Consider the following 239,634-nt stretch of genomic DNA (forward strand, 5'->3'; position numbering starts at 1 on the left):
TTACTGAAAGATAATGAATTACATGTCAACATTTTCTAAACGAGGTTTTGTCTGGAAAGGAGATGTTCATTCATGTTTTTGTTATTGCATGATACAGTCAGTGACTGCTCTGATATTTCAGTTGAATATGATCTCAGTCCCATCTTCATAATAGCATAATTAAAAACTTCAGATTACAGGTACCTACCAACTCGTAACCTTCCTTTAACTGTACCAATAATGACTTTTCCTTCAGCCATACACCCATGGCCGTTCATTGCCTTTGAACAGCTGTGAAGCCAACCTGCCCTCATCAGATAAGACGGAGCTCTCAACTTTCATCAGCTGGAGCACAGTCATTCACAGCACCATAAAGGCGTGTACAGCATTATATCAGTCATTCACAGAAGCCACGCCAAATTAAGGCAGCACCAGTAAAGAACCCAGCTTTCAATATCCTTAAAATGTCTCGTCATTCCTCTCAGGCCTCAGGCACAGAAATGACATAGGGTATTCTAATAGGCCTTTTACACACAGTACCTGTACATACATGTTCATTTGTCTGTCCAAGTCAGGTCTCACGTGTTTGAGCTAAAGTCCAAGTAAAGCCTGAAATGGTTGAAATGATCCTTCTGTAGTTTGGTTGTGTATGTGTTCCTATGCATTTTTACACAGTTTTAATTCTACACTACTAATATTGTACAATCACCAAATGCCAACAACAGTAGATGTACAATAAGGCAAAATAAAATTCAATCACAAATAAAGCATGAAAGCTGAAAAAAGGTCAGTACAGGACAGTATCACAGGGAGAATAAGTTCTAACTTACTTACTGTACCAGCGTTCTCACCTTTTCCACATTCCACTACTTTACCTGAGTTAATCTCACACCTGTTTGTTGCTCTCAGCTGTGTTTGACACATAAATACACAAAAACACACATTATCCTCTCTAGCTCAGATGCTCTCACATTCACTAAAACAGTCTAGGATGTCAATTGCGACAAACTAACTCTTCAAATGTACTGTTAGAAATTAAGTCTAAAAAGCCCAAAATAACTTCGGTGCAACTCAAGTCTAAGTCACAAACTCAAGTCTCTATTTCAAATGGTCATGTCCTTGGGTATTAGGGTCTGGATGATGAAGTACATGTGTATGTCAGCAGAAAAAACAATCAAAGAATGTGGTGGTTTATAAGGTGTAGCTGCTCAACTGGACTTACTAGTCTACCAGAGAGAGGTGGTACCTAGTTTCCTCACCTTCAGGTCTTGTGGGAAGATTGTATTGATGTATTGAAGGCCAAGCTAAAGCAAGTGAATAGCACCCTGACACAACCTGTGTCCAGGTGGTAGAGGGACAGGAGAAGCAAATAATGCAGCCTCAGCAGAGTGGTTAGCACCGTTTGCTGCTGCAGCTTGCTGCACCAGACGAGCCTGGTTGCTGTTTTCCCTTATGGCGAGCTATCATTCTCAGCTGAATCCATGTCGCTGGATACACAGAGAGCTCCCTCTAACATCAAAGCCTTTTCTCACCAAATATATTTGCACTATTCCCTGTCCCCACAGCCCCCATGTCCCTGGTTTCTAGTAATTCCCCATGAGGTTTGGCACCTCTCTCAGAGGTTTAGCTGGTTGTTCTGGCTCACTAATAATTAGATTCTGTTATGGTTTCACAATTGGGTGAAAAAGCCATATTGCGATTATTGTAGACAATATTATAATTTGCGTTATTATTAACAACGAATCATGAACTTGCTTGGTTATCGAAGAAAATATAAAAATACACAAATGTTTATTTCTCAACTCAAACATAAAAACAAACCAGCATAAAAACCTGCATTTAATCTGATGCCATAACAACAATAAGCATAGATCTTGAAACTAAAGTTAAATCTAATTTGGCAGCACCACACCTCAGAAAGCCACGTGACCACTACTCTCTAGCAAAATGTTATCTTCACACATGTACAGATTTATAAAAATTAATCCAGAGGCTTATGTGCTCATTTAATTGCACATTGTGATTGTGATTAGATTCATCACAAGCAGTAGTTTGTTGTGCTTTAGCTTAGGTGCCCAGCTTTGGTTGTGCTTGGAAACATCATCTTGCCGGAAAGAACTGTAATAACCAAACTCAAGTCTACGCAGCGGGGGCATCACATTTTTCTCCAAAATGGCCTGCTATTTCAAAAAGTCATATGTTCAAGTTTACCAGTTCCTGCAGCAGAAAAACGCCCCCACAACATGAAGACACACCTCTGTGCCAGACTGTTGCTGTTGCTTTAACACCTGTGTAGGTGGGATTTATATCTGCATCACAGAAGAAAGCAAATATAGTATCATTATAGATTTCTTAAAAGCTTTACTGTGTGCTTAGTATGGTATTATGAGAAAAAAAAGTATATTACATTTACTTTAATTTTTATTGTCAATTTGATAATGTCATTCAACACATTCTGGTGTAATGTATGAGAAATGAGAAATCATCATGTTATTACTCACTGACTTCACATATTAACAATATAAATGCAAAAGCTGTGGAAACTATTACTACAAACTACAATAAATTTTACTTAAAGCTCCATAAGACATGAATTCAATATCAGACCATCAGGTCAAACTCACTGTTTAATCAAGCACACATCCTTGGGCCTTGCACGCAGCACAACACTTTCATTATTCAGTTAAATCTGACAGAAGAAGTCATCTGCTGATTTGAATCAAGACAATAGTTCTGTGCCATTTTGCTGTTTATTGTCTCAGAAGAAAAAAACTTGTCTAAATACCAAGCAACACACAATCATTTTGATGTGGCATTCCACTGAAAATAAAATGTGACTGTTCCTAATGATTCAATAAATGATCAGCTGTAAAGCCAGCGTGTGATGACTCATTTAAACGGCCATAGAGACATTATTGCAATTAGTTTGCAGCTGATGTCTTCATTGTCAACTCAGGGTTTATTAAACACCTTTGTTACTGGGCTGCAACTGGCAATCAGTGGTTGTAGCTGAATAACCTGCTTTCTCCCATCCATGGAAACATTAGGAGGTTCCATTTGCATATAAGAGGCGTAATTAATTCATAACCTCTCAGCTGATCCCACAAATGAGGAAGCAGAGGGAGGGGCTGAGAAGAGTTAACGCGATGAGAGAGACGAAGGAGTGAATTTTCAAAGGGCGGGGAGATAAAGCACTGCAGCAAAAGATGTGTGTTTGACAGAAGACCAATCTACCAACAGACTGCACACAGGAACAGAGTGAGTGGGGAGTAAAAGCTACTATATTTAGATGGAGAGAATGGCTTTCAATGGATTTGCAAGCATGGGGGTTTATAAACCACTGCCAATATTCACAAAGTGCCAGCCACCACTCGAACTGTGAAATATTATCACAAGGGAATGGGGATGGGGGGAGACAAAAAGTCATATGAGCCACAGATAAAAGATTAAAAGAGGGAGCCATCAGAAGTCCGGCCTGCTGCGCTGAATCAATAAATCTCGGAGGATTAGCAGAGGCAGAACTGGCAGGTATCTAGAAAAAAAGCCAAGTGATTTGAAAATGGCTCATGACACACAGTTTAGTATTGTCTCATTCCTTCTGGATGCTGCACTCTCAGTTGTCACAGCTGCTCGTGACAACAGATTATGAAGAGGATGTGCGGACGACGGCGGCGACGCAGGCAAATACGACTGGCGTGACCTCTGCCGCTTGCTGTAAGATTGCCTTGCAAAAGTGTCACGTTTGCAAAGGATGGACAAGGTGCGAGGCTCAGGGAACCATTCATTAGAAAGTGATGCGCATTCATGCTCCTGCGCCTACATTTTGTGTTTTGTGACTCGGGCCCTCGCGTCGCATCCGGGGTGTGAGCAGGTGGCGTACGATGTCAACGTGAAATGAACAATCAAAAAGAGATCAGAGCGGGTGATGTTCCTCTGTCTGGCCCGTTTTCTCTCTGAATGTCAGCCTGGTAATTCCTATGCATATATCACGCGATCCAAGCTGTGTACGTGTCCATCATTGGTGAGGGACCCTTTTTTTTTGTGATACATCATCTGTGGCAGACAGAGGCCAGCTTTTGTTAGCATCTGAAAGTGGGAGATGAAGAGGATGTCGGAGCAGGTTGCTGTATTAGAGTCTGTGTGTGTGTGTGTGCGAAATGAGTACAAGTGGATGTTTGTACCCTGGGGTTCACTTTCTAAAGAGATTGTAGGTTCATTGTGTGACTTCTAACACATACTCCTGCAAATTTGTGGCACTTTGTCAATGGTGTTCCAGTGTTGATTGCATGTTCTAATTACAGGTACTTTCTGCCATAGAGCCTAGCTCATCTGATGTGTGACTTGTGGCACATTTTAACTGCTCCCAATTAACGGCACAAATTTAAGAATGCTTGTCAACTTGTTTACTTTCACTTGTTTATTCTCCCTGTACATGAACACAAGCAGCAATATTACCACTCTGATAGGGCATTAATTCTGCATTTTGGAAAGGTAGCAGTGATCTACAACGCCTCACAATTAAAACATGATACATGGCAGAAACTGCATGCGAGACCCACCTGACCTCTATTTACTAAGACATCACTTATCATCTTTGTGATGGCTCCTTTGATTCAAATTGGTAACTCCTCTCTTACTCAATAACAAACAAAAAAAAAAAAAAATCACTTTCCCCTAGCAAGGTCACTGCGTTGGAGTGAGAACATCACACGTTTGGTATGTGATGAGACATTAAAAGAAAACTGGTGAGTCAGGGGAAATTGTATTGAGTCTTTCAGAGAGAAACGGCATTGAAATTTATAAGCGTGAAAATGAGGAGGGGTGGAATTATGATATGTGAGAGAGGACGGCTGGGGTCTGGCCAAATGCCAACAATAATGCCGCATAGATGAAAGAAACAAATGTATCTTCAACAAGTTGCTTTTTGGATTGTTATTTTGAAACAGGATGAAAGTTAACATATTGATATTCAAGTCATTTCCCGCTGGAGAGAGGGAAGCAGTGCGAGACAGAGAGAAGAGAGAATGCCCACTCAAAACACTTAATACTTGAGCCTGAACGCATCAATTGCGAGGTCTGTCTGTTTGACAGTGGAAACACTATGGGTGGGTTGCATTAACATTTCAGGCTTACCACTCACACTAATCCACAACATGCAATAAGTAACTAAGTGAAAGTATGGAGTACTACTGCAGGGACCAATGCTATAACATCTTTCACTGGGCGCAAGAAACATGAAACAAAGCTGCATTACTCTTAGTGGTAATGGTAAATATGTCTTTTGGTGCAAAATCAATTAACTTTAATGGAATCACCCAATCAAGTGAAGCTGCCTTCAGGGGCAACTGTTCACATGATTTTTCATGTCAAAAAATCGGATATTTTAATTTGCATTGTCAACCAACAGCAAGCTGTCAAAACTCTGCTGACCTTTACTCGGCAGTGTTTACTGTGCCACCTTCCACTTACATTAAATCTCTGCTATCAGAGAGTAAACTGTCAAGTCAAGGATCCTAATGTGTTTGTTTAATAAACTGTGTGAACTCCTGTCGGTCGAGCAGCGAGATGGTAAATGTTTCTCTGCAACTAAACTGAAACCCATTTATGTTTTTGTAGGGAACTTCATGCGCTAAAATCTTTGAGTGAATGAGGAGGCTCCTCGTTTCTTGATGCAAAGCTTGCCAGGTGTCAGAAGAAGGTGGTTGAAGTGGACATGAAGAGCACAGCGTGTTCGACTCTAGAGTCACGGGTGTGGTTAGATTTAGGCAACAAAACTATTGTGGTTAAAGTTGGAGAAAGATTGTTGGAATTGTTGAAGGTTAATAAGCATGTGGTGAGTAAAGTGACTGTTTCATTTATCTCTGTGACTTACCAATTATATTAACTGTCAATATAGTTTCCCTGTGGTAATAGAAAAAATAATGCTGATACAATTATTTTCCCTTCAAAACATACCTTTAGCTCGTAATAAAATTTCGTAAAATTTCATTGTACCTTGCACAGATTTAAGACACTTGACTAACTGCTTCTCCACAATGATTTAAAGTAGATACAGTGTTCTTTTCTTTGTGTGTTTCAGTTTTGAGTCTGTGAACATAGAGCTGATGTGACTTGCCTAACAGTTCCAGTTTTCTCTCATCAGTCCAAAGAGACATTATCCTTTTTGGTTTGTCAATATGCGTTTTCTATTCTTATTTTTTTTTATGATTTGTTTCATCAGTGGAGTCCTCATCGGTCGTCTTCCATTAAGTCCACTTTGGCTTAAACAGTGAATAATGGTGTGATGTGATGCTGATCTACCTTGACCTTGGATTTCACCTTTAATTTCTTTGGAAGTTGTTCTGGGATCTTTGGTTACCATTAATAATATGTGCATCTGTGGTCACAGGAACATCAAGCTGCTTGGAGATGCTCTTTGTTGAACCATCAGTTTTTTAATTTTTAGAAAATGTTTATTTATTATGACAATTTCAGTTTGAAGTTATTTCAAGTTATTTCAAGAACCATTGTGAGTTTTTCTACCAACAAATATTTCCTCGTAGATAGATACAGTAAAACAATGAAATTTAAGATGTCATTCAGTTAGTAAAAACATAAATAAAAACATAACTTAGTTAATAAAACAATCAGACACACACATACACATACACCTGCAGTAAAAAAAAACTTGTAGGAGCACTACCTCTACACACAACCATATTATAATTTGGCAGCGTAGATTGTAGGTTTTAAGAAACTAGGTTGGGTGGAAGCTTCTAATCATAATGAGACTGTTGTAAGACTGTAGTCAGGCACAAGAGTCAAAGCAAATGAACGCATTTGCTTCTTTGAGCCGATGACAAAACATAGTGCAACTCTTTTCAGAAGATTAATGCAAAACAAAAACAAAAAAAAAATAAATATATATATATATATAAAGAGAGAGAGAGAAAGCGAGAGATAGATATATAGATATATAGATAGATATATGCTGATGTACTTACTAGAGTACAAAGAAGTACCTGTGCTACTGTGGTAGTTGTCACAGCTAAGCTGCATGGTTTAGATTGCAATCCAGTCTAAAGCTAGTGAGGCTGCACCGGCCAAGCTGAGAAATGAGAGGAGATGTTCATTAATGTCTCTATTACTTTTCAATGTATTTGAATTGTTTTTTTTTTTTTATTATTATTGTATTACTAGTGTTTTTGTTTTGTTTATGTGTTTTCAGTGTCCCAGTTTACCAGTGAAAGGTATCCCACTTTGCAATAGTGGCAGGAAAACCTTAGGCTTAGGTCAGTGTGCGTTAAAATTATACCGTATGTCATATCATATATTGAATCATAATTAGAAATTAAAGAAAAAGGTGCATTTTTAAATACTGTCCCATTTTACACATATTCACCCTACTTTTATAAACTAAAAAGTGGGCCAATTTAATACCAAGAAGTACACTTCTGAGTATACTATAAATACATTAACAGTAGTATACCTACTACTTAAAGTATACTTGAACATTACTTAAGTTTTTACTTGATGAAATTCTTTTTCAGTATGCTTTTGAGGGGGGGACCTCCACCACACTGGGTAAACCCCTTTAGGTATTCAAACCTGTACCAAGTAGAAATGGTTAAAATTCTCTGATTGGTTAGAAGTGAGCCTCATTTAAAAAAAAAGAATATCTGTATCTTCCTGCTGGTGTTTTTAATTATCAAAACTTTCACCTGTCACTCCCTTTCATACAATTCTAGAGAATTAGTCTAACACAGGAAGCGCATGTCTTGTTTCCTCTTGACAAAATCTTAGAAAATTAGTTGTTACTTAATACACATACAATCCATGAATGATGCTAAAAAATGACATACAAACATTTTTTAAAAATTTACCATGATAAAATTAAAATCTTAAAAATGTAACTCCAGTGCTTTCATGCATTATTCTTTGATGAAGGTTTTAAAATTGTCTTCCTGTTTCCCTCAACCTGACTTGTCTACTTAAACTTCCACTTCAGACAGTGATTCTCTACATTCCCCAGAGACTCGCTTGCAATTGTTTCAACCTGCAGGTTGTGATTTTTTAGGTGGAAGAACCGTTGACAACCATGTTATTGTCAGCAACAGCAGGGGAGCTGAAGTAGTGTATGTAAAAACAACAAGACTTGTTCCTTGCTTCTCTGTGTGTTGTGGTTTCACTTCGTTCTTCTGGTGCAGAAACGGGTGTCTCTGCATGTTTTAGGATGTGACTGTCCTGGCGTGAGAGCTAGACTGCAACTCTGAAAAGATGATACACCTCTTTGATGGTGAAGGATATTGATCATTGTGTTTTACATATCTCTGTTTGATATTATATCAGATTTAATAAATAAGTACAATGACAAATTACAGCCAGAAAAGCATCATGTTCAGTCTTTTCATTTAATCCCAGGCCACCAACATTCCAGAAAAAGTAATAAAAACTGCTGACAGATGTCAGCGAAGTGACTGTATTGATGTCGATATTCAGTTTTGCTTTTAAATGATAGAGACAGAGGCTGACCTTGTATTTTCTTTGTGATGAGTCATTTTAGTGTGGGAAGCGGGCGTAAGCAGCATGTCTGAATGTATCCATTTATTTTTTCTTGCTTTGACACAATGGGACTGATTAAAAAGACAAAATTGATAGCCATTGGTGTTGTGCTAATTTGCTGCACTCTCAAAGTGAGAAGAATGTTTTTGTTACCACAGTTGACCTTATTTAATGTAATTGTGCTTGCACACACACACACACACACATACAGAAACATATGCACAACTCACCACAAGACAATCTCGAGTGGACCTATAGTAACTTAGTCTACTTATTTTTCCAATAGATCCTGAGAAACCCTTCATATTACACTTGTGTATAGCTCTGCCTTCGAAAATAGTATTTGCAGAATAATGCTGCATGACTTCACACAGAAAAATAGTGTCATTTAGCTCCAGCCTGCTGTCCTCATGATCAATGATTGTTCCTTGATGAAATAGAAATCACCAGTTCCGTTGCAGCATAGCAGCCGAGCTGAGTGCTGCAGCGCTGAGGAACATTTGTTTAAACTGTTAATAATGCATCAACACAAACAACAAGTGCACCCGGCAGTGGTAAGAAAACTCTGCAAAACCTGACTAACTGGGTTGCCAAACCCATTTACCTGCAGTGGTACATGAAATATCTTCAAGTGGTTTAAGGAAATCTGAAGTCGTTTTAGTGAAGATTGAAAGCTGTTCTTCAGTATTTTACAGAGAAAAGCAACACAAAGCATGGCCCACATTTCAAGGTCCTGAGGAAATTGAGTGGGATTGATGTTTTCCTGCCCTTTCTCGCCTGTGTAGCCTTGAAAGTATTGTGTATGAAACACAGCGCTCTGCTCTTATTGTGAATCTGCCAAGTTTTCAACATAAAAGACACAAAATATGAAGACAGGCAACACCCCATCCACGTACAGATTAGCCAACGTAGAGTCCAAAGGGAGAATATTTTCCATGGCTCTCTTTTCTGAATGTTCAATGGCTGAACTCAGTGAATGCAACATGAGCATGGCTGCAAAGTCCCGGGAAGAATAATGGCTGGCACATTTACAAGTTTCATGTTGTTAGGCTTGAGATAAACTATTTCACTTTATGTAGTGCTTTGGTCATTAATCTTGGTGGATTGCACAGACAGTGCCTTCTCCTTCCATTTTATTTATCATAGCTTCACACTCGAGTCTCTTTCTCTCTACCAAGTAGTAACCTTAAGCACAGCAGTGCTCCACTTTCTTGACTTCAGCCACATTGCTTGTTTTTGGGTGACACCTATTCTTACTATAACAATGTAGATAGGAGCTTTAATAGGGCCAGTTGTTGACCTCTGTTGTAAAACTTCTAAAGGGCAGCACGCAGAGGTGCAGCCAGTGCCCTCAAATGATGCAAAATAACTTGAATCGAACTTAAAAAGTGATCTCAAGTGTAAGGTTTAAGACTTTACAAAATTTAACTGTATATATAACTATATAGAAAACCCAACAATCCCACTTGAGAAAGCACCAGGTGACAATGGAGAGAAAAAAACTTCCTTTTAACAGAAGAAACCTTCAACAGGACTGGGATCAGGGTGGGCGGCCATCTGCTTCGACTGGTTGAGGTGAGTGGAAAGAGGAGAGAGAAAAGAAATGCAGGCAACAAACAACAACAGCTAGCAGCATTGTTCACTGCGTCATAATACTGTATATACAAGTTCTTAGGCAGTGTCGTTCTTGCTGATTTATAACTACCACTACAGAGGCAAGACCAAGAAATTGTATTATTTTCAATGAGACAATGCAGTATTTCATACTTCATACTGCTCCTAACAGCTTGATACAGGCAATAATCCTACCGAGAACATACCTGATTTCCCTAATTTGCTATACTGCTGGTCAATTCCTTGTTTGTATGTGCTGTCAATTTGGGAATCTGTGTTTGCTCCGTCCAATTTTATCATATTATCTAAATGAGCCTAGCTGTGTTCATGTTTAGTAATCCTCTCAGAAAGTTCCTGGCAGCCTGTTCTTGACCAAACATTTAGAAAAACAGCAAAACCACAAAACCATTATTGCTGATTAAATCCTTTTGTGTTGTTTTTAGGTCTGGCTCTGTGCATTAAAGGATAATCCACATTGTTCATAGTGACAACTAAGATCATGTAGTACAAGCTATTATTTGAATCAGTTAAAACACTGGATGGTATGATGAGGACCTCCAGGGCACTCATTAGTCGATGTGCTATGGAAGTGGCAATGGTCACAATAGATCTTTTCCAAGAAAAGTTTGGATTGATGAGAGGTTTTTATGAACACTACCAATCAAACGTTTGGACTAGTGTTGTTATTTTTCAAATCATTTGAATGGCTACTTGGTAGAGAATGAGATGAGCTATTGCTTTGAATGGCTCTTGGAAAGGAACAATGGCACACGAATTGGGTCAGTTCAACAAGCTGTAATTCCCATCACTAGTTTGGACTCACATAGGAATTACCCTGTTTATACCACGATACATGTGTTCAGCTGAGTTACATCATTGATTATTTCCTAATGATCAGTTATCCTTTTAAATAAATAAACTTGAATTAGCAAACATAAAGTGCACTTGGAAGACACCACCAATGTTTGCAGATGATAAGCTTTTGTTCGTTTATGTAAATATTCCTTTAAAGTACAGTAATTTCCAGTTACTAATGGAGGCTCCAACTAGTCTTTGGTTTTCAAGAAATACAATGTCTTCTGCTAACCACAAGCATCTATGATTAGTGACAGTATTATGCAACACCAGTCAAGTGGCTTAAGACTTTCTCTTGGGTAATGTACAGAAGGTTTGCTTTATTAGTACCTTTACACAAACAGTACTTCCTGTTTATCTATCTATATATCTATCTATCTAAGCCGGATTTTAATCATGCTGGGGATATGATATAGAACTTAACTAATACTAATAAGATGATGTGATGTGAATCTTTTGTGGTAGGGAGGTCAAGACAGATTGACTTTGTTTTCTACTTTTACATTGGTCTCAACTTTTGCTTTATTGCAGCTTCCCACCACTGCCCTTGCACACCTCCACACACATGCTAGTTTTCACTCAACACCACCTTGGTACTTATACCGCCCTCTTTGCTTAGTGGCCAGATTGCCTTAAGCCTCCTGACATTTCTAGGTCTGTTTACTGACTTTGAAACATAGTCTTTGTCTGGAACTATAGAACAACAGTTTTTTATACATACAGTACAATCTTTAACTACGTACAGACACCAGCTACACACGTTACCTACTGATTAATGTCTGTAAGTGACAGCTGACATTGTGTTTTGTGTTATGTACAGTGCCATTTGAAACATTATATAGCATTAGAGTTTAGTACATTTTGACAGCTTTACTATAGAAATGCACACAGTTTGTTTTTCCCATTTATACACTCAGCAACTGGCAGGTTGAGATAGACAAAATACTTAAGAGCTCAATAAATAGGGGATGTGACTTTGATTTATTTATTTTAGCTGAATGATTCTTTCAAATATGCCTGGATTGTCTCTGGAGGCATCTGGTTGTGACCAGAGGGCTCCTTAGGTATTCTGCAAGTCTTTATGCATCCTACACGAACACCTATGCTCGGCTGCTTCTGTTGTGGTGAATAAAGTGTTTTTCTGTGAGGTGCAACGAAGCTCTGTTCCCACCAAAGTCAATAACACAAACTCAACATATTTAAATGAAAAATCCTTCCTATCTGTGTGTTCATTGAAATTAAAAGCCATTCAGCAGCCCCAACAAGGACACAACATCACAAAGACACAATGTTTCCTAGGAGTATTTGACAAATACCCAGTCTAATTGCAGTGGGAGAACAGGCACTCATTCCCACCTGAATGTCAGTGTGTGCCTTTTGCTTTCACCGTAAAAGGCTTGGGCTATATTTTTTGTATTTTTGTCCTCCCTCTCAGGGCACCTGGAGTGAGGGGCTATTCCAACTCATTTTGGCTTCTCCAGACAAACACCATTGTATAAGTATTCTATCCTGCCACTGACTTTAAATTATATAATGATAATAAATAACAAGAGCAGCTGAGAACTCTTTGTCATAAATTAATTTGTTCAGTGCCAGTAAAGCAACACTTTTCTCAGTTGCCAGCATTACCTCGCTTGCCCCTGAATGACCCATGTTCCTCGACTCGTTTTATAAATGTGCCCCTGTTATTTAGAATGATGCCCCAAATTCAGAGTCTCTAAACCTTCCCCTAGCAGTGCAAACAATTTCTTATACAGACTCCAAGAATATGTTGTAATTCCACATGCGGCTGTTGATAATGTGATTCTATGCCGGCTTTTGGCTTTGCAGCGAAATAAGTTGCAGGCCTGTATAATCAGATTTCTCCTCCATAACCCCAGCACAGATCTGTGAACGCTGATAACCCCAGTGAGTTCTGATGCATGGTTCTGTCTCATAATATGGGAAACATGAGTTTATCTCTTTCTTGTATATGTAGGTTGAAATACTTAACAATGAACAGCCCTGACTTACTCTCTGCAGGTCTGCACTAGGAATCCAAATCGGGATATTGACTTTAGGGTGTTGGGGTGGACTACATTAAGTCAAGGCAGGGATGTGTTATTGCAAAGTAACTAGCTGATGAAACTGAGCTTATTCAGAGCCATCACAGATCAATTGTGGAGCTCAGACACAACAAGATCCATCATATGCACTTATAATACTGTCACCGGTATCAGACAAGATCTTCAGCTTTGTGCGTGTTCGCAAACATGACGTGATTTATAAGACAGAGTGAAGTCAGCCTTGAGTTGTTGAGGTATTTAGCTCATGATGATAATGTTTTGTACTCAGCAGTCCCACAATCGCTTTGCAGTAATGTTGGTGGCAGTTGCTGATTTAAGAATATGATGCACAATGAAAATAGCACAAGGCATAAAGCAGATCGAAGTTCGGAATCATGCTGTGATAAATAATTTACATCATGTTATCATTGCACATAGTAATTCTATAGTGCAAATGAAGGACTTCTTAATTTTACAAATACTACACTCCTAATGGGCCGACACACATTAAAAGCTTACATAGGGAAGTCATCAAAATGTACACTATAATTTCACAGTAATAAATCAATCAGTAACAGCAGGTAAATTGTTTTTTTTTTTTTCCTTCTTTTTACAAGAAATAATTAGTAACAAAACAAAACATTTCCTGCTAATGTTTCAAATTTAAAGCCTCTTTTTAGATCTCAGTGGATGAATTTTCATATTGGAAAATATACTATAGAACAGTACCCTGCCTCTCACCCAAAGGCAGCTGTGATAGGCTCCAGCCCTCCTGTGACCCTGAAGTGGACAAGCAGTTAAGATAATGGATGGATGAATGGATGTTAGGATAACTGCCAGTGCTTACCCCAGAAGGTAAATCTCAATGCAAAAAGCCAATACAGAAATGCTTTAACAGAGCCATATGACCATTATCTAGTGACTACAGTATCTTACCATGTTTGGGGTCGCAGGGAGCTGGAGCCCAATCAGCACATTTTGGGCAAGCAGGAAAAGGTTTTTTGTGGAAGATCAACGGCTGTCTGCCAATAAGCTGCTAATGCAGGCCTCACCATGTGCAAGTCAAAGGAAATATGATGCATTTTCTCAGTAAGGAACCTTCAGTATCATTTAACCCACTGTGAGTGGTTCAATTCCCAGTTCATCCTGGCTACTTGCTGAGGTGTCTGTGGACAAGACACTAAAACCCCGTAGTACTGTTAGGCAGCTGTCCAACCACAATTTCCCCTAGTGGTTCAATAAAGTATGCATTCATATTTTAATATAACTTTTCATTGCTTGCTGGGAAAATCTTGATTCAACACATCATTGGGAATTCAAAAGTTTATGTGATCTTAGAACAGCATGACAGACAAAGGTGAAGATTGGCTCTTGACTAAAGATTTCTTTTCTTCAGCAGAAAATGTTAAGGCCTCTTCTAAACTTGATAGTAGTAATTTGTGAGCTTCTTGTACTTTTATAACGTTTCTTTCTTTTGTAACTCAGATCTCAGATCTTATTTTTCCTGGTTTGGTCTTATCAGTGTGGTGTTTTTACTCTGCATTTAAAATGCAATGGTCTACGTTTTGCCAGCAATGCAGTATGCTCAGATTAGGTGGTATTTAATGTGATTTATTGAAACAATGGTAGACATTTCACTAGAAAGAACAACCAGGAATGGGGAGAATTAGAACAGTGGCCGGTCTAGAAGAATTCACATGCACTTGCAAAGACTTGAAGTTCCGTCAGGGTGAGGGGGTGGCGTTGATGAATGACTACCTGTGAGTGAATATTGCTGTGTATAGAAAAAAAGCACAAAAAAAGGGGTTTTAATTAAACTAAGAACAAAAGATGTTCAACAAGCATTTACATTTTGGGAGGTTGAACAAGTTATTTATAATTACTGACTTTCTCTGTTCCAGTGTCTGTTCCAGCTTATGGGCATGCAGTAGTAGTCTTTATATTGCAATTACAGCTTTAAGAACTAAACTGAACTAGGACTGTTTGGGAGTGGAGGGTGACTGGGGGGCAAACCCTACAGGAAATGTTGATGGTGGTTGTTAGTAGTTTAAAAAAGAAGAACATAGTACAACCAACGTTAGAGCAATCGTTCTCTTAAGAAGTTGTAAGTATTAGTATTACTACTACATTATTATACACTTCTACATAACTTTACCCTACATAACTAGTTAATCTTTTAAAACAGTACTAAAAAGATGATGGTAAACATTTTATCAATGCTTCTCTTAAGATACTGTTATTTTTGACCCAGCTGCTCGGGCATAAAACAGAATCATGGTGCTAATGAAAGTTGAGGCCTCTTTATTATGAGCCAGCGAGCAGATTTGTCCTGGAGGAGGAGCAGCAGCTGCTCTAAGAAGGTGTCCTGCCGGCTGAAAGTCAATGTTCACCCATGTGTAGGAACAGATCTCCATCTGATTGACAGAACTTTTGGCCAAGGTCAGTGAGAGTGTGTGGGTGTGTGGGTGCTACTGTATGTATGTGTGTGTGGTGATGCTGCTGTTAGTGGTGCTGTGGGTCCAATGAGTAATAACCCCTCTCTGGTTTTTCATTCTGGTCCGGCCAGTGGTGGGTGGTGGTTAATCTCCATGCTGCTGTTGAGTCTAACCGTTACAGACACATTCTGCTATTGACAATCACATTGTACATAGTCGACATGTGAAAAATCAGACCCAGAAAATATTAGGTGGAGGACAACGTATGAACCTTTAACTTATCTGCTTTGGCAGATAATAAATTATTATAAATTATTTATTTTTGCACTTCTTTTTCCTTAATTATACAACTTCAAGCGCAAACTTTATTTCTGAACCAAGAGAGGATGTTGGCATGAAACTTCTGTAGCAGTAAGGTCTCCACAGGACACTTTGACAAACCAACAGCAACTCTGTAGTGGCATGCTTGCCTGCTAAATAGTACTGAAACCCAGGAATTCAGGATTTAAAAAACTTTATTAATGCCAGAGGGAAATTGTTTTGCCTTATTACAGTTGTTCTCAACACAGACAGAATATATATATACAGTGAGGGAAAAAATTATTTGAACCCCAGCTGATTTTGTAAGTTTGCCCACTAACAAAGAAATGATCAGTCTATAATTTCAATGGTAGGTGTATTTGAACAGTGAGACACAACAATGACAAAAAAAATCCAGAAAAATGCGTTTCAAAAAGAGTTATAAATTAATTTGCATTTCCACGAAGGAAAGAAGTATTTGATCCCTTCGAAAAACGTGCTTTAGTACTTGGTGGCAAAACCTTTGTTGGCAATCACAGAGGTCAGCCGTTTCTTGTAGTTGGCCACAAGGTTTGCACACATCTCAGGGGGGATTTTGGCCCACTCCTCTTTGCAGATCCTCTCCAATGTTTGGCAACTCGAACCTTCAGCTCCCTCCACAGATTTTCTATGGGATTAAGGTCTGGAGACTGACTAGGCCACTCCATGACCTTAATATGCTTCTTCTTGAGCCAGTGATTTGTTGCCTTAGCCGTGTGTTTTGGATCATTGTCATGCTGGAGTACCCAACCACGACCCTTTTCAATGCCCTGACTGAGGGAAGGAGGTTCTCACCCAACATTTGACGGTACATGGCCCCATCCATCCTCCCTTTGATGCGGTGCAATTGTCCTGTCCCCTTGGCAGAAAAACACCCCCAAAGCATAATGTTTCCACCTCCATATTTGACAGTGGGGATGGTGTTTTTGGAGTCATAGGCAGCCTTCCTCCTCCTCCAAACACAGCGAGTTGAGTTGATGCCAAAGAGCTCAATTTTGGTCTTATCTGACCACAACACTTTCACCCAGTCTTCCTCTGAATCAGTCAGATGTTCAGTGGCAAACTTCAAACGGGCCTGTAGATGGGCTTTCTTGAGCAGGGGGACCTTGCGGGCACAGCAGGATTTCAGTCCTTCACGGCGTAGTGTGTTACCAACTGTTTTTTTGGTGACTATGGTCCCAGCTGCCTTGAGATCATTGACAAGTTCCTCCTGAGTGGTTCTTGGCTGATTCCTCACCGTTCTCATTATCATTGAAACTCCACGAGGTGAGATCTTGCATGGAGCTCCAGACCAAGGGAGATTGGCAGTTAATTTATGTTTCTTCCATTTGCGAATAATTGCACCAACTGTTGTCACCTTCTCACCCAGCTGCTTGGCGATGGTCTTGTAGCCCATTCCAGCCTTGTGTAGGTCCACAATCTTGTCCCTGACATCCTTGGAAAGCTCTTTGGTCTTGGCCATGGTGAAGAGTTTGGAATCTGGATTGATTGATTGCTTCTGTGGACAGGTCTCTTTTATACAGGTAACGAGCTGAGAGGGCCAATGTCAGCTCGTTACCTGTATAAGATCCACCTGGGAGCTAGAGATCTTGCTGACGGATAGGGGATCAAATACTTATTTCCTTCATGGAAATGCAAATTAATTTATAACTCTTTTTGAAACGCATTTTTCTGGATTTTTTTTGTCATTGTTGTGTCTCACTGTTCAAATAAACCTACCATTGAAATTATAGCCTGATCATTTCTTTGTTAGTGGGCAAACTTACAAAATCAGCTGGGGTTCAAATAATTTTTTTCCCTCACTGTATATATATATATATATATATATATATATATATATATATATACATATACAGAATATGTGAGATGGAATAGGTTCAGGGTGGAATGACAGAAGATATATGACAATAAATTGTCAGTGTTAGGGCACTTGATGTCTCTGGCTGAGCGTGCTCCTCTGTCCAGCAGCACACTGTGTAGTGGGTGGGAGGGATTGTCCAGGATTGAGAGGAGTATGGACAGCATCCTCCTCTCAGCTACAACATGTAGAGGGTCCAGCTCCACCTCCAGAACAGAGCCAGCCCTCCTGATCAGTTTGCCCCAGCAGACTACAGCATAGAAGATGACACTGGAACCACAGACTCATAAAACATCTGCAGCATGCAGACGTTGAAGGATCTGAGTCTAGCCTTTTTGTACAGTGCTGATGAGTTTTTAGTCCAGTTCAGTTTGTTGTTCAGGTACACTTCTAGGTATTTGTTCTCAGATACAACTAACTAAATGCACTGGAGAAATCAAAAAAATGAGGGCATCATCCACTCCAAGATGGGGTTGATAGGCAAACTGGAGGGGGTCAAGTAGGGTTTGACCAGAGATAGGAGGGACTCCAGGATCAGCCTCTCAAAAATCACCTTCCAGGAGATTTACAGTATAGCTGCTACCTTTACCAAAATTCCTGGTTTGCTTTGATTAAATTGATGACATTACACTAATTTCAGGGAACTCTAATTATTTATCATTGTAGGGTTTGGACTATCATCATTATCACAATTATAATTTACTGTGTACTGGTGGGGATCATATTATCTCATAATGTTTTAAAAACATCAGGAGCAATTACAAAATATTTCTTGCCTCTCTTTTGACACCCCTCCTGCTGGTAACAGCCTATGCGAACGCCTAGGCAGTGAAATGAATCTGTATAGAGAATGTGACCCTGCCAAAAAACACATACTAGGGAAAGCAGCATGAACCATGAACATGCAATCTCAACATAGAAAGATACACAGCCGAATACAAATCCAGGTGCTTTTAGCTGTGAGGTGACAGTGCTGACATGTTTAAATGCTGCAAAATAACCAAAAATTTTTTTATATAAAGTGCAATGCAAAAGTAAAACTAAAGGTAAAGTGAGTTGAGGATACAATAATGCTGTAACAAACACGGCTGAGGGGGCGGGAGACCTGGGTGTGCAGGGTGTTCAGACAAAACATTTCAAAGGTTGTTTGGGAATTAAATTAGCCTACTATCACCCACACAGAGTCAAGTATGGTGTGGATAGGTGGGTTTAGCTAGCTGCCTAAAATCTAATTTAATTGGATAAATTTCCGTACAAGAGATTCAGTATGAATCGTCAGAAATGTTTTTTTCCATTGTAGAGTAGAAAAAAACTGGCAAATCAGAGAACCCAATAGAGGAGACACAAAGACGATCTTGCACAATTAAACACATATATTAACAAGAAGTAGAAACAGAAAATCACAGCTTCAGGCTGGACAGAATGCAAATGAGAAAAGCAACAAATAACGGAGGATAAGAAAAGAACATCACTACAAAGTGCTGGAAAAATAACGTAAAACTAAATTAATTGGGGAAAAGGGAGTGCAAAAAATCACTGACCTAGTCAGGAAAGTAAAATAGCGAAAACTCAAATCAAAAACAAGTCTAATCTAATCTAACGGTAATAAACCAAAACGAATGAAAAAACTCTCAAACTACTTACACAAACCAACAAAAGCTAGAGGTTGGGGAATAGAGGGGAGACAAGCAAACAAACAAACTAGGACAGGGTAGTAGGGAGGACACACTAGAAACTGAGGTGGTGAACAGATACTAGTATATATACACGTGATGAGTAGACGGCTAAACGGCTAAACACCTGCTACAAACACCAGTACAGCTGGCTGGCCAGAAGTGCAAACAAGAGCAGACAAAGGAAGGGTAAACAAAAGCACATCACCTTTGTAATGACGTGTTCATGTGGAAATCACGTACAGTTATAAACATTTATTTACATATTTGCAATTAAAATCTTCTCTAGTTAATATATATATAAAGGTCTGTATAGCAGTGTGTGCCCAGTTTGGCTTATTTGAATAAATTATTTATTTAGATATGTTATATTCTTTTTATTTTTACAGTTATTTAAGTACATTTATGTAAACCCTAAACGTAAAGACTATATGTCCTTTTTTCCTGTAAGTTCTGGGCTCCAGCAGTAAAACTTCACATGCACATGCAAAAAGGTTGTTGGAATGTCTTAAAGATGATTGAGTACGCTGCTCTTGTCAATAAGTCCTTTTCTTTCTGGTAGTGTTCACGGCTTTTCATCGAAAGCAATTTCAAAACAGTGAATGTCTCTATACTACTTTGGCAGCTATTGTTTTACATTAATTTCACTGCTTTATGAAAAACTCATTACAGACTGAGACTTGACACTTGAAACGTGACTTAGTTAAGCAATAGATCACACTGAACATGTCTGTTTTTATCGTCCGAGTTACAGGATTGTTGCTGTTATTAGTGCAGACTGATTTGAAAAATTATTGTTGTGTGAAAATACAGCAACGTAACTTTAACAAAAATCTAATCCAACCTGCTAGTCACTGTGATGGATTACTTCCTGTATTCTGGGCAAGTCTTTTCATTCAGTAGGGAAAAGTACTTTTGTATGAAAGATGCATTTAAAAATCTACAGTGTCATGTATGCCTCAGAAAAAAACAGTTAGTCGTAACAAAATAAACAATGTGTTATATCACACTGTAAAAAGAGTGATTTTACTACAAAAATGCGCTTCAACATTTTTCACATTTGCATGTGCATATTTTGAGTTGTGTAAACTCATTAACAATTGATTAATTTAATAAAACCTGTATGTAATGTTACTACATGAAGACAATGACTTATTTAGCACCATAATAATCTAAGTAAATCTGAGGTCAAGCACCTGGCTGTAACATTTAGGAATTTTAGGGAAAGCTAAACAACATCGCTACATAGCAACTATTGTAAAACACTTATTTCCAGTTCCAATTTTTCACCTCAGCATCTCATTTGGATCATTTTATGTCTTTTACATTTGGCCAATAAGTAAAAGCAGGTTGGATATTTAATCTCATCCACTCTTTTACTCAATAATTACTCCTTTTCCAGACATTGCCTTTTCTAGATTCTTTAATTAATAAAATAAATCACTAAGTCATGATATAGTTATACATTTATCACATTATTATCTCAAATGAACATAGACAAGGCCAAGTAAAGTTAGCTAGCATTAGCACGAGTAAACCAAACGTCAAGTTGTCTTCAAATTAGCATTTGAGATGAAAGTATGAAATATGTCTGGCACTAAAAAGGTGTTTATTTCCCTAGCAGCCTTTAACTTGTTGGTTTATCTTATTCAACATATGCCGAGTTGGATTAACTCACTAATAATAAATTATATTATTAAAAAATATAATATAATTATATAAAGTGGCTTCAGAAAGTATTCAGGGACGTGGACTTTTTCCAGACTTTACTGTGTTGATCATTACATTTTAATGGATATTTAGATCACTAGAAATAGTTCAATCCAAGCAGACACAGTATATTTGAGCAAATATGCACTCTGAGCACAATGTTCTTCTGCACAACTTGATATTGCCCACAGTTTGACAAATAGTTTGCAGTGTCACACATGCCATTGATCTGTGGTGAGATATAAACCCACATCCCATTGTTCCTTAATGCCGGAAGGATCCCCAGAGAGGAATATGCCTCCAACTGCCTCCACAAACCGAGACCATTCCCCAATTAGCTGCCCTGGCTCTGTTTTTTCATTCCAATCCCAATTTAATATCCTTATTAAACAATGCGTTACCTTCCATGACTTCTAGCTGTAAATAGTGCAAATGTTAAGTTGCTCAGGCCAAACTGCATGTGAAGCTCATTAACCACAATGATGTGTCCATTTGTTACAAGATGTCACAGCTCTACTGCCATACACCACTGACAATAGTTTTAGCCACAACATGTGTGTAAGGGTTGATTCTTCAGTGTGCAAGAAGCCCTATTAATAATATGATTCTTAACACCTGCGTTAATTAAAAGTAAATTTGATCTGTCTTCCTTGTGTACTTACAAAGCTAGGACGAGGAAGCTTTATACATATTTGTATACATGTTTGTTTTCGGTCCTCGTACTGCATTAATCATTTCTAACTTTACCACTTGCTATTTTTCATGTGACTAAGATAATGGCTATCTGCCACTGTAAGAGAAATATTAAAGATACACATCAAGGAGGCCACATCCACTCGTATATCCAAGCATTGCTAATTTTTAAGACAAATCCAGTCTTTCTTATCTCTTCACAAAAAAGCTCTTCAGACAGTTTCTCTCATTGAACAATTGGTGGAGGAGTTCAAGTGGTGGAAAAGATATCAGCAGAGACAGTCTAGGAATTCTCATCTTTAACAGCTCTGCCGCGCAGGGTAATATTTCAGAACTAGGTTGTACAGTATTATCACATTCAAATCCTAATGTAGTATTAACTCCGTATTGTGTTTAAAATTAATCACTTGAATAAAATCCAGGAGATGAATTGCTTAACGGTGTAACACAGATAAGCCACTACATTAAAACCATGAGCCTAATATTGTGTACTGTGGATCCCTGGTCTTTTGCTGAAATGGCTTTGACTCATTGTTTGCTGATGTGAAGTTTGGCTTCTCAGGGGTTGGGTCTCTTCCCCTTGGCAAATGATGCACACATATCTGGCCATTCACATTATGTTAAAGGTAAATGAAATTCATCACACCAGGCCTTCATCACACCTTCTTCTATTGTTCCATGGTCCAATTCTGATGCCCAAAAGTCCTTGTAGGCATTTCCAGTGGTGGACAGGATTCACTCTGACTGGTCTCTACTCGAGTGATCTCTATTAATTAATTGTGTGAATTTTTAAACCAGTTGTCACACTACCACTACCCAGTCCTTTCATATGACTTATTTCTTTCTTCCATACTTAACTGGTTATTCCTATCCATACACAAATATTCCCACCTGGCCACACCCCTGCAGTCCAGCCACACACACTCAGCTACAGTAGTTTCACTCCTGCTCAGCTGCGGCCACTCAGCAATGAACTCTGGATTTAAGATGTCCCACTACAGCCCCCGGTGTAAGTTTGGATGTTTCATCCTTTTATTGACATTATAAATCAGTCATGGTCAATAAAAGTTGTCAACTTTGACAAAAATACCGTATTAATGTCAAAGTGAAAACAGGTAATGTCAATAAGTAAACATATGTAGGGTGAAATAACTGTTTGCATTAATATTCACCCCCCTTCAGGTCAGTATTAAGTAGATGCACCTTTTGCTTCAATCACAGCATGGAGTCTGTGTGGATAGGTCTCAATTAAGCTCCAGTCCATCCACAAATTCTCTATCGAATTGAGGTCTGGGCTTTGACTTGGCCACTCCAGAACATTCACCTTGTTGTCGGTAAACCATTTCTGTGTAGCTTTCGCTGTAAGCTTTAGGTCATTGTATATTGGTGAACTGAAGTCGTGATTTAACATGAGTTTTCTTCAACAGTGGCTTTCTCCTTGCCACTCACCCATTAAGCTTTGATTGTTGAAGAACCTGGGCAACATTTGTATGTACAGTCTCTCCTACCTCAGTTGCTGAAGCTTGTAACTCCCTCAGAGTAGTCATCGGTGTGTTAGCGGCCTCTCTCACTAGTCTCCTTCTTGTCAGTTTGTGTGGACGGCCTGTTCTAGGCAGATTTAGACATGTGTCATATTCCCTCCACTTCTTGATGATGGAGTTCACTGAACTCTAGGGGATGTTCAGTACCTTGGAGATTTTTTTGTACACATCACCTGACTTGTGCTTTTCAATGACCTGTTCTCTGAGTTGCTGGGAGTGTTCTTTCGTCTTCATGGTGTAATGGTAGCCAGGAATACTGATTAACCAGTGAATGGACCTTACAGAGACAAGTTTCTTTATACTGCAATTACTTGAAACACATTCACTGCACTCAGGTGATCTCCATGTCACCAATTTTGGGACTATTAGCACCAAATATCTGGACCTCTTTTGGATTAGGTCAGTCATTTTAAAGGGGGTGAATATTAATGCAAACACTGATTTCACCTTATGTATTTTTATTTAATTGACATTAGTTTGTAATAACCTGTTTTCACTTTGCATGCACATAAATCAGTGTCAAACAAAGAACACTATCCTGTATACTGAATCTTGTCTGCAGTTGAGTTCTGTGTGTCACTAGTGGAAGCGGCAACCTAATAGAATGCAGTTTGTTTTAAAAAGAACTTTTATTATCTAAAAGTGATTCAAATATAGTACAATTTAACTAAATACTTTAAAATAAGGAAACCAAATATATGAAAATCTACCACTAAAAACTTAAACCAAATAAAAACAGAGTGTCCAAATGTCCAAAATGTAGAGCTGTTTTTGAGGAATGAGTCCCAAAGGCTGTGTGGCCTGGTCTAAAGAATAGTCCTCTTACCTCTTCTTCTTGTGTCTCCAACTAAAAACAGAGTAACTCAAGTCAGGAGGCTAGTCTGTTGCCATCCTTTCAACTTAAGTCATAAAAACACACCAAAGCAGGGAAAATAACTTTGTAAAACCAAATCAAACTGGCGAGGTGCTTAGGGATAAAAAAACATGCATTAAACTGCAGTAATTAACAACATAGTTCTAAATAAAGAAACAGAAAGGAAAGGCTCTCCCTTTGCAAAAACTAATCCTCCAGCACTTTTCAAAATGTGCATAACACTATCTTTAAATCCACTGGATCACTCAGTAGAGAAGAGGGGGGGGGGCTGAAGCATGCATCACCCCTCCAGTTCTCCCATGGAGCGTCTCCCTCCTTCCTTCAATGCGCAGCTGAAGCGGGGCAGAGTCCTCTTTACTTCTACTTGGCCAGCCCTCCGATGACTCTCCTTGCCATCTATGTACTTGTGGTTCAACAACTGGTCAACTGCACCTTCACAAAGCTTGATTTTCTTCTGTTCAGGCTATGGTTTCATCCCTCTCAACCAGATCAGCTAGCACACTCACACCCTCTGTGCTCCCTGCATGCTTCTGTCCAGCTTCTCCCCTGTCTTAATTGCTTGACAGGTACAGTATATAGGACCGCTGAGCTGTGCGCTGCCACTAATTATTGCCCAGCTCTGCCAGGTGTCTCCTGGTTGAAGGTTGATTATCAGCCCTACAAAAATTAAAAGAAGCCCCCAGCCACCCACAGCGCCACCGCCAGGCCTGGACCTCATGTTGTGCCTTTACACTGTGACATATGCATGTATGTGTTAGCTGAATTGGTCTCCAAGTAGTTTTTTTTCTTCTAATAAAAAAGGAGATAAGATTAAGCAGACACCCTAGGACGGATCTTCACCACAGCAATTCAAGTGTCTACTTGCAGTTCCACAGTCAATGAGACCACACAGCAACGCCGCCTAATTGTTTATTCCGACATGAGGAAGGGGAGTTAAATCGGCTGCTGTCACTGTTAATCCAGCAAAAGCCTGTCAGCCTGGTCCATTTTTGCTTTCAACATCAGACAAACAAATTGGTTGTGTGAGTTCTTTCTGACAGTGAGACAACGCTGTATCTGTTACTGAGACGCATTACCCACTTCTTCTTTCAATCTGATGCTTGAGTATCACGCCAACTGTCAGGGAGGATTAAAGCTCTCTCATAATTTATATGTAGCTCATAAGCAGTGCTATAGTACATAGCGTATGTGGATTGATTTCTCGAAGGAGATTTTTACCTATATACAGCGGCTATGTGAATCTTTTGGAATTAATGGTTTTCTGCATTAATTTGTTATTTGTATCGTTATCTGATCTTCATCTAAGCCAAGAGTAATAACAAATATAATGTGCCTAAAGTAATAACACAAAAAGCCGGTAATCCAGAGTCTGATATTAGCATACCTGGAAGAAAATCATTTTGAGTGTGTGAAAGAGCTTTCAGAAGATCTACGTTCAAGAATTGATGATTTTCATAAAGCTGGAAAGGGTTACAAAGTGATGTCAAAGACTTTAGAAATTCACGAGTCTACAGTTGGCAAACAATCTACAAATGGAGACACTTTGGGACTGTGGCTACTGATTGGTCAGTCAAAATGACCCCAAGAGCACAACAGGTAAAGAAGCAACCCTGAGTGACAGCATAAGATCTGAAGGCATCACTGGAATTTGGCTAACATATGTGTTCATGAGTTTACAGTAGGTGAAACATTAAACAAGCAGGGTGTCAATGGCAGGACACTGATGCTTAATAAAAACAACATTGCTGAATGCCTAAAGTTTGAGAGGAGAGCACATTTACACACATTCCACAGCAGTATTGGCAAAATGTTTTGTGGACTGATGAAAAGATTGAATAATTTAGAAAGAACACACACAACTACATCTGACATTGAAAGGTCACTGCATATCATCATGAAAACATTATCCCAATCAAGTATGGTGGTAGAAACATCATGATTTGGGCCTGCTTTGATGATTTTTTTTACTTTCATTTTTACTTTTATTTCTTGGTAAATACAGGAAAACAATGAAGCACCTTTGTATGAGATCACTTCAATTTTAAGCGAGTGCAAGTATTAAACATGTAATTAACGAGTTTCCATTTGTGAAAAACTATGATGAATGTTATTTGTAACAGCAGCAAAATATGATCAACATGTAAGTTCTACCTTTTGACATCTAGCAGCTGCAGTGAATCTTGCACAGTGATTAACAACGAATACCCTCGAGAGAGATATTGGAGTGGATGAGTGGCACAGCTAAGCACAAGACTTTCACACAGCAGACTGGAGTTCATGTCCAGCACAAGGCAACTTTCTATTAAGGTTATTGTTGCCAGAGATGAGACAAATGTGACCATGTGAATGTAATATTTGTCACATGACATATGCAGTAATTTATTCAGTGCCAAAACCTAACACAGATGTCTTTGTGTCTCGTCACAAACAAATCCTGTTGTGTACACGGTTTGAATCCAGTCATGCGATGCAAATCGTGTGAAAGGCGTCATGTAAAGTTAAGAAAAAAGTTACTTTTAGGCAAAGGTCAATTTTTACCAAGCCTAACCATGTTTATTTAGTGCCTAAACCTAACCCAGACATTTCTATGTCCCAACCACATTGTTTCATTTGCACAGTTGTTGTCCACTGTTTGTGTCCATATATAAATGAGTATTATACCAGCCGGCATTTTCGTGTAATTGACTGGCTGGCTGATTTCAAAAGGGGTGGAATTTTAAAAAATGTGTCTCTCTGTACGAGGAGGTGTTTTTACAACCAAACAGTGGCTTGGAGCATTAAAGTTGGATGACTAATTGTTATTGTTTGTTCAAACAATAAATAGCTTAAGTCTTCTCGTAAGACTACTCTTGGTTTTAGCCTTGTGTTTTACCTGTTGTTGCTGAAAGGGACAAATCAACATGAAGGCCATAGAGCTGACTATGGGAGAAAAGCAAGCCATCGTGAATCAGAGAAAATTGGGTAAATCAATCAGAGGCATTTCACAAACATTGGTCATAGCCAATATAACAATTTGAACTGTCCTGAAAAGATTTATGTGGCTCTGTATAGTAGTGTACGGAACAAAGTTTTGGTGAGCAACCCCGATTTGGTTAGCACAGTACATGTGACTAGCAGAATTCACATTTGTGCTAATCGTAGGAGGCTATTCAACTGATCAACAGCAGGTAAACAAGAGTAGCAATACGCCATTATGGTGGCCACATGGTTGTGTGAGTTTTTGAAAATCACCTTTGCAAATGAAAAAAATAGTCTCACCACAAGGTCCATTTCATAGGTCTTACAAAGCTTTCAATCACATCACAGATGTCATGTATTATTGTGTACACTGTATATGCTTTTTCTCCACTGCTGTTTTCAAGATCAAAAATGAAATTTGAATCCCAGACTGAGCATGTTTTACAAGGAAGGAAATGCATTCAACACATTTGCGAGGTCTCAGAGATACACAGTGTGCCTTGATGAGACACACTGAGGTAAACACTGTCTTTTTTCTTGTTTTTTTATATTTGTTTGAAAGCTCCACAGAAACTTTAAGAGCGAAAAAATAAATCTTACCAGCAGAAACAATATAACAGTATGTGGGCATGGAAATCATGTTGACTCTGGAAGCACTAGGTATTCTCACGTCCACTTACCAGCTTTGATAGCTTTCATGGTGAGTTGTGTTCTAGTCACAGTCAAAGGCATTAAGAACATTTGAGCATAGATTCTTCTTGTTGCCTAAAACTGATGTAATCTTAAGAGATCACTTAAAATCATTAAATCAACAACAAAAAAAAAAAGATTATTCAAGAGTAATCAGATATCTGCTAACAGGTGTACACCATTACAGTTTTTAATGTAGAGGTCTAGAAAACTAGAGCTATGAATACAATTCTTATGAGAAAATAACAAATCCTGATCTTTTGATTTGACTGATTCAAATTTAGACACCTATAGTCTAACAATTCTGGAAACAGCTCTATGAAATCTGCCAAGATACAAATTTTAGCATACATGTATGGTAAAGCATGGCAAAAAAAGGTTTCCACAGAAATTAGAGCCTTGAAATCAGGCCGCTGTTTTTTGGTCAGATTCAACTTGGCAATATAGTTAAAGAGATTGTGGCCACAAAACCCCGTTCAGCAGTATTGTCATGTTTTCTCTTTCTTTCCAGCTTGGTATATAAAGATGTATTGCTTTAACTATTCTGTCATTTTTATTAACACTTTTGGGTGTCATTGGGACCACTGGGACTTCGAAACACCACTCACAACTCTTGAAATTACAGCATTCTGTAGTTGAAGCACACAGCGAAGTCTCATTTTTATTGACTTTTCATAAAGTGTCTGAAATTACAGTCTTTTTTACCTTTTCGCTGACGCGATCGTTCCACATGTGAATAGTCAGAACACACCCTGTATCATCCACCTTTACCACGGCTCTTCTGAACATTGTTTACTACCATCATGCTGAAGAATGCCCTCATATAGCACCTTTGCCTCCACATAGCGCTAGTCAAAGCTGCATCCCTGATCATGATAAATGACGACCCCCTCTTCTCATTTTTTTCTCCAATCCACAGTGGGTTGTCGAATCTTTAAGGAAGAATAATGTGCCGACACATCCAGTAGACCTCAAGGATGAGCACCTGTAGTTCAAAGGCTACTGAGAGTGAGAACAAGGCCGGCTTGTTTTAGAGAGCGAGTAAGGCCAAACAGACAGGAATCTGTGAGCCTTTAGCTCCGGTCCTTGGATGTGTTCGACATCTCTCAGTAGAGCTCAACATCATTTTTCTCAAAGTGTGTCTGAGGATAGTTGTGTGTATTGTTTATCTTTTCTGTATGTCTCATAGGAGTTAACGAGTTAGGAGGAAATGAAACTCAACAAAGATGGAGTTTGTGGAAAGTATAATATGCAATCTATTGTACGTTTGGACCACTATATGCAGTGACATCCTATAAACCATTGTTGCCTTGTATTGTAATACAATAAATTAAAATTTTTCCTGTACCTTTCAAGCTAGGCAGGCCTTTTAAAAATGTTCAGATGTTGTCTATGCTGGCAGGTGATTACAACCCACACTAACATGTTACAGTGTGGTAACGTCTTGCAACTACAAGAATTATGACATGAGCAAATAAGTAAGTGGGGGAAATTGTTATAGAGCAGGAAAATTGGCCTAAAGGTTGGAGTGCATCAATGGGTCAGAAAACACATGAGAGCAACATTCCAAAACCATGTTTTTATATTCTAACCACGATCAACGATCAAACAGTTCTTACTAAAATATAGTATATTTAATGTCAAAAGAAAAAGCTCCATACTAGACAGACAAACAAACATTGTGAAATAAGAGAGAGTGAGAAACACCAGAGTGATTCACATAATATTGTTATTATTAGGTCTGAATAATGTGGGAAATGATAGAGCCTAAATCATAGTGGAAATTGCTTATGAGAGATATTGGCAAATAAGTTGTCCTCAAGTCTACAGGGATGAATGATGCTTGTGTTAAGGAAGCACCAAATGACTGAAGTTTAAAGTCCAAAATCATGTACAGTGCACCCACCAGGAGTGGTTGACACTTGAGGGCACAGTTTATATATTTCACACCCTTTTTCTCCTTTCTTTTCAAGCAATACAAACAAACCTATAAGGGAGAAAAGTCCATGTAGAGATCCCCTTGAACACACCATCAACCTATTTTTTATTTATTATTTTCGTAAAGCTGGTATCTCTCTTATCCAATATCCAACGCAACCTGTCTACAAATCTAGTTTAAGTCTAGTCTAGTTTGACCACCGTGTATTTGTTCCTGTTGTGTGGCTTTCTTACTCAAACGATTCCCTTTGAAAAGACTGGATACAGCAGCAAGATTGCCTTAACCCTGAATTTGATGGGGGTGACTTCTGGGAAAACATTAAAGATGCGTCTCGTAATCCAGACCACCAGCAGAATCCTTTTAATTATCTTCACAGAACCTATTTAACTCCTCGCAAACTGCACCTCATGGGGTCAACTTACTGATCCTCAGTGCACCCTTTGCTCTATGAAGGATCCTAGCACCTTCATTTACTTGATGTAGGATTTCCCATCTGTGAAGATGTTAGGCTCTGTTATATGCTAATTATACTGCATACACATTTCTGTTATTATTATATTTTAGGCCTGTTGTTTATATCTATTTTCATAATATATTCTGCTAAACAAGGGCTAAATATTAATGACAATCTTCTTTATTTTACAGATATCATTTTTACACATTTTACAGCTTCATTCTTAATTGATGTGATGCAGTAAACTTAAAAGACTGACTAGACAGCCAAAGTGAGACTATACGTTTTCCTGTTACTTACCATTGACTTTAAACCCAGGATTTGTATGGTCTCCCTCACACAAAAATCCATAAGCATATAACACGTGTCACATTTGCCCACATGCAAAAGTCACCTCATCTGTTACAGAATCTCCTGAGGCTACCTCCAGTAATCTTTCAATAGACGAATCCTTCAGGCAGTCCACCTATCAAATACCTTGTGCCAGTTTGTTCATGGATTTTTACCATGTTCCTTTGAAGAAATTAAGGTTTATCCCCAGCAGGATGCGCCACATTACGAGCCATTCAATACTTTTTGACACCAAAGTGACGAAGACAGTGACTCCTTAGGTGGTGGAGTTTCCAGACTGGCCTGCTCACTAAAAGCAAAATATATAAATAAAGATCTCCAGTAAATTTGAAAATGCATCAAAGATGTGCACCGTGAACTCCCCTTAGGAGAAAATGTGTTTGATAAAAACCCAGCCTCATGTCTAGCATGATAAATGGCATCACTCCCGTACCCCTTCCGCCAAAAAAGCAGCGAGCGGTAATAAGAATACAGTAAGTAGTGTCATTCATCCTGTGCTTGGAAGAGCACACTTCAAGCGCTACATGCCAAGAGTAGCACTATTCTGCAAATAGAGTGCACCTTCCAGAGATAATTGAAAGGTCCCTGTATGCAAGGTAATAGAACTGTCTTCTTTTTAGATGTCGCTGTGTTGGGCAAATGGAGGATCAGAATTCAGTGGTGTTCCATTCTGTGGTTTCTTTATGCATTTTGTTGTCTTTTATATTTACTGCAGAGAAGATTTATATTAGCATGTAGGAAGCCCTAATATTAAAGACTCCAGCAGATGCTACTAGCACAAAGACTTCATGTTAATCCAGCTGCAATCAAACATGTAGCATGAAAAGCATAAATTATGCATTACAATAGTTGCCTGGGAGTTCAGATGAGGTGTTAATACATAATGCATTACAATCAGTTGTTCTAAGATCGGTCTTTTCGATGTCAACTCCTATACTGATACAATAGTTTTATGGTCAGATTAATCAGATTTCACATATTTTTGGTGACAGTTTGGTTTATCAATCACCTTTTTACCCTTATCGCCTACAAATAAACCACCTTACTCACTGTCTTGTTGTTTGCACCTGGGTCCTATTTCTTGTTGTCTGACAATTTGCGGAAGTACTGAATTTACACTAGCTGCCAACAACAACAAAAAAGACATTTCTTGTGATAGTAGAACTGTGCCGATGGGTTTTCTCCTTGCATTTCTCGACTGTAGAATCCAGTCTGATTGGCAGGTAAGAATGTGGATATTGGATTTTTCTGGATAATCCTGGATTACATTAAATAATGTTTTTCAGATTCTAACTAGTGTATATGCAGCCAGTGAGTACAGATTTTCAAACTGTGGGACATCAGGGTAAATCCATAGGTTCAGGTACTGTAGTAGTGTAAAATGGTTTGCAAACTCCCATCTCCTTCACAAAAATTATACAAGCTATCACTACATTTCACTGACCATGATTACAGAGCAAAGATCATGAGGTGCAACATAGCCCAGTATCTGTTTACCAGTTCTTAGGTGCTGGGTTTGACAAATCACGTATTCATTTAGCCTTTATTTAGATATCTGATGATAATTTAAACTGCAATTCCAGGCAGCCACAGATTTACAGCATACAGTATATTTAATTTGGATTTGGGGATAATGTAGCTTATATTACAATCTATTGTTTTATTCTGTGTGCTTGCTTTGTGTTACAGCTCATTTGCTTCCTACCCAGGGTGCTGTGCACGCTTGGTCGAAGCCTTAATGAATCTCAAAGATAGGTTTTTGGTGGAGTTGCACTCCTCAGACCCTGCTCTCCTCAGGGTGCCTGTTGGTGTGCTGGCTACTGGCCGAAATACAGTAAATAGTCTTGGAGGTTCAACAGTGTGTTTTAGTTTTCTTCCTATATTTCAGTGACTTGCTTCGCCTGTATATGTTCCTCAAACTACATTTCATGATTTGATGTAGCTTGAGCTTCTACTGTCGAGTTCAGTACAAATATTATTTATTATTTATTGTGATGTGCAGTGTTCAGGCCACATTGAAATAATCCTCTGTTACAGACTCTAACACACTCAGAACACAGTTTCATAGTTTATTTGCAAGGAAAATCCATCACATGACAACAGTGTCATGCTACTAAAATAACATGTAATAAAGGTAATTGGCACTGACCATGCAATACAGACATATTGGAAAACACTACAATACCACTCCAATTCAGCAGCACATCATCAGCGCATCACAGTGAAAGGAAGTATGTGATCAGTTTTCTCCTTTAGTCTGTGAAATATGCAACATAATAGCAGTAAAGTAGCAGTAAGTGTTGGATCTATTCTCCCACAGGTTTCTATTTGTGCAGAGTTCAGACATTAGAACCAATCACACATTTCAAAAGCAGGAAGAGGTACTGTCAAATAACAGGGGCAGGTATTAAAGTAGCCAAAGTTGTGGAGTGAAAATTTAGCAAAGGAAGAAATGATATAGACTGGATAATGGGGCATTTGCACACGCACACACACACACACAGACACACACACACACAAAATCAATACAACTCCACAACCTCTTTTAATTTTACATATTAAAGGATATTTCAACTCTTCCAAATCATGTGACCAACTACAGGAAAACCTGTAAGTCAAAATACTTTATACACAGGTCTTCCTCCGTTTGTATATACAGTAAGTATAGTGGCAAGAAAAGGTCTTCATCTAAGTCAAGAGTATTAACAAATATAATGTGCCTAAAAATCTGTTCTTTCATGTCTTTATTGAGGACAACCATAAAACCCTCATAGTAATAGTGGAAAAAGTAAGTGACCCTTGGAATTAATAACTAGTTGACCCCCCCATTGGCAGCAATAAACTCAAACAGGCGCTTCCTATAGCTGTGGATCAGACCTGCACATCGTTCAGGAGGAATTTTTTCCTGCAGAACTGTTTTAGTTCTGTCATATTCTTTGGACATCTCATGTGTTTGGCTCTCTTCAAGACATTCCATACTTTCTCTATTTGGTTATTGAGGTCTGGGCTCTGACTTGACCACTCCTGTTTTTCTGAAGCCAATTTGTTGTTGTAGTGTTTTGGGTGTTTATCCTGTAGCATCACCCAACTTCTACAGAGTTTCAGCTGACATACAGACATTTTCACTCTATACTGAAGAATTTTTTGATACACTTGGGAATTAATTTTTCCCTCAATCACTGCAAGCTGGTCAAACCCTGATGCAGCAAAGCAGACCCAAATCATGATGTTTTCCTCCATCCTACTTTTATTTTTACTATTATTTGGATGATGTTTTCATGATGACCTACACCAAATGTGATGCTATGTGTTCTTTATAAATAGTTCAATATAGTTTCATCAGTCTATAAAACATTTGGCTAATACCTCTGTGCAGTTTCAATGTGCTCTTTGGCAAACTTCAGGCGTGCAGCAATGTTCTTTTTAATAATCAGCAGCTTCCTTCATGGTGTCCTCCCATAGACACCCTGCTAGTTCAATGTTTTACCTACTGTAGACTCATGAACACAGATGTTAACCAGTTCCAATGATGCCTTCAAATCTTTGGCTGTCACTCGGGGTGGTTTCTTTACCTCATTGATGAGTGTAAAGGTCCTTTTACTGGCCGCCCACGTCTTGTTAGAAAAGCCACAGTACCAAAGTGTCTTCATTTGTAGATTGTTTGTCTAACTGTAGACTGGTGAATTTCTGGTGAATCACTTTGTAACTATTTCCAGCTTCATGTAAATCAACAATTCTTGATCATAGATCCTCTGAAAGCTCCAACTCCAAAAGGTTCACATAAATTTCTTTTTGCCACTGTATTATATTAGTTATCAGCGTTCAAATGCACCAAATTGTTTCCAATTCGCTTTTTCCAGTAAGAGATTTCTGAGCTGTAATGTACAGTAAACAAGAAACCTGGTTTCTGTAATCAGGGTGGGGGGTACTGATTTCCCCAGGTAGCTTTCTCCGCAGTGTACATGTACAGTATGGTTAACTCATTTCCAAATCTGCTTTCAGTAAATGAGCATGTGCGATGAAAAAAGACTGCAAACAACTGAAGTAACATCATTTCATTTTACTATATTCAAAACAAATCCACATGCACACATTTGGTGGTGTAAGGGGGAACTGCACCAGTTACCAGGTTTTTGCATTGGACCTGGGACGCGGACTGCTCCATTGTCTGTTTCTATAACAGGATGCAACTTTGTTGAAGGCCTGCTTGGAGTTTTCACAGGTCTGGAAATCTGTCTTCCTTCTTTTTGGCTTCTGTGGAGGTGGAGATGTTGACAGCTAGGGTTCAGATTCCTGATGACTCCTAGTTTGTGCTGAGGTGGTTGACTGGTCAGTGAGATTACCTTTTCATTGTAATCTGCTAAGGATGCATCTTTTTCCACTGGCAGAATGGTTCGAGATTCTTCACCCTGTGAAGAATTGTGTCTTCTGTGTCCTCTGTTGTGATTCCAACATCCTTCTTTTTCCAGACAAGCTCCATTTCCGTTTGTTTTTGGGATAGAAGAATGTCAAATTTTTTTGTTTGCCTATCCTTGTCTTTACAGTGCTGGGCTAGTGACTGCATCCAGTACTGGTTTCGGCAGAAGGTAGTAATAGTTGGTTACTAGGTAATATTTACTGTGCCAGCTAAACGTCATCAAACGGTAAAACCTCAGTTTTAAGACCTACAACTTCATAGGAGGACTGTCAGCAGGCAGGAACTCAAAGAAAAGAGTTCACTTGTGATAAGTAATAAAACAAATATACTATGAAAACACTTTTACTGTCAAGTTTGTTACATTTTTATTTTAATGTTGGTTAAAGTGTTAATCATAATTAGCTGAAACAGTCTCTGCACGTTCCTACAGATTGGCTCCAGTTTAGTTTGTATGTACATATTCAAATGTTCCAGCATGTGGTCTATGTGATTCACATCTGTCATTGGTTAAATGTTTGAGCGACAGTAACACACGTGACGCATGCATGAATGCATGAATGCATGAATAATGCACAGCTTGAAATCTATTTTACAACTTACAATAATAGTACAATGCTACAGTGAGTTTACTAGTAAATATACTTGCCCTTCCCATAGTTGAATTCACAGATGATGCTCATGTTAATTTAGAGTACAGATTGCAATAACGTCTTTTGTTCGTAATGGTTAAAGTGACTATGATGAAAATGAATTTAAAGGAAGGAAGAGATCAGCCTCAGGGACGAGGGAATGGGAAATAGAGAGAATTGGTTGATGTTCTGAAGTCAAGGCTTTTATTATGTTCGTCAATACCCCTGTAGGAAATCAAAATCAATTCATCCATGACATTCTGTGATGAATTTTGACCTTTCTGTATCATGTCATGTACCGGTATATGACCATTAAATTGGGAAATGTTAGTACAAAGGGAAGCAAGTGATATGTACTTTCTGAAGGTAACTTTTTCCTTTCGATCAATACAGGAAGGGGAGCAGGAGGTGGAGGCTGACAGCAAAGAGGCAGCAGTAATACCAACCACAGTCAGGAGGACACTGCACCATCTATATGCAGCTGTTAGTGCTAAGTGTGATTTGTATCAAATTATAATAATTATACAAGGAAAAAGTGATATAGATTAACGTTTGACTGTTGCAAAGTAATACATTAGTCATACTGTTCATTAAAGGCAGCATGCAGTCTGGAGGGTCTGTGGTGTGCAGCAATAAGCAAAATAATTCATGGATTAAAGTTACCTAACATTTTCTGAGTATTTGAAGAATATTTTAGTATAAGTAGATTGTTAATATACTGTAACTAATGGCCTAAAACAACCACTAAACTAAAACAAAATAAAGAATGGCTACAGTTTGTTAAAAGTCTTATCAAGCCTTAAAAATTACATTACATTACATTATCTTAAATTTTGATCGGATAGGTCTTAAATGTTTTTTAATCAAAAGTTGCTTTAACAAAACTATTAAAAGCACAACAATAGTGTGCAGTATGCCACGCTGACACACAAAAAACAACCCTGCAGGTCATGTGGGCAACAGGTTAATACCACTCATAGTGACACTTGTCTTGTCAGGTGACTTTTAGTGGCTCGAGAAATTATGATGTGAGCAAAGGAGAAAGTCAGGAGATGTAGTGAACAGAGCAATAAAGTCTGTGTAGAGGAGAGAGGAGAGGAGGGAGGAGAGGAGCAGACAAGAGTGGAGGCCAGCATGGCCTTTGACATGAGGCCGCTGTTCGTTTCCTATTTGAAAACTCATACTTGTTCCTTCTCATGACCACTTCATAGACCTTACTGTGTTTATTATTATAACAATGGTGATGAAAGACCATTCAATTGATCAAAGTGCTTATCAATTTGTGATCCTTCAGCGTTTCAACCACAACTGGTCTTCTTGGGTTTGAGATACTGGTCACATTAAAAGCTATGGAACTTCAGTGTGCGGTCATCTTATATCTTATTTTTTAGATACATTGTCAGGACCAGTACTGATATTCTAGTGTGCATCCATTGAAGCTACCATTTCGAACACTATTGTAGACTTAACCACATTTATTATTGCGCTAATCATTACACTGTGAAATATTGTGCTGCCACTGGTGTGGTCCACATGTCGTAAGCTGGAAATGCCCCAGTAATCACGCTAAACTCATTTCGAAGCACTGTGTTGCTCATGCTTCATCCTCAGCCTTCTGAGCATTCACACAGATGTAATTCATTCATTCATGCCTGATTAGACATCTTCTCAGGGGGGACAAGGTGGAGCTATGCTTGGATTAAACAGTGTCAGGTTCATTGCATATTGGAGTAGCTGTAATAATCAGTCTCTGACTTAAAAAGACCATTCAGAGGAGCTGTCAAGCTCTAAACTTTCCTTTAAGCATCAACGCTGTGTGTCTGATTGGGTGCTTAAGAGTAGGGAAATGCCTGAAAAGCAAACACAGACCCCTCATGTCAGTGAAAGTACAGTATGTAATTAATCCTAAATGTACTGTAAGTAATATCTTGCCTTACTCTTGGATTCAGTGGAATGACTGCTGACAAGTTGTTGAGATGGAAAATTAGCGTATTGTTTCCATCTGTCGCATGTAATGAGTAGAGGAAAGTACACATTCACTCAAGTACTGCCAATTTTGAAATACTTCTAGTTTGCTTGAGTATTTCCATTTTCCGACACCTACTATACTTTTTAGAAGGGAAATACTGAACCTCCTTTGTAACTCGGCAAGATCAGCAGAATGAATCATGTTTCTTGCTACGGACTTTGCAGAGAGCTACAAAGTGCAATTACAAGGAATTTCCACAGTGGTGTTATGATCAACACTATATTTGAACATGATGAGAACCTGTTCCAGTGTTTTGCCAATATCAAAGCCTCATGTGTGTTTGATCAGACTGGTGAGAGATTAGCTGGAATTTTTCATTCCTGAAGGTCAGATATTTGAGCCTCTCTATGGATTAGATGCATGAAATGGGGCCACATGTCCTGTTCTAGACAAACCTGCTCCAGCAACACACCACTGACTCTGTGTACACCCTGAGAATCGTCTTACACTTTACCAACAGTGTATCAATTATCACATAAATTAAAACTCACCGCATTGTCTCAGTTTCACGTTGCAGATTAGGGAAATGTTTTAATAATGCCAGCAGCAGTTCACCTGGTGGGAATCCTGATATTGCTTGTTTAATTATATTTTATTGTAGTCTAAAATTTTTTTAAAAAATTAATTCTAGTTACATTATCCCCAGCCTCTGCGGACAATACAGTGGCACGCTGTGCTGTTCAGTTGTAGCGTAACATTTTCCTTCTGCCACTCTCTACAAAGGAGAGTAGAAACAGAGAGGAGAAGCAGAAAACATCAGTTCCTACCTCTCTATGGGCCAACAAATGACTCTGTAAGTAACATTTATCTCAAGCTTGGTGAAAGTTTTCAGTTACCCCAGTGCTCAGGTTCTGTGGTGGAGCTACATTGACATAAACACACATCATGTACTTGTATTATGTAAAATTCAGAGTTGATGAGGTTTTCGGCCCTCAAAAGTTCACAAAACTGTTGACTCTCAACTGGTTTGTACCCAGCTTCAGTCCTGAAGAAAAAGATGGTGGACCTTGATGCAGTGACAGAACAACTGTACCCCTGGGTGGGTAAATGTACAAGAGGTAACAGCAAGTCAAGGGTCTTACAAAGACCGACTGACTGCAGCTTATGGCAGAGACACACACAGCCAACATGTGGGTGGTATATTCTCCTGGTATTTGTTTGTTTTTTTATAGCAAAGCACTAGAATTTTCAGGCCGCTGTCACTCACCAGAGACCGTTTACAGCTACCTCAAAGAATATATCATTAGAAGTTGTAAATGACTCACATTTCATTCTTCTTCTTCGGCCAGTCGGATCAGTCTCTCTCACTGACAAATCCTTCGCTGATTCACCATGCTGATTCTGATATGAGCCAATAGCATGACCCTGCAAAAACTAGATCAACACTTACCGACAGCTCAACAGTATGTTACTCACTTTGGAGCACAGCGTCTAAAGCAGGACTCAATTGCCATGAATTCTGGATAAATTAAGACCCAAGACAACTGAACCAAAAGTTAAAAAAGGTGACCCTGATGACTATGTGTACACTGTGTGTGGTTGGTTAGGTCGAGAGGTGGTAGCTAGTAACACGTCAGCGTTTTCCCCAAAACATATTCACTAATACAAACTAGTTTAGATGACATGGCTTTACAGCACTGGAACTAAAACTAATCTGCCCAGTAATCCCACTGATGCACTCCAGTCAAGTATAGTTAAACTCCTGGACCATTCTTTCAGCTCTCCCCAGCCACAAAAACAAAGGGCTGCCCACTTCATCTGCATGGCTGCAGGTACTTACTCTGATTGCTTTCCCAATCATTTTGAATAAAAAACTACCAGAGGTGAATCATTTTAAGTGCTGTCCTTATGTTCACTTTTCACATTCAATGCAGCCCTGTCACCAGCGGCACAGTCCAGAGCATGATGGTTATATGACGTTCTCAGATCCTTTGTGTTTGTTGATGTTTCCTACATAGAACATCTAAACAAATATCTCATTTCCTATAAAGTATTGTGCTCACAAATACAAAGCGCGTGCCAGATGTTACCTACTTAGATATTGCAGGGTACATTAGTGACCACTGATAAGCAGCTATATTGGAAATCTGGGAAGCCTAGTGTAATGAGACTCTATTATGATTTTATTTCAAAAAGACCATACAGGTGACTTCATCACTGGAGGGGTACAGGCAATAAAAGATATTACAGTGTGTGCTGTACATATTGAACTTACCCTGTAAGTACATGGAACATGGAGGAAACCTACTCCAAACTAGAGGAAGAGCAGGACTAAGATACTACTGTACTCAAAACATTTGCAGCTTATGGTAAAACAAATAAGAACAATCTATCTCTAACACTAGCTTTTGTTTATTGCTTATGCAATCGCTAACCCCACAATCCAAAAGAAAGCGTTTTATACTGCTTTACAAAACCATTTACATTGATTGCAAACTACAGTGATGTCAATGAGAAGTTCAAGAACGTTGGTTTGTTTGAGAACAATAACACTAAGGACAAGTTTGAGCCACGGCTCAGCTATTCAGTCCAAAGAAGAATCCAAGGCTAAATGTAAGTTTTCAGCTTCAATGATTTCATTCATGTTTTTGTGATTTGGTTCTTTAGATTTTATTAGGCTCCCTGTTTACTCAAGGACACTTCTTTAATTCTATTTAACACTGAAGGTTTGGCTCTCTGTCAACTATTAATCAATGATGATCTCAAGCAAGCCGCCAATTATCACACTTGTTCGCAATGAATAAATTAACATAGTCATGGAAACGTCTATAAAATCCAATTTGAGTATTCAGAAATAGCAAAGTTCGCTTCCCTTGGTATCTCATCTTCTTCGTATCCATAAATTCACATTTAAAGTCGTTCCAAATAGCTTTGCGCTGGTCACACTGATTACAGAACCTCATATTTGTGTCAGATGAGAGTGAAAACATAATTGGATGCAGAATATCTGCAGCATGGAATCAGGTCAAGAACTTTCTGACAAAATTCCCTCAGCTTTGCTCGATGGAAGGGAAGCTCGCTGGTGATTTATCCCACACATCAGCAGCAGAGGGGCTGAGGTTTGTTTATAAATGAAAAACCATGTGGAATACTGGACTACTGTTTTTACTTAATATGAATTGTGATAATTAAAGAAGTTAAAAAGCATAGTTTTCACTACCAATACACATGTAAAACAAGGACAGCTGAGTTGTTACAACTGCACATTATGTATTGTAACTGCAACTTTGCCACATTAATTCCTACATGGCATAATACTGTCTCTTCATCATGTAATCATACAGTTTTCTGTTTCGTCATGTATGTAGACAGGTTTTTTAGAGTTTCTAGTTATAGTTTTAGGATTTTTACCCTTTATTTGACAGCTTGATAGGAGAGAGGCAACAGGAAACACACACCACAGCCTTCCCTAAAATCTTTAAAATCTTCATCATTAACAGAGAAGAGATAAAAGGAAAGTTAAAAAAAACACGTCAAAATATTTACTGTAGTGAAACATATGTTGTGTGTATATAAGTAGTGATTAGTTTGTGATTAAGGCAAAATGTATTTAGTAAAAATCCTTAAAGGTTTGGCAAGACTTTTGCAACATTAAATAATAGCAGCAACAAAAATAATACATCCCCACTCCCCATTATTCATTCAGTCCTGAGGGTACATTTATTAGTATGTCTGTTTTTGTGTTGCTGTTCTGGGTCTTGTATAAATGTTGTACTGGATATGGATATGTTCCTGTAATTAAGTGCTATTTTTTCCACTAATAATTTTATTTTTACAAAATATAAACCTGTCACTTTCTATTAGGCTGAATAGGTGTAATTGCAATTCAAAGCATGACTATGCCAAAGAAATAAATAGAACAATAGTAGAACTCAAATATCTGTTTGAATAAATGGTTAGAGTAGAGTGATGTTTAGATATGTAGATCTACACAGGAAAGGTACTACACAAACTCAACTGCACTAAGCTCAGGTTGGGTTTGGCTTTAGGCAGAACAGAACCTGAACAACAAACTACACAAACTGATCAGGAAGCCTGGTGGCTGGGGACTTTATTAGAAACCCTTGGAGCAGGTTGATGAGAGCTGGATGCTGAACAAACTGCTGAACATCATAAAGAGCAGCATACATCCTCTCCAAAGCCTGCTGGTCATTCCTGCCAAAAGCCATAACCCTGTACAATGACTATATTGGTTTTCTGCATTCATTTGTCATAAAACGTGATCTGATCTTCATCTATGTCAAGCTGTTATCTTTCTGAAGCCATTCTGTTGTGTATTTTGGCTCATTGTCCTGTAGCATCACCCACCTACTTGGGAATTCATCTTTCCCTCAATCACTGCAAGCTGGCCCACACCCTGATGCAACAAAGCAGGCCCAAATCATTATGTTTCCTCTACCATACTTTGCTATTGGAATGATGTTTTCATGATGATATGCAGTGACCTTTTTATGCCAAAATGTAGTGTTTTCAGTAAACTTCAGGCATGCAGCAATGTTCTTTTTAATAAGCAGCAGCTTCCTTTGTGGTGTCCTCTCATAGACCTCCTGCTAGTTCAATGTTTTACCTACTGTAGACTCATTAACACAGATGTTAACCAGTTCCAATGATGTCTTCAAATGTTTGGCTGTCACTCAGGGTTGTTTCTTTTTCTCATTGGTGAGTGTTAGGGTAATTTTAACTGGCCGCCCACTTCTTGGTAGAGTAGCTACAGTCCCAAAGTGTCTCCATTTGTAGATTGTTTGTCTCACTGTAGACTGGTGAATTTCGAAAGTTGTTGACATCACTTTGTAACCCTTTCCAGCTTTATGTAAATCATCAATTCTTGATCGTAGATCCTCTGAAAGCTCCGTTTGGTGAGGCACGGTTCACATAAGCACATTTTTCTTGTGTGGCGAAACTAAATGTGTTTTGTTTTATTCCTTGGTATTACACACTCATCTCAACATACAACTGCACACAATGTTTAATAGTTGCCTGATTTGTTCTGTATATTAAACTGTGTGCAACATAAGGTGCAATTTGTTTTGTGTCTAGTTCTATTAGAAGTGTTTAAATGTGTATTTTTTTCTGTATTATTCCTATTATTATCTTCTGTGTGTGTACGTTTCTCTGTGTACTGCAACACCAGAATTTCCCTTCTGGGATTAATAAAGTATCTATCAAATCTGATCTAATTAAAGAAGTATATAACATGCTTGTCAGGTTCAGTTCAATGCAACTTCCCCATTTACATCTTTGCCACAGCAGAGTTTTCCTATTACAGTAGCATGTACAGTAATGCTTTAATTATTTAGTGCTCTGCACAGTAACAGTGTTTACATTTTATACCGTACCTTCTTTTATTCGCTGGTCATAAATTCTTCCATGATAGTGACAGAATTGCAATTTCTTTTCTGTGCTTTAAATAAATTAGTTTTTTAATTATCTCTGTGTATCAGATCAAGAATGCCAAGAAACATTTCTTAGAAATGTACTTGGCAGGAGGACTGAGGGCCAGAGTCTGCTCTCTGCTTTGTGTCACTGAGGAGGAAGTAACAATCACCCTGACACATCATGATCTCCAGGTTTTGAAACATTTACTAGAATATCTGATGCAGCTTTGCCTTTTAATAGTGAGTTAAACTAAAGCCTCATGTTTTTCCCCAATTTGTGCCCAACTGTATTAACAGTTATGTATGTTGGACTTCCACTGCTGCTACAGTTAAGAGGAAATTTTTTAGATATTAGGCCTATTTCTATCCCTTCCCCTTTGGTCTCCTCCTCTCCGCCTTTCTTCCTCTGCCATTGGTTAGCACGAGGCAGGCTCCGGGATGATGATGCCTGGAAAGGGGGGTAAAGTCGGAGCGCACGTCTCCCCTGCTGCGCACACATGCACAGCAAAAGTGAAGTGAAGATGCTTCTTTCCTTTCGACCAACAGTCCAGCCCGTGAGCCATTCAATACTCCTTCTTCTTCTTCTTCTAGTAGTACGGCGCGCAACAGTCCCTGTCCCTGGCTTACAGGAGGAACTTGCGCAGCCGGAGCTTATCCAGCTCGGGGGAGGCGAGAGGAGGCACCAGAGCTCCGGAGCACCGTCACCCCATATCGCGTATCTGTGGAGAGCTACGCGGTCGGTATGGGTGCGCTAACCAAAGGACGTTACCTCTCCATGACGGGCCTCCTGCTGCTTGTGTACTGCACAGCATCCGTGATCTCCAAAGGTAAGAGATGCGTCCATGTGCATGCAGGGCTACTGAGAGTGCTTCTACCCGACGTGCATTCTACTTGCTCCATCCTCGTGGTTACGCACCACTTGTCACATTTCTGTCGTGTTAGCGAAGGTGCTGATATTTTTGAAATGTTAGCAAATATACCACAGTGGACATGAACATTTCAACGTGGGCTTATGATTCATCCTCGGACTTAGTGCCACTGTTTGAGCGGTCTCTCTCTCTCTGTCTCTGTGTCTCTCAGCCAGTGCGCAGCAGCGCTTCTAATATTGATTCATCAAGCCGCGGCTCACACTGTCAAGTTCCCACACTGTTTGTCTTTTTCATATCCCCCTCAAATCGATGTCAATTGTCCTGTTTTCACTCAGTCCTCGCACATTCTTTAATGAAGCCATCACCGTGACCGCGCTGCGTTCAGGACCAGGCTGCAAACACGGGCACGCCTGTGCAACAGGCATGTCAGCGCGTCTCTCTCTGTTAGTTAACATTTCAGACTCCGTGGACGCCTGTCTTCATCTTCAAACCATCCACTCCCTCACATCGCGGAGTGGACACAGTGTGTCGACCATGGAGGGCGTGCGTGTCTGTGTGTGTGTGTGCGTGTGTGTGTGTGTGTGTGCAGGGCGCAGGGGGCATTGATGTTGAATTGAAGTACAGTATTAACAAATCATTCTGCCACTGACGCGCGTGAAATGATTTCTTTTTGAAAAGGCAGGAGCAGTAGTTTGCAGTTTGGAGCCTGTGCCCATGTGGTTTACAAAGAATAAAAAGGATAATGAACATGTTTTACTCGCACAGCTGAATGTGGGGTAGCTGTGCCAAGAGTGGAATTCACAAACTGACTCAGGTTGTCTTAGTGCTGCACAAAAGAAGATGGTTTCTCTCTCTTATTGACGAATGATATTGGAAGGAGAGAAGTTCAGTTATCGAGGGCTCAGTGACACAGAGCTGCTCTTCAACACATCTGCTTCTCACTTATTTTTTTGGAGATCCTGTGATTGGAAAAACATGTTCCATAGGGGGCTTATTCCATCGGCTGTGGCACAGGGCAGATTGTTCTTAATGTAGGTGATGGGTGAGTGTGTTCAATGATTGTATTTGACCCTGACGTCCCTCTTTGGAGCCACACAACCTTAACTCACTGTGTGCCATGGCAGTCCATGAAGCCGATCTGAGTGCAGTAATAGATGGAGTTTGCAGCTTTATGACTCCCTTACCTGCTGTAGTTACTGAACTTGACTTGTCTAATCTGCTGGAATCCAGTCAGTGTTGTCTGTGTTCGGTTTCATTGTGGTATTGTGAGGAAGTTGTGAGTAGAACAGCGCACATGGAGCTTGAATGTGTGCAGTTTTGTTTGTCAAAGGCAATAGAGAAATTATGTTCACAATAAAATAAAAGAAAAAACTAGACACATAATTACAAGACGTACAACCAGTGGCTCACTACCTTTTTAGCTTTTGACCCTTCTAATGCAGCATTGTCCTTTTACAGAACTGCATACATTTAGCCAATAAGAAGTTAAAAGTGCAGTCTAGTAATTCAGCATTGTACCTTCCTCAGAGCTTGGGGACTTGTAAGGGAACAGTTTAAAATAATAATAAAAAAAAAAAATCATTACGTTATCTGATTATTAATTAGATAAGTAAATTAAACAATATGAAAACAAATATCTAAAACACACAGTTTGTGGAGCAAAAAATGCTTTCTGCTTTTTTTACTTAACCAGTGAATCATCACAGATGATTCTAGTCCTAGGAAACTTCAATACCTGGAGGCATCTTCATATTTCTTATTTTAATCTTGCAATCAATCAATAAGTTTTACATTTGGAGTTGGTATTTAGTTTGTTATAGCAGTGTACTAAATAAATCCTCAGAAGTGAGTCAGAGAACAGTATGTTGGCCCAAAATGATTTATAAAAATGAGTCAGCATTCAGAATAATTGCTGATTAATTATTGGCCACCTGACTAACCAGTTAATTGCATTATTACTTGATGCATATACATATAAATGTCATGATAAATGTGGAGTGCTTTCATGGCACCTGCAGGATTTAAGGCGTTCTGTACACATACCGTTGCTTTCCCTGCTGCCATTTCCCTGCACATCACATCACTCTCAAAGGCCATAAATGTAACGACAGGTGTCACACGGACATTTCCCCACAAGCTCGACTCTATGAACCCAACAGCAACACGCGCACAGGGGTCCGGCCGCGGCAGGAACTGACAGTTGTAGCTCGCACTCTGCAAGATTTAAGCTTTTAAGGATCAGTGGTGATGTTTGCAGGCCCCGTTGGCTAGAAATGAGACTCGCACAAAGGGGTCATGAAGGAAGTGTAACACATTTGTGAGTAAGTGTAGTGTGGCCCGGGGGGGAACTTTAAAAGGCTTTTCAATCGTGCCACACTATTGGTCATGAAACACAAAATACAGCTTCCTGAGCTGCAGTGTTAGATAGGACATCATTATACTGTAGATCAGGTATGCTGTGTATTTATCTCATGACGGTGCGCTGCTTAAAGATGCAGAAAGGCTATCAGAGTGCACTGATATGTAATATCTCTTAGAACTTGGCTTTTGATGAGGCTCTTGTTGATTCCATTTGGCATGCAGGTGCATTTATGTGGCACTTGATGATTAATTTCTGTGACGTCTGATTTAGCAAGAGAGAGGGTGTGTAAGAAAAATAATGAGGAAAGGGATTATCTGATATTTGATTGAGGATTGCTGAAGTCACCAAGTTCGTTCGCCTGAAATTAAACGTGCTCTGCTCTCTCTAAAGTTTTCCTAACGCTGCTCCCCATCACAACAATATGTTCTGTATGGACCTGCTAATGTTTGACTCGTTGGAATGAGTGCGTACATACCCGGGCCTCTGGTGGTCACCTTGTTTGATGTAGCACACAGCACAATTGTCCATCTGTGGAGCTGGACGATGCTAAGTCTAGCTGAAATGAGCACCACCACATGGTGTGTGATGCCGTTTTTTGTGACGGTGGAACCTCAGTTCACTCCAGGCCATCGTTCACCCTTGACCTTGTACTGTTCTTGTTCTTTTGGGTTGAACAAAATGAAAAACACAGACAAGTAAGAAAGAAAGCATCAAACTGTGGCTGCGTTTGTATTCTAGAACAACAAAAAAAAAGAAATCTGAATTTTTTTTTCTTATTTTGCTGTGTACAGGGCTTTTATGAAAACAGACAAAGGTCAAATCTGTTATTTTCCCTTAGAGAAAGCAAAGGGGCTCTTATATTTTCCCTGCCGATTCGAGACTGAATCATCATAGTCAAGCTGCTGTGGGTGACAATGTGTGCAGTTCAGTGCCCAGATTTACATTTAAATGAAACCAAATGGCTGTACATTCAGAAATGATATACAGTAATGAGGATGGTAATAAAAGCAAATTCCTGTTTCGTATCGGACCGGCTCCTACTTGGGATTGCTGTCATTCGTGGGTTGTGCAGGTACAGGTGGTGAGTTATTTCTTTGCTATGTCAAGGCTATTACCTTCACATTTCAACGAGTAGATTCATCAACGTGCCGCCTAAGAGGCTTAATGTAGTCAGCCATCAGCCCTGCAGCTCACTGGCTTCTCCTGGCCGCTGTGTGGGAGAATGCCACTCGACATTCAGACATTCGGCTCGTTCCAACTTTTGTTTCTTGGCCTTGAGTTTCCGTCCGAATGTAGAACACATCTGAGCAGAATTTCAAGACATTGGAACGAATGTGCGATAAATACGCATTCGTTTGTCAAGATAAACAGATGTTGGCGCTTCTTTTTCAGTAAGGTGCCATGAAACCATTAGAAGACGCAGAAGAAGAGGGTGTACCAAGGTAATACGATCAAACGAGAACCAGTCGAACCTGTGAAAACTGTGAAAACAACATGGTATTTCTGTTTGTTTTGTGCATTTGCTTGTTCAATGTTTTGATACGTAATGTGAAAGGTGTTCACGTTACATCCTTTGAGCTCACCATTTGTGGTGCGAGAGGGACAGCACGCATTATATCATGTGCCACAGCAGCATCTTAATTAATAAAGTAATAAGTAATAATTAGGTTCCTTCAAGTTTATTATTACTGTGGGTTTTTAGTTTTGCTTCATCAATGTATTTTCGTATTTTCATACTAATCTACATTAAAAACAAGACATACCTTCAGCCTACTAATAAAAACACTATTTGTTGTACTCCAGTACAGAGATTGTGTCTATTTTAACACAGAGACAGTGTTTCCATTTTTTTCAAAACTAATTTACATTAATTATTTGGCCATCGCTTCTTGTGTTTGAGATGTTATATTTTTGTCTTGCTAATTCTCTGTGCTTCATCAGCTGCAGTCACGTCACTCAAATCTTTAGCAAAATTAATACAATAAAATGTGTAAATTAGTTTTCATAGTTTCCATTTAAGATATTGCTCTAAAATTTAATCAATATATATTAAAAAAAAGATGTCGCCTGTTTATAATGCAGCAATATTCTTATATTTATTTATCATTGGGGGCAGGACACCAGTGAGGTTAGGGCCGGCCTGGAATAAGTGCAACCTGCAGTTCTTTAATTAGAATTCCTCTGCAAATGCTGGGGTCACGTTGACCTAATCTATCCTGCATGAACACTGTAGTTTCCATCCTGGTTAATCTGAGGGGATGGCAAATGAGGACAGGGGGCGAGAAGACCCACTCAGTCACAGTGCTAAATCATCTAACAAAACTGCAGATATGCTTCATCCATCTCAGTCAGGAGATTCAATCAGTCATGCTCTCAGAGCCACATGTCTTCATTCCACGATCCTGGCTAGACTGTAGCTGAGGAGGTCTCTTTTTAAATAATGCAGTCCTTATATGAGCCTGGAGTGACACATGTGGACGCAGCTTTGTTTGCGGGGAGTTTTCTGTTTTTCAGCACTTATAAAAAAAAAAAAAAAACTCCCCGAGGGTGAAAAACACTTGGGATTTAAATGTGGTAGGAGGAGGATTCACTGTACTGTATAATGATCACACAACAGCAGCATGTTAAAAAAGAGCTCGAGACAAGTTTAGATTTGTATTTATATTTGATTTCATACTAGCTGATATTTTTCACATAAATTAGAAGTGGCAGTGACCCAGCCTGTAAATGTATTCCTCTCTGTGTGCGCAAGTGTACATATGGCCAGCAATATAAAGTTCAAGAGTCAAAACAACAGCCAGACTGCAGAAGTAACATATACAGTGCTGTATTGTAAATATCCATGGAATATTCATACATCATGAATAATAAATAAGAATAACAGAAATTACAGCTAAGTTGAAAATGTTTTCGTGTCTCTATCATGATAATAAGTTGTTTTGTACAGCCGCTTTAACACATGCATACATTTATATACAAAACTCCGCTTAATTATTGATATTTATTAAGTGAATCTCATCTTCATTTCAGCAATCTCCAAGATTTTTACATCTGCCCTAAATAAAAACACGTACTTATTGCTGCAAACTGTAATTAATCACACTTGTACTGTGCAGCAATTACTCTCAAGGACCAGCGCAAGCACAACAAGGTTTTTATGAAAACGCAACTCTAATGTGGGTTTTTTTGTTCGCATTAATTTAGCCTCTGCTGTAGTGCAGATGCTGGCATCACACCAGTGCGGCGATATACACCAAATTTAGACATGTCGGGTTGCACAGCCTCTGTGAACCGCTTCATATCTGTGTTTACAGTGAGTGTTCACCAGATGAGCTTTTTACAAGGCTGCTTTATGATAGCATCCTGTTTAGTAAACCTCCGAGCAGCCATAAGCCCCACTGAGGGATGTGTATGTGTGTGTGTGTGTGTGTGACTGCACTAACACACACACACACACACACACACACGCAGTAATTAGGAAACCCACTCACAGTCCTGCGTGTAAATTTTATTTATGCTACATTGCCGGCCACATTTGATAGCATCTGGGTGTGAGCTACTAGTCGAGTAAAAGGCGAGGTCTCATCTTGTGTTAAGTCAGGGAGAATTCAATATTGTTATCGAAAAACATGTCCTGTTGATGTATGGGTCGTGGCTGGAATCTATGTCAGCCCATCTCAAGTAAATAGCCTTCTGAATGACTGGAGTGTCTAAGTGAATCTCTCATAGTCTATCCGAAGGAACTAAGGGAGAGGAGTGTCTTTTTCTGTATGTTGCACTGTGCCGACCACCTTTTCTTTTTATTTGTTATGCTATCATTACGGCCCTGTGGACGCTAATGTCATTTGGCCTTTCACTTTAGTTTAAAGTGCAACGTCTCCCCAACTATTGGATGAATTTCCATTACATTTTTTACATTTATGGTCCAGGGAGTAACGATTTTTAGTGACCTTGGCGATCCTCTGACTTTACTATCAGAGCATCCAGCAGATGACATTTTTAATTTATCCTGTAAAGTATGTTATCATCTTCTGGATGGATTGGCACAAAAAAATCAATGGTTCTCAGACTAATTATTAGAGCTGATGCACTGGATCAATCTGGCTACATTTTAAAGGACCTGTATTGGTTAAAATAAAGCAAAATCCTTTCTTTACTAAACTTGTTGTTTGTCCATCTTAACCATGGATTGGAGCTGGACTTTGGTGTAGTGGCCAAACAGGTCTCACACAGCTGTTGGGATAGCTGGAGTCTTTAAGTCTCATAGTATCATAGTTGTCTTTTCAGCTTTTCTACATCCAAACAGGTACCAACTTGTTATAAGCATTTGCATATCTCTGGAGTTATTGTCCTGCTACAGTAAAAGCAGGATTTGGAGTGTAGTAAGTCATAAAGCATGAAGGACACAGTTTCACTTCACTAAGAAAGCAGTTAGAATGGTAACCCAGCAACTTGGGCAGGCTCTGCTGTAAGGCCAGTAGTTGTAGGAAACCCTCTCAACCACGCAGATCACAGGTATTTCTCAGACACCTGATGTATGGCCTTTATGCCAGCCCTGATGGTTCTCTGCTGTTGCTGTACCCACTTTTATGGCCTTGGGTCAGCTGTTCAAACATGTCCTCTGTTGATCCATGGTGCAGCAGCAAGCCTAGCGGGACAGAACAGTGCTGAAGGACAAGGTGTGATGAATGGACTGCCGAGAAGCAGTCTCAGCTCGCTGTGTCCTGTCCTGCCTGGAGGACCTCTTTGTCTCGCTGGTGGGCACGTTAGTCATTGGACTGTACTGTTTGTGACCAGTTCTTGACACACACAGGTGCTGCAGAAAAGACCAGGGAATGGCTCTAATAGTGGGTTTTTACCTTACACGTTAGTGGTACTAGAAAGTCGGACAGGCTGTTATATAGCATTAATTGTACAGTGTACTGTATATTTTAGGTCCATTGAGACTTTTAAACAAGATAAACACTTGGAGACAACCCCGGGACCCCAGGGATGTCTAATATTTCAGAACAGTTGTTATATAAAAAAGTATCAATCAGCAAACACATTTAAAAAAAACATTACTCTTTAAGGAGTCATTGATTCATCTTGGAGCTCAAACATACATAGATACTTTGCACTATAGCAGGCTTGACCTGAATTTGACAAAATCTAATTAGTTCATCCTTAAGTCTACGTGGACATTTGTATAAATTATATACCAATAGACATTCCTATGATATTGTGTTTACAAGAGCTGGTTGGGGGTGAGGACACAGTAACCTTGATCACTTTCCATCAAAAACTAATCAGTTCATCCTGTAGTCGTGGACATTTGTGCCAAACCTTTAAAAAAATTCCCTAAATACAGTCCTAAGAAATCGTGTTCATATGATGACATAGCTCCAATCACACATTAAATAAAGAGTAAGTTTATGCTACTGTAGATCATGTTTTTATTTCTATTAATGAATATAAATAAATAAATAACAAATTATTAGTAATTTATTATGCATTAAAACTGCATTGAAATTGTTCATATATTTGTACCGTTTTAAGAAAGCACACAAACGGTTTAAGACAATCATTTTTATAAACGATTTGAAAACTTTATATACAATTGCATCAAGTTACATAATTAAAATGTCATATAGGTCTGCTGTGTGTCCTATGCACACATACCCATTCATCAGAATACAGGGCAGCTCTGTCACCTTGTCCGCATGTTGTTTAGTCTCTGTGCACTTGCATTTTTCATTGCTGCAGGCTTACAAAGAGCTGAACAGCAGGTTGATGCTCAGAGATGAACAGAACAATCTAAATTTATCTAAATCAGCTCCTGTACAGTAGGAAAACTTTCTAAGTAACTTTCTTTTTTTTCAGTTTGACATTTTACTTTCAAAGGCTGAGTTTGCATTGTGGCAGTTTCACATTATCTCTGCTCTGTCTACATGTCTTCAGATATGGGCAGAGAGAGTGTTAGACCAAAAAAGTGAGTATATAATGAGGAAATCTGAAAGTAAAAAGATAGCAGCGCTGACTAGCCAATTAAAGCCCTAACTGCAGACAAACAATTATGGAAACATATTTCCATCTTCTGGATTTGCCAAAGATGGACATATGGTGGCTTTATACATGTCTATACATGGCTTATAAATAGGAATTATACTTATAGACTTACAGAAGAACAAGTTAAGTTAGCAGTGGGGCTGTTGTAAATAAGGCTTGAATGTTGTAATCCTACAAACATGATAACTGGAAAACTGAGGGTCTGTTTTCTTTCTAAATGTTAATCTAAATGTTGAAGACTAATTTAAATATTATGAGGCCTACATAGATGTAGGCGACACTGTGATAAAACAAGACTAAAGAGTGAAGTTCTTGGTAGCAGCCGTGTGCCTCAGCACATTGACACAAGTGCATGTATAATGTATGACTGTAGTTTATACTGTAGGAGTCCTCCACTATTTTTAGCTGTTCACTGTTGCAGATACTGTAAAGATGCCACAAGTAGGTTCAACATACATCATTAGCATCAATATGTTGAGACACACTGTACATATATTTACCATGGACAAATTACATCATTACTTACACTGACAGCTAGGATTTAGTGTTGATGATCATCCTTACACACAATGTTGACTTGAAAAAATAAAAGCTCTATGTGCAACAGAGACCTCATCCTGCACAGAGACCTCATCCTGCACAAACGATCATGCATTTAAAAACAATCATGATGCCTTTATCAAATTCTATAAAATAATTACTTTTCGTATCTGACATCGCATTGTTTAGAATCCCATTGTTTAGAAATGAAGATTTCACCAACATCCTTTCCAAGTATTAAACATATCACACTAAGGAAGTAAAGGAATGATGGGCCATTGTGAAGCAACTGTAAACAACCCAGGATGACACATTTTTATTGCAGTGCTAAAGTAGTTATTTGATGAATAAATAGATTGGTGGATTACGTGCACAGGCGCTGGTGAGAAAGAAACACCAATTTTAAGGTAGGACGCACCTTAATAATTGTGGTTATTGATTTTTAATGAACACTTAAAAGATTTGTCAGGGTCTGTGCGCGGTGCTGTTTTGATCGGTTTAGCATGTGTTCAGAGTCGCACGGTGCGACTTGGTGACAGTTGACATTTGTGGCAGACTGATGTTTTTCAGTGAAAAACTAATTACAAACAGGTGTCTGCTTTCATCATCCTCTACAGCTGAAATATAACACTTGTTAAATCCTGAGTTGCTTATGACTTACGTTTGCTTTCTGCACTTCATGAATCTAATATTGAGAGTATTTTGTCTAAGACATTTGGATTAGACTGTTTTGACAACAATGTGCTTTATTTATGAATACTGAAAATGTAGCAGGTGTCTTAATGGACAGGTTCTTTTCTGTAACCAGTTGTCTTACTCATCCTGGCCTTAAAAAGATCCTTTTTTTCTGATGTGCTCTCAGTGTAAATCATGGAAGACATGTAAATGAAGTTTTTTAATGGAAAGGTTTTAAAAAAGTAATAATTATAATGTGTTCAGCAGTTTAAATTAGACCAATTAAGTTGGTACCTTCGAATGTTTCAACCTTCTTAGCACCAAATCCCCTGTTTTGCTGTTATTATCCTTCCACTGCAGCTCAGCAGAGAAACAGTATCCTGGGAAACACAAAGCTGAAATGGCTTTCATTAAAAAACAAAACAAAAAAACTATTCATTACATTAAAATTGTTCAAACCTAAAACCCTAGGTTCACCTTGGAATATGCACAAAATGTGGATTTTGTCCCTCATTCCTTACATTTAAGACCAGTATAAACCAGAGGAATGAGTACAACAAGTAAAAATTGTTTCAATTTCTATAATAGCACCTTTCTATTTTGCACAGACAGCTGAAAAATTGCGGACCTATCCTTTAAAGACAGGACTTTTAAAGTGATGAATGTAGTGACTGTGCCCTCTTTTATTTAGTGTGTTAAAAAAAGAAGAGGAACTAGGCTAACTGTTACTTTCTGATTCTAGTATTTGTGGTATAATAAAAGTGCATTACATGAAGACTTGACATTGCTCTATAGCCTTAAGACCAATAATTATTCCCAAAAGATCATTGGGCACAACCCACTGTTACAAGCCCAATTATATGTCATTATATAAAGAATCTTCTTCATCTAGGAATGACAGAGCTTTCTAAGCCTAAACAGAATTTCTATAAATGCTAGATGTGCTTGCATAAGGGAGGTTACTGTGCTCAACAACAAACAACCTCGTCATACCTGTAGCACTAACCTAGTTAAGCGGTTAGCTTTTTCACTGCTGATGGCTTTAATTTGCAACAAATGTTAATGAATACTTTACACTTTTTACAGTTTGCTTATAAAAGTGCAACTTCATCTTTAATGCAGGTTTACAAAGATGCTTTAGAAAATGGGCAAGTGTGCATTTACCCATACGGTACAGTCAGGGTGTAGATATGCTGTAATGGGGTGGTCAGACTGGGGCACACACCTACTGTAAAGAGGTGAGGCATACTGAGTATAAAAATATATAAAAATGTTTTACACTCAATTTAACATTTGACAAAAATAAATAAATAAAACTCTATATGATTAATAACAACATCTGTGTGGCCTTTTTTTCATATATGCTATATATAGCAGGGGAGAACCATTAGTGGCCACAATTTATTTATTTATTTATTTATTGAGTGGGCATGTGCCATGCCCCATAATTACAATTTAAAAGAAGTTTGTTTGCAATCTATTTTATTTATGTCTATAAGTATTCAGAGTCTTCGCTCAAAACTTTGTTGAAGCACCATTAGTTACAATTACAGCCTGAAGTCTTTTTGAGTATGATGCTACAAGCTTAGCACAGTTTCCATTCTTCTTTGCAGTTCCTTTTAAGCTCCTCAGGTTGGATGGGGAGCGTTGATGTACAGCCATTTTTAGATCTCTCGAGAGAATTGGGTTCAAGTCTGGGTTCTGGCTGGGCCACTCAAGGACAATGACAGAGTTGTCCCGTAGCCACTTTGTTTGTTATCTTGGTTGTGTGCTTAGGGTCTTTTATACTTATATAAATGTGAGTTTTATGTTTTTCTTATTTTTAGTACATTTGAAGAACTTCTTTCATATTGTTGTTATGGGGTATTGTTTGTAGAATTTGAAATGAAATGTGGAAAAAGTTTCTGGGTGCACTGTATATACAAAGAGATTAAATTGGCTTTACTATATGGTACTCACATTACTGCAGTCCATTACTGATTGTTAGTTGGTTTAAAATGTACATATGGTAAAATAAGGCAACAAGATATTCAGTTCTTATGAGAGTTGTCTTAGTTTTGAACAAGGTTACCATCAAAGTGATAAAGGGGATTCCATTTGTCTCACCTTGGTCTTATGGCTTTATAGCCACTGCACAGAAACATTAGAGTAAATTACACATTGATATTGATGTTTGATACATGGTACTGTATACATGCATTTTTAATATTTTAGAAAGCTCTCAGCTTTTCTTTCGTCCTCAAAGGCACCTTCTTGAGTGCCTTCCTGTTTTATGGTCTATCTGTTTTTGACAGACTATTCGCTCACTAGCCACATGAGCCACGTTTCTCATATAACATTACTCACCCAAAGCATCAGCCTGGATTGACAAATGATCAGAAGTCGTGGTCACTGAGAGACGAAGGGTAATACGAAAATACATTTAAAGTCTGTCGGAGTGACAAAGACGTATCCGGCATTACAGTTTTACAGTGTGCTGGGATCAGTTTCAGCACATTTCCAGATAGACTTCTGGACAAGAAAATGAGGTAGCCATGTTTTGATGATAGCAGACAGCTGCTGCTATCTCCTCCGAGTTTCTTAGCTGGAAGGTGATGAAACACCTGGCATGTGTTTCCTGTCCAACCTTTCACTGGCTGTTCACAACATTTTTCTTTTTTTTTCACTGGTGACTAATGCATTAGTCGTTGAGTTACCATATTAAGCCTGTTTTTGCTGTATTTTAATGAGCATTGAGGTTGATCGGGGGGAAACGGTGCGATAGTTCAGTGCTTTTCTGTTGACTTAACTGGTCTCGACAGCTTGGCTTGTGACCTGGTAAAGCATTAGAAATATGAATATTGCATTGTATTCTATTCTGCTTTGTCTTGGCTGGTAGTGGCTATGTAACTCCTCAGTTCCTCATGTGCCTAAGGCATCCTCCTACTACCTTCTTTTTATGCAGGAAAATTTCTCTTTTGAAACCCGTTTTGGCTTTTGATACAATCTCAGGGTTCCTCTGGGTCAGCACCGCTGCGGATTACTGAACCCTCCCATATAAACTAACATGTATTCATCTCAACCTTGTGGGCCATGTTGCATCTTTGCTGATTTGCTGTGGCTTGTGCCCACACAGCATCCCAAGAAAGTTATTCTTTTGTTGCTGTTGTGTGTGTTTGTCTTTTTAATCTGCATTAACTTGAATTAATAGCAGTTATGCAACAATTTGGCATGCAATGTATCACTGCCCTGAAGCTGCTGCTTGTTTGGGAACATCTTATGTCAGCTGCTGTTTGTATGATTCAGCGTGGCTCTTTGTAAAGTTAATAACATGAAATGCCATGAAGATGAATGCTGTCTGATGATATTCTCTTCTAATTGGTCGATCAGCAGTGACTAGTGTTTGGTCAAAGTGGGGGCCATGCTTCACTGTCTTTATCCAAGTGTTTTATAAAGCAAGTGCAGAACTAGTTAGCAGCTAATACAACAGAGCTTTTAATGGTAAACTGAAACTTTTCTCTCATCTTTCCATGTGCATTTTTTGTTTAAAACACATAGACATACAACGCAAAAAAAACTAATCTGTAATAGCTGTCCCAGAGCATGGATAGTGTCACTGTCAATAACAGTGAAAACATTCTCCAACATGTGGTATAGTAACAGTACTGTATGTGCTCATTTTATACAGAAAGCCTGCATTTTACAGAAAGGTACTGGTGCCCCCGTATTAACAGTGTGATGCTTAATGTGATGCATAACACATATGTCGGGAATACCGTTTTCATAACAATAATTGTGGAGGAACTGTGATGTGATAAGCTTTTGCTCATTGAGCACATTAAGTATAGATTTTGGACTCAAGCAGAGTTGAAGTGCTCTAAGCACAACATGACTATAAATGATTATGGTCACAGATTAAGTTTCCTGCAGCAGCATGTGTGCAAGTTGGAAGAGAAACGAAGACTGCGAGTCTGTCAGAGACTGCTACGATGTGCAGCTTGGGGGCTGGCAAGAGTAACTTGACAATGCTAAGGATGGAGTAAGACTGCAGTCAGGTTAAACAAAACAATACATAATTGTTTGGGCTATGTGTCTTGTGCGTTGTAGTGGTCCCTACAATTATCCACACATCCTCTTGCAGGGATATGTTAAATCTTATCAATTCAATTAAATTCAGTTTTATTTGTATAGCGCCAATTCACAACAGAAGTTATTTCAAGGCACTTTACAGTTCAAGGTTTAAGACCTTACAGAAAATATTTATACAAAAAATTATAGAGAAAACCCAACAATCCAATTTGAGCAAGCTTTAGGCAACAGTGTAGAGGAAAAGCTCCCTTTAGAGGAGAAGCCTCCAGCAGAACCAGGCTCATAGTGGACGGCCATCTGCCTCGACCGGTTGGGGTGAGTGGAAAGAAAAGAGAGAAAAGAACATCAGGCAATAAAGACAACAACAAGCAGCAAGAAGATTGGGCAGGTGAACTGGATTCTGGAGATGTACAGCTCCAGGCCGAGGATACCTGCAGAAAAGTACAGAGAGAGGGAGACAGAGAGGAGGAAACACAACTACAGGAGAGAGAAGACACTCACATGAAGCTGAACGTAACCCTAAATACTAACACAGTGGACGGTGATGCTTTTCCGTCATCAAGGTAAGGTTATCTGGAAGTTGAGTCACAGCAACTGGACTTTCTACAGTAGTAAAAAGTTTGGACTTAAGAAGAAAGCAGTCCAGTTGCCACGACTCTTATAACTATAACTTGTATGCAATGCGTGACAACTCTATCCGGAAAAAGTAACCTTAGTAGCTGGTCCATATGGTTAATATGTTTTACTTGATCAATAACTTGTTTTGGTCACTAAAGGATCACAATTATTATAAATATTTTTATTTGTCACTGCCTTTTTTAGTTTAAATCGCTCTTGAAAAGTAAAGAAATCATATATAATGCAAGCATTGTTCAGAGCCCTGTGGTGAAATGACTGACGTGAGAGTAATTGCATGCCTGCTATAAGTAACCACACTTTTCCTTTGGTCTTTGAGAATGGCAATTTAATGTCATATTCCCAGCAGAGGGATGCACACTGAGATAAGAGTAATTTCTTTTCATCAACCCCTCGATTCTCAGGGCATGTGAAACCCATATCCGCTCTACAAGCCAAAGATCTCCTGCAAAGTAACAGAACTCACCTCCCAACACTAAAAAGCTTTTATAGCGTCACCTGCTAGCAGGGTCAAGGATACACTGCCATTAGTTGTGAGGGTGGAGATGGAGCAGGGATTTGGGAGAGAAACATTTCGACATGATTAATGGGCAACAGTACTTATTTATTAACTGCATTGATGATGTTTTGCAGGAGCATACATTTGGAATAAAGCCTAATTAATGCTAAATCATTGATTGGTGCAAGAAAATCAATTAAGAGAACAGAGGCGTGAACAAACACAGTGAGATTTTTATTTAGTCTTTGTGCACTGGGTGGCTAAAAAAAAAAATAAATAAAAAATAGAAAACACACAATAAGCGGTAGGGAAATATTGGGAAATAAAAATCACAGTTACAAATGTCACTACTGATTTCCTTTAGACAAGTTCTAGCATCCATGGTGAGGTAGTGTAACTCGATAGATGCTTGCTCCATATGCAGGCTGTGAGGAACAAATTGAAGTAGTCCATCACTATGTTAAGTCCTTGAGTAATGAGTAGCCCTCGGGGCTGTATAGAAAGCAGAATGGTAATTGCAGAGAAAAAAAGTTTTGAAAACCATTTCTAGCCATTTTGTTGCACTTCAATGGCATCTGGAATATTCCACATTTAGTTCTGCCTCTATCTGCCACAGGGGAGGGCAGGAATAGTGAAACACATGTCTCTCATTCAGGAGAAGTGAAAAGGCACAAGTAAAAAAAAAAAAAAAGACAAATATCCAGACGAGAATTAAGAGGCATAATGGATTACATAAAATATAAAGTATTAAAACCTTAAGTCCCTGTCATTGCTCATAATCCCCATGAGCTGCTTCTGCTTAAGAAACATCAAATGCTACATAATACACTATTGCACTGACTGTAAAAGCAGCACTGATTGTAGGAGCCTCTTTTATTGCTCTGCCAGTGATGATAAAGACTGGAGTTTTGCTCTTTAGCCTAACTTGTACTGTATCAAGTGCATATAGCTTCTCTTGAGGAGGATTTGGATGCATGTTTTGGCTACCAATTCCTAATGGACAAATGAGAAATGTTCATTTACACAATCTATTAACACTATTTGTTAAAGGAGGGGAAAAGAGTCCAGCAACCTGGGCATGACTGCTGATGCTTAGAAGTGACTTATGGTTGCTTGCCTTTCGTCTAAAACAGCACTCCATACACAATGGCTTCTCTGCCTGCAAACTCTGACAATTGACAAACTGGTGGAAAACTAATTGCTTTAGTCGCCTTTAGTACGCTGCACTAACCTTGGGTAATTTAACTAACAGTGCACAGCAAAGGAGATTTGGCTGTCTTGTTTATCCTCTGCTGCATCCATCCCCAGAGCAGTCTACTATTGATAGTTCTATGTCGTTTGTTCAGTACTCACTTGAAAGAACAGTGTAATTGAATCTCCATTCACCAGGTCGCTTAAGACTACACATGGACAACCACACATTGCATTACGGGAAATAAAATTAAGTGTTGTCAATTTTGTGGTTGCGTCCTTCAAGGCACAATTAGTTGCATCATCCCTTAACTGTTACAAAGCTGTTACATCATCATGTTGTTATGATTTGGTGCAGGGTCATGTTAGTTGGAATGTAATTTAAGGAAATGATGAAATGAGTCCATTATTGTAGAAAGCAACAGGACACATTGGTTTTAGGATCTATTTCTCCTGATTATATTTGTCCAAAAACCGAATGAAATCAAGCCCCTGCTGCAATGCAGAGATTTAAACTGGTGCTCGAGTGATTCCACTGTCATAAATGGTGGTGCAGGACAAATCATGAAAAGAATGCTTAGAACCGGAGCCTGACTTTAGTCCCTAATATTGTTCAGAAAGCCTTGGCTCAAACACGACCTATAATGCAACGCAGTGGTATCTCTTTTTAGACCCCCTCTCTCTGGTGGAGGAATCCCTTGTGTTTAAAACACCACGTCACAGTCTGCAGCATTTAGATCAAAAGGACAACGCAGTTTTAAGACAAATCGGCTATGAATCCAGATGACATCACTGTGACGTTAGCAAGGTGAATATATCAAACTTAAAGCTACGGTATAAATGTTGTTTTGATTGTTTTTTTTTTTTTGCACTTCTAACTAATCAGAAAATGTCAATACATTTTTACCTGTGAGGCTTTTTTAAAACTGTTAAAGGAGCATGTTACACCCCACTTGGAATATCACATGCATATCAAAGTCCACTTCAGTCCAGTCCAGTCCAATTTAAACATGTCAGTTAGGACCACCACAAACCCTCAAGCACTTCTGAAATAGCTTATTAATGCCTTCACACCTTCACGACTATGCAGAGACCCTTGACCAGATGTGGTCTTGGTCTGGTTAGTTTGTGATGAGATATAACCTCACACTGACTCAAATCATCAGATTTTGGCTGTAATTGACTGTCTTCTTTCCAAACTGCGAAGCAGTGTTGTATTTTCAAAATGTTTTTTTTCAAAGTGCATTCAACACTCTGCTGGTAGAGATTTGCTTGGTATATTGCAGAGATAATCATCAGGGTTATAAGCAAATGCCAATTGTGTCTTCCATGTTGCATAGCAAATTTTTCAGCCATAGGAATATTCACCTTCAGGCATATGTATTCATCATGGTATTCAGAGGAACAGAATAGGAATCTTCTCCCCATACCACATCAATTTAACCTAGGGTGGACAAGACTTGAACTCTTGCATGGCTGATGGTGATACTGTACATTTTGGTTGGCTTTGGATTTTGTGTGAAAGGAAACCAAACAAAGGGGAAAGTAGACAAAGCTCCAGTTTGGAAGCCCAAGTTACATATTGTACATTGAATATTATAGAAAGACCTTTTCAGAAAATCCAGACAAAGTGTATTTAAGTTCAGACCTCCATTGTTGAGCCACAGTTTAGTTCACACCTCTGTTTGTTTTTTTAATCATCAACAATTTAGAACCCTATGTACGGCTGAGCTGTGAGTGCTTTCATCACAGTCGAGCCCCACAGACCAACCCTGTCAGCTTCAGCTATGGTTGTCACTACAGTGTTACTTTGTAACAAAGATAAAAAAAAAATATACATATCCAAATTTCTGGGATATTACATTGAATTTCAGCTCATTATTAATATGTGGGAGGTGGGTTCAGAAGGTGGTGGTGGGGTGTGGAGCTTGGTTTTAAAACTGTTATATCTACATATTATTATATTATATCAGAAAATTTTTTTGGTAAAAAGTTTTCAACATTTGTCAAGATCGTTTTTCACAGACTGAACCCACAATCACTAAACTGAACATTAAGACTAAAACCTGAATAATGTTTCTTTAATTGACTGTCTAGTCTGGTATAGGTTCTTCTTGTGAGCACCATTTATGGTTTTGACATTCAGTTTGATTTTATGAGGCTGATGATTGTTCCTGTCCACACCAGACAGTTTAATTTGATAAATGGCATATCCCTCTGTTGTTTGGATTTGAGCAGCTCTGATGTTAATCTCTGATAAATGTTACTTTTGGGATTGTCCCTTGGTAAATGCCTCTCTTTAAAGGCCATGTTTGTCATAATCAGTTCCTTGCTTCTAAATGTAGTGACCTGTGCTTACAGGAGAAGACAAGAGCTTAAATGTCAGCTGCTGACTGGGTAGGAGGCCTCTGCATTTTGACAGGGACATCTTGTGTGGTTCTTTTTTGCAGACGGCAACTTGAAGTAGTAATTGCTTTTTAGCATCACTGGGTTTGAAGCCCGAGCGAATGTAAATACGATCAAATGAGATTCTGATGGTGGCCTGAGCGGCAGAGGGGGTGAAAAGTAATAAGAAGAAATGATATCACTGGGGAGAACAAAGTGCAGTGATTACATTTATTTCCACTGGCCTATTACTGGAGCACTGGGGGAAAACGAGCGCTGAGCTTTCTGTTTTTGCAGTGGGCCACAGGCCGTTAAGAACCCACAGGCCTTTTTTATTCATGACATGTCAGGAAAACAGCTTGCTTTACCATTGTCCTCTGAGAGTTCTTGGATGATTTAGACTGAATTCATTTGTGGGGAAGCATTTTTATGCATATGAATTTCAAATCAGGTTTTAGAAATCTGAATGTATGCCTGTAGAGGATGGATGTTTAAGCTATTACTGCAAATTACCCATTTTATTTACCCATTCTTATTATCAAATCTGTCAGTGGGATGGATACTTGTCATATATTAGCTCTTTCCATTAACTTCCTGAAATAGGCTCTTTAAAATGGATGTACATGTCTGGAAGTCTCAATGTTGAGTCTCAGCTTCTATAATTTCTGTACTGTTACACGGTACAGAAATGAAATAAAGCCAGGGTAAAAAGCATTCAGTGTGATTTTACTTAAATTGATTTCACGTTTTAGCCACAAATGGTGGCGATTAATTTAATGCTTGAGCACAATAATTGGAAAAGTCAAGACAAGTTTCAAGTATCAAGTAGCTTTAAGTAGTAATAAGACAAGTATCATTTCATTAGGCATTGTTGCCTCACACATGTACAGTACATCCCAGTACTGGGTGGCAGTAGCAGTGTCCTGACTGGCAGACATGATGGATACCCCTCCATTATCAGGGCATGCTTCTCTGTCCCTTGTCCCGTGGGACTCAGCTAGTGCGACATTTATTAATTGACTGCTGATAAGTCCTGATAAAACAGCAAAAGTGCCAAGACAGCAACACTGAGATCTGGAATGGCATACATAGCTTAAGACATGATGCATTACCATGCCAATGCTTTCCCCTGACAAGAGGCTATTATTAATGTGGGGACTGCAAGCCTGGTGCTTTTTGTCTGTGAAGTTGCACATTTCAGCTGGAAGATTGGACAGCTGCATTGTACATCAGTGTGACATGACTTTTCAGAGGTGGTCAGATTATAGGGTGCAGTCACTTATCTCACAGCTGCTGGAGCTACTCAGATACTTCAAATGTACCGGGGATGTACTTATGCTACAGTTTTGCTTTTCTTGAGTGTTTGTGCCTCTCAAACACATTGTTTCCAAAGGCTTGACATTGTTTGTTGCCCAGCATAACGTTCATAAATTGACATGGCTTCTCCCATGTGTGCTCTATTGGACTTTTTGATATTGGGGAAGAAATAGTGTACACTCTAACGCTAACATAACCTGACACAGGCAACAAAAGACCATGCAACACAACAAAGAAATGGTCGACTAAGCAACCACTAACCACTGCATCAACGTGTTAGTCTAATTGAACATTTGTGTAGTAAAATAATAGAAAATAATGAATGTGGCCATGTTTTTGCCAGAGTGCATGTTGAAATATTTAGGCTAAAACCTAAAAATATTTTCACTAAAATATGATATTTTCAGATCATATCACTTAAAATATGAAAAGTAGTGTATCATCACATTAGAGAACAGCATGTTTTACATAATGACTTGAAGTGCCCATATTATGCTCCTTTTGAGGCTTAAAAAAAAAGGTCCCTGAAGTCCCAAAAATGTGGCTACTGTCATGCTGACAAGGTGTGTAGATTATAGTGAAACAGACAGACCCTCTTACAAAAATGACTGTGACGGTTTTGCAGTTTGCAGATGCGTTTGTGACATTAATAAGCCATAAATTAAGTTCAGGATAAAACAAAAGACACAACATGAGTTACAAAGACACAGCAGCAGGATCACGGTGATTCTGTGATGGCAGCAGACCAAAGTTTGCCCATATATTCAAAGGGTGACCAGTGTCTGTGTTTTGCTCTCTGCTGCTGCTGTTTTGCTGTTTTCAGAATAAGTCTGCTGCAACCAGGAAAAACTATGTCGATCGAGGTTGTCGTGGGCAGTGTTTGAACGGAGCCTGAGCAGGGATTGGATCCCTGAGAATCGACAACATTTTGAGCGCAAAATATAAATAGATCATGGACTGGTTTCTACAATACTGGAAAATGTAAATAAACAAGCACCATAGAGTCATAAATGTACCAAAAAGACCAAAAAGTGAATTTTGCATAATATAGACACTTTAGTATTATCTTAGAGATGCACATTTATTGAGTAATTAAATGCCATGGTAAATTTAATGTCACGTTTGCAACTAGTAGGAACCAGTTTCTAAATGTTGGTTCTTGGCTAATGTGCCTAACCACACTAAAGTGCCTGCATTAGGGACTAATTAGGAACCATACAGAGTCGACTGTAGTGTTTTGTGGAATGCATTGTAAATGTAACTGTCATATTTTTATTGTATTAAACTAATCTCTGCAGCTTTTAGGGTACAGTAAAAATGCAACAGACAGGAAACACAAGGGCACAAAAAAAGTTGGTTCTTGATTGAGATCCAGAGTTCAGTTTCTGGTATATCATGGAACTTTTAGTGATATTTAGTTAGAGTTAGACAGTATACTGAGGTCCTGAGGCAGCTCTCCTTTTTGTTGTTAAAATCATTGTCTGCAACAATTTCTGAGAGTCTTAGATGGAATTGATGTTTGGGCAATACTGACACCTTTGTGGGAAGTACTAAATGTCATTCACTCCAGATCTAGACTCTATTTTTACGTTAACCTTAAAGAGTAACTGCAGTTGTTTTCTAAATGAATCATATTTTCAACAATCTGGATACAGATGCTATATTCAACAACGAATTGCCTTCATTCATGGGTGATATCTGTCAATATCCAGCCTGGTTTAGCATATTATTCTGTACTTTAGATGCTTGCTTTTCTTCAAAAATTATTAAAAACACATCAGCCAGGTACACGGCTCCACGTGGTGACATGTTCCTTCATTCTATGGCACAGATGCGTAAGCTAATCAAGGAAGCAGATTGACAGACATCACCCATGAGAAGAGACAATTCATAGCTGGTTTTAGTGTCTGTGTAGGGGTTGTTGATTGATTTGGCCAATGACCAAAGTTATCCTTTAACCCAGCTCCTACTGTGATACCATAAGGGGAATACATTTGTTACTCTGCCTTGGTGTAGTTCCATCCCATGAGCTGCAGGCCACAGAGAGGGTCACTTTGTCATCTCTGGCTCACGATCAGCAGGGGTTTGCTTTTTGCTCATATTTTCAAACAGGAAGACCTCCTAGTCACCACCTCTTCTATCATCCAGGATGTCATGATGTTCTAGGATCTTGATGTCACTGTGCAAAGTCAAGATGCTGCTAGAAAACCATGCCAGCACATAAACAGTTTTTTCCCTTGTTGGGCAAGCACAATAACACACTGCACGACTTAGAAATGAGCTACTTACATCTGAGTGATTCTATATGCACATACAATATTACACTTCTCTTTGAGTCATCATTGTTTGCCGCTGCTTTGTTTTTGTGGAGCTAAAGTGCATGACGCACAGTCATGGGGGGTTGCTTTATTGTTTTGCCAATGGAATTCTATTTCACAGCTCCATGCTGTGAAATGGTAGAAGCAAGGCAGTACATAAGATGGGCCAGCAGCCAAGACAGGAAAGAGCTTTTCATTAGTCTAATATTCCTCCAGTGCATTGGCCGCTTTATTATGCTCCTGTTTCCCTTCCCAGAGAGACAGATAGAGGCAGTGATGGGGAGATGTAACAGAACCTCTTGACCTTAGATTTAAATGATTTGAATTATTCCCTTGTTGCTGTGATAAATGACATAAATTGATTACGGTGCTTTCTGTACCTTTGTCATTCGCAGTCCACAAGCCAAGGAGAACTTTGATTAAATGTTTCAGAACACCTATTTGGTTGTGGGGTTGGTCCAACCTGCTTTTTCTGAATGCAGTTTTAATATAATTTCTTAAAGATGAACGAAGACTTGCAGTTGCTGTCCAGGTGGCTATAATGGCCCTGGCGTAAGCCGCGTCATCAGTTGGACCATGGCGAAAGGGCTCTGAGTGATGAGACCAATGCCTTTCTAATGGTATTTGCTGTGGGTAAAGTGGGCTGTGGTTGCTTACAGCTCCCACTGCTCTCTGCAGTCTGTGCACTGACACTGAAGAAAAATGGCTTTGAATTTTTTCCAGCGGTGCAAATTTAGTTCACCATTATTGTCATTAGTTTACATGTGCAATTTAGTCCATCCCTTTAACCCTTTCCCCACAGGATATCTGTACATTTCTAGCACTTGTGTCCCAGTGGGAATGAAACCCCTGGGTCTACATCTGTTACTTTCAATGGCATGTTTTGACTATTTGAGAATTAACAGTAAATGGTCTGGCAGACTGTGAGGCAGAGATGTAGTAATAATATCAGTGGTTGGGTTAAGCCTCAGTTTGCATAACGGGGTGTAAAAAGAAACTGTAGTTTTTGTGGCTAAGCCCAACACAAGCAGTAAAAACAGCACAGCTGTTATGAAGCTTAGTGGTGTTGTTACTGAGCTGGATTCCACGGTAGTGACCTAAGGAAAGTGAAAAAAGGAAACGATTCAGCAAAGCCTAAAAATGCACTCGCAATAGCATAAATAACAAAAACAAACACAAAGACAAGACAGTCAGTCTCATATGATATAACCTTGCACTATAGTCTAGACAGGCCTGTAATGAAGACCATTTTCCCCAAGCCAAAAATGCAGAAAAGTTGAGCGCCAGGTTATGAGGATGGAAAGGTAGGACAAACAGGCATTATTACTCAGCAGAGCAAAGATGTTGAAAAAATGAGAGACTAAGAGAATGAAGGAGCAGCGCTCTACCACTGTAGAGGCTCATTTACAGAATTTCTAAATATGGAGATAGACTCCAGGAACATGTTTCACCTTTTCACAAAGAAAGATGAAGAGCAACCCCTCACAAAGAGACTGAGGTACAGTAAAGAGAGCCTCACTAGGTGATATCAGGACTTCTGACATCACGACTCTTTGTATGCACCTGAGTCAATACTGAAACAATCCCATCTTTTACTAATTTGGGCCACCCACTATTTTAGTTGGCCCAAATTACTATATGTAACTGTGTATAAGTACATGTAGAGGTTTGGAACTAAGTACAATCACTCAAGCTCTGTACTTCAGCAGACATTTTAGGCTTTTTACTGAAGTCAAAAAAGCAGAGCACTTTGCCACAGAAGAACGAATGTTTTTATTGGATTAAGAAGTTGTGCTATGCCGCCTGCCATTTTGAAGCCATTGTAAGAGATGGCAGCTGCCATTTTGGGGCCTATTGCCTAAGGGGTGTATTTGCATAGTAAACCTGTTGGATATCGGGGCATACTTTTAACAAATGTTTTTATAAGCGTAAGGGCAAACAACATACTATTCAGGTGAAGGACTTGTTGGTTTGGGTACTTCTTCCAACTCTGTTTACATGCATATTTAGCTCGTAGAATCACATCTGCCAGTGTGCTGATGCAATATTAAAAACTGTGCTTCTTTTGACTGCTCCCACTGAGCTTTAACAAAAACAAAGAGATTAATTCTGCCTCCAGAGCAGCTCTCCCTCTGAGAAATATTTGGATACCTAAACCTCAGATCGGCGATTAAGTGCTGTGAGAACAAAATTTGTAGCATTGTGTGATTCTAACATTAATTAAGTTGATTAGGAGAGAGAAACTAATCTCTCTTTACGCTGTGGAAACTGATAAACATAGACTGTAATTATTAGTGGATGTTATAGTGTGGGCACAAAGCCAATATGATATGGATGTACTGGGATATTCTAAATGTTAAGACAATAGAAGTTTAACCATCAAAATACTGTAAACTCTGAGTAAATACTCCTCTGTTTTGCATTAATTAATGGATGGTACTCTATGTATTGGCTTATACATTTTGCCTAAATGATTCCTTAGCTTTCATTACTAATCCAGGAACAGTTATTTCTAATTACCTCTATCAGCTGCCTTTCTGTGGTACACTGTTCCTGGCTCTGCATCTAAAGAATCAGGGAAAATCAATTAGGGGGATAGGGATCTGTGTACCCAAAAAGCACAAAGGCTAGAGCCCAATCCCTACGGCTGGGGTTGGCAGTAATAATACAGCATCGTATACAGTTGTATTCAATTTCTACTGCCTGCAGGTCTGGAAATGAACATGATTTGTTCACTGATGATGTCTAAATAGATTCTCTTCTTGGATCTGTTAACCAAGTGTGATAAAAAGTGGCCAAGTGAAGCAATTAGGCTGCAAAGTGCCAAGTGAAGTGACATTAAAGCAGCAGCATTTGCAGAGCCGGTTTCACTCTGTGGGGTGTGGTGGGGGGTAGGGGTAGGGGTGTCTCCAAGCCGTGCGATGCTACCTTTTCTATGCCTGAGTGCAACTCCATTCCTCTTTGGAAATTGACAGGGAGAGACAGGTGCAAATTATGTCCACTTAACCATATTATAGTGTTGGGTAGCAGTGGTGGAAAAAGTCATCATTTTTTAATGGATGAAAGCACACTCCATGTCTGGATTTAGAAGCAGTGTGTTCGCTCAGCCCAGTGTCCTCATAGCTAGAGTAGGTGTAGTGACGACCGGTGTGGCAGAAAAACGTCAGCTCAGAACACTGTATGTACTTTCTTTGCTTCTTTTTATGTCACCTTCTCTAGTAGACTGTAATGTATAACCGTTTTCCTGTGAGCTGTACCGCAGGTCTAAATCATTTGGATCCAATAAAACTGTGACTTTTGTTTTCATTGGCTGTGTGAAATAATTTGGTATTATAATGCAGTTGACCTTCTCTTTTATTGCTGCACAAATCCTCCCATTGTATTCCCTTGTACTTCTTTATATCCCCTTGAGTCCTTCAAATATAAAAAGATATTTGCAAAAATCAGTGTTACTGGCTCTGTGTGTGGGTGTATGAACTGTACATTGGGGTGTTATTTGAAGTTTGTACCCTTATTTTGGTTCTAAATGCTATATACAGTATCCCCCTCTTGGTCTAAATATAGGAATGTAAAAGGCATATAATGTAAATTTAGCTACCAAGAACCTGTTGTTCTGAATAATTATTTTGCTATTTAATTCTCCCTTTCTAGATTGTGCCATTTAACACAATTTAATAACAAGACCTTGGGAAATCAATTAATGTGAACATAGCCTTGAAACAGTCAAGCTCCACACCTCTTTAATTTTACTTTTAGACCAACCTTGAGATGAATTCCTACTCTACAATTCACCCTTCGCACGCAAGCTCCTGCTGCACTGCAGAATCCATCACTCCCCGCCGTAACGCCTATCATTTCAATGTGTCACATATGGGAGAAAAGGCGATGCATAACCGTTACCTGCCATGTTGGGACATTGTTTATCACTCAGTGTGACTAGTGAGAGCCATTCATTCTTCTCTGCATCTCAGAAAAAAGTTGTGCTTTGACACCCTCCCTCCCCCATCATATCCCTGAGGCTGGGGAGAATTAACACTAATGAAATGGCAGGAAGGGAGACACTGGCTCTCTGGTAAATGTGCAGGTGAATGAAAAAGCCTGTAGGGGACAATAAGTTTTCTATGAGAGCACTCATTGGTTTTCTTCAAACGAGCTGTGAGCCAAATTCACCCTCAAGTGCACACAGTGTTGTATATCAAATCAAGCATTTCACATCCAACATGGCCCCCGTTGACTTTGCAGGAACATGGTACATGCTTGTTTGCCGCTGATATTGTGCTGAGATTTTTCATCATTATTTTTCTTAGTACTAAGAAAATTTGCAAGATAAGAATAGCACCCTTGGTATTAAAGTAATTATCATCCATTTAGGCATTGTTTGCTGCATCTCAGCAGAGGATTCGATCACTGAAACATAATCAAGTTGTTATCTGAATTGGTCTCCCAATCTATTTTGGTTTCTTCATATCGGATATCAGATTTTATATACATTCCCCTGCAAAATTATTGGAAAAGTGAGGCCAGTTTCTTGATTTGTGCTTTAGACTGAAACATTTGGGTTTTACATTAGAAGATAAATATAAGACAAAAAATCAACAGTTCAGATTTTATTTCCAGATGTTACATCTGGATCCAATACACAACTTAGAAGAGAGCACCTTTTCTTTAAACCCACCCATTTTTATGTGAGCAAAAGTATTGGAAAATATAGATCTTAAAGTAGATTAAAGTGAATAAGACTTAATATTTTGTTGCAATTTGTTGTTTGTTTACAATAACTGCATCAAGCCTGTGACCCACTGACATCACCAAACATTAGCATTCTTCTTCTGTGATACTTTTCCAGTCTTCCACTGCAGCGTCTTTCAGTTTGTTTTGGGTGGTTACTCCCTTCAGTCTCCTCTTTAGCAGGTCAAATGGTTTTTGGAGTTTAAGTTTGACTTGTCTAAATCCTTCTGCTTCTTACTAATGAACTTCTTTGTTGCTTTGCTGTGTGTTTTTAGTCATTATCTTTGCAGCATGATGATGGAACGGTTAGTTTGCATCTTTCTTTAAATTGGCAGATAAACATTTCTGTAGACTTCTGAGTTCATTTAGCTGCTGTTATCATGTGTCACATCATCAGTAAAGATTAACGAGCCTGTCCTAGAAGAAGCTTTGCAGCCCAGGCCATGACATTACCTCCACTCACAGATGAACTTGTATGTTTGGGATCATGAGCAGGTTCTATGTTTCTCCAAACATTAGCCTCTTCCCATCACTTTGGTAAAGGTTCATTTTTGTCTCGTCAGTCTATTAAACATTGTCCTCGAATTTTTGAGGCTCATTTCTGTATTTTTTTGACTCCCGCCTGGTCTTTCTGTTCTTCTTGCTAATGAGTGGTTTACATTTTCTGATGTAGCCTCTGTACTTTTGTTAATGAAGTTTTCTGCAAGAAGTAGATTGTGATACCTTCACTCCTGCCTTCTGGAGGTTGTTGCCTCCAGAAGGCAGGAGTTTGCTCAGATTTGCTCAGATTTTTTTTCCATATTTTCTCAGCTTCACAATTACTTGTTTTTTACCTGCAGACAGCTCTCTGGATTTCCTGTTGCTTACACCTCTTAACTTAAAATGCAGTCCGAACAGAAAACCCAAATCTGAAACTGAGCGTAGACATTCAGTGCTATTTATTGTTTGAATACTCAATGTAACACACATTGGACACACCTGGGCAACAAAACACACGTTGCATTTCCTACATTGAAAAATGGGTGGGTTCAAATTAAAGGTGCTGTCTTCTAAGTTGTGTATTAGATCCAGATGTAAACACATGGAAATAAAAGCTGAAATGTTGAATCTTTTGTCTCATATTTATCTTTTAATGTCAAACACAAATGTTTTCATTCTACAGCAAAAATAAAGGAACTGGCTTCACTTTTCCAATACTTTTGCAGGGGAGTATATACATGTATTTTTTGTGGAAATAATACTTGACCTTCTCTTAATCTAGTGATTTGTACTACAAAGAACCCTCTGTGCAATGCACAGGAAGATATGCAGCAATATGTTGTCGAATATATGTGATAAGCTAAAGAAGATTATGTTACATTGTGACTGGATGAGAGAACTCCTTGGCTGTTGGGATTGCACCAATTACATTTCAAAGACAGAGGATTAAGGAAATTTTTAGCTACAAGGAAGGAAAAAAATGTTTCAAAATTTGCAACAGTGATTATTTCTAAGAATGCTCCAGTCTAAGCATTTTAACTGAGAGACAGATTAAAGTATAGAGTTGATAAAGCAGAAGAAATTAACCCTTTGGGCCTAATTAACATTTTCTAGATTAGCATAATATCCTCCACTGGGATGTCACTTCTTTTTGGGCTCTTTTTTATTTTAAATGAAACATCAAAGCTGAATTGGCTCGGAGAGATCCCCAGTCTCCTAATTTAGTGAGAAGGATGCGGACCCTTTGGACCACCACCAGAGAAAACCAGTGTGGGGATAATGAGGAAGAGGAGGTGTCAAAGGCTCCAGAAGGTCTTGCAGTGGGAAATTATTACTCTAATGGCAGTACTTGAACAGCCTGTGCTGCCCACTAAAGATGCATCTTTCAGGTAACTTTCAGACCGAAGAGAGTTTGTTTAGATTCACACTTGTTTGGACAGCAGGCCGCTGGCTCACATCCAGAAATCTTTAAATTTTGAGACCATTGAGTTCATCAAAATACAATATGTATGAATGCTATTTACCTAGCTGTGCTATAAATCTTGCTCTGCTGACTTGGAGCAAGCTGTTGTATGAATATGATGCAGTTGAAATGATTCATCAATACTGTGGGAAACCTAATTTTTTTTATTGATCTAATTACATGCAAGTTTGCATGATTTTGAACATTACCCGATTTAACCTACCTGATTGGCACAATGCAAGAATGAGCTGCTGGTCTCATGTTAAATCTATGCTTCCTCCTTCTCTCTGTACACTGCACTCTACTCTCATGCTAGAGTATTACACAGCCCCAGGTTAAGTGTGTGTTATTTGATTAGAAACAAATTAATTTAGGATTATGTAATGTGTACATAAAGCAGCAGCTGAAGTGAGAATAGTGGGAGCATATTTTGAAGTAAATATTCCCATGTTTCCAAATGAATTACAAGTAATCACATTGCCACAAACCAAATTCCACACCTGGGGCTTTTAGGGACCTTGGGGATGTGGAGCCCTAAGGCAGTTGCCTGCTTTGGTGGCTTAAATATGAGTATTTATTACAATACCGACCCCTCTATTCAATTTCTTTTCCCCAACTTTGTTTTCAAATTAACTTGCGGCTAATTCTTAACACAGAAAATTACGCATGCATGATGAGTGTGAAAGTTCTCTCTGTGAAAGTATGGAGCTGGAGCACAGAGGCAATTAACTTGGCATAAAGACTGAAAAGAGAGCTAAACACCCAGCCTTGCTTTCTTCATAGATGAATAATATGCTCCCAACACGTCTAAAACTCACCAATGGACATCACGTCTTGTTGTTTTATTCAAACACTAGACATATTGTGGGTGGGGGTTTGGTGTGGGGGGTCAGCAGACAATCTGATATCAAAGTGGTATCGATTTTCTCACATTACTCTTGGACACTTTCCTGCTCTGTAATAACGGGGCAATAAAATAACATAGTCATACCAGAATAATGGGAAAATGATATGAGGTCTTTAAGATGATCTTTAAACAGCTCCACAGATAAATAAAATGTGTGGATTGTTAAAGTAATTAGATGTATTAAAGTAATTAAATATTAAAATTGCAAGTCTGGGCAAATGCAAAACTACCTGCCAGATAACATCTTAATGCTTTCTCATGCCACACTGGTTGTGGTGGTGACTTGTAGAATGATGTCAGAGATTTGTTTCATTACCGCAGCAGATGACATTAGCTTTTGTCACCTTCTTCTTTGACCTTCTTAAATCCAAAATGTACAAATACATCTTTATCTGGTTTTAGGACTTGTAAACAAAATGTTCCTGCTCAAGTCAGTCAAGAATAGTATCTGTGACTGATGAATGGTGAATCTGTTCCTCCCTGCTCAAAGAAAGAAAACAAATCCACAGTTTTTGAAGATTAATATCAAGACAGCAAGATGTGACAGTAGCTGACAAAAGTGAGGCCCTGTTACTTCTGCTTTGACATCACAGCACAAACCAAAATCCAAGCCTTTGTGGATAGTACACACACTACTGTACAGTTCTCAATAAGGTTTCAATACTCTTTAGTTCTTAGGGTCCCCGTTGGACAAAATTGACACAACTGTGGCCCCAGCCTGTCCTTCTCACCTATAATAATTTATATTCCTTATTTCTATTATGTGGTTATAATATATAATAACGCTTGCACGGTGGTTTTGAGTGTAAACAGGAAGTATAATGTTGCCATGCCACTTGCAACTTGAGCCCCAAGTGTTGGCAGATTGCCTAATTAGCAGTTAACAATTGCAGTTTGAAGTGTGTCTGTGGATGTGCAAACAACTTCACCTAAAAACCTGATGATTCTCAGAGAGGTTCTTTTTTTCACCTAAAACCTTTTAATTAAATATATTGACATTCACTGTATAAGCAGTGGGCATTGGCAGTGGTGATCAACGAGTGTATGCAAAGTGGAATCTAAAGTGTGTGTCTTATGATGGTGAGTTGAGATTTGAATAAGCTATGGAAAGCTTGGCTATCAAATGGTAGTGCTGTAAGTACCTTAGCTGCTTTTTTTTGCTGTTGCTGATGCAGCCCACCCCTATGTCTATACAACTGCACCTACAAACTTGTTGCTGTAGGTAATGTAAAAGATTACAAACCAGATTATGTTTTCCGTAAATATAAGTTATGATGTGATGTGTTGGCCGAGGCAGATGGCCACCCACCCTGAGTCTGGTTCTGCTGGAGGTTTCTTCTTTTAAAGGGAGTTTTTTCTCTCCACTGTTACCTAGTGCTGCCCAAGTGGGGTTGTTGGGTTTTCTATATAATTCTGTATACAGTTATATTTTGTAATTGCCCTGAGATGACTTGTGTTGTGATTTGGCGCCATACAAATAAAATTGAATTGATTTAATTACAGTAAACAGTAAGTTGCATATATGTTGATATGCAACACATCAATAAAATGTTCTTAGTGCATTTAATTTTTGTCAAAATATCCAATCTTGCAGAAAAACATCCAGTTTTTGTGACTACACATTTCCAAAATTCATTATGTATCTGTTTTAACCATGTAATTATCTGTACTTGGTTATAGTTGCCTCTTATCTCTTTCTTTTATCCTGCCACCCTCCTAGGCCTTAGTTTGAAAATCCATGATCTATGTTTCCGACTTCTTTTAAAATCTCCTGTCTAAATCACTCACGCCTGTCTGTGTTGATGCTGATAATAACCACCTGGAGTGTGTGTTGTTTGTCATTTGTCCTAAATAGGCATTCATCCACAGATGTGGTGACATGAAACACAACTTTTGATGCTGATTTTAACTCAAGTCATGTAGGACCAAGCAGTTACATGTTCTGAATTTAGTTAAAACCCCAGATGTGAATGCCCAGCAGCCTGCCAGAAATTCTTACAGTGGAAAGAAAATAGTTTATTTGCTGCAAGTATACATTTTGAATTCTTCCTCCAGCAGATAGTTGACTTAAGCAGTTTTTCAAATAAAGTCTGAGGCATTAGATGAAACTTTGTTAGACTCCCAGTTTGTCTCAGCAGGTGCTCTGTGCCTGCACAGAGCCAAGGCAAAGTAGATGAGTGGATCTAATTGTGGCACTGCATGTCAGTAAGCCAAGCTATACCTCTGACACCTGGCAATATTAACATCCCAGAACCTCCACTTATTTATTTAGCTTATCTCTTATTAGATTCCTCAGGCCAAGATCACATTGCCCTTTATTCTCCAACCCACCAAGTGTGACTGTTGGATGGCAGCATCTTACAATATGGCCATGAAACGTTGACAGTGTTGCTGTTGATAAAACCTGTCTCGTCTGGGCGCTGAGGACACAGACATCCGTAGATCAAGGTGAGAGATTTACCCCTCTGATGTGAGATCAACCTGATTGGCTGCATGTCAGCTATTCAGGAAGTAGGCAGTGTTTCTTGTTGTAGCCTGCTAGTTAGCTTCACAATCCAGTTCAATTCAATTTTATTTGTATAGCTCCAAATGACAACATATGTCATCTTAAGGTTCTTTACAGTGTTTAAGGTTTAAGACCTTACAAAATATAACTGTATACAGAATTATCTAGAAATATCGAAAACCCAACAACTCCACTTGAGCAAGCACTAGACTCCCTTTAGAGGAAGAAACCTCCAGATCAAGGTGGGTGGCCATCTGCCTCAAACGGTTGGGGTGAATGGAAAGAGAGAGAGAAAAGAACAGCAGGCAACAAAAAACAACAACAAGTACCAAAATTACTTGGCAGGTCGACAGAGCCAGGCTATCTACATTTAAGACTAGGCTTAAAACATTTATTTTGGGACAACCTATCAGAAGTGAATTGCAATAGTCCAGTCTGAAGATAACAAATGCATGGACTAGTTTTTCAGCATCACTTTGAGACAGGATGCTCCTAATTTTCATAATATTCCTCAGGTAGAATAAGGCATCTCTAGAGATTTCAATTATGTATCAAGTAAAGGAGATATCCTGGTCAACGATGACTCTGAAATGCCTCACAGTGTTACTTGAGGTGTTATGTAATCTAGGGTGGGACTATAATTAGACATTATGTCTCTAAGGTTTTAAAGACCGAACAAAATCACTTCTGTCTTACTTTAGGAGTAGAAAATTAGAGTACATCCAGGACTCCATGTACATACTGGAATCTAGATTTAAACCAGCCTAGTACTGTTTCTTTAACCCCAATGACATGTGACAGTCTGTTTATTTGAATGTTGTGATCTATAGTGTTGAATGCAGCACTAAGATCTAACAAGAGAAAAGTCCGTTGTCTGACACTAAGAGAAGCTCGTTAGTGACCTTTACCAATGCTGTTTCTGTACTATGATGTACTCTAAATGCTGAGTGGAAATCTTCACACATTATTCCTGTGCAGGTGGTCATATAATTGCTTTAAAACTACCTTTTCAAGATTTTTAGTGATAAAGGGCAGATTTGATATTGCTCTATAATTTACTAAAGCCCCTGAGTCCAGAGTAGGGTTTTTGAGTAGAGGTTTGACTACAGCAACCTTAAAAGCCTGTGGTACGAAGCTTAGATCAATCTGATGTAATATAAACCCACTGATGAAAGGTAAAACATCTTATAGCAGTGTAGTTGGGATGGGGTCTAAAAGAAGTAATATGTGGAATACTTTTTTATATATTATTAAACTGTCTTTGCAGGCTAGACTAAATTAATCTAAATTAGTGGAATGTCACCTCTTTTCCAGCTTATGTGCTTTCTGCTTTAAGCTACAGGTTTGTGAATTGTACCATGGTGCTAGCTTCCTCTGATTCACTACCTTTTTTCAGAGGGGCAATAGTATTGAGTATTGTTTGGATTGAGGCTGCAGTATTATCAACAAGATAGTCGACTTGTGCTGGAGTAAGTTTATGTTGACTGCCCTCCTCTGTGTTGGTACATGGCTGTGAAATAAAAGATGGAATCCTTAATTTTGTCAACAGCGTTTTCATGTCCAGCTGGACTGAGCAGACCTGTCTGCTGGGTCTCCATGTGCAGTAATGAGCTGCACTGGGAATCCAAAGAGCCGTCTCCTCCAGGTACATGATTGATGCATGATGATGTGCATGATTGATGCAATTAGTCACAGGGGGAAATATCTAGTGTAATTATCACTGCAGTGTGAAACTATGCTGGGCATCAGTTTCTTGAATTTAGGTATGATTTTATGGGTTTCAAATATTTAGGCTAACTGCATGTTTCAGAGTTGTAAATGAAAGTAAATATGATCAAGATTATTTTTGACTGGTAACAATTGCAGTGCTATGGAAAAAAATCAACCACCTGATTCCTTCTTTTTTTGTCTGTATCTCTTACTAAAGACAAACTAAGCAAAATAAAATAGTTAGTTGGCTAGTATATAGTTTTAAATGATATGTTAACAACAGTGCACAGGTAATCATTGTACAAGGTAGATGTAATACCAATTAGAGAGACAATATATACAACTGGAAAGACTATGCTAGAACAATATTGAACCTCCACAAAAATAGCTGACCTGCCACAATTAGCCCAAGAGCATGGTGATAATTTATCTAGGAAGTTTACAAAAGATCTATGGAAAACATCCTTGGAACTGCAGGCCTCTATAGATGTGACTCCACTAACTGATGGCATTCATGGGACAGTGGCGAGGTAAGAACCACTGCTAACCCAGAAGAAAATGAAGGATCTTCTGAGTTCTACTTTACTATCTAGATGATCCTAAAACATTTTGGGAGATTTGAGTCAAAGGTGAAATTACTGAGAAGATCATACCCACAGTCAAACACTGAGGTGGCAGTGTAATGTTGTAAGGATGCTTTACTGCTCAAGGGTCAGGGCCACTTACCATGATTGAAAGGAAGCACAAATTTCACTCTCTATCAGAGAATCTTGACGAATGGCAGTTCAGCAGTCTGTAAGTTGAAGCTCATGCATAACTGGATAATGTTGCAAGACAATAATCACAAGCATAACAGTAATTCAACCTCTGAATGTCTAAAATTACAGTTTTAGAGCATAGTCCAGGCCTGAACTAGCTGTTAAATTTGGTGGGTAATTAGTGATTTGGGTATTACATGACCTTTTTCCTTCAAAAATAATAATTATAATGATAAACTTGTGTGTACTCCTGGAATTTTGGTTTGAAGCCTAAATAGCAGTTTTTTCTGCTTTTTTCCAGTGAGAGAGGAAGAAAGAGCCAAGCTCATGATGGATGTGTCACATGGCTTATTTGACGAGTTAATTGAAAGCTGTGCTATGTCCTCAGCTAGATTAAGTGCAGCAAATGACAGGTTACTGTCAATGAACAGAACGAATGCACCAGCCGTTCACTTAACTGGAAAATCAGTCATCAGAGTTGCAAAGGAAATTGTTCCATCTCAAGAACGCAGCTCAAAGAATTCTGTCATCTGCTCTATTTGCTTAATTTGATTCACATGTAACTAATTCATTATAATGCAAAACTGCCTGAAGGTATCTGCTGTTGACTCAGTGAACATTCTGTATGAAATTGTGAGTAAATGATTGAATACGGTCATTTCCTGTGGGAAGTTTGGCAAATGTAGAGTATGTGCTGCAAATATTGAAGCAAAGCATACATTCTTAATAATGGCACCTGTACATTGTAGACATAAGGAACAAAAAAAAATAAATTTTTTCTTCCTTGAGTGTGTCTCAAGCCAATTTAGGATTTGGTTTCCCAAGAGTAGGCATAAGGAGCCTCCAGCAAATGTATAGAACTGACAGACCTCCGATAGGCAGCTGGCATGGAAACCCATTACAGTTGTCAGTCTGGCACTGGTGAAATCCATTATATGATCAACAAGATCAATCCACAAGGTAAAGTAGCTTTTTTTTGTGATGTCTGCGTTTGAAGCAGCCCGGGGTTGATGGATAGTTTTACCTTCCATTTGTCAGGGCCCTGTTTGAAATTCTGCCTTTTTCTCAGATTGGCCTAATGGTCAATATGTTTTTAGAAGCCACAGCACACCACATGAGTACAGCAGGTCTAGGAGGAGTCGTGGTTATGGCACTATCTGGAGATACAGGTTTCTTGATATTTAGGAGATGTCAAACACCACTGTGTTCCTCAAAAGACGTCACACTGTCCCCACTTTTAACAACTTCATTACATTAATAGACATATTTTCTTCCCTGGAATGTATTGACATGACATAATAGATTGCCAATGAAAAGCTGTCATCCATCAAGCCTGTACCAGCCTGTATTGCTGTGGGGAACAAGCACAATGACAATATTTCTCATGGTTTAAATGAGCATGCTCATTGGAGGCAGCACAGATCATTAGTTTTCCAAAATATCCAAAACACTTTTCTCAGTCTCCTATTCTGTTTATTTATTTGTTTGTTTGTTTGTTTGTTTTTAGCATTTTACCGATATAAGGTAATTAATAAATTATATCTCTCTGTTAATGTAAATTAGCAGTGACATATTACAGGTTGACTATGCTGATTTTAGCTGAGTTGTCACATACCATAAAGATAAACTGACGAATCTTAATGCTTGTTCTTAATTTTCATTAGTTCAAAATACAGCATTATTTTCTGACTTTACATTGTTCAACAACCTAGGAAGAAACCTTTCAAAGATCATTTTTCGGAATCGCTGCAGGGAATTGCTCTCCGGAGATGACTAAGAATTCAGGGAGCATTGCCTGACTGTTCTAATGGCTTTTCGCAAGAGTTGCTGTACACCATAATCATTAACATTGAAGTATCCCCAATCACTGAATGTGGAAAGCCTATCAGCCACTGGAGCTGTGCCCCCTCCTCCTGCGTTGTGCTTTTCCGTGCAGCAAACAACTGGTGTGGCTCTCGTTGCACCCGGTCTAATGACCCTATGCAAATGAGCTAATGGGGATTCAGCATGATACCTCTGTCCTACAGTACCTCCCAGCTTCATCGTCCATAGCTAATTGTCACAAGCATAACAAGCACCTAAATGAGAGAAATGGAATCTGGACATGTGTATATGCTGAGCAGAGTGGAGTAGTGGGAACGATAGACAGACACGCACCATATAGAAATGGGTGTAATGCAATACAGCCAATTGGAATGTGCTGTTTGGTTATCTTATCAAGCATCCCTTTGATACAATGCAAATCCCAGTTTGATTATTTCCACCTCAATGCCACGACAAGGCCAATCTTGATTTTATATTCTTCACTAGATAGCAGCATGTTTCCAGCAGGTCCAGGGCTTTGTGTTGTGTACTGAACCAGAACCTGTTGCTGTATTCAGTTTGCAGAGCTGGTCAGCCACAATCTCTAAAGCAATAGGTGTTATTTGTATTTGTTTGCGGTCCCTGTCCCATTTTCTGGCACACTGAACCAGAACTGAACCAATATGGCACATTGCCAGGTGCCACCCAATGTTTTCTTTTACTTGAGCGTAATTCAATATGATGCTATTCATCAGGGTTTATTCTTTCTCAGATCAGTGAGATCTGTTGGAGATTTCGTTTTCACCTTATTTCATACTTGGGAGCGCAAGGGGTGCCAAATGAGGATAATGTGCAATATTGCAAGAAGAATTTGTCGCACCTGGCTTATCAAGCCGACCACAGACAGAGCAAGACATCGTGATCGAAATAATAATCCCGCTGGAGAACAGCCAAAGTTATCGTTTTCCCTCGGGTTCACCCCAAAGGTTGTTAACATTTTGTATGTTTCTAAATAGAACACCCACATGCAGCTAGAGCTTTGTTGTGTATTGTCAGTGCACAGGTAATCATTTTGAAGAAACACTTGAGCCACAGTGTCTTTTAGTCATAATTGCAATCATTAAGCACTTTTGATACAACGCACGCACAAAGAGAAATAAACCATAAAAGGTGCAGACGAACAAAGTTGATTGTCTTTCTTCACTTTGCTGTGCTAATTAGCATATGATAATTAGTTATGGACAATTGGCCTCCTGGATGGTTTCATTAAAAAGTATCATGCTGGGACCTCATTAGCACACTAATATAAGGGGAACAGTTAGATGTGTTTTACTCCAGTGGATGGATCTTGTTTAAACTGGAGCACTGTGATCAAGGCCTGAGACATTTGAAGCTCACTTTACAGAGAATCACATGGTGCATTAGGTTCGTTCACGTCTTAACTTGTTGTTGAGGTTTGGATGAATACCTGAGCATGATGTAAAGTGTTTGCACAATTTTCATCATGTACGTTTAATTATTTACAATGAATTGATTAATTGTTGCCACCTTGATAAGCCGAGCCAGGAGAGGATGAAAAAAAAAAAGAATGGTGCTAATTTGAAAGAAGTCAAACATGATACCTCCAAATCCCCCTGCTGCTTTTAGCAACTGTCATTGACAGTAAAGGTTACTATCGCTCGCTGCCAGCTGAGCGGAAAGGGAGAGGAGTCTCCCTGGATCTTATCAGAGAGGCCCATCCAGTACGATGTTCCACTTCCCTGCCCTCTTCTCCCTTGGTCTCCACTGAGCTTCTGACAGCTCCAGGTTGTTTCACAATAAACCAGAGGAAGGCTGTATAGGAGCCATGCTGCAAGGATAAAGACCAAGGGCCACACTCGATCTACTTTACATGAACTCATCTATTCTCGCCCTGGGAGGAGAAGTAAGCCATTGTGAGTGGGAGACTCTATTCATCAGATCACAGACCAGAGTCAAGCTTCCTTCCTGTCAATGCTGCCAAACATGTAGATGAACTCAGCTAATCTTTCCCAAACCCCTCTCTACTCCCTTTCCAGCCTGAGCAGGGAGAGTTACAAATATAGTCGGGTGGTGAGATGGAGACAGTGTTGGCAGGTTTTCCTAACAAGATTTGTTTCATAACAGGGAAGGGAGTCAAGCCGGGAGATGAATTATTGATATGAACTCAACAGTGACCCGCCACAGATCAGGGCACGGGAGTTCACTGCTGCAAATCCCTGACAGTACTCATTAGAAGACTGAGCAAGCTGCAGCAATGTGTCCCTCACTACCTTTGTTGCTCTCCTCAAGGGACAGCCCTTCAAACGTTATTGGGTGCCAGATGGTAAAACCACAATATGACAACAGGTGTCAAAAGCTAAAGCTGCTGCAAAACAGTGAATTCTGTAGTGCAAATTGCTCTTGAAAATGTGAACCTGAACTTACAATTGCACTTGTGGAGGTAATTTTCTCTGAGCTACTTGAAGAAGCGACACAGTGTTCAGAAAAATGCTCAAGTATCTGTCCACAGAAAGAAAAATGTTATGTAAAACTGCACAGTAAGAGGGACAAAAAGAAGCCTTGTGTTTTCTCTTGTTTTTTCCCCAGTTGTTTTATTTCCTTTCATTTCACCTGTAGCTTGTAAGTCGTAGAGGTAGTTTACTCACAGTGATTTGAAAGCTGGTTGAGGCGTATTTATGAATTTTCCTTCATGAGTACATAGCGCCCACTGCTTCCCAACCTTGCTTCCAGCCATGCCATCAACCTCAGTGCTGAGTGTGTTTAGCTGCACCTCTAACTAATAATCACATTGTCTGTGATGAAACGGCAACAGCCCTTCAGAGAGCGTCATTACTCAAACTAATACAGTGGATGCATTCTCTGTAATAATAACTTGAAGGCTTGCCAAGATCTGACTGAGCAGAGCAGCATAAGACAATGGAAATCTATCATATTAATTTCAGATAATTGTCTACACATATTAATTCACCAGGACTGCGGCTAGCTGAATCTAATTGCTCCACCTTAATTACCCTTGGATATGCTTTGTGCAGCCGGGCCTGGACATGATAGAGCACAGGGGATGCAAAGGAGGAGGATATTTGAGAGCTCAAACTAAAGGCAACAGTGATGGAAGGTGCAACACAGCCATTCATAACAACTGCTGCACATGGAGTAAAAGTGGTTTCCAGAGCTGCACGTAATGAAAGCCATGAATAAAATCCATACACTCACTTTGTGGGATTTAGTGCTCTAAATACAAAAGACTACATATATATGTACACACAGCAGGTATTGTTGTTTCATAACAAAAACTCCAAGGCAGCGTATATCCCTGCACCTAAAACAGTGTGTTTGATGTTTACGTGCAGTCGAACAGGTTTAGTTCAAGGCCTTATTTAGCTCTACATTGAATGTTAAGAAACAAAGCTTATTTTCTTGATGCTGCATTGTAAATTCACTGTCAGTCTTGTAGCTGAAAAGTGAAGAAAAACACAGCTGCTTTGTGGCTATGCAGTAAATGATAGATCTCTATGTGAGTATAGTAAGTATATATGTGAGCGCTGTATAGACTTTTGGATTCAACTCTGAAAATAACAGAATTTCATGCTTAAAAAAAAAAAACTATATACCGTTCAGAAAATAAAAGTGAGTCTTTGACTGCTTAAAAAAAGCAGTTTTAAACAAAACATGTTACCCAAACTCATTGGGAAGGGAAAGTTCATTCTTAACCTTCAAAATAGTACTTTACCAAAACAATTCTAGCTACTGCGTTCCCCTCTTGGCCTTTGTTTATAGATGTATAATTTTGAATGTTGTAGCTGACCACCTGAGAAAGTGAAATCTACTCAAAAGAGTTAAGGTAATTCTGCTGTTTAATTTGGAAAAGAAAACAATGATGAGCTGTGAAAGTGGCTGCTCAAAGTATCAGTGGCAGATAATGATTTCACAGTGCTTCTTGTCTTACTGATCAACAGTGATAGCTGGCCACACCCTACTTATTTGTAGTATCCCTCACAAAATGTAGTTTGTTCCACATGTTCTCACCTTTCGTGTTCCTTTCATTTTCTAAAATATGTCTAAACATTTGGATTACTTATGACAGATTGTAGCAATGTTGCGATCACCAAGTTTTAGCCATAATTTCAGAAGTTTTGACACACAAGTTGTAGTAGATCTGTCTGTACAGAAATCTTCTTAATTCGATTTGATGTATTTTATGATGCTCAAAAGAATATTTCACCCTCTTTCTTCTGTTTTGGTTTCCTACCCCACTGAAAGACGCTTTACTTAGCAGTCAAACACACACCCCTATTAACCAGCCCTCCTGTGGCTCCCAGTGGAGGTGGAGCGAGAGACCTGATTGCTGGTCAGACAGAATAATGTGAAGGAAGCATCACAATAATAAAAGTTTCATTCCCAGCCAACATCACATCCTGCTCATAAGCAGACTTCGAAAGCTCTTCTGAGAAAAGAGCTGCACCGTGATCGTCCAAATGGGCTTTTCTTGTTTGCTAAAATCCTCCTGCTCTCAGGTACTTTGGCTTTGGAGAGCTTAGTGGAAATGCGCCGGGACATACACCCCTTATCTTTGCGCTTTCCTGCAAGACTTGCTTCAAGGCATTTTTCAGTAGGTATTCAGTAGTTAGTTTTTTTATTCCTGCCAGTTGGTATAGCATTGTTGGCTCTGTGTCTTTACTTTGTTTTTCTTTTCACTATTGTACTTACTTACTGTACTCAGATATGATCCATGCAACTTTAAGAGTCCCAACCTAAGGTTTCTCTGTGCTTTGAAAAAAGCAGACTGATTACTTAAAAAGCAGAATTTACTCTATAGAGTCCTTCTCTTTGAAGGTTGGAGCAACATAATGTATGTGTGTTGCTTCAACTGTGGGATGTAGATTACATCACTAACCCTTCTGAACCTGACCGATGCGTCAAATTCCAGACGAGAGTCTCAAATTATCATACAGATTGAAGTGATTTCCGGTGTGTGATTCCTCTGATTTTTCAGTACTCAAGCTGGAGGCTACCTTGAATAGCTGCTGATCAGCTAAAGGATGCAGAGCTGCTGGAGGAGAAGCCCTGCAGGCTCCTGGTCTTCAGCCTGAATGGATTTCTTTTATTTATTTTTTTTTTTAATTTCGTGGTGGTCAGCATGATACGGGCATTGGCAGTTAAGCAAGGATCAGCAAGGATCACAGGTGGTCACTGACCAGATGTTTGGAGATTAGAGGCAATGAATAACTAATGAGGCCAAGAATCACCTCATTTTTAATATTACAGGGCAGAAAATGAGTTTTTCGGATCATGTTATTGAAGTTTCAACACTGTGAAGACTGAAATATTTGTAGCTGGTTGCCTTTTAGTTTGTGTTCAGCTCATTATGCTTATTTTAGTATTTATTTCTTTTTTCAGCAAAACCACATTAAAGATAATAGTGCTTTACGATTTGGTGCAAGGGACTTGACCAAGTATTTAGATAGATCATCTCCAACACATAGCAACACATAGAAACTTGGAGAATTAATGTGACATATGGCCATGTAAGAGCATATTGCAGGTCAACGTGGACACATTGCAGCTCTTGCATATTGAGTATCAAGTGCAAACATGCATAGTTAAGGTATAAGAATGTATGTACATTTACTGTAGTATTTTTGTATGGTGTATATCTTGTCCAGTATTTAGGTATAATTACATATTAAACAATTGCACAACTCAAGATTTGCATCCACTGCCAGCTCTTTGGGCCACTGCAGGCCACAGTGTGCCCTTCATGAAGTGAAATGGAGTCTGTGTGGAATGGGAGAGGAGCTCCTGGTGGTGAATAAGCATGTAGCACCAGCAGGAGACTAGAACTGTTTTCTTAAGTGCCATGTTAACGAGAAACCTGATTTCCCCAGGTAGATTTCTCCAGTGGAAGATTTCCTTGTTCCTTCCTCCTTCTTTTTTTTAAAACAAAAGTTTATCCAAAACTGGATTGAAAGTGAAGCTAACAACCTCTACAGTCTGTGTCCAGGTAATTGGCCTTGCAAAGTTCTTTTAAAATACTTTGACCACTTTTACTCTCTAGACCCATCATTTACCAAACCACACTGTTTTATCCACCACGATCATATTTTGCTTTTGTCTATTTTTATATTAGTGGTTTTGCTGCACCTTTTTTGTCTGATATTTCGAGTCTTTCTCTTAATTGCTCCTATTGCGAGTCAATAAATGACCTGTTTTGGGCAGTTGTATTAAACAAGACATTGAGGATCTCTCCTGAGGGATCCATTCTTATTGTTCATAATCCCAGACCTTTTAATATGTAAACAGAAAGTAGCACAGCAGTGGTGCAATAGCCGCAGGGGAAAAAGTTATTATATCAAAGCAAACACTAGATTTTATACATTTTCATGACTGCTAAAGATGCTCAGCATCTGCAGATATTTGTGGCATCCTGAGATTTAAATAGCAGACTAACATCAAATGTGGCATCTGTTATTTAGTCACAGCTTTTACACAACTCTTGCATGCTGAGTGTATCCACATTTTAGTGAAGGCTTCCCAGAGGAAACTGAACCTCTAACCCCAGAAATGTCAGCACCACACTCTATCTATTGCACTACAGAGCCGCTCCATAGTGCGAACATGTTCCAGTTAATTGAATCTGATACCAAGTCTATCATCATGTACAGTAAAGTCACTTTAGCTAACCTTGACATGAAAACTATTGCTTGGGATTTCTCCCATTGGAATTAATGTGCTACTGGCTGTCCTTTTGTCCCCACAACGATAATATAATGAAGAATGAGACTGTGGCAATATTTTGACATTCATATGTGTGGCTGTAATCACTGCTGAATCAATATCTCATCTGTTACCGTTGTATTCAATGCCCTCTCCATAGAGGGTCAGTCTTCACTTGCAACATCACTCTCTATTCAGACCTCAGATCTCCATTTGCTAAATCTAGTGCCCACAGAGATGACATATAAAGGAAAAATCATGCCTACGAATCACCTAAGTATGGACTGGAATTGGGGAGCTAGACCAGCGAGGTTTATTTCTAAGCCTTTGAGTCACCGAGACGACACCATTCCTCTTTTTTCTTTTCTCTTTTTCTTCTTTACTCTGACGGCCATCCAGCTCTGCAGCTGCTCAGCTCCCTGAAGACAGCGCAGAGGCCAAGTCGCAGACAGCAATTAAAAGGCCATGCTTGGTTTATTTATTTTTTGCAGACATTACAGCAGGCGTCCTTCTGATTTTTCTGTCCTCTGTACCGACTCCCCTGACAGTAACTTAGATGATGCGTGTAAAATATCCCCCTCAACCCCTTTCCCCCCTACCATCCTTAAAATGGCACCACTCATGCAAAGGCAACATATTGACTTATTTTGCATAGTCTGAACAAGCAGCAGAGGGGTATTTTCCAAGACATGGGAGCTATTGGACAAGGTTTATGTAACGTCTTGCCAAGAAACCAATGACAAAAGCCCCGACTTCAATCACAACAATTTCACAACACAGATTAAGTGCTCTCCATTTTGGTGCCATCTTCATTCCCACTTGTCATGTATTGTTGAACAGAGGGAGGCTCTCGTGCCCTCAATGTTGTAAGGCCTTTGGCTTGCTATGCGGTAGTCTAGGCTGTTCCACTGTGGCATTATTTACTGAGAGTTAATTCCTACTTCTGTGAAAACATTTCCATGCCAGCATTTTTTTCTGTATGTTCTTCCCATATATATATATATATATATATATATATATATATATATATATATATATATATATATATATGTACTATATTACTTTTATCCTTATGAGAGCAGTAATGAAGAAATTATATAAAATATAAATGCTCACATATAAAAAGGACTGGTGGGGGTGGAACACTTCTGTCAGCCAATTCATGGAGCTCCTCTTGGCTACAGTCTTTCTTTAAATTATGTCTTGACTCTGTTACATATGCACATAATTAATCCTTCTTTCTCCATGCTGGTTCCACTTGCCCGAGGTAGCTGGATGTTTTTTAATCCACGCAAACCCAGACATTTCACTCTTGACATCCATGACAGCCTTTTCTATTGCATATTCTTTTCAAACAGGAAACAGACAACCGTCTCCTCTGCACTATTTTAGGGTCTATTGCTAATGCTGCTAATCTCCCTCTTAGATGGAATATGAACATATTTGTCTTTTCTCTGAGCTGGAGAGCTGATCTGGCCTTTCAAGTTATGAATGAAGTACTCATGGGACTTAGTGAGTCAGCACTTTAAGTTTTAGACACTTAATGCATGATTTAGTGGGAAGTCTCAGTAGACTAGAGACTGTGATGACCATTGCGCTCATTTATCAGTTTAACATATGCATTTGACAGCCAGAGGGCTCATTTGAGTGTCACAGTTATCAGCCTTACATATGCCTGACCTGCTGAGCCTGTCTCTGATTTGAATAAGCTTTGCAAGGTGTTTACTTAGGAAGCCACATTAAATGGCCCATTGCGTTGCTTTAACTTTAATAGTAAGAATGATGATAATAATAGCTTCAATATTTGAAACGGTAGATGCCATTGGGACCACCACAAGTAGAAAGCTAATTAAACAAGCTTCTTCTAGCCACCTCATTTTGTACCTTTGACAAACTTAGATAGGAGTGTGTCAAGTGGAAATGAAATGGAGAATTGCTCATTAAAAGTGAACCCAGTCAAAGGGAACATAACTACAACATAACTAATTCACTTCAGGACTTAATGGAGGACTTAATCATGCAGCCCTACCAACATGAATGTTCACGTGGGTGCTTTTTATCAGCCTTGCTGTAACTGTGAGGCTAAGACAAGTGAATAAAACACTTCTGCTGCATTTGGCAGAAAGAAGGTTTCACCAAACAACACTGACATTAACACTTCTTTACCCCTATCTGTGCAGATTTAAGACACGGTAGAGAGGAGAGAAAGGAACATGAAGGCAACCAGAGCACATTTAATTACTTTGAGCATCCATGTGGTGTAATAGCCGCCTGCTGTTCAAACAACCAGCAGAGCCTCTTCAGCCTCCCCACAATGAAAGCTGCTGATGCCGCAGCTTTACTCCCATCTTATAGTCTCTGCCCTCAATCTCTCTTGATCGGGAGCTTCAGAGAAAACTTGCAAAGTTCTGCTTTTTTCAGCCTATAGAAGGAGACCATAGCTTAGGATATGCTAAGTAAATCTGACCAGGAAAATGACAGAGAAAGAGAAAATCTAGGAAGCAAATGAATACTATACTTGGAGGTTGACTTTATCATGCAAACTGCACAGACGCTAGTGTGCCCCAATTTAATATATTGTAGTAGTGGCTGTTTTTTCTTGTTTGCAATAAGAGATAAGATAACACTTTATTGATCCCCCAAATGTTCTAGAACTTGAAGAAAAACAGAGAAAATAGTTTTTTGTCTTTTTGGTACTACACTTTCATATACTGATGTTGCATTAATGGAAGGAAGCTCTCCCTTTCAATCTAACAGATAGCTAATGGTAAGACAACCCTTCTCTGTTCTCCTTGACAGATAACTGAAAAGCCCAATTTAAGACGTTTGACCTTGAGAAGACTTTGGCTCATTTACCTTGGTCAAGAACATTCGAGCGGTCATTCCTAGTGAATTGAGTTTACACTGAAGACTTAGGTGAGTTCTGCTCCCAGCTCAATCTCCAAGGCTATTTTTATCCATCCAACTGACAGATCAAGTGGCACTGATCAGCACACCTGCTTCTCTGTGCTGAGGGGGTGAGGGAGCAAAAACTGGAGCTCATACATCAATGTGTCACTGGCCAGGACTATCCAGAGGGCCCTTGGGGGAAAGCTCCCATGCTAGGTTGTGACCGGAGACCCACGCAAAAGCCCACATCCGAACTGGACCTTAATACCAGTTCAAAAATAAAGTTCTATGCATTTTAAGGTGAAAAACCTGTTAGGTCCTGGTGTGATTGGTTTTTATTTAATAGGAATGAAAACAATAAACGAAAAAGTGAAGAAATGAAAAATTAAACCCAACACAAGATGTAGTTTCAATATATTAAAGCCCCTTAGAAAATATTTCCACCACCTTGGCCTACAAGTCTCTGCTGAGCATTTTCCAGCAGCACTGTTCTAAAGTTGCCAAGAGATTCTCACCCTCAATCCTTCAATTTGCTTATACAAGAAAGTACTCAAGGGTTGTCTGACATGCAGTATTCACGGTGCATGTGTCTTGGAGGAGCAAGAGCAGCAGTCTGTCAAAGTGCGGTAAACTATTCAGGCAAGCTGTGCTGGCCCTTGAAATTTAAGGCTTTTAGGCGGTGACTGTTGGCCTTAATGGCAGTATCTGAAGAGTGATATGACAGTAGTAGTGCAGAGGTCTGACAGATGGAAGGACCTCTGACTCCGTCCCCTGCTGGGCAGGTGAAGCTATCTAATTGGGAGTGCAACAGAGAGATAGCATTTGTAGACCTCCAGAGGGCTTGTCACTGGGCAGCTGAGTGCTTATGGTACAAATGTTACGGACGGGAGCAACAAGATGGAGCAACAAGACCTTTCAATGGGTTCTTTTTTACATTAAACTGTAGGCAATACTTTCCGTTTTTGCAGTGTTTTAGAACTAGATTGTACCACATTTTTAAAACTGTGAGTAATTTGTCAGACAATTCATACATTGCCAATGTCACTAATGTCTTATTTTGTCTTTTTGTCTTTTGTGTATGTGTTGGACACTGTGTCATCATTCTCCAATTCATCAATCAGGTGAGTAATTTTTTGCTAAATATTGCTGTTGTTGTTACATTTCAGTAAAGCTGAAGTAATCAGCTTTCTGAACAAGTTTAATGCAAACACCCTTAAAATTTAATCAGCTGTAGCATTATACAACTGCCTGAGATGTCAAAATAAAAATGTCATTCATCTTTACAGCTCAGAACACCACAGAGCAGAATAATCAGATAGAATCTTTTGGAATAGCCCTTTATAGGAATGGCAGATTTGCCTCATCTTTACACTGCCACTCAAACACGTACAACATGATGTTGCTTTGATTGCCAAAGGCACGCTGTGAGCGATATTCCACAGTGGAAACCTCTGACTTGCCAGAACATAAAAGCTGGTGAAAATCATTCAGCAACAATCTGCTGTGCTACAGACCTCACCCCCCCCCCCCCCCCCCACCATCACCACCACCACCTCCCACTATTCCCTTGTTGAAGAATAGTTATTTGATCAGGGTTGTGCACATCAGAAGCAGTGCATAGATCACTCCATTATAGCAGTCTTTGTTTCTTTCCGGTGCGTATTCCCATGTGGTCAGGCGAGGTCAAATTAGCTGGTCAACTCTCAGCCGACCTGTTACACTTCCTTCAATAAAGCTCAGTTTGAACAGTTATACAAAGTCCCCATGGTCACCTTCTGTTGCCGTTTTTGTTGTTTGCTGTGATGTATCGGCCTAATAATGAATGCCACCAAGCCAACCAAGATTAGATATATATATATGAGACACCTTGTGTGGTGCCTTGGGAAAATCTGCTTTATAGTGGTGAGTACATTACATATTATTGAAAGAGTCGACGACATGCACCTTGAGGCTTGTTGGTTTGCGTTGGACTTGGAAGGACTGCAGGTTATATTGTTTGGCTTGAAGAGAATTTTAACAGTGTGGACAAAAGTATATTGAATTCTGATTTTAAATTAAAAGGTGTGATCTACCATGAGCCCAGTCTAACTATAAAAACTGGACCTTGAACTGTATATGTTGCTTTTCACTCAAAGGAAAAATGCTGGTGCTAGTGGGGTTGATGTGTGTGTGTGTGTGTGTGTGAGATTGGTTGTGAGTATATTGTAGCAAGTAGCTAAACTGTCACCACTAACACTGGCACAGATTTCTGATTACTCTGAGAGAACAGAGCAGCATATTGGCTTTTTACTGCATCGAGGATTTGGCTCATAGAGATGGTTTGATGAATGTCTTGACACATCTGTGACCATTATTTTAGAACACTCCAGAAAAATCAATAGTGTTTGCTCCGGCTGCCTGAGGCAATGATATCCATGAATGCTTTATTTACCTCTTTATGCGTGAAGATTTGAAGCGCTATTCTTTGTTGACTAATGAATGAACTGCCCTGCCAAACCTTCTATGCTTTGTTGCACATGAGTATCTAATCGCCTCCAAATGTCACTCTGACTGTCTCCCATTCATATTCCATTCACCCCCTACTTCATCAATATTAGGTAAGGAGTGAGCTCTGTGGAGGCACAGCTGGGAAAATGTGTGTCCCGGCGCCCCTGCAAGGGTCCACGAAGGTCTGCAGGCAAGGACAGTCGCTAGCTCTCTTTTCCAGTTTCTCAGAGTTAATGATGCAGATGTCAGTTAGGCCAAAGGAGCTCCTCCTTGGTGCACTGAGTTTAGAACCAAATCAGGGCCCACCTCTATAATTGGCACCTGATGTGTCGGATGAGCTCGGTACACTGACATTCATTACACTTAATAATGCACTCTAGGTTCCATGCGGCCCTCTCTAACCAGCTGTCTGCTCACAACCCTAATTCCATTAGGCTTCAAAGCCTGGGTGTCAAGCATTGCTTTTGACACAAGTCCTCTGCGGTGGAGGACCATGTGAATGCAAGCTATTTGTCGACCAGGCTGTCCTGCCTGCTTGGCCGTCCATCACTCCAGAGAGATGGAGAGAGCCATGTTTTGCTGAAGAGTGATTTCCTCCAGCCTCATGTAGATATACCCAAGGTACAGGCAGCACTTCAAGAAGAATGTGTGATTATGGCTGGCTGTCATGTGGGCAGCATCAAGACAGCCTTATCTGGCTGAACCTCCCTGTCATCAGGTGTGCTGCTAGTGAGCCATGCTGCATCCTGCTGCCAATCAGAGCCCAGTGGGGCGATGTCCCTGCCAGGACGCCGTCGCATACGCAGAGTCCTGAGCACTGTGCTGGCAGTAGTGGACCAGCCTGTCCTCTCCAATCAGACTTGAGTTGCCCAGTATTGCTGCATGTGCAAGGAAGCATGTCTGGGGAGAGCAAAGCTCCTTCAGCTCAAGGATCACAGGCCCTGCTCTGCTGAAAATAAGTCTCAGATTCTGCCCATTCCACATTTTTCTGGCAGGGTTTGAAGAGGGGATAGAAGCAGTAGTAGCATGGAAGCCTAGTGGTGTATCTTACTATACAGTTTTCCTTTTTCCTTCACCTGCTGTGTGCATAAAGAATGTATGTAATAGAAGTCTTACAGGCACGGTTAAAACAGATACACATTTTCTTTTTCAATAACATTTGGAGCACACTAAAATGTTGGCATTGCTTCTTGAGTAGCAAGTCAAGAGGGGAAAAGCTGTGGCTCCTCCTATTGCACTACTGTATGTGGGCATCCAACATACAGAGAGGAAGAGGCAGGATGGTAGCTACTGACAAATGAGGAGTCAGCAAGAGTGCATATAGGCAAAGTGGCACATCATGGAGATTTGGAGAGTTTGAAAAAGCAATTTTTGAATCATACTCCTTTATTTTTATATATTTAATGAAGCATCCCATGAGCCTGAAAATAGGATGCTGTGCAATGCTGAAACCAAGGGAAAGTAAATAATAATTTAAATATACTGCAACTACTTGAAGTGCACTGTGAGTGTAAAATGAGCAGAACAACACAATTAACCTTTCACTTCCTCGCTGTAATAAAGTCAAACACTGTCCATTTGAACTATGTATAAGGATTTAAACTCTAAACATCCTGTATCTGCAGGCAACAAGCTCCAGATTCAGTGAGATGGGAAACAGCCTGGCTCTTTGTATCCGTATGTTTGATCGCAGCATGAGACGACTATGCAGCTGCATGGGCTAAAGCTCCACACCATGTCTGCTGAGTCTGACCAGACACTGAGACATTGTCAGCCTAATATGAGCGACACTAGTGATGGCAGAAGGGAGGGATTTAAAAAAACAGGTGTTTGACTCACGTCCAGTTATTTTGTCATGTCACCACAACATGGGCACACAACAAAGAATTTAGATGAATGAGGAAGTTTTATTTGAAGCACAGCAATACTTGAAAACTGCTGAAAACCTACTGTATTTTCAGGTTTCCTTCGCAATGAATAGTGTTCCCTTCAACTTGGATTGTGTTTTTGAGCTGAATCAATATAGAATAATTGTTGATAATGCTAAAATTACAGTAGCAAATTGTGAATTGTAGCTTTGGATTACTGCTTTAAATCAGCATAAAGTAATTCTTTAAACATAATATTGATTATTAACTCATCACCTTTTAACATGGTGACAGCAAACGGTTATTTATTAAAACATTTGTACAGCTAAGCTAAATGGCTAAGAGGCCAATTCACGTTTTCCGCTCACTTGCATAAACATATATGAGCAAATACGAAACATGAACACGTGCACACAGTACCCCAAAAGCTTCACAAACATGGGCACAAGACAACACTGTAGTAAGTAAAGCATGGCCTTGTGGACTGACAAGGACTTAGAAATGATGACATTAAAATTTCAGAGGGACCAATTGTGGAAAATAACCCAAAACAATAAGCTGAAAGACGCTAAAAGAATGCTAAAACTTGGAAAACTGCAGAATTGGGTGATGATTCAATGTGCTTATTCATTTGTGTGGTAAACATACTGATTCATAAAAAAACATCGTTACTATATTGATTTCTTTCTTTCTAACTTGTCTTACTGTATTTATTGATTACATATTGCTATTGTATGGTAAATGATTCTATATTATTCAGTCAAGTACAAAAGCTTCTCCCAGCTGAGGGAAATTAGGAGAGATCTAATGATATTCATTTAGCCCTTCTGTAATGAAGCTTCATGTGTTTCTGCCTGTAAGAGCACTTAATGGATGCAAGACTATAATCATTTCCATTTACTGACTGTGCTGCAATGGTATATGATCACACAGTAGCATTTTTGTTTGATCAACAAGCATTTAAGTTTATTGCGGAGACAAAACCTGACAAAGACTGGTTTTATGGATTTAATCATAACCAATTTATTTCAATCTGGGCTATTCAGTGAGAAAATGCCTCACATTACAATGATGTATTATGTATTTATTCATTAGAGACGGAGAGAGTTAAATGATCGTTGAATGTCTTGTGCTGAGTATGATCGTTGAGAGAGATTTTTTTCTTTTTTTTGTCTCGGATATTGAACTGCACAATAAAGACTGTCAGCAAATTCTGGGCAAAGTAGAGCAGCTGAGACAAAGGAGAGATGAGAGGCGTAGATAATGACTGGTGTTGTTTTATTCATCTACAGGAATGAATGCTGACCACTGTTTGTTTGTGTTGAACTCATTGTGTTTGCAGTCAGAACTGTGAATCTGTGAGTGTGTAATTAATTCCCTTCTGACTGCCAGCCAGCATTGGCTTCTGACGTACAGGGAGGGAAATCGAGTCTGGATTGCACTGTCAACACAGCCCGGAACACAACAGTTGTTTAGGTGACTCCGTGACCCCTTTGGAAAAAGACCCAGAGTCCAGTTATCAAACTCTGCAGAAACAAACACTTATCATCGACACAACCAAAATCCTATTTACCTTCTTTGTATCACTGTCTGCTGCAACTGTAGTGATGACAATTACACCCAGCACAGTTTCCACTGTATGTTAATAATCAGCTTTTCTTTCTGAAGTCAAAATGAATTCATTACCATATTCATAATCATTAAACAGAGCTGTGCTTCTTGTGGTACATCAACAAAAATGAATTAAAGTTTCAAAAGACAGACTCTACAGAATATACAACTACCAGGTTGTGTAACAGTCCCTTGATGTTTAATATCTCAGCTCTATACTTCACCCAGATTAAACTTCATGTTCCAAACTCACAATTTCAACTTCTAAAAACTGCAGCTAAATATCACATCCAAGGATTCGGAGTCAATACTCTCCATCCTTGCAGAGAGAGAGAGAGAGAGAGAGAGTAAGATTGTCCCAAGTTGTCTCGGGAAGAGCAAACTTCTCATGAAAGAGCAGGCAGAGAGAGACAGCCTCGCAGTTTGAGTTGGGCTGTGCGCTTGATGTGGCGGCTCAATTAAATATAATGCACACCTGTTTGTTTTCTGTGCTTATAGGTGTTCCTAGTTCGTTTTGCAACAAACTAAATTAAGGGATTCATTTTCTATTCATGTCTGCTGAAAAATGGATTTTCATTTTTAAATATTGAAAGGTGAAGACTGTGATAGTGACAGGGAGCAGGCAGCTGCTGGTACACTATGTGTACTGGCTCTGACTGTAAATGTGCACACACTATAGTTGATCTATGAGAAATCATAAGGTAGATTCTGCTCTTCCTTTCCTTATTTTGGATGATCTATCAAATTGAAATGTTCTTAACTGTTCTTACATCTCCATGCACAATAATAAAACAGGGTTTGGTGATTTCTAAAATCTAAATAAGCAATGAGGGTATCCATGCGGTGTCATTTGTGCAATATTTTGCACACTGTCTCCATTTTTTGAGCAGGCGCAGACAAAAATTCAATTAAAATCGAGTTTTATTTATTAAGCCCAAAATAACAAATCACAGATTTGCTACCAGGGGCTCTACAGCCTGTACAGCAGAGCCACCCTCTGTCTTCAGGCCCTTGAATTAGAAATAATCAGAATTGCCTTGAGTGGTTTTCTTCAAATTTGGACTCCATTTGGAGTCATGGATGAAGTGATTAGACACACATGTAGGTAAACAATGACTAAACTGGTTGGCAGAGGTATTCAACCATATGGGGGATATTCTATTCCTTAGCCTAATGGCTTCTTTGCTAATATTAAAGTGTGCTAGTAGGCATGTTATACCTGCTAAACATCAGCATATCTACACTGTCATCGCATCAGCTTTTGTTTCCAAATACTGTACCACAAACTGCTCATATCTTTAGTCTTAAATGATAGATGAAGGATGTTTGCTATTACTCTTTAAAACCACTAATGACAACCTTTGCAGTGGGCAGCCAGACATGACCGAAAGTCATGAAAGTTCTAGAGTCCTCAAGAATAAAATCAAGCAAAACGAATGCACCTGACCACTATTTGAACTGCTACAGCACAGGGTCTGAATACTGTACATGAGAGATTTCAATTTTTGATTTTAATTCATTTTATAAAAAAACAGGTTTTATGTTAGCATTATGTTTCATAGTAGAGTGTAGATTAATGAGCAAAAATTGTATTTTTTTCCTTTGAAAAATACATTAAATGGAAAAAACATGGGTAGTACTAATGAGCAAGAATCTCTAATATGGGCTCAGCAAATAACACATTATACAGTGAGAAAATGTGTGATGTACTGAAAGAAATGCAGAAAATCTAGGGAAACAATGGAACAGTGTTGCATTTACCCTTCATTGGCATTCATCTTTGGGTGGTGCAGTGGATAAAATACCCAGTGTGTCTGACGGAGTAATAAAAACATCAATTTTTTTTTCAAGCTCAGACACAATAAGGACTAAAATCTCAGCCAGGACTGCTTGACTCTGTGCAGTGTCTTAGTTAGTGTCCAGTTCACTTATTTCAACTCTGGCACAGAACTCATTTATAATGTATTCAGGCGTCCAGAATCAACATTTGTCTTTCAAACACCCGTACTTAGAAAGATGGTCACTCATTTCCTGTTGTACATGAGACCTTTACGTGCTCAGTGTTGTTTTGTTTTTTCATGGACTGGCTGCACAGAGCGAGCAGCTTTGAGGAAACAGTCGTGCCCTTTGTGTACTTTTGCCCTCTGTTAAACTTGGCAGTGAGCAGCACTTTCAAGTCTGCCGAATGTGGGTCACACTGCGCTCCGCTTGTGGTCTCTGCGGTCTTGCTCTGCATAAATAACAGCACATCAGTAGCTACTTCAAACAGGCTCCACAGGGCTGAGACAAGACTCACTGTGCCAAACATTGTTGTAGACGTTCTTGTTTCATCATCTCAGTCAACCAAAGGCTTGTGTTTCGGACATTCGCAGAATTGTTAAATTGTTGATGTCGGCCCAAACACTGTCTGGGTGGGTTCACTGGGGGAGCTGCAAGTTTCAGATATATAGGCAGGGTGTATATTTTTCAATGCAGTCAATATACAGTAGAGCTGGCTTGACAGCATTAGCTCTGACTGAGCTGAAACCTGTCTTCCCCACATATTGTATCTGTCTCCAAAACCTTTCAGCAGCTTCTTCGTGGAAGATAATGAGGCCGCCAGTGGAGTGGTAATGTTGAGTAAGTGGGGTCTTCTCAAGGTTCTCGTTATGTGTCAATGAAATGGAGTAAAACCTTTGGCTAAGCTGTCCGCACCAACTTGAGGTGAGCATATTTTTATTAAAGGCCTTCAAAGCCCTTTCTTGAGAACATCTTTGTCTGTCATGGTAGAGGAATCCTACACTGCTATTAAACTGCCTCAAAAAGACAGTTTCAGATACAGGTTGTTCGCCACGGCATGGCTGCCACTCTTCATGACATCATATCATAAGCTGACCTTGCGTGAAGGTCATAGTTGACAAGCTCAGGATGGAAATTTTGGCTTTGATGTTCAGTGTTTAGTGGTGGACTGTTGAAGCTCTGAACAGAAAAAGCAATAAAAACATATTCGCAGCAATATTTAACACTAAATCATACAGTCATTTTCCATAGCAACAAGGACTGTGATCATTTATTACAGGTTGAGTGTGGACCACAGTGGCATGATGCAAAAACCTGTTCACTGTAGTATTTTGGTTTCAAATTAACAGGCACAGCTGTTTAAAATTTACTGAAGCGAACCGATTCTCAGATTAATTACTCTCTGTGCATGTTAAATAAAGTAGGTAACTGCACAAAACCATGTTTCTCTCAGAGTTCGTTTAAAGTTTTGCCTCTCTTTTGAGATAAAGCATACATTATATTATCTCTACTGCTTATCCTGTTAACGGTCACCAGGGTGGTGGATGCAATCCCAGCTGTGACTGGGTAAAAGGTGAGGTACACCTCAGACACTCGCCATTCAATGCAGGTTTACTGTGTCAATATACCTCCACGCACATATTTAGAAAAGGTACCATAGCGACAAGCAAAGGTAATTGTTGTCCCTCCTTTAAGCCGCCATGAGAGGTAGCGTCTGAGGCAGAGAGGTGTCTTTATATAAGCAAAGAGGTGACAATCGGGTGTGAAATTTTGTCGGTGCTTTATTGTGAAAGCGGCCGCCCGTGCGGTTCCTCCTGGGAGACTCAAAAGCACACGCTGGAAGAGTAAGGGCGTGATTGAGAGTCATGCTACATTGCTATGCACTGCATACAACATGTTACTGACCACAGTTAACGTTCAGGGTGCTCTATTAGTTAGCTGCAGGCCCGCAGTGCTGTGTACAGTACATAGTGCAGGTCATCCATGTTTTAAGAAACGCCCCAAAATAAAAACAGAACCCGACATATGAATCAAGCTGTGGCTCAAAAATCTAGTTCATTACATGCCTATGTGACAGTGGATGTTTCACACACATGTTCAGTATAGAGCTGAACTGTCAACAGAAGTGTTTGCTGAATTATTTGGCAACGATTTTGGTCATTTACTGTAACGAGTACTTACACATACATATCTTCTAGGACACAATGACCCATGGAGAATACGTTAGCTCATGAATGATTTATGGAATTGACAAACATAATAATGACAAAACATTTAGATTTTTCTGTTACTTTTTACACATTCACCCTTCAGTTTGTTTTAGTTTTGTCCAACTGAAATGTTTTTAATGCTTCTGCTGCAGAGCAAGTCACCAGCGCATAGAAACTTCTCCTCCTCCAGCGTTGCTGGATCACTAATCAGCTTTGCCTCACATATCACCATTTCATTCTCCAGTATAATTGTTCAAAGCCACACACACGCTGCATAGGTCTTATAACCTCTACAGACAAACCTACACATATCATTCCTAATGCCACGCCAATAAGGAGTGTCCTAATGAACCAAACCGGATTCCTCCTCCACAAAATGTTAATGGTATTTCAATTATAATGAAATGACAGGGACTGGTAGTATGTTGTCTTCCATGAAAACATCTAACAGAAATGTACAAAGACAGTATGCAGCTGATGGGATGCTAGTGTTGATGTGAAAGAGAATCAGAGCTTTAACACTGGTCTTTTGATGTCTTTGGTACACACATCAGCTTATATCTTATCCAGTTTGTGTGGCCAGTATCAGTGAAAAGACAAACTGCAAATAAAGCTGCACTTCTCATCTCCTTTCTTTGACAGCTGTGCCATTAAAAAAAAGGGCCTGCCTGTTTTCTCCTCTTTGAAAAACATTCCCAGACACACTTTACCAGATTTCACTCTGTCTCAGTGTCTGTCATTCAATTCTTTGCTGACTCGGCACTCTTCCTCAGAGAGTTGAGACATCAACAGATCCGAGGGAGAGATCAGGGCGCTAAGAGACTGCTCTCTCTCCTCTCTCTCTCTCTCTCTCTCTCTCTCTCTCTCCCTCTCTCTCTCTCTATCTCTCTCTCTCTCCTCTCTCTGTGTCAGCTTTTCTTTTTTACTTCATGTGTGATGTGGGAGAAGGGTTTAAGCAGCTGCAGCACCAGTCGCCTTTGAAACAGCATATTTGATTGCGGCAGGCTGGCTGGTAGGGCTGAACTCAGCTGCTGGGGACCCGGCTCAGAGAACAGGCAAGGTCAGATGCACAAGTATTCACCCGCACACGACAACACACAGACACACACGCATTTTCCAATCTTAATTAGCATTAATCACTGGCCCTTTTGTAAATTCTGCTGGCTGCCAATTATCAATGATTACGCACTATTAGCTGCTGGGAAGGTGATGGGGTCAAGGCTGGCCTTTTTCTCTGGACATTATTCAGTGGAAAGCTACATGGTAAATAGCAATCGAAAGAACTTTTGCTACATATTTATGATAATGACCATTTAGCTAGAAATGTGCCGCCAGCAGTAACCTCAGTGAATTGAGGCTTGTCACACTAACATTAACATCACTGATGCTTGACTGCTCATGTTTATTTTCACACAAGATAGCCAACAGATACAGCGGCTGAAGTTTACTAGTTAAAGAAGAAAAATTATACATTTTAAATTATAAGTTGTAATAAGATTTGCACAGTTTCCAGTATGCATTAATAAACAGTACTTTTTTATTTTCATAGGATTTCATTTTTTCAAGTATTGTATATTTTATTGCATTTTTATTGTACATCCATTTTTAGTATTTTACACAGCAGGGAAAGGAAAGAAAGTGCAATAAATGTAATAACAAAATCACATTCACAGCACATATAAAACGGAGCAAATATCTTTGAGTTCATGATGAATGGTTATTTATTATTCAGTTTTACAGTAAATAATTAATGAATACATTTTAAAAAGGAATCATAAAATGTATATAACATTCTTTTCTTTTTCCTATTTCATTTACTAATGTACACATTTTAATATGATTCCTTTTCCTGATATGTTTCCTGCTTTTATATTTACAAATTTTAATTTAAAATCTCAATAATCTTAATTTAAAGTGCAGCTTAACAAAATTTGGGAGCAGAATATTCAGGGATCTTACAGACATCTAACAGCTAAAATGGAATATAGTATTCATAATTATGTTTTCATTTGTGTTGAATAGCCCAGAATGGATAAACCAATCAAAATTTTTCCACTTATGTGGGAAAAGTAATATTCACATGTATTCATGATGGCAAATATTTTTACCCACTAAATAGGTTAACAAAATTAAGTTTCTAAATATACAGCTGTCTAAAGTAACCACATCACTTAACATAGAATTTTATACCGTAGCTAGCCAACTGCTAGCACTATCTAAATAACAATCCGATGTACAGGTCGAGCAGACTTAAGCATTAATTAGTGTTTTGTTACTATTTAATGTAAACCCAATATTCATTAATTTTCTTTTTGAATTTTCTTTGTCTCCACCCCTTTCTGAGGGATGTAGATTGACCAAAACCAATAAGCAGAAGAATCTATACTGTTTATGTAAAATCATTTATAGCAGTTTTAAAATATGACTGACTTGTCAAGAACGTTTTAGAGTAGTGGAGTCCAATTTCCCCAAAAAACTATATCAATGGGTGATTCAGAGGAAACTTAAAAGCAATAACCCATGGCAGTTAGGAGAGATGTGCCTTCATCCATTATGATATACAGTAGCTTCTGTTGACTGAGTGAAAAAGAGAGCTGCCAATCATCTATTCCCTCTCTGCAAAGCCCAGTTGAAATGATGTGTCTCCCAAGCAATATGTCCATTCAGCTTTGCCAGACTACAACAAGCAAAGCGAAAAATTGTGGGCTGGCGTTGCCAGGCGACAGTCATTTTTGCCTTTTTGGTGGGCTCACTTTTCCCCAGCCTGCCTGATTTACTTCATCTTCAGTTAGTGGTTCCACATGTGGAGAAAGTAATAGGAATAGTTAGGAATAGGAAAACCCCCTCCCTATCACAATCCAGCCTAAGATACTTTTTTCCTGTGTGATTTTCTTTAGCTAGAAATAACCTGCAACTTCCATTCTGAGGGACTGAGATCAACACTTGGCGTTTACTGTTGATATTTCAGACTGCTGCTGTCACACTGCACTGTGACTGTGCTAGAAAAATCATGACATCTCATTTACATTTGGCTGGTTATCCTCAAAAATAAGAAACATACACCAGTTATAAACCCAAGTGGATCCAACAGTACATCTCCTATTATCAATAGCTGTTTTATTTTATGTAAGCCTTTTTTCTTTTAAAGATCATCTTTTCATATTGGCAGCCACTGGATCTTTGACAGCCTTTTTCTTTTGAGTGACATGAAAATAGGGAAGCAATCCAAATTGTAATGGCACACATTTTAGTAATGAGCTTAAAAACATTTGCTTATCTTCTTAACTGCTGAATAAAGAGAGAGCTGTGCTTCCAGTTAAGAATGCAGCACAGAGCTGTGGAGAAGAAAAAAGATAAATAAATAATGGAAGCAGAAGGCAAAGAGGGGATTTGAAACTCATTTGCATTGGACAATTGATTTCTTGCAACTACCCTGTCCGCAGTGTCAGTCATTCCCTCTTTTGAGTTTTAATTAAATCCCCGACTGAGTTCTGTTCGAATTTCTGATTTGAAGCCGCAGTCAATAGCAGCAAAGTGTCCAAAGATTGGGCCTCGTTCACTAAATCAATTCCAACAATGCTTCCAGGCCTGTGCCTCTGCAGAGGGAGTCGGCTACACAATGAGTGTCAGAGGAGATAATATCTACCCGCTTGTAACCATCCCATCCCTGCTGGGGGGAACACTTCACCACAGGCCTATCAGTTCTCATGATATGATCTCATTTTGCAAAATTATAATGTGATGCCACTCATAATGAATGGTAATGAAGACTGAATTATCCACATTATAATGGATATGGAAGCAGAGACATATATACTACATGATAATTCCTACTACATATTGCATGATAACATATCACACAGTACGTGTATGTGGACCTATATGAAATGATATTATATAATTTACATGCACATATTTAATACTTTATCAACAAGTCTATGACACTTTCGCTTCTTGCACATGGTTGTAAATTTACAAATGTTTGCATTGTATTTTACAGTTTTTGCACATGACATTACTTTCAATAGCCCATAATAAAAAAAGGGAAAATGTGCTTTGTAGAAATTTCATAAAATAAAATAAAAAGAAAATTTGATTTTTTTTTTTTACTTACAAAAGTATTCTGACCTTTTGTGTATCTCCAAATTGAGATCTGATGGAGCCTCAGGACAGATGGATCTGTCAGGAAAAATGGTGTGGAAAGCTTGTAGAGGCTTACCCAATGAGAACGTAACTGCCAGGGATTGTACAAGTACTAAATGACTGGTCAGAATACTTTTGAAAATGGGAGATTTGAGGTTTTGATTCAAAAAAAGATATTGGGCTACAGAGTGGTGATTGATGAGTATTTATACATTTAAAACTTTATCTACATCTCAATAAAGTATGAAAAAGGTCAATGAGGTCTGAATACTTTCCAAAGCCACTGTACATATAAAGTCCAATGAAATCTGATTAATACTTATGCAAATCTGTGTGCCAATTGAATCTGAATTGTATTCTACAGGAAGGATGTGTGCTAACCCCTGGTGATGAAGCATAGAAAATGTGAGGTTTTTTAGACAAAGCGATGTGGATATCTATATGAATAGGAACCATTGAAGACCCAGGTGCCGGCTTCCGCTCATTACGCTTCACCTCTGGCAGGTTCTGTGTTGCATTTTTAATGAAATGGAAAGGAGAGCAACAGCTTTCATTTCACATCTCGCATTCTTTCACACAGCAAAGTTATCTGTCAGAGATGATAAACTCCAATTTAGTGTGAGGTCAAATGAAATATTAACAAGGGCCTCCAGCAAACCACCCAATCAATTAGTAAATGTTATATACATAAATCAATGGCATGGAGCTGACAGCTGGACGACAAAATGCTTCAGTGCCGTGAGATTGGCATGTTGGCTTTTGTTGGCTTTTAAGATTTCCTTTCATTTTGGCCACGTTGATTGTTTCCTCACCTCTCACCAGCTTCCCCTTCTTAACTCTGGATGTGACATTGCCGTGCATACGGTAGTACATTCCTGTTTTTGGTGTTAATTCAGTATCAACTGCTAAAGAATCGTCTGTCACCCAGTGCTTCACCTGTGGGGTTGTTATGTTTTCTTTAGACAGTGGCAAGAAAAAGTATGTGAACATTTTCGAATTGAATTGTTTTCTGTGTTAATTTGTCATAAAATGTGAAGATCTGATCTTCATCTAAGTCAAGAGTGTTAACAAATATAATGCACCTAAAGTAATAACACACACACACACAAAAAAAATAATAATAATCTGATCTTTCATGTCTTTATTGAGAACAACCATAAAAACCTCCCAGTGCACAGGAAGAATACATTTATCTGAGCCATGCCAAGCTGGAAAGGGTCACAAAGTGATGTCAATGACTACAGTTAGACAAACAATCTACAAATGGAGACACTTTGGGACTGTGGCTACTTTACCAAGAAGTGGGCAGCCAGTCAAAATGACCCTCTGTTATTATTTTAGGCACATTAAATTTGTCAATACTTTTGACTTAGATGAGAATCAGATCACATTTTATGAGAAATTAAAGCAGAAAACCATAAGATTCCTAAAGGTGCACATATTTTTTCTTGCCACTGTGATTGTGTATACAGTAACATATTATATACATATAAGGCCTTAATTCTTACACTACAAAGTGCCTTGAGATGACTTTTGTTGTGATTTGGTAAGTTGAAGTTAATTGAATTGATCATAAGCATGACCATCTCTTTATTTTATCTGTGCACAGCTACAGTATGTGTACAAAGAGAGGAATGAGAAACATGGCATTTGTTAATCCAAATCTCTCATTTAGAAAAGTATCCAGACTTTTTGTTGTTGCTCCAGATTGTGGATAAGTGCACCCTGTTTGCTTTTTCTTGAGACTTGTCTGAAACCTGGTGAATTAAACTCACTGGACACACTGTAGTATGGAGGTCCCACAGTTCACACTGTATGCCAGGAAAAAAAACAAGCCATAAAGTTTGTGGAATCCTAAATATTTTGATTTGGTATTTTAAAGGGATCACCAAATACTGTAGGATGGATCCTTGGCCCCCAAGTGCACGTCAAAGATTTAATCTCAATCCCTTTATCTACTTTTTTCTTTGATTTAGACACCAGAATGCTGTTCTAGCAATTACCACTGTCCTTTAACAGCAACTTGTGTTATTCAGGAAAGGTTACATTAATGTTATGCTGTGGTTAGTACTCAATTTCTGTGTGTACAATCAAGGCTGTGGGAGTTTTCTTGTACAGGAAGATATGTCTGATAGGTCTGTCAGTGTCCCACTGTGTGAAGGCTTACATACGTAAAAGCTTTATAACCCTGACAGACTAAATGTGTACATTAATAAATTAAATGACTCATAATACTGTTGTGCCACAGTTGAAACTAGAAATAAATATTCAGCAGAGTCAGAGTGGCTCTTTTCCTGTCTGTGTCTGTGAATGTGTGACTGTGGGGGAAGCACCTTGAGTTTTCCTTCAATGTATAAAGCAAAGTGTCAAATAAGATTTATCAGAAGCCACCTCAGCACAGGTTTAGAGGCCATTTCCCCTGAATCCTACTGTGGGCCCTCCGTGGCCCCCATCAGCCAGCTTGTAAATAAATTAGCCCCATCCGTATGGCTCTCGTCTTTTGAGATTCAATTTACCTCACGACCGCTGAGCCGCTGTGCACTCCTGTAACATCAGAAGATCGCAGTGAACTGGACAGTTGGTTTAAAAGGGAAGGTGGAGGGTGGGGTAAGTTTGACAAGTTCCACCACAAACCCCTGTCTCTCTGTTTGACAGGTGAAATGAGTTGGAATTGGAGCTTTGTCAGGCAGTCGAAGCTCGTAATTAGTTTCTGGCCTTTTTGTTTGAATGTGCCACGAGATGGCACTGGTAACGCTCAAGGCATTTTGGTGTCATTGAAAGAGTGATCAAAGCCATTATGTTGGCTAGACACGGTCCATTCTCGAAGATGCTAAAGACTGTTTTAACTGTTTGAGTTTGAGTCCAGTGTGAGACTGTGTTTCAATGACTGTTCCACGGGTTTGGTAAAGGTAATGGAGGGATAGCTCACAGTGTGGTCATGTATTGCCTTTGGTATTTTGTCCAGTGCATTTGCTCGAGCATCCCAGACATAAACAATGTCACAAACAAACAAACAAAGGACCGAGTATCATTTTTAATCAGTTAATAAGGATACAGCATATGACTTTTGCTACCAATACCACATGGAGTGGAGTGGAGCGCTGAGAATTTTTGCTCTTTGCTCACAGACGTGTTCTTCAGCTCCACTCCCTCGCTTCAAGCTGCACCAGGCCGTTCTGCTCATTAAAAAAGGGAAAAAATCAGAATGTAGCTTAAATTGTAGCCTCCACATCCCAAAGAAATAAAAACCAAAGACGGGCAACAGCCGATTTTTGACTGAAGCAAGGGTTCTGGGTCTGGCTTAAGCATGCTTCAGCCTGGTGGTCTGAGCAGTACAGAAGCGTAATTGCAGGACATAGGGCAACGCTCTCTTCCTTTAAAAGAGGGAGAGGGCAGCAGCAGATTTCACAAAAAGTGCAAAATCCGCCCTTTCCCTCTCCACACTGTTCATGAGCTCTGACCAGAACAATACCTTCTACCTTCCTCTGATAGTTCTTTCTTCAAAACCTTCTTTTAACTTGCGTCACTTTTTCTTTTCTTTTGTCCTGTTTGTTTGATAAAGACACAAACCAAAATGCAAGTCTTAAGGTGAGTCTTATATCTATTTCTATTTCCAGCCTGGTACCAGCAGGTACTTCCTGCAATCGTTTATGGTGCAGCCAACTTAAAGACCAAAAAGTAACTGTACCTAAGAAAAGAAAAGGCTACAAACTTGGTATAAAAAAATAATAAATTATTTTTGTCAGTTTGGTTTTTAACTTTAGGGGTCATAGTAGGTATGTCCATTTTGGACAAAGCCACCTGTTTCCACTTCCTTATAGTCTATGGACTAAGCCTAAGATATCAATCTATGTAGTTTTAAACAAAGGTTTTTTTTTTCTTACAGTGTAAAGGTCATCTGTGTATTATTGATTTCTAAATTGTTAGGCAGCCATAGTGATAATTGTGTGAGATGAGAAAGTCAGGTGATGTAGCAGCCTATAAAGAGACGAAGTGTGCACAGTGAGGAGATTAGGTTGGATGGGTAGTTTCACAAAACATCTCACACAGGAGATCACAGAACGTTTACAGTTTCAAACCAACATGTGCCCACAATCGACAGTCAAACGACAAGCCACCTAATTTATCTACACCTGTCTATTCCTGTTTTATACCTTGGGATTAACTTTTAATCTCATGAGCCTGTGATACATAAAATCAAGGTTAGCTCAGCTACAAGACAAGTCATGGCAAGGATAGATTTTGTAGTAATATGTAAATCAGTGTCATCAGTATTTTCAGCAACAATGTTTCTACAGCGCCTGGAAGTCTAATAGAGGACGGATTGATTCAGCAGTATTGTGAGGATTAGGACAGAAGACACCTCATGTTTATACATGAGACCCAGATGTAATGCTGATGAGCCTGTGGCTTACTGGTACAACCATCGGTATCCATTATGACTCCTAACAATGCTAACAAGCCATTTCTCAGTGAACTGTAATGCTAATAGAGAAACAATTTCTCTCTTTTGGGGGGCAAGCATCTGGGGAAATAGAGTTGCATAATGAACTTCATTCTTATTATTCATGGTGGTAATCACGTTTTGGTGGAAGTTTTCAGTATTAAATAAATAAATAGTTTTGAAACAAATATAACAATATGTGTTTACAATATAGAAACAAAACACACATAAATTATGAAGATTCAGTTTTTATTGCACAATAAATCATTTTAAGTGTGTTCAACTTGGAAATGTAAAGTGAAGTTAACTGCATTTTTATTCAGTGTATGAGTTTTGAAAATTATTTAGTTAAGTTTACTAAACTTGAGAGAACAAGTTCTGAAAAGTTACAGTTTTTACATTTGTAGGTACAGTAAAGTTTTCTTTTTTTTTTTTTTTTGTGTCTTTTTAATAGAAATACAAAACTCATCTTATTGTGAAAAAGTGCAGATGAAGCCTCCTGTGATTCAGACTCAAATTCACTTCTGAAAGTTTTTTGGTGATGCCTACTCTTCTATCCGAAACACTGAGCACAGTGTAGCAGAGCGAACAGGAGCAGAGTCTCATGGTAGTGGTGGGCAAACTGGGCAAAGTACAGGTACAGGTCACTGGTCTGTCTCCGGACTGAGAGGGGCATGTCTTTAATGGAAAGAAAGACATCCAATAAATCCAGATATTAGGAAAATGGAGTTGACATGAACTCTGCCTTTCAGTCACTGAAGATTTTTTTTCCTAATGTATTAATCAACGCCTAACTGAGCTGCTGAAACCAACACTATCTCCACCAGCTGCACAAAGCAAAAAAACCTACAGCACACTTCAATGATGATTGAAGGTCTTGCAGGCTGAATGCATGTTGATGAAATGAAAATTTCTTGTCTAGTGAAAACACGGAGCACATGTTACAGTCTGTGATCTTTCCAGGGTTCACAGGTTTTCACCTATCAATGTGTCAACACAGAAAACGCTGAGCTTGAATGTGAGCTGGCAGACGGTGTTGACGGGTAGAAAATGTGGTAAAGTGTAACACATTTGAATGGGAATGAAACTAGTGGTTAAGCTGTTCTATGACTATACTAATACTACTAGTACTACTTTTATCACATTAAAATAAATAAATAGTTGGAAATAAATGCCTTAAATGAATGTAAAAGTAGGACATTTATGCAACTTATCATTAGCCTCGCTCCAGTTTGAGAGACTGAGCCACTGTACAGTATATGTAACACCAATATCTTTTCCTATAAAAAAAGTCCAGGAGACTTGTTTCCCTGGCATCACTTACTGTAAATGGTACAGTTGAGATAAAGCATCTTTAAAGGGGAGTTCCTGTACAAGGAGCTGCATGAATCTGACAAATTGCTCCAACTGATCTGCAACAGATCCCTGATCTGTCACCTCAGTCACTACTGGTTGGGGATAGGACTAGTGTTGCTTACCACCTTTGTTCCTGTTTGTCAGCCTGTCCATTATTCTGACTTCATACTTTGGACTTGTTTGCTTCCTTTTGAATTATTTGCCTGGAGCTTTTTTTCTTTTTTTTTTGGCTTGTCTGTTGCTGACCTTCACCTGCCTCCAGACTTTGTTCCTTGTCTATTCTCCTTCCTGCTCCTGTCTGCAGTTCCTCTAATAAAGGTCTCTCTGAGGCTTTTGTCTTTTGTACAGTAAGTTGCAGTATTCTTACGGTTGCTAGAGAGCTTTGTAATTTTTTCCCTTGAAAATAAACAAATATTAGTTTTAGAAGAAGTTGAAACCAGTGTCACTTACCCTTTGTAACTCGTTACTCTTTATAAATAAATAAATAAATAAAGTTTCCTCAAGCCCAGATTTCTCACTTTGTCCTACCAACAGTTCAAAACCCAAATATATTCAGTTTTCATTACATAATGTGAAGTTCACTGGATAATCTGAATTATGCTCCAATTATTGACTGATCCTCTTCAAAGGTCGTTCTGAAATCTCCTTGTTCTTATTGTAGCTGGAAGTGGCTTTTTAATAGAATATCTGCAAAGGCGAACAGACTAGTACAGCGTTTTCATGAGAACACCCATTTACCATTGTCTTAGCACAGCTGATGTAGCAATGTGTGTTTTCAGGGAAACAATTAAATTCCTCTGTGAACCTAAACTTTTGAACGTTAGTATTTATTCACAGTATATATCCAACTTTATATATTTCAGGAAAAATACTTGCAATTGCAAACTGTTTATGTTTACTATTAATGCAATATGATGACAGTATGTTGTTATTTGCACATTTATTAAGTAAGTATTAAGGGGCTGATGTTTATATCACAAGACAATGTTCACAATGGCAGAAGTTAAAATCTTGCACTTTAAGAATCACTAATGGCACTTGGTTCTGGTCTGGTAACTTCAAACCTTTACTTACAGTATGCTTAATTCAAACTTTGTGTGCGTTGCATGCATCACAGCGGGACACTTCTAAACATAAAGCAAACAGTGATTGTAAAGTAAAATAAAGTAATTGGGAAAACAGTTTAGTAGCATATGTATGCAGTTTCCACATGACAGGGCTTCTAATATTCCACATTTCATTTATACGTGAGTGATCTCTTACCCCTGAACCTGTACTTGGAATCCAGTTACTAAACTTCGTGGAGGACTTTTCCAAACATACTATTATAATAAAGGCAGTGAAGCTGTTTATTTATTCCAACAAAGTAAAGTGGCTGTTTTTCTTTCATTCTTTGTAGGCTGTGGAATCACTCGGTGGGTACATAGAGCAGCAAAACAAGCATTTATTAATTTGAAAAAGTTACTGTAAAGTGTTGAATAGAGTAAAATGTGGAAAGAAAACAATAACTTTTATTGTTATTGTTCTGTAGGGTCATTGAAGAAGAATCTCAATGGAGGATATGGTGATATTTGAGATTTAATAAACAGCAGTCCGTAAGCAACATCTTCACATAATAAAAAGGAAAACATCCTACTGGAGGCTAAGCAGAAATTAGATATGTGAGCTGCCCTAACATGGGGATTTTCTTCCAAATCTCTTTCCCCCTCTCTCTCTCTCTCTCTCTGTTGCCCTTTCTGGGAAGTGCAGCAGCCTGTCAATAACTGTCAGGGCCTGTCTCAGTCAATCAGGTCTGTAAGGCAGCCTGGGCCTCTGGTGTAACTGGAGGATCTAACAGATACAACCTATAACTGACATAGCTCCAGATCTATGCTCTGTAATCACTGGGGAGCCTACCTATCAAACTGCAGCCTTGCCAGCTGCCTGACAATGGACACATGTGCCGTGTAATTGCTTTTCATACCATTCAACCTTTTAAAATTGATTACAGGCCATGTAAGAGGCTTTGCAGAGAAGCATACAGGCGGGGTGGTGGGGGTGGGTGGAGTGGGAATATTGCTTGACAATGTCATGCTACAAAATGTGTATCTGTAAACAATGTGGCCAGCTCCTCTTTCATGCAGTGAGGCTGCATACATTGAGCCATCACCCCCAAAGGGTCTAATCCCCTGGGGGCTTTAATTGACACACCACCTAGCAAATGGGTAAAAAAATGAAAACCTTTTGCTTCTGTAAGAGTTTTCTCTACAATTGCTGAGCTGAAGCAGCTGTTTTGCTCTGATGGCTTTGAAAAATATCACTGTGTGTTCATGGATACATAGAAGTGAGTATGGAAGTTACCTGTAGTGGGTTTATGTGCACTTTTGTACACAGTTGTGTACTTGCTCATGCTAGTCTTTGATAATGACTTTCTGTACCTCTCAATGTGTCTCTTGCAGTATGTGTGAAGTTTGCAGCCAGATGTTCAGCTGGAGGAATAAAAAAAAAAAAACAAAGATGACAGATATGATCCTGCAATTCTGAAACCACTTCATACTGTAAATGGCTAAATTGCTCTCTGATACCTCTGTCTGTAGCCATTACATTCAAATTTGCAATGTAAGGGAATCTGAATTATTCATTAGATCGAATTCCAATTGGCTAGGGGTAAACATGGGGTCACACCTCCAGCCAATCAGAGTATGTGATTATGAATAATAGAAACGTTATGTAAATGGCTGCTGAAAAAGATAATAGAGTGAACTAAAATGCCATAATAGCAGCTTTAAGTAGTACTGTTTGCATATGAAAATGTTTTATAACCCATAATATGGATGAATATGCGTTGTCATTTACCTGAAAGGAAACTGCATTAGTGATTTGTGGCACACACAGCCTGTAATATTTACTGTAGCATCTCCTTGTTCAAAGAGGGACCTGCTCTCTATACTGTACAGTTGCAGTGTACATTGTGCCTAACTGGATTTGGTTTTGGATGGCTTTCGATAGTCTGTAAAACAAAACAAAAATGCAGTCTTTCTTTTGGTCTCTCTAGCATGGCCTGGGCATCATGTTCGCTTATTTATTTATTTTTCATTTTGTCTTTTTGTTTATTTAATATTGAGCACAGTGGGTTTCCAAAGTTGATGGTAAGCCATTTTCAGTGTAGATATACAAGCACAATGTGCACATTTATATCATATTTATCAGTTTTTGATATTGTTTTCAGTTACAATAGGTTGTACTGTATGTAGATACTGAAAGTTAAATTTGAAGATGTGTGAATGCTGCATTTCAACGTGGCTGTAAGTTGAACGTTTTAATGTTGCATTAAAAATAGGTGGCATTTATGTAAGAGCAGTTAAATGATTACTTGTTTGGTCTTTGTAAGACATGTAAGAAACCAACACAAGGCGATTCCTTCAGTTCCTTGCTAACAGAAATGATTAGTTTACTGCTGTAAAGGGTAAAGACAACTGCAAATATTCACATTTTGTGGCTGGAACCTGTGAACCTGTGTGAGACAATCCAACTCATTTTTCAAAGTTGATATTTATAAGCTGATAAAATAAGATTTTTTTTCATACTTTTATTGAACACACCCAATAGACATGCAAAAAGTGATATGTGGTGTGAAAAAATATGTGATACACTAGGCTTCTGTCACTAAACGCCATTTGCAGTCAGGCGTTAGCAAAAGGAAACAAGAATAGAGGTGACCCATTTATACCCAGCAATTCTGTTAACTTTTATACTCGAAAGGATTAAATCAAAACCAGTAGCTCCCTGCAAAACTGGAAATGTATCCTAAAATGGTAATATGGGGGTCTTGTGGCCTTCGGGTTTGCATCCCACCCCACCAGGTGTAGCCCACCCAACCTTGGTGCCGTTCCCGAGCCTGGATAAAATGGGAGGGTTGCAGCAGGAAGGGCATCCGGTGTAAAAATGCATGCCAAATCAACGTGCGGAACATATTCCCCTGTGGTGACCCCTAAAGGGACAAGCTGAAAGCTTCTGACTTTCCTAAAATAAGAATATGCTTTAGGAAGTGGTTGGCACTAATGCAGAATATATCTACTGGTCCTTTGACTTTTGAATCAGATTTTTCGTAGAGTTCAGGTTGAGGTTAGTGTGTGAGTAAATGTCAGCAATTTCCCCACAAGTATCACAAATGGGAGTGTGCGTGTTTCTGAGTGTGTTTTCACCACAGCTTCTGTCCTCTCAGTGTCTCCAGCACCTATATTCTGGAGTTCACTCTCCGGTCTCCCACTTCTGCCATGTGCACAGCCTTATGCTGAATTTTCATTCAGCCACTCTTTCTCCTTTGGTGTCAAGGATTACTTTGACATCTCCTTACTCTCTGCCTTTCAAATGAGGAGGACACCTGCTGAAAAGAAAGAGTGCTCACCATGTAAAGCTGATACTCTCACTCCTGACGCCTCATCCTTGCCCTCCAATTCTCAGCTCCTGCAAAAAAAAAATAATAATAATAATGAGAAGTTCCCAGTCACCCTGCAGATGTGAGAGGAAGAATGTGTAAATTTAAAGGACATTGGCTGTGTGAAGTTTCCAACAAAGTCAGTGGGTCTGCCAAGAAAAAGCATAGAGCACAGTCAGCTTGATCTTTCAGGAACCACAGTGTTCATTTTAGCTGGGTTTGCAAAGGATTGGTGCTGGAGCCAAGTGTCAGTCTAGTGGCACGGATGGATTGTTTTGAGACACACCTAAGCACAATTTAGATGTCTGACCTTGTTAGAGATTATTTATATCTTTAAAAAGAAAGGATTCAGGATTAAATTCAATCCCCTTTCCACATTATTTTCAGTCCACACTGATGTGGTGTGACAGTGATTACACATTTCATAGAACTGACTGACTTTGCACTGGTTTTTGTCCTGGCCTAATTATTATGTATTTATGACTCAGTGCAATGTTCTGCATTACAGACAGATTGTAATATCTTAAATCATGTTTAAGTCAATGACAAAGTGTCTCAACAAGACCCTATAGCATATAGCTACAGCTTGGCACTGGCCAGTGCAAATGTTAATCTGACATAAATGAACAGACTACCACTTAATGTTATATCATTATATTTATGATTGATACCCCTGCCTAAGGATATGCTATCTACTTAGTTAAGTATTGTACGAACAATGATGTTGTCATAACAAGAAACATTCTTTTTGGTATCTTGCAATATTGATTAGTAAATGTATCATTTTAAAGGTGGCAGCAGTACACTGATGTACCCGGGCTGATTTGACAGACTGGATTTCCATGAAATCTTATGTACATGCTCCTAGAACCCAAAAGATGAATCCTAATGGGCTTTCCTTCGGCACCACTATCAAAATGACCATACATTCTGTGATTAAGACATAAAAGAGACTGGGGGAAAGACGTAGTGCACATACAAACCCAACAACTTGCTTTGTTTGCTATTCAGTCCATTGCGCTGACTCGTGAGCTTCACAGTCAGCTCAGATTCAGAATGTCTGGCCATTGGCAAGACAGAAGTATATTCATGTCACCTCCCCATGACCTCAGAACCAAATTCAAACAATTGTTAACATTTTCTTGTGACCTGTACAATGTAATAAACAGGCTGCAAGCAGAGCTAGTTTCCTAGAAATAATTAATTAGTCAATATTTTAAAAGTCCAAATACAGGCCTTTTACAGGTCCATGACTTTACAATCCATCAATAATCTGTACTGCATCAGCCCTGCTCGCTTAGCCAAACAGGCCATGTAGCGCTTATTGCCCTGGCATGTCTCTATGAGATTGTTGATTTAAATCTGGTTTTGTTCAACATGGTCCCCTGGCTCCTAGGTATTGTCAGCCAGCCTGAGCTGACAGTAATGCCGCCATGTCGTCTGTGTCCCTGTATTCAGAATGATACCCAGGGCATTTATCAGCTGCAGGTCCACCGCACTGAGCCTCACGTTAAGTCAGGTGGAAACCCGTGACTGGCAGTAGATAGGGTGAGAGAGCGTTTTAGAGGCAGTGTTAAAATTAACCAGCGTAATGAGGAAATAAGTGACTTATTGGTGCCGCAGTCATTTCCTTCATTAAGGCTGATATTTATGAGCATCCATCATGAGCGGAGCAGCCAGCACTACAGCTCCTGGTTTATGGAGCGTGGATTGTCACCTTGTTCCAATTATCTGCTACCTTTGAATGTGCTGAATGTTTAAACATTAAGAGAAAGGGACATGATGCATCATTAGTTGTTGTAAAATGTGGAGGAAAAAAAAAGTGAAAGGAGAGGTTCGTCGGGGCTCGGCCCTGTGACTATTTTTATTCATCATAGCGGCAATTAACTGATTAGAGCAGGAATGCTCAGTGGTGAGGAAGGTGTTGGATGGAGGAGGATTACATGCCCTAACCATTAAATGTGTTAGTGCTTTAAATGATGTTGAAGAAGTGTTTCTCTCTGGTTGAACAGTTTCAGTTCTATTAGCAGGCTTCAATGTGAATTTGTGAAAGCAATAAAAGCCTTGATTTGCAGTCAGCACTGACATTCATGTGTCTGTTTCTGACATTCATTATCAGCTATTAACAGACGAAAGACAAAAAAAAAGGATTTTTACTGAAATAACTCTGTGCCTGTTTATCAAAAATACAGTAATCCCTAGGGGTTTGAAAGTCTTAAGAATAATAGAAGAAATAAGCATTAACATATGAATCTACAGCTTTCTGGAAGCTTAAAATGGAGATGTCATCGTAGAGATTTAAAGGTGACAGACTTAAGGAAAAACCAACATAAACTAAGCTGCTTATTCTCCCAGTCTGTGGAACTCCAATGGAAGGATAAATGCAATTTTTCCAAAAGAGATTTTCTCATTTGGAAGCATCCTAGGGATGTCTCCAAAAAGGTTTTAACTTGATCTGGCTCGGTGTTTCCCAACCTTTTTGGCTTGTGAACCCTTTTAACAAAGCAGCTTCCAGATGTAACTCTTCACATGTTCCTTAAAGGCAGGTTCATACTGCATTAGAAAAGCAGGGGTTTGTAACATTGCTTGAGCTTGAGTGTCCACACTGAAAGGTGGAGTGAAAAAGTATTACTACATATGTCGAGAAGGGTGCACGTTTTCACATTGTATCTCCTGAAAGACATTCATAATGTTCAGCAAGTGAAGGTGGGTACGTGGCAAAATTATAGTTGATGTATCTTACAATGGCACCAAACTGGTTACTAACCAAATCCAACCTCCTGCCTACAAAGGTTTTGTTTAATGTTTAATTTAGGGTTTGAATTTTATTGTGGGCTTCCATTGATGGAATCCATTCATGGCTGGTGCTGATTCTGTGGTTCGTGCAGAGGTCCAGAGCAGCTGGTGGTACTGCTACTACTATTGCTTCTGCCTAGTGCTACCACTGCCATGGCAGCTGCAAGCAGAGGGGCAGTTGCTGGCTTGGGTGTTTCTGTGAAGATGGATATGTCTTAGCCATGTTAGCTGAGATGCTGCTCTTTAGATCAAGGCGTATAGCATTTTGAGAAAACTCCTGTGAACAAAGAGTGTTGGCCAAACTGAAAAATGGGAGTTTCAATATCAGCCAACATTCAAAAACATGTTCTCCTCAAGCTTTGGACTTCCAGCTATGTGTAACACGAGCACCCAACTTTACAAAAGTATATATGTAACATCAAACCACGAATTGAATAATAGGACCCCTTTAACATGTTGTTTACTGCAGCCATTCACAGCATAAAGTGAATGTGAATGTCCAAGTGCCAGCTTCACAAACTTACAGAAATAATCACACATCTCCCCCTCCCCATCCAACAAGCAGTTCTGACTAACTTAGTATACTTGCCTCTTAGTAGTACTCTATTATATTGTATTTATTTCCTCTTCATCATCTCATGACCAAGAGTTTGACACCTTTTAAAAATATGCTCTTTAAAAAATTCTATGTATTCCCTTAAATATGTTTCATATGTAAATACACATGGTAAGACAAAGACTGACTGGTGGTTCACATACAGACTAATTAAGCTATTAAAACACGCGTTCTTTGAACACACACATTTAACCATCAAGGTGCAGGTGGAAAAAGTAAGTGAACCCTTGGATTTGATCACTGGTTAATTCTCTATTTGGCAGCAATAACTTCAAATGAGTTTGTAGTTGTGAATTAGACAGGGGCAGTGTTACAGAACCCTGTAACACTGCTCAGCTCAGCCATTTTCATATAATGCCTTTTTTTTGGGTCTTTCCTCAGCATCTGTATTGGATTGAAAGATGTGGTTGTAATTTAATCCCTTAATAAGGCAAATGTTTTTGTGTATAGTCATACTGGAGTTACTCTACCAATGAAACAAATGCATTTCTTACATTATATTTGTGCACATGCTCAGTCGGTCTTTTTTCTTCATTATTATTATGTTATACATAGCTGAAAACCTCTAAAAGGTCAAGAGGAGCTAAAATCTTTGCTGTGTTCTTAATTTAACCCCCATGAAGGTTTGACTTATTCAAGTTGCTATTATGAAGGTTGAACCATCTAATTCACAGTGGAGTATGTAATTCTATAATTTAAGCCATTAAATAAGGTAAAATGATTAGATAGTTTGGCACTATTGTGTGAGTGGTCTTTGCTGCTGCTGACGTATACCTCATAAATAGTCCTCCTTTCCATTTACAGGGTTGTTTAAAGTAGATTTCATTGCTTATTATTTTGTCGAAATTGCATTACAGATAATAGCAGTTATTATTCATCCTCAGTATTTGTAGGCAAAAGATATATTTAAATCTTACATTATTATGTTTAGTGAAAAAGTCATGTCTTAATATCTGCAGTAAAAAGGCAGCATGAGAAACTTTTGGAAGAAAACGCCTCCGAAGTTTACCAGAAACACAGCGCAGAGCGGCGCCAGCGATGTTCTTTCGAAAATAGCTCTGCCACAGATCTGTGTCGACAAGGCACAGGTTGCACCAGGTTAGACAAAGTACTTACAATCTCTGAAAATCTAACAATTTACCTAAAGATATGAGAACGATAATTACCTAAACTGTTCCCTGTAAGAAAAAAAAAAAAGGGTAGAAGAAGACGTCTGTGCTTGATACGGAGGATGTATAATTTATACAGCAAAACACTGAGATGCAGCCAACCTCAGTGTGTGTGGAAATCAGCTTGTGGTTGCCTGTGTAATGGCTTGCCTCCACATGTGGCGATATATATGGACAGAGAAAGGCTGCCGTCCCTCTGAGAGCAAAACCCTGGCTCAAATTGCAGCGCTGCCTGAGATTTTTTTTGGAACACTAGCAAGCCATTGCCACATTGATTTCTTTGCAGCATATTCTTTTGTCTTGTTCATTTTTATGTATGACATGAATATGTCAACTAGATGTAAATGTATTAAATGCATTATGGGTGGAAGCAGGGTCGGAAAGAAACCAATTATCTGACAGGAGTCAATTTTGTCCAGTTGTTTTTCAAACGTGCACACTGGCATGAGTTCACCTACACACTTAGATGTAATGAATTGATTTCATGTTGTCTTCAAAGCTATCATCCACTTTTGTCCTTTTATCCACCAGCATATAGCAGCTCTAAATAATATAATCTCCATGTGCTAGTAGGAGTATTTCCGACCTGTCTTTCAGTGGTTATGGAAAAATTACTGCTGCTTTTTCCTATTTACTCCACTTGTCACACAGAATCCTATGTTTTCACCAGCTCTCAAAGCACTAAACCAATCTTTCTGCACGCCACTAATATTTAGGTTAACACTGACCCTTAACAATGTCACCAAATGGAGGATTCTACCATAATATTTTAACCCATGTGAAATACAAGCATCAAATAATGATTATACATTATTATAGACATATAAATAAAATGCTATCAATAATTTATATGCCAACCAAAGCATTTATACCACGGGTAGTTTTAATACTGAGCATTCAGTTAAGAATAGCAGCATTAACAGTCCCATGTATAAGGTCACTTTTACACCTGTTGTTTCATTTATTTCATTGTCACCTTTTAAATCTGGTCCAATTTGTGTCCACATGAAATTTGTTTTACTGTCATGCTGCATCATCAGGCCCCACACAGGAAAGCCTGAAATCTGCTGACTCGACTTAAGTCCCCCAGCCTAAATAGACATACAGTTTGTTTGTCACTACCACCTCACGGGAGCTTCTCTAGAAATCGCTCCAGACATCACACCACACTGTATTAATATTGTTTTTGGTTTGATTTAAAACGAGGTGCCATCGCTCTGTGTAGTGGTCTCTCCTTGTCATTCAGCCTATGTGCTCTTGTAAAGAAATTATTAGAAACATGGGTACATGTATGCATAGCAGGCCCTTTGGTTCGACCCCCTCATGTGCTAGTAATATGTTTGGGGGTGGCTGTGGTTCAGTTGGTAGAGCAGTCATTAATGAGCTCAACAAATTGTGGTGACTCAGAATTTCTCCTGGACACATGTTGTTCAGTGTCCCTTAATAAGACACTGAACCCTTAACCCCTGGTGCCTTAAAAGCAGCTGCCTTCCCACGAGAGAACTTCCCCCAGGGGGATTAATAAAGTATCAATTAGAGGCCGTTAGAGGTTTTGGAATTGAAACACATTATGTTTGCTTTCGCTTACCTACTGGCACAGATGACACATGGACGTTTTATAACAGGAGGACAGTCTTGCAGCATTCCAGTGAAACTAATGTGTTTATTGATCTCCTCTGGTGTCACAAAAGAGCTCACCAAGAAATACTGACTGAGCTTTTTAAGTTGAGACTGCAACTAAATGAAATACATGGAATACGATACCATCAGATCTCATGTGGTTCAACACCTTTTCACTTTCTGGTGAGGCAGGCAAATACCCACCCACACAGTGATGTGCAGACATAAATGTACTTTACTTAGGTACTTAGAAAGCCGAAGAACAAATCTGAGAGCATTATCTCATATTTGAATAATGCATGTGTATTTGGTTTCATTGCTATTTTTCACCTATATTACCGTGTCGTATACCTGCGCATGGCACAAAACCTTGAGCAGGCACAAATTATTATATATGAAAACAGAAAAACGTACTGTGACCCTTAATGGAGGTTTAAACATTTGCCGCAGCTTTTGGTGTTGTGTCGTTTTTCCAGGAATATTAAGCATAAAGAAAGGCTACAGTGGTGGTATGAATGGCTACAGGAATTGCATGTGGTAGAAATATGATAAAGACATCTACTTGTCCCACAGTGGCTAATGTCAGCATATTATTTCCATTCATTCACTTCCCTGCCTGTTTGTTTTATGTGTGGCCTTTCTTTACACCTTCATCCATTCATTTACCCATTTAACAAGGACAACATTGATTGAAAGAGGTGGTGAGAGGGCCGATTCGATTTCAGGGGACAGAATTGGATTTGATGGTGGGGCATAATAGCTTTCATGGGCTTTTACGGCACTGAATAGCTTAGCTGGAGCTGCCTTGATGGGACTGAGGTGTAATTCTGAGAAGGATCCCGGGTGATGGCAGGAGCACAAACATCCTGTTCCTTATTGTCCCAGCCTGCAGAGCTCTCTGTGCTTTACCCACGGGAGGAAAGCACAGGACGCTATGTGAGGCAAAGACCTACCTTCAAACAAACAACAAAAAAAAAAATCCAAATATAAGAAAGTTCTGCTCTTACAATCTCTCAGATCATTTTTTTTCCCAAACCTCGCTTAAATTGATGAGCTGCCACGACGAACAATGCTCGTGAACTGGGCTGTGCACTTGCTAAACTGGAGGGATAACCTGCTGTGAATTGTCGTTAAAGACGGGAGAACGTTGGCAACGGCACAAAGGATGTTTTTGTGTGGACCTAAATCCATGTCTTGTGGCTGAGATAAGATGTATTCAGACTCCACAGCCACAATTTGGGTAATCAGTCCCCTCCTAATTCCTCTCCACTTGGTCTGCTCCGATTTCATTCATCTCCAGATTGCTCTGACTAGAACAGTTTTGTTCAAATGGGGGACAAATTGCTCTCTGTATATACTTTGCCTTTCTACAATATGCTTCCTCGGATGAATGGAGAATTCAAAACATTGTTCACTGAGCAATCATTTTAAATTTGCTAGCAGTTGCTGTTTTGCTGTTTTTAGTAAAAAAAGTACAAATAATAACAATAATGTGATATACTTGAAAGTGTTTTTACTGCTAAATTGTGTATCAAACTGGAAATGGCTTGGCTTTTTTTAGTGTTCTCTTCACCACAAACACACACAGTGGAGTAACCAGTGTCTTAATTTGCAGGTGCTACAGGTAATGCTCAGCCCGACTCCTTACCCTCGGTGCAGGGCACCCTGCCGCACTTCATCCAGGAGCCGGAGGACGCCTACATTGTCAAGAGCAACCCCATCAAGCTGCGGTGTCGAGCTGCGCCTGCCTTACAAATCTTCTTCAAATGTAATGGGGAGTGGGTGCATCAAAACGAGCACTTCTCCCAGGAATATAAGGACCTCAACACCGGTAAGATGAAGCTTTAGTTTAAGCCAATGGTTGATGCAACTTTTGGTTTACATACATACCATATAGCCTAGCCTTTGGGAAATTCAACCTCAACCTGAGACTGAAGCACATTCATTTGAGTGCCCTGCTGATTTTTAATATGAAATGTAAAAAAAATCATTGTTTTAAACCTGATTCACAGTAATGCATGGTGCATTTCCTTGTTAAAAAACATTTAATTTGAATGCTGTTTTATTTCCATCCATGTTATTTTGCAGTTAAAAAAGCAAGGACAAAATACAATTGTACAGAAAGCTTTCATGTCTGATAACCTTTTCCATTTGGTACGAAAAACTATTCAAGTGGTAATCACAAATTCCAGCGATTGATTTGTTTTGGTAGGGTCTTTGTTTCTCTGTTGCATGAAGGTTTATCATAGTGTGATGACTGAAAATTAAAATGCTCTAGTTTTTCGTCCTGCTCATCTCCTCAAAGAAAGTGATAGAATTTATTTAATACTGCAACAATTAAGTATATTTAACTACTACAGTAACTAGTTATATTAAGTTATTAACCTGCACATGCTTCAGATCTGACATCATTCAATAGGTGTTGTTATTAGAATCAGTAGGTCCTTGCTCCACCAGAAAGTAGGTGGTTGTACTGTGATATCATGGACCAGACCCTGGTTATCATGGTTATGAAAGTAAATGTGGAACAACATGGTGCTGGTTTAGGTTTAGAAAATAAATTCGAAATGAACTGCTCTCTCACATTTCAAAATCCTGCTTTTTGTTTTCATCCACCCTAACCTCCTCCCTATGTGCACAATTTTTCACGCTTTAAACGCCATGTGGCTACTAGATGCTGCCTTATCGAGACACTTGGTCTGAATTGTGCTGTCCAAACTTAATCTGAACACGAGAGTGTGCTGGCCAAACCCAACCCAACCTGTACCCAACAAGGGTATTGTATTTCATGTATGAACACAACCTGAACTCTATGCAGTTCAACTTGTGCTGTTTTTCTTGCAGAAGGAACATAGTGAAGCAATTAGACTACAGTGCACTGCATTAATGCCTGTTGAGCTTGAAGTTTGACCTACGAGGCTGACCCCTTCCTTTACCTGAGCATCATTTTTAAATAACTTATTCCAAACCCTCGATTCTGTTCGAGTATCCACCCTCTGATACTGTTGGTGTTCTACTGAACCATAACCTGCGAGCATAACAATGACCTTTAACTTGATGTTGAAAAATATTCACATGGTGTCACAACTGCAGTATAACTCATTTAAATTCTTCAGTAATAATATTATAGTTTTCTCTGTCAATAATCTTTTACCAATAAAGTAAGAGAATAGACTTTAATTTAGCAGCAGGTTAAAATAACATTTGCAGTAGGTACGTGCCATTTGGTGAGACTGCATCTTTGGAAAGGTTATGTAGAAGAGTGGCACAGTGTTATTGTTCCTACTGTAAGTTTACTGCACATTTATTGCAAATTAATATTTCATTTCAGGGCAGCTAACTTGTAGTTCATTACCAGCAAGGAGGTCAAGTCACCCTAGCTTAAAGAACGTTTTTATTAGTGTGGGAGGAGAGTGGAGATTTCACTAAATTCTTGTACAGAACACTGAATACCTTTTAATTAGAATGTGAACTCAGTGATACAGATGATATAGAAATATTGAAAGTCATATGGCAAGCAAAAACTCCCTTTAGTACTTAATGTCAACATGTGACTTTTAGTTTAAAGCACCATGTATTTTCCTATATTCTTTGTATTGTTTGCATGTAACTTCATAATTCATAATTAAATTACTCCCTGTAAGTAAAACTGAAAATCAGAAAATCATCCAGTAACCAAACAACCACACCACTGTCATGCATTCATTGAAATATTGCTAAATTCTTATTGGTGCTTGAATACATTTGTGACCTTGCTTATCCAATTGAGCTCCACTTTAAATTGAGCACAGTCACAGCACAGCTTCAACTTGGTGATGCAGCAACAATTATCCCAAGTATAAGAGTTGGTATACCTCTGTCTCTCAGGAGCAAAGTTAAACATTGGGGCACAACAGGGATCCTGTTAGCATCGAGTTCTTTCCTCTATGTCTATGATATTTCCTAGTCAAAAAGAAGTGTGTGTTTACAATTTTTTGCCACACCTTTGAAGTCGGAACAAAGATGGGTAGGCTACTGTATTACATTACATTATATATTAAATGAACCGTCCATAGATTTTACAAAATAAATTTAGTTTACTTTGTGTTGTGACTGCAAATTTATACCAAAAAGCCAGAATTAGCAGCTGACAACTCACCATTTGAAAGACAGGAATGTTGCATTGTTGTAAATGTGGGGACAAATATTCTTTTTTTTTTACACGTGTCTTTGTCCTTTAACTTTATAGAAATGAAATCCTAAATTACTAAAACCTTTGTTTCCCCGTTTTAACAGAGACCTACCATAATGCCTCATGACATCAAATTAAAGGGCTTTTTTAAGCCTCAATGAGACTGATGCTTTTCTAAATTCTGTTAGAATGATTTAGATTGTTATTTATATGTACAAAGTGCATTTCCTTGTTGCAATTATTTCTGCTCATTGGGTTTAAACTCAGTGCACTCTTTTTTATTGCTGTTTATGAGTTCAGAAATTTAAACAAGTAGGCATTAAGTAACTCTGTGCTAACTATGACTTAGTGTATTCACTGATGAGATATGTGGACCCTCAGGCTAGACCAGCTGGAAACCTTAAAATGATCTGTAAATGCTGTTTAAACAAGGTCTACAGCCAATACATGTTAACTGTTATGCGTTGCAGGGACTATGTTATCATTTGAAGTGTGATGGAATCAGTGGCGTGCCATATCAATTAAATCACATTAGTTTTTGTCAGGTGGAAGTGTGTTGATTAGAAGACCTTACCGAGGCCTCCTGAAGGGATTTCTGGCAAACAACAAAGCCAATGTGACACCTCGGCTGGAATGCTTTGTGATTAGAGTCTGTGAGAAAGGCGTCTTTCTTGCATTCATGAAAGTGCCTCCACAGGAAAGAGGCTTTAATTGCTTCTGGAAGTTCATTATGGTGTGATTGCTGTGCTGTGAAATTGTTGCAAGCTTGATAATGGCAAAATGAAATTTGGAGCTTTTGCTGTTCTGTGTGCAAAGGAAGAGTACAAGGGAAAGTTCACTTGGTGGTATTCGGCAGCTCACTGCATATGCCATAACAACATCCAGCGGGAGGGAAGCTAATCAGTGGATTTGACAGATTAGAGTGAGAAACTATACCAAAACCCTGCTCTGCATCAAGGCTACTACATGTGGCTTGCTGTGGTACCAAACCACCATTAAAAATAACTGACACATTTCAGAAATAAAGCATGACTTTGGAAACTTTAAAAATTAGAAATGTTCATCTTACAAATGAAAATTCAAACAGTAAAACAATTCCTTGCTCAATTCAACGCCTTCGACAGTTTTGCTGCTATAGTGCTTTTGGCCTGAAAAGTCATAGCTATGTTAGCAAACTTTAGATTCTGTAACTTTAGATTGAATTATAATTACACCACTTTATCATTTAGTCATTAATCTTTTAAAATGACAGATTTTTAAATAAAAAACTTTAAAGCAGCACTAGTTGTTTCTTTGTTTGTTTGCTACTAGGGGCCAGTGGAACAGGCTGCAAACTCAATATTTATATGTGCATTGATGGTGTTATAATGTATTCATGTTTATTCAATGGCATTTTAACCTGATTTATGGACAGATATTTGACTTCATTATCACCAGTTTGACAGTAAAAAAACTGTCAAACTGGTTCTGTCATGCTTGTAACAATAGCAAAACTAATCACAAGACAGAAGGCGTATGCACTAAATAATCTGATTATACCCAATAACAACAATTCCACTAAGACATTACTGAGTTGTTCACATGAAGACAGTTCTATTAATATTCCTGTTTCCATGCTAAAGAAAATAGTATGATTAATGATTCGGTTGCCTCACCCAGAACACCATAGTTTGCCTCTAACCTCAAACCTGATCTTTCTGACAAGATGCTACTGTGATACCCTTGTGGCTATCTTTGTGCAAACACTGTAATTAACCAGTGTTTTCTTTCTCTTTTCAACATAGGGGGAAAGACATGCCAGTCTATAAATGAACTGAAGTGGTAGCTCGTAGCATTAAAAGTGTCAGTGTTTCTACATGTCAAAGAACACATCAGATAGCACTAATAATAACTCCATTCCATTTAGATTGAGCTTTAACAGTTCTAAAGCCATTTGTCTAAGCAACATCTTCAGTGAGATGCTTGTGCATGACTAAAACTGTGCAGTCCTGTACCTGTATTCCCACATGGGCTCAGATGAATATTACACTGTCTTTGTACTAGTGACCTGTTTGGGTGAAGTCCATTTAATGTCCAGACCAACTGCTTCGGACTTTTGCTTCTCTGAGTAATGTCTTGATAAGTTTAGGGTTAGAGTTCCAATGCATGTCTGAAAAGAGCTTATTGGACAAGCATTTAGATTTTCAGTTTAGAACTGTTCAATTAAAATGTTTCACACAGTTTGTCAAATAGGAAATTTCACCCATTTGAACTCTATTCATCTTTTATACAGTATATAGATCATTAGAGGTTATTATATAGTTTTTCCATTAGTGCAGGACATCTGGTAGATTTCATTTTATTTATTTATTTGTGTGTTGAGTGGAAATCTTTGGAGGAAAGAGTTTTCATACATGCTAATGTTACAAATGCAATGCAAACTAGATATATGTGGAGCATCTGTGCTCCTAATTTGTGAAGCAGGCAAACAGCATAACAATGTTTTACAGTGACAAGAAAAAGTATGTGGTCCTTTTTGAATGTCTCGGCTTTTTTGCATTAATTTGTCATAAAATGTAAAGTCAATGGTGGTGGAGGTCAAATGGTGATGGCAGAGGTATCTCCAAAACTACAGCTTTTTGGGGTGTTCCCATGTGGGGTGTTGTCTATCTGTCAGTGGTCAGTATCTATCAAAAGTGGTCTAAGGAAGGAACAGTGGAAAGCTGGGGACACAGTCATGAGCAGCCAACGGTTATTGATGGAGGTAGGGAGCGAACAGACGAGCTACTGTAGCTCAAATTGCTAAAGAAGTTAATGCTGGTTCTGATAGAAAGGTGTCAGAATACACAGTGCATCGCAGTTTGTTGCGTATGTGCATAGCCACAGTCCAGGCTGCCCTTGCAGATCCCTGTCCTCCACTGAAGGCACCAACAGTGGGCATGTGAGCATCAGAACTGGACCATGGAGCAATCACTTTTCATTTACGTCACGTAGATGTCCAAGTGTGTGTGCGTCACTAACCTAGAAAACACATGGCTCCAGGATGCACTATGGGAAGAAGGCAGGCTGGAGGAGGCAGTATGATGCTTTGGGCAATGTTCTGCAGGAAAACCTTGGATCCATGTGGATGTTACTTGACATGTACCAGCTTTAGTGTTTCCCAGAGACAACACTTTGTCAGGCCTCCCAAATATATTAGCAGAATTTGCAGTAATAGCAGTAGTATTTAGCCACCTGTTTGTCTTTTATGTTTGTGAGAACAGTGGAATACCGTGAATACTTAATGAGCAGATTAGCTGTCAATAACTTTAATTCCATGATGACAGAACAAACATGCTATTGTCTGTGTGTGCACTTTGCGCAAGTCAACAGTGCCATATTTAGCCAAAGATTGCCTATTGCAGGTAGGAGGTATCACTCTATAGCACCTTTGTACAATGTGAGAGGACTGGGTGTCTCTTTCTCTCAGTTTCAAAATATTCCAGCTCAAATGTCAGTATCATGTCAATAAACCAAGACCAACTTTTCGTTCTGAATCGGTACTTTCAGTGTTAAAAGAAGATAAGCTGTGTCAGTAGGCTGTTAATGTGAAAACTTAATCACATACCATAATGACATATACTATATAAATAAGAGGAATATTCTGCTAAAGGTAATGAGGTTAATGCCTTCAGCTCTGGCCATTGCTGATGTGGAGGCATAATAAGGTACGCAAAGCAACAATGTACTGTATTAGACAGTCATTTCATAGGATTCTGGTCAGGTGCTGTATTTATAGTAAACATGCACACAAATTATCATCACCATAGTGTGGAAATGTGTTTTCCACCATAATAATGAATTATTTGTTAACAGGAAACCTGCCATGGCTTACTGTACTGTAACACCAAATGGAATTGAGCAATCATTAATGTCATTTGTTCCACCTGTGCTTTTCCAGCTAAGACTAAATGTGCGCCTTGAAAAAGGTCTATTGTTAGTTTCAGTATCATTATTGTGGGATTATCGGTGTGCATGCAAATACAGCCAATTCAAAATGAGACAAAACACGAAACGATGAAGGAGCAACAGTGAGTGCTCAAAATAATCACTGTTGTGCTTTTATTGAACATAAACTCACCGTTCTGTTGTAAAACACAATATGTAATATCAAGCAGAAAAAAAGCCGTGAAGGTCTAATTGCAGGAAATCACTCTCATTATGTTCTTTATATTGAAATGCTAAGGAAAAAAAGAGAGGGGCAGCTACAGAGAGTAATTTATCAGAGTAATTTATCAAGAAAGTGTAAAAACATTTATGATATATTGATGCTTAAACATACAAATTGTTACTACTTTTCATCAAAGTAGTTGAGGGGGGGGCGTTTCTAAACCCTTCACCTTCACAAAATGAGCTGTTTTCACATAAACTCTCCAAACTCTGAACAACGTCAGGAGAATCAAAGATGCATTCTCATCTCGAGAGAAACTCTGCTTGTCTTCAGCGAGGAGCAGAGGCGCCTGGGTAGAATGTGTGAGAGGAATGACATAACATGCCGGAGATCACACATCAATCTGACTTTGTCCCCGGGTGCTCAAGGAATATCCATACAGTCAACTCAAACACTGATGTTCTCACATGCGCCTCTCCTGAGTAATATTTAGATATGTTCAGGCTTCCAGTGCATGGCTTATAGCATCTGTAGGAAATTACAAAGTCTTTCAAAAGACAGTCGCTATCTACCCACTATCACAGCTTGTTAGACAGGCCTTGCCCTGTAGCATTTATAGTCCACTGGGAACCTCAGAGGACACTTATGTATCAATAGGAAATGCAAATACAGTAATTTGAAGTCCCTATGCGATTTGATGTGATAATAGACCCTTTAAAATTCTAATGGTATACGGTTTTAGAGTATCCTAGTGAAAGTTGGCTTTATACCTCACTGTTCAGATCAGATTCATGGATGATTTTGAGGGTGTACTGCTTAAGTGTCCTTTTGATACAGCCACTTGCACCAAATATTCTGTACACATGGGGATTTAAAAGTATTCAAGTTGAATTCACTTGAATTATACAAATGAGGCCGTGTAAAAACAAAATGTGAATGTTGAATGTGGACTGTATAATTCAGAGGTCTGTGGACTAATGTGTGTAACATGACTACTATTTCCGAACCACATCCATGGTATAATCAGCCTGTGGAAGCTAAACACGGCTGCTTAATACAGATTAATTTCCTCTTCCATCAGTTATGCTCGTTGAAGACCATTTTGAAAAGGAAATTCGATGCATATTTCATATTCATTAACTCAAATTAGGCTTGGCTTGTTCATCAGCGTTCTCACATCAGTAAGTGCCTGCTGCCATTGCTGCTCTTTATTGACTGACAGCCCGCCCACCCCTCCTTTTCTTAACCTGTTTTATTATTCCTTGCCACTCCACTATCTCCTGTTCCCTTTTAGGGTGAGTTGAAAAATTCTTAACCATTTCACCTCAACTTACTCCACCCGACTGGTTACATCTCACATTCCCTTTTCCTAACTGCCCATGGCACTGCCAGGCTGAGAGAAATCTCCCTGCTATCGCCTGGTCCAAGTGGATTAGCAATTAGAAGAGCCCAAGGATGTCCTCGCTGTAGCCCCTAGCATAGGCCCGCCTCATATCAGTAGTAAACGCAAAACTCCAGATAAGGGCGGTCTTAACGGGAAGGCTTTGTCCTAGCTCAGTAATAGACAGCAACATTGTGTATTGGATTAGTGTGGCTAATCAGAGGAGGAGATCAGTGAAGAATTGGAATGTTATTGATTAGGACATGGGCCCTCAATGCCACCAGGAGCACCTGATAGCATCTCTTATTTACCAACTAGCCTGATGAATCACTAGGTGCAGATAAAGCTGACAATGCCCTTGAGTTTGGCAGCAGGAGGCACCAAGGGAGGACCGTGTGTATCTGCACTGTGTGCTGTGCGGCACCTGAGGACAGGCACTCCTGCAAAGTGTGTGCATGGATATTGTTTGCATTTTTATAGATTATTCCAGCTTCATCTCTAAAACGCAATGTCAGCGGCTGTTTGCAGATTACATTTTAGCGAGTTCATTTCAATGTCACTTTGAAACAAAAATAAAGGACATACAGTGGATATTTTGCTGCTTGAAATCCTTCACATAGGAAACCCACCCACAGCAGCATCGCCGGACCACAATGCAATTGGTGATTAGAGAAAGGTCCAGACTATAGAAACGCCCGAGTTAACAATATCTTCGGATTTTTAGCACCAGCATTTATTTGCTTGAAAAAAACAGCAAGATCACATGCTGTTGTTAAATTGCATTCTGGGAAACGTAGAAGTACTAGATGAGGCAGGCCGAGGTGAAACTGGGACACCAAAGACACTTCATCACAATCCTTGAGTGCACTCAGTAATATCACACATTGATCATATACAGCAGTGTAAGGAAACGGGGGGGGGGGGGGGTAGCTTTCCTTTAATACACGATTAATCTCTTCTTGGACACCAGAGCTGGGTGAAGCTCTGAGGAAGTAGAGCTGACTCTTTCACAGTCATGATGTTCTCACCAGGCCAGTTCCATATATTACAGCAGCTTAACAATGAAGAAGACTAAGATGAGCAGAGAAGAGAAGACTAAGATCGTCATCATGAGATATGCAATGATCAAGATCATTTCCTTTATTCTCAGCGGGCTACATGCACAGCAACGTGCTCAATGCAATTATGAGAATATCCTGATGAGATCTCAAATATCTGTCTTCTTGTTATTAAAAGGATTCCATCCACCTATTTTCATGCTAAATAAGATTTATTGAATTACAAAAGCTACCCGGCAATGGTGAAATTAGATCAAGAATTTATATGAATTTTGATGAACATGCTTTATCCAATAAATAATGACGAGACGCTTGGCACTGTTGGCTCCATTTCACGAATGGCTCTGAACATATCTATAAATGATGTCCATCACACTGTCAAGGATAAGGCTGCAATAAGAAGCATTCAAAATCCCCAGATTTTCTCTTTATCAATTATAACCTGACTGATGGTGGAATTCTAACATTTATATGGATTTCTATACCGTACTGTACACACACACACACACACACACACACACACACACACACACACACACACACACACACCTGACCTGAATAAATAGTTTCGATTCACTGTGGTTATTCAATATTTTTTGTGTATGTTTGTGTAGAGCTGCACTGATCGATCAGCTGGAGATTGGAATAGGCCAGTTTTAGGCTTGATCAGCTGAGACCAGCTCATCAGTCTGAGATGAATAATTCTGTTCTGATCACATTTTACACACGAGGGTTCAAGTCGGCCACTAGATAAACGCCACTCAAAACTCCACCTTCTCATATGCTCTGTCACGCACAGTTACACAGTCAGTCACATCAAGATCTTTAATGGGAGTGAAGAAGGCAAGGAGGAACAACCACAATAACATTCAGTGCCTAGTTATATACTGCTGTTTCCTTTAACTGTTGCACCTGTGTACATCTGGAAAAGTACAAATGCTGCAGGTTTTTTCCAGTAACCTGAAGCATCTGTTTAAATGAGACGGAGAGAAAGATAGAAAATGTAAAAGATTTACTTAAAACTTTTTTTTTTATGTTTATGCATGCTGCCAATTATAGGTTTAAAAAAGGAAATTGTCAAGAAGTCATGAAAACTGCAGTTGGTGCATCTGTGGTATATACAGTATGTGCTGAGCTGAACAGAAAAGACTAGCTGTGATACTAACTCATGACCTGGTAATGCTTGGAGATAAATGCTAACAGCATGCTGAAATATTCAAAATGATGAGTTAAATGGGTTGCTAACTTTACAAGCAGCTAGGCTAGTCTTAGCACCATGTGTACCAATGTCTGTACTACATTCAATGGCAATCCATCCATCCATCCTTCACTTCATGAAGTATATAATCCAGAGACAACTGTTTTAAACCTATTTAAGCTTTTTAATGATGATGATGATATCGTTATCAGGCTCGTTGTGTCACTGTGAGCTTTGTGGTTTCACAATATCATATTAAACTGTTGCTTTCTTTTTTTTTTTTCTAATGTAGCAGCCATGATCTTTGATATGACATTTAACCTCAGTAAAAGATAATGTACTTTGGTATATTATATCTAGCTCTTTCAACAGCAGAACAGCTCAGTGTTGAAAAAAATAAAATACAGTTTGGTAAGTTTTTTACTTTTAAGAAATATCTGAATCATTGTCTTCACAGACAATCACAGACTGCACAAGCAGCTGCTTTCATTCAAATCACACTTATAGTATCTATGATTTCACTTCATTACAGGGCAGTTCGGATACAGGCAGATTTTTAGGCAAGTGAATCACTCTATTGTAACCTGGATAAGCTGCTGCGGCTGTCTAATTTTTCTAGATGTATTTCATTCCTTCTACTCTACTAATAACTCTGCTGATATGTATCTGAGACATGAGAGGAGGAGAAATATGAAGAGAGCTATATGAAAAGAATATTACCAAGGCTTAGACCAATATGGGATTAGGGCTTGACTCGACAGTGTTGTGGGGTGTCACTGTGTAAAGCCTGTAATGGAATCTGCCTCACCCTGCCATAAGGAGCTGCAGCCAAAAATTTCATTAGTTTGTCACTCACTAGGGAGTTCAAGTGTCCCATGATGATCGGAGGAATTCAAATTAGTAGGTGACTGTAGTTGCTGTATGGTTTAGTCTGCACTTACTAATATTGCTGTAAAAACAAGCAAACGAACAAAACGCTGCTCACGTTGATCACTCATCACATGAACGATTACAAACCGTTTAGGTTCAGTGTTGAGCTACCATGTTACTAACATGGTTTATGTTGGTGCACTGCAAGGAGACCTGCGTCTTTTCACTTTGTAAGCAACAAGTGAACAGTTTTCAAGGCACTGCAGTATAACAGGCAGCGCAGAATACCAGAAACCAGAATTTTAATCTATTAAAAGAGAATAACATTTATTCTACTAGATTTCATTTCATTCTTTTTTAGTTAAAAGCCAAGAAAGTGTATAAAATAATTACCAAGTTGTTACCAAAACATATAAGACAGAATTCAGTGATCTTCAAATCATTAGAAAGCTATATTTAACTGTAAATATATACAATACAACGACACATATCAAAGAAAAAACAATACTGGATCAGGCCCACAGGTAATATTGCAATAAAAAGAGACACATTTCTGTGGTGAAAATCACTCCATAGGCTCAGGAAAAATATTATCCATAAAGTGGTCCGGCACTGCGTCAACAAATGCAAGTTAAAACTCTACTATTCAAAGAAAAAACACATACATAAACAAGATCGAGAAGTGCTGCTGCCTCCTCTAGGTCTAAGCTCATTTAAGATGTATTGAGACAAAGAGGAAAATTGTTTTTGGAGACTGGTTGCTGCATTCTCCAGGCTAAAAATGAGAAAATGTAGATCTTGCTGAGTCAACTTCAAAAATACAAAATGCATTTGATATGTTATCTTGGTGCTTTTTCAACTAACATTTTCAACCTCAAATGGCTTGCAAATGATTGTGCTGTGTTCTTTGGAAGGAGGGTTGTGAGTTATTTTAAAGAGTCAGAGCAGGCTAATTATTAGTAGCTCATTTGGTAGAGCAGTCGTTTACAAACCCCAAGGTTAGTGGTTTGATTCCTAGTTCATCATGACTACAAGTCGAGGTTGAGGTGTTCTTGGACAAGACACCAATACCCCATAGTAGCGCCAATATGTCTGGCAGCTGTCTAACCACAATTTCCCCAAGGGGATCAATAAAGTATGCCATTATTATAATCCTATATTTCCTGCATGTAAAGCAGTGAGGGAAAGCTAATAGTGGGATCTTCTAATTCACAGTAAAAATGAATACACATCCTTGAAACCTGCTATCATCACAAACTTCTGTTTGATGCCACTCACTGTAATGCAAACCAAGAGTTTCATAAGTGCAATTCTTGTCTGCCTCAGGAGATTAGTAAACTCAGTGTAGGCGGATTTTTCTTAGCTCCATCCCCTGAAGTAAACTCTGTCCTATTTCCTATTGTGAAGAAACCCTCAACACTTCCTCACACAGTTGCCATGAAAACCTTCCTGTCTCACCATATCTGGGAGAAGCTCTGCAGGGTGCCCACTGGGCGATCTGACTGATCCCCTGGGTGTATACCAGTCCCCTCCCACCCATATGTGCAGGACAGTGGGGGGTTGTTAGAAACCGTCACTCATCGGCGTCGCCTCTCTTGGCACTTACCTAATTGTGATTACTGCCTCCAACACAGGAGTGTGAGAGGAAATCAGCATCCACCTGGCTCTATCAGGGGGAAACTCTTTATCCTTGTTTGTTCTAAAAGAGGAGACGTGTTTATGCTGCTAGGACTCGCACATTTTCCTTTATGTGATTTTAATTGACGCAGTTAAGCCTTCCTTTGAGGAATCCAGCTATTAAGCACTTAGAGTCCCAAACAAACATGTTTCTATATAGACGCTTGGTGTTCAACAGTTGCATATAAAGCAAAAGGAAAAGGAAAAGACTGGGACAAAAAATCTGTGACCTTTCATTCCAACATCTATGGAGTGTGAATGTTATCATCGGTGAGCAGCGAGAGGACAAAGCTCTTGCCTTCATACGCTGCTGAAGCCAAATCATGTGTGTATGTGCGAGTGGATGGTGTGTGGGGGGGGTGAGGGTGGTAAATATTTATCAGTGTGTACACATTGTCATATCAGGTTTTGGTGAGCACACGTACAGTATATACATAATGACACAGTAGCTTCACTTAGGGATATTGTGTGTACGCCTGCATGTGGCTTGAGGATGTTTCATGGTGCGTGCTGGATTGTACGCATTTAATGATGCGTGTTGGTGCATACATATGTCTATATTGACATTGTGTTTACAGTGTGCGTCGCTGCATAGTGGAGATGGTGCATTTTTGGGGTGTGTGTGCTGGTTTGTGTATTTGTGGAGTGTGAAGGCCTGACTAAAGCAGATAAACGGCCTCAGTCCACACCTGCCAAGCATCCTAGAGGGGGGCGCGGGTGCTTGTTGGAGTTTTGTCAGTGTGTGTATATGCATGTGCGTGTGGTCAGGATGGGGTTGCTGGAGTGGACGGAGGGTTGGACTTGACAAACGGGTAGTGACACCTTACCACCCTTCCAGCTACTCTGCCACCGCAGGCTCACCTCGCTTTTCCAGCGCAGCGCGTATATCTCAGGCTGAAATGTAATGGCCTCTAAAGCTGGGATTGATGTTATCGTTGCCCCAGGGTTGCTTTGTGAGCCAGTTAATGGGGTTGTTAACCGAATGCAGGTCTGACAATACACCTCACACACATATACACACACACCTTTTTACCACCACTATAGACTCCTCGGGGGAAAGAGGGGATTATAACTTCTCTTTTTCCTTGAGATGATTTTATTTAGTCCTTCCTCATGTTTGCTGCCAGAGCTGAGGACCAGGTTGTAAGAAAGGAGCCCTTTGTAACAAATGGTGAGTCAGCAGATTCAACTTTAATACCTGAGGCACTACTGTTTTTATATCCAATTTTGAGCCTTGGGACGATGCTTGGTTACACTTATCAATGAAAGTAAGGGAGCAGAACGACTCCAGAAGCTGCTTAGTGATGCATCATTCGAACTGAATAAAATTCAGAATGGGAAGGCGTGACGTATAATAAAGATAGTTTGGGACTGAACCAAGGATATTGTGGATATGTGATACGCAATTTGGAGAATGAAGTGTCTCAAAGGTTCAATTTTTCATCCATCTATCTATTCATTCATACATTTTCTGCCTCATATCTCTAGGTCTGGATCATAATAGGTACACACTTAACAAGGTTGCCCATACATACATTCTTTTTGCCATTTTCTCCAGCTCCCGATGCAGGAACCCAATGTTTTCCCATACAGTGGGATACAGTATGCAATCCGTTCAGCATATTGTTGATCTATTGATCTTGCCAGTTTGACATTGTGAGAATACCTCAATGGGAGGTTCCCTTCTTGGAGACATTTGAATGAAATGCCTAGGTGGCACCAACTTACTGTGCATGTAATTGTGAGCCCAAACATCTTGTGAAGGGATTATGGCCTCTTGTTCCCTAGGCCTCTATTGTTCATGACCAAAAGTTCATACTCTTAGGAGAGTATTGGTCTCATCTTCAGTCTCAACCCCAAAACCATCTAGTAGGCTATCTAGTATATGCATTCATTTCATTTCCTTCCCCAACTTCTCTCCCAAAGATTCTTAGGCAAGATACTTCTTCACTTGGGGCAGTGACTTACATCCAAGCGAGCAATCCCCCAAGCATAATGTAGCCTCATGTTACACTGGAGTATGGACATTTCCTACTCCTGCCAGTTTTAAGTACTTCTATAAGAAGCTGACACTCTGATGTCATTCAATATGGCAGTCTCTACAGAAACTGCAAAAACGGTGTTTAGTGTTGTTTATGTTTAATGAATGAACTTGTCAAAATGAAGAATGGTTGCATCGTTAGACGATGACTCATCAAATGCTTTGAATTAGGAACTTGCAACATTTAATATTCCTGACGGCAGCATCACAAGTGGGGGTGCAAAGCCTCATCCCCACACATTACACCCTGCTTTGTTTTACTCTCGTGCCTGATGTAGCCAGCAGCCGTACTCTATTAAAGAAGCAGAGATGATAGACTATACACCTGTGCTTCACCTTGAGATTCTGTCCAGGAATATAGCAAACAGAATTGTGACAAGGGCACAGCCCTGATGAGGCCTTATGCCCCAAAAGAACAAGACAGACATCCTGCCGCGAAATTAGACACAGCTGTCAATGTGGTAATACATGAACTGAATGGATTGTAGTAATGGCTCCTGTACCCCATACCTATAGGTTCACTGTTTTCCTCTCTGCTCATTTGGCAGTGCTGCACTGCAGTATAGCAACCAAATGATTTCCACTTGTGGAGAAAATTAAGCTAATGCGGACGTAATTTAGACAAATTTTGCTACAAAGGAGTGAGGTTCTAATGATTAGAATTAATGTGCTCAATATGGTGTAGGAAAACACATTTTAGAGAAGCTACCTGAATTTGAAAGAAGGGGAAAAAGGGATAAATGTGGAAACAAACAGAACACCCCCACCCCTCACCCTTTTGCTACACACGCCACAGCTGAATCCAGTTACAGACAAAATAGCGAAGTTAGTAATGACTTTTCACTTGAGTGGGTCGACTTGATGCATCAATCTGCATTTAACTCCTCATCTAGACACAGAAAGAGAGTACAAAACCACATTTTCTTGTTCATTGTTTACGAGGCGCTGTATTTCTAATTGCTGCTGTTTTCCACCATCTCTGTGTAGTGTCACAATTGTTCTTGGCATTTCATAACATCGCAAGATGTGTGAGTTGTTAGTTTGTTTTGGGCTAGTCAGGCTTGATTTCACGTTTTGCTGTCTTGAAATTGGGTATTATTTCAAGGAGACACAGCTGTGGGTTGGGACTGTCTCTGGTTACAGAGCTGAGAAGTCGGCACAGGGCCTAATGGAGTTGGAAGATAAAAGTTCTTCTACTCTGGGAGGAATAAAAAATTGTGTACTATCAAATATCCTTCCACAAAAACATATGTGAAATAGAATCTAATGGCTCTGTGCACGTTGTTGTGTGCAAGCCAGTTTTGCTGGTATGCAATATGAATGTGGGCAGAGTGAAATGGTGGCTAATTTGGGGATTCATTCTGAACAAAGCCTCAGTCCTTTAAGTGCTCCAGTTACCGAACAGCAGGGACAGTTTTCAGAACAGTACCTACAGGACTCGTCTGTCAGCATTACGTTCTGGTGTGGAAACCGGCCCTAGTTGGTGAGCTGGAGCGGATGTAATGAGACCCTGATGGAGGATGACGCTAATGTGCTAATGCTGTTCTGAGATCTTAAGTGTGGTGTCCTTGGTTTTACTTGAAGAATTCTGTTGTGGCTCTGTGCAGCGTGGGTGGCACACAAGTGCAGGCAAGCACATGGGCAAAACAGATAACACAGAAGATGATCAGTTATTATTAGCCTTTGTCAGATAGGCCTTTCAGTCACAAGACATTTTCCAGTGATTAGGTAAAAACAGAGATGCATCAGTTTTTATGAAAGCAAAAAACAGAAACCTTAGATAAGCTTAGATACATTATATACAGTATGTTGCATTATGTAAAGTGTTTTAAGTCAACCATATCAATAGAAAGCCTTTTGCATGTGGTTATTGTGAAGACCTAATGAGGATGGTAAATCTAATAACACATGTTAAACAACTGCATCTACACTTGCATGTTTATGAGTTAAGACTGTCCTATTTCAGGACATTACAGTATATTGTTCAAGCAAATTCAAATTTATAATATAGTGAGCATTTCAGTGTCCAAATCCTTTTACTTGTGGAGTTCCCCTGTTTCCCCTACTCCTGATGATATTTGCATCATCAGGACTAGCAATTTCTGTCAACGTGTTCTCTGATCACTTATTGTGCAGCACTGCGTGAGGCCAGTTAAACTTGGTGACTTTGGGCATGCAGTGGTACAAGTGGAGTGCAGTGTACTTTTATTCATACTGTACACCTGTACACAATATCTTTAGAAACACATAATGTCTCTTGTGGCAGTATGTTAAGCTCCTGATAAATAAAGTGATTTTGATTTCAATGAGATTAGCTTCATTAGCATGCAGGACACTGCACAGCAGACCAGAGATAAGAGCACCTGTCTGTTGAATGTTGCATAGATCAGTACTGAGGATGTGCGGATCTCCTGAAAGGCATCAAACAGGAGTTAACACAAAGTTATCAGAAAACATGCTGATAAAGGTCCATTTAACATAAACAAACAGAATGAATTCACTATCTCCTCTCCAACTATATGGTCACATATACTGGATATCTTTTGCCTTATTTAACCACAGCAAAAGAAGCTCACTCTTTTCTACTGACCAGAAAATAGCATTTGTACCTTTCAGTCTTTTTTTTTTTAAACAGACAGGAAGGTTTATCGAGTAGAAAAGAGGCTCTGATCGACTGTTGGTACCTGTCAAAGCCACTAACTCAGCAGCTACCATCATAATTTACTTGCAGTTGGCTGGAGGTTAGCAAGCAATTTCACACTGTGCGTTCAAGACAAGGAAGGTAACAGCTAAAGGTGGCATGACAGCTCTACATGAAATCTTTAATTCCTCAACAGCCACAGTGATGCATAACTCGGCAGGTTTAAATAATACAATAACACCATAGTGGGAGTAGAAATGAGGCCTTTGTTGAAGTTAGTCAAAAAGGCGAGAATGCGGTACATTGCATTTGAATTGCTAAGACTAATGGATCAATTGGAAGATCCATGATGAATCTCACCAAACGACAGCCACATAGCAGCCAACGGTAATTGGACCTGTAAGCAGCCAGTTCATTCCAAATTATTATCCATTCTTATTAAATAAAAATCACAAAGAGTCTATTTCAGATGTAAGATAGACAAGCATTGCTGAAAACTCACAGAACTCTTTACTATTCTGTGTAAGCATGATACATTTTGGTGTATATTATAGGGCTACCAAGTCGAATTGAATTTCTGCACTTAATTTCTTTTGAGCTCCATTGTTGTGCAGGATCAGCAACATGGCAGGCTTTACAAAACACGTCCTGTGCCAAAATGCCCCAAAACTAACTGTGATGGAGAGAAAAGTAATGGAAACAGAGGGTGGACAGCATGAGGTTGGCTCATGTCTGTTGAAGCCACTCTAGCACACTCAGCTCCCGTGCTTACTGTCAGTGAAGTCAGCTAAACTACTTTTGAACAAGGCACAAACAAACAACCTCCTAAACTGCCATGTAGTGTGACTGAGTGTTGGTCTGACAGCACTGTCAGCAGTCCAGCAGGAGAGATGCTCTGTGGAGTGCTAGGCTTTTATAACATAACTATGACTAGGATACTTCCTGTGTCATCACAGATTTTGAACAAAGGTGTTCATGACAATAACAGTAGGCAGACAATATAGTACATGCAGCTAATGTGGGTAGAGGAGTGAATGTTCTGTTCCTATATTTGTATAAAAAGTGCCTTGAAAAAATATATCAGTATAAATATTACAGAACTTTTTTACATTTACATTTAGGTATTTGGCAGATGCTTTTTATCCAAAGCGACTTACAAGCGAGGTACAAGGCAAGGAAATATCTAAACCAAGGAGATGAACTGTAAATTAAAGTGCTCTAGAGAAAGTGCTTTTAAAACGGGACATGCAGCTGCATTTTGGATCATCTGCAGGGGTTTGATGGTGCATGATGGTAACCCCTCCTATCAGTAAGACATTGCAGTAGTCAAGCAGAGATACAGTATGACCAGAGCCTACACAATGAGTTGTGTTGTATAGTCTGATCTTGCTGATGTTAAAAAGAAAAATCTGCATGCCCTTGAGACCGAGGAAATGTGGTCAGTAAAGCTCACTTGATCATCAATGACCACCCCCAGATTTCTGGAAGACTTAATTGGAACAATCACTGTGGACCCTTCGTTGATTCTGATGTAGTGTTTCATTGAATGTCTGGCTGGGAAGACAACAATTTCTTTCTTGGAGGGGTTGAGCTGAAGATGCCTCTCTCCCGTCCAGGCAGCAATGTCGAGGCAGGCAGAGAGACAGTAGTGAGACAGTGGAATCATCCAGTGGAAATGACAGGAAGAGCTGTGTGTCGTCAGCATAGCAATGATAGGAAAAACCATGCGACTGAATGATGAAACTTAGGAATGTTGTTTAGATGGAAAACAGTAGCTTAGAGGACCAAGAACTGAGCCCTGCAGCACTCCAGTGGAGAGGCAGTAAGAGTTAGAAACCTGCCCCTGCCAAGATACTGTACCTTGAAGGTGCATCCAGACAAGTAGGACTTAAGCCAGGCTAGAGCTGTACCAGTGATGATCAAATCAGAAAGTGTAGAAAGGAGGATCTGGTGGTTGACTGTGTCAAAGGCTGCAGATAGATCAAGTAGAATTAAGACAGAAGATTGAGTCACAGCCTTTGCAGCCCACTGGGATTCCACGACGTTCAGGAGTGCTGTTTCTGAGGAGTGACAACTCTTGAAGCTGGACTGGTTGACATCAAAGATGTTCTTCAGTCAGTCAGTTGATTGAAGACTGCTTGTTAAAAGGTCTTGGCTAGGAACGGAAGAGAGATAGGTCTGTAATTCTCCAGAAGGGAGGGGTCGAGAGTTGTTTTTTGAAGCAGTGGGGTGATCTGGGCCTGCTTAAATGAGGTGGGAAAGGTAGCTGTTGTAAGAGATGTGTTAATAATTTGTGTAAGGGTCGGGATTAGTGTGGATGCAATTTATTACTTCATCAAGGTTCATGCTAATAAATATTCCTACTGTATAATAGCTGTGATATATACTGGTTTTATACAGTATAATCAATATATATAATCATAAACATCGGATATAGTAGTCTCATACAACACAAATAATATACTGTAGTGCTAGATTCACATTATAGATTCTTAAAAGTTAACTGGTCTTATTTGACATGTGAGAGTAAGTGTAACTGTGACAGATGGCTTAATTTCATTTAGTTCTTGGCTGTATGTGATTTTCTTATTTTCTTATATCTGTTTGTGCAAAACCATCAAATTTCATTACACATTACTTGTTTTTCTTATTTGAATATTATGTTCACTTCTAAAATTATGCCAATTTATGGGGTTTAACAGTACTGTATATGCTCCCACTTGTGTCTACAACCACAATGTTTGCTATGTTACCTGGCATGGTTAGCACAGCTTTTAAATAATCTAATCTAATCTTTAGTAGAGGAGCATTGTGTTTTTGTTTGTGTATGTAGTGATTTATTGATGGCATGCCTTTACCATCCATTTGGCCTTTTAGGCCAGCAGTTGCCCAAAATCCCAAATTAAATGACAAAATAGCCAGTTTTCAGTTCCTTATGCAAAGACATTTCAAAATGGAACTTCTGAATGTTTTCTGATATAGCACCTCCATAATTAAAGTCACATTAAGGTTCGGCAACTAAAAGTATTAGTAGTATATAACAAGTCATGTTAATGTCGCACAAAGGTCGTCTTTCTTTGTTGAAAGAAAATGGCAGTGACTATTAAAAGGATCAATATCCACTATGACGTCTCTTGTATCAGCTGCTGCACTCTGATTGGGACAATCTCTTCTATTTGTGTGACTGTGGTGCTTAGCACATCCACATAGCCATACTTCTATGCTATTACATAGCTATAATAGCTGTGATATATACTGGTTTTATACAGTATAATCAATATATATAATCATAAACATCGGATATAGTAGTCTCATACAACACAAATAATATACTGTAGTGCTAGATTCACATTATAGATTCTTAAAAGTTAACTGGTCTTATTTGACATGTGAGAGTAAGTGTAACTGTGACAGATGGCTTAATTTCATTTAGTTCTTGGCTGTATGTGATTTTCTTATTTTCTTATATCTGTTTGTGCAAAACCATCAAATTTCATTACACATTACTTGTTTTTCTTATTTGAATATTATGTTCACTTCTAAAATTATGCCAATTTATGGGGTTTAACAGTACTGTATATGCTCCCACTTGTGTCTACAACCACAATGTTTGCTATGTTACCTGGCATGGTTAGCACAGCTTTTAAATAATCTAATCTAATCTTTAGTAGAGGAGCATTGTGTTTTTGTTTGTGTATGTAGTGATTTATTGATGGCATGCCTTTACCATCCATTTGGGATTTTAGGCCAGCAGTTGCCCAAAATCCCATATTGGCAAAATAGCCAGTTTTCAGTTCCTTATGCAAAGACATTTCAAAATGGAACTTCTGAATGTTTTCTGATATAGCACCTCCATAATTAAAGTCACATTAAGGTTCGGCAACTAAAAGTATTAGTAGTATATAACAAGTTATCTTAATGTCGCACAAAGGTCGTCTTTCTTTGTTGAAAGAAAATGGCAGTGACTATTAAAAGGATCAATATCCACTATGACGTCTCTTGTATCAGCTGCTGCACTCTGATTGGGACAATCTCTTCTATTTGTGTGACTGTGGTGCTTAGCACATCCACATAGCCATACTTCGACAGAACACCCTGCTGTATCAGCCGCCTTACTGCTGGTTCTAAATAAAAAGTCCAACAACTACTTCACAGTAGCTTCCTCTCATACTGTATTTGCAGAACCTCAAAAGCTACATTTGCTCAACATTTGAAAATCAATGTTACGTTAAAAGAAACAAAATACATCTCTGTGTTAAAGTTTATAGCAGCAGCTACCCCAGTGGCAAAGTTACGTGAGTAAATAGGTGAACATTTGATTGAAATGATTTCACAAGCCCTGGTTGACATTGCATGGGGTGAAACCATTTTGTGCAATAAAAGTAAGGTGGGAGATGCCCTGAAAATTGATTCTTAGCAAGTAAATACAGTCAGCAAACACAATTTTGTTTCTCACAATCACTGCTTGAAACAGTTCTTTAGTGGTATTCTGTTGAATGTACTTCAGAAACTATGTGCTGATGATGACAATGACATGTATTGATCTGAAGATGACAGACTGTGCTTCACTGATTTAATTGCAAATGTTTCAATTTCAATTGCTCTTTCTTAAGATCAGTTCATAATAGATACAAGTCAGACACAGTCATCTACACCTCGTGGTAATCCACAAACTGTAGCATCATCTGCAAGTTACAAGCATACATCGAAGCTAATTACAATTACAGAATATTAGAAAAGGCTAATCGAATGCATCAGTGCATATGCATGTCTATTCATTTTGGCACCAAACACGAGAATGTTGCCAAAATGTTTAGATGTCTCGATAACTCACATTTAAAAGGATAATCTAACAGTAAAGGCTACAAAGAAAGTAGTTTTAGTGCGAGGTGCCTTTGACATCAGAGATCAGAAATGTCCATAATATACAGTCTGTGTTTCTCTTCTGTAATGGCACTTTTTAGGGCACTCCATTGTGTTCACTGTACTGCAAGGACACTTTACATGGCACTCTATAGTGACTCAAGTTTTCAATTTTTACTGTGGGAACCAGAAGGGGCCCTTCTGGCCTTACCTGAATATCCCAGTGGATGTAGTCAAATGATATTCCCACTTGCGTGACATGTCTAAATGGACTAACTATTCCTGCAAACAACCAGACTTTCGAAAGAATGTTGTGACCAAATCAAGTCTATAAATTATGCAAACTAAGACTGCTCTGAAACAGATATTTAAAAAGGGTAATGAATGCTTGTGGTTCAGTTACAGTAAAGACATCCACACAGATATATAAATCAAACGTTAGCCTTTAAAATCTCAGTGGCGAAGTCTAATCCCAAGCTCCCCCTTCCCTTTGCTGCAGAGCCAGTCGACCAGTATTTTTGGCTTGCCAGTACATTGGGCAGATATTGCCATTTTCTGAAAAGTCTAATATTGATCTATGGGGCAGCTCCCCGTTCTCATTTTACCTTTACTGGATGGTTAACAGAAGAGAACCAGACGAAATATGTGGAGAGAGAGAAAGATGACATTAGACAAAAGTTTAGTTCTGAACCGAAACCCATGAAGTTGAAATCTTTAGGCAGAAATGATCCCAATGCAACATTTTAATGAAGTTCTTGTCATCCACATCCAAGTTAATAAGAAAGGCTGTGGCAGAGCTACAGCAGTGACACTTTCTTTTTCACTGGATCTGAAACCTGCCAAAACCTAGTTCTTTTTCCAGCCATCTTGTCAGTCTCTTTCTGAATGATTCAGCTGTTTTGGATGGATTTATCAAGTGACTCAGGAAACTGCAAAGAGTGAGGAGGGGACTGGGGAGGAGAACAGATCAAATGGTTTACTCTAATGAGCCCTGTCAACAGTATTCTGCCTATAAACAAATAGGGCTGACAGATGACACAGTGGCACTACTCGTCTCCGTCTCTCCGGCAAACCACCTGTCGACACTGGTTTGGACTCCAGGAAATGTGTTGCTGTCTGGAACGCTGCTGCCTTTTTTTCTCTCTCCCTCTCCCTCCATCAGTCTGTCTCTTCTCTCCCTCCTCTTCTTTTCTAAAACACGGGCTCACACTTTTTAGGGCATCATGGAAAGCCATTAGTCACTATTTTCTCCCCTGTATCTCTTCCCACGCAAACGCAGTCAATTGCCAGCACTCTGCTGCTGCCTGAGAAATTATGAATTATGCTTGTGTCTTACTGTCAACAGAGGCTGCATCTAGAAGGCGCCAACCCTAGAGCTGCTGTTGTTTATTGCTCTTCTTAAATGTGGCCTTTTTTTCTCCGATTCTGTCAATCACAATTTAAACTAACCCGGTCACCAGATACACCGCAGTGAACCATATTGAGATAAACTACCTAATTTGTATCAGCATTTCACTTGTCAACTGTGTTAGGTGTGACAAAAAAGGAAGAAGCCCACTTTTCTGTTATTGTCATTTATACCCAGCACAGTGGAGACCGCCCGCCACGAAATGTTCTCCATTTCTTAATTTTACCACGAGCGCCAGCATGAATCCATTGCTGTAGCCGCGCTGCCATTCACTCAGGTTTAATTGGTATTCATTTCGAAGTCTGCTCAGCGCTTCACAAGCTGTGCAGCCACAGTATGAGGCTGTTTGACTTTAGTAAGAGTATGTCAGATTAAAGAGTTATTTATCAGAGAGAGCGGATGCACAAGAGCCGGAGGAGTCAAGGGTGGAGGGGGTTTGGGATGGGGGATGTGTGCAGTGGTCTTTTGCAGTGCCAAGCACATTGCACATCTCTTGCATTTAATCCGACTGAAGGTATAAGGCCTGCAAACTGCAAAAAGCTCTAAGGAGTAGCAAAGAAACACGTGACCGGCCCTAAGCCGATGACTCAGATTAAATATGGGTGCTGCATACACATCTGACGATATATGACAGGGTGACGAAAATTTCAAACCAGGGCCTCCCAGAGTGCTGCCTAAGAGGATTTTCTGAGTTTTTCTTTCCTCTACTTTAATGCATTCAGTATAAAAAGAGCACTGTGTACCATGCTGTTTTACATGCCTTTTGTGTCACATAATGTGGTACATTGTCCTAGTGTTGCTTGCACAGCGAGCCTACATATGCAGTTTGAAGTGGTTAAGTATAGTTCAAATTATTAATCTAATTCTGCTACAGCTGATTTAGCTTTCCTCTTGTTAGCAGCATTGAGCGTTCAAAACATACAGTAGAGGCCCCTGGGGGCCTGTGTTTCTGCCAGTTCTCTTAGTGATACTCTGAGCTCAGCACGCAGTGGAAGAAGGCAGTGATTTAGGAAGTGTGTCAGCCTTTCCTTATGCATAGCTAATCCTGTAAAATCCATTGATCACTGATGCAAGCCTGTAAACGTATTGAAGTATTGATTAAGGATTCTTTAGGACCCTTATTTAAAATGCTAGGCTTTCAGTATCCTCTCTAGTTTGTAATTATCCATGCGCTCAAAACAGATACCTAAACCTGACCCTCGCCTGCACCTTTAAGACCAAACTGAACTGAACAGAATTTGAAACCCTAGCATCCATATATATAAAACCATACATGTATACAATATTCATAGTCATATAGTGAATATTCTCTATATGCTGTGAGCTATTTCAACATTCACCAGATAAACTATTGAATTTATACATTGGATATTTCTACCTTTATGGTCTTCAGGGTAATGAGATGATGTCTACTGAGTGTGGTCCTTCCTTAAGTTGTCCATCAGCATTAGGTCATACATTAGGTTACCATGTAAGGCTTTTAATAAAACATTGTGAGCACTAGTTCATAGTTTGCCACAAAATCTAATTTAGTATTTCAGGTTTCTCTTTGGAAGAACTGGAAGAACTGGTGACTTTTTCTAGTGCAGTCAGAATTTAGAGGTCAGAATTTTAATTTGTCCTGTGCTTTTGTTCTGCTTTCTGACCCGATGTCTACAAAACTAATGCCATCCCCATCAGCCTCAGCTGCAGTTAATGCTCCGTGCTTAACAGTGTTAACAACGTGCTAACTGCTAGTTAACAACCAAACTGAGGTTTGTTAACACGACTGTAGTGATATGCTCGCTCTAGACTGACAGACAAACTCACAAATAACTAATCCTGTATGACAACCAGCACAGAAAATGGAACAGTGATAGCTCGCCATTACAAAACAAAAGTAGCTTATATGGACACTATAGCATCTCATATTAGTTAGTACATTACATTTGTTCTAGCTATTAGAATATTGATCAACTTTTTATTACCTGATGTCCATGACAAATCTTTCTGATATGATCTAATGGTTATTGAAGGCCTAATATGTCATGATTTGTCTCTCTGTTTTCCGTGCCATTTGTTGTGTTTTAATTATGCTTCATATAGCCAACTGACATTTATAAATGGTATTGCAAAGCAACACTCACTGTTTATGAATGTTGGTCTTTGCACAACTGCTGCTCTATCAACATAATAGCTGGGATGGTGCTGGTCATTTGTAAACAAGTATGACCTCAGTAGCATTACATAGACTGAGATAGATAGATTTATTCAGAACAGAACCACTGGACACTAATATTCAAGTATCGGGGGTGAAATCCCTTAAGGTTTTAAAAGAAAATTACATTTTATAACATTACATTGATCAGAAATACAGTGTCAACATTGTTGTTCTTTTTACTGGAGTTTCATCATCAGCGAACATTAGACCTATGTTCCCATGGCACATTATGTTTGCTAATGGAAGTTTATCAATTTAAAAGCCTAAGTGACCCCTTTGCACTAGACATTTTTTTATTACAGCTGAGAACATGTATGTTTTCATGGAAAACAAGTACATTTCTAAGTTTTTATGTAACCAGGGTTTATATGCATCACAACAAGGTCATATTATTTCTAAAAGCACAATTCAGGATTTGAAGCACCCCATCCTTTTACATGTATTTACTCTGTTTCGTCCATTAGTGACATTTAGCTCACTAAACATTGGCTTTGCTCTGCTTTTCTTGGATAATTGATACATTCTGAAAGAAAAATGTATCGTATCTCAACTTGGCTGAAGACTAAACCCAACCCAAAACTTCATTTATTCAGGAACTTTGCTTGACCCAAGCCTTTACCCAACAAACCAGCACTGAGTGACAAGAACATGCTGAGTTGGGACTCATCAGATAAAAGTCAGCCAGCGATCAGTACCTGCAAGGCATCTAACAAACTGCATGCTGTATACAACTATTAGCAGTCTTATCTTCTCTGTTGTCCCAGGGCTGAAGGTACGTGAGGTGATGATCAACGTGTCCCGTCAGCAGGTGGAGGATTTCCATGGCCCCGAGGACTACTGGTGTCTCTGTGTGGCCTGGAGCCACCTAGGCACCTCCAAGAGTCGCAAGGCTACCGTCCGCATTGCCTGTGAGTATCGAAAGCTTCCTGTAGCTGCATTTGACAATATGTACAACAACACTCACTTTACCCAGCTTTTAACATACCTGTTCACGTCAGCGTCGGTCAGTTACAGTAAGAGGCTAAACTGCAAACAAAAAACAGCCTGTCCTTGGGTTGGACGCTGCATTAATCACTTTGTTTACTTTGGGTTTGTTTACTTCCTGCCCCCTGCCCCAGCTCAGCCTGTCAATCATGTAGCTATCCGCCCACTCAAACAGTTTGAGACAAGGAAATTTTATCCTCTTGTATAAAATAATATTCTTAAAATGTAAATTCTAAGTGAACTCAGTTGTGTTTGTCCTTTTTATGGGAGTTCATTTAGTCTGGTAAAAGTTTTTGTTCAACTCCTTACATTAATGCTCCATGTACTGAACTCAAATTTAATCGCTCTTCTGATTAAACTCACACATTGGCAATTTATAGTGCAAAGACAAAACTGAAGGGGAAGAACTGACACTTGATATAAACTGATATGACATTTGTATGAATGAAACATGCAGAAATGTACCTGATCTACAGTATATAGTGATCAGGAATCACACCAGAACTGTACAACAAATGATGTGTATCAACACGACATTAACCATTAACACAAGACAGCTAAGAGACAAAAAGGTCTTTTTTAAATAGTTTTACTTTGGCCTGGACCAAAGTATTTCGAGCAAATATAATCTTATTATCAGATATTTTAGTGGTGAAATAATCATTCCCTGAAGCTATAAGCAGCCTAATCACAATCAGATATTCACAGCCACTGTTACCAAAGATCTGAAGACCAAAATTGCTTCTGTGTTGAATATTCTGTTTAAACACTGATGGTTTTATCACTGATGGAGATGTGATGTCAGAATCAGCTGGGATTTGCATATTATTAGGTTTGCACCTACCTACCTGTCATCTGAACTGGGGGTTTGAGGTGCTATTTTATAGTTTCCTTCCTGTATTTAGATCTCTTATATGTGGGAATTCTCTCGTGCTCCTAGATATAAAACCTATTCAAACCCCTTTTGAAAATTTCAAAGGCACATTCCTATTTTCCAAAAAAGGCTGCCATTTTAAAGGTTTTCACTGGGCAGTGTCGTCGCTGTGAGCTATCAAAGGCGGTTGTGAAAATGGGCAGAATAGGATCTGTCGCTGTTATATGCACACGAGTGCCCAAGATGATCAGAGCAATCCTTGCTCACTGCCTTTATCCAGTGTATCCTTCAAACCACCTTGTCAACAGATTACCAAGCACAGGGCCACTGGATCCTCTCAAGCCTATACGGGCTGTAGTGGGTTTTGAAGGTCGCGGCACGCAGAGCTGGAGACAGGCCAGCGTGTTAGCTGCTGAAGAGGATTGAGTCAGGCTGACCATAACACTTGACACCTGACAGTTGCCTCTTATCTCCCCACACAGACCTGAGGAAAAACTTTGAGCAGGACCCCCAAGGGAAGGAGGTGCCAATCAACGGGATGATCGTTCTGCACTGTCGCCCTCCGGAGGGAGTGCCTGTGGCAGAGGTAAGGCCAGCTGCTCCTCACCCCTCCCTCCTCAAAGAGGAAACATATACTCCCACTGAGCAGAAAAGATCTGCATCAGAGTGTCCATCCTTATTCTGCCGGAGTAACTCTCTCCTTTCAGCTCTGCTTTCTCTGACCTTTAGAGATTGATATGGTTACCAAAGATAAGTGCGAACCAACATTTAGAAGTCTCAACTTCAACTCTTCTTCTGAAGACTTCCATTTAGAAGTGGGCACAAGCGATAAAGAGAATTCACAACGTACATTTTAACAATAAAATATACACATCAGACACTAAGATTATTTACTCAAAATCAGTTTCTAGCACTATTAGCTTTGCAAGTTTACACTGTGAGAAACATCTGGCTTAAAGTGGGTCAGGTCACCAAGTGAAAGGTCCAGTTACAGCTTCGTTGATTGGTTATGGCGGCTGGGGGTGCTGCTCTTTCTCCTACAGGACTCTGTAGTTTGATCAAATAGCAGCTGTCTACTGTATGTTACTGAATACATGAAAGTCATGAAAGGGAATCTCATCATCATTGTCATAGCAATATGGATGTCCAGATCTGTGTCTGTGAGTTGCATCATTGGCTCTGAGGTTTTTATCTGTGAAAGATGTTTTTCAGCAGTCTGAAATCGCTGTGGCACGTCACACTAATTTTCAGTCTTTTCCTGGTGTGAATCATATCAAATGACATTTTCGTATGTGTCACCAAGGCTTTCTAAACATCTGCAGCAGTGATGTTTTGTGTTTGACGCTTTCTCACCTACAAATCTGTCATTTCCGTACCAACTGTTTCAGATCTATAATTTGCTTTCTGTCTGTCAATAATCTGCAACATTTATAAATCCCCAGAGTTTAACTGCTACATTTGATCCTTGAAAATGAAACATAATAAAAAAACAACATGAATACTCTTGCAATATGCATATAACATATTTAAGAAAAAATAACAGGGATATCAGAAATCACTTCAACCAGTTGTTTTAGGCATTATCCCTTTTCATTCAGCATGTCCACTTTTTTATTGTTCAGCATGTTTTCTTGATAAAATAACTCAAGTTAAGACCTATAATAAACAGGTGCAAACATACCAAAACATTTCACTTCACATTAGTGAACTGTAGCCAGCATATTCATGTTTTTCAGGCTTATCCAGACATTTAAAACCGGGATATTGTCAAATCCCAGCCAGTTTGCAAGCTTCTTCTGGCAATGTTTGGACCTAACTTTGGTGCACAGCTGAAATGATATGTCAATAAAAATCCATTATTCATTTTCATAACCTTTTGCTTTGGATATATTTTTCTGTTAGAGTAAACTAAGTATCTTTCAGTTTTAGACATGTTATGCAATCTTCCTGTTTTCTAACATAAATCAAGTTGTTCTTTCATTGAGCAAATAATGAAGTTTAATCAATAGTCAAATGATCATTAATTGGAGAGTTAATTTGTTAACCAGAAACTAATCAAACTTTAATGGCATTTGAACATTGTTTAACCTATTTCCCAAAACAATGAGGCAGATGAAAGATGAAAAGAGAGGAGAAAAGAAGAAGAAGGCACATGAGTGAGGGGAAAAGTAAGAGTGATCCTGTGGTTTCTCAAGTGAAAGGAACTTCAGTGTAGACTGGCAGCTGTTCCGGATGTTATCACACCATTCAGCGGCTGTTACAGCTCTGTTGTGATCAGCACCATAGATAAGGACAAGTAGGTCCCTCGTCTGCCTGACACTAGAGGTTGGTTGGTAGGTTGTTATTGCGCAATATGATGTGCCGGACTTTCATTGTCACGATTACAATAATACAGTAGCATCTGGAGCAACAACAACCCTCAACTTCTGTTTAGTCACAACTACCTGGTTAAGTTTATACTCAAAATTAAGTTACCACATTGACTAATATTTGGAAACATGAAACAAACTGTTTTTTGCTTCCCACCTACTTCAATCTCCTCTCTACACAGACTTGACCAAATTACCACACTTAATCAGTAAAGACCACCAACTGGCCTGCTGGTAGATCAGTAGGTGCCCCACTGAACCATGAATATGGTCATGAATATGGTTGTGGTACTAATGACCATATAGTGGCTTCATAACACACAAATCAGCAGGGGCAAAGTTTCTGCAAAGGGTAATTAAGACAACCAGATGTTAACCCATGACAACTGTCTTATTTTAATAGGAATAAGCACGTTAAATGCATATTCAAATACACACATCATAACTTATATGATGGAGGACAGATGTGTATATTCATATCTGTAAATGTTCATGCAAACACACTCATTGTTAAATAGCACAGTCATAACTACCGTATTTGTTTAGGATTGCTTGGAGGGAAGTCACATACACAAAAGTAAGCAGTGCTTTCAAAATTTCATTTGTATTTATGCACACAGTATTTAGTGCTGTTTTACCTGCCAAAGAGCAGTGCGATGTGAAATGTTCTGCTTTTAGCATGTAAATCATGCCTGGTGGCAACTTAAGCACTGGCTCCCTGGGAGACGGAGAACAGATGTTTCTTACTGTGTGATCAAGCTGCAAGACTGACTTGTGGGGCAAATAGAGGTTTTTATTGTCTCAGTGAAAAAATGTCACCAAGTATTCATTTTTTCCTCTCTCTTTACCAATACAGAATGTCTGATTCCATATTTGGGCTAGTGATAATCAGCATGAACAATGGATGTGTAATTGATGTGTGCAGGGAGCAGATTTAGGTGGTCAACCTCTGGCCCTGCGCTGCGTGAATGATTCAACAGGGAAGTGATGTCATTCTGGCATTGCAGAATTCACACTGGGGATAAAAATAGTGGAATCTGAGTGGTACAGACTGAATCACAATCTCCCATCTAGTCCTTTGTCAACACAAATGAGCCCAGCCACAAGAGATGTGGGTGAATAATGTAGAGAGCACAGGGCAGATATCCTCAGCCCAGTCGATTTCAGCGCACCTCGTCCATGAAATATTGAGATGGCGTCTGTGCGTGCGGTAGTGTGAGGTTTCAGAGTGCAGCTGCAGGATGGTTGCTACTGTAGAAAACACGGCAAACACAGCAATAGAATGTGATCCTGTGGTTTTGGAGTGCAAAAGAAAGTGCTTCTGAAGGGGGGGTGTTTGAAAATCACTCTCTTCAGCAGGGATGTCAGGGTAAACTAATGAGCGTGGTTACAACAGTTTATTTAGCAAGAGTGTGACACTGAGCAGGAATCACTCCCCGACTCTAGAGGTCTTTATTTACACGAGGGAACGTGCCACAGCCCATGTATTTCTGACAGTACTTTAATTCACCTCCATTAATCCCATCTGGTTATTTGTCACAACTTCTCAAGGAGCACTTGACATGTGAACAGATACAGGATCACTATATATCTGTGTATCCGTCTATCTATCTCGAAACACAGGTTTGTGCTGCTCTTTTGCAACCTGCAGTTAACCCCTTTTTGCTCAGAGAGTAAATCAATGCTAAAACATTTACTGCTCAGAAATTTCAGTGCTATACAAGATTGTAAAAACAGCACAATGTAATATGCATGGCAGATGCTGTCAGTACAGTATGCGTTTGTTATTTATGTAAGAGGGAATTAATGAAGCTCTCGCCATTCTGTTTATTCTATTACCAGTCTGAAAAATTTAGTAAAATAATAAGAACATCAAACATCGTTTTTCCTCTTCATGGTTATCAGCTACTGTTTATTTCATCAGTGACTTGAAGTAGGTATCATAACATATTTAGAAATGATTGGAGGTTTTGGAGCAAAGTTTTAAAAATGTAAATAGTCTGACTGTGTCAGTGTCCTCCTTACTTTTCAAAATCCTGTCTTTGTCCCCCCTGCAGTCTAAACATATGAAAGTTTTAGTTAGATTTACTCTCTAAACAGTGTATGTTCACTGTTCAAGATCCCGATATAAGTCAATGACAATGTTGCTATTCTATTACTACTCTGGCTTACTACTGCTAGTACTAGTGTTGAAGTGTGCTCTTTTCACCCTGCTTTTGTCTCGTAGGCTGTATAGAGGCTGTGCAAAGCTTAGAAATGCTTTTAATACAAGGTGATGTTTGTATACATCAGTAGTAAATCATGAAATAACCATCCTGACAATGCAACTTCACTGTTGGTGGTGAGAAGAAGTTATCTGTACTCACCAACACATAATAGATGTTATATAGATACAGGGGTGGTTCTAGGGGGTGGTCGGATGAGGGCATGGCCACCCATAGCTAAAGTCTGACCACCCCACACAGAATCTTGATCTTACTTAAAAATATTGCAAAACGTGCAGCAGCTCCTCGAACATTTTTATGAACTTATACGTTCTTTTACCAAATTCATAAAAGAAATTGATTAATGAAATCTCCTAAAAAATCATTAGTAATGACGTTGTTGGCCACGCTGGCCTGTGTATGACCACCCCTGTGAATAAATAGTCTGGCTGTGCCACTGTGTAGAGGTTCCTGTAAAATCCTATTGACCCCTACTTGTCCTCCAAGGGAAAATATAATATAATTCAGTGGAAGCTGTGTCAGCATGACTGACAGATTTGTACTATGAGAGCTGTATATTTAGGAAAAAGACAGGAAAAAGTGCTTTTACCTTCTATGAGCAGCCATGCCTACTGGAGGACTGTCATCTCCAAACCTATTTAGCTGTCTCTCTGCAGTATCTTCAAGTCACAGGTCTTTACATCACTTCTGCAAGCATGTGCCACAACTATTGTAGCTGGTAGAATGTAAAATCTCCATTTATGAAGCATAAGATAGGAAGACAGCTGACATCACAGAGGTTGCAGAAACAGACTTCAAAAGAAAAACTAACCGAATTGGGAGCATGCTTCAAGCTTAGTGGCCGTCATTTTAATACTGACAGTGAAATCACCAATTAATCACTAGTGCTGATGTCATCATGCTGAACTTTATGTGTGATGCAATGATGCATGTCAGATAGCCCCATAAAAGCATTTGTTTAAAGGGTAAAAGAGTGTCCCTACTTTTTAATTCCCTCAATAAAACAGGAAAGTGTATGGAACATGACCGTAAATAGGAGACACACAAGACAGAGCAGTGTCAAGTGTAGATACATGTGGTTTGTATGCAGCATGTGTGGCTGTATGTTTGGGACTGTAAAGGTCATTGTGTAGGTGTTTAATATATACATGTAATAAACTACCACCCTGACACTGTTGTAATAATAATGACCACCAGCAGCGAAGAAAGATCAAGACTCTGTCAGGGGTAAAATATATTTGTTGTACTGTTTAAGCAGGGACTGACTGATATTATCTAGCTTTGAGTCGGTCCCAACCCCAACAGGTGGGGGCTGACCCACTACTTGATTCTTTCTGAAACAGCTCCCAAATTCTCAGGAGGGGGCCTGTCCATTAGGGCTTAACAGTTGAGGCAGTGTAGTGGTGTTTGTAATATGGTTGATCTGAGGCTGAACCCCTCAATGCCCACCTGAGAACAGGCAGAATTAAGGCAGGACATCACTACCAGCTCCCCCCTGTTGACTAATAGTGAGGATTGATAGATAAAAATGAATAAATGATTTGGCTTTGTTGTGAAAAACACTGTATTATAACCATGTTGAACAAGGACAAACATAAATAAGGCATACAAAACAGCAGTAGAATACCTGTCTCCTCCTTTACTTTGTTTGTACATCTAAATACTACATGAATAGTTACCTACTGTACAGCTACTCAACACTGAAATGTCTCTTTTGGTCATTTCTCCAAAACAACTGTAAACCTGCACTAATCTATATTTTCTGTGTCAATAGTGCATCTTTTGATTATGTATAATTTAAAACAAGTTAGTTGCCGACAGCCACATAAATTATAACCCTTTAGTTTCAATCAGCATCTTTTAAGCCCTTTTTAGCTCATTGTTTTGGTTTTCACACTCCAAATATAGCTCCAAATGAATGCTAATGTTGCTCCTTTATCTCTTTTGATAAAGTCTGAAAAAAGTCAACAACCTCAAAACCGTCCAATGAAATGGTTCAACATCATTGTATGAGACCCTATTGTTTCAAATCATTTCTTCGTCAGACAAACTGAGTCCGATTCTAATGCTCAGACATCTTAAGACATTTATTTAGGTTAATCAAAAGAGAAATACCTGTGTCTGTGTCATGTGAAATCATTTTTAGCCCAAGTGTCTGCAAATGTTTTCTAAGTGCAAATCACGACATGCAAATTCTCGAGTGTTTTTGCTACAAGACTACTTTCGTACATCGTACTCAAAAAGCAGACAGTCATTTGACTGTGGTTAATAGAACGCAGCAGTGCCTTATTTGTAATTTCATTTCTGTGCACCCAATCCAAAACCAATCTCCCACTTTTACTTCACAGATATCAGGGGGTGTGAATGCATAGCAGATCTTTCAACTTCGGAGAAAAAAGGAGTCCATGAGCACCATGTATAATGAGTTTCTTTTGGGAGGTTACTCTGAGAGAAAGTGTGAAATGAACAGCCAAACTGGAAGCCAATTTCAACTTCCCTGAATGAAAGCCTTTAATCCGAGATGAATCCCCTTGAACTACAGTAGCTCAGGTAGACAGCCCGGGCTACGGCACAAAGGGGAATCAACTAAATGCTTCTGCACTGTGATACAAGCTGTTCTCTGTCAAGCTTCACGAAGACATTGCGATGCTGCTGCAAAACACGCTAGCATTTAACTTCGACCCACCTCCTGCCTCCTCTGCACTTGTTTCTACTTACTACTCTGATCCCGCCGCTGAGTATCTGTTATTTTCTCATAGGTCAGAGTGTCCCAGAGAGCACATGATGGGCATCATTATTAAGCTAAACATTTACACCCCACCCCCCAAGCCCAGGATGAGGCCGGAAACTCCCTCTATTTATTTTGTTAAGATAAGAAGGTTTGAGTTGGAATAACAATGCAGTGCCACATAGCTCTGAGGCGGAGAGAGGATGGCATTTGGGAAGCAACAGGGAAGCCGGATGGGTGATGCAGGCCCACTTTGTGTTCTCCCTGTATCTTTTCTGATTAACCTCCGGAGCAGGAGAGCACAGCTGAGCCACAGAGAGCTCCCCCTAGCTCTGCCCGCTGCTGTCAGGCTTGACGCTCACATGAACACACAGAGGCATGATGAGTTCAAAGAATCTGCCGCTATCTGTGTATGTGTGTGTGTGTGTGTATGCACACGTGCAATGAGCATGCCCTTCTTTACGTGTGCTGCCAGTTGGTTTTGTGGACAGTCCATTTGGTTTATTAGCTATGTGCTCAGCTGGGTTGCTTCTGATATGCTGCTCAGCTGATCCTACCGGCGTCCCCTGCCCCCTGAGGTTCATCTAACGATGTCACTTAATTCGTGTAATTGTAATGGTGAGACACACACAGAGTGAGAGTGAGCCAAAAGGGAGGAGAAGTTGCTAAATCTTGACTCAGCAGCTAGATTTGTATCATTATAGCACAGTAGCACACCGTTTGACCTGCATCACTTTGACATCAAATGACTATTTGACCTGGAAGTGAGCTGATGAGACACACAAGCAGGGGAATAAATGTGTCAGCTGACAAGGTCTTGATCAGCGCTCTCCTCATAAGTCTTGTTAGGATTACATTGCTCTTCTGTCCTCTAATTGCCCCTCAACCTCCACCTTTCTCAGCGCCTCATCATCAGCAAATGTCATCTGAATGAGCTGTGTGCGTGTGAGTATACTTAAGTAGAAGAGGGGGGGGCCGGGCCACTGTGCAGGCCTCGTGGAGGTGACCTTCAGGGGTGGTCCGGGTAATGAAATCACAGGGAAGAAGCCCTGATGTGGGGCCCCGCCCTGAAATCCCTCCATCAATGCTGACACTGATGACCTGATCCTAATTGAAACAAATGTGCCAATTAGGCAATTCATTTCTCACATCCTCTGCCACACATTTGCCAGGCTAATTTGTATGTGTCCCTTCATCCCCCCTCCCCACACACCTACACCCCCCACCCCCTTTGAATCTCTGTCATTCTGTCTCTCTTTGTGTATCTCTCTCTCTTTTCCCTTCTGCTTGGTTAAATCGTTTCATCATTACCCACGGGCCGTTAGCGGCAGACAGACAGCTAATGTGCAGCGCAGCCCCCCTCCCCCCCAAACACGGCGAAAGGCCGGCTAGTGGCACACGCTAATTGCCTCTTTCAACTCACAAATTTCCCCGGATAAAAGTGAAATAAATACATAAAGAGTCGAGGTGTGGCGAGGCTGGGTACGCGCCACCGCTCATGTCACTAATTCAGTGACAGATGACTTTAATCAGGAGAAATTAGACTGTGTCCCTCAAACCTCTGTCTCTGGATTTTCTTATCTATCAAGCGATGTTAAGTGCTTTACCTCTGATGAAACCCATGCTGAAGGCTGTCTTTTAATTGTAGAGAAGACTCTGGGAGGCTTTGAATATCACCTTCCAAGTTTCCTTTCACATGGGGGGAAATAGAGGCTTCAGTCTCTCTAATTGCGCTGTACACCTCTCATCTGAAAAGAAAAAAATAAATAAATCCTAGTCATGCTGAGAGTGGAACAAGTGAATCCAATAAGTGTGAAAAAAATCACCGAATGTGAGAAATGATCACTGTGTTATGATGTTCATTATCATTTTTATTTGTGTCAATATATACCTGCCATCCATCATCCTTTGGGTCTGTGTGTCATTTGTATTTACCATGTGTTTGCATGCCCACAGGCACTTCCTATTTGCATCCAGCATGAGTGTTGTTTATTATAAAGGGTGCCTGTGCGCTTCCTATAAATCCATCAACTCAGCCTATTCTGCCTCAATATGAAAGTAATTTGCAAATGCAGCGATGCAACTCCCTTACCAGGGTAGAAGCAGTAAAGCATCACTAAGTTTGTAATTCATAATTAGTTTTCCTCTCTGTTGTTGGTAATTGGTTATAGTGCTTCTTTTGACTTCTTAATGGCTTTAGTGCCAGTGGTTGTGCTGCCTAGCTGTGTAGAACCACAGGGGACTTGTAGAGTACATCTGACCAGTTTTATTACATCCAAATATGAGTTCTGCATCTTGAGAAAGGACGCACTTAAACGTGTAAAGAATAACCGTCTCCATGAAGGCGTTCATGGTCTTGTAGGTATACAGTATGTAGTTTGAGAGCGTTTGGGGAGCGAAATCCTGTTTCCTATGTAGCTCTCAGTGAGACTCCTGCATCTGCCAACAGTAGCCATTTTTGGTGCTATTAGCTGTGTTTTGGGTCGTTATTCTCTTGGAGAACCCATGACTGAGACAGATTTCTGACAGTGGGCAGAATGTTTCACTTGAACAGAGTTCACTGATAGTCTTGGACTGTATTATATTGCCATGTCTTCTACATGCATGCTTTATAGCTCTAAGAATTTTAGCAAGTTTTGAGTTATGACTTGTTCTTTTTGCCACCATCTGTTTTGTCACAGATAAAAAAGCTGTTTTGGTCTGAATGGAGGTCCAAAACAAAGAGAAAAAGATGCTTTACAAGTATAGCTCACTTATTGTAGATGCGGTTTCAGACTGAGCTGCTGATAGCGAAACACTGTCAACTTATCATTGTGCCTCACTATGTGACCATGGCAACCACAGAAAACACTGCAAGGAAATAGATGCAAAAGATTCATTAGGCCAGAAAAGCCAATTCATTACAAATTGGTATTTGAGTCCTCTGAATTATACATCAGTAAGAGGAAGAGTCTTGGAGCAACATCAGCTTTAAAGTTGAATAATACTCTATGATCGCCCCATTATATCACCATACATTCCCTCTATTTTATGTTACAACCCACTTTATATGGCCCTGTAATAAGTTTAGATTTGGGGAATAGCATTAAGCTAACTAATCATGTGCACAAGGTGATCTACTAAGAGTGTATACTGATGACTGCATCTTTCAAATGAGCAAAATAGCGCACGCCGTGGATTTGGCATCTCTGCCTTCATAAATATGCAAAGTGAGGCCCTTTTGCCTAAGTGCGCAAAACTGTGGGAGGAGAACATGCAAACACTGATTTATCAAGCCTGAGAGAGATTTGGGGTAGATGGGATTGCATCTGAACGCAACCTTAGCCAGGACTCACTGAATAAGGCCAATTGTGACTTCTACATATGCTGGTTTCCCAAGAGTTATAGAGGTGATCTTTCCATAGAGAACTAGAACTTCCTGTTCTACTGTGGTATTTTGTTGGTATTGCTCATCAAGGTGATTAGCCTCTCCCACTAAAAGCTTTAATTATTCTGGATCCAATTTCCTCTTTCGTTTAAGCTGGTCATTCTCTAAACTCTCTATGGTGAACACCAGAGAACATAGACAATGTTTATTATGTTTTTAGGTGCTTGTGAACGTGGTATCTGAGGAATGCCAGAAAGAAATGTCTTCATAATTGGCACAAACGACCAGGTCTCAAAGATGAACTTGGCAGTGATGGTACTTTTGTGTTGTTATGTAAACAGACATAAAGTTTTATTGGGAAAGTTTCTCATATCTCTGTCCTTTATTGTCTTATATGTCCTCGTGTACAGGTGGAATGGCTGAAAAATGAAGAGCTGGTGAGTTCCCTGACTGATGATAACATCGACACCCGAGCAGACCACAACCTCATTATCAACGAGGCACGTCTGTCAGACTCGGGCAACTACACCTGTCTGGCCAGCAACATTGTGGCAAAGAGACGCAGCGCCACGGCCACTGTGATAGTCTATGGTACGTCGTGCTCCCAGCTGTTGTTGTTGTCTTTTCACTTCTACACATTACAGTGTATTGACACCATGTTTACATGTCTCTTCAAATCAGTTTGTTTGGTTTCCTGCACCACGGTATAAGTGATTAAGAGACCCATCTCCATGTTTCCGCTGAAGAGCAATGTTTCCTCTTTATTTGAATGAATGTATTATTCAGAGACTCAATTTACTGCCTCTCATTTAAAATCAATGTGTACTTTATGAAAGGAAATAAGCCACTGTGTCTTAATCTCATTTAAAATGAGTGTTGCTTATTAATTATTTATTTGCCAGAGGCCTTCCAGCAATGCAACTTCACCGGCTTTGATTGCACTGCTAAACATCCCAGCTTCCACACAGGATAGACAGAAAGATTATAGAGTAAACTGCTTCTGCTAAATGGTCATCTCCAACCTGTCAACTAACATGAGCCAGTGTCGCATTTAGGAATGGCAATTCTGTTTAATGGCTGTTTTCTTTGCTTTCTCACAGTTGCATGCCTTTATTTTAATCCAAGAGCAAGGAACATTGAACTGGCAATTAAGAAAGCAGTAGCGGTATATCCACCACAATGGATGTGCTGTGCTCAATCTGCTCCAGCCGTTATGCATTGTTGCCTTGCAGTGCCTCAGAGCCTGCATAATCATTAATAACCCCGGGTCTTGTAAAAGTATTTAACTGTGCCAGACTTCTGGAAAAAGTAATGTTATTGTGCACGCCCTCTACCTCTTATTCTTCTCTAACTTTGCTGAACTCACTTCAGTGAACGGCGGCTGGTCTCTGTGGACGGAGTGGTCGCCCTGCAATGTGCTGTGTGGGAGGGGGGTCCAGAAGCGCTCCCGAACCTGCACTAACCCTGCACCTCTGAACGGCGGGGCTTTCTGTGAGGGCATGTCTGTACAGAAGATCACCTGCAATGCCCTCTGCCCGAGTGAGTTCCACTTAAACTGTCGAGTCTCTGCGTCGGATGAGTATAACTTTATGGATGGAGTTGTAAAGCTGCAAAAGTTACTTCGTTGTAGGTGTCAAAAGTAATGAATACTTACAAAACAAATAATTAAGCTGACATGTCAAATGTTAAGCCAAGCTGTCAAAAATGTAAAAACAATGTTCACATCCACTAATGGTTTTAGTGGATGACAAGATGTTAAGTTTTTACACTGTACACAGCACATTTCTCCTTTTACTTTTGTTTTCAGATTACAGACTTAAATGCAATGTCTTTTCAGAACTGTACCACCCCCACAATTATGTTATTATAAAATATTATACAGCATAATAGACATTTATCAACAGCTGATATCTAGTTTTGAATAGCAAGATATGAATGAGCTTACTTTGCTGCCTGATTACCCTCACAGAGAACCAATCATAAGGACTGTAAAGTACAAATCCTTGTTTCTAAACATTGGACAACAACAATAAAATGATCATGTTATACAGTGAGGAGGAAAATACAAAATACAAAAAATAAAAAGAAGAAGGGATTTCTGATGCAAAATAAAGTGACTAGAGGAAGCAACAGTGAGCCATGGAAAATGACTCAGTGGACTGTGAGTCAGGGCTGAGGGTGAACTGGGGTACTTCAAACAGAAGGGATTTTGTTGTTCTGACTAGCAGGGTAAAGCCAGGGTTGTGTTGTAGTGCGAGTGCCGTATTCAGGTCCATCAGCAGTTAGTCTGAAGTCCTGTCGGCCTGGTTAAACACAATAGCTAGAGGCAAAACCGTTGTTCTAGCAACGCTGCGAGGCTGTTCTTTTGCACAGTGGTGCTTTGTGCTAAACACTTACGTGCTAAAGGTCCAGCACGTAATGCTCGCCACAAGTTTAGTTTAGCATTTTACTGTAGCAGTAAAGCACTTTCTTTGGCACTGTGTAAGAAATGCCTCCCACCAACCCTTTATTGCTGGTTAAACTGATTTTAGGTTTAGCACAGTCAGCTTTGGTTTGTGGTAACAACCTAAAAAATATAAAAGGGGTACGGCAGACTGGTAACTACATTTAGTAAGAGGAAAAATGTCCCTACGTGTACTCAAACTCAAAATATTTCCAAATACTGCTACTCTGAGTCCTTTTTTAGTACAACGGAACCAAAACAGTATTTGAAGGGAACTTATCACAGCTTGATAAACTGTACCACTGGGAAAATGAGCAGACTGCTAATGAATGCTACACACAACAAATGAGTTTGAGCATTATTTTATTTACTAAATTGTTAAATAAGAAAATAATAGATAATGTTAAAACACTGCAGAGACTAGTAGGCTAAGCGAAAGAGTTAGCAGGGTTACTTCAAAGTAGTAAGTGGCACATACAGTATATTCATTTGCTTGTTGTACTATACAAAAACACTTAATTAGACATGGAACTGCTGTGCAGAATAGACCTGATCTGTATAAACAGAACAGGCCAAATCTCATGAGAGCCATGTTTTATGTTCTCACACCACCAATTTCTTCTACTTTCATATTCACAACAATTGTCTTTGGAAGACAAAAGTTGACCTTGTCTTCTTCCATGGTGCTTATGGTGGCAAGTGGCAAAATTATTGCAGGCCAAACAGCGTACAGAGAGAAGCTCTCAAAGTGCAACACACAGCAGAGATTCTGTAGTTTAGCAGTGGTAATAGTGGCTTTGAGGCTTCCTTTCATTTGTGTAAGAGTCCCAGAGTGGGAGCAGGTGACGCCTCACATGAGATGTACATGGTAGAATCAGACCATAGAAATATGTTATTTAAAAAATAATGAGGAAAATGCATAGACAGCAGATGTTTGTAGATGTACAGTGGAAATATTAAACAAACCAGTGATAGTAATGATGAAAATATTCTGCTGCTCCCAGCATGTGCTATGGACGTCATCTGACACTGCAGTAATAGTCTAGTCTTCTCTGTCTGGCCGGACCCATACTAGTCGTATCCCCCATCTGTTCTTTGTCCTGTGTATAAATACACTTACTGTCCACTTTATTAGGTACAATAAGATGTAATCCAATACAGCAGCTCTGCCATGACCTTATTTAAATAAATGAGGGAGCCAAAATGTTATTTGCCATTCTACATGGAGCTGCTGGAGAAAGGTAGGTCCTAGAGGGCCCTATTTCATTTGTACCAACAGGAAGAAGTACAGTGTCTTGCAACTTTCCTTTCTTGTTAACACTGAAACATTAAAATATGTGGAACCTGAGCCATGCAGGGTAAATGACTGGGCATTTGCAATGGCCACTTTGTGTGCATGAACAAACAGAACTTTATTCTCAATCTCAATCAAAAGCTGAGAGCACTTGGAAATGTGTGTTTTTTTCATTAAGGTGATTAAAAAACAAATACACAAATACAACTCTAGGATAGAGCTATGCAAGACAGAAAAAAATGACTCATACACCGGTCATCATAAGTTCAATCCAGTGCAAGAACGACCAGTGGAAAAAGGAGGTGAGATGGGATGAGCCATCAGGCGGTTTTCATTATTGTCAAACACATTTTAATATAGCCTATATGCCTCACCTATATAATGAAATGTGTGTTTTGTCTTTCGTACCGAATCATCTAGTGCAAACATGTTTTCTGCCTGTGAAATCCACTGTTATGATAAAAGCAATGCATTTAAAAATAGGTTCTATTGTTTAAGTGTTTTCCCAGCCTAATCAGCATGTAGTGTGAAAACACAAATGAATCATTGGCCTGGAAGGTGCTAGACTAGTAGGTGAAAAAAGATTCTATGCGGAAACAGAGGAGAAAGATGTATGTGAAAATCAGCATAGACAGAGAAAGCAATGACTTCGTAGAAAGTTGAATTCTGAAGTGGTAAACGTTATATTTAGCAGCTCTCTTTCACATTGCCACATTGTCTTAGCATGGTTTCTAGCTTGAGCGTAGTCAAGTCTGCATGTCTGTGCGCATTATCAACAAGTGTGAAGTGAACATATGTTCAAAGTGTGTAAGTCACGGACACACCTCGTCACCTCTATGCAGATGCTGGGCCCCTGTAGATCTGTCAGTCGCGGCACATTGTTCCTGTTTTCTTGGAAGCTTGGGCTTCAAAATTTGGCGAGGTCATCAAGTGAACCAGCTTTGTGCCAATTTGCTCAGTTTGGGCTGCCAAGGCACAGATGGGAACAGACAGTCAGGTGTGGTTTAATAGCTACAACGAACGCCAGGAGAGGATGAGAGAGAGATGTGCAAGCAGCAGTTCTTAAGAAGTCAGGTGGAGGGAAGTACAAAGAGTATACTACCAGTATTAAAAGTTTATACATGATTTAAAAAGGACAATTGATTTACTTAGTTAGCAGTAGTTAGATGTGGAGTGTGTAGTGATGCAGTGACTTTATGCAGATTTTCAAAAATCCGTGTTATATAGTGTAAATTATTATATTATACAGTTTACTTAATTTAATTCTACTTAGAATGTCTAGTTTTAATTTCAAAACAAATGTAAAACTACACAATACCTCAAAGTTCAGACTTTTAGGTATTTTAATTTGACATGATGAATTGAACTAATGAAATGCTGAGAGTTTGCTCAACACAAGTAATAAAGACTTCTTGGAATGCATTGTTTTGGTCAAATTAAGTTAATATTAAGTCAAATTGACTTAAAATTTTAATTTTATTGAGTTCACTGTATTGTGCTGATACACATGCATTTGCAAAACATATAAAACAACACTGAACTAACTACTCTACCTCATCCTAAGTGCATTTAACTCGTACTTTCGAGGCAGCAGGGAACTTAGTTTCTACGTTGAACAAAGTTAAAATGACTTACAATTCAGTGTCTAGTTAAAATTGCCAGCGACATGCATATTTTAATGAGGATGGCACAGAAAATGACACTGTGAGACACCTTAGATCTCTTGGAAAAACTCTTACGAGGTCGGCAATCAATAGCATCGACTGTGCAAAAAAAGCTCACTTTCTGGCTTGAAGTCTGAGACCAAAAATGGAATTTGTAGACACTGATGCATGGGTATCAGAGTTTTTAGCTAACTGCCTTTTGCTGCCAATTAAAGCTGAAAACCTTTAATGTTGCCTTAAGAGCGGGGGAGGGTGGGTTATGGGTTTGCAGTGTAGAGATCACATGAAAAAATAATTAAGCTGGGAAAAAAAGAAGAGTAAGAATTTCTTACTTAAGCAGGGATAAGCAAACCTATATCATCACCATGGCTGGAGGCCTCAAAGAATGACTGATGTTGTATAGGGGAGCGGGTGTCACCCTGTTATCAGGGTTGATCCATGTCTTTGTGGAAGGAAGGAAATGCAGACAGGAGCAAAGCGTAGGTTGCAATGAACCCAGCTGTCTGAGCTGCTGACTGACAAGCCCGTCCAGTTCTGACAAGTCAGCCCAGAGCATCGACTTAATGATGGTGCAAAGACAGTATAGAGGACGGGAGAGGTCAGAGGCTGCACCCCGATGAGGAAGATAGCCTCGAAACAAATGACGGCAAAGAGAGAAAGATACTGATGGATATGATAGATATAAAAGGCAGATTGAAATGCTGTAAGAATACATGTGATTAAAACTAAGGCAATGCAGACTGAATACTGTAACATCCCACTGTGTAACTGTAGTGATGACCCCCTGACCTCTCTATACTTAATTAGTTATCAGGTAAGTGATCTCAGGCTCTCTAGTGTTTCAGTCACCACTATCTGTTGTAGCAGGGCAAACATACATATAAGGAGGATAATGGCAGATTGTGGCTTAATTTGAAGTCAGACTTTTAAAAAACACATTATTCCACTTGTGAATGAAAGGTTAGCCATTAGCCATAAGCAGTATTAGACACTCTGTCTCAATTCAGTACTTAGAGTACAGAGAGTGTTGCTGTTGAAGCCTTAATAGGTCTGGTATGGCCAGTGGTTTAGGTTGCTAATGTTAGGTAATTAACAAACTTTAAATAGATTTTGCTGGCTGTGTAACTGACAGTCATTTGTTCTGCCACTATTAGGCTGTATTCAGAGTGGGATACCATGGGATAACACAGGCAGGTGTACTACCACAGTAAGAGTCTTCTTGGAAATGTTGCACATGCACTTCAAATGTCATTTGGGTTATTAGGAGCTATTACCAGTTTATGCAATAGAGCAGAGGTTCATGAAACAATGTTGTCTGTTTAACATGGTTGTTTTAGACATTCAAATTCTCATATGTGTTGTTGTGCAGAAAAAAATGCACCAAAACATATGAATGACTATCGAATGACTAGGCAATTTAAGAAAGGTAAAAAAAAAAATAAATAAAATGGTCAGGTTGTGAAAAGTATTCAAATGGTAATTACAGTATGCAGTTTTACAATGGTTACAGTTTGTCAGAGTGGATTTATTGTGTACCATGAGGCAGACCAGCTCATTCAGCAGGGTCTGATCAACAAATCTTAGGGGAAACAATATGCATACACTCACCGGCCACTGTGGGCACACTCAGAAGCACTAAGCATTCTCTCCGCAACCTTGTTTGCATTTCAAGTAGCTGAGTAGAAACTACAAAGAACTGCAGAGTGTAGGTGCATCATCAGAAAAGAAAATTATCTTCTTCACCACCCACAAGACTGTATAATGGCCGTGGCAACAGCTGCCAAAAAATCTTCAGGCGCCATATGGTCTCCCAATATTTGTTAAGCTAACATGATGAGCTGTGCCGTGATCAGATGACAGAGCGAGGCGGAAGAATTCCAGCTATTAGCGTGCACCAGACTGTCTTGGTTTCTTAGTCTTGCATCAAATCCCATTATATAAACAGGCCTGGGGGTTAATAGGGAGAAAATGTCTCTCAAGCTGTATCGCTACATAACCCTGTGTATCTTGTCTTATACTGAATATGTATATTGAAGGAAAATGTTTTATGAAAAAATTAAATACATGGAATCAATAACATATGTTCAGCTGATATTCAAGTGATTTCACAACGGAATATATTACAACATCTACATTTCTTATGGTTGAGCTTGGACTGTAAGGAAAATATCTTAGGGGGTCAATTACCATTACTCTTTTCATATTTGGACCAAAAATTATATTAGTTATTAATTTTATGGAAACTCTGATCCAGCCAGACATTTTCTGTTTGATACACTGTAGCAAGAACGTGATTGGACCATGATCATGTTGTTTAGTTGTCCCATCATTTTAAGCACAAAGAACACAACTCGAAAAGTCTAATATATATATTAATATATATGATAGATATGTTTGTACGTCTGCATGAACCTCTGCTGAAAACTTTCTCCCCGTTACCAGGGCAATTACAAGAACGCTGTAACCCAAACTCCATTAGGTCATATACGCTTGCACGTAGAGGCGTGGGGGTCACATCTCATTTGCATACTAAGCTCTTACACAGGGCCTGAAACCGCTCTTTGAGACAGACCAGAGGAGGCGATTTATACGGTTTTTCGGCATGAAAATTAACAGGCACATTCTAGAAACCTTCAGGACCAACGTACTTTAGCATGAAAAACATAATAGGGGACCTTTAACTCATATAAATATTAAACTATAAACATATAGAGCATGACCCTAGCTTAGCCAAGCTATGTTTCATAAATGTGGACATGAGATTGACATTTTGCTTCCAAAAAACGGAAACATCAGAAACCAGTCGGTGTCTTTAAATGATGATTGCCTCGGATCTCTCAAAGGATAACACTGATGGATTTTCTATGTTTTTATATTATATTAAGGATCTGATTTTAGCTTTGAAAGAAACTGAGAACCACTATAAGTTATTACTGAGCTCTATCTATAAATACATTAAAACGACTGTAAAAAGCTTTTTTCAACCTTTAGAACAGTCCTTTCAAAAAATCCTGGGGTGACATTTGTTGTGAAAAAGAAATGTCACCCGGCATTACAGTTTGTAATTAACAATGAAAGTCTATGGCACAGACAAAATCTGACTGTGAATGCTACAGTGAGTAGACACATTGGTGGTTTAATCTTTTTGTGGGATTTGCTGATAATAAAATGAAGAAAGTTGCTAGAATTATCCTTTTAATATGTGAATGCTAATCAGGCTCTAAAGTAATTGGTGTTTCTATGGTCTCTGAACTTTCTGCAGCCCATCTCAAGCTCCTAATTTATTTATTTTGTGTTCTTGTCTTTCCTTCACATATACTATATATCATCTCATGCTGTAGTTGATGGAGCTTGGGACAAGTGGAGCGAATGGACACTATGCAACAGCCAATGTGAGAGGCAGCGGAGCAGGGAATGCAACTCCCCAGCACCCAGACACCGTGGCAAGATGTGTGAAGGGAACAGTGAGGCCACTGAGAACTGCACAGATGGACTGTGTACCCAAAGTAAGGCCTTTCCCCGTGTTAGGCATTATCATCATCATCATTATCATCACCATCATCATCATCATTGTATATAAACCCATGTTAATATGGCTAATCATCACAAGCATGCTTGAAGAGGAGGTGTGGTTTGGAGTGATACAGATGCACAGAGCATGATAATGTCAGCGCACTTTCTCCTGTGTGTCGTTCACCGTGTGTCATATCTATCACAGGGTAGAAAGTGCAGATGTTCACTCTTGACTGATGCTTGATGTCTGGAATGACACATCAAGCATGACACATGCATGACCCAAACAGTGCAGTGTCATTGCACTGTTTGGGTCATGCACTTGCAATGTCAAAGATGTGTTGAGTGTTTTACTCACTAGCATTAGCTAAATAAATAATCACAACAGTATAATATTGATCTATGGATTTAATAAAACATATAATATGAAAGAGTCCAGTTTTCATCCCACGTTACACAATATTATTTAAAAGTTGCATTAATGTCTTGTGACCTTTAATGATTCTTTAATTCTTTAAACTTTATTTAACCTGGTAAATCTCATTGAGGTTTATAACCTTATTTTTAAGGTAAGGATGACAGCAGTTCGAGATGACAGCAATACATTTCAAAGACTGCAATCCAAGATGAAACTACTAAAACCTGCTTTAACCAGTAAGATTCAATAAAAATTAAAGAAACAAACAAAGAAAACACAAAATATAAGTCTTGGCAATTCCGTATATGCTGGTTTCTCTACCTTTCAAATATGGCACAAAGTTGTTTTGAAGAAAAGGAAATACCACTCAACACCAAATATTGTTTTGATTATTAAAAAGACTGATGCTGGAAAAATATAGATCTACTGAACTACTACATCATAAGAAAGCCATCAAGAGAAGCTAATGTGTGCATAGTCCTGCCAAGTGTATCATTACAGATTGTCCAGCAGACGTTGTAAAGCAGTGTTCACACCATTGTGTTTGTGCATGCTCATCATTGTAGTTTAGGCTATGTGGGGCATTAAGCCTGCACTGCTCAGACCTCTGCAGTGCGCTGAACAGAACAGAACCAGGACAAAAGTTCACATGTTTTAAACTTTGGGCATAGCCCATAGCACAGCCAATCAGTGTGGACCACTGAATGGTTAAAATAGTAATTAGCCAACTTGTTGATGAAGATGGTTGGTCCTCCAGCTGACGTTACATTGAAACTGAGTGATGGGAACTGGACTTCTTTCTTGATAGATCTAAACATTTCACTATGCGTCCAAGTCGCTTCTTCATTCTCAGGAGAGTTGGTAGAAGACCTCAAATTTATCCTCCAGGTTGGTTTCGCTTCCCATCTGGACTCAATAGGCTCATCATGTTGACAATGGAAGGGAGTGCGTGTCTGTGTGTGGATGTAATAGTCCCTTACTACAGTACCCTCATTAAACTGGATTGTTAATTGTGGCCTTTCCTGGTGATGTGTGACGTGGTCCTGATTTCACACAAGAAGCTATGTGGTTGGGTAGTGATATTTTTCAACACAATTAGCCTGCTTCTGTCTCGGAATTTGCCAAACGTGTGCAACAAAACACTACCTTCATATCAAGACCAGACAAAGACAGGCATTAAAGTTTATTTAACTGGTGAAATATTAGCGTTTATGCAGTTAAAACGTTCTTTGAGTCTCAAAAAAAACATACTATTTTACATTAGCATTGAAGCCGAGGTGGCACCGTTTTTTACAGCACTTTCAGAGGGTAAATTCTGCACTGCACATCAGCAAGGGAAGCGCACCACCACATCCTAATTATCCTTTGATAATGTTAACACACATTTACAGTACATCGTAATTCTTTACCTACCAAAACTGCACTTTTTGTTGTGTTATATATACAACACTGTATTCAAATGTATGTTTTTTGTTTAGTTTAGTTGGATTTTTAATCACTGAGACTGTAGCAAAGACTACATTTAGTTTCTTTAGTTGATTAGCTTGATATGGGAGGGCTTCAAGAGTCATAATGCACAAAACACAACAACATCATTTTATCTCTCTTCACTGTAGCAGGTTATCGTTAATGTTTAATTTATTATACTGTAGTTGGCTCAACTTATGAGGTCATTTACTACTATACAGACCACAAATACAAGCCTGACGTTTAGTTCATAAGAATTAATATAACAGTCCCAATACTGTTAAAAATACTGAAAAAAAAACTACCGTAATGTGCTTTTGCTCTTAAATCAGTCAAACTTGCTGTAGGACTTGTGGTAGGAGATGATGGCCCACACATGCATTTCCAACCCTTTGAGCAGTTTCCACCTCATCACCTTTATCTATGGTGATATGAGGACACTAATGATGTCTGTGGCCATTATCAGCTACTGTATGTCATCTACGAGCACAGTCAGCAGAAGAGTTTCTGTCTACCCTGGGTGTTGGATCTGCGACCACACTTGCTAGTCACTTCACACCCGCTCGGACTTTAATCACCACTTTCTCTCCTCTTTGTCTCATTCTATCTCTCTGTCTTTGCAGATCGAAAGCTGCTACATGACGTTAAACCTCAAAGTGAGTCTTCCTCTGTGGATTTCTTTCATCTTCAACTCCCAGTCCCCACCTGCCACTAATATGTAATGCCCCGAAATCTGGGAGCAAGAGATGATATATTCTAAGTATAAGTTTAAGGTTAGCAGAGAAAGGAATGGCTGTCATTTGCATTCTGTTGGCACCTACACTGGAAACTGAAACATCACTTATCATCATTTAGATCACCTTGATCTAAGTAGCTCCTGTTTTTAACCCAGCCAGTGCTCATTACGCATCCATGTCATTATTCAGTGCTTGACTTTTATGACAACTGTGACACCACAGCTGTGTTTCTACTTTGAGCCAGGAGATATATTGGTTGTGACAAGTGAGCATGTGCTGCGTTGTGGCGGATTAATGGGTTGTAATCATTGCAAACAAGCTAATTTGACCAATTTACAGTGCTGTCCTCAAATTCCTGTGGTGGCTTTCAATCACTCGCCGGAGTTCGCCTGGCTAAGTGGTTGTCAGGAGCCGCCTTGTGTGTTTATATTAGTTCGTCCACATTAGCGTAGAAGTCATGCCTACTGCCTTCTTTGCAGACTTCAAGGTAAACCTTGAATGACTGAATGGGCAGTGCATTAAGCTGCTATCTGTTTCGTATTCACTGGGCTAGGAGTGCTCTTAATCAATTTTCCTCTCACTGGTCCTCGCATCCATTTGTGACCAGCAGCTACACAACGTGGGCTCTGATTTGGTTGACTGTGAGAAATCCATCATAGTAGTTATTGGATGTAGACTAGTGGGTCTAAAGGCAGTTAGGCTAATCACCCTCCATGTTAGCAGCTTGAGTGTGATATGTAACAGTTTAGAGTAACGGCTGGACATGTCCATTGAATCTTATCTGTTGTGCATAATGTAGCATAAAGAGATGAGACAGATGGTCTGCTCCGTCTTACCACTTCCCATCCTTCTCGTTTCATTTTCATGCCGGAGTCAGTGTAACACATTGTAACTCTTGCCTGTGTTTGCCCTTGAATGTCTCCATAATGACGATATTGTCTTCACTGCTTTCTCCCTCTGACTGTGTCTGAGTCTTTATTGATATAACAAAGACAGGGCTCTTTTATGTGCATAAAGGGCATTTTCATTTTTTTGGCCAAAAATCTGCCTTCATTTCAGGAAAAAAAAGACTCATTTGTGGGATAAATGTCAGATAAATGCATTTAGATACTGTTCATTCATATAGTGACCTTTACTCACCTCAGTGGCAAGTGGAACTCTAAATTAATTAGGCTTATATTAGAGGCATGCCTTTATTTCTAATGTCCAGGTAATGCAAACTTAAATTCTGTAAAATCTTCATTTCCACAGCACTAATTCCTTGAGTACAGCAAAAGTCAGGTCAGGTGGTCCACTTTGATTTTACCCCTGAGCCATTTAAAACACTGTAAATTAAACACTTCCTCCAAAACATTCATATTTAAGTCATACCTTCTTTTTGTAGATTGGCTTTTAATGTGAAACAAATATGAGGAAATATTGGTTAAAAGCAATGCCCTCCTATAGTAAAGCCTCGCTAATGATGGATCTTTCTTAAAAAGCATCAAAATTGATGCAGAACCAGAACTCACATTTCTCTTCCTTGTCTAAACCACACCACAGATTTTGTAATGTTTGCTTTTAAACAGTGCGTCACTTAAGGCAGTTTATCAAGAAACAACACAACCTTTTCAGTAGCATTGTATTGAATCAGTGTTGTGGAATTGTACATTATACAACATTTCTTTCAATGTGGCCTTCATTTATTTTATTTTTTTTGGCCCCAGCTATTAGTTGACTTTGACTTAAACATTGTGTTTTGAATGAGTCTTTGCACTGCCTCTCATTTCTCGTGCCTTGCGTGTTCCAGGCATGGAGAGCTCCAACGATGTAGCTCTGTACTCGGGTCTCGGAGCTGGCATCATCGCCGTGGCGATCCTCGTAGTTGCCGTCATGCTTTACAGGAAGAACCGCAGCGAATACGGTGTGGATGTCATCGACTCCTCTGCGCTCACTGGGGGTTTCCAGTCTTTCAACTTCAAGACCACCAGACAAGGTAAGAGAGAGCGCCATCAGCTCCACGCTGATATGCATCGGGGGCCACAGGGCCAAAAGGCATCATCAAAGACCTGGGCGACAGGGCAACCCCTGTGATTGATGGCATTCGTTTGCATCGAGCAGTGTGGTGTGCAGCCTCCCTATCTGCTTAGGATTTATGCCTCCATAATCAGTGAAAGGACCTGTCCTTCTGTTTTGACATACTTGCTCCTCTGTTATTGTGAAGCAGAGATAATCAATCTCTGATAGACACCGGCACCACTCCACCCCCTCCCAGCAGACCACACATTTGACTGTCAGGCAACCAATCTCCTCCATCAGATTACACTGGCCTAAGCCACTGATGGATAAATGTGAGGTATGGAACAGTGAACATCAATTCAATCTTTGTTGTGCACAGCAATAACTTCTGTTGGTTGTGTGAGTGCTGCTGTCCTGGCCTGCCTTGCTACAGGCATTCATATTACTGTCACTGACACTTCTGGGTTAGTGCAAGTCATAGCTATTGTGGCGACGGGTGATCCATCCTCACCACCTCAGTGACAGTGCCATGAGAAGCCTGCACTGAGCCCCCAGCTCCCCTAAGGCCTAGAGCCGGTCAAACCCCACCCATGATCACACGTTGGGTAGATCGGAGGGCTGGGAGGGGTACGAGCTGGGTCTATGTTCAGCATGTCATCAATTCTATTTAAATAGGCCACCTTTCCTCGTAGCCTGCCTGCTGTGCCCTCCACCGGCCACAATCACTCCTTCCCATTTTCCTCTCTATCAACCAGGCTGAGCCTCTCCGCAAAATTAAGAACATTTGCTCTGCTCCGTTCTTCTTTACCATCCTTTCATAAACATAGCAGGTAATTAAAGGCATCCTGTGTCCGGGGGGCACCTCTAAGTGCATGTTTAATTGCAAATCAGTAGTTTTTTCATGTCTTACGATCACCAGAAAAAGAAAAAAATAACCATTAAATACATAAAGAAGTTCTTAAATGCTTTCGGATAGCTCTCTGCTGCCGGAGCAGCTGTATGGCAGAGTGCTGAATGAGTCTTTCGACCTGACCCTGTCTTTCTGCATTACTTCTCCTTCTGAGTGATTTTTAATCAGAGGCCCAATTCCAAACCTATCCCTCAAGGTATTCAACCTGAGGTACATTTCATTAACTTCTCTCATCTCACCACTGCCATTCCATTTTCGCCGCGCCATTCTTAAAGATGCACACTCAAGCGATAATCAGATCATTCTCCACTCGACCGGAGGGGAGAAAATTTAGCAGTGATCGAATGTCAGCTACAGAGGGGTAATGTCCACCAGGCTGCGGCTCCAGCAGAGAGTTGGAAAATCCGCAGTTGCCTATATTCCTTCTCTGTCACACTGACTGTTATGAAATGACAAATGCATCTTCTCATGTTTTATATTGCTGTATATTATTATGGAATATTATCTTTATAGCAATTACCTGAAAATGTCACCATTGTGCGCACAGACTACCTGTGCTACATCAAAAATGTTGCAGGTTTAATGACAGCAAAGATATTAATAAAGAATTCTGAAATGAAATCTTTATACTATAATGATTAGTAAAAATGTGTTCAATATCAAATTATTCACTGACTGACAAAGCAGAAAAAGGAAATCTCAGTCAAATTCATCTACTTCATCACATTACATCCTGAAGTCATATTTTTGTGCAGCTATAATAACAATAATTTCACCATGGATAAATAAAGTTGTAATAATAAAATATGTCAAATAATGATACAGAAAGTAATTTTCATTCATAGTCTGTGGTGGTAATTTTATACCAACCACAAATTAGATTTATTTGAAAATAGGTTTATGTAAAAATAATGATTAGAATCACATGACCTATCCTCTTTAATAAAGTGAATCAGATACTGGAAGTCTATATATTCTGTCATTTAATATGACTAGAATTCTGTTGGAAGACAAAAACAACAGGAAAAGTTGAGTTGTTGAAGAACAAGTCAAAACCGGCACACTGCAAAACGCTCATCACAAATCATGCCCCCAGTAATTAACGATTTCCCTAAAAATAAACCAACATTAGCCTCCTGCCTTGCACCCCTCGCCAGGCAACAGCTGGGCAGCAAGGACTCAGTGACTTCGCCGTTATCTTGGCATGGTTCGTCCGGGGGCAGCGTGTGTCTTAGTGTGCCAGATCGATGCGGCCCGCTCCCTGCTTTGTTGGCAGCGTCGTCACATCTAATGGCCACAGATGAAGACACCCTCCACAGGCTGTTGGGTCCACACTGGAAGCTGCAGGTCTCCCCTCATTTACAGAGCAGCCACCTAGTCACCCTCCTGGCACTCCCTCCTGTCCTTCAGGAGGACAACGAGGTGTCCAGAGGAGCTGACTCCAGCAGATGGATTATGGAGATCAAGCTGTGTGTGTGCTTGGTAATTAAATCTAACGCTATGACCATGGCTCTGAGCCCTGGACCTCCTGCCCAGGTTGTGTTCCCTTACCTCTCATGCACTGGTCGCCTGCCCAGACATGCTGTTTTAATTGGTGCTGGACCTTTACTGGTCAGCTGCAGGAAATTGCCAAAGAAGGAGCCCAGAGATGTGACTCTTAAACTGATTTAACTGGATTAGTGTTACCTGGGGTCATCCATGAATTTATATTCATTCAGAAGATTAAAGGTGATTTTAATCTCAAATTTCTGTGTGCTATTTTTTGCATAATATTGTGCTGCAGACAGAAAACACCTCATAATATTTGATCCATCCAAACTGAGGGGCACGTTTTCTTTACCTTTTTCTTTTTTCCTATTTTTTGCAATTAAGGAATTCTGTACAAACCTTTTAAACCATTTATTTGATTACTTTTGCCTTGCTAAATCAAAAAAGAAAAAGACTGAAAACTATAATACAATCTTGATCCTATTTAGTTGTGCTGTATCTGGGACACCAGTGCATTTCATTATCCCATGTGAGTGTTGTTCAGGAAACACAGAGGTTGGTCCTTGGTTCAATAATAAAATTAGTTCTCAACATACTGTGAGTCTCATGCAAGTCAGGCTGTGAGGTGATTGTCTTGTGCTACCTGTCCGTCTCTGCAGGCAACCCACTGCTTCTCAACTCCTCCATGCAGCCCGACTTAACAGTGGGACGGACGTACAGCACTCCCCTCTGCTTCCAGGACAGTGCAGACAAAGACTTGTTCGACCCCCTGCCCGACATAAAGGTCAAAGTTCAGAGCTCCTTTATGGTTTCGCTAGGTGTGGCCGAACGGGCAGAATTCCACGCTAAAGCTGCTGCCGAGACCTTCCCAAGGGACCTTAGCCGGGACTACTGCAGCACCATGGACAGGCGCAAGAAGGGCCTGCTCACCCTCAATGGGCCTTTCAACATCTGTAAAGAGCAGCTGAGGACGACTGGCGTGTTTGGCCACCCTGGAGGACGGCTAGTGGTGCCAAACACCGGTGAGCTTCACAGCAAATAGAGAAGCACTGTCTCGGTCATACTTAGTGTTGCTAATGTGTGTAAAACACATCACGCACCTAGTTTCCATAGTGACAAGCTGCAGCAACTTCTCATTATAGAAGCCGTCATAAGTGTTTAGCATTACGTGCATCTACACCATAAAGTCTCACAGCACCATAAACATCTAACAGTTACCAGCAGGTTTTCTTTACTTCCATGCTGTTTGCCACTGTTGTAAATCCTGTGCTGCAAAGTACACTTTTCCTTTTGTCAGCACACCAAAAAAGTAGTCCAGTGAACTTTTCTCTGCTCTAGAAGCTGGTATTCTCTGTCTAAAACACATTCAAATCAGTGGCTTACAAGAAGGGAGTCAATAACCTCTTAACCTCATAATAATAGTGTACTCCAGTAATAGAGTCTCCATTATTTTTGTGTTCTACCAGAGTGTCTTAACAATTACGCAAGGACACTTAACGTATTAAATATCAGAATGTGAAAAGACAAAATAGGTAAAACAAAGCAAAGGTTAAATGAAATGAAACTGAAATTTCCAGTTTCCATTCTGAGTTTAAAAGGGTCGTTGCCCTCAGTGTAAAAAAAGTCTTTGGTTGCTTTGAGTTATGAGAGCAGGTCTTTTGGCTGTATAATATATACTGACAGATATTGTATATAATGCACTCAAGTTAGTCTGTGGTTTCCCAGTTATTTTTAGTCCATATCAGTTAGTCTAGCAATCCTACTCCAGACGTGCACTTCAAAATGTCAAGTGGACATTCAGTTTAGTTTTGAAAACCATTTACTGCATGGGTTGACTCTGAAACTATCAACATCTTCCAAGTAAATGATGATTCTTAAGTGATGATTGCAATCCACTTTCCTTCCCACTTTTAAAATCCAAAAACAACATAGTTCAGTCTGTAGTTTAGTTCAGTTTCGTTCAACTGATTTATACCTGCCAGAAACCATTGTCATAAATCACTAATCTACTGTAATTCCAGCTACTAATGTACTAATAAATGAAGAAACCCCAAAATTGTTTCGTTGAATTCTAATGTACTGTAGGCTAAAGTGTAATTACAGACATCCAGCTTGCATAAACAAATGCAGGTGCAGTCAGTCTACAATGATGCTTTGAGAAATACGTGCAAAGACTTCAGTAGAAAATGTTCTAAACTTGTCAGATCAAAAAAGGATATCAGCTACTTAGTTTACCAGGAGTTACTCAGGATGTTCCTGTGTCTCTGTTGGTTTCCTCTGGCTACTCTGGATTACTCCCTCAGTTCAAAGACACGCAGTTAGGGTTAATTGGGAATTCTAAATTGCCCGTAGGTGATTATTTGTCTGTCTCTGAATATCAGCCAAATGATTGACTGGCGACCTGTCCAGGGTGTACCCTGCCTCTTATCCAATCACAGCTGGGATTAACTCTCGCACCTGCCTGACATTAACAGGAAAAGTGGTGAAGATAAGGGTTCAGTTTCAGTGGAAGGACACATAACGTGCATCATGAAAACCACTAGGATGTGTTAATGTTGTGGCTCATGGATGTAAATTTATAAGAAAAAAGAGTGGAAGAGGAGAAGGACAATATCAATGGGAAAAGTTTTTTTATGAGCTTTTTATTATTGTTTTGGAACTTCTTGCCCCTGTAGGAGGTTCCCTTTAAGTTCAGGTCCTCTACCAGACTCCAGGGAGCTTGAGAGTCCTGCGCAGTATCTTTTGAGTTTGTTTCTGGAAGTCCCACAGGATCTCAGCTTTATCAATATCAACCAACTTTTGAGGTGGAATTTTCCAGCCTCTCCTCAGCACAGATGTTTCTGTATATTTGAAAAAAGCTGCTTTGTCAGGCTCTATTTTCAAAATCAAGTGGGTCATTTTACCATTGTTATACTCAGGTTAGCCTGAAACATGTCTTAATGAATGAGTAATGTTGCTGGGAACCAAAACTCTCACCCCCTAAACCAAAGGACAGTTTTCAAATTAATAGATTTTCTTTCCGAACGTAATTGTGGATTGATTCTTTTGCCTTTACTAAACTAAGTGTTTCTACCATAATATGGATTTGTGCAGTAGTTGTGGTAGCACTAATAGGGCTGTTGACAACTGATGGTATAAAGCACACGAAGAGGGCAAGAAATGTCACAAATTAGCTGTTGATAATATCAGTCAGTGACTTGAAAACCATTCTAGGTGATTATTTCCTAAATCTAGTGCGAGAATGCCATGAGTGTAGCCAAAGCAAATCTAAAATAGAATAAAATAGAATGAAATAATAGAATTTAAAAGCTATTCTGGGTTATTTTACATGCATACATTCCTGTTGACTACAAATCCCCATATTAGTTCAGTCACAATTATAATGTCTTCAATATTAATGTACAGCATTAAAATAATAAAAATAAAGAAAAAAGACTGAAGGAGAAGGTGTGTCTATAGTTGACTAAAATAAAATGGTAGAGGAAAGAAAGAGGTCACAGCAATCAGGGAATACTGTTTCCATTTCAGTCTGTACATGGTCGGCAACAATGCTAAGTTGGGGGGTAAGTTTCAAAGTAACATTCACATGGAAGGCCAGACCCAAGGTTTCCCAGCAGAACATTGCCCAAAGCATCCCACTGTCTCCTCCATCTTGCCTTCTTCTCATAGTGCACCCTGGTGCATATGTGTTCCCCATGTAAGAAACTCATGCTGCCAAATAACAGGTGCCGTAATAAAGAGATAATCTGTGTTATTCACCTGTCCTGTCAGTGGTCATAATGTTATGCCTGATCAGTGTATACTATTAGCTGCTTAGATCTATAAGTACCATTGCCAAGGCAGGTAGCTGTTTGTTATTCCTCCTCATCCTTTCAGACTCACTCTCAGGCAAACAGGGGTCGGGCTGTCATCATGTCCCGCTAACACAATGGAGCAATAGGGGGAGTGCATGGACTGTTACAGTTGTCTTGAGGTCAAAAGTCCTCACGATCCATCGCGCCTGAAGCCCTCTTCTGTGGTCCTCTAAATGTGGTGATGGTCCTTGGCCAGCGTAGAGAAGTGAAGTAAAATCAGCCTGCTGCAGTCGGCTTTCAGGCTGAGGGTCTGAGTGGAAGAGTCACTGCTGCTCAAGTGCAGCACTCACACGGCCTGTCTGCAGGGACTGCTGTTCATTAGACTGACTAGCCGGCCATACGTAACACTTCACTGCAGATTACTGAAGCTTTCTCATCACCTTAGTGATATGGAAGCAAGCTAGCATAACTCTGTACACTAAACTTTTAAATTCAGTCTCCTAAAGAGAGACTTTTTCAATCACCTCTCCAGACACATGCATCAAATTATTACAGCTGAATAAGAACAGAACATGAATCTGTGAACACATACACAGTACTGCAAACAGTAGCACCCAACCAATGCAAAACATGCTGTAAGCCACACACAACACAAAAGAAGCTCAGAGGGGACACTATAAACTAATGAGGTTGACAGCATGCCCTGGAAAAAAACAGTTCAGTCTAACACTACAGGCCTGCAATTAATCCTGCATTCATGAAAGTTATAATAACTTAAAGTTTGATTTAAATGCATGCTCATGGTGCTGAGCATGCATTTAATGCTCAGCATTTTGTTATATTGACAGATGTTGCAATCAGTTTGTCCACCCTATTTATATCAGTGAGCAAACAGAATAAACTGCATCATTTTAACTCAGCACTCAGGTGTCCTTGGTCTAACTAGGTTCTTGCCAGGTCCTACTTACCTGCTATAAAAGCTCTCAGGCTGATTAGACTGACCCTTACCTTTGAAAACTGAAGGTGTTCCCCTTTGATGCTACACACATATTCAGTGGTTGTTGACCATATTGGTTGAAAATCTTTCATTTATTACTCACTGTATGTAGATATGCAGGTCATGTTTTACCAACAGCGCCCCACAGAGTGTTTATTCAATGAAAGCCAATCGGTTCTAATGCACATTTCAAAGTCAGTATTATAATATACTAACTGTCCAATACAGCTGCCGAAACCCCAATGATGCCTTTAGTGGGTAAAGCATGGCTGCTACATGCTCTCTGCTCTTCAATGTGAATGCTTTGCAATTCATGCAGGAACAGATAAATAAATAGTGTCACGCAACTGTGGTGGGGTGGGCAGTGATGCACTGTTGACACTTGTTGACAAAAAAATAAAAATCTTTGCTTTCTTCTTAAAAGATGCTGCATGATCAGATGATCAGTAGTTCACTGGCTGGGAGGTCACAGTAAATAGATTGTTTTCTAGATCAAAAGTGACCAATGTAGACATGGTGTTTACATTGTACTTCAACCAGATATTGATTCAGCAATTTATTTCCATATTTGTCTTATTCAGATTGAAAGCTGACCTTGATTAAGATAAATTTGATTAGTTGATGTGATTCTTTGTTGTTGTATCTCGTAGTTCTAAGGCTTGCTTCATGCTATATGCTAGTTTGATAAAAAACCTTATTAAGAATACCAACAAACATAGGTGGAAAATTGTTATGGTAGAATAACAACCTATCAGTACAGTTACAATTTCTAGATCCTGCTGGACAAATTGTGCTTTGAAAGGTTTTGCCAATCTTTGTTAGGCATATTTGGAATGGTCAGTTGTAGATTTATTTGCTGAAATGCTTTTTTTCCTCCTCCTTGTACACTTTGATAGTGATGTAACTGGTGACAAATTGCTGAGAGCAGAATGAATTAACTTCATACCAGAATCTATGTTTATGCTCAAGATGATCAGTCACAAAACCACATCGGCAACAGCAACATCGCTGCAGTGAGCCAAACATTCAGTTCTAAAAATGCTGTGTCTGTGACTCTGTTAGAGTTCATAATTTATCACATTTGAGCTTTAAAATCATCTGCAGTAGAATAGAAATGATTTTTTCTATATCAAGACGAATTAAGTTGCTCTGCGTATCGTGGTAAATTAAAAACTAAATATTTTTCAACCTTTAAGATTCAGGGTCAACAATTCTATTTGTGTAACACATATTCAGTGTAAGTTTTATTGATTTGCATAAGACACAAAAGGGTAACTAAGAAGGAAACAGAAAAAAGCCATCTTTTTAAAGAAATTAAAAGAGAAGCTTGAAAAATAAAGGGTGACATTTATTTTGCAGATCAAAATACCCTAAAGTTTAATTAAGAATAATGCAAAACTTAGTTTTTAAGCTTAATATAAAAGTGAGATTAGATGGCACCTGTGCAGATTAGTTAGTTTAACTATATTTAGTCAGGAAATGTCAAAATGTGATTCTATAAAAAAGAAGTGAGAACAAATTGCATACACAGTACAAAAGATCACACCAAGATCACTCTCCCAGAGGAATGAATGTTTCTGACTTCAAATCGTGTTGCAGTTCAGTTCCAGTAGCGGAGTACCAGAAACCAGTCTTCCCCAGGTCACAGTAGGCATGAGGAACTTTTGAAGCTAGTCTCTTTTGTGAGCTCATGTTGTGGTTTTCAGCTCTGAACTCAACTAAGGATGTTAAATTGTCTCAGCAGCTTAGATAACACAGGCATGCTGATGCCAGCGATGACCTCTGGCCTTCTCATATAACTCACATTGAAGAGTACGATAACTGTCTGTGGTAATGAACTGCATGGCGTTGTGGTAAAAAGTGTCCAGTGGTTTAAGGCTTTAAGCTCTTTAAAGCACTAAATGTGAAGTGAGGGGATTGCTACTGCAGAAAGAATTCAGAATTGAAGTGAAGTAGCTCCATCATAGCCTATATGTGCTTGACAGCCTATATAGACACCATTTATTTATTTATTTATTAATATTATATTATAATTTTTTATATTCAATAAAGAAAGGTGACAAATTTCCATTTGTTTAAAATCAAATTTTGGGGAAAACCATCATAGTATAAAGAATACACCACCAGATGCAGCACTATAAGAGTGTTAAAGCCATTTATGTTTCTGTAATCTGGTATTGCCGTAATACAAAGAACACTGAACAGCTAGCATACTTATACCATACTGATACTGACTCACAGGAAGTGCGGTAAGGCAATGAGCTATGTACATATCGAGGGCTAAACAAAGATTTCTGATAACTCCCAATCAAAACCATAGCAATTCAGTCCTGTGCAAATTTGAACCATTTTAGTAAAACATGTCTTCAAGCAAACAAAGTATATTATGAATATATATAAGTGTATTCATAATATAATCAGTGTTTGTATTTGCCAAAATAAGTATTTTTCTTTGTAAAATAAAATATTTATTTTTATATTTCTGCTAAATGTCATTTAGATACCAACTTAAGCTTTACATTTTTTAATATCCTAGAGTTTATGGAAGTAAAATGAAGCTCTCAAAAATCTCTCTGTAACCCCTGTGTGTAAAACACTGTGTAAGCCCTTAGTTTGCCCTACGCTGTCAGTTCCGCTGAAGCTGTGTCTGTTGACACATTTGTGTGTGTTTTCCAGGGGTCAGCCTGCTGGTGCCACACAGAGCCGTGGCTGAAAATATGTCCTGGGAGATGCACGTGTTGATCAATCGGGGAGAGGCAAGGTGAGGCCAGAGTTTACCCAAATATCATTTCACACATCTATCTGTCTGCCAGTCTCGCTCTATCTTATCATCCATCTCCCCGGACTCTCCATTCTCCGTCCTCACTGTCCTGTTCCTCTCTAATTATTTACCTTCCTAGGTTACTTCCCTCACAGCTGCAGCAGTTATTCAGTCGGCGCTCAGCAGGACCTTCACTTCTCAGCACTTCTTTAGAAGTACTGCTGAAGCAGATTATACAGTTACAAGTTTAAGACGCTCTAACATTGGGAGGCTTAATTACCACAGAATTCGATCCAAGTACACTGATGTTCTTCTTTTAGCTGGTTAGTGTTTAATTAGCCTGTGTTGTCATGCCTAATTCAACATTTTCTTTACACACACACAAAAAAAAAACAAGATTTCCACGCTTTAAAGATAAATGAGGGGATTTATTATGAGTGTCTTTAGAAGCTGTAATAGGACGGCAGGACAGGCTGCTGTAGAATGCTTGTTCCTTCTTCATGGATTTTCTTTCATGCTATTCACTCAGTCCTTTACTTCCAGTGTGATTAATTAATTACTGTATTAGAGCAATTGAACATTCATTGACCAGGTAAACATTTATATCACCGATGCTTCCAGCTTCAAATGAGTTTGATAAATGAACAGACTTTGAGTGACTGAATAAATGTAGCATGAAGCTAATGGAAGGGGTACTGTAATTAACTTAAAGAATATACTGTACATGCTCAATGCATTGTGGTCCCAGTCTCTTCCAGTCTCAATGCATTCTGAGTGCAATGCATCATTTGTATAAGATGTACACTCAAAACATTTGGGCTTTAGGTTTAAACATTAAATGTTTGTATGAGATGATCTTAACTCTAGCATGACGATAGACAGGGAATCTGAGAAAAGAAAGAGAAACAATCAGAAAAGCAATCACTGGGTATAGCCAGTACAAGCATTTAGAATGTCATGAAAAAGAAAGAAACCAATGGTGTACCGAGCACATGGCTGACGAAGTGTTATGTGTATTATATTCAGAGGCGGTACTAATGTTTTGCCTAAGCTATTTAAATTGTGTGAGGGATCCGAAACACCTCCTAATATAATTCACTCGGCTACGACTCCACCAGGCACCATGACCTCTACAATAAACATATAGTAGAATTATCACTTTTCTGCCAGTTCCCACTGACAAACTCAGACATTATAGCCTTGTAAAAGTACAATTCATAGCAGAGCTGCTGTATTGGTTTGCATTAGATTGTACAGGTTTCATTTATTTTCAGATGCCTTCACTGTACAGCAGAGACAAATGAATTTGACTTGTGGTTCGACTACTGCTGGAGTAGCAGCTGCACTTGCTATAGCCTAATAGAGTGATCTTACTCAGGGCTGACGCAAATGCAGAACAGATACAGTTATGGCATATTACTCATCAGTTTATCAGTTTAATATTATAGAAGATTATGTTGCACTTATTATCAAGAATATTTTATCACCCAGCCTTTAGTCATGTACAAACTGACACTTAAAAATCAAAGCAACTGCAATAAACAGAGTTTTATTCTATGTTATGTGAATTCTATTTGATCTGATGTGTGATCTCAAAGCTGTTTTAATATTTTTTTTTTTTATTTTTTTTTTTTGCTTGAGTTATTGTTCCAATACAAACTGCATGTGACTCCACACTATCAACCAAATGTTTGAATTGTATCATTGTTATAGTTGTTCTTTTGTACATTTATAATGACTGTATTACTTTCTTTGTGAAGAAAATAATTTTTCATGTTATAGTCCACAACTACAACAGCCACGTACCTACAATCTCAAAAATGACAGGACAGGACAGTGGAGCAGCAAACACAGCTGCAGACTTCTTCTTTCCTTCCCTCACTGATGCAGTATTATAAATGAAACAGTTGGCTGCTTCACACACATCTGTATGTTTCTGTTGCTCCCCCACACTCTCCCCTGTCTCTTTTATTGTTTCTTTTGGATGTGTCAGTTTTTCGACATTGAGCCACCGGCCTATTTATTTATGTATTTGTTTTATTAAATCACTTTGACACACCAAATTCTACTGGGCTCTGAGCACTTTTGAAACATAAATGACCTGCATCCTGTACTGTAACCGAACCTCTCGCCAGATCTGCTGCTGAAAGACAGCTAATGCTACATCATGTATACAGTGACAACAGTTTGTCATAAATGATGATATGATCTCCATCTAAGTCCAGAGTATTAACAAATATGATGTACCTAAAATAATAACACCAACAAATTCTCTCTCCCCATTCTCATTATTTTTGTGATATTTTATTATGCTGAAGAATTATTTTCATACACTTGGTAATTCAACTTTCCCTCAATCACTTCAAGCTGACCAGGCTCTGATGCAGCAAAGCAGACCCAAATCATGATGTTTCCTCCACCGTACTTTACGATTGGGATGATGTTTTCATGTTGATAATGTTGCCCTTTTTATGCCAAATGTGTGTTCTTCCCAAATAGTTTAATATAGTTTCATCAGTCCACAAAACATTTTGCCAATACTGCTGTGCAGTGTCAGTGTGCTCTTTGGCAAACTTCAGACATGCAGCAATGTTCTTTTAATAATCAGTAGCTTCCTTCGTGGTGTCCTGCCATAGACACTCTGCTAGTTTAATGTTTTACCTACTGTAGACTCATGAACACAGATGTTAACCAGTTCTTCAAATCTTTAGCTGTCTCTCTGGGTTGCTTCTTTACCTTATTGATGTTGTGCTCTTGGGGTCATTTTGACTGGCCGTAGCAGTAGTTATAGCAATAAAATACAGGCCATTAAATATGGTCATTTCCAACACAGTGATCCCAGATATTGACCTTTAAATAAACAAATAAATAAATAAATGCACTGCGCAGTAGAGCAGGTACACATACAGAGCGTAGCTGTGTCACCCTCGCCATGGCCATCCGCTCGTCTTGCTGTGTTTACCAGCAGGCTGTGTGACAGATGGTCTCAGCAAGCACCACAACCTATCTCCTCATTCACTATAGGAGTCCTCTAGGTGTCATGATATGGCTGTTCATTTCCAGAAGCCCCTCACAGGTGGTAGTCTGGGCTTTGATGTCCCAGCTGCTGTGAAGAAACTCAAACTCACCCCGGGTGGGAGGAGGAGGGGAGGGGTGCTCTGCAATAGAGTCCTTCATTTAGCCAACTGACTCGCAGGAAGCAAAGTCAAACCTCCAATCCTCTAATCTCTTTTTTGTCCCTGCTACTCTGCCGAGAGTCAATATGTAGTTATGTACTCCACTCGGTGTCAACAATGTGGATCTCTCTGGGAGAGAGTCACGACCCAGGAAGCTTGTTTAAACGATGATGAATGCGGTGATGAATGTAGCGCGGTGCTCTGCTGATGGACATGCACGGCGGAATAGGAGGCGCCGATGCCTCCTGAGGCCTTTCATCTTGGCAGTATGCACATTATATATTCCGATCACAGCTAAGGCAATGACCCTTAGATGGACTGTGAGTCTCTCCAGGGGGGCTTATTGCACACTCGTCCCCTGCGGAGAGCCACAAGAGTTTCCAGTTTCCTATGAAGTGTCAGTGTTTACTCGCACCGCTCCGCTTGAGCAAAGTCACAAAAGAAAAGAGACCCCACAGACTGCACACATTAGCAGTAAAAAGGCCTCGACAGGGCACTGAAATAATGAAATGCAAACAGTGGCGGAGAGAGTGAGCTGTGCCAGTCATGTCAGTTTTTGTATTTGAGGTCAGTTTCAAAAGAAGTTTGTTCAGTTTTGTTTCAGTTTTCCTTTTTAGAGAAATATGACACATGTTTTTACTGATCTCCAAGAATACAGATCAGATCTTAGTGCTCTTTATTCTCAGCATGGCAACAGATATGACACACAGCACATACAGATGCTAACTCGATACTCAAGTAACAAAAAAAAAAAGTAGTCTACTAGATGTAGAAGTACCACTTCAGATTCTTTACTTAAAATAATACTGTAAGTAAGTAAGTACTGTACAAACTGTTAAACCCGTACCTGTAGCCTATCCTTACTTGATATAATAACACTACCTGGTGGTTTTAATGTCTGCAGCTACACAGATGCACTGTGTGTTGTTGACACATGTCAGTAATAGCCAGCATTAAAATTCAACACTTTGTGTTGTTGTGTTATTACTATTGACTGCTGATTGATGTAATGAGTCACTTTAAAACTCATGCAGACTGTAGCTGTTTTACTCTAAGTAGGAGTCTATACTGTCCCAGTCAGATGTGTAAAATACTTCCACGGTCAGCTGCAGTTGCATAAGGTTGCATATGTCTAATGCTGTAATTATCTATGTACACATCAGTCAGCTGCGTTATCAATTATCAAATATCAAATGGTAATTAGATGTGATAAAGCTGCACTAGTTAAGGAAAAACACTGCTGTTATTTTTATTGTTGTTTTCATTCTCTTCTTTATTTCACCCACTACAAGCACACAGTCAATTTTTACCCACCCATATGTTTAAACTTTACAAATTGTTAAAGGCACAACTCAAAACTGAGTTCCACTGAATCAGATCAGGGAACTAAACCCGATGCTGTTGATCTCATAAACAAACAAAGCTGGCTCTGATTGCGCCCTTATAAAGATAGTTTCTGCAGAAATGTGAAATGTTCAGGTCGGATTCAAGCAGAGAACAACTTCAAAAATCAGAAACAGTCACGTCATTTCTACTGTTCACAAATGTGCCTCTATAGTTAAGGGCAAATCTTGCAGGCTACACACCAGTGACTCTCCTCTGTTTTAAAGGAGATAATAGTTCATGTGAACTCATTTCACATTTGTGCTGTACAACGACAAATATCAGCATCACTACAAACTTAAACTTGCAGCAGCGTGAGTCTCGAGAGCTTTAGGCTCAGCTGTAACCAGTCCTCCATCTCCCTGTTCCACTACCTGCCTGCACATTTTGCCCTGTGCTTCAGGTAGTCGTTGGGAGAATGAGAATCCTCCAAAAGTCATATATACATATATATAGCAGGGGGGCAAGATCCTACATGCCACTCTGTACATCCACTCCTGTTTAGAAGTGGCTCCACTGTTGGCAGTGCTATGCAGTGAGTCTGGGAAGCTTTCCATGAACATACTGTATTAAGCTACATTGAGTTTATTTAAGTACAGTACTTGAATACATGTACTTAGTTACTTATCACCCAGAGATCTAGAGCTGTTTGTGTCTGCTTTCATAGATTCCTCCCTGCGTCTGGTTTCTCCACCTTTGAAATGCTTCAGGCTCCAACCTGACAGTATCTGGTTTCAGCCACATCTTTTCTTTTCAAGTGCTGTTTTTTTTATTTTTGTCGCTCTGTGTAAGCAGAGAGATGTTTACTGTAGACAACCATATTCCTCCCTGTGGTCCGTTGTGCTTGTCATCTCACCAGCTGTCAATCACTGTCAGAGGACATGCAGAGATCTGGATCCTTACTTTTCCCACTGCAGCGTCCATTTTCAATCCCTGTTAGATATTAAAGCTCCTATTCTTTTAGCAACAACAACAACAACAACAACAACAACAAAAAGATGTGTTCTTGAAACCTTTTCAAAGGCTCATGTAAATCTTTTGAAGGCACACTTTTGCTTAGGTCAGACATACTCCCTTTGCCTCTGAGGTTTTATGAGCGCTTTGTGCCTCAGTAAGAGGGATTTCTCTTACAATACTAACAGCTTCCCTTTCCTTACTTTTCCTGGTTGGAAAATGCCTTTAATGATGAAACTGCTGCAGCTTCCTTGTGTGTTTTCTCAAAGAGGTCTGGTTGAACATGAATTGTTGTCTTGATGCTCCTGTTTCATTTTGAAGTCATAAATCAGAAGGTGAAAACTCTCAGAACTCCCACAGCACATGGCAGGATCAGCTATTTTTAAGATGCACCAATGCATGCACATGACACTGCTTTCTTGCTTCGATGCCTGGCTCTCCAATCACAGTCCAGGTGTCCACAGGGAGTGATCCAGCTGAGACATTTTTTTCTGGATGGCGAGTGTCTTGGCAGCTCCTACTCTAAGCCGTCAGCTCTCATGGTCCATAGATCTGGATGGTCACATCGCTCGTTGTTTCATTCCAGAGCGCACAACTCTTTCTCACAGCCGAGGTGACATTACACTTTAGAAGTAAGTGCTATCAAACTGCAGACTGAGATATATCTGGATGTAAAATGTTTGACTGCTTCAGAGGCACACGATTCATTTATCCATCGACGTACAATATGATCATTGAGACCAATGACATATTTCTTGAGAGGTTCAGAGTTCACAGGACACACACGGTGCTTTTTAAAGCTCAAACCATCTAAAATGAAAACATACATGAAAAAAACCCAGTTACAAGTTTACATGGCAGGGTAATCGGAGTTAAGAAATCAGTTTACACAAGAAAAGCCAACTAGCCTGGTTACTCAAATACATGTGTGATAAAGTGTGTGAGAAGTAGTGAATGAGAGATACTGCAATAATGAGGAGAGTGATGTAAGAACTGGTGCCTGATATACTAACTTTTTGAACCAGACTTGCATCCTTGTAACCATTGAGAACATTTTAATTATTTCTGGTGCTGTATATATGACTTTTGGAGAATTCTCATTCTCATTCAAACAACACACACGTCTCTGTACTCAAAACAAAAGCAACAGAGGAGAGCGGACAGTGAGCATTTCCCTCCTACTTGCTCAGGTTCCTTTTATGGACTCATTATCAAAACATTTGTCTGATGTATTGTTATGAAAAACTTAGTATATAGAGTGTATAGTGCATACACACCATCTGTGTACATAAAGATATGGGTGGAAACGCCCCTGAAACATTTCAAACGCAAGGCACGACTGTTCTTCATAGAGCCATTGGCAAAATGCACCGCCGTGTGCTTCAAGCAACCATATTACTCAACTTGCTCAGTGATTTCAGTCGTATTTTTAGTTATGTGAACAGGACTCTCAATGATAAGTGACCAAATAGCATGGTGAGTTGTTTCAAGTGATTAGCCTTGTTGCTTACACTCATTTTCCCATTCAAATGGGTTCTGTTACACCGAGGTCTGGGACTCGAGATGAAGTGGTATGAAAGTTAGTTCAATAGTCATTGTGACTGTGTCATAAATCAAGCCACAGTGCCTTGTAATGCTTTTTTAAGGTGACGGGTTATTAGTTTAGCTTATTGTTAGTGTTTTACAAAGCAGTTCTTTCAATCAAGTAACTTTGTCAGTCCTTGATTGCTGAAGTTGTTTTGAAGAATTCTTTGCAATAACGACTGTAGCCGTTAAAAGGCAGCAGTGGCAGGAGAGAGATGTTATGGATAATGAAATTAGGGGAACTAAAAGTACATGCCTTTGTAGATATTGCATGGATGCACAAAGCTTCACCTCTAGAAGCCTTTGATTAATGTATCCACGTGGCCGATAAGGTGTCTGCTTAACTTAAAAATGGACAAAAGCACAGTGGGACAAACAGGTGGGGGCCTACAAGCAAATAAAGGTGAAGCTAATGGAGCGTGCTAATGTGTGCATTTATTAAGCCTGCCGTCTCCTCTCCCGGCCCAATCTGCCACTTTGCACGGCTCCCTGGATCCCAGAGGACTTAGTCATCACTCACTTTAAATAATGCGCCTCATCTAGGAGCTCAAGAAGCTGCCGTATAGAGCCTTTCTTGTGATGACAAGTGGAATTGAGGGAAAAAAAGGCCGCTACCCTTGGGCACTTCTGTATGGCTGCTGCCAGACTCGCTGACCCGATCTGCAGGCTACTTAAGGATCTGGGTAATCTGCTCCTCGCCTGCACTTTGCATTAAATGTGTGTTCAGGCTCAGCGCTGTTGGCTGAGAGATAGAGAGCGCTCTCTGGACTCGTCAAGAGCAGTGCCGCCGTTGACGTGACAGAAAAACTGATGGTGAGCCGAAAGACACAGGGAACGGTGTGAGGGACGGCCTGTTAGCCAGAAAAAATGAACCTCTCACCCTCTCACCTTCCTCGGGTTTAGGCTGTAATTGGGAAGTGAGGGAGGCTGCAAAAAGAAATAAATTTGGAGTGCCATTTTTGAGAGTGTTGAGACAATTAAGTCTGTGTGAATCATTGCAGTGCAAGTAAACAATCAGTTGTTCAGTGGTAAATCATATGCCATTTAAAGTGATGCTTTTATCCAAGAGCAGCACAGTGAGGGCATCCATTTTCAGCTTGGCTGCTCTCAGTGGGAAACAAACCCTTAACGGCTATGGTGTTGGTGCCACGCTGTACCCAGCAAGCTGCACTGCGACATGAGTCAACTTTTTCTTTTTCTTACATAAAAGTACATAATGAGCAAAGTCTCAACTCCAGAGTATGGCGTGAGTGAGTGAGAGAACGAGAGAGAAAGCAGAACATGTGGAAATACATGCTGTTAGCTTTTATTAGCCACTGAGCATGCGGCAGTATGAAATGTCTTATAGAGTGAAGGGTAATTGGGGTTTTGTAGTTATGGCTTCCAGATATAAGAATGTGGCAATGCTGCTTGAAGCTACAGTATCTATCATTTTGCTGAAATATGCTGCTTTAAATGGTGGTTCAATCCAAGTTCAACTTTTTTTTTGCTTGATGTGGCATATTGAAACATCTGCGTCATGAGTTCATCTACAGATCCTAAATCCATCCATTTTGCATCTCTAGTTCTGATTCGTTCACTGTTCACTTAAAAGACAGTGCCTCCTTTAATGCCTTTACGCACAACACGGTCCTCTGAACTGTCATATCTAATAAAGTCAAAGGTAAGGATCCCAAATAATAATATTCCAAATCAGGACCCTCGGGACTCTAACTCTGCCAAGTTGGCAGAATGAAATGAAGGAGCTACTGTTCTTTCTGCATATGACTTTACCTCAGCACATTAGAAGTGGTCTCGTGAAAACCACAACTAAACTGCCACTACAAATACGTTTTGAAAGAGATGTATTTGTTAACAAAATGATATCATATGTTGATAATTAATGTAAATGAGAAGTTGCAAACCCATTGATTTTGAGCATATCCATAAGGCCAGCGATACCAGATACACCAAGCCAGCAACAACTCAACAAACAACTAGTGGTGATGAGAGCAAATAACTCCCCAAACCAGCAGGTGGCGCTAGTATGTATTCCACGTTCAAAATTAGAAAGCAAAAGCTACCTCTAGTTGAGAATATGCAACCTGCACCAGTGCTGTGAGCTCTTGGTCTTTTGCTTGTTGCACTAAGTTGCTAAGCTAAACAGACAGATTGGTCTCTCTCATTTATGGGGTGCGCTGCTGTTTCAAGATGCTAGGGTAACAGGTGCTCACCAATGACCTGGCCAATGTTTAGTTGAATGGGCAGAAACAATAAGACTTGCAAGACTAACCTTGATCTTCAATATGCAGACAACAGCTTGTGTTGAATTTTACACTGATCAGCTATGATCATTAGGCATCCCTTCGTCATTCTTCAGCTGTATATTAAGGCCACAGCAGACATGACAGGGGAGCTAACCTTTCCAATCAATGCTCAGATCTCCAAACTGTGATGACTTATGCAGGCTTAGAAGGCTTAGTTGAGGTGCTATTTTCCTCCAGCCTTTTCTGTTTTTTTCTGAAAACCAACCTCCGGCACTGCTACTCCTGCCGCCGCTGCTGCTGCCACCATCGTTTGGCAACACCTGCTTGCTATAAGGTGCTTTTAATGAGCTCAGTCCAACTCTCCGGCAAATCACACTGACTTTTTCACCTGTGTTCAAACAAATTCCAGCAACTCTGCTGTGTAGCAATAACTTGAACTTGAGGAGCAGGAGTCCACATCACTGCTGCTCTGAGGGAGTCACACCTGGAAGTGCAAGCCTGCAGGCACGTTTTGTTTGCAGCCCACCTCTTTTTATAACCTCCTCATTAGCTTGTTGTTTTTCATGTGGCAGCAGAGCCTCAAAGAGAGATTTTAAACATAATAGAACTAAGATAATAAACAAAAAAGTTGAAAATGAAAAGTCACGTGAAGATCATCAATGCTTTACAGCAGGAATGGTGCTGCCATGTGCAACAGCAGTGCAACTGAGCTGTTTCAACTTTTCTTTATTACCACAAATTATGGATCAAGGTAGTGACATTCAAAAGATACAACTATAGAACTTGATAAAGAATTTCATTAACACATAGTTCAGTCTTCGAGCATAGTAATTTACTGCATACATGCATGTAGATAACCCCTCTCAGCAAAAATGCATTTCCTGTATAATGCACTTTGAACGCAAGCAGCCATCAAAAGGCACAGTTACAGGAGTCATTCTGCACTAGATTTATTCCAGCACTACCTTATTTTCTTGTATCCTCTGCAGTGTGTCTCATTCGGTATGTGTATGTCTCTGTGTGTGTCATGGTGTGTTTAGTGTCCAAACACTGGAGGGCTGTGAAATCCTCCTTGGCCCAGAGGTGACGTACGGTCCTCCAGGCCTGGACCTCTTGTGCCCAGTGGCCATGACCATCGCTCACTGTGCTGAGGTGGACGCCGAGAACTGGAACATCCAGCTCAAGAGGAAAACCCAGGACAGCAAATGGGAGGTGAGTGCTGCAGGCCCACACCTGTCAAATGCAGTGCAGGCCAGCTTAGCTGGGCTCAGACATGGCATTTGGCTCTACTTGGTTGTGTTTTCCTTCACTCGCTCTATTAAGTTTTGTAGTTAAATGTTGAAAAGGATGAAGGGAGGATCAACCCATCAAAACCCTTTATGTTTGCACTACATAACCTGCTACACCTTAAAACTAGAACACAAAAATGAAGAAAGACTGTGCTCAGAAATAAAGTCTTAAACTGTTGAGGTCCTGCTGTGACGTTGCCACACTGAAGTTTGGAATCTATAAATAACACAGGCTCATTCGCTGTGATCGCTTGAATTAGTGTTTTAATCATTTCCACCCACTGGCCACCTATCTCAGGTGAAATGCATTAAAAACTATTTGAATCACAGCCACAATATGTGACTGATACACTGCACAGGTACCTGCTCGGTTGTTTACGTCATCGCAAAAAAATAGACAACCAGACACATCATAATTCAAACAAAGAGTAGCTACACTGATACTGATACCTGCCTGCCTTCTATCCAACTCACTGTGTCTTCATCAACTAATGCAGCTACTTCAGATATTCCTGGCTGATTCCAGTAGTAGTTGTGGATGATTGTTTGTATTAGCACTGCATGACACTACACGCTTGACTTGCTCGCACACTCAACTCTGCGGTCACCTTCCACTCTAGGGAATTCTTCAGCATCTTCTTCTAACTCATAGTTTTTGTGTAACAGTTCACACATTTCACTCTAAACCAACTTGTTTCCAGCTATGTCAAGCAAAATAGCTCCTGCTGCTACCAGCTCAGCAGCAAACCACAGATAACATTGGTGGCAAGCTGACTAAGAAAATCACAAATAAAGAGTGCGGTATGTTTACGTGAGTTAGTGGAGACCAAAACAGAGCTAAAATTATATTGGACTTACAGTGATTAGGTGACTGGAAACACAACTCCAAATGAATATTAATGTAGTATAGGCAGCTTACTGTTTTCTACTTCATATTATGTGATTTTAAAGTTGTGACTGTTACTCAAACAATGACTGAAGATAAGTTTAGAAACATGAAATGCTCCTTATGTTAAAACAATGCCCAATATATACCAACTGTGGTGCTTGCTGAAATGAATGCAGTAAAATGTAACATATGGCCTGGATAGAATTTTACATAACTGTCTGATTAGATAACCTCATGTGGATCTGCCAGCAGTCAGTATAAATACGGTCTATCTGACTGCTCGCAGGACTGAGCCCAGGATTTTCTCCCTGCCAGTATAGCAGCTGTTAGAAGCGTGGATGTCGACAGCGAGCTTTCAGTGTTAACACCCGATGTCATTTACTGTCAGAATTGATTGTTTGCTGTTTTTTGTTTTACCCCCTGATGATGGGAAGGTCATAATTTCACCTCACCCATTTTTTTCTCCTGCCGTACAGTAAGTGAAGGTCTCTCGGTAAAGGACAGTGACTTTGGTAAATAAATGTTAAAGTCATGTTCCGTGACTCTATTCTCACCCTCTGCTCACTGACCTTTATACTGTACAGCGTATGTGCTTCATGTGGTAAAAGGTCCGGTTAGTCTGAGTGACACATGACTGCTGAATTATGTGTGAGCCGTAAAAGACTGTTGGCGCTTTGTGGGGGAGCTGATTGATCCAACATTATGTCCTCTGTGGGTCCACAGGGTGACATAAGGCCACATGAAGGTAACGCCGGCAGGCCGGCAGGAGGAAAATAAAGAAACAATTACAGCGTGTAATTGCCAGGAAGGGACATAGCTGCTGTCAGGGAGGGGTGGGTGGGGGTGAGGTATCGATTAGCCGACGAGGAAAGACATGGCACAGTGAATTTAGACATGAGGGAAATAAGGAGGAGAATCATGGAGATTGTTTCTCGACAGATGATGACACAAACGTACCACTGACACCTAACACAACCAAGCGGGGCAACTCACACGAGTTAATTTACGTATCTTGTGAGCTTCGCTCTGGTGCTTTGCAACAGGAAGCATTGTATCTTTTTCCATGTATTTTCATTCCAACAGCGTCAGCCTTTTCTGTTTCTTTCTTCTTTTTTTTTTTTATTAACCCGCCATTGAAGAAGATTACTTTTACAGGTCTGGATGAAGTCCCGAGAAGCTTAATCCCAAGCCCCAAGGCATAACGAGCCCAATCTCTGTCGACAGTTTGCATTATTTGCTTGTATTTCCTGAGCAGCAACACGATAACAAGACAAGCAAAGGGGGAAATGATAAAGAGTCAGGAATTAATGTAAATGTAAATCTGACGTAAAGTTTTGGCAAGCCGAGCATGGGTCAGAATAATGAATGCTGCTGGTTCGCCCCTGGCTGTTTTGGCGGTTGTCAGCACTTAAAAGAGCTTGTTATTTAGAGGAAGAGCCGCCAGATTCGCCTGCTCTTTACATTCTCTGCTTTTGTCGATGGATATAAATATGAAGGTTATTCAAGATTCAAGATTCCAAAAACTTTATTAATCCCAGAGGGAAATCGTTTTGCTTTGTTACAGTTGCTCTGAACTCAGACAGAAAGAAAGGGAACCACAACCAGGAAAGATCCAACACCAACACAATACAGAATAAAATCAATACAGAAAACTCAATGTATGTACGGAATATATGAGATGGATGAAATTAGGTCAATAAGTATAGTCGACAAGTGGCAGAAAATTAAGTATGATATGAGCTGTGTTCTTTCTTGTTTTGGTTTCAAAACCTTTGTCCAGCTGATAACATAAAATATTTGTCTTCAAAGTTTCTTTATTTTCTGAAAAAGAAAGTCTAAACCTGTTCTGTCTGTGTGTGAGCAGTCAGCATCGTTCTCGCCGGCAGGGTTCTTCTGGTACGTGTGCTCACAATGTCTAGAGTTTTATCCCTTGCACAAACCAATAATTTACAGAGTTCAGTTGCTTCTTTAGTTCTGCAACTGGGACCCTGCTCTGATTAATTGATTTGGCTGATTGGACACAGTGACTCACACAGGTCTGTAGTTTTTGCTCTGAAATGATTCCCAATCCATTGGGTAGTTCCCATTTACTCATCAGCAGGATTGGAACGTTCCACACATTTATTTACATGGTTTTCAACGTTGCATCTTTCCAGAAGTGTTAAAGAGAGCATCCACATGTGGACTTCCTAAGGCAAACATGCAACACTGAGGTGGCCCACATTTAAAATAGCAAACATGACCTCAAAATCCCAAATGAAACTTTTGGGAAAGATGTGGCACAGTCGGTTTATTTGGATCATTCTTGGCTGATGTGGCCGCAGAGAGCATGTTTGCTGTCCAAGATTAAAAAAAAAAAAAAAACATTTATAAAAAGCACACGACACGTGACACACACAGCAGATGCAGATGCTGTGTTTGACACGCGTTATATGCCATCTGTGTGTATCGCCCTTCATTTTTCTTTAGTTTTTACATGGTGGTAACCAGGGGTCAGCAGCCTTTACTGTCTGAAGAGACGTTTTAGGCCAGAAAGGAAAAAAAAAAGATCTGTCAGAGCAACAAAATATGATTTGAGCCCTCACAGTGATTCTTCTCCGGCGACTCACTAAGGTCACAGATCCTGAGCTCCATTCTACATTTGTTTGCTGAGTGTAGCACAGAGTCTGAAAGCGGTGATGTTGCCAGCACCGTGATGCTGAAGGAGACAGAGCTCAGCATTGGCTCGGTGCCCTCTGGATGTCAGCATCAGTGCACTCCATCCCAATGTAACCCCTGGTCATGTCCTCCATGAAATACAAATTCTGCAGCCACTGGAGATCTTCCAGTCTGGATAGGTCTGGCCTTTTCAGGAGGGGTTTCACATGTTCTGCGCAAGTAGCAAACTGCAGGACCTCTTCTCTAGAGAGCTACCACACTCTGTTACGGAGCAGCGCTGTCAACCTTCTGCCATTATGTTGTTCACCATTTTTTGCTGGTAAAATGTTTTCTTCCGATTCATATTTTTATGACAAAGCCATTGAGCCACTACAGAGGAGTTAAAGAGCCACATGCAGGAGCTGCCCCCTGCCTAACCAAACATTATATTCTTATGTTTAGCTCCTCCTGCTGACACAGCTACAGTAAACGCTTTGGGTTAGGAGCACTGACACTTGTGAGTCCAGCAACCGTAAGGTTCAGGGTTGAGTCTCTATGAAGAGCACACACAGGGGTATCTGTGGCTATTTTGTCTTCTGTTGATTGTAGATGATCTGTTTCTTCCAGTGACATCAGGAAATAAAGATTAAGACAAAGTGCCCAACTGAATGTCAGATGCTTCTCATTAACAGTAGGGCAACTATTAAACTTTTCTAGTTAGTAGCTGTTCTGCTGCATCAGATCATCTCACATGTCCCTTGTCACCCAGTTGTCATGGAAATGTGATTATTAGTTTAGCATTGACTAAACAAACTGCTGAAAGAATGCAGTGTTAATTAAAGTAAGTATTTCTGCTGCCAGAGCAAAGAGAACAATTACAGTGACCGAAAGGGAAGAAACAACACCTCATAACTTCCATCTGGTCAAAATGTTGAATTCGCAGAGCTAATTAGAACAGTTTCTGTGTATTTCTTAAGAAAAACAATATGTGTCAAGGGTCATGTTGGAAGTCAAAGAAACCTGTGCAGCTATAGTCACCATTAATTAAGTTATAAAAGACGTGGCATAATAATCATTATAAGCTAAGTAATTTATGCCCTGTGCTCTTAACTTTATTTTAAAGGCTGTAGTTTGTCTTTTCCCTGCTGCGATCGTGTCTGAACACCCGTGTACTGTACTGTACACGATGGGTGTGCTGCAGCCTCAATTAACCAACTTCACAGCCCCCTACCCTGCCAGGCCACCCTTAACCAAATTATAGCCCACTAATGGCATAATAATTAACATGTAATTGTTCCACAAATGTAATGAATTTCTAATCATGAAATTAGAATTTCTAATAAATTATATATATGTCTTGATATAATCACTTATGCACTGTGGACAAAATCTGAAATGTAAATGATTTAATTTGAGTGTATTATTATTATCATTGTTGTTATTATTATTGCTAATTAAGTCAATTGTTGCCTTAATATTGCACAAATTTATGTGTAATTACTCTTAAATTTCAAACTTGTTGAACATGATATGAATTTAGTTCAATTGTAGTCTAATTACCATGTAATTCTAAATAAATGAAAACATATTTTGCACTACACAAATTGCAATTTTGCAAATGGAACAATTACTCATTCTAATTATTATGTAATTAACAAGCTGTAAGTTACTAGGTTACCATACCAGGGTAACCTAGGTTACCATACCAGGGTAACCTAGGTTACCACTAAAGTTAATTTCCTTTAGTGTAGTGTAGTCAAGTACGCTGTGAGTGTTTTTAATGTAGCCAACTTTATAGTTCACCTCAGATTTGTCGTGTGAGCTGTGGAGCATCTGGAAATGGGTTATTCCTCCCCAGACTTTGTCTTTCAGGCTGCGCTTCTCTTCTTGTATAAATGTATAATTAGTAACAATACAGATTCATACCATTTACATAATTAATGGAAGCGGCAGTAACAAGAAACATAAACATTAACCTACCAAGTTAGAATTACATGATATACATGCTTGTACTGTACAGTATTTAGCACTACACCACTACGGAGCTGGATATCTATCAAGATTGGATAACACCAAGGGTTAATTCACTTCTGAACAACTCTTGAGTACAGGACCACTTCAGAGTTGTATTACCATCTTCTCAGTGTGGTTCAGCCATGACAGTGTGTCGTTTAACAGACATTTGACATTTTGCTGAAGCGGTTTCATACCCACAGATTCCAATGCTATGCTACTTAAAACTAATCCACAGTCCTCTTACTACAACTTCCACTCAGTGGACTCCAACTCTTTATTTACATCAGAATTTGGCGCATGAATTGTAGAACATCATACATGCTTGTACGTATATTGTTAAGTCGTCTGCATACATTCAAATATGGACACTCTGACATATTTGGATACAACCATCTGAACTGAAGCTGTTCTGCAGACATAGAGCAACACAGGTCACACAACACATACTGTATTTACATGTGAGATTGATCAGTATCTATTTATATTTTACATGTCCTGAAAAGTAGTAGTAGCAGAAGTAGCAGAGCACTTACCTCAGTTGTTCTTCTACCATGTCTTATTGTAGCATCTCTCTCTGAGACCTGATGCCGCCGATTAGAAACCATGTCAGCTTCCCTCAGGTCAATCAGTCAGAGATTAACATGCTGAAGAGCTCTTCAGCCGTCTTCCTGTTAGCTAATAGGGGCGTCACGGCCATGTATTGCTTCTTCCTCCTCGCTTCGGTTCAGCTTCATGTTTACCTTATGTTTTGCTTTTTACAAGCTTGAATATTGTTTGACAGAAATAAAAAGAGTTCCTTTTCCGCGGAAGAGGGCAATTCCTCAAGATGTGCAAGTGTTGCGAATGAGGAACGGAAGAAGACTGGAGGGAATATGAATAAAAAAGATGCTTGTCATTTTGAGATTTGGCTCTAGTTTAATTTTAAAAGGGCACAAAGAACCTCAGAGCTTCTTGGTTAGAACTAATGACTTACCACTAAGGTCTAACCTTAAGAGAGACGAAGGAGGGTTTTGAGAATGCACAATACGTGCAAATGCACAACGCCATCAATATACTCTTATTTGAGCTGTCATTAAAATACTCACTGTTCACTGAAGACTGCTCAGCACTCTTCGCCACAGTATGTTATTATTCAGACTACACTGCAGTGAGTTAGGCAGTGCTTATGAGGATGCACAAAGGATAGGTATAAAATGCACAGACATTCACAGAAGTCATCCTAACACCTGACATGAATGTGGCTGAACAAAGTGGGAGCATTTCTCACTTTATGTTGCTTCCCTTTGAGCAGTGCCTGATCGTAATTTACGATCTAATAAACTGCATTTGCCACGAGAAAATCTATTGGGCCTAGTGTACGTTTGCATGCTTGTTTGCTTTTTATAAGGAGCTCTGTAGCTTTTTATTTAGAAAGGGGTGCAATACAAAGACCCACTCCTCCTACAAGTAGCAGAGGCCGCATCAATAAAAATCAGCAAACATTAATTCTCCGCTTGAGGAATCTGTACCCATCTACCCCCTCAGTCCCCACTCCTACAGCCTTCACCTGCAGAAAAAGAATCACAGACATTACTTAGCAGTACAATATTTGGAAGACTAAAATTAGTTCACTTTGGAGTATTCCTGCTATAACATGCAGATACCATACTGCAGTTCCCCACTGATTTTTGAGTGCGTAAGTTATGATGAATCATTTTTGGTTCTTGGTGTGTGTGTAGTGTGTTTTTGAATCGACAAGAAAGATCATTTCACATAAATACTGAGCTTCCATAGCGGCTCTCACCAGTTATCAGCAAGTGCTTTGATAACTAATTGTGGGGAAAGAAAGTTTAAACACAGTTCAAAATCTTTTAAATCCACACTCCAAACAGCAATGAAGCCTTGCAGCGTGTTTTATTATCTATTATTATCTAGAAGCTAAGTTGTATTTTGAGTTTGCACAAATCATTAAATGACAAAGGGAAAAGCTTCTCGAAGTCACACGTCAGTGTCATTTTGAGGATATCATATTGTTATCTTAGATGTTAATCATCGATGAAGACACATCAAATCTGCTTAATGATTTAAAAGGATCTTCTTTATACCTCACATTTTTAAATTGTTTGTACATCAGTGAATACTTACAGTACAATCAGATAGTGCTAACACCTCATTCAATGCTAAATAAAGTATCCTGTATCATCTGAGTTTATTTCTCCGTATGTTAACACTAAAAGAGTGTCGTCAGGCCATGTAGCAGTTCTACACATGCTGTAGTGTAAGTGGACTTTGTGGGGGTTTGCTGTCTGCCAGCCCACTATGATTGTAATACAACTTTTAATTGGAGCAGTGCCAGTTGTGATTATTTGTGAGGGGAATAACTTTTGTTCCAGTGGCTGTATTTTATCATGCTGCGTGGTCTCACGGCTCCTCATTAAATAGCATAATCACTGTATTTCATGGATCGCTAGGGTGGGGGTTACGACATGCAGCGTAACAATATTGTGATATTGGATGTTTGAAGGTAAACCTGGTGCATTTTACCGTGGATAAAAGCCTGTATTTTGCGTCACAAGTAGCTGAATTGTATATTTAATGACATTTGCAATTTTCTTTCAGATGCATTTGCTTTGAAGGGAATCTTGGAGTTTTCCCTCAAATTGGTGACATTTAGTTTCTGGTTTTAGAGAGCAGCATTTGCCGATTCATTTGTTGCAAAAACACAGATTGACGTTAGCTCTTTCAGATATTTCCATCAGCTAGTAATTGTTTCTCATTGCTATAATACAACTCTCACTTCTAGATGGGTTGTTATAATGACTTCTGTTCATCCTCAGATGTTCAGTGAAGAAAGGCAGCAAAGAGAAAGGGGACAAAAATGAAGGACAGTACATAAAAGACTCCATTTCTGTTGGAATGAAGTGCTTCCTTCCCAGCAGCTGTTGCCATCGCATAAATAAAACACTTTCTATCATTCATAATGACTATTTTGTGTTCTGCTATGTACTAACAGCATAACTCATGTAGGAAATGGTTTTCTATGTTCTCTGGAGACTGCTTACAACCTGTGTGTGTTTTCGCTTTGTGATTTAAACCTGGGTTTATGTTGCTCCGCCATTATTCAACAGCAGTGTACCAGAACTCAATCTCGAATGCATTCTTCTGTATGCAGAAGATAATTTGCCCAGTTTTCTAGTCATCTACGTGTATACCTCCATCTACAGTATGCAGCTGAATATTTACTTCTACAACAGACTGGAATAACGAACTGTGTGCTGTGTCGGGTGGCTCAGTTGGAAGTGTTTCTGAATAATATTGAGGCTGTATAATTTAAACAATTACAACTTGCAAAGTAATGAGCTTTCTTGAGAAAATGCATGAAGGTGATGAATATCAGCTTTCTAAGTTTCAAAGCACACTTGATGAGTGTAATGCACTACTATCAAGCCATTTGAAAAGAGGCTGAGCACTCTTTGAGCACAATTGATTCACACTTTTCCCATCACTCCCCTCTGATTCTCATCATCACATTTTGATATTAAATCCAAATGTCAATGTACAAAAACGCTACACACTAATTGGCCTTGATGTTCCAATACTTTTGAAGCAGTATATACAAGGCTGTATGTGAAACTTAAATATAATGCTAACATGTCACTAATGGCTTTAGCTCCTGTCTTGTCTGCTAATAATTTTTCACAGCACTGTATGATGAAACCCTGTAATTGGGGGTATATAAAAAATGGCTGTAATTTCTACACACCAAAGACAATATTTTTTTTAGCAAACACTCAAACTAAAGCTGACATTCTACACTTTAACTACATCATTCATATCAATTGTAGTGGCCTATAGATTGAAATTGATGACAATTGTATACAGACGTGATTGTAGTTCATTGGTTTTTCCACAATATCCACTGTTGAAAACAGTTTTTAATGTTTTGTTTTGTTTTTTGTATAAACATATAGGTCTACATAATTATTTTTGAAAATGTCTGCATTAAGAGATTGAGACAAGATGTGGTGATTAGTCAGATGAATGATAGCATCAATCATTAAACTGAAGCTAGTATTTTTGTCTCTTGAAATTTGACAATTTTATCATCTAAAAGACACAAAATCTGTCTTCCATGATCTAAAAACGTTGAATAAATCAGTTATGCAAGTGACAGATGAATGAATGAACTGTGGACCACGTTTGTTCTTCAACGCAGGACGTGATGTCAGTGGAGGATGAGTCCACTTCCTGTTACTGCCTGATGGACTTGACAAGCTGCCACCTGCTGCTGGACCAGCCAGGCTCGTACGCCCTGGTGGGCGAACCCCTGACGCAGGCTGCCATCAAGAGGCTGAAGCTGGCGGTGTTCGGGAGCATGGAGGCCGGCTCCATGAAGTACAGCCTGCGGGTGTATTGTGTGGACGACACGCCACACGCCTTTCAGGTAAGGAAGGGCTCAGTGATTGGCTTTCACTGTGTTTGTTCAAGAGGGGTCAAGTCACGATTATTTGTTGTAATTTAAGGTTTATTCCTAAAGAGGACACGGACAGTGATAGTGGCTTAATTAGCAAATTCATATACGGCTTCATATAAGGCTTCCGTGAGCTGAGTCTCTTATAATAAATTAATGTGTGCTTGGCTAGTCTACATCCACCAATACCTGAAGTTCTCTTGTTTAAATTATCATAAGAGCAAAATGGCTAATTATATTTACTCATTTTACCAGTACTTACACTCATTGTGTTTAGTCTGAAACTGTCTTAATTACTAGTTTGTTTTTTGCTGTCTTTACATTTGTATATGTTATTTTTCAGGTGCAGAAGACTGTAGTGCTGTAGTGCTGTTCACAGTCCCCACATGAAATACAGGCTGACCTATAAGTTTAATTTACAACCTACAGCTAATGGCATAACATTTGCATGCTTAAAGCTGCACTGATCAATATTGTTATATGATCAATGCATCACATGGCTGTGTGTAATGTAAATGGGGTCACTCGTAGTGATGAACTCACAGAGAATTTTTTACCTGATTCTGCAATTTCCCTCCGTTCTACGCGGTAGTTTAGCTAATTATTCTGGATTTGTGGCCCACAACTTCTCTGTTTTGATTAATTCTGGTCGCTCTCATTGGCCCTATTTACTATAGGAGGAGGCTGTTTACAGCCAAAAAGCTCAGATTAACACTTTATACACTAGCTAGAAAAGTAAAAAAAATAGAGAGAACTGGAAAGTTCCTTCAGACTGAAGCAGAACAAAGTGAATATTAAACTTCATCAGGTGCCTAGAAACAAAATTCTAAATGAGCTGATGTTTTTCTGCTACTGCTGGATGTCTAATTGAGATTTTTTTTATTAATACTCAGTTTACCAAAATGACAAAAACAGCATGTTCTCATCTACTCCTGCTGGAATCTGGCCATGCAGAGACTTTTGGTTTAGTTTGAATTATTTGTGTCTAAGTTCAAATGATAAATGGAATTGCATTTGTTGTGCTCCAAGTGTTGGAATTTACAATTCAAAAAAACATCATCTGCAACATATTTGTTACAAATATTGTCCATCTGGAGAATCTACAGAAGCCAAATGTTTTATATGCACTCATTACTAAAATAGCTCCAAGGAAAAGAGTTGAAAATGAAGTATGTGGATTATTCGGAGTTACATTTTTCTAGAAATGTTCAATGCTGCAAAACACCACTCACTTCCATACTAATGGAGAGTGAAGCAGAGTGAGGCCAAATACCACTGCAACAATTCATATCTGCTATTTTGTTTTAATCTTCCAAACAGTTCAGAATTCAGACCAGTCTTTTATGAGCCATCCAACACCACTGTCACTGTCTGTACCCTTCACATAAATGTGAGCATGCACAGTTGTACTTTAGATCTCCACACTACTTGGAAGTAATATTTTATATAGGACGCACAAACTCTAAGTCGAGTCATTGTCGGCCCTGGCCTAGATTCAAACTGAACATCTTGCGTCTATGTGGTTTTTTGCCTGAGTTCTGTGAAGCAGCGCAGACCTCAACATGTGCTCTCTATCTGTTAAACCATGTGAGTGATTGCAGATTCATTACCAGTGTGAAACAATACTGCAGAGCTGATAGTGGGGATCCAGCTTGACAGATTCTCTCCCAGTAGTTTTAATAGACTGAGATAGAGGCTGCTGTACTGTAATCACCACTCAACCTGTTAACCAATCATTCTTTTACCTTGCTTGGCTTGATTATCCTTCAGCGACCTATAGGCTTTTTGAGCATCAAGCACTCGTCAATGAACATCAGGGAAATCATGCTTTCTGTCCTCCCTGGAGAGACTAGGCTAACAGAGGAGCCGTGCCGGGCTGAACAGAGCACCGCGAGCCTCGTGACTGACTCTGCCTCCCGACCGCCTTTCTATCATGTCGCAGCCGTCAGCGGCAGCTGGCTTTAAAATGTATTCTGGGTTTGGTTTATGGATTCCCAGCCTGCTGAGCAGATGCCAGACTTTTGCACGTCCCTTGGGCTCCTGTCTGTTAGTACCACATCTCTACTGTGTGTTTTCCGAGCTCCGGCACAAAGTCAATCACAGACTGGATTCTGGATCAACAGGAAGCCTGATGCAACACAAACACTCGTGTGTGAGAGCAAGAAAGGGTTTTGACTGGCAGGTTCTGATATCTTCTGTGATGCGACACGACGCTGCTGTCTATTTTAAAGTACACCTCTTCAACAAGTCAGATTTTCTACGTGTTCACATCCACGGTGATGCAGATTGTTGGGTTTCATCATTTCTTGGTCTCTTCATCAAATTAGTAAATAAATATACCATCCAGTTCATGTTCAGTCTTACAACAACCAAAGGTAATTAGAATTGTTGTGGAACAGTTGTGTGGACGAAAATGGGAGAAGTGTTGCTTAGGAATCGGGAGAAATAGTCGATCTGTGTCCAAGGTCACAGCATTGATTCAGGTCGTATTGTAGAGACAATGAAGAGAAGGTTCCTATAGTACCTGGAAATACTGGATCAGCATTCTGCTGGCAGATGCTACCTTCTGGTACAATTCTACAGTGCTAGAAATAATGCTCAACCTTTAGCCTTTGACCTGGTGAAGGATCATTTCTACAATGTCCCACATTCTAAAATCAACAAGAAGGAATCATTTATTTTAAATGATAAACCCAAAGAAGCTGAAAATAACTATAATTTCATCCCAGGTTAGATTAGAACTTCATATTTCAGGATACACAGACATGATGTAAGTGTTCTTCCTGTTTGCATTCTCAGTTAACACCTAATTAACGGCTAAAGGGGAGCAGCCTCCTGTCTACATACAACCGGGACAAATCGGTGTTACTGTGACAAACCATCACACCACTGGAAGCAGGTTATTTTCTGCATGTTTCCTGTGTGATGTATTTCAGATTTCTCTGGTATTAGATGTTTTATTTGTTTAGAAAAGGAGGACGAACAACAGTGCCGGTGTCAGATCCAATTCATTGGTACTGTTGTCAAACTGACTGTCTTTCACATTAACACAGGCCTACATGTGTTAAAGGGGGTGTTAAAAACCCAACGGTGCTTCCACTGTCACTGGAAATGCATTCAGTTCAACTGGACCACCACAGTAATGGCAGCACCACTGATTGCCTTTATTATTATATAATTAACTCATTATTTTCTCAACTCAGCAGCAAGTTCAAGTCCAACGTGGTGTTTTTTTTTTTTTTTCCCTCTCATCCGAAAGGCCTCATCCTTTCTAACTGTCTGGTCAGGGGTCCTAGTCATTAACAGGTTAAGCTTGAGGTCACACAGGGACTGCTGCCACGCTCAACCTCCATGTGTGACCACACGTGTGTCTTTACCCTGCTGTGACCCTAACAAGACACATGATGGTTGGACGGGACAACAGTACGCATGTGTCCTACAGTTAAAATAAAGGTTTTTCACAACTAAATACCTGCAGCTCCCAACCACTCAGAATGGTCTTAGCATGTCTTTCTGGAGGATCATGAGTCAGGCCACCACTCAGCACTGGCACCAAAATTCTTGTAATTGGGTTTTTACTTGAAATGACCGCAGGAAATAATAGTTAACGTCACACCTTATGTTTTCATGCTCACAGCTTGTAGCTTTGACTCTCAAATCAAATGTTTTCAAACTCAGGTTTTCCATCTTTTGTTCTGGAGATTTCAATCGTCACTTATTGCCTGGGCAGAAAATGAACTTGCAAACTTTGCATGTCAAAAATTCCTCCCACCACTTTGAACCTCTTTTCTCCTGACTGGATTTCTTTTTCTTGGTTGACACTGCAACACTCCCGCTGCTGCAAAACATGATCTAAGACACATCAGTCATGTGTGAGATGTGTCAAACACCGCAGATCAGGAACAGTCACATCAAGCTGACAGATTCAGATGAGTTCAAGATAGGGAACGTCATCCTCATTCATGCTTTACTGGAAAAATCACAGAAATCCAGTGTTAGCCACCTGGATGTTGAGTGTCTTAACAGTTTTGAAAAAAAAAAAAATGGAAGCAGATGGCAGGACAGAAACTCCATATTCCAGGCTCCCTGCTGTCACATTTGTTTTTCCTGTGATATATGCCTTTCATCTGAGTATTGCCAACAGTTGATTGTTTTCACACCTACAGCAATGACAATATATAGTACGCCCAGGGCCTTCTCTCTTTTTTTACAGACACACACACAACAGCGCACACACAGCCACACTCATGCATAGACAAGCTTCTATGTGCACTAAAGTCAGAATCAATCAGCACGACCTGGCATTAGTCTCAGCTCCATCCCCTGTCTTCCCCCTTTGTGATTGAGACGGCCAGACACCGAACCATCGCAGCGGGACACTGAACAATGATGACAGATGAATACCTGCAAGCGACAATCAAAGTGCTCTTTCATCATCACAGATTCAATTTGGGAGATGGACATTTGCCCCCACCACCACCACCACCGCCCCATCGCCCCCAACCCGATGCACGGATTTCCCTGGCATTAAAATCCAACCTTCAATCTGTCATGTTGAGGCTGCGAGAGTGATGCTAATGTGCGAGCACGAGCCGTAGGCTTTGCGGAGACTTGACGTCACTTGTTGGCATCCTGGTTCTGTGTTAACATTTGTGATGAGTCAATTAGCGGATGTGACAGAGGAAAAGGATTAGCAACAGGTGTTGGTGCTGATAGCTCTGAACCTTCAAAGGCGAAGCGAGGATTGTTGCTTTCTCAGTGTTCTCTCGCATTTATCTTGCTTCTTTTTTACTCGCCCCTTGTTTTCCTTTCCTTTCCAGGGAGTGGTGGCTGCAGAGAAGACGAAAGGGGGTCAGCTCCTCGAGGAGCCAAAGATGCTGCCTTTCCGTGCAAACACCTTCAGCCTCCAGGTGTCCATCCAGGATGTTCCACAGTTCCTGTGGAGCATCAAACCCTTTACCACGTGTCAGGTAACCATGGCACTAACTGACAAGCCATTAATTCAAAACATACTGTAGATACCAAAGTGCTAATTTGTAAGATCCTGTTTCTGCTGCTAAGAGCTAATTACTGCTGTGTTTCTGCACCGCTCCTTGTAAGGTTCACAAATCAGTCAAACAGTGTGAAGAGACCTCTGATGTGTTTGTGCTTGTTGTTTGTCTTTTCTTTTTTTTTTTGTTAATGATGTTGCTGATTCTTCATCTTGTACTGACTTTGTGTGTTGTGTGATGTTTATGTCATTTTATTCTCGTACCATTTCAAGGCCCAGTCATGAGTACTACCAGTAGGCCAGCCAACAGTGGTTACATAAGAACAAATAAAATAAAAGAAATGACAGCAATAATGATGATGCATCAGTTTAATACAATTTAATTGAGTTACCGTCAATTCCATCCAATCCGATTCATACATTTCTAACCATGAGCTTCACATCATTAAAGACAACTTGCAAAGCAAAGAGCAGTGGAAAAACAAATTCATATTTTTAGTTTCTCACCGCTGATCGTGAACAAATTCATCCTTCTTCTTCTAATGTATGCTTTATATCAATTAATGTGACCACAAACACATGCTTTTTCCATGATGAATTGATTGGGAACAACATAATATCCGCTACATGAATTACATTTCATTTAATTTCATCAGTTATTTTTGTAGGTGAAGGGGTCATACTTTTCTTAATTCCTAATAAACCATTAAGTCTGCATTTATAATTAATTACATTTAATTTATTCTTATATCCTCATTTATTTTACATGTAATTGGTTTTCAACTTTAGAAGACAGACCATTATTTAAGTGGAGAAGCCCCTGGCTACAGAAAACAGAGTGGATTGTGGATTGGACTGTGTCAGTTGTCCAGTGTGCACTATGCAAGTAGAAAGATTAGGGCCACTGTGTTTGCAGTTGGTTTAAATTTTGTGTGTAGAGGAAGACCCATCACGACACAGTGTAAATTAGTATAGTGGTATAAATCCATGCTACCCCAGTTTCCTCACACTGTCCAAAGACCTGTATTTTAGGTTAATTGGTGACTCTAAATTGCCCATAGGTGTGAATGTGAATGTGAATGTTTGTCAACCGTGTGATTGGCGACCTGTTCAGGATGTACCCTGCCTCTCTCCAAATGACAGCTGGTATAGGCTCAGTACTCCTGTGACCCTTGAGAGAAGAAAGCAGTTAGGATAATGAATGGATGCTATTAATAAAAGCATAGACTTATTTCATTAGGACCCACATTAGCTAGCGGGGTAGGTAGCATCACGAACCAATTTGCAGCTTTCGCCTTGGAACACAAAGGCTATAAATTAGCAGTGGTAACTAACTCATTTACAAACGAACCATATTCCTGATAAATAATATGATAAAAGTGAATATATAGATAGATAGAAATACTTACAGCAACATTTATTTCTCTTTTCTATTTCAGTCTTATGTAGGGAAGTTGACTCCACAGATTGCCGTGTTATAAATTGTTGTAAATGAGGACAGGTTGAAAACTAGATCTGAATCTGGAATGTTTCTAATTAGAAAGAATAACAGATTGAACTGAACCCGTCCTCATTTTGACAGCAGCCAGGACCCTAACTTAGAACTTAGCACTCATAATGGTTTGTGGTTCCGTCTGTTTAGCTGTCTTTGCTGTTTATCTCATACCAAACTGCAGCTAATCTGCACTCGGATGCTGAGTGACACAACAACAGCCTCCTCTTGGGTTTAGAAAATATTGTTCGCATAGTGTTAGGTGGTGATGTTTGTACCCATTGTTGTCACATATGCTCCTACAAAGAAGATAAGTCAAATCTGAAAATAATTTCCTTTCAGCTCAAAAACATTCATCTGCTCTTGCCTGCGTGTGCCATGTTGGGCTTTAAAACTGCCTGTAGCATGAATCCTGCTGTCACCCACATCTCTGTCTTGAGGATCATAAAGATGGACGTGACTTGGGATTAATAGCTTTGTGTTTGTTTTCCTCGCAGGAGCATTAAGATGCAAAGCAGTATTAGATTGAGTGCATCGCAGCAGTCTGCAAATGCTGTTTTGTACCTGTTGTCGCGCCGCTTGCAGAGCAGCTGAGCTGTGTCCCCACTGTACGCTGTTGTTGCTTAGAGATCTGAATGCAGGGTGAAAAGCTCTGCATTTCAAAGACACCCACCTTCTCCCTCTCCCTCTCCACGGGCTTATTTATGAGAGCTTCGGGATGGCAGGCAGGCAGGCAGGCTGCACGAACCTGCTTTGGTGGAGCAGGTGTAGAATAATAGCCGAACGTCGTGCCATTCATCAAGTCAGCTTTTAGTGCTAAAGAGCATCTGAGCTTTCCGTGTCCACAAACCCCTCCCCCTCCTCTGCCACCGATCCCTGACTCCATTATGTGCGGGTGTGAGCTGCATTGGGCGTTCTGGATCAGAGCCACGAGGGGTTAAATCTTCACACAGGCCTGTTAATGCCACGGTCTTCGTTAAGGTCACTCTTAATATGCAGCTATGGCAGCAAGGTCAAGGACATTTCCCCACAGATGTCCCTGCTCATTGGAAATTAATGATACATCAGAAGCAATATTTTCCACATTCCATGTGTTCCCATATATATTGCTTACACTACTTAGCATGCAAGTGGCTCCTGCTGTCAGAGATCTGTGCAAGGGGTTCATTTAATAATTGTAAATTGTATCAGTAGTTATTTTCACGTCTAAATACATCAAGTGTGACACTTTAAAGTTAAGTCTTACTTGTTGTCAACAGGAGGCGGAATCATCTCATTTAAAGCATATGTCATCATTGCTGCGAATTGCATTCCAGATGTCCCTCTTTTTCTTCTTCTGCTACATCCGCAGGAATTCTCCTTTCCCCAAGTGTGGTGCAGCAACCAGCAGCCCCTGTACTGTGCCTTCTCTCTGGAGAGATACAGCCCCGCCACCGCCCAGCTCTCCTGCAAAATCAGCGTGCGCCAGGTCAAGGGCCACGAGCAGATTCTGCAGGTCTACACGGCCGTGGCAGAGGTGAGGCTGCGCAGCTGCGGGAGGCAAGGAGGGAGCACGCTTTGCTTTCTCGCTCAACCTTTATGTAACCTTCCCAGAGTGTGTCCGCCGACAGCCGGGCCAGCTCTCCTGAGCTTGCATTGTGTATTAATAGAGTCAAGAGGACACACTTTTCTTTGTTTCTTCACAGATTTATGCGAAACACAGACAACAGCAATCCAGATGTTTGCCAGGTTTACACTATATATTTTTTTAACCTTTATTCGCCGGGTGCACATGTTCCAGCAAATAACCCGCTTCACATTCACATGCACCAACACCTGGGAGCTGCCCAGTGTAACAGCAGTCTTCTGTCAGCCGCTGAGCAGCTCCACTGGAGCAGTGAGGAGTTAGAAATCCTCACTCAAGAGCACCTTGACAGTAGTTGTTAAAGCAGAAGTGAGTGTTAGTCATTGATTTTACCCAACTGCTTTTTCACAGCCAGTGACAAATGTGCTGGTCCTACCTCAAGGCCACCAGCACTATTTAAACTGATGGTATTACAGTCGGACGTGGGTGAAATGGTATTTGCAATTACACTTTATAGTACTTTTTTAATGCTTCACTGATGGTTAGTTTTGGTTTCCCATCTAGAAGGAAGAAATGTGTTTCTGGGTGTTTTAAGAGAATTCAAGTCATCACTGCATTTTTTTTTTATTTTTTTGATAGATACAGTAAACAGACACACACTTACATGAATACCATTACATGATGGAGGGCCTAACTACGTTTTTACAATGTGGGTCACTAGGCTGGGTCAGTTTCATCCTTCTAAGTGTCACATGCACAGCACCAACAGCAGTTTCAGAGCCGCTTCACACCAACATGAGTCATCAGCCAAGTTTCCATCCAGAAGTACAGTACTTCATATTTATGCTACATTTTCAGAAAATCTGAAGAAGAAAATGTAAATCAATCATGTGTTTATATCCGCGACTTTTATGCAATTGCTAATTTTCCAGTCGGTTGCCACTAAACCATTACAGAAGCAGAGCGTGCTGCAAGATGACATAAGAAAAAGAGTGCCGGTAAAACCTCAATCAGAGATAAGCAATGCAGGAAACATGATGGAAATTTGTTAAACTAATGTATGCAGAGGTCTTACAGATGTTCTGACAGTCTTCTAGATATACAGTATCCCAGATATTCAATTTTTCCTCTGTTGTTGTCAGAACACATCTTCTAAAATGTGCGTGTAAAAAGCAAAAATGTTACTCAAACCTGTCCGAATTGTCCTGCACCAGTAAACCCCACCCATCTATCTCTCCAAGCTGGTTAAAACAAGCACACAGTGACATTTGCAAATCCTATCTGGCTCCCGTTTGATTATAGCCTGTTTCTGTTCTATTCCTCCAGACTGATAAGGAGTCCGTTCCATTTTTTATGCAGACCGACTGCACCATAACGTCCCAGACGGGGCCCAAGGCCTTCAAAATCCCCCTGTCCATCCGCCAGAGGATCTGTGCCACCTTCGACACTGCCAACGCCAAGGGCAAGGACTGGCAACTCTTAGCCCAGAAACTCCACTTAGATCGGTGAGTGTATGATGTGCAGCGTGTGTGTGTGTGTGTGTGTGTGTGTGTGTGTGTGTGTGTGTGTGTGTGTGTACACTCCCTTCTCTACAATGGCCCTGCCTTGAACACTAGATGATGAGACTGATAACAGTCCTGTGAGTGTTGTTAACCTTTTATGCACCTTTTATTCCCCATGTTGTCCCCAGTAAGAGACAGGATGATTATTTTCTGTGCAGCACATAAATGATTGCACTACACACTGTGGAATGTAATGTGGCTTTAATACCGTTTTGAAAAATAGATGGTGTCAAATGCATGTCTTACATTTCTGTTATTGTCAGCCAGTCTCATGAAAGACTAATGTACATGTGATCACTCACTTATTACCTGCTTGTCCTATTTAGTCTAATAAAAGTGTGCATATATGATGAGACACTACTGTAATATTGATACAGTCTAGTTGTTCTCTTTCCTTCTCTTACCTTGTGGCAGCTATAATCTCCTGTTAAGTGCATGATTCATGAGACGCTGGTATCTGTGAGTCCTTTGGGATTTCAAATTATCCAGATAAGCTTTCCTCTCCAAGTTGGGCAGCTTTGAACTGAGCCTGATGTGACCAATGGCTGCAGCCTTTTATGTAGCTTGTTGTGATTTCTCTTTGTAAAGCACCAAAGAGCCACAGTGAAACACTGCCCCCAACTGGGCTAATTGCTACATGGTACAGAAAAGGCATTGTACTGTATTGGCATGGCAACAAGCTCCCTTTTCTTTAACTTTGGCAGCACCTGAGAACTAAACCCAAACTGAACAGTGTTTGGCAGTAATTACTCATCTTTTGTGATGCTAATGTTCATGTTTGATTATATTTTGAATAGACTTAAAAGTCATACTTTTTGTTTCTTTTAGTTGGGTGTATGCACCAAAACAATTAACATACAGCTATAGACAGATATAATAAGCAGATTGTTGAATAGTCAACTGAAGAGGATCCAGTTACTCATATGGTTGGTGTTAATATTGATTTTAAAAATGTACCTATTGAAATGTACTCAGACTGTTGTTGCATATGCTGGTAAGCATTCCTTATGCTGTGCAGTCTCTCGTAGATCTCCAGTAATTATTGCAATCACACTATCGTTGTGTAATCACAGTATGGTGCTGCTATGCCAGATTATATTTCAGAAATGGGAATTGCTACCAAATTTCTAAGAGGAGATGATGAAATGGAGAAATTCATAGCACAGTAAACATAATTTGAATGTGATTTGAACATGCTGATCATAAGATACTATATATAATAAAACCAGACATGAGCAGGCATGTGCAAAGGGGGCGACTCTGGAGGCTCAAGCCCCTGCCCCAAATAATCAAAGGTGCCCCTCTGAGCATTATTGAAAAACCTGGAATCCAGCTAAACAAAGCTGCCTTTGTATTGTAGGTATTTCTAAGGTGAAAACAAAATGCCAGTAGTTTATATCAGTAGTCTTATACTGTCAGTGTGAAACACAGTCTGTTGACAGTATCTATCTGGCAGATAATGGATAGTATATATATAATATACATATTTTTAATAATTGTAAAATTAGAAAATACCTTTGTCCTGATAGAGAAACTCTCCCCATGTCCCCGGACAGAAATGTGTGTACAGCACACATCATACAAATAAAAATCCAATGTTAACAATAGCACTAGTTTTCTCATTTATTTGACTCATTGCTCAGTGATAATAAAATACGCCCTATTAAATATGGAGCTACCAAATGTTTAAAATGTTAAATGTGTACTGCAACACTCTTGGTTGAATTCCAGCTGAGGACATTTGTCCCCTCTTTCCTGTCCTCTCTAATTATACTGTAATTCCTAACTATGACGGTGATGCATATTGTCATGAAGCCCTTGAGCTACATAGGAGTCATAGCCATACTTGTAGATATAAAACTGATCTCCACATCTAATCCAGGCTAAGCCTGAAACACGGTCTAGTGCGTTTGAACAGCCTTTATTACTGTGGTGATCCACAGTTTCTGTTGTTGTGATGTTTTACTGTATATGTTTCTGTCTGTCAACAAATCTCATAAAAAAACCGCAGCCTACAGTGAAGCCTGAGGGTCGCAGGGGGCCGGCATGTTGATCCAAGCTGACACTGAGAAGAACAGGGTTTTCCTGACAGGTTGACGCTGCACAGTTGACACCTTATATTTAAGCCTACCAGTCTGAACTGATACACTGTTTGTCTTTTTGCTCAGTTGTACACCAGGGCCTGCCGCTCCTCCTTTTGTTCAGGTTAGAGCCCATTTGTTCTGCTCTGCAAAAGGAGAACTACACAGTCTTGTATGAGATCTTCAGATTTGTGGGCAATTTCTGGCATAAAATAGTCTTTATTACTCAGAACAAGAATAAGACTAACATGCTTCAAAAGAAAAGGTTTTTTCCATTTACCGTCTGTTTTAACATAACTTTAAACGTTATCTAATGATCAATTAACCTTTTACATTGATAAAAGTCCCAGATAAACACAGCGTGCCTTTGGACCAGTACTAATGTTTGCTGATGATGGTCCTCTGTACATCTGTGTAGATATTCCATTAACAAAAAGCTGCTGTTACAAGGACATGGGTTCAAATCCAGTGGTCGTCCAGGTGCTTCTCTGTGTGGAGGTTACATGTTGGGTTTTCTGTGGGTACTGCTTCCTCCCTGTTTCATGGTTTACCTGCACTCTTCATTAATCCAGCTTTGTGTACTCCTTTACAGAAACCTGGGTTATTTTGCGAAGCAGCAGAGTCCATCAGCAGTCATCCTGAGCCTTTGGGAGGCGCGCCACCAAGACACTGCTGACCTTGATTCTCTAGCCAGCGCCCTGGAGGAGATTAGCAAGATTCACTCCAAAAGCTCCCCAAAGGACCAGGATGAGCCAGAGTCTGACTTAAATCACATACAAGCGAGCAGTCTGTGTGAAACGGGCAAACTGACAAGTCACAAGACGGAGGACTCTGCTCCTGAATATACAGGCTGAACGAGTAGAGACAGCGAGTGAAAACTGACAAACACACACCTGTGTACACACACAGACAGTCATGGACAACACACTGTTGGCAGCGTGCTGGGAGGTCATGAGGATGTCGATGAGCAGAGCAGCCAAACATGCCGACCAATCACAACAGGTCGCGACGAGACAGTGCCTGCTGTGGAACTCCCCCTATCATTTAAGAGTTGCTTTCTGCCTTCCCTCTGAATTTCGAACATCATTTTAATGTATTTGTTGTTTATGTTTGTTTTATTTTTCCCCTCTACATTCATTCCCAGCTCAGAGTGTGTCGAGGCAGTGTGGACTCTTCCTGGCTTTTTCCCCACCTTTCCCAGCAGTCCACATGACAGCTGGACTCATTTGCATAGAACTTCTTAATATGCAAATAAGGTTATAGAACTATGGCATCATTTCAGAGTTACCTGTGTTTGAGAAAATTCTTTTTTTTTTTTCCTATATTTGTGTGTCGAAGAATGAATGAAGAGAGAACCAACCTTTATGACATCTTTAATTTTTTTTTTTTTAAAGGAAGCTGCTGATTGCTTAAATCGTGCTTGTGAAATTTTAAAGGCCAAGTACCTTCAAATTCACCTATATTTCATCTTTTAAAAAATATAGTATATGGGAAGTTTGGTGCTTCTCTCCAGTGTTATATCATTTTTCCAATGAAGGAAAAAGAGCATACATTATCAGCTCCGGTCTAACCTTGAAGGACAGCTCAGTCAGAGGGTGATTTCCCACATGTGTATGGAAGAAACTGTGGTTGTGTCGAATGTGGCAGAGTGAGATTTCTAACAGTTTCCTCCACTGACAGATAGACAGGGAGAAAACTGTAAAACATCATTTCCTGGCACCGCAGGTAGCATATCACCACGTCGTATCAGCCAATTCCCACTATTAACACCCGTCACGTAGCCCTCATATCAGGTCTTGACACACCAGACACCCCCACCCCTTACCCCTTCACCTCCAACACACATATACACGCACATTTAGTGGCTACAGATGTCATGTGCCTGTGAACGGGGAGTTTGCACATTGTAAAACAAACAAACAAAGAAAATGAATGTTGATGGTGTCAGTGGAAGAAAAACTGTACTACACAGTCACATGTTTGTTCATCATACTGAAATACGGGCAAGGGAAAGGATGCCCCGGACTCAAGAGGGAGAAAATTAAAGTATGTGTCAGCCATTTTCATTTGCAATTAATTTTTTGAAGAATTTGAACACAGTTCCTGGTTTTGCTGTTGTACCCGACTGAACCAGACAGAGCTCTACTCAGTGGGTGATTTGAGGACCCTCGCTATCACTCAGGGTGAAGTTAGTGTAGCTGAAAACACATAAAATTATATGTCGGATTGAATGCACATGCTAAGTCACATTTGATTGATTTCATTCTATGAAATACATTCAGAAATAGGTTCCAGTAAATCTCCACAGTGGTTTTTACATAAACTATTACTATCTGAGGTTTGGAATTTAATTTTCCAGTTAAAGTACCATATTGTCAAGCTGCTCCCACAACAGCTCAGTAGGGTTGATCTGATCTGGTGACTGTGCTGGCCACTCGCTTCTTGTGTCTTCTTCGTCTCCAATCAAGTACAAGCATTCCACGGGGCATGGCATGATGGGCTTCATGTTCAAGATCTTCTACCCTATACAAATCTCTCTCTGTACCACCACCGAAGCAGCTCTCCAAGCTTTTCCAATCTTCCTCTGTCCAGTGTCTGTGTTCTTTTGCTTAATCTTAATCTGAGATGTGGCTTTTTCTTTCCAACTCTGCCTAGAAGGCAGCATCCCAGAGTCGCCTCTTCGCTGTTGATGCTGAGCCTGATCTTTAGTGGGCACTATTTAATGAAGCTGCCAGTTGAGAACCTGTGAGGTGTCTGTTTCTCAAACTGCATTTGTTCTCCTGCTCAGATGTGCACCGGGGCCTCCCACTTCTCTTTTCTTTATCTATTCTGGTTAGAGCCAGTTTACACTGCTCTTTGAAGGGAGTAGTGCACAGCATTGCCTGAGAATAGTCTTTTTCTTAGAACAAGAATATACTGATGAGCTTTAGAAAAAAGCTTCTTTATTTCTGTTTTGAGTTTTGAGTCTGTAATCAGACCCTAATCTAGCTGCTGATGTTCCAGATACTGAACTGGTCTCTATTTCCATCTATGTAGATAGTCCCTTCCAGCTACAATAGTCATGGACAACACTAACAATGTCTACCCTATAAATCTGCTCAATTTAATGTTATAAAATCAGCTTTTCTTTCAAAAACAATGACATTTTTAAGATGCGTTTCTAATTCTAAAGTTTTTAAAAGCAGTGTACATCCATGACTACACTCTGCCAGAGAAACGTTGCTAGTATGTCCTTGGTCCCTGTGGTACTGAGATTACACTGCAAAAATTAACATTGACATACTGAATATTACAAATTACCTTGTCCAGGTTAATCTGTGTACTTCACAGACAAAGCTGAACCATAAATGATATGTGTCTTGCAAATATCCATTATCCACAATCGAGTCTGTGTTGCCCACAAATGCTAGATTGCCCCTCCACTCGCTGCTGCTACTTGTCAATTCTCAACGGCACTGATGGCCAAAAGAAGCAAATTCTGGACTGTTTGGCCCACTGTGCTGTACTGTGCCACAATCAGAGACACACTTTCTTCTTCCTTCTTATATCAAATTAGTTCCCCCAACCATACCTGACTTGCATAATTGATTTATATGACTAAACTGAGAAAAGATTCAAGGTTTCACGCTCTTGGCTAAATAAACTCAAACCCACAGTTCTCGTTTCTTGTCTACAAATCCGTTTCTTCAGCATTTCTATTCTCATTTAAATTCTGTCGGCTATTTTTAAGACAAGAGAGATAAAGGTATTTTGTCCCTGACTGTTTTTTCAGGAATGATATGGCGACTTTAAATTCATCCCTGTGTATTTCTGACCTGATATACTGTATGTATGTGTAGGTGTCATCCTGCCATGTGTCATCTCTATGCATTTCTAATCAAGTTATATTCATCTTTTTTATGTAATTTAAGCTGGTAAGTCAAGAATGTGGAAGATAATCTCTTTTTTCCCCAATATGATTGTTTCCTATTGTGACTAACTGGATTTTTCTTTTCAGTCCTGCAAGCAACGAGTGTCAAAAATGGAAATGCGTGCTTTTGTAATGGTTAGCGGTGGTTTGTGTGGCATCAAAAGCATCCTGTGTGGTACACCCCGTCACGCTCAATATTCACCTTTGTTCTGGATGTATTTCAGCTACGTCTACTGTATCTCATACACGTGTTGAATTTCTGTTTCTTTTTTCCTCACTTTTTTTCCTCACTATGAATAAAGCTTTGGTGTAAGATTAATCTTGTTTCATGAGATAGAAAGTTCACTCTTGCGTCCATGATCTTCTGTCACCTGAACTGGTCGGCCACATGCTCTTTTTTGCTTCACGCATGGCCTTTGGCTTCATATCACTATTCTTGTGCCTTGTTTAACTACTGTAAATGGTGAATGTTGTAAAGTACAGACGGGGACGACAAAAAAAGAACAATTAATCATGCTGACATACATTTAAAGGTATTAGTTTAAAAAGTATTTAAGATTATAACATTGAATAGGCTGCAGAGCTTTTCTAGTGCTGAACATCTATGTTTGGTATTGCCAGGGCAGCTTTGTGGTATATTGTATCTATAATTATGGACATTTTTGATGTTTTCTGTACAGTAGAATTTGCAAATGTATATGCAGCCTTTTGGAAATAAATGTACAGTTGAAAGATCTCAGCTTGTCTACATGCAAGTTATTTTGTATCATGCAGTAAAGCTATCCATAAATTCATTTTGTGTATGGGGTGGATTATTATTTATATTTAGAACCTGTTCATCTTTGAACAGGGGGAGTGTCAGCAGTAAGCATGGACACCACCACATATGACCAGGAGAAGGCGACATGATTAGGTTAGTTGTTTACCCAAGCTTAGTTTAACAAAAAAAGAAATCAACTTTATTAAAGTGCAAAGTGCAATAAGTATGCAAACTCAAAATACTGTATTGTCGAGCCTCAGGGATCTACTCCCTGCTCAGGCTGTCTGCAGACTCACTTTGAAAGCAGCAAAGTATAGCGCAAAGCACAGACAGAGCTCACCTTTTGGATTTATGGACAGTCGCTCTTCTTCCTTCATGCTATCAGGATCTGAACTGTACATTTTTTATTTTTGACAGAGAGGTCCAATATAATAATAATAATGAATACTTTATGTGTCTGTATGTAAAATTCCAACCAGTTGTTGGGACCTGGATTAATTTTAGACCTAAAAACAGACTGATTCGGACTTTCTCTGACCTACAGTAGACCTGGCCTTGTTTAATATTGGAATCCGTAGGTTTTACCGACACTGAGTGTTTTGCCTTGTTTGTTTACGAGGTTAGCTTGTTGAATGTAGCCACATTAGCCTCACTGTGATGCTCTCAACATCTGGCAGATCACTTCATCGTGTCAATGCTGGATTTCTGCTCTTCTCTCAAAGAGGAGAGTTGTCCAAACGTAAGGAGGCACGCTCAGAGAATGCTGGTTCTCTTTGGATCCACCTACATATGTAAACAAACCAATCCACATATTGGGCAGAACTGTGGGTGTATCGGTCCAACAACTGTCAAAGTTTCTCATGCTTCCACTTGATCTGCTTTACAAGGTTTGATCTACAACATGGTACTTTCAAGACACAACACAAACCAAAATGGTGCTAATTCAAGGGATGCTCTTATGAGCATGTATGAGAAGTTAAAGACAAATGACCTTTATGTTGGGGGTCATATTATTTTGTCCCTATAATAATAATTGTAAAGTAAATTCAGTCACAACAATGGTGCATATGCAGAGGATTTAAAGCTGTGACAGTTCACACCTTGTTAGTTATTCATTTATCTATGTGCTTTGGCACAGCTAAGTTCTTTTTAAGCTGATCATTTGTAAAAAAAAAAAAAAAAAAAATCCAAAACACATATATGCTCATTTCCACATTTGGCTCTTCTGCTAATGTTAGCAATCACAGTCTTGTTGCTGCAGCATCACTACCTCCCCTCTTCTGTTGTCTTTTCCTTCACATGTGTGAGCCTAGTGTCTAAGGTCATATAAACATAATCATAGTAAAATTACATGGTTCACCTCTGTGAGACAAGACAAGATTCTAACCTTCTAGCCATTCAAGAATGAGAAATGCAAGGTTAATACCAATATCATCATAATGGTGATTTAAATGACACCTGGGTTCAGCCCCAGAAGTAAGAACATTTCAAGCTTCCTTGACACAACACCTAGAACCCGAGGTGGTGAATAACTAAATCCATTTACTAATGTACTCTACTTATATATACAATTTTGAGGTACTTGTACTTGACCATTTCCATTTTATGTTACTTTTACGTTAAGCAATACTAAAATTCCTTTCCCTGCATTAATTGTGCAGATGTAGATATTACCTCTATAAATAGTTGTGTATTATAGATGAAGCATCTGTCATATGAAGTGGTTAAAATCTGATCCACCTTACCAGCTGCTGTCTTTGTTCTGCACCAAGTCTCTATGGTAACACAGGCTTTTATTTTTTGGGCCACATTTTTCAGTCTAGAAGGTTTGTCATCCAAGCAAGACTCGTTATTATCAGCAGCATCAAATTCAATGCTTTTTAAAATGCATTGTTTATTTAGTGGAGTACTTGTCCTTCTGTACCTCAAATACATTTTAGAGCATGTAAATAGTTCTTCATGAGTAAATAATTGACAAAGTGGTACTTCTACTTGTAGTGGAGCATTTCTTTCAGGCAGGTACTTCTACTTCTACATCACTATTGACTTTGCGTGGGTCTACCACCTCTAATCTCTGCACAGGCAGGATAGACTTTGGTGGGGAAGAGTAGTGAATGATCAGTGCTTTCTTCTTCAGCCCCCAAATGTCTTCGTAATTGGTGCCCACAGTTCAGACTCTGCTTCTACTTGGCACCTTGTACATGTTACTGGATATAAGAGGATCTTCCTAAAAAAAAATAAAAATTGCAACACAAAGCATTAGAAAAAAGCTCTTATCCAAAGTGCTTTACAGCAAACTGCTGTTTGCTTTACAGTCATTCATTCATTCATGTGCTGATAGTACTGAGCTTCCAGACTGCAGAATGCACCAGGCTGACCAGAGATAGCAATTTGAAGCTTAGTCTTGCCCAAGGTCTCTCTCACATATTTCCAGGAACTAGGAACGTGAATGAACTGCTCTACCATGTATCTACCGCTCCATATCTGCCTGCACTGTTAAACTGAACACACTAGCAAAACAAATTGTCTTGCTATGCATGGATGTTCACAAATCAAGCAATTAGTCTTTCTCTTAATAAATCACCTCTGAGTGAAAAGTGGGTTTGGAATCAACGGATGCATTTTACATTAGTTTTTCAAAATGCACACTAACATTTTCTGTTTATGCGTCGAGTGTGACTGTATTTACTGTTGTTTGATGCTGTCTTTAAGCTTGTTTCCTTGTCCATCAAAACAAAAGATGCACTATTCACTTCACCTGATAACGTATGTTCAGAGTGTCCACTGAAAAGAGGAGTTCATGTGGGAGCACCCTTAATACAGCCCTTTGTGCAGTTTCCAAACCCCTCCTGAATAACCTCCTCTCAGTCGACAGAGAAGTAACTGTTAACTAGTAAGAGGAGAAAAAACTTTTTATATTTCATATGATTAGAACTGATTGTACAGCAGATGGGCAGAAAGCAGCACAGTCCGTCTGAATGTGAAATTCATATCTTATCTTGTAAAAAAGTGGCTCAGAGGTTTTGACCTCCTCCCTCGCCTTATCATAAAAAACACAAGTTCCAACAGAGAGCAGACGGTAAACGGTGCAGAAATTCTAACACATGCAGTAGATTCCAAACAGTTCTGGGAATAAAACTGCTCGAAACAGATAGGCTATGCCGTGGCTTTAGAATAAGATGTTGATGGGCTGCGGTGCACAGTAGCCTCCGGTTTCTGTTTCTGCATCTGCCCGGCAACCCATGAATCCATCAGCCACCCAACAATGAGTCTAATCTTTGGGTCTGGAACAGCCCCATCAGGTCTACGGCTTTCACTCAAACTTCCATCAAAAGCTACAGCTCCGCAGCTTAGCGCCACAATCAACATAGTGAAACTGAGGATCCAGCTTTATCTCTGTCATCACGTGTCCTCCAGTCTACATTCTGGCCGAAGACGCGGAGCTGAAGTCGCCCCTTCCTGTTTGGCTGCATATCTGCAAGCTGCAGACAACTGCTCCTTAGATAATGTTAAAGTAGCACACACAAGAATAAGGTTTGCTAAAAAAAAAAAAAACAGCGATAATTGCTGACTTCATGCAGTTTGTGATGAGAGGCTTTGTATAATAGTTTTTTTGCCCTCATTATCCTGCAGGGTCTGACAGTGCAGAGGAACCACTTGGACTTTCTATTCTGCTGAACTACAGCAGCAGCAGCAGCAATACTGATGCTGTTCTCATTCAGTGTGAGAACCTCTCTTACGTTTACCTAAAAAAGTTGTTTACATGTTTTACAATTGGAAATTAACAGTAGAAGACTCCACGGTTACACTGACTACATTGTGCATGCTCATATTTAAGCAGATGTAGCGCTTGTACCATTATCATCATCCTAATCCTGCAGGTTTTTGCTTATAGAACCAGTAGGCAAAATTAAAGCTTTTACCTGATGATGGTGCTACATCACAAAATCACCAAATTGATCAGAATGAACATAACACACTAGTGTGCACTTTCCTTACTGTATGAATCAGACCCAAGTCATTATTCATGTGTATTAGCCTGTTTACCCAGCATTTAGATCATCATGTTAACCACGTGACATTATTTACATTATATAGCCTACATGTTATACTATAACATTATCTTTCCAAATATACAGTATTGTACTGTGCAGTGGTAGTACTGTATTATTTGCACTGTATGTTGCACAGTTTCAAACTTTAAAAATAAATAAATAAGTAAAAGTCTCTGAATGACTTCACTATTACATGTTGGGAGTGTACTGATCAGCTGGTGTAGGTGTTGGCTGGACCAGAGCCAGAGCGACGTGGCCCCGCCCAGAAATAAATCCACCGGTACGTCACTCCTTCGTCACAGAGTTTATATAAAGGGACACACCTGCGGCGCCGTCAGAGTTCACTGGAGTCCAGGTTGAGTTGAGACATGTTTCATTGGAGTTTATTCTATGGATTTGGACGTTTTACTAAAGCATGACTAACTCATTGCTGTATGTGGTAAGTGTGGGTTTCTTTTCTTTTACGTGGCACAGCTCACAAAAATGGACTTTCGTTGGAGCCCCTAGCTGTTAACCGAGTTATTAAAGGTTCTTATTTAGCGCTGGGAAATGAAGACACCGAGTTGCCTGGAAGTGGAAATCACGTTCAGGCCCTAGAGAAACTAAAGTTTAACAGAAAGTTTAAAATAAAGTTTAAAATAAAGTTTAACAGAACGTTTAACATGAAGTTTATAATAAAGTTTAACAGAAAGATTAACAGAAAGTTTAACATGAAGTTTAACAGAAAGTTTATAATAAAGTTTAACAGAAAGTTTAACATGAAGTTTATAATAAAGTTTAACATGAAGTTTATAATAAAGTTTAACAGAAAGTTTATAATAAAGTTTAACAGAAAGATTATAATAAAGTTTAACAGAAAGTTTATAATAAAGTTTAACATAAAGTTTAACATGAAGTTTATAATAAAGTTTAACATGAAGTTTATAATAAAGTTTAACAGAAAGTTTATAATAAAGTTTAACAGAAAGTTTATAATAAAGTTTAACATAAAGTTTAACATGAAGTTTAACATAAAGTTTAACAGAAAGTTTATAATAAAGTTTAACAGAAAGTTTATAATAAAGTTTAACATAAAGTTTAACATAAAGTTTAACAGAAAGTTTAAAATAAAGTTTAACAGAACGTTTAACATGAAGTTTAACAGAAAGTTTCACTGAGTTACAACTACCGAGCAGCTCTCACTTGACTCTAGCAGGAAAAGTGTTTTATTAAAAGTGAGTGTTGAGTTAAGCACCAGTCCTTTCTACTCCGTTTGAACCCAGGTGCCACATTCCTCGGTGTCTTGGAAAAAGTAACAACTAAGCTAGTTCATTCATTTATTTAAGCTCTCTCCCAACAGACAGAGACTGTGAACTAAGTCCCTGGAAAGTTGCTGAGGGGAAATTAACGTGAACTATTTCCTAAAATAACCTTTGGTCGAACCCTGACCCCCGGTGTTTGGGACTGTTTCCACAGTCTTTCTTAAAGTTTGCAGAGATCATCGGAGATATCAGTTTCTCCTTCATCCAGAGCTGTTTATGTGTAGTTTGACTTCACTAAATGAATGTGATCTTCTCCTCTTAGCTTGATAAGCACGCAGTTCACGTGAGCGAAAGTTACGGTGTCAACAGCCTGAATAAGTTCAGATTTGATCAAATGTACTGCTGGTCTGTGTATTAGCTGCAAGCCGATTTGAAGCCAGGCTCATAAACATTTTAAACATGTATTTAACATTTCCACCAAACTATTATAAGTGATTTTACGGTGTGTAGCCATGTTGCGTTCAATAGTTTTGAATTAAGTTTTGTATGGCTTTTTTTTTTTTCACGCTAGATAAAGTAGAAGCGACATACTCGGCACTATAAAACTAAAACGTACAGTATGTTTATTATTATTATTATTATTATTATTATTATTATTATTATTATTATTATTATTGTGGGGGTCCGAGGAATTAAAATATGTGTAAAGCTGTAGACTGTGTGTGAGGGTACAAGTGCTCTCATGTTTTGTAGGGATCATGTGAGCTGTTTGACAAGCAGGTCAGCCAGGATCATGTTAAGTCATACTGGGTGTGGTGGCAGTAATCTACTTTGTTGCCTTATTTGGTTGTTCATTCAACCTATCCAGGTGTACTGACTGTATTGGGGCACACTGTGTGAGTTCAGATCACATGAGCCCGGGTTGTTTTCTGTAGGGCGTGAAAGTTTAAATTGATATTCTTACATCTATTTAATAGCCGATTTTCACAGTACCTATGAAGATGGAGTACAAGGAGGTGTGAAGGAAATCCCCATCTCCAGTCATATCTACCTGCTTCAAATCTGAGCTTGTTTATTCACTTGTGTCCCATTGGTCGGCGCAGACTTATGAAGTGTTGCGTCATCTTAAATATATTGCCACAGAGCAAGGAAGTTTTCGGAGATAATGTCCTTTTGTGTGTTACAGTTTTAGATAAGTATTCTTCAGTGAACAAGTCATTTCCTCTGAGCGGAGCTGATGTGTTTACACAGGGTTAGGCTAAGGATTGACACACACACGATGAAAGGGGGAAATCCTATTAGGCATGTGTGGTTTATTACTATGTAAAATATTTGAATCAGCATTGATATCCTTTCACATGCAATTGGTATTGTTTCCCATAATGATTATCTTATAATATAATTTTGTCATTGTTAATGATAGTAAAAAGATTTACACCAATCAGCCACACCATTATTATTGTGTGCTCTACCCCTCAGTCTCTACTTGCATCAATGGGCACCCATGGCAGTGTTTATAGTGTCCTGACCATTTTTTGGTATATGCCACCCACTGCATGAGGCTTGCCTTTTCAGGAATGCTCACACCCAGTCATCTAGCAATCACATTTTTAACCCTCTTCAGTGTTATTCAGATCCTCACATTTGTCCATTTTCCTGTTTCCTCCACACTAACTTCACAATGCCAACAAGAACTTTTCTGTCTAATAGCGTTTCCACCACATGGTACTGACTCGATTTGACTCTGCTCTTTTGTCTTTCATCAGGCTAGTTTTTAAGTAATCCCAGGTACTTGACTTGGTATCATCTCTGTTTATGTTCCAGGTCAAGTATGTTCTTTTGATTTTTTTTCAGCAGCCTTTAGTCTCTTCTAAAACAAAATTTGTCTCCTTGCTGTTCCTGACAGAAACAGGAACAGCACCTCTTCTATGTCCTCTGTTCCTGTGTGTGTCTGCAGTTTGATGGGCATTCTCATCATTTCATAAATGTGCTACACTGAGGTGGTACTAATTGCAGTAAAAAGTTAAGCACATGTTATTAAAATTGAGTAGAGTTGAGTTGTTGGTACCATGTGTTGGATAAACATTATACCCTATCCAACAACTTGACAGGTACCATTGATACAGAATCAGATGTTGCATGAATGTCTATGGAATACAGACATTTAAATACATTAAAAAAAAAAAAAATTTAAATAAATTTTTTCCCTGTCATCACTCAGGTTATTTCATTTTCATTCTTCACCATCCACTTCACCGGGGCATTTCCGCAGCTTCACCTCGACTCGGAAGGCAGCAGAACATTGCGGAATGTGCAATGCAGAGCCCCGGAGTACCCGGATGGAAACGTGTGCTGTTTAAACTGTCCAGCTGGTAAGCCACAGAGCAACCTGAGATTTAGTCTGGAGACTGGAATTCTGTCACCAGCTTATATCAGAAATTACAGAAGCACATTAGATTTATAATGATTTGGTTATTATTTAGATTACTCAACAGGCTGCACTTGGAGCTTGGAAGCTGGGTTAAATAGGTGTGTGAAAAGATTTTTGGGTTATGATTTTATGTGTTTATAGGTACACATGTGAAAGTGCCCTGCACCACCCCAGGACAAATCGGCACATGTGAGGAATGCGAAGATGGGAAATACACCGAGCACGCTAATGGACTGCATCAGTGTTTGAAGTGCATACTGTGTCGTTCAGGTAATGCTACTTGACAGCTTTACATAGTCAAGTTGAATGACTGTAGAAGAAAAATGAACTTTTAGCCTGAATGTAAATTGAACTGAACTGTTCCAAGAGCAAAGGGTTTTTCATTTTGTTTTCTCAGATCAGGAAGTTGTAACGCACTGTACTACAACTCAAAACACTGTATGTCAGTGCAAACCGGGGTGGTTTTGTGCTCCTGACCAAGCATGTGAAGTTTGCAAGAAGTGTTTGAGGTAAGTCCACACAAACCAAATGGAGAACACATATGATGCTTTGATTGTTCAGTTGGAGAAATACTCTTGTTCTTGTTTGCCTCCAAACTAGGTGTGGTAAAGATGAGGTGAAAGTGAGGAACTGCACCTCTACCACCAACACAGAGTGCAAGAAAAAAGAGCTCAACCCTGGCCCCTCCTCAGGTACAGTGGGAGTCAGTAGCACCTGTAAAGCCGAGCTGGGAATATCACTTTTTGTAACACTTTAAAAATATATAATATAATATATCCCAGTGTGGTGAAGTGACATTGACTGTAATTGTCAAATTTTGGGTGTATACCATTTTGAAAGCTCAGGAAATTTGCTGCTCTAGGCATGAAATACAATATGTCAAATTTATAAATGAACATGCCTACACAGAGGGCCCTGTTCCTCACTGGAATATTATTTAAATATGGTAATAATGGTTGTCTGTTGTGTGATGCTTTTTCTGTTTTCAGCCAATGTTGCAGTAATTGTGTCACTTGCGCTGTTTGCGGCTGCTGTTGTTGCTGGGATCATCATTGTAGTAGTCATTTACCGGAGGAAGAGATGCAGTGCAACAGGTAAGCTACAGGTAAAATGTTTTTTTAAAGTGTGTTTCCAAATTTCCAAGTTAATAAATAGATGATGATTAAATTCATTACATTTTTTGGATCTCTAAGACTAGGTAGTTAGATGTGTTAACCTGGTGCTATAAGCACACACTGAGTGGTAAATTACATCATTGGAAAAATCTTTGATAAGGAAGTTAGAGAATGCAATATGACATGACATATCTTCATTTTTGACAATCCTCTTCTTGTGAATCACATTAAACTCAGTCTCATAAAAGTAGTGCCGAGTCTGATACTTGGTGAACAAGTAACAGGGAGCTGCATTGTTTTCAGTTTAAAACTCTAAAGCACAATACTACATCACACACCAGTCACTGTGTACCACTGAAACTTCAGTGTGTTGGGTCTAGGTCAACTCTGTGACAGGCCGGTGTACCGACCCCACCCCACCCTCATCTACCCTGGCAAGCCTGTACAGATGCATTTATTGAGCTAAAACACAACATGTCCTTAATTAGTCACAGTTTAGCCTGTGATTAGACCAATAGGACTATAATTATTTGCTTGACAAATAACTTTGTATCAAAGAGGAAGTTGTTCTCAATGGTTAGTGACTTTTGTTTTTGATACACCCGGGGTGTGCTCCACGCAGCCTCCCAACACGCTGCGTGTCTTTGTAGCAGTGAGGGCCCAGAAACCAGCAAGACTGGACTGTAGACTGCAGGTATGACGTTGATTGACGTTGACAGCAGAAGGTGTGAACACCACTCACTATGTTAGGTTAGGTAGGTGCAGGAGGTTGAAAATGTGAAAAACAGTTTAGCATATCTAGTAAACACCTTACAGTACTGTATATACACCAGGGTGTGTGTCATTATCATTTAGAACAAACTTAAAACTGCACTGTTCAGCTGTTGGCAATTATATTAACAGCTTTTAACTTGGACACATTTGTGACATATCGCACCAGTCCAACACAAGTTGCTGCTGTTGACCAGGTTTCAGAGCTGGCCTGTAAAAATCCCCTTGATGTGCAATAAATGTTGCGCCCACGTAGCAGTGCAGAGTTTTGCCCTTCGTTATTCAGTGTTGATTTGCTCATTCAATGTAAATTCAAATCAAGTGATCAAGTTGTGTTCCACTGTGGGAAATTCCTAACTCAAGTTGCGTAATCCTCTCACCACCTCCTTTCCCCAGATTCCTCCAGGAATCCTCAGAAGAAAACTGGTCAGGTGAGTCACTGCTAATTTCTGGCGTTACTGCAAGATGAATGAAAACAGCTTTCCTTAGATTTAATGAAGATGTTTTATTCAAACTGTAAAGATTAATAGAGCAGCCTTGTCTCGAATGTATACTGGTAAAAATGCAGCTGCTGTAAATTGATATTTCAAAAGGACATAAGATGTCTGAACACGTTCTTCATCCTCTTCAGGATTATGCTGCCGACTGTCTCCCTGAGGAAAGGAGGAACGGTGAGACCCAAAGGTCCAGCATCTCAAACTGGCCCCTGGTGAGAGGCAAATCCTGGGCCGCTGTGGAGGATGAGTGTAAAGTGCTGTGTGAAAGCCTCAACAGCTCAGCCAGTAACTCCCAGTACAGTCTAACCGGCCTGCCCTCTTCTGCCTTCTCCGCACTTCCCCCCCAAGCCTGCCTCATGGTCAGTGTGCAGCCCAACCAGAGGGTGAGAGCACTCGCTCATGTCCGCCCCTGCTTCCATCTTTGCTTGTTTCTTTCTCAACTGCTTGCTACTTGTTTGTTCCTATTAACACGCCCTCAGCTGTGAGTGTCCTCCTCTTTCAGTTTCCCCACTTTGATCCTTAAATGACATAAAAGTGTACAGTGCAGTAGATAGATAGAGTTTGTCTTGATTGTAAGTCAAACACCAGTTGCTTTCTCTTTCTTATGGTCTTCACTGTGGCTAACTCAGAATCCACAATACTATTTATTCCTTACTCGGATGGGTAGGTTTTTCACTATCCTCAGCTGCACCAAATCACAATGGCCACAGATAGAGACCAGTATCAGACTAGTACCAGCTGTGAGGTTTGGTGTTTGAACCTCTCCAACTCAGCGGAGTTAAGTTCTCAGCCACAGGAAGCAGTACTAGAAGCCAGTGACTTTCAAAACATCTGACATTTCATTTAGTGTATTCTGTGAATCAGTTGTACGGTTGCAGGCTGTACTTTAATTGTGGTGTTCAGAGTAGAGTTGCAATTGGAAAAAGAGTTTGATGAGTCACCTGTTAATCCTAATTAGCCTGCATTCTTTCCATTACATAGCTGCACTTTAAGTCTACCTGGAAATAAAGGATCTTTCAACTTGACAGCCAGGAAGCATGTGGCCTTCAGACATTTCAAGCAACTGAATAAGAAAGGAGGGGTATTCACGAAGAAGTGCAACATATGACTCATGAAGAAAGACTTCTTGATCTAGTAATAATTTCTTGTCTCTTGTTTTTGTTATCCTACAGGAAGATGAGCAGTTTCCCACACTCAGTCCTTTGAATGGTAAAGTTTGTTCATACTTTCTCTCACACTCCATATGTAGGTCAGATGCACATGGTCATCATGCTACTTAATATTGAGCCTCAGAGTTTCACAGTGCCACACTCAGTACAACTTAGGATCCCTCTGAGGCAGCAGTCTGCAAACAAACACACCTGCACACATGTAAACAATGTACAGTATGTACTGTATGAAAAGAAAACATAAGCCACTGAACTATTGGCAATTTCCTGTTTTTTACTGCATAAATCCACATGAAATATGATCTGATCTTTACCAAATGTACGGACAAGCTGTAAAGGTGCCTGATAAATCATATTACAGTAGTGACAAGAAACCACAGTGAGTGCTTGAATGTAAATCTTTGTCTCTGTTTGTAGGCGAAGAGTCTCTGAGACGGTGTTTTGGGTATTTTGAAGAAATGGATGTCGACTACCACAAGAGATTCTTCCGTCACCTTGGGATTTCTGACAATGTAATCAAAGGAAAAGAGTACCTTCAATATGAAGACAAGATCCATGAATTGCTGAACATTTGGCTGGAGAAGGAGGGCAGAGACGCAAGCCTAAATGTCCTGTTGAAAGCATTGCTCGATTTGAATCAGAGGCGTACAGCGGAGACAGTCAAGGAGAGTGCTATAGACAACGGCCATTACGTCTGTGAATGTTAATGAGAGTTAACTGTTTATGTTGCTGAAAGCTTACAGTGTTCAGTACGGGTTAAAGGAGTAGGAGGAGTAGGTTTCAATGATGTTGGCTCCCGACTCTCACTTATGGCATCAGGTCCTTACTGGATTATTCTTTTGTAGGGTCCAGTACTGATCCGATTTCTGACTCTAAAGCCTGTCTCTTGGCTTTAGGAGTAAGTTTGAATAAGAAAACCTTGAGGAGTGTTTGTCTGAGGTCCTGCTGCCCTGCCCAGCGCTTCTGTTGAAGTAGTGGAAATTAGAGGTGCTGCACGTCCTGCTGCCGTTTCAGTGAGACTGATCCAGACTTACTGTACTGTATAGCTCTGATGGGAGGGGGGAAGCAGTCAAACCTGACTGAATTGACCTGATGAACTGAACTGTCCACACATACAACTTTTGGTTGCATGTGTGTGTGACTGAAAAGATGTTTCCTTCAGCCCCACCGAGTGTTGATAGTGAAGCATGTCATTAGGAAAAATGTCATGGTTTTGTCTGTTGAGCAGTTAAGTTATTATTTTTATTTAAATGCAATGCTCTGTTCCTGACTGTGTTGTGTATCTGCTGTTCAGTTTTTTTCGGACCAATGTTCATCTCGACTGTTGGATTGTGTTAAAAGCATCTGAACAAAGATTTTTGTGTTTGTTTAGTTGTTGTTGTTTTTTTTTTACATCTCATATCTCTGTTGTGTATTGTTACACTCCTGCCATAATTCCGATTACAACATTAAACACCTTGGAGGTTTACAAAATAACAAATCTGTCTGGTGGACCATGGTAGAGTTAAAAGCTTGTTTCCTGTTTTCAATGAATTGTGAGGCTCAAATGATGGCTGGTGTACATAAATCCGCTAGGTAGGTTGTCTGTGCACTTGTCTGCTCTTTGGCTTCCATGAGCATGTCTGTTAGTCAGTTTTGTTATTTTTCCTTCTTTTTGCTGCCTTATATTCAGTATTTTTACAGAACAATTAAAAACACAAAAATACCTTAACAACAATTTTCAATTTGAGCATACCGTGTAAAATAAACACTTTTCCCTTCTCTGGTTTGTGTTTTTTTTTTTTGGATACATCCTGTGCATTGTGTTGCTTCAGGTTTGTGTAGAGTAAAACAAACGTGAAACGTGAAAATGATTGTGAACGGAGGTAGTCAGTGTCATGTGTTTGCTTTAAAGCAGCCATGATGACGTCAACTTACGAGCACGAGTGTGGGAGTAGCAGCCTGATGAATACATTGCCTGGGCATGTCTTCACAGCAGTCCGGAGGAACGAAAAAACGCCAGACCTGGTCTGGACACAGTGGGGAAAATACCCACCCACATTAACTTATTGGAAGTTTCAGTACTTGGCTACAATAAAAATGGCAATAAGCTATCGAGCTAATGGAATCACTATGCAAATGGTTGTAGTTGAACTGTAAGTTAATGCATAATGTATGTGACTACTTCCCAACACTGGTCACACAAGTCCTGCCACCACAGATAAAAAGTGAGAAGAGAGCTTTAGGTGATCCGCGGTGTGACACTGACAGCACTGCATTTCTCTCCTCTCATTGGTCCTGCACTTCTGATGACATCCACACCTTACCTGTCTTCTCGAGCTACTCGCGTCCATTCACTTGCCAATCATTTCTGCACTTTTCTGCTTCATTTTCCCCTTCACTCTTCATTCAGCAAGTTGAACAGCGTGCTGCGTTCACCGCTCATTTACTCTCATGACATGTCTTTTTGATTTTTTTCTTCTTCCTACATTAGCGTTATGAATATTGATGGGATTACCGTGTCTGTCAAGTCGGCTACTAGCCCTACGGTGCACACTCAAAGCCAAAGCGTTTAATAGAGGTGTCACAGTAACGTTGAGCTAAGTGATACCTCTGCTGTAACAAATCAGTTTTCTGACTCACATGCATCAAACTAATGCTCGCTGAGAACATTATTAAACATTCTGTCGCAGCCGTCTAGTGCAGCAGCCAAATTACCATTCAGAAAAGGTGATTTGAAGGTATGGGTGTATTAAAGATGTGAGAGCTCAGCTTCTCAGTGGCCGTATTATGCTGTTACATAAAATGCAACTCTGTTTGACTTTGACAATCAGTCTGCTGCTGCAATAGAGCTATTTTTGTTAGTAGAAGTGGTAAATCTGGTAGGGAATTGCATTTGGATATGATTTCCCTACGTGACGGCTTTGCCAATATAATAGAAAAACCACGACTTTGCAAAACGGCTCCTAAAATTCGGCGCATGTGAAAACAATACTGAGAAATCCAACCTGTTTCTTTGTACTTTATGCCACTTAACAGATTCAGGATTCAAATGAGTAACTCTGCATGTACTGAGCCTGGATACATTTATCCAGTTATGTCGGTTCCTCAAACACTCTCCTAGCTCTTGGTGAAATCATATATGTCACAATGACAAAAACGCTAAGCCTGTGTGTGCACAAATATATTGATGAATGGGCATTTTTTTGGTTCACAGTTGTGAGGGATGTCATCAGACTGACCCCCGTGACAGACGAACAGATGATTAAGCTATGTAACCCACGTATTATTGCACAGAGATACAGTGCAATCTGTATTATAAACTCATGTGTCCTATACACTGAAGTCTCGATGGGTCTCTTACAGAAGAACGGCTCTTCCATTCCTGTTCACACTGACCTGCTCTCAAGTAGGGTTGTCAATATGTTGCCAGGACGACAAGCTTAACAGAGAAACCAGTAGATCCAGGATCAGTGTCAAAAGGTGGAGCAGTAGTTGGAGTAACCTTCCTGCTTTATGTCACACAGCACTATTTCTTATACTCCATGTATGAGGATGAGTCACTGCACCACACCTCATTCTGTCATTTCCTGTTTTCATTATGCTTTCGTTTTATCTTTTTCTCATGTATCGTGGCTTTAGGGCCAGTAGGACTAACCACAGTCAGCCCACAGTGGACTTAGCTGGGCATGTTGCTGGGTCGTCTCCCAAATGATCAATGAACATAGATGTTGATAGAATCAGAACTACTTCAATCACTGCATCTTCTGAAACAACATGTTTTAAAATCCCTCTACCTGAAAACCTCACTATCAACTGATCGAGTGTCCTGCCAGCTTCGACTGTGGGAATCATCTCGATTTGAGGATGATAACATGGTTTTAATGTTCTAACCTCAACTTTGAGGTTTTTATAACAGTGTTTGAAAACTGAAAATGATGTTGGTGTTGAGCTTTTGGCTTTTAATCAGAAAACAATTCACTGTTCGAACAGATAAACCACTCTCATGAGAGTCTCGGTGCTTCTTTAGTATGGCCAAAAGCAAGTGAATAACACAGTCAGGGTTTCTCTATGAGCTTCACTCTTTAATAAATCAGCTCTACATGTGCTGTTTCTCTGCGACAAACACTACGGGACAAAAATATAACATATAATTATATATATATTATATCATAATAACGTGTGTGTATGGTCATGCTGCACGTGTGGATGCTAAGGAACAAACATGACACCTGCTGACCCTCTATCTCACAGAAAATAGTTTGAACCTGTATATTAAAAATAAAGCTGAGATTATTGCTGTGAGAAAATCCAAAGATACACTGCAAGAAACGAGGACATTAAGTCACACTTTGATTCTGGCATGTTTTCACACATATACTGTAATTCTGTTCAATTAAACTCACATCACTACTTGCTTGTCATACCTGGAAACCTAATACTTTCTATACTATTTATGCGATCTTAAATTGAAATAACACAAAAGAACATCTGGATCAAGGTGAAGCCTTAGTATAAATACAGTATTTTCATATACAGTGGCAAGAAAAAGTATGTGACCCTTTTGAAATTACCTTAGTAATTAAACTAAACTAAAACCTTAGTCAAGAGTATTAACAAATATAATGTGCCTAAAATAAAAACACAGAACTAATTCTGATCTTTAATGTCTTTATTGAGAAAAAACATAAAAACATACTCAACTTGGAATAATGAAAAAGCTAATTGGAGTCAGGTATTAACATACCTGGGAGAAGATTATTTTGAGGGGTGGACTAGAGTTACTTTGACTGACAAAAACCACTCAAACTAACTTTTTGAGTTTGCTCCACACAAGAAGAATGTGCTTATGTGAGCCATCCCTCGCCAGAAGGAGCTTTCAGAGGACCTACAATCAAGAATTGTTGATTTAAATTAAGCTGGAAAGGGTCACAAAGTGGTTTTAATGACTTTAGAAATTCACTAATCTACAGTTAGACAAACAATCTACAAATGGAGACACTTTGGGACTGTGGCTACTCTACCAAGAAGTGGGCGGCCAGTCTAAATGACTCCAAGAGCACAACAAACATTCATTGATGAGGTAAAGAAACAGAGACAGTCAAAGATCTGAAGACATCTTTGGAACTGGTTAACATCTGTGTTCATGAGTCTACAGTAGGTAAAACATTGAACTAGCAGGAGGTCTATGGCAAGACACCATGAAGGAAGATTTCATCATGATATGCCTTTTAATGCCAGATGTAGTGCTGTGTGTTCTTTCCAAATAGTTCAAACTTAGTTTCTTCAGTCCACAAAACATTTAGCTCATTCTGCTGTGGAGTGTCAGTGTGGTCTTTGGTAAACATCAGGCATGCAGCAATGTTCTTTTTAATAAGCAGCAGCTTCCTAACTGTAGACTGGTGAAAGTCTTTGACATCACTTTGTTACCCTTTCCAGCTTCATGTAAATCAACAATCATCATGATTTGGGTCTGCTTTGCTGCATCAGTGCCTGGCCAGCTTGCAGTGATTGAGGGAAGATGAATTCCCAACTGTATCAAAAGATTCCTTAGGATAATGTGAGAATGTCTGTATGTCTGTATTATTTTAGGCACATCATATTTGTTACTCTTGACTTAAATGAAGATCAGATCACATATTCTTTTTAATACTTTTTCTTGCCACTGTAAGTCTTAAATGTGAAGTATACAAAGGTGTGGCATGAGGTTTTAGCAGGGTATTTGGGACTGAGGAGGGTGAATGACTCATTGTCAGTGAATGTGTATGTTTGTCCTAGTTCACTAGCAGCCAAGTTTAATTTTTTTAAGCTTGTAAAACCAGGCAGATGCAACTGGGGTTAACAACCTCTTTTCAAGGGAGACTAGGCCAAGATGGCCCCTTCAACTTTCAGGCCCTTCTGCTTTGTTTCGGTGATTTGAACAGAATATGGACATATTTGCCATTTTATTTGCCAGTCACAGCTTTAGGAACTGAATAATTGTAGATCCAACCCTTAGACCAACACTGTCTCCCATCATTATGTTCCTGTACAACTAAACTACAATCACACACATATTTTTGTACATTTTCTAAGATGACAGCATGATGACAAATATTGAAAATGACATATGACAAATAGCCACATAAGCGGGTTGAGTAAGCCAAAGCAGAAGTGAAGAGGTATAAGGAGGCAACTTTCCATTGGTGGCTTTAGATACTAGTGGTCAGACGGTAAGGGGCCGTCCAACTTATGATAAAGGCTGCAAGATGAGTATTATAACTATCTCCAGTAATACATCTGAGAGCAGGACGATTCATGTAATCTAAAGGCTTCAAATTAGAGGCAGTGGCATATTGATATGCATTGACATTTACTGAATGTTAGTTCATATACCAATGTAGATTTAGCTTAAAGAGGTTAGATAAGATAATGCCCCTTTCTAGATCTGGTAACACACACATGTTAATTAATTCACTGATTTGATCGATTCACTTAGTCAGTGTTGTGTTTGAAGCTTGTTGTTCTGCCCCCTAGTGGCCAGAAATAAGTTAAACACAGCTTAAAATCTGTTTTTGTCAAGCCTTCAACTGTAAAAACAGCACCTACTCCTGTTAGAATCATTCGGTCTCAAATTTACTGATTTGACTGCAGTTTCCTGTGATTATTGGTAAGACCCCAAGAAGCCCAGCTGCCACTCCAGAGAATTCACTCCCATCCTGCGATAACAGCTCCATTGGCTCTTCACAGCTGCTTCACAGAGCCGAAGGCAGCGACCCAAAATGTCTAGTGCCTGTCAGTGATTGTGAACCAGAAGGCCCCTGGGATCACATTGACATCCAGTGACGATATTGCTGTTGGTTCTCTGTGAAGAAAGCACTCATGGATTGTTTCCCATTACCACAACACAATGCCTTCAACACAGTTGGGTTCACTTAGCATCCTATCAACTTCAAATCACATTTTTATAACCATTGTACCTGTGCACATGCAATAATAAATTACATTTCCTTCAAAATACCCTCACTTCCATGCAAGGGCTGTTCTGAAAGGATGCTGGGTACTTCTTGTGTGCAATTGTGAGTGAATAGGGCTTGATTTTGATGAAAGCTGTGATGATCACTCTATTCAGGCCAAGTAAGAAAGAGATACAATAGCTTGCCAGCCTTCATACCAAGAGCTCTGCTAATCACTGTTGAGAACAGGATGATAAAAAGGATTTCAATCTTGCCTTTTTTGGCCTTCGGGGCTTCTGCAAGGACTAACAGGACAATAGGAAATGAAATTCAGCTCTAAAATATGAAGTTATAGAGGAGCGCATAAAATATACTACCTCCCTTGTTGG

General features: G+C 39.6%; 2 protein-coding genes across 5 annotated transcripts; both read left to right on the plus strand.

Moving 5' to 3' along the window:
- Window positions 1-43,741: 43,741 nt before the first annotated feature.
- On the plus strand, window positions 43,742-218,624 carry unc5db (unc-5 netrin receptor Db). Of its 2 annotated transcripts, XM_026343481.1 has the most exons (18): window positions 43,742-43,826; window positions 47,309-47,311; window positions 122,017-122,232; window positions 148,803-148,946; window positions 150,379-150,482; window positions 160,996-161,176; window positions 161,957-162,124; window positions 169,328-169,492; window positions 172,008-172,040; window positions 173,911-174,096; window positions 177,177-177,539; window positions 183,985-184,069; window positions 194,453-194,624; window positions 204,439-204,666; window positions 209,514-209,663; window positions 212,527-212,691; window positions 214,066-214,244; window positions 216,975-218,624. In XM_026343481.1, exons 1-18 carry the CDS (start codon window positions 43,742-43,744, stop codon window positions 217,234-217,236), a joined length of 2,889 nt encoding a protein of 962 aa, XP_026199266.1. In that variant the 3' UTR covers window positions 217,237-218,624. The 2 variants fall into 2 exon arrangements, with proteins under 2 accessions (XP_026199266.1, XP_026199265.1); XM_026343480.1 differs by lacking the exon at window positions 47,309-47,311.
- A 6,827-nt stretch (window positions 218,625-225,451) lies between these two features.
- On the plus strand, window positions 225,452-234,096 carry hdr (hematopoietic death receptor). Of its 3 annotated transcripts, none has more exons than XM_026343785.2 (10): window positions 225,452-225,546; window positions 228,570-228,720; window positions 228,921-229,049; window positions 229,177-229,288; window positions 229,380-229,471; window positions 229,769-229,873; window positions 231,062-231,096; window positions 231,297-231,545; window positions 232,335-232,371; window positions 232,749-234,096. In XM_026343785.2, the coding sequence occupies exons 1-10, from the start codon at window positions 225,523-225,525 to the stop codon at window positions 233,036-233,038; spliced, it is 1,224 nt and encodes a 407-aa protein (XP_026199570.1). In that variant the 5' UTR covers window positions 225,452-225,522; the 3' UTR covers window positions 233,039-234,096. The 3 variants fall into 3 exon arrangements, with proteins under 3 accessions (XP_026199570.1, XP_026199571.1, XP_026199572.1); XM_026343786.2 differs by having other exon boundaries at window positions 231,297-231,521; XM_026343787.2 differs by having other exon boundaries at window positions 231,297-231,374.
- Window positions 234,097-239,634: the final 5,538 nt, after the last annotated feature.

The sequence above is a fragment of the Anabas testudineus genome, chromosome 9 (genome assembly GCF_900324465.2).
Source record: "Anabas testudineus chromosome 9, fAnaTes1.2, whole genome shotgun sequence".
NCBI classification, from domain to species: Eukaryota; Metazoa; Chordata; class Actinopteri; order Anabantiformes; family Anabantidae; genus Anabas; species Anabas testudineus.

Excerpts from the sequence above, each read along its gene's own strand:
- unc5db (XM_026343481.1), top strand. The coding sequence starts at position 43,742 with ATGGGTGCGCTAACCAAAGGACGTTACCTCTCCATGACGGGCCTCCTG. Across the intron at positions 177,540-183,984 it reads GCTAGTGGTGCCAAACACCG|GGGTCAGCCTGCTGGTGCCA; the intron begins GTGAGCTTCACA and ends TGTGTTTTCCAG. Across the intron at positions 204,667-209,513 it reads ACACGCCACACGCCTTTCAG|GGAGTGGTGGCTGCAGAGAA; the intron begins GTAAGGAAGGGC and ends TTTCCTTTCCAG.
- hdr (XM_026343785.2), top strand. The coding sequence starts at position 225,523 with ATGACTAACTCATTGCTGTATGTG. Across the intron at positions 229,050-229,176 it reads GTGCATACTGTGTCGTTCAG|ATCAGGAAGTTGTAACGCAC; the intron begins GTAATGCTACTT and ends TTGTTTTCTCAG. Across the intron at positions 229,472-229,768 it reads CAACCCTGGCCCCTCCTCAG|CCAATGTTGCAGTAATTGTG; the intron begins GTACAGTGGGAG and ends TTCTGTTTTCAG.